Below are 265,027 nucleotides of genomic sequence, written 5' to 3' on the forward strand. Positions count from 1 at the left end.
ACCTCATAAATATAGATGTAAAAATCTTCAGTGAAATATTAGCTAACCAAATTCAGCAATATAAAAAAATAATAGTATACCACCACCAAGTGGAGTTCATCCTAGAAATGCAAGGCTGGTTTCAATAATCAAAAATCAATCAATGTAATCCACTCTATCAACAGTCTAAAGGCAGCACCAATTGATGCAGAAAAGGAATGTGACAAAATTTTACATCTATTCATGATTAAAACTTTCAGCAGACTAGAAAGAGAAAGGAACTTCTTTTAAAGCAGTGATCCCCAAGCTTTTTGGCACCAGGGACCAGTTTCGTGGAAGACAATTTTTCCACGGGCGGGGTGGGAGAGGGGCAGTGGTTCAGGAGGTAATGTGAGCGATGGGGAGTGATGGGGAGCGGCAGATGAAGCTTTGCTCGCTCACCCGCTGCTCACCTCCTGCTGTGCGGCCTGGTTCTTAACAGGCCACCAACCAGTAGTGGTCTGTGGCCCAGGGACTGGGGACCCCTGTATTAAAGGACATCTACAGGACTTCCCTGGTAGCTCAGTTGTTGAGAATCCACCTGCCAATGCAGGGCACACGGGTTCGAGCCCTGGTCCGGGAAGATCCCACATGCCTCAGAGCAACAAAGCCCATGCGCCACAACTACTGAGCCTGCGCTCTAGAGCCCATGAGCCACAACAACTGAGCCCGCGTGCCACAACTACTAAAGCCCACACGCCTAGAGCCAGTGCTCCACAACAAGAGAAGCCACTGCAATGAGAAGCCCACGCACTGCAATGAAGACTAGCCCCTGCTCACTGCAACTAGAGAAAGCCCATGCACGGCAATGAAGACCTAACGCAGCCAAAAATAAAATTAAAATTAAAAAATAAAAATAGAGGTGATCTACAAAAAACCTCTGCCTAACATCATACCTAGTGGTGAAAGGCTGAATACTCTCCCCTTAGATCAGGAACAAGGGAAGGATGTCTGCTCTTACCACTCCTATTCAGTATCATACTTGACATCCTAGCTACTGCAATGAGGCTATAAAAAGTAATTAAAGGCTTACAAGTTAGAAAGGAAAAAACTGTCCCCATTCACAGACAGTATGATTGTCCTCAAGGAAGAATCTGAGAAAGTTACAAAAAGCTCCTAGAACTAATAAGTGAGTTTGATAAGGTCACAAGATACAAGACCAACACACAAAAATAATTCAACTTCTATATATTAGCAATGAACAATTAGAAACTCAATTTTTTAAAAAAATACTACTTACAAAATGAAATCTTTATCAAGTACAAATATAATATTCAGCCTTAGATTGTTTTTCAAACTCCTACTATACGAAAGCCTTTAAAAGTTCTAAAGTTCAAAAATAGACAAAACTAAGCCATGGTGTTAGAAGACAATAGGTCTTTGATGAGGAGAAAGGATGTAGCATTTGGGGCAGGGCACAGGGGGATTTCTGGTTTCTCTGGTAGTATTCCATTTCTTGACTTGGGTGATGATATGTTTACTTTGTGACAATTCATTAAAGTAAACAACTATGAATTGTGTACTTTTCTGAATATGCATTCAACATCAACTTTTTAATAGTAATGATAAACATAAAAAGAAAGTATAGAGGACTATCATTTGTTGAAACATTTGTAAAACTGCATTTTGAAGTTACAATTTGCATTTGGCATTAACCAGAATGATCTGAGAAGTATGTTGATTTAATTTAACCTTACCTAATTTACAAAGATCATTAGATCTCCATAAAATCCTTTTGTTTCATAAAATTTTCCTCACCCTCACCCATATTTCCCTCACCATCATTACCTATCAAAGACAGCAACTGTTGTTACAATGGTAACGTTAATCGTCCTCACAAAACTTGAGGATGCTTTCATTTGGGGGGGGGTGGGGTCTTAGGGTCAGAGAGTTGGGATAATCATCTTCCACCTACACAATGTCCATCTTTTGTCTTGTTTCCAGCATCCCCAATTCTACTTCCCACTCTGTCCTCCCCCTGCCCCCAAACATAAGGACCTAGAGAATGTTTCCTTGAGATTATCTTTGGATGTTAATATACTCTTTAAAATTACAAAGGGTACAAAGTTACAGTTATACAGGATGAAGAACTCCTGGAGATCTAATGTACAGCATGATGATTACAGATAATAAAACTGTATTGTATACTTGAACTTTGCTAAGAGAGTAGATCTTCAATGTTCTCACCACACAGACACAAAAACCGGTAACTATGTGAGGTGATGAATATGTTAATTAGCTTGATTGTGGTAATCATTTCACAATGTATACCTGCATCAAAACATTACATTGTACACCATAAATATATATATACATAATTTTCATTATATGTCAATTATACCTCAATAAAGCTGGAAAATTATGTTTTTATGTGTATAAATTTTTAATTTACATAAATGGTTTGTGCTATAAATATTATTCTTTTTTCTTTTTTCACCCAACACCACGGTTTTGAACAATCATCTCTCCAGCTATGTACGCTTATAGTTCATTATTTCTGACTGCTACAGAACTTACTCAATGTGTATCTACTACTTCTGTGATGACTAATAAAAAAGCACTGTAAACCTCCTACCCATGTCCTACGCAAAAAGATTCTCTGTAATAAATATCCGGGGTTGGGATAGCTGGGTCACAAATCATGTATATTCATCTTTGCTAGGTACTGCCAGAACACCACACTCTAGTAGAATATCTCATGATGCTTTCGGTTTGTATTTCCCTGTTAGCGAGGTTGAGTATTTCCTTCATAGACATATTAGTCATTTAGGTTACTGGTTTTGTGAATTGCCTATTCATATCTTTTGCCCATTTTTCTACTAGGCTTCTAAGTACTTTTTACTGATTTAAATAAGTCTTCCCCAAAGCACAAAGTAAACAGTTGATAATTCTGACATCAAAATTAAGCATTTCTCTTCCATGAATAACACTATGGGCAAAACTCAAAGTAAACAGACAGTTAACCAAATGGAGGAAGATACTGCAGCATCTAAAACATCAAGGGAGTCTCCATTCTAACTTATTCAATCCTCCCAATGAGCCCAGAAGTCAGTGCCCTTAAAACTCCCATTTTATAGGTGAGAAAACTGAGACCAGAGACACTATATAACTTACCCATGATCAGAGAGCTAATTAGATGATTCTTCGATTCAAAGGTCTGCTCTGGGACTCCTGGTTTCCGTTTCCACAAGCAAGGAGCTTGAGTAGCCACTTGGTCTTAAGAAGTAAAAAGCTGACAGGCTGAAAAGTCAACTCTCTTGGATCCATAAGAGAGGGGAGGACACAAGGCAAACTGCAGCCTCCAAGCCTGGAGAGACAGGCAAATACCGGGCGTTGTAGCTGCTGGAGCAGACTCACAAGCAGAAACAGCTGCGGGAGCCAGTGCCGGGGTAGGAAAACCTGAACTACAATCGACGGCTTGCTGGAGGCTCAGTGCGGACCACAGCTCTGAGAGTTAAAACTCCATAAGGACCTGGTCATGGGGGGCCCACAATACTGTGAGATTTACCTCCAGGAGTTTGACCAGTTTCCCACAGTAAATATCAGAGAAAAATCCCTCATCCGTCTGTCAGCGGGAGGGGAAAAGCGCCACGCACTGCAACGCGTCAGAGCACTCTGAAATGCGCCAGACCACTCTGTTCTCTTTAACAAGGCCTGAACTCGGCGGGGAAAGTAGTTATCAGAGCCTGACCTGCTGGGGTACTTTCAGAGTCTAAGTGACCAGGGGAAGGGAAATACCCAACTCCAGCCAGCTCTAAGCCATCCTGTACCACTTCAGGGGGGAGAAAAAATAACTGAGAAACAACCAAATACATCACGTCTGGCTATCAAGAAAAAATTACATGATGTACCAAAAGGTAAAAAAACACAACTTAGGGCTTCCCTGGTGGCGCAGTGGTTGAGAGTCCGCCTGCCGATGCAGGGGACACGGGTTTGTGCCCCGGTCCGGGAAAATCCCACATGGCCCGGAGCGGCTAGGCCCGTGAGCCATGGCCGCTGAGCCTGCGCGTCCGGAACCTGTGCTCCGCAGCGGAAGAGGCCACAACAGTGAGAGGCCCGCCTACCGCAAAAAAAAAAAAAAAAAAAAAAAAAAAAAAAAAACCTTAAAGAGACAGAGCAAGCATTTGAACCAGACACGGCAGGGATGTTGGAATTATCAGACCAGGAACTTAAAACAACCGTGATTAATATGCTTAAGGCCTCTAATGGATAAAGTAGACAGCATGTAAGAACAGATGGTCTTATCCTCATGGCCTCACGGAAGTCACCCCAGGTTTGCATCTCAAGCTCCAGACAACTTCCTGTGAGAAAGCTCCAAGTGTAGGTCATTGGGACCCCAGAACTATCCCAAACTCAATCCCACACTCTAACAAAAAGCTTCCCCCACCGTGCTCTCTGTTGTTGTGACTAGAATCATTACCCACTCGGTAATTTAATAACGTTAAAAAATAAGTAATTTAATTTTAATAAAAAAGAGTTTAGAAGGCTCAGTAACTCAATTCCCGTGTCCCTCCCCTCCAGTATCCAGTAGATTGGGCTTTTGAGCACCTTTTTGCAGTTCCTTAGTTTTCTCTCCATTTTCCTCAGATCCTGATTATTTCTCACACGGACCACTAAAATAATGATTCAACCCCTCCTTCACAGTGCCACAGCACTCTTCCCTTCAAATCTCAGAACGGAGCACATCGCTCCCCTACAACACCTGGGATAGCTCATCGCTTTTAACGTGAAACTCTTTTTGGCATTTAAAGGCCTCCATTCCGCAGATACAGTGTGTGCTCTACAGCTAACCTGCCTTTGCTTCTGCTGCACTTTACCAGCCCGGAAGGCCCCGATCGCTTTTACCTGTTTAATAAAATCCTATGCATCCTTCAAGGCCACTCTCAAAGCCATCTTCTTGGTTGAGCCTTCTTTGATCTCCCAGATGGAATGAACCCTTCTTGGCATTCCCATGGAACTTCATTCTAACAATTATTTAAGTCTGCCTAGAAATATGGTTCATGCACATTTTTAACATTGTGGCCACCTTAATCATTTTTGATATTGCAAAATACTGAAGACAATAAGTTTGAGTTAAACTAGGGTTTGCGTTCCAACTCCTTAACTGACTGTGTGATGTTGCACCAATTAGCCTCTCAGCCTAATTTCTTCACCAGTAAAATGGGGAAATAATGTCTGTCCAATAGGGTTGCTATAAGAATTAAACAGTATAATGTGGACAAAATGCCAAGCACAATGCCTTCTTACTCACAGTCATTAGCTCACTTCTCTGCTCTGTATACCTGACATCTAAGGCAAGGCTTTACGAACAGCAGGCTGTTAAAATGTTTCTTGAATAAAACTGATAATACTGATGGGAGAAAAGTGTATCAAAAGAGTCCGAGGGATTACAGCTAGAGCCACAAACTGGCCAAAAACTGAGATGAGATCAGGAAGAAAATATTTTCAAAGAGATAAAAAAAAAGGGGGGGGGAAGGATGAGCTTTAGGAAGTGAACTGATAAACAAGGATTCCTGTCGGGGTAGGAGGGCAGTGTGTGTGTGTGTGTGTGTGTGTGTGTGTGTGTCCTAGTGAACACCAATAGTAATAACACAATCAACCTCACCTTAGAGGCATTTGTTCAAATTGTGCTCATATTTTCAAATGTTCTCCCATCTTTCTATCTTGTCAAAAATGCTGACCACTGGGGACACTCCCATTCTTTATTCATCCATTTCAGATTATTTGCAACAGAGCAAGTGCTTTCACAAATGCTTTTCTCAATCACTAGTATAATTAGTTGACAGGCTTCGCTTTCCTCCCTCCAGCAACTCAGGGTCCTGATCTAGCACTCGCTCTACTGCGCCATCTAGTGGAGTTGGTATGAAGAATTACGGGATAGGGCTTCCCTGGTGGCGCAGTGGTTGAGAGTCCGCCTGCCGATGCGGGGTAACGGGTTCGTGCCCCGGTCCGGGAAGATCCCACATGCCGCGGAGCAACTAGGCCCGTGAGCCACAACTACTGAGCCTGTGCGTCTGGAGCCTGTGCTCCGCAACGGGAGAGGCCACAACAGTGAGAGGCCCACATATCGCAAAAAAAAAAAAAAAAAAAAAAAAAAAAGAATTACGGGATAGCTGAGATACGGGAAGTGTACTCCAATGTTAGGATAAAATACCTTTTTGTTGTGAAAATTTCCCCAACATACCAGACTAAATATCAGTGAGCTTACAAAACAGGGCCAGAAATGCCTAAAAACATGTGTGATAGGAGTCAGACCTGCTAGCTACCATGAAGTCTTGTTTATTTCCCTCTATAAAATAAAATCAGTATCCCAAGCACCAAATAGGAGAAAAGACATAGAAGAACCAAGAGTTTAATTTCCCTCACACATCTGAAAGAACCTTACTGCTTATATCATCTTATGGAGAAGTAAAATTATGTGATGAATTTTTTTAACAGCAGAGTTACTGTATGGTAATATCATAGATGAGAACCATATCATAGATGAGAACCATATCATAGATGAGAATGGTAAAATAAACTATTTTTATTTTACAGGTAATTAATAGTGGAAAATAAGGGAGAAATTAATTTGTTTGAAGCAGCTATTCCTTTAAATAAACAAGAACATTTAGGAGAAATTGCTTGCCTATAACATCCATTTTAAGGCAAGCAATCAGTATGTGTAGACCTGGGTCTACAAGATGATGGAATCATCTCTACATAGTCATTCACCAGGGGTATCCCCTTTGGAAAAACTAAAACCAAAGTGAAGGGCATTGATCTGAAGAAATGTAAAGGTCATTGTAAAAAATGACCCGAATGTCACATAAGAAAAAAGAAGCTTGGAGATAAAGTTATATAATTTTGATTCCTTTACAGTACCCATATGATACTCAGAAGCCTCAGATGACCGCTGCCCTGGCTGACACCTTGAATGCAGCCTCGTAAGAGACTCTGAGCCAGAGCCACCCAGCTAAGCTACTCCTGGATTTCTGATCCACGGAACTGTGACCTAACGAACACTGTTGTACTGCTTTAATCTTCGGGTAATTTGTTACACAGCAATAGATAACTAACAGTCGGAATCACTTAATCTGCCATTACTAGAATCCAGAAGTGTCTATATTCATTTAATCACGTGTTAGCTATTGTCTCCCCTGCACAGATGAGAAACCGAAGCGTGGCAGGCATTGAATTAGCTATCTAAAAGCCACTCAGTCTGTTTTTCCCCTTATATTTCTCTAGCACTGGGGCTCAAAAGCCAAAACACTTACCTTCCCAGATTTCTTTGCATTTAGTAGTGGCCATCTGACAGTACTGACTAATGATATGTAAAAGTGTGCTGGGAAAGGACTTCCCTTGCTAAACAAAGGACAAAACCTTAAGAAGAAGCTTTTGTCCTGTTTTCCTGCCTGGAAAACAAGGTTAGCAGCCATCTTGCTTTCATCCTCATAGTAGCCATGAGGTTGAATGATACACTCTAACAATGTAGGAAAGAAAAACAGGAAACCTAGATCCATAATGATTTCCTTGTGCAGATGCCCCTTTCTGGTCTGCCTACCTTCAAATTTCCTTTTACTTGAAACTAATAAACCCCTTCCTTCTTCAAGCCATTGCTTAGCCAGGTTTTTGTTGTTTGAAAAAGGGCATATTCCTAACTATACTGAGATAAAGAGGTAATTCAAACCCAGCTCTGTTGACTTTATGCCCTAGACTCAGATGGTAACATACCATCTGAATAAGAATAAAAGCCAATTGGAAGTAGATTTTGATGCATACATGACCAGGCGTCCTGCAGACACGGATAAGTCCTGGACACTCTAGGGAGAGTTAGAAAATTGTGTTCTACGCCTCTACTTCATTGTCAGTTTTCTACTTTCTCACCTCCAGAAGCTATACCTTGGCTTCTACCGCTACCATTTCATCAAAACTATGCTCATCACGGATATCACTTAGTCCAAAATACAATGAATTCTTTTGTAGCTTATATGTCACTTAACCTCTCCACAGCACTTAATGTTTACTGGTTTCTCTCTCTTAAAATACCCTTCCTTCTAGGATTTTTTTTTTTTCTTTTCTTCCTATCGGCCTCTCTTCTCCTTTTCAATCTGGTCCTAATCATCATGTAGAAGATAATCCATTCTTTACCTGTATACTAAAAACCACACCGTATTGATTTTTTATAAGCCTTTTTACCTCTCTGTAAGAAATATATATACATAAGTGTATGATGTACATTTTACTTCTTAACTCTTTTTTATGGTTTCTACTATGTATGACCAATGCAGCCATTGCCTTAAAATGTACCATGTGAATATAAACAGATATCAGAAAAAAACCCTGTTGATCTCAGGGGCCCTATAAAGTCATAGAACCTTTCTAATTGCTCCATTTAGATGTTATGGTTTCTAACCCTACTGGGCTCTCAGTATGACTTCTGTGGTACCTCTCTTTATTTCTAGCCTATTCTCTCCTACCATATGTCTAAACATTTAACTCAAGCTCCCACATATACTAGGCCTGTTCCACTATCAACTCTTACCTGCTTCTCTGCACTAATAAGAGGTAATCAGATATGAATCCTCTTTGCTCTAGACTTTTTTCCTTTCTCTTGTCCCTTTTTCTTCCCCTCAAGCTTTTATTTGTGCTCTTGACTCTACTTCTCTAGCCTGCTCTTGGGCTCGGCTGCATCAATTTTGGTATTGCTCCATTTTACATTGATTTAACTCACACAAAGGCAGCTCTACATAAGGTCCCATTATGTCTTTTCATTGTGTTGCATCAGTTGAAGTTAGCTTCACTCCAGTGCTAGTTGATTACTGTACACTAGGATGGTAGGTAATAGCTCTTCCATAGTTAATGTGCCTCATTACCAAGGGAGCTTGAAGTGCCATGAACAGAGAAGTGATCACGTTGCCATTCAGCTCATCCCTGATGAACTAAGCAATGCTTGATATCAACCAGCCAGATCATAACGTTAAAGGAAAGAACTACGTGCTGTGAATGGGACTGAGACAGTCACAAGTCTTCTGCTCTCCCACTAACCATCAAGTGTCAGGCATAACCACCAGTGAATGCACCTTGTCTTTGTGTTTTGATTCTAGTGGTTAAAACCATGTTGTTTTGTTTTGTTGTCGTTGTTGTTCAACATGACCTCAAATGCAAGCCAACAACAGGAACTTGAGAGTTAGCAGTTACAATCTTGGAGATGTTACAGAAACCCTTGGGCCACACCTCCTCTAATACTGCTGTTACCTCCAAGCCTTCGGTGCTTTCAGTCAGCATCTTTTCTAAGTCACAGAAATCAATATCAAATTACATAAAACAGAAAAAAAGGTTTGTGAACACAAATGGATTCCTAGTTGATAACTGGCTGGTGAGCTACAGGATGGAGGGGTAGGGGCAAGGATTGTCAATTCAAACAAGATACAGATCAATCAAAATAAACATTATCATAAAAGCCTTCAGATTTCTTAAGTTTAGCTGGGGATTCTCAGAAAGCAGAAAGGACCACAGCAGTGTTCTTCAGATCTGCACATCCATTTCCTTCTCTAAAAACCCATTTCCTCTCCCTTCACCCATTTCCTGATTCTAAAAGAACACTTAGCAAAGGCTTTGCATTAGTTATGAGACAAAGACAGAAGAATCAGGAACTAGCTCTGTAAATAAGTGGTTAAAGGAAAACCAAACCCTTTATATTAACTCCACCTTACAGCAACTATGATGTTACGCTTTGATCTTTTCATCTATGCTCACTTACACATATTATTGTCAACATCTTTGAAAAAAAAGAAAAACATGTAAGAATTAAACATTTTAAGGACCTTTCACAAACCAAATGACAGTAGGTTTTTATTAACATATCTTACAATGTTGATTATTCCTAGTTTCGTAATTTCTGCTTGCTTATAAAGATTGATTTAGCTTCTACAGTAATGTACTGTATTTAAATGATCATTCATACAAGGTATCACACCAGTACATTTTTTTGAATAATATACACACATCACTCTAACTTGGACCTGTTATTTTTAAAAGTGGGTTTATAAATGGGACTTATAAAAGTTATGGGGAAAAAATTAAAGTTCTAGTTTAGCAGCATGCATGTATGTAATTCAAGTACAATTTTCAACCAAGTGCTTTTTAAAATTTTACTGGTGACTAATTCACCAATATCAAAATAAACACTATCAAATACCCAAATTTTAATGTTAAGGCTAATATTTTCACTTCACATCCGTATGCACAACCATAAAACATTCCATTTTAAATATGTAGTAACCAAAGTCTGAGTACATTATACCATGTGTATATAGCATCAGAGTTTCAAACTGTATAATTATTCAAGTTCATGAATCCTGTAACAGTATTTACTAGAGATGTAAATTAGCATTTTGTTCTTCAACCACACCTGAAGAACAAAAGTATCTGGTCTGGTATCCATAATGACGGATGCAAAAAATAAGACAGGCTGAACTTATGATACAGTATTTTAAAAAGTAGCAATGTGTTGGAAAGAACAGCTGTTTAATTCAACAGAATCATTCTAGTCTTTCAGAAAGTTACCTTAATATTTTGGAAATGTATATAAAAATAGCAAGCTACTTCCATATTGTATTTTTATTGTAGAGCTATAGGTAATTTTTTGACTTTTTGAACATATTTGAATATTTACTCTTCTGTTTGAATGCAAGGCCATCATTTAATGTCCACTTTTATATCCTGTAATATCATGTCATCATTCAATAATTTTTAGAACACAGATCTGACTTTATTTTTATAGTTTATCATTAGATGTTTTTTAGTTTATTTTTACATGTAAAAATGTAATTTTATATAACAAGCCATGGAAGTCCAAAGTACCAGGAATTGCTTGATAGCACTATATATTAAATAATCATCAAATTATTGAATCATTTGGAAGAAAAATTTTGGTAGCAATATATCACATGCTTTTCTGTCATCTTCCCTCTGTAAGTACAGAGTGGGTTTTAGCTCAATCATTTTCATTCTTACTAACTTAAAAACCCTACAAACATAAATTGCTTTTCACAGCAGCTTCTAACAAGAATGCAGATGTACAGCTCATTCATGAGGATCATCACCACTGAGCCCTTTTCCTTCCCTTTTAGGAAACCGAGCAGAAATAGCAGTGATAACACTGCACAGATACAATACAGATGAACCTCTTGAGCTGATAAGGAAAGTTCCAGAACTATGCTTCATTTGTGGGGAAGTCAGAGCATTTTTCCAATCCAATCATTTAAACAAAAAAACTTGGTTGGTAATAAAAGGTGGGCATGCAGAGAATCAAAATCTGCCATGTATATGTTCTTAAAACTTCTGATTTTATAATAAAATCTGTTTGTTACTACCTCAAGTGATTCATCCAAATGAAATGGCAAATTTTGATTTTTAGGGACTCCCCCAACCACACATGTCCCCCAAAATGTACTGTATTATATTAACAGCAGCTATCTACTTATTTTACAACTATTTCAATTATTTACCTGGGGAGAATATTTATGAAATTCCTGAGAATGAATTAAGTTTCAGCAAAGCCTTAAACTTTTAACAGATTCCTCACAATAAGAAAAAAATGTAAAGTTCTACTATTAGACCAAATTTTACTATACAGTATTTCACATAAATCATGTTTTACATTTTTTTCTAATTACATACAGCAAAAATCTCAAATCAACACAAGAATGGCAGAGGGAAAGGATGCATTACGTTTAGCAGATGCAAATTAAAATACACAGATATAAAGAAGCAGTAAAACTTTAAATAAATCACACCCACTCTAAATATCAATGAATAGCAGATATGCATTGTTGGGAGAATCATTTTTAAATGATTTTGTCAACAAGTTGTGCTTCTTATTAATTGTGGACTTAAACAAAAAAAGGACCACTAAAGAATGGTTTAACTTCTTACTTGTTATGTTCTCCATATACTTAAAAAAAAATTATTATACCATTAATGTGATTACCAAGCACCTAATTTTGGAAAGGCTTTATAATGTATGTTTTCTTTCTTTCCCTCAGCAAAAGCGTTAATCCCCCAAATTAAGTTAAAGCTTATTGTTGATAAATTCTTAATGAAAATGATATAATGCAATGCTAAGGTGGTGAGTCACAGCCCATTGTAATGTGGACCCCATCTTTTATTGATGTGATCAAAAGTATGAGAAATCCACTGTTGTTCAAGAACTTTGTATCTTTCTTTACAAATGTAGAGAGGCTTGCCTCGCCTAGAATAAAAAGGGAAAAAAAGTATTAAAAGTAATATAATACAATGAAGATTTCACACACATTTTTAAAAATAAATTCTTTATGGCAAAAATCTCACATAGTAATTTGGTTTATTTCATATTTCTTTAACATGATGATGGGGAAAATATCCCCCAAAATAGAAATAGTTCTAAATTAATGACTGCCAGAAATAAAAAAAATAATTATTATTATAATTACAAAGTCAGGAATGGTAAATTATTCTTACTGGCCAAACTTCAATAAAACATGTGGATATATCCATGCACATCTAACCTAAGATCTCGGTCTTCCTCTCCATGAGCATCCAAATACACAGAACCCCAGAGACAGAAGCGGTGCCCTCGAATGATGATAATCACTGATGCATTGATCAAAAGGAAAATCCCTGTTCCAGCACCACAGTTCTGAGAATGCTAAAAAATTAAAAATATATGACTGAACTTCATAATCAAATGGACTTTATAAGAAAATCAAGAATGCCTTGTCTTCTAAATAACACAGAAATATTTAAATGTTTTAAAATCAGATTTCACCTAAGTTAAATTTATTAACTCATTCTTAATACTTTATTAACAATACATGAGGAGGAATTTGGATAAGGATTACCTAGGAAATCAATTAAGAGCTAACCTAAACCTAATTCAGAGGCTAGTGTCTACAACAGCATATATGACTGCTGTTTCACAGCACAACATCTGAACATATATACCATTAAAGGGCAGCGGGATTAGGGAGAGGAACTGAAGCTGCACTTAGGAAAAGTTTTACCCACTTAAATAAAACCCCAGGTGTTTTTTTGTTGTTGTCATTGTTTTTGTTTTTACCCTTCTACTGGATAGACCTAGAGCCTGTCATACAGAGTGAAGTAAGTCAGAAAGAAAAAGACAAATACCGTATGCTAACACATATATATGGAATTTAAGAAAAAAAAATGTCATGAAGAACCTAGGGGTAAGACAGGAATAAAGACACAGACCTACTGGAGAACGGACTTGAGGATATGGGGAGGGGGAAGGGTGAGCTGTGACAGGGCAAGAGAGAGTCATGGACATGTACACACTAACAAATGTAAGGTAGATAGCTAGTGGGAAGCAGACGCATGGCACAGGGATATCGGCTCGGTGCTTTGTGACTGCCTGGAGGGGTGGGATAGGGAGGGTGGGAGGGAGGGAGACGCAAGAGGGAAGAGATATGGGAACATATGTATATGTATAACTGATTCACTTTGTTATCAAGCAGAAACTAACACACCATTGTAAAGCAATTATACCCCAATAAAGATGTTAAAAATAAATAAATAAAACAACAACAACAACGAAAACAAGATCCTTATATGTATTGTGTATTTAATTCAAAGACTAGTTAAATTTGAAGAGCTGGCTTGACCATATATACCACATTTCCATGTGATTTACTCTTGCTTACCAATACACATTCACAGTAACTTTGTTGCTTGCAGCAAAGTCCTTTCAGGCATACAAAAGTACCACAAACAAGGCAAACGGCAGGATCTTTAGGAACCTTGGTGCAGACACTACAGGTTTTTCTGTGGTAGTACTGGAAGATGGTGTTATAATTTTCAGGCAACTGTAGTAGGTGTGGCAATTTCCATCTTGACTCTTGGATAAGCAAGGCCTAAAACATTATTCAAAAATATTCATTAGTCCTATGTATTTAAGTCACTAACACAAAATATTTATTTTTTAAAAGGCCTTTTTTTTTAAAGAAAAGAAAATCTGTCTCCAAGAATGTGGCTTATTTTCTTTATTAACACTCTTCCCATTTCCATTTTACAAATGACTAAAATAGTACTTCAACAATTATGATTCTCTATTTTAATGTAATTTTCAATTAAAACATGATGTGAGTTTTTAGACTAAGCACCTAAAACATTGAAATTTGTTATTACTTTAAAAGAAAAATATTAAATATAACTAAGCATGCATGGAAAATATACGTAGATGTACTTGTTTTTAAATATTCTTAATACATAATTTTAAACAGTTATACACATTTTTCAAAACCAAGTTTTTGACCTTTCTTAGATAAACAATTCATTGGCTTTTTCTTTAGGGAAGATCATGGCTATAATTCATATTTCTATTTCAATACTTTATAATCTTTCATTCCTAGAAGATGAAAAATCTTACACCTCAAGCTGTTAAGATCTTTTGTATCCATAAGTGCTGGGGCTACAACTCTTTTCATAAATTTTCTCAGTAAGTGTGAAAAAAAAAAAACAAATTAGTTAAATTTCCCTACAGGGTATTTTGTTCATTTTTTGCAGTTATATAAAAATACTGGAAATAGCATTAATTTTTTTTCTAGATGCTACTTCATTAACACTTAAACCAGATAAAATGTAGTATGAATCTATTATCTTAAGAAACAGTATGGAGGCTGGCAATTCACGTGGTGATCATCTCACATTACTTATAGCCATAATCCATCTAAATCAGTCTAATAACTAAGTATCCAGCTTGGTGTTTATCAATATGTTCATGGATAAAGCAGCCATGGAAGCAAGGATAAGGACAATATATGGGCTTACAATATGCTGTTTGCCAATACTCAGTGCCCAACTTCGGACTCCAAAGACTGCATATTCTGTAACGGGTTCATTATATATGGAACCCTTCCATCAGTGGAAGGAACAGCAATTTGTCCTCATTGAACTTGATACTTATCCAGATTAGGTTGTAAATTACCCAGTAGCACACACCACATGGTCTCTAATCAAAGAATTTTCTTCATAAAGAAAGATGTAACACAATAGGTGGATGTCTATGGAATTAACTGATCTTAACATATAGTCAATCATCTGAAAAAAATCACTGGTCTTTTAAATGATGAACTACTTTGCTGATGAATTTTTAGATGGTACCAACTAGAGGGAAACACCTATTGAATGAGGTATATGCTCCTACAGAATGAGGTATACGACCTAAAAAAGCAACTAGTACATAAGGGTGATTGACTGTTCTCTTACAGATGGAGTGCACAGGTTTGGGAACCAGAGGGTGGCATCTCTCATAATTAGACCTAAAAATTCGGTCTTTAATTTCTGTTTCCCTGCTATTCTGGACTCTTCTGTGGTTTCAGTACTATTGTAAGGAGGCTGTGTGCTATCTGCCAACAAGGGACATAATAATAGTTCCACTGAATTAAAAACTAAATGTCATCTGACCACTCTAGCTTCCCTAATACCACTCGGAAAAGAAAGGGAATGGCTTACAGTATTGTCTGGAGGGAGTGACCTCATCAAATAAAATAGAAATACCTCCTGTATCAGTATGTTTGAAACTCAGAGATACACCCCACCCCCACCCCTAGCGCGTTCATGCTTGAAAGGTAAACATTTCACACAAAACTAGTACAGTCTTATATAAGCATGACAGGACAAATCACTGAGCTCAGACCTCTCAGAATAAAGTTTGGATCACATCTTTGTTCAAATAAATCCAACCAGTTGAGGTGCTGGTCAAAGAAGGTGAAAGAAGAAAGTCATATATTTGACTGTATATTAGCTACAGTTTTATGACTAATTTAAAATTTTCTTGCTTGTTGTGGCATATATTTTTGCAATATTTTTCATTCTCTTTTCCTTTCTTCTACTACTGAATTCAGGGTGAGTAGGTGCTAATTAAAAATTTCCAGGCCGTTGGGGTGTAAGAACAATAAATCACAGAAGGAATGGACATCTCCTCTGGATTCAGGGAAGCTTGATGATATAACTATAGGATGTGACTTCAGGTTAGGTATTTGGGAAATGGTGGCTGCATCTGTGGTTGTAAAGGGAACAGTTACATCATTTTAAACAGGGGAAGAAATGAAACTCTGTGAATGAGAAGAAGGATGCCTATGTGCTGGGGAGGTAAGATGTGAAGGTAGCGGGCCACCAGTGTTCGTTTTTTCCAATTTGTCTGGCAACCTCATCTGCCTTCCTACATTGACAGCATTATGACTTATTTTGGAAAATAACCTCTTTTCCTGCTCCATACAGATCTGATGGGGTTGCCCCATCACAAGATCCTGCACCATCACAGGGGTATACATATGATGTAAATTAGGCCAGTCAGATTCTCTCTCCCAGGAATCTGAATTTGGAGCATATATATAGGGAAGGAAAGTAGCTGAGATGGAGTCATCTAGCAGTAGCGCTTCAGAGAAAACAGACCAGAGGTTTGCAACCAAACTGTTTGCAATCAAAGAATCTTAGCTGTTACAAGAAAGGAGAAGCAGTAATTCAGACTATCTTTCAAGGGAAGCTGTTGCACTATTCAGCTCCAATCACTGTTTATATTTATCTAAGTCTCTCTGTTCAAATTTAAAGTTGCTGGTTAAAAAGAAATCTGGTTGACAAATGGACAGAGTTGAGGTTAGAGATAGAACAGAGTGAAGGGACAAGTGTAGGGATGCAGGTCAGATAGGGGTGCATTCAAATAACATAAAAATTCTGCATAAGCATAAATATCTACTGTTCTGACTCTAAAATAGTTATCACTCAATTTTACAAAAAGATGAAATATGTTTAAATGGTAAATTCTTATTTTCTATCAATATTCACAACAATAATCATTCATCTAAAAAGGTAGGCTTATTCTTATACTATCAAGTGATTTCGTTTTTATCTATTGCTTATCCCATGGCACATATGAAGAAAAAATAATTTTAAGTATGCTCATCACTTTTTCTCCTGTCCTGGTTCTACAATAATACCCAACTCTTACTCCAAGACATTCCTCATAGGTTTTCAGACATCAAAATATAACTTCAGATTATAGCTATAATTGTGAATAAAGCAATTACTAGATAGGAAAATATTTTTATACATAGTACACAAGGTTCATTAACTTCTTCAATTTTCCTTTCCTTTTAAAAAAAGTATAAAATGAGATAATATCTCTTTAAGGATTTCAATTGAAAATGAACAAAAGCAGAGACATTTATTATTTATGCTTATCTTGCCTTTGTTATTCACTTCAATGTTTTAAGAATTAAGTCTAGTGACAACCTCCATCTGAAATACTAATTTTTCTATTGTTCCTTTGACATTAAATTAAAATTCTCGTTTTTCCTGAAATCGGTTCCCCTTTCATCAGTTCTATTTCTCCCAATGACATTAATCCACCATTTAATTGTTTCACAAATATTTATTAGGTGACTAGTCTATATCAGGCACTTTCCAGGAACTAGGGATTCAAGAATAAACAAGAAACAATTTTTGCCTTGTGGAGTCCCCATTCAGACACATTAAACAAACAAAAGTGATAAACATGGCAACTATTAGAAACAGTGGCAAAAGTACTATCATACATAATAGAGGGAGATGGACTCTCAGATAAAGCTTTATAGAAGAGGTAACATTTATCTTAGCAAAGCCTTCATGGGTGATTAACAGGAAAACAGTAGGAAGATTGCTTTAAATAAAAGTAACAGCAATAAGCAATAGCACAGATGTTTTAAAAATGCATAGCATACTTAAGAAATATTCTTTCGTGGTTTAAGCAAGGTGGTGGCTGGGAAGTGGTATGAAATGAAGTTAGAAAGGCAAGCAAGATGGTGAATGCCATGTAAAGATTCCTGTCTTTCTCCATAGCCAATGGGACATCCATCGTCAGTGGTTTTTAAGCAGGAGCAGGTTCCTATCGGAACTATGTATACTAGTTACTACTTTTCTGATGACTTGAGTTCAGGATTTTAAAGTCATGTACACTTGGTCACCAAGGACTATATATTTTTCTCAAATGTGTCTTGCATTGGTTACATTCTGTCTAATTTCTGCTGGCTATCAAAACAATAATCCAGATTTTCTTCACCACTAAATAATCTTTGGTTTCCCTTTCTCCATAACATCAATTTTACTTACTAAAAAAGCCACAAAAATTACCTCCCTAAAACACTACTTTCATCATATTATTCCATTTCTCAAAAACTGTAATTCTATATAGAAGAAAGTCTGAGCACCAAACCATGGCACTAAGAGCCACCCACCACTGCCTGCACTCCACCTTTCCAATTCCCTCATCCCCAACACAATACCTTTACCCATCGAGCTGGCAGCATAGAGTCAGCAAATTTTATAGTTAAAGACATGATGTTTTAGATGTGCAAGTCCAAATCTTTAATTTTTATGTGACAGTCCTCTTTCCAATAAGCTTACAAGTTCCTTGTCTATCTTAAAATTCCTTTGTACCTTCCAAATCTAGTGCTATGACTATTTAAGGTATTCAATAAAAACCTGATGACCTAAAACACACTAAAAGTAACATACTATACCTTAGTTTTGTTAACTGAAACATTTCTGCTTTTACACTCATAAATAAATATAAGCAAACCATTTTTTCAAAATAATTAGTTTAATAAATACTGCCAAGACTAGATTACCTGAAATTTTAAATTCTTCATTATTCTCTTACCTATTAGCATGTCACCACTATAGCAAGTGAGTATTGCTCTTTTTACATACCTTTCCTTGTTCGGCATGTCTTTCAGTAAATGAATTTATCTCAAAACACCACTGAGATATAATATCAAATGCTGGAACTGGCCAATCCAGACAGGAGGCACTGATGAATGGATGTTCTGTTTGGTAAAATGTTGGCAGAAGTCCCAGGCAGCTGGAAAGAACTGAAAACTCTTCTTCTTCCTTTTAGATATGAAATAGAAAATTCTCAAGACATTTCATCATGAACATTTCCCATTATAGATATTTAAAGTGTCATTCTCATCAATTACTTCTGGATAGTAAGAAAACTTTCTTAACTGAGTCAACTAAATAAAGTGAGGGGAGTAAGAGGAGCAAAGAAGAGAGAAAAGGTTCCAAGCTGTTATATCCTATATTCCCAGAATGTTTCTCTTTGAAATTTAACTTCCAAGTGCCATAGCATCTGCTTCATTTATACGTTTATTTTAAAAATAGTGTTTTCACATATCTGATGAATATAGCCTATAGCACCTAGCTACTCTATGAAAGCAAATGTTAATTTGGTGCAAAGGGAAAGTGACTTTTAGTTAAAAAGACATAGACTGTCAGTGTGGATAAAGAAGAACAATAGCGAAAACATGGAATTCACGACAGACAGTGCTAAATCATTTGCCTAGACCCTGAATGGGTGTGAAACAAAGTCAGTTTTAAAAAGAGGGTGAAGTTTGTAAAAACTTGAGAGCTCTAACTGCCAGGTAATCTGAAGCTCTACTCAGTAATAACAGAACCAGTGGAATCAATGATCCAAGGACTCACATCTTGAAAGTTGATTTTTAAAGGAGTTTGTTAGTCTTGTAAACACCAAAGTATACCCCCCACCCCTCTTTATTTAACTGAAAATCCATTTAGGAGGCAGGTTAGTCTACTTTCCCCTGTCCACTGGATCAATTAATTCCTAACATCCTTCAAATTCCAGCTCCTCAGGGAAGCCTTTCCTGACCCCACTTAATGACACCTTAGACTACCTAGTTCCACCGAGATAAAATTAGTACGTCTATACTGTGTAAACACTTCAGTTCTTACATTTATACTTTCTACTTTAAAAATAAATTAGCCTGTCCTCTAAGACTGTGGGAGTAGTCCCCGGGAGTAGGGGCTCTGTCCTCCCGGTGCTTGGCACATAGCAGACATTCGACAAACATCTGTTTGCAAAACAACTAATTGTGTGGATTAAGTACAAAATTCTGAAATATGCTATAAAGAAGAAATAAAGGGGAACTCCCTGACGGTCCAGAGGTTAGGTCTCTGGCGCTTTCACTGCTGAGACCCAGGTTCAATCCCTGGTTGGGGTACTAAGATCCCACAAGCTGTGCAGCACAGCCAAAATAAAAAAAGAAATAAAGATGAAAAAGCAAAATGATATGCAGGCTGAAAAAGATGCTGATTTTTTAAATCACTAGAAATGAGGCCACAAATCCCCCATTTGTATAGATACATTAATAAGGCATGTTAAAAACTAACTTTACTGAGGTATAACTTACATACCATAAAATTCACCCACTTTAAGTCTGATGAATTTTGGAAAATGTATACTCATGCAACCACTGCTACAATAAAGTTTTAGAACAATTCCATCCCCTGAAAAAGTTCCTTGGTGCTCTTCTGCAATCAATTCCAGCCCCTGCTCCTGGCCCCAAACAACCACTTATCTGCTTTCTGCCAACTATAATCTGCCATTACAGTTTGGGGATTTTTAAAAATTCCATATAAATGGAATCATACAGTATGTAGTCTTTTGTACCTGGCCTCTTTCACTTAGCGCAGTATTTTTAGATTCATTCATGTTATTGCGTGTATCAGCAGTCCATTCCTTTTTAATGCTGAGTAGTATTCCACTGAATGAATACACCACATTTTGTTCATGCATTTGCTTGTTGATGGAATTCTGGGTTGTTGCCAGTTTTTAACTACTACAAATTAGTCTGCTATGAACATTCATATAAAAGTCTTTATGTGGACATAAGTTTTCATTTATTTTGGTAGACACCTATTTATTTGGGGGTTGTACTGTAAGTATGCTTAACTTTTTAAAGAAGCTGTCAAACTTCTTCCAAATTTGACTATACCATTTTGCATTCCCACCAGCAAATGACTGAAGAGTGTCAGGTACTCCAGATCCTCACCAACACTTGTAACATTAATTTCTACTCTAAACAATAATGATGTTGAACAGCTTTTCATGTACTGTTGGTCATTCATATACATTCTGATGAGAAGTGTGCCCTATTCAAATTTTTTGCTCACTTTGTATCTTTTGCTTTTTTATTATTGAGTTCCTGATATATTCTGGATACAATAATTTCTCAATATATTTTTTGAGATATAATTTGTATACCATAAAATTCATCCTTTTAAAATGAACAATTTAGTGAGTTTTAGTATATTCACAAAATTGTGCAACCATCACCCACTATCTAATTCCAGAATATTTCCATCACCCTATTTTCTTAATTTCATTTTCAGACTGCTCATTGCTAATGCACAGAAACACAACTGACTTTTTTGTACATTTATCATGTATCCTACAACCTTGCTAAACTCGTTTATTAGCTCTAATAGCTTTTGAGAGATTCCTTACAATTTTCCACAAACAAGATCATCTAATTTGCAAACAGAGATTGTTTTCCCTCTTCCTTTCCAATCTGGATGCCTTTTCTTTTTCTTGCCTAACTGCTCTTTCTAGAACCTTCAATATAGTGCTTAAAAGACAGGAAGAGGGCAGACATCCTTGCCTTATTTCTTATCTTTGTGGGCAAACTTTCTATCTTTCACTTTTAAATATGATATTAGCTATGGGTTTCTCATAGGTGCCCTTTATCAGACTTTCCCTTCTATTCCTTTTTTTGGTGTTTTTTTTTTTTTTTTTTTTTTTACCATGAAAGGGTGTTAGATTTTGTCAAATGGCTACTGAGATGATCATATGCTTTTAAAAAATGTATTCTATTAATATGGTGAATTAAGTTTATTGATCTTTTATTGTTGTTGAGCCAATGTGCATTCCTAGGATAAACCCATTTGGTCATGGTGTATTATCCTTTTTACTGGTAATATTTTATTAAGGCTTTTGCTTCTATGTTCATGAGAGAGATGGGTTTGTAGTTTTCTTTTCTCATGATGCCTGGACTGGGTATTAGTAAAACTGGCCTCATAAAATGAGTATGCAGTGTCTCTTCTTCCTCTGTTTGCCAAGAGTTTATATAATATTGATAAAATTTCTTCCTTAAATTTTTCATAGAATTCATCATGATGTTATCTTTGTTGTTATAAAGTTGTTGATCTCATTTTTTGGCAGGATAATAATTGTAGAAGTTTAATAACTAAATCAATTTCCTTACTCAATATAGATCTATTCAAAATTTTCTATTTCTTCTTGAGTCAGTTTTAGTAATTTGTATCTTTCAAAGAATTTGTTCATTTGATAGATGTTATCAAATTTGTTTGCAAATGTTATTCATAATATTCTCTTATGGTTCTGTAGGAACGTTTCCTCCTTCATTCCTGATATTGGTAATTTGTATCTTCTCTCTCTCTCTTTTTTTTTTTTTTCCATAGCAATCTAGTGAGGAGTCTAGTTCCTGGTTAAAAACGTATGTGTGCTTCCCTGGTGGTGCAGTGGTTGAGAGTCCGCCTGCTGATGCAGGGGACACGGGTTCGTGCCCCGGTCCGGGAAGATCCCACACGCCGCGGTGCGGCTGGGCCTGTGAGCCATGGCCGCTGAGCCTGAGCGTCCGGAGCTTGTGCTCTGCAACGGGAGAGGCCACAACAGTGAGAGACCCACGTACCACACAAAAAAAAAGACAACAAAAAACCTATATGTGTTTTTTCAGGTCTAACCACAGATAATCAAAAAGGTTTTACTTTGCAGGTCTCATGGTGAAAACTGTCCTCCCTCCACCAGACTTGGCACACAGTCAGTGCACTGCAGTCTCTGAAGGGATCTGCAATCATGGTCTCAGGCCCCCTGGCCAGTCATGCTCTTTCACACATTTACATTCCCAGGCCTGGCGCCTTTATTCCTAGGCCCCTCTATCTGAGGCCTTGGGCAGGGGTCACTTTGACACTTCTGCCAAGGCCAGCTTATTAAGGGAAAAAGCTGAAACCTTTAAGAAACTTTTCCCCACTCTGACTCAGTACCCAGGACTTTTCCACTCCTATCCCTACCCCTTCACCCTCCTCTCCACCTCAGAGTTCATAACACTGCAAAAAACTTCTGTTTGCGGCTCCCTTAACAGATTCCCACATCTGTGCTGATCCACCTGATCCTTAACCAGTACATCATTTCATTCTATGAAGGTGATGGAACGGGGAATCAGCATTTTCTCTGATTTTAGCCTCTTGATTATACTATCACAGTAAGTGGTTAAAGGTTTAACTCTTTCATTTGTGGCTTCCTGCTTTAATCAGCCACTCCAGTACCTAGCAGCTCAGTTCTCTCTCTCCCAGCTCAGCTGAGCTCCTGACATTTAGGTGTATCCATTTTATTGATCTTTGCAAAGAACCAGATTTTGAACTAATTGATTTTCTCTACTGTTTCTCCATTACTATCCATTGACTTCTGCTCTGATTTTTGTAATTTCCTTTCTTTTACTTGTTTTGGGTTTAATTTACTCTTATTCTAGTTTCATAAAGTAACAATTTAGATAAATGATTTTAGACCTGGGCTTCCCTGGTGGCGCAGTGGTTGAGAGTCCGCCTGCCGATGCAGGGGACACGGGTTCGTGCCCGGGTCCGGGAAGATCCCGCGTGCTGTGAAGCGGCTGGGCCCGTGAGCCATGGCCGCTGAGCCTGCGCGTCCGGAGCCTATGCTCCGCAACGGGAGAGGCCACAACAGTGAGAGGCCCACGTACCGCAAAAAAAAAAAAAAAAGATTTTAGACCTTTCCTCTGTTTAAATATAAGCATTTGAAGCTGTATGTACCTCTCCAAGAACTATTTTAGGGGCATTTCACAATTTTGCTATGCTGTGTTTTCATTTTCACTCAGTTTACGTGTTTTCTGATTTCTACGTGATTTCTGCTTTGATACGTAAGTTATTTAGAAGTGTGCTGCTTAATTCTCACACATTTGGGGATTTATATATTTCTTTCTTTTACTGACTTCTAATTTAATTCTGTGTGGTAAGAAAACATGTTTTGTGATTTCAATTCTTTTAAATTTATTGCTACTTGCTTTATGGTTTGGCATATGGTACACTCTGGTGAATGGGCCATGTGCACTTGTAAAAAATATGCATTCTGATATTGTTTGGTGGAGTATTCTATCAATTATATCAAGCTGACTGATAGTATGGTTCAGGTCTCATTTATCCCTGTTGATTTTCTATCTACTTGTTATTGATTACTAAGAAAAAACACTGAAGTTTCCAGGTATAATTGTGGATTGTCTATTTCTTCTTTCAATTCTGTCAATTTCTGCTTTATGTAATTTGGGGTTTTGTTGTTTTGTGCATATATATTTACAGCTGTTATATCTTCCTGCTCTATTGAGAGAGGGCATTTATGTTCTAAGGTAAGGCACAAAAACAACTTGAGACAATGGAAACTACTAATGGTAAGAAAATAGCAATACTTTTTCATCTTCTTTATGACAGGATATCCAACAATGGATAAAAATGAACAAAGATCTACATAAATGTATCTTTCCCCCTGGGATTCACAGACTACTTCAGGATTACTTGGCCTCTCATGAAGCAGATGTTGAATCCAAAAGTGGGTCACTAAAATGAAAGAAACCTGAGGAAAAATTTATAAAAGAAGAAAAAAATGAAAGAAAAGTTTCTCATTCCTCCCTATCATTTGACTTGGACAAAACAGATGACAGTGGCAGATTATTCTACACAAAGAAAAAATAATGAGATACTTTTTTAAAGCTCAGATACTAAATGATTTTCCCAGTCATTTTCATTTCCTAATTATTTTCAAAAGCAGCATGTAACAAGTAGGTCATAGTAAAGAAAACTAAATGGCTCTGCATAAGGAAAATGCTCAACCTTAGGAAAAATATAAATTGAAACAACCTTAAAAAAAAAAACTACATTGAGCTATTTTACCTAGACCAAAGATCTAGAGGCAAAGATTCAATAGTATGATAACACACTAAGTAGACACAAGTACAGGGAAACTTTCACTGGTGTTAACATAATTGGTACAACTTCAATGAAAGGCACTCTGGCAATAACCATCAAAACTACAAAAGTATGCAAATGCTGAAACAGCAAATCACTTCTAAGGATTTTTGTGTGTGTGTGCATAAACTTTTTTTGGAGTATAATTGCTTTACAAAGTTGTGGTAGTTTCTGCTGTACAATGACGTGAGTCAGCGCTATATGTATACATACATCCCCTCCCTCTGGGACTTCCCTCCCATCGCCACCCCATCCCACCCATCTAGGTCATCACAGAGCACTGAGCTGAGCTCCCTGTGCTATACAGCAGCTTCCCAATGTGGTACATATATACAATGGAATATTACTCAGCTACTTCTAAGAATTTATCCTACAAATACAATCAAAACCATGCAAAATAACTTGTGCATACTATCATTCATTGCGGTATCATTTGTAAATAGCAAAGGACTAGAAATAACCCAAATGTTTATTAATAGGGGACTAATTAAATACATCCTGGTACATCATACATGAAATATTCTGAAACTGTAAGACAAAAGAGGAAGGTCTTCATGCATTGAATATGAAATGATCTCCAAGATACACTCTTAAGGGAAAAAAAATGCAAGCTGAAGAACAATGTATAAAAAGAGGACTAAAAGAAAAAAAAAATACACCCTCCCCACACACACATATTTCTTGTATATGCATAAAATGTCTCTGGAATAATACAGAGGAAACTGATAGCAACTGGGCAGCAATCAAGTGGCTAGTGAAAGGGGTAAACAGAGATTTTTTTCCATAGAATACCTTCTTGCACCTTTTGAATTTAAAAAAATATGAATACATTACCTGTTCAAAAAATAAATACTTTTTTTCTATAAATTATTGCAGTGGTATATTTATACTATTTAAAATCTAGAAGTATAAAAAGATACTGTTTTTAAAAAAGTCTCTCCACCATTCTTTTTTCCCTTCTATCCTAATCTCAAACTCACTAACCCAACTCCTCGGTAAGAACTGACCATAATTCTTAACGCATTTTTCCAGAGTATCATACATACACACACACAAGCAAATATGAGTACCATTATTTTTCCTCTATTTTCATTTAATATAAGCACACCTTGCCTTGGGATACTTAATATATTTTTGAGATTTTTCCACATTAGCACATAGAAAACTTTCTATTCTTTTTTCTTCTGCAGAGTATGCCATTGTATGAATAAACCACAATTTATTTAACCAGTTTCTCACTGATGGACACTTGAGATGTTTTCAATTTTGTCTGCTATTCTTGTATGTCTATTCGACTATCAACAAATCAATCACTATATTATTATACTTTAAGAAATGTCTATAGAGTATTCATATTGAGATCAAAGAGAGTATAATATGCAATAAGATAGTGGCTTTTACAGACTTAAAACTAGAAGAAAATAACATGTTCGCCTCAAAAACTGATTTGTGTACTAAGCAGCAGTATAGCTCAGATGTTAATAGTACAGATTTGGCATCTGGACTAAATGTGCTTGAATTCTGGCAGCTTTACTTACTAGCTGTGAATCTTGAGCAAGTCATTCATCTTTCTGTGCCTGTTTTCTTGTCTGTAAAGTGAAGATTGTAACAGCTACCTCATAGTTTTGTGAAGCTTAAATGAATTTAAATGCAAAGCACTTAAAACAATGCTTAGCATGTAGTCAGTGTACAATAAATGCTAGCTATCATTATTACTCGAAGAGAAACTACTTTTGACAGATAGAAGAAAGACAAAAGAATTAAAGGAGATATATTAGAGCAGTGGTTTTTCAACTTTGGAGGGTGGGTGGATAATCCACCTATAATAAACTGATAACTATTTTCTTCCAAGAAAAATACACATACACAAACAGTTTACAAACAATGCTATGGAATTCAAAAACGACCTCCAGTCCCTCTGTTAATAATTCCAGAATTAGAGTATAAATAAGAGAAGATGCAATTAAGTTGGAGCAAAGATAAAGAGAACCACATGAGTTACTAAGATCAGCCCCAATATGGTACTAGAAATAGTGTCAGACTAAGATATTTAACTAAATAAGGAAAGTCTAATAGATTTGTGTGGAGAGCAGGCTTCTGTGTCAGAACATGTACCAGGTACCATTCTTGATGATGTCCCATGGATAACAAAATGTTTGTTTAAAAAGTGTATTATTGGGGGCTTCCCTGGTGGCGCAGTGGTTGGGAGTCTGCCTGCCGATGCAGGGGACGTGGGTTCGTGCCCCGGTCCGGGAGGATCCCACATGCCGCGGAGCGGAGCGGCTGGGCCCGTGAGCCACGGCCGCTGAGCCTGCGCGTCCGGAGCCTGTGCTCCGCAATGGGAGAGGCCACAGCGGTGAGAGGCCCGCGTACAGCAAAAAAAAAAAAAAAGTGTATTATTGGGCTTCCCTGGTGGCGCAGCGGTTGAGAATCTGCCTGCTAATGCAGGGTACACGGGTTTGAGCCCTGGTCTGGGAGGATCCCACATGCCGCGGAGCAACTAGGCCCATGAGCCACAACTACTGAGCCTGTGCATCTGGAGCCTGTGCTCCGCAACAAGAGAGGCCGCGATAGTGAGAAGCCTGCGCACCGCGATGAGGAGTGGCCCCCACTTGCCACAACTAGAGAAAGCCCTCACACAGAAACGAAGACCCAACACAGCAAAAATAAATAAATAAATAAACTCCTACCCCCAACATCAAAAAAAAAAAAAAGTGTATTATTAAACTCAAGAGCGTCCTGGCTATTAGAAATAATCACTGAATTCATTAGCAAGGTGGCTAAATATAGAAGATTAACGTTCAAAAATTCCAACTGGATTTCTCCATTTTAGCAACATATTGGAAAATGTAATTTTAAATGATTCCATTTACAATAAAACAGACATACACAGGAAACTTTAAAAGCATTCTCTTTGGGGTAGGGCACAAAAAAGGATACTGCCTATTACTTTCACTGTTCAAAATAGTACTGGACATGCATTAAGACAACAATAGAGAAATAAAGATTTGAAAGGAAGGGATGATACTGTCATTATTTTCAGATGATATGATACACAGAATACCTAAAAGAATCAACAGGCAAACTACTAGAATTAATAGAGAGTTCAGCAAGTGCCCAGTCACAAGAACATACAAAAATCAATAGTATTATTTTATACCAGCAAGGAGTAATCAGAGAATGTTACAGAAAACAAGATATCATTTAAATAGAAACTAAAACCATAAAGCCTCTAGATTAGCTTTATAAAAAATACCAGACTTTAAGATGACAATTTTAAAATTCTATGAAAATATTAAAAGAAGACCTAAATAAATGGACATAAAAACTATGTTCAATGCCTTAAAATGATAATTCAAAGCGGTTCTCATCTAACAGCTTGTAGGAGTTTGGAAAGATAGTTACAAATTGATATAACATTTATATATAAGAATAAAAGTGCATATATAGCTAACCAGCAAAAAATTTTAGAAAAAAGCATTTGGCAAAAAGATATTAGAAGGAAAAAAAAAAGTGAAACTCACCCTGCCAGATATAATGTCTATAATAAAACCATTGTTAAGAGTGTGCTACTAGTATAGGAACAAATAGGTCAGCAGTATACAACAAAGAACCCAGAAATATAGAAACATGTTAGCATAGGAAATTAGTATGAAAAAGCCAGGTTATTTTATAAATAGATTATTTTGTAAATAGTCTTAGGAAAACTGCCTCATCCAATGGAGAAAAAATTAGATCTTTACTTCATACCTTACTACAAAATAAACTTCAGATTAAATGAAAAATATAAATGTAAAGACAAAACTATAAAAATAAGAGAAGAAAATATAAAATAACTTTATAATCTCAGACTGGAGAAGGATTTTAAAAATAAGATTCCAAAAGCACAAGTCATAAATAAAAAAGTGATAGCTCTGACGACATTAAAATTAAATATTTCTGTTCCACAAAGGGCAATACAAAGTCTGTTAAAAGATATCATCTGCAGGGCTTCCCTGGTGGCACAGTGGTTGAGAGTCCGCCTGCCAATGCAGGGGACACGGGTTCATGCCCTGGTCTGGGAAGATCCTACATGCCGCGGAGCGGCTGGGCCCATGAGCCATGGCCACTGAGCCTGCGCGTCTGGAGCCTGTGCTCCGCAACGGGAGAGGCCACAGCAGTGAGAGGCCTGCATACCGCAAAAAAAAAAAAAGAAAGATATCTGCAAAACTGACAAAGCAATAGCAAGATAGTGACAGAAACCCCAATTTTTTTAAATGCTCAAAGAATAGGAATAGGAAATGTACAGAGGAAAATTTAAATGTCTAAAAAGTACATGGACTGATGATCAATTGCATTTATATTAGAGAAATGCAAAGTAAATTAACCATAAGCATATACTTTATCCCCATGTGACTGGCAAATATTAGAACACTGGATAATAAAAGTGCTAGCAAGTATAGGGTAGAAAACAAGAACCCTCACACAAGGCAAATGGGAGTGTGAACCTTGAGCAGCCATGTTAGAAGGCAAGGAGGCAGAATGTATCCCATACATACATAGGCAATCCCATAGCTAGCTAGGTATAGAATCCAGAGAAAGTTTAAAAGTATACAAAACATTAGGTTCATTGCAGCAGTTTATTTTTTTTCATGGTAGCAAAGATTTGAAGGCAGCCTAGATGTTCACCAATGAGGAGTAAGTAAAATGTGGAATACACATATATTGGAATACCACTATGAAGAAATAAGAAAGAATTATCTCGAGCTACATGATTAGGTTTAAATGATATAATATTTAGCACGAAGAAAGTAAGAAAGATACAAGATTTATAGCACAACCAGTTATACAAGTTAAACAAACACAAAATAACACTATATGCAGTTTATATTGACATATACATTACTTCTGAGAAGTAAGGGATAAGATATCATGTGGGGAACAAAGGGAGAATAATATTAGAGGCACTATACTTAGTACGCCAAAGCTGAGGAGTGTGATCAACTCAATTCCGTGCATATGCACCTCCATCTTTCCTCTCAAAATTGAAAAGATAATTTCAGTTAAAGAAGTCAACAAGGGGAACAATATAAATACTATCAGATGAATGTGGTAAATGCTACCTCTAACTGACTTACTAGCTTAGATGTGTCTTCATCCTTCAGTTTCCTCACTGTAAAGTGAAAACCTAGTTTATAAGCTAGTTAAGAAACAGCCAGCCATTATAAACTGCTTTGTAAATATCTTTGAACAAATAAATGTTTAGTCCTTTCTCCCCCAAATGAAACAAAGGGCTATGAATGAATGATTCCTGAGTTAACTTCAAGAAATAAAGAAGAAAACATTAAGGGAAAATTGCTGAGTGAGTAGATTTGCAATTAGAATCAAAGGGAGCAAAAGAATAAATTTTAATAAAAATTTTTTGGATAAAAGTATGAGATATGAATGGGTGAAACAAAATACACCAAATGAAAGAAAGTGACATAAAGAAAAACATGTCAAATCCACAAAAGTTAAAAGTAGGCATAATATTATACCCATCTATAGCATACTATCATGATTAATAGAAACAAAAAAGTCAAAGTGAATAAAGTAGAAGAGCAAGCAAATATCTAACTGTATATTTATTTCTATATTATATATTCATGTATTTCTATAATTATATACATTTTTATGTATTACATATATACTTAAAAGCAAAAAAAGATTACACAGATGACAGAACTCTAAACAGATATATTCACTTCAGGTGAATATATCTACTTAACTCAAATAATCCAACCAACCCCTCAAATTGAATATATGCAAAATACTTTCATCTCGGCCCACACAAAACTGCTCCATATTCCTCCTCCATCAACTGTACCATAACGGTTCAAATCTCCCAGGCTCAAAAACCAAGTACAGTATGCTTCCTTCTTCTCCCTTGACTCCTACATGTTCAACTAGCTATCAAATCCTTACTATTTCATCTCCGAAATCTTTAATTGCTTCCTATCCTCTTCTATTTCTAATATTTCCTTTCCCAACTGGCTTTCCTGTTCCTAGTCCCTCCAATCCTCACAGCTCACAAAATGTCTTATATTGGAATGAGGTTTCATGCTGAAATAAAATTTGAATCATGTCACATTTTTGTCCAAAAACCTTTCAGTGGTCCAAATTCCTTTCATGTGAAATTCAAGATCCACCACAATTTCCCCTTAACCTGTCTTTCTGACACTATGTCACACCATTCCTTTTCATGCCTCCTAATAGATAAATTTCTTTCTTGGTCTAAGTATATTCCCAGTGTTCTACTATAGGCATCGCTGTACACCCAAGCCTTGGACTAATTTTCAGTGCTCAATACTAGAGCTTCTGCTTCCAGGTACTTCTCAGTTTATGGGAGAAAAATACCCTCCAATAAAAACAAATGACAAAATAAACCAAGAATACAAGAACACAAAGGTAACAAGAACACAAAGAACCACAGCCTTTGGTTTTTAAATGTGAAGAAAGCAAAGCTGATGAAGGAAGTAGTAAATTTTGTTTGATTAACCTTCTCTATGCTTCACATGCCAGAAGGAAACATGCTTTTAAGTTCAAATTTAAAAATAAATAACTATGAAAGAAACTATCTAATGGAAGAATATTTTTAATTTGTTCAATATCTTAGAATTCTAAATAGAATGTTTTGGGGACAAATGTGCAGAGTTTATCTTGAATCACTTGATAAAAACCAAGCAATCCAAACTATTTAATGCAATGGTCAATTATTTAAGAGAGAAGGAACCATCAACAGCTTAATTCTGATATACCGCATGCAGGCTTCAAAGACCATAAATATAAGTGACTTAACTCTCACATCAAATTCCCTGGAAATGAATGGCAGATAATGTCAGGGACATAATCCTATAAACACAGTTTGGTTTACTTACCTTCTGGTTTCCAACTCTGTCACTTTCTTGCCTACTCACACTGACCCACAGTTTTACAAAATAGATTAAACCAGTGATAATTCATTCATCCAAGTTTTAATTGGCTACAAATTGAATATTTTGCAATTCTAAATGCAACAACCAGTTTGCTGGCCAACATAACATGACACCCTTTAAAAAGGATATTAAATGCCAATGACGGTTAGTCATAAATATATTAATATGAATACTATCTTCTGTTCAAGTACTGGGTGTTTATTACCACAGATCTAATCCGAAACTCCTCTAATGTCAAATATTAGTAATATTACCATAAAAATGGGTAGATGTCAACAAACACAAAAGTAACAATAATAGTAAATATTCTAAATATTAATTCCTTTGAGTTAGACTAACATATACTTGTATGACAGTTCTGGATATATAATAGATATAAGTATTATATGTCAGTATATTTTTAAAAATTAGATAATTGTTTAAAAAAAAAAAAAAGGCTCCCTACTCTCTACCACAAATTATACCTGGCAGCTAGGTAAATCTTCCCCAAAAAGGTGGTGCTGAAGAAGGCTGGTGATTCTGAGGAAATGTAAGCAGAAGTCCTGTAAGTATTTTTCCGTGGATTCAGGAGACCAAGCAATAGGGCTAATCTAAAGTTAAAAAAGAAAATCAGAACAATTCGTTCTATAATAGACATAACAAACAGTAATATTCATAATGGCAAGAAAATCTAAATTTTTAAATAACCACTACATCTGGTCACAGAGAACATACCGTTGCACACTCCTGCGTTCCTTCTTCATGGTATAACTTTCCTTTAGATAGTTCCCTTATCACAAAGCTCAATAAGACTTCATAAGACTTCTCTGCATCACATGTATTCTGGAAAAAATTAAAAATTAATTCCATTAGTCACTGAAAATTACAAAACCATTTACATCGGAAAGAATACCTTTTAATGAGTAAAGTATAATCATGATTTCATTACTTTTCAAGCATGTAACTTCACTTTCTCAAAATCTGTGTACAACAGTACACCTCTGGATTCACAATGAATTTGGATAGGTGATGAAAGCTATTCCAATACTTCTTTAAAAGGCAGCATATAAGTTACATAATATATGTGTAAATGAACATATCTATATCATATCTTTTGTCCCAGTAATTCTCACTCCTGGAAATTCTTCCTAAGGAAATAATCTAAAGAGAAAAGAAGAACTTTATGCCCATGACATTCACTGAAGCATTATAATAGTGAAAAATTAGAAATGACCAACAGAAGTGAAGCAATTATTGCACTTGTCTGGTTAAGAATCCACCTGCCAATGCAGTGGACATGGGCTTAAGCCCTGGTCTGGGAAGATCCCACATGCTGTGGAGCAACTAAGCCCATGCACCACAACTACTGAGTCTGTGCTCTAGAGCCCACAAGCCACAACTACTGAAGCCCACGAGCCTAGAGGCCGTGCTCCGCAAAAAGAGGAGCCACTGCGATGAGAAGCCCGCTCACCGCAACAAAGAGTAGGCCCCGCTCACCGCAACTAGAGAGAGCCCACGCACAGCAACAAAGACCCAACGCAGCCAAAAATAAATACATAAATAGATTTATTTTTTTAAAAAAGGTGAAGCAGTTACCTAAATTATGCAATACCAGAATATTTTATAGGCAGTAAATATGACAAATTTGAGCTACAGAAAAAAGTGTTTATAGGGTGGTGTGCAAAAAACTAATAGAAGTATATATATGCTCGTTACAGTGATAAAATCATACATGCATGAACATAACATGGACCCCAAATTTTTTTCTTTTATAGTTTTACTCAAATTCCTTGAATAGAATTTGTTAAAACACCTTAATGTAAAAATAAATAGGACCAGGCTTCCCTGGTGGTGCAGTGGTTGAGAGTCTGCCTGCCAATGCAGGGGACACGGGTTCGTGCCCTGGTCCGGGAAGATCCCACATGCCGCGGAGTGGCTAGGCCCGTGAGCCATGGCCACTGAGCCTGCGCGTCTGGAGCCTGTGCTCCGCAACGGGAGAGGTCACAACAGTGAGAGGCCCGCATACCGCAAAAAATAAAAATAAATAAATAAATAGGACCATATGTTTATTACAGAAAACATTAAATAACAATCTACAAATTAAGCTTAATGACTATACTTTTTATAAGAAAGGAAAAAAATGGCTATTTATAAATTTAAATTTATTTCAATAAGGTTTTTGCACATAAAGAAATACACTTTTTATATTCACTGAGATATTAAAAGTTGTTGCAAATTACAGGAAAGTATAATCTTAAAGTAATAAGTTTGTTGTGATGTTTATTCATTATTTTTAATTTTTAAATTTTTTATATTATCTTTTATTATTTATTTATTCATTCGTTTGTTTATTTATTTATTTATGGCTGCGCTGGGTCTTCGTTGCTGCGTGCGGGCTTTCTCTAGTTGCAGCAAGTGGGGGCTACTCTTCGTTGCGGTGTGCGGGCTTCTCATCACGGTGGCTTCTCTTGTTGCGGAGCATGGGCTCTAGGTGCGCGGGCTTCAGTAGTTGTGGCTCGCGGGCTCAGTAGTTGTGGCTCGCGGGCTCTAGGGCACAAGCTCAGTAGTTGTGGCGCACGGGCTTAGTTGCTCCGCGGCATGTGGGATCTCCCCAGACCAGGGCTCAAACCCGTTTCCCCTGCACTGGCAGGAGGATTCTTAACCACTGCACCACCAGGGAAGTCCCTAACTATATTTTTTAAATAGTAAAATATAAGAACTGAGTAAACACTATGGGATATAAGTTTATCCTGAATTTTTAAGGCCCTAATAGTCAGGACCACAGAATTTGTTGTTTGATGATAGTGTCTTTCTTTCTCACATGTTATTGTGCTCTCTTCAACTAGACTGTAAATTCCAAAATGTCAGGAACTATGCTTTGTATCTTCTATGTCTCCCTTTGCATAACAAAACTCTGAGCAATAATACCTGGTGGTTAACTGATGGAATTTATTTTGGTAATGGAGTTTTTGACCTTGGAACTTGCCTGGATGTCTCTCTTTTAATAATCAATTCTTTGCATTATTTTTAAATTACTCCTCTGCTTTCTGCCATATCATGCAGCCATGTAGTGTTATCATGTCCTGAATAAACTATAAAAAGTCCCTGACTCAGCAACTGCTATCCTTGTATCATGTGACCCACCCCACCTCTGCCTAATTAATCAACAGGATGATCACTTGCCAAATATGATGACCTGCAGGTTACATATAATTTACAAGAATCAATATCCCACTGAATATCAAAACAGCAACATGTTATGTTTTTAGAATTGATTTAATCAGAGTAGTTCTTGAATAGGCAATTCAAAAGAAAATATTACCACAATTTTGCTGCTTATTAATCAATGTGACATATTTAAAGTTGTGAAAATATACAGGACAGCCTAAAAGCCTAATTCAATATACTCTTTTGAGTAAAAGATTTATAGAGCATAACAACAGAAAAGTATTTCAAGTATAATACTTTCCAAATTATGGGGAAAATATCCTCCAATAAGAAACAAATGATACTCAGATCACCCAAGCAAGTTATTGAGCAATAATTATTTTTTAAATTATTATTATCAGATACATTTTAAGTATTTTTTTTTACTTAAAGGAGGTACTATATCAGATCAGAAAGTCAAATATAATGTAGTAGTCACTGTTTTGTATTGAGAACTCTTCCCATTAGAAGAGTATTAGATAAGAAAATAATTTTATTTCATACATAAGAAGTCTTAGAAAACTATATTTTATATAAGCAATATTTAAATACAGCAAAGAGTAGGCTCCTTGGTAAAGCTAAGAAGATAAGCTTTAAGAAGTAAAGTTTTTCTTTTTTTTTAAATAAATAAAGCTTAAGAAGAGGATTTCTGGGTGAAATTTCATGGATGAAAGACCCAGGATCATGATCAGAAGAATCCTGTGGGAGAAGTGGCAGGAGTATGTGAGTTAAATAAAGAAAAGAATTAAGAGTTGAGAGATGCAACAGATGCTGTTTTGGGTAGATGCTTTGTCTAAACTATAGTGCTTCTAGGGACTTCTCTGGTAGCACAGTGGTTAAGAATCCACCTGCTGATGCAGGGGACATGGGTTCGAACCCTGGTCCGGGAAGATCCCACATGCCGCAGAGCAGCTAAGCCCATGTGCCACAACTACTGAGCCTACGCTCTAGAGCCCACAAGCCACAGCTACTGAGCCCGTGTGCCACAACTACTGAAGCCCGCGCACCTAGAGCCTGTGCTCCGCAGCAAGAGAAGCCACCACAGTGAGAAGCCCGTGCACTGCAATGAAGAGTAGTTCCCACTCACCGCAACTAGAGAAAGCCTGCGTGCAGCAATGAAGACCCAACAGAGCCAAAAATAAATAAATAAATTTATTTAAAAAAAGAAAAAATTATAGTGCTTCTTAAACTTTTTGGGGTGACAGGCCCTTTGAGTATATGCTGGATCCTATGGTCCTACTCCCCAAAACAAAACAAAGGGAAAGGACCCCAGATTAAGAAATCCTGGTATAAAAACTCTTAACAGAAATTCCACTCACCGAAAGATCACAATTTATACTAACTATAATGATGATTTTTCCAAACAACTAAACCTCATTATCAAATTAACTCTAAAATCCCTTTGAAAATAACACAGTACCTATGTATTTTATTTTACTAGATTAGATCTGTTTTCATTGGAATTATCATACCTGAGGATAAGGAATTATAAGGATGAAATGAATGAGACTCAATGAAGAAAGAAAACAAGGAAGGGAGTGAGAGGAGGGAAGAACTAAAGGAAGGAAGAACTAAAGGAAGAAGGAAAGTTTTTAAAGGAGGAATGAATGATACAGAATAATTACAGAAATTACAGTGATATTTCATTATTCATAAATATTATTATTTATTACTTATTTATTTATTTGCGGTCCACGGGCCTCTCACTTTTGTGGCCTCTCCCGTTGCGGAGCACAGGCTCCGGACACGCAGGCTCAGCGGCCATGGCTCACGGGTCCAGCCGCTCCGCGGCATGTGGGATCTTCCCGGACCGGGGCACGAACCCGTGTCCCCTGCATCGGCAGGCGGACTCTCAACCACTGCACCACCAGGGAAGCCCCCATAAATATTATTATTTACAATCCTATATACCTAGATGTTTAGATTTATGGTAGAAAAAGCTAATAATGTGGCAAACCAACCTGCAGAATATCATAATTTTTTGTTTTCATTCACTGAAGCAATTTATATGGCTATAAATTTCTAATTTATGTTCTGATAAGAATCTGCCTTATATTAAATGTTTTATTATTTTTAAAAATAGCTAACAATGATTAAATTGAGAAAGAAAACTGACAGAAGTTACCTAAATTACTTCATGTTCCTTCCATCATAGATTTACAATTGTCTAATTTTCTGTCAGTAGGTGTCATTTTAGTGAACAGTCAGATGAATAGATTTAGACCCAAACTATATCAGAAAATGTTTTACATGTGTACTTTTTCATGGTTAGACAACTTACTAAAGAAACATTTAAACAATGACACAGCATAGAAAACTGTTACACCTGATTTGAATACAAACAATCCCAATATCAGATTAGAGTGCACTCAGAGAGACTAAAAGAATATTTAGAAAAAAGAAAGATAATTGCAGAAGGCAAAATTATCCACAAAACAACTAGAAACAAGGAGGAAAAAATCACTGAAGGAAAAGACAGAAATTCATTTTGTTATTTCAAATAACAGAATTTTAGAAATAGAGGGGCCTTATAAATCATATGTTCTTAATTTCTCATTTACCTATGACAAGGCTGAGGTTCAGAGAGTTTTTATGTCTTGAACAAAAAAGTAATATCTTTATTTAGTGGCAGGAACTTGGCCTAGTACTCAGGTTCAATGGCCAACAACCAGTATCCCTAAATTAAGATATAACAAACTTCATAATGATACTACATTAAATTTCTGTACACATAATCATGATTTGGGACTAGACTAGTGAAAAAAGTGAAGGTTATATTGAATACATTTCATGTATCAATATCTATAATTGGTCTTCTCTCCTTTAATACAAGTAGATATGATTTTAACAGAAACTTTTCAATGAGGTTTAAAACTTCTTTAAGAGTCTATAAACCAAAGAAAAGGTTCAATTTACACTATACTTATTATTTTTTCCTACCAACTTCCCCAAATAAACAGGGAAGTAATCTTCTTATTTCACCTATCTCTACGCCAAACTATTCACTCAGCTGGTTCCACAGTGTACAGTTGGCTCCAAAGTATACTTTGGTATACATAGGATACTTTGGTTCCATAGTGTCCCATTTGTTTTCAAGCCACTGAAAATACTTACATTTAACTAAACTTGCAGAATTTTTCTAAATTGTTCATGTAATTTTAACTGAAAGAGAATGCCTTTAAATTTACTAAGAACTTATATATCTATATATTTTTAAACATGGGAAAAAAGTAGTTTTTAAAGAGGTATAACTAAGAAAAGGCCAGGATTTTTAAATCTAGAAGTGGTGAGTCAAAAGCAATCTTGGATTGTGATTGGGGATGAGGCAAGGAAAAGATGACAGATAAGTAAAACAGGTAAGCCTACATACATTTTATTACTTGCTAATTGTGTTGATACAATTTTTATAACTTCTTTAAGTTTAAGGCTTGCAGCAAAAACAAAACTGTCCAGATACAAAGGGGAAAAGGTCAACATTTAGAGATAGATACAGAAGACCTCATTGTGCAAGGAAAACATTTTTAACTTTTATAGCCTGAAGGTGCTCCATTTCCAATTAAAATACTGTTAATAACTCATTTTGTGGACTTCCCTGGTGGTGCAGTGGCTACGAATCCGTCTGCCAATGCAGGGGACACAGGTTCGAGCCCTGGTCCGGGAAGATCCCACATGCCGCAGAGCAACTAAGCCCGTGCACCACAACTACTGAGCCCATGCTCTAGAGCCCGAGAGCCACAACTACTGAGCCCACGAGCCACAACTACTGAAGCCTGTGCACCTAGAGCCTGTGCTCCACAACGAGAAGCCACTACATTGAGAAGCCCACACACCACAATGAAGAGTAGCCCCCGCTCGCCACAACGAAGACCCAACGCAACCAAAAATAAATAAATCTATTTTTAAAATTATTAAAAATAACTCATTTTGCCTTTCAAACGTCTAATCTCATTCATTCATATCACCAACTTAAATAAATTCACCTAACTACTAAATAACAAATTCAGACAAGACACTAACCTTTTTGAGAGCTCCCGTGTGTTTCCAGGCTGACCTATCGTCCTCATTGCATTTAACTGAAAGTGCCACAAGACCTTGCGTGTACAATAGGGTAAAAAGCACCTTCACAATGCAGGTGAAATGGTCTACAAGAGAAAGAGAAGATCATTATTTCTTTGGAATCTAGAAATTTTGTACTCAAGATAATTTCACAAATACATGACTTTCCTTGCATGTGTAACTGGTTTTTGTTCAACACTTAAGTAATAAAATAACAATGTGATATTATATTTTCTGCCCAACAGATCTGAAATTATGAAATCAAATTCCCTTTATTCATCTACACAATATGCCAATAAGAGGCTTTTAGCAGAATGAGAAGTGTGCTCTGTTTCAACCTCAGAATAACTGTGTACCCTTGGCAAATCCCCTTACTGGGCATCATGTGCTTAATAACAATGTCTGGGAGTCTGAGTGTTTAAAACCAACACTTTATCTGCTTCTAATTTGATATATATCTTATAAAAAATAATACAATACAATATAGAACTTCTAAAGTAAAAAAAAAAATCCCAATATTTTAAGTACTCTAACTGAATTTTAAAACTCAATGAAAACTATAACAGTGCAAAACAGTAGTAACAATACGTAAAATGCCTTGCACATATTAGGTACTTAATAAATGGTAGCTTAGTCATCATAATTAACGTTTATATACAGCTAATAACTTAGAAAATTTCTTCAAATGTCTCCTTTCAATCCTCGTTAACAGTCTCAGTTGGACAATTGAGTTTCAAAAGATGTGCCTGTGACAACAAAGCTAATAAGCACCCACGTCTGAACTTGAATCCACACAGTTCAGTTATCCCTTCTATTATATCATGCTACTCCCCTAGTAAATAGTTGCCACCACTTAATCAGTTGCTAAATTCAGAAACTTATGACATCCTTGATACTTTCCTGTCTCTTTCTCCCTACATTAAAACAATCACCAAATCCTATCAATGTTTTTAAAATATCATTCAAGTCAGTTCCAACACCCCGGACCATGCTTCCATCGTTTCTTGCCTACACCTATAAATTCCAGCCTAAACAGTTGTGTTGGGGGGTTCCCAAGACCACTTCCGGATTTGATGATTCACTAGGAAGACTCACAAGACTCAGCATATAGTCCTATGATTTATTACAGCAAAAAAAACAAAAAAACAAAGTAGAAGAGCAAAAGGAACAGGCATATTGGGTTAAGTCCAGAGGAAACTTTCAAGAGTCCTCTCCCTGCAGAGTCACACAGGATGTGCTTAATTCCCCCAGCAATGTGTTGTGACAGTACATGGTAAATATATACCAGGGAAGCTCGTTAAGAAACTCTGCCCAACGGAGACTGCGGGTGGCGGAGCGGGGGAGCTTCAGAGCAGCGGAGGAGAGCATAGCAACAGGGGTGCAGAGGGCAAAGCGGGGAGATTCCCGCACAGAGAATCGGTGCCGACCAGCACTCACCAGCCCGAGAGGCTTGGCTGCTCACCCGCCGGGGCGGGCGGGGCTGGGAGCTGAGGCTCTGGCTTCCGTCGGAGCGCAGGGAGAGGACTGGCGGCGTGAACACAGCCAGAAGAGGTTAGTGCACCACGGCTAGCCGGGAGGGAGTCCGGGAAAAAGTCTGGACCTGCCAAAAAGGCAAGAGACTTTTTCTTCCCTCTTAGTTTCCTGGTGCGCGAGGAGAGGGGATTAAGAGTGCTGCTTAAAGGAGCTCCAGAGACGGGCGCGAGGCTAACACCGCGGACCCCAGAGATGGGCATGAGGCTAAGGCTGCTGCTGCCACCACCAAGAAGCCTGTGTGTGAGCACAGGTCACTCTCCACAACTCCCTTACGGGGAGCCTGTGCAGCCCGACACTGCCAGGGTCCCAGGATCCAGGGACAACTTCCCCGGGAGAACGCATGGCGCGCCTCAGGGTCATGCCGGCCTCTGCCGCCGCAGGCTCGCCCTGCATCCGTACCCTACCTCCCCCCGGCCGAAGTGAGCCAGAGCCCCCAAATCAGGGGATCCTTTAACCCCGTTCTGTCTGAGCGAAGAACAGACGCCCTCCGGTGACCTACATGCAGAGGCGGGGCCAAATCCAAAGCTGAGCCCCTGGGGGCTGTGAGAACAAAGAAGAGAAAGGGAAATCTCTCCCAGCAGCCTCAGGAGCAGTGGATTAAATCTCCACAATCAACTTGATGTACCCTGCCTCTGTGGAATACCTGAATAGACAACGAATCATCCCAAATTGAAGAGGTGGACTTTGAGAGCAAGATTTATTATTTTTTCCCCTTTTCCTCTTGTTGTGAGTGTGTATGTGTATGCTTCTGTGTGAGATTTTGTCTGTATAGCTTTGTTTTCACCATTTGTCCTAGGGTTCTATCCGTCCGTTTTTTGTTTTTTAAATTTTTTTCTTAATAATTATTTTTTTATTTTAATAACTTTATTTTATTTTACCATACTTTATTTTCTCCTTCCTTCCTTCCTTCCTTCCTTTCTACTTTTTCTCCCTTTTATTCTGAGCCGTGTGGATGAAAGGCTCTTGGTGCTGCAGCCAGGAGTCAGTGCTGTGCCTCTGAGGTGGGAGAGCCATGTTCAGGACACTGGTCCACAAGAGACCTCCCAGTTCCACGTAATATCAAATGGCAAAAATCTCCCAGAGATCTCCATCTCAACACCAACACCCAGCTTCACTCAACGACCAGCAAGCTACAGTGCTGGACACCCTATGCCAAACAACTAGCAAGACAGGAACACAACCCCACCTATTAGCAGAGAGGCTGCCTAAAATCATAATAAGTCTACAGACACCCCAAAACACACCACCAGACGTGGACCTGCCCACCAGAAAGACAAGATCCAGTCTCATCCACCAGAACACACGTACTAGTCCCCTCCACCAGGAAGCCTACACAACCCACTAAACCAACTTTAGCCACTGGGGACAGACACCAAAAACAACGGGAACTACGAACCTGCAGGCTGCAAAAAGGAGACCCCAAACACAGTAAGATAAGCAAAATGAGAAGACAGAAAAACACATAGCAGATGAAGGAGCAAGATAAAAACCCACCAGACCTAACAAATGAAGAGGAAATAGGCAGTCTACATGAAAAAGAATTCAGAATAATGATAGTAAAGATATCCAAAATCTTGGAAATAGAATAGAGAAAATGCAAGAAACATTTAACAAGGACCTAGAAGAACTAAAGATGAAACAAGCAACAATGAACAACACAATAAATGAAATTAAAAATACTCTAGAAGGGATCAATAGCAGAATAACTGAGGCAGAAGAACGGATAAGTGACCTGGAAGATAAAATAGTGAAAATAACTACTGCAGAGCAGAATAAAGAAAAAAGAATAAAAAGAATTGAAGACAGTCTCAGAGACCTATGGGACAACATTAAACGCACCAACATTCGAATTATAGGGCTTCCAGAAGAAGAAGAGAAAAAGAAAGGGATGGAGAAAATATTTGAAGAGATTATAGTTGAAAACTTCCCTAATATGGGAAAGGAAATACTTAATCAAGTCCAGGAAGCACAGAGAGTCCCATACAGGATAAATCCAAGGAGAAACACGCCAAGACACATACTAATCAAACTGTCAAAAATTAAATACAAAGAAAACATATTAAAAGCAGCAAGGGAAAAACAAATAACACACAAGGGAATCCCCATAAGGTTAATAGCTGATCTTTCAGCAGAAACTCTGCAAACCAGAAGGGACTGGCAGGACATATTTAAAGTGGTGAAAGGGAAAAACCTACAACCAAGATTACTCTGCCCAGCAAGGATCTCTTTCAGATTTGATGGAGAAATTAAAACCTTTACAGACAAGCAAAAGCTGAGAGAGTTCAGCACCACCAAACCAGCTTTACAACAAATGCTAAAGGATCTTCTCTAGGCAAGAAACACAAGAGAAGGAAAAGACCTATAATAACAAACCCAAAACAATTAAGAAAATGGGAATAGGAACATACATATCGATAATTACCTTAAATGTAAATGGATTAAATGCTCCCACCAAAAGACACAGACTGGCTGAATGGATACAAAAACAAGACCCATATATATGCTGTCTACAAGAGACCCACTTCAGACCTAGAGACACATACAGACTGAAAGTGAGGGGATGGGAAAAGATATTCCATGCAAATGGAAATCAAAAGAAAGTTGGAGTAGCAATTCTCATATCAGACAAAATTGACTTTAAAATAAAAACTATTAGAAGAGACAAAGAAGGACACTACATAATGATCAGGGGATCAATCCAAGAAGAAGATATAACAACTGTATATATTTATGCACCCAACATAGGAGCACCTCAATACATAAGGCAAATACTAACAGCCATAAAAGGGGAAATCGACACTAACACATTCATAGTAGGGGACTTTAACACCCGACATTCACCAATGGACAGATCATCCAAAATGAAAATAAATAAGGAAACACAAGCTTTAAATGATACATTACACAAGATGCACTTAATTGATATTTATAGGACATTCCATTCAAAAACAACAGAATACATATTTTTCTAAAGTGCTCATGGAACATTCTCCAGGATAGATCACATCTTGGGTCACAAATCAAGCCTTGGTAAATTTAAGAAAACTGAAATTGTATCAAGTAACTTTTCCGACCACAACACTATGAGACTAGATATCAATTACAGGAAAAGATCTGTAAAAAATACAAACACATGGAGGCTAAACAATACACTACTTAATAACGAAGTGGGGCTTCCCTGGTGGCGGAGTGGTTGAGAGTCCGCCTGCCAAGGCAAGGGACACGGGTTCGAGCCATGGTCCGGGAAGATCCCACATGCCACGGAGTGGCTGAGTCCGTGAGCCACGGTGGTTGAGCCTGCGCGTCTGGAGCCTATGCTCTGCAACATGAGAGGCCACAACAATGAGAGGCCCACGTACCATAAAAAATAAAAAATAAAAAAATAATAACGAAGTGATCACTGAAGAAATCAAAGAGGAAATCAAAAAATACCTAGAAACAAATGACAATGGAGACATGATGACCCAAAACCTATGGGATGCAGCAAAAGCAGTTCTAAGAGGGAGTTTATAGCAATACAATCCTACCTTAAGAAACAGGAAACATCTCAAATAAACAACCTAACCTTACACCTAAAGCAATTAGAGAAAGAAGAACAAAAAAAATCCGAAGTTAGCAGAAGGAAAGAAATCATAAAGATCAGATCAGAAATAAATGAAAAAGAAATGAAGGAAATGATAGCAAAGATCAATAAAACTAAAAGCTGGTTCTTTGAGAAGATAAACAAAATTGATAAACCGTTAGCCAGACTCATCAAGTAAAAAAGGGAGAAGACTCAAATCAATAGAATTAGAAATGAAAAAGGAGAAGTAACAACTGACACTACAGAAATACAAAAGATCATGAGAGATTACTACAAGCAACTCTATGCCAATAAAATGGACAACCTGGAAGAAATGGATGAATTCTTAGAAATGCACAACCTGCTAAGACTGAATCAGGAAGAAATAGAAAATATGAACAGAGCAATCACAAGCACTGAAATTGAAACTGTGATTAAAAATCTTCCAAAAAACAAAAGCCCAGGACCAAATGGCTTCACAGGCGAATTCTATCAAACATTTAGAGAAGAGCTAACATCTATCCTTCTCAATCTCTTCCAAAATATAGCAGAGGGAGGAATACTCCCAAACTCATTCTACGAGGCCACCATCACCCTGATACCAAAACCAGACAAAGATGTCACAAAGAAAGAAAACTACAGGCCAATATCACTGATGAACATAGATGCAAAAATCCTCAACAAAATACTAGCAAACAGAATCCAACAGCACATTAAAAGGATCATACACCATGATCAAGTGGGGTTTATCCCAGGAATGCAAGGATTCTTCAATATACACAAATCAATCAATGTGATACACCATATTAACAAATTGAAGGATGAAAACCATATGATAATCGCAATAGATGCAGGAAAATCTTTCAACAAAATTCCACACCCATTTATGATAAAAAGTCTCCAGAAAGTAGGCACAGAGGGAACCTACCTCAACACAACAAAGGCCATATATGACAAACTCACAGCCAATATCGTCCTCAATGGTGAAAAACTGAAAGCATTTCCACTAAGATCAGGAACAAGACAAGGTTGCCCACTCTCACCACTCTTATTCAACATAGTTTTGGAAGTTTTAGCCACAGCAATCAGAGAAGAAAAGGAAATAAAAGGAATCCAAATCGGAAAAGAAGAAGTAAAGCTGTCACTGTTTGCAGATGACATGATACTATACATAGAGAATCCTAAAGAATCTACCAGTAAACTACTAGAGCTAATCAATGAATTTGGTAAAGTAGCAGGATACAAAATTAATGCACAGAAATCTCTGGCATTCCTATACACTAATGATGAAAAATCTGAAAGTGAAATCAAGAAAACACTCCCATTTACCACTGCAACAAAAAGAATAAAATATCTAGGAATAAACCTACCTAAGGAGACAATAGACCTGTATGCAGAAAATTATAAGACACTGATGAAAGAAATTAAAGATGATACAAACAGATGGAGAGATATACCATGTTCTTGGATTGGAAGAATCAACACTGTGAAAATGACTCTACTACCCAAAGCAATCTACAGATTCAATGCAATCCCTATCAAACTACCACTGGCATTTTTCACAGAACTAGAACAAAAAATTTCACAATTTGTATGGAAACACAAAAGACCCCAAATAGCCAAAGCAATCTTGAGAATGAAAAACGGAGCTGGAGGAATCAGGCTCCGTGACTTCAGACTATACTACAAAGCTACAGTAATCAAGACAGTATGGTACTGGCACAAAAACAGAAATATAGATCAATGGAACAGGATAGAAAGCCCAGAGATAAACCAATGCACATATGGTCACCTTATCTTTGATAAAGGAGGCAGGAATGTACAGTGGAGAAAGGACAGCCTCTTCAATAAGTGGTGCTGGGAAAACTAAACAGGTACATGTAAAAGTATGAGATTAGATCACTCCCTAACACCATACACAAAAATAAGCTCAAAATGGATTAAAGACCTAAATGTAAGGCCAGAAACTATCAAACTCTTAGAGGAAAACATAGGCAGAATACTCTACGACATAAATCACAGCATGATCCTTTTTGACCCACCTCCTAAAGAAATGGAAATAAAAACAAAAATAAACAAATGGGACCTAATGAAACTTCAAAGCTTTTGCACAGCAAAGGAAACCATAAACAAGACCAAAAGACAACCCTCAGAATGGGAGAAAATATTTGCAAATGAAGCAACTGACAAAGGATTCATCTCCAATATTTACAAGCAGCTCATGCAGCTCAATACCAAAAAAACAAACAACCCAATCCAAAAATGGGCAGAAGACCTAAACAGACATTTCTCCAGAGAAGATATACAGACTGCCAACAAACACATGAAAGAATGCTCAACATCATTAATCATTAGAGAAATGCAAATCAAAACTACAATGAGATATCATCTCACACCAGTCAGAATGGCCATCATCAAAAAATCTCGAAACAGAGAAACTGGTAAAAAAACAAAAAACAAAAAACAAAAAAAACCTCGAAACAATAAATGCTGGAGAGGGTGTGGAGAAAAGGGAACCCTCTTGCACTGTTGGTGGGAATGTGAATTGGTACAGCCACTATGGAGAACAGTATGCAGGTTCCTTAAAAAACTACAAATAGAAATACCATATGACCCAGCAATCCCACTACTGGGCATATACCCTGAGAAAACCATAATTCAAAAAGGGTCATGTACCAAAATGTTCACTGCAGCTCTATTTACAATAGCCAGGACATGGAAACAACCGAAGTGTCCATCATTAGATGAATGGATAAAGAAGATGTGGCACATATATACAATGGAATATTACTCAGCCATAAAAAGAAATAAAATTGAGCTATTTGTCATGAGGTGGATGGACCTACAGTCTGTCATACAGAGTGAAGTGAGTCAGAAAGAGAAAGACAAATACCATATGCTAACACATATATATGGAATTTAGGAAAAAAAAATGTCATGAAGAACCTAGGGGAAAGACAGGAATAAAGACACAGACCTACTAGAGAATGGACTTGAGGATATGGGGAGGGGGAAGGGTAAGCTGGGACAAAGTGAGAGAGTGGCATGGACATATATACACTACCAAACGTAAAATAGCTAGCTAGTGGGAAGCAGCCGCATGGCACAGGGAGATCAGCTAGGTGCTTTGGTATCACCTAGAGGGGTGGGATAGGGAGGGTGGGAGGGAGGGAGACGCAAAAGGGAAGAGATATGGGGATATATGTATATGTATAACTGATTCACTTTGTTATAAAGCAGAAACTAACACACCATTGTAAAGCAGTTATACTCCAATAAAGATGTTAAAAAAAAAAAAAGAAGGAAAGAAAGAAGAAATTCTGCCCAAGATTTTTATTGGGAGCAGGTCACATAGGCACCCACTGCCTAGCACATACCAAAGTTCTAGATTCCCAGAAAGAAAGCAGGTATGTTCAGCATAAACCACATTGTTTGTACAGTTTAGGCACAGAGAGCCATTCTTATCAGTGGGATGGTGGAAACTCTCCCAAAATCAAAGTTCCCAGATACCAGTCAAGGGCCAACCTTGGAAGCAGGCCTTTCAAAGGATAGCACTCAGGCCTTCTTTATTAACTCTTTCCTGAAAAGTGGTTTATCAGCATTACCTGTCCCCTGCAATCTTTTCTGTCTGTTTATTACAGCAAGACTCACCTTTTTAAAAGAAGTATTTGGCATCCTTCTACTGGGTCTCTGTTCAAGTGGAATTACTCCCTCCTTGTAACCTGGCTAACTCTTAAATTAGTCAGATGACACCTTAAAAATCATGCCCTAAGGAAAATCTTGCCTAATTTTAAATTTGTGTGTTTCTGTGTGTGTGTGAGTGTGTAGTGTGCCTGTGCACACATGCATACACACACACATGCTTTCTCTTACCAATGTTTATGGGTTGGGGTGGGAACTTGATATAAGCTGAGCCAGTCAGAATACCTATCCGGGATTTCTCTAACTGGAGGCAAAGGGAAGGTGTAAAGATGTGAGTCTGGAAATATCAGAGGTCATGCTCCTAGTCTATGGCAGAGACTGTCTAAGGCAAGGCTGAATGAAGCAGATCCACAGAGAGAGGGATAGACCCAAGATGGCAAGAGCCCTGCCAGCATCTGAAGCCATGGTTCTGGTCATCCCTAAGACTACCAATTCCTACAGTTTGGTTATGTGAGTCCATCAGTGCTCTTTCTTTGTGCTTATAAGCTAGTTCTAAATGGATTTCTAAATATCTTAACACCTAACGCATGCCAGGTTATAGACAATAAGGACTTGGAGTCTGGATAGTAAGAGAGACAGATGGCTGTATGTATGTACAGGGTGTGATGGGAGCAACCAGGAGGAGGAACTAATATAGACTAAGGGCAGGGAATAGAAAAAAATTCAAGCCTCCTGCCCCAACGAGGAGAGTTAGTCTTGAATGATGAAGAGAAATAAGCCATAATAAGGAAGGCAAAGATGGAATGAGGCAAGGAAAGGGGGATTCCAGACAGAGGAAGCTGTTTGTACAAGGGTCACAAAAAGAGCCCAAGACTTAGAAGAATTGTAAATTGTCCAATGTATCTAGACTTATAAGTAGCAATCTACGAGAGATGAAGCTAGAAAAGTAATCTTTATGCCGAAGACCAAAGGTTGCAAACTGAGGGTTACCTGTCTGAATGCAGCCTGGAGAGATGTTTGGTTTGTCTTTATCCTGTTTTGTCTTTAGTTACTGACATTTAAAACTCGGATATTTCCTGTAAAAGTCCAGATTTCCACTTACTCTTAAAAAACAGGAAAATCTGACAATACTGGGTCCACATTCTTACATGACGACAGGTATCTGGAGCTGAACAGTAAGTGTGTCCTCTTCGGCCAAGCATGCATTCTCTAACTTGTCACAGTCCCCAACTCCCATTTATATCAAACCAAAGACATTATTGTTAAGAATGAGTTTAGGCTATGAAGCCAAATTGTCTAGATTTAAATTGACTCTTCTGATCTTAGGCAAGTTAGTTAAACACTCTGTTTCTATTTTTTCATCTGTTAAATGAGGATAATATCACCTGCTTTAAAGGGATTAAGTTAAATGCTTAAAATAGTGATTGGCAATGGCAATCAGTAAATATCTGTTGTTATTAATATTACTATTTACGTTACTTATTTGATATCTATAAGCATTTGATTTATAGAATCTAGACTGGGCAATGAGAAGTAATTTTAAGCAGGATAGGGATAATATTAGATTTGAATTTTAAAATATTCACTGCTGCTTCTTAGGAGAAAGGGACTAAAACAAGACTAGAGGCAAGAACACCTATTAGCAGATAGCAAAAGTACTCTAGCATATGTCAAATTAGATGGCCTGATGGAAAGAATGGGTCGAATTAGAGAAGTATTTAGATGACAGAAATTACAGCATTTGGTAGAGCTTTTTGGAGTTAGAAAATAATGGTAGACTCTCATTCTACAAAGAGTAACTAGTAGTAGTATTGACTAAAATGGAAAACAGGAAGAGAGCAAGTTTGGATGGGAAGAAAATGAATTAATGTTATATACGTTGAGTTTGAGGCATGTGTAGAAATCTGCAGCTCACCACGGAGCTGTAGACTGGAGCTAGAATATGTGGGAATCATCAAAGGATAGGTACAGATGATGCTATAGGAAAGAAGGTAAAATTGAGAAGGGGTCAGGAACCAAGCAACAACTCAAAGAATGGGAAGAGGAAGAGGTGAATGAAAAGGAGCCTTGAAAATGAGCAGAAAAAGAGATACAAGGAAAACCAAGAAAGGACGGTATCAAAATTAAAAAAAGAGTATTTCATGACGATTAAATGTTTTAATAGAATGCTAAAAATTAGAGAATTTGTCTACTAAGCACAAAACAAAATGATTTTAACCAGTAAGTCATTTACATGGCCTAGAAATACCACTCACATTTAGTTTCTTCTCATTATAAACTACATAAATTAATTTTTAATTAAAAAGAAATGATGCATTAAAAAATGACGACTTTTTAAGCATAATTTTAGCTTTTTGTTGTAGCAAACTACTAACTTTTTTTTGTTACTTTGCCTTGATTATCATCATTTTAAAAATATTTAAACTGGAAGTTTAAAGTCACAGATTAAGCTTAAGTTCTCACATTCACTCATTCATTTAAGTAATATTTATTTACTGAATACTTGCCATGTGTGAAATCAATGCATTTTAGGGACTTAGGGAAAAAACAAGGAATCACTCATTTGAGGTGTATACTAAGTCAACAGGTTGCTGTCTTCCAAGGTTACAACAGAGAGCAAATCCCTTCACATGTAATTACCAAAATTTAAAAAGGAGAAAAAGGAATTGGATATCTACTCTCAATCTGTTTTTTAAAAAAACCAAAAATCACAATCAACCTACCTGAGGGTAAACAAAGGAAGATCAATATTTATTTTAAATGCCTTAAAGGCACACAGACTTTAAACAATGGTACAGATTTTAAGTTTTATAGTGCTACTGCATGATAGGAAAAAGGAAGGGTGTAGGGAGACAAGGCACTTTCAAGGGCCCTATAATAAAAGCTTGCCCCTACTGATCACATACGATAAAGAGTCTGGTAAGGTAGAAATGTTGGCCTGAGGCTCTTTAAAATGTGAATTTCTCCTCAGAATCACAAATGAAAATTATTTCTTTACTTCATATTCTAAATTGCTGTGAGGACTGAACTAGGTAGATGCCACATCTATCTCATCACACTATTTCAGAAGATGAAGTCATCATTTTGTTGTTAGCATGAATTCAACATTGTTAAAAATTTGCAACATTATAACTCATGAAATTAAACAACTTTTTAAATAGATATCACATGTAAATCTTTATCCATATTTCTGATTTTTCATCAAAATAAATATCCTAAAACAGTAATATAGTTCAAAGGATACTGATGCCAAGCTGAGACAACAGCTTGACTCTGGAATGATATAAACAAAATCTAAGTAAACCAGATTTTCTTCAGTGGGTAAGGCATGAAAACACAAGAAATTTTCAAAAATCAGACAATTAAATATTTAGTGAGTATGCACTCTATGCAACAGTATTTGTGCTGTGTTTTGCAAAACTAATCCAGGGAATCTATAATCTCCTGCAGAGATACAGTTATTCAACATACATTTATTTACTGGCTTGCTTACAAGTACCAGGCTTAGTGCAGGTGATAAACAAGAAGACAAAGAGGATTGAGATGTCTGCAAAAGTTTCTTTTCCAGTTTTCTGGAAGTTTTCTTTTGTCACCTTAACTCTATGTCACCTTAGAGTTAAGGTGACATAAAATGCTCCAAGTTTCTTTTAGGACAAGATAGAGTACATATAAAATAATAAAACCCAAATGTGAAAAATCATACAAGTAAATAGGACATAATCTGAAGGCAGTATCAGACACTTTATTCTTTTCCTAAAATTACCATGAAAAATTAACAAAACAAAAAAGGTAGCCTACTGAATGGAAGAAGATATTTGCAAACAATGTATCCAATAAGAGGTTAATAACCAAAATATACGAAGAACTCACAGAACTCATACAACTGTGGAACAATAGTTAAAGTGTTTCTAATATAATATTAATTCTGTTAATATCATACTGGTATGATACTAACACTAATTAAAAATAATGGGTCATCACATTTTGAATAACTCTATGATACTACTATATCAAAATATGTATGTATGCATGGAGATAAGGTAGAGGCATTAGGGCTGACAGTTTGCTCTATTTTTCACATTTTGTATCATTTTGATTTTTTAAAAACAAAGAGTGATTTCCCCATGTCTTTACCTTATTGACTATAAATCTAAAAATAGACCTACAAGGGAAAAAAACTATTTCACTGTCATCTTCTTTAGATATATATGATTACAATGCTATTTACCTCAGAACATTTCCATCAGACTGAATGCTATATTTATGCCTATAATTTTTAGAATATTCATTATATATACAATATAATCTAAGAATCTAAATTATAAAGACATACCTTTGCGTAAGGGTTGTGGCATCATTAAGATCTGGATAAGCAAAAGGGATGTAACATCATGATAAAGAATTGGAACCTCAGGCTGTTGCTCCTCATTTCCCAGCCTAAAAGAAAAGTGCATAATCACTTTAGACAGTATTGTACCTTCCTTCTAATTCATTTTATATTTCACATATATGTCTATGGAACAGAAATCAACTTTCATAAGCAACTGAGAAATCTCAGAAGAAAAAGTTAGAGCCATATTTTAGGCCTAAAAATAAAACCTTTTAGGTTCACATATTTCCTTGACTCCACCTAATATGAAAAAACTACATAGAAAATTTATTAAGTCTTAGGATATATTAACTTGATTATGATTAACTTTCTGATCTCTTAGATTACAGAAATCAAACAGAATTAAACGGAGCTTAAGAGAATTAGTTTCACTACAAATGGGGTGGCACTTAGGACACTTGCTATGACAAACTTCATACTAAAGAATATTCATGTTATAAAAAAAACAATTCACAAATAAGTTACATTGAAAAGCCATGGTCAATATCTCTTGTTAAAAGTTGTTTCAACTTTATGACTAAAATTCAAATAAAATCTTTGTTTCAAAGTTTCAAAGAAAAATAATAACCAAAGCAGAACTTAAAATACACTATAAAAGATAAAATAGTAAATCTAAGGAATGTATAGTACTATAAAACACATAGAATATATTATAAAGCAGCTCTTTTCACTCTAAAAGAATTTTTAAAACTCCTTTAGAAGCTTCAATTTTTGGTCATAGGTTTAATTTTTAATGTCAGAAAAAAGTTAATCTTAAGCTTCCAGAATTGGTTAAATTCTGAAGCTACACTTCAGACTAGACTTGGGATAAACAAGAATTGCTCAAATCTTTTATTAGGCTTCATCACTCAACAAATATATAGTGATTACTTAACTGTATGCCAGGCACTGGACACATATGTGAGTAAACCAATCTCTGCTGCTGTGAAGCTTAAATAACTGGCAGAAGATGACAGCTCTTTGAATGGCTCTATTCTCTACAAATATCTCTTTAATACACTTGTCTTTCTCTCCAAAGGTAACCTTCCATTAATGCCATGAATCCTAGTATTTCTTGTCTCTTAAGTCTCTCTGGCATCTCTTCTTTACATGACCAAAGTTCTTAAAAAGAAAAAAAATCGAGGGGACACCATTTCCTCACCTATTATTCAAATTCCCACAGAAATGGTTTTCCACTGATTACACAAGTGGTAGCTTTTGTACGTCTGTAAATTAAATTGGGAGTAAATAAATAAATTAGGTGTATCGTTTAAAGAATTTTTAATGATGTGGGAATTTGGTTGGTGTTATTTTTAAAAAGCAGATTCTAAAACTGATACAATATGATTCAAACAGCTTTTTTTTCCATTTTTATTTATGTATGTATTTATGTATTTATTTACTACTGGAGTGTAACTGCTTTACAATGCTGTGTTAGTTTCTGCTGTACAGTGAAGTGAATCAGCTCCATGTACACCCATATCCCCTCCCTCTTGGACCTCCCTCCCACCTCTCCCCCACATCCCACCCATCTAGGTTGTCACAGAGCACCGAGCCGAGCTTCCTGTGCTTTACAGCATGTTCCACTAGCTATCTATTTTACACATGGCATTTCTGCGTGTGTGTGTATATATATATACACACACACACAGAGAAAAAGACTGCAAAGAAATGTCTCTCATTTTTATGAGACATTATGTTTCATTTTTATGGTTCATGAGTTCATTGAATTGTAACAAACTATATATAGCAGGTAGGTTATGAGATTTTAGATTGTTTCATTTTCTTTCTCAACATTTTTGTACATTTTAAACATTGTACAATAACTACAATTTCATAATCAGGAAAAATTTATAAAAACAATAACCTGGAGCTTGTTGGCTACTAAGATAATAACAATCATCTCAGGACACAGGAATGGATCTTTCCTGGCACACAGTAAGCACATATTCTGAATGAATGAATGAATGAATGGATACACCCCACTGTAGAGAAGTCAACCACAGTTTTGGTGTTTTTTTAAAAATAAACTTATTTATTTATTTATTTTTGGCTGTGTGTTGGATCTTCATTGCTGCACATGGGCTTTCTCTAGTTGCGGCAAGCAGGGGCTACTTTGAAGTGTGCAGGCTTCTCACTGCGTTGGCTTCTCTTGTTGCAGAGCATGGGCTCTAGGCACGTGGGCTTCAGTAGTTGTGGCTCACGGGCTCTAGAGCGCAGGCTCAGTAGTTGTGGCGCATGGGCTTAGTTGCTCCACGGCATGTGGGATTGTCCTGGACCAGGGCTCAAACCCGTGTCGCCTGCATTCTTAACCACTGTGTCACCAGGGAAGTCCCAACCACAGTTTTTTAATGTGGGGTTTAATATCATCATTGTGACAAGTATCTGTTAAATGCTTAATATTTTAAAATACATAATTATCTCTATCTCAAAGTTTTTAGGTAATCTTTAAAATCCAGATTATAAAAAGTGTACACTACTATTAATTCCATGGATAATAAGGGGAAATGGGTGGGTTAGACTTAATAGGCCTAATTTTCCCATTTTTTTTAAACCAAAGTGACTATCAACACAGTGAAATTTAAAGAAAATGAAATAATTTTCATGAGGATTGTAGACAAAAGTGTATATGAGAAACCTATATCATTAGACATATAATTTTATGTTGTAAAAGGATTAAAAGTGAGAATACAGAAAAAGATACTTCCATTTTAAAACTCTTATACAGAAATGAAACACAGATGACATAATCAACTGTAATATTACAAGTTAGTGAACTAATGAACCATAAAAATGAGAGCAAATAAGAAGGGGAAAAAAATCAACCAGATTTTCCAGAAATTCCTCAAATCTCTCCAAATCTTTCTGATTCCGAAGCCTAAGTTTTTCGCTATTACTCTATGCTTCCTTAGGTTCTGGAATCAGAAAGATTTGGATTCAGATCAGCTCTACTCCTTCACAGCTGTGTGCCCCTAAAGAATATGTTAATTAACTTTTCTAAGCCTCATGTTCCTCATATGTAAAAGTTGAGACAACAATGGTACCTAGTTTATACAGTTATGGTGATGATTAAATGAGATTATATATGCAAAGCACAAAAATGTGTAGCATGATGTAAACACTGGATAACTGTTCGCAGCATTTAGTACTATCCTACTAATCTTAGGGCTATAAAAGAACACAACCCAGCAATCAGTAATATGGAAAGCAGAGTACCTCTGTCTGGTCTTTAAAACTTTTAATTCACCAATACTACACTTAAGAAACCTCTTGTTTGCTGAGTATCCTTAGACTCAGAGAGTTAGGCATTCTAATACTTCATCTGCACACCATCCCTGTCCTTGAGTATGCAAGTCTAGTCAGGAAAGAAAATTACTAGCTACTATCAAGAAAAGTGATTTATTTTCCTTAGCCAGAACATACAAAATACTCACAGCTTACTAATTTTGTCTACAAACACACACACATACAATTTTTTTTTTCTGAGAAGTAGCGGTATTTATTCATAGCCTCAAAGTATACCCCCACCAGATAATTAGTAATTACAAAGGATGAAATAATAACTTTACGGTGGAAAAACTTGGCATATACCACATTAGCCAAATGATCAGAGTTATTAACATTAATAAGAAGACAAATCAACAGCATGTGCCTCCTGATGTGACACACGAAAAAGAGCACAATATTACTTATGCGATATTTCTGCCAAAAGTTTATCACCTGAATCTAACCACAAGGAAATATTGGACAAAAATAAACTGAGGGGTTCTACAAAATAATTGGCCTGAGCTCTTTAAAAAAAAGTCAATGTCATGGAATACAAAGTCAGGAAAGATTTCACACTGAAGGAAATTAAAGAGACATGACACTAAACACAAACACGATCTTGAATTTTCTTTGCACTGCATTTGCATTTCCCAGGATATTACTGAAATAACTGGCAAAATCCGAATAGGTTCTGCATGAGGTAGGAGTCAATATTAATTATTTCTCATATAAATATCCAACTAACCCAGCTCCATTCACTATAAAGACTGTGCTTCCCCAACTGCTCCACAGTTCCATCTATGCTATAAATCCAATATCCACATATGTATGGATCTGGTTTGTTTTGTTTTATTTTAACAAGCAAATACAAATTTATTCCTCATCTCCCCTTGATTATACAAGTGGTAGCATAAAGTACAGATTTAGTGCTCCTGAATTTATTTTTCTTTTAATATTGTATCTGAATGGAGATTTTTCCATATCAGTAAGCAAAGCACTTTCTCAACTTTTCTTCCATCTCTCTCTCTCTCTCTCTCTCTCCTCTCTCTTCGCATACATGTCTTAATTTACTTATGTAGGGAAGGCAAAGCAGTAGGATATTTGATCACTATATGGCAAAAAATAAGATTGAATCTCTTCCTTATACCATACATTTTGAAACATTCCAAATAGATTAGAGATCTAACTGTAAAAACTGAAGCCACAGAAATAGAAGAATCATATATCTGATAAAAGGTTAATATCCACACTACATAAAGAACTCATACAACTCAATAGCAAAAAACAATCCAACTAAAAAATGGGCAGAGAATCTGAGTAGATACTTTACTAAAGACATACAGATGATGACCAAGTGCATGAAAAGGTGCTCGACATCACTAATCACCAGGGAAATGCAAATCAAAACAACAATGAGATACCACCTCACACCTGTCAGAATGGCTATCATCAAAATGAAAACAAACAACAAGTGCTGGTAAGGATGGGGAGAAAAGGAAAGAAACCCTGGTGCACTGTTGGTGGGATTGTAAATTGGTGAAGGCACTATGAAAAACAATATGGAGGTTCCTCAAAAAATTAAAAAAACAGAACTACTGTATGATCTATCAATTCCACTTCTGGGTGTTTATCTGAAGGAAAGGAAAACACTAACTCAGAAAGATATATGCACCCCCCATGTTCACTGCAGCATTATTTACAATAGCCAAGACATGGAAACAACTTAAATGTCCATTAATGAGTGAATGGATAAAGAAACTGTGGCATATATATACCATGGAATATTATTCAGCCATAAAAAAGGAAATCCTGCCATTGGTGACAACATGGATGAACCCTGAGGGCATTATGTTAAGTGAAGTAAGTCAGACAGAGAAAAACAAATACCATAAGATCTCACTTACATGTGGAATCTTAGAAACAAACAAAGAAACTCCTCATAGATACAAAAAACAGACTGGTGATTGCATAGACAGGGGTGGGGGATGGAGGATGGGGATGGGTAAAGATGTTCAAAAGGTACAAACTTCCAGTTATGTAATGTACATATAGGGATGTGATGAGCAGCATGGTGACTATAGTTAGTAACACTGTATTGTATATCTGAAAGTTGCTAAGAGAGTAAATCTTAAAAGTTCTCATCACAAGAAAAAATGAATGAATCAATCCTTTTATAACCAGGAAAAGACCTGAGTCAAAATGCATCAAGTTCCAGAATTAATTTAAAAAAAAAGATTAATAAATATGACATTAAAAATAAAATTTTTCATGGCAAAAAAAATCATACACACACAAAAAAGACATTAGACAATCTGGTGAAATATATTTGCAACTTATCACACAAAGGACTAATATCCACAATCCATAAACATATTTTTTAAATGAAGAAGAAAAAGACCAACAACTAGATTTAGGGAGTTCACAAAAAGAAATGCAAATGGACAGAAATGAAAGACATATATCTCTGAATTTACTTTATTATATAATTTTTACTTTGGAAAAAATATGTTTTACATAATTAAAATTTAAAAATCAAGGTAAAAAAGGCAATCTTTTCAGAGTTAATAACATTCCATAGTTTGTTTTATTATTATTAAACAAAAATAGAATTATAACAATGATTTTAAAATTTTTGCTTTTTTAATATATCTTTTTTTTTGCCTTTTAAAAAAATTTTAATTTTATATTGGAGTATATAGTTCAATGTTGTACAATGCTGTACAGGTGTACAGGAAAGCGATTCAGTTATACATATATCTATTCTTTTTCAGATTCTTTTCCCATATAGGTTATTACAGAATACTGAGTAGAGTTCCCTGTGCTATACAGTAGGTCCTTGTTATCTATTTTATATACAGTAATGTATATATGTTAATCCCAAACTTCTAATTTATCCCCCCCCCTTTTTAAATGTATCTTATTGATCTTTCCAGCATATACAAACCTACGTTCTATCCTACAGCTGGGCACTATTGCTTTAAATATTGAGGGGGAAAAAAGAAAACAATAAATCTATAAAATATATAGATAAATAAAATAAAAAAAAATATAAATAAAAACTATAAATCAAGCTGATAGCATAACCACACAAGAAAAAGTTACTTCAAATGACTTAGAAATTAGTATTTTGTCTGTACATCCCTAGTGGTATATATTCTAAGGACAAAAAGAAATTATAATTAGTACTAATATTGGTATTTAAAAAAAAGAATTGTAGTTATACTGTAGGTTATGCAAATAGTAATGCTGTTATTAATATCACTAGGAACCAAGATTTCCAGAATAAGAGAAAAAAGATGTAAATAACAAAAAAGTTAAGAAACAAAACATAACCTTACAATCTTATGTGTAAATTGCAAACACCAGTAAGAACTCAAGATCTTTCTCCTTAAAAAAATATTTCCTAATCCTGTCCACTGGAATGGCCTATAAGCAATAATAGCACAGTAGCTATGGATACTCCTTAGCACCCAGATTGTGATGTCTAAATACCACTTCCCGTTAAATGGAACTACATGGAGAAATGGCTGATTCCAGGTACAGAGTGGAAAATGTACAAAATAAACCCAGGTCAACTTACTGTGTCAGAAAGCAAAAGCATTATCAAAGACCACTTTGATCATGCTGAAGTACAATAGCCAACCTAAAGGGATTCTCACTAACCTAAAAGGAAGCAACTCGCATTGAAAAGAATGTCTGAAATGGGGCTTCCCTGGTGGCGCAGTGGTTAAGAATCCGCCTGCCAATGCAGGGTACACGGGTTCGAGCCCTGGTCTGGGAAGATCCCACACTTAGTTGCTCCACACTTAGTTGCGGTGGAGCAACTAAGCCTGTGTGCCACAACTACTGAGCCTGCACTCTAGAGCCCATGAGCCACAACTACCAAGCCCACACGCCACAGCTACTGAAGCCCGCGTGCCCTAGAGCCCATGCTTCACAACAAGAGGAGCCACTGCGATGAGAAGCCTGCGCACTGCAACGAAGAGTAGCCCCTGCTCACCACAACTAGAGAAAGCCTGCGCACAGCAACGAAGACCCAACACAGCCAAAAATAAAGAAAAAGAAAAAGAAAAAAATTTTAAAAAAAAGAATGCCTGAAATAGAGTGAAATGCATCAAGTATATAAAAATCCATGAGATCATAATAACCACAACTTATTGGTTACCACTGGAAGTTGCTAGGGTATCAACTCATTTCTTTGAAGATTTATAAATAGGGAAGAATTAAGCATTCATCTTGCCAAACTATGTTTCAGGGTAACTAAACAGCTGATACTGGGAAAGTTTTTCTTTATAAAAACAACCTAGCTAATAAATCATAAGGAAAATTTTTGTGGTTTTTTAAAATCACTATTTCTCAGTACCTAATGAAATACTGGATTTAGGCAAGAATAATCACAGGTTTCAAAAATCATTAAGTGAAAGGCTATGGGGAACTTTACAATGACAGGATCAGTCTACGGTTACCTGAACCCACTGATCAATTCTGACATAAAAAGAAAGACTACCAGCTATTTTGTGCCTCTATCTGAATGTTTTGTCTGCATAAAAACCAATGAAATTCTTTAAAAGACTTTCTCACTTAGTAGGAATTTTTAGGCAATTTTTACAGAAAGTATAATGGTAAACTGTTTTCAATTTTTATTTCTGAGTTTCATAAGGAAAATTCACATATTTATAAAGAACTTCAATCCTATTTTTATACTTAACTATTTTTCAAAAACAGTTTTAATTGATTTTAATCTTTCAATAATACTTACTGTGAATTCATCTCTTCTAGTAACTGTGTGAGCTTTCTCCAAGGATTATACTCAGAATCAATGCTGTAAAGCCGCATGTGCAAGGCTAATACATGGAACAGTTGATCTAAAAAAATTGAAGAAAAGGTAATTAGAAGGTTCACAAAATTTGTCCAGAACAATATTCAGGCAAAATTTCTAGCTAATTTATAAGGAAATGTTTCTTATCCTTATAATTATAATTCACCAAGTTTAAGTACCAAACTACTTCATGCTCTCTTTTAAGGTAAACTCTGAAATATATATCCAAATAAATTGTACTAGAATTTGGACTGTCCTTATGCTCAATCTTAATACAGGAATGGTTTGTTTTCTTCTCCTGTCAGAGACCTATTTTTCCTTGGCTTTATGCTTCAGGCTTGGTAACTTGTACTTCTCACTATTGTGATCTCCTAACCAAAATTCACTATTATCTTCAATACCCTACTCTGAGTAATATGGACAATAACTTCCATATAAACCACTGTTAAGTGAATATCTTTCTTTACCTAATATTTTCTCCTAAATATTCATTAGATTTAATTGTGACTTCATCATCTTTTGATTCAACATGAAGAAAAAATAATGGAAATAAGATTATTTAAGAGGATTATTCTGGCTATTTTCATTTCTTCTACCTAAACCATGACAATAATCTACCAGTCTTAGCTTTCAACAAAATTCTGCTATGACATTTAGAAAGAAAATTTTGTTTAAAATTTTTAAATTATTTGGGGAAAAAAATCCTAAATTTTGCTTTCATATCACATGTGCATTTTCTGGTATAAATGACAAGGATCGGACTAAATTATTCTGCCACTAATACTCAAAATATTTGAATTAAAATGAATCAAAATTCACTTTCTAGAATGTTAGATAATACTTTTTTGACATGTGATTAAAACTAATTCTTAAAACCAGAAAGAAAAAAGCCAAATGACACATATTGTTGTCACTCTCTAAATTAAAATATTCAAAACTAAACAATGTTTTGTTTCTCTGAGCAACTGACTTAGAAATTAACTATACTTTAGAATAACTTGAGATCCATCACTATGAGGAGGAAGAGTAATATTAGTGGTGGGAGTAGTTTGGGGAAGTTATTTGTAAGACATGAGAGCTATAAGATGAACAAAATATATGTTCCACTCTGTGGGGCAGGGTAGAGGAAATGAGACTAACACTCTGTACCTACAACTGTTTCAATCTGGTGTCTCTATAACAAACAGAAGAATCTAAATACCTTATCCTGCTTCACCTTCTGTCTATAAGTCAATGTATAGTCTAAATCCTCTTAAAAGTTCTTCATCCTATTAATGGTTAACACTAGCTGAGTATTTATTAGTGCCAAGCACTGCTTAATAATCACTTTATATGGATTATCTCAATTTATTTTCACAAAAATTCTACCAGGTAGGTAATACTGTTATCCCCAGTTTTGAGACAAGTTTCCCAAATTTTCAGTTTTTCTAGTAATCTGGTTCCATTGATAACACTAAGAACAAGAGACATTTTTAGCAGAGAAATAACATGATGAAAAATATATTGGTCATTTTTATTTTATTTCAATTCAATTACACATAAGAGACTTTTTTATGAAGTATATAATTTATAACTTTTAAAAAAGTGTCTAAAACCTAAAAGTATTTAAAAAAAATAAATTCCTCTAGCAGAAAATATTAAGATTAACTCAAGTTGCAAGTTGAGAAGTTTTGCATTCTTCTTATAGAGGTTTTAAGTGAATCAAAGGGCTCTCTTTAATATCTCCTTTCAAGATGAAAGTCAATTAACTTGAAGTTTTGATTTAATCAAAAGCATAGACATTGCAATTTTACTAACCTGTTTTGCACTGAAACCATGGCCAGCATAAAAGTAATGTTATAATCTGCCTACTTTCGAAGTCTTTACCATAATTAAAGAAATACAAATGCTGAAGAAAAGTTTTTTATCTTCTTATATTCCCTCATTCTACACATGAGGAAATAGGCCCAGAGAAAGGAAGTACCTTGCCAGGTCACCCTAATATTTACTGGAAAAGCTAAGAACAGAATTCAAGATTTCCTACTTGTTAGTTATTTCTACCACTCCAGTTCTCCTTAGGGTTTTTATGATGAAAAGAAAAGTATAAAATTCCTTTTGTAACACACACACCCCTTTCCATTCCTATGAAAAGCTGAGATTGTAACCCTGCAGCATCTTCTAAAGCTATAAATATAATAAATAACAAGAGTCTTTGGTATTGGTTTTAACTAGAACTGAAGGATGATAACATATCTAATGAGGTACATCTACCTTTCAAAAACAATGCTGGAAACTGCAGATAACTTCAACAGGAAAAAGAATAGGCCAAATAACAATCAATACTTTTCACTATGTTTATATAATTCACTGTGTTTTTAAAATTTAGTCTGAGACCTATCAGTAAGAATGAACTCTAATATTTATTTAGCAACAAAAATATCTTTGAGGGAATTCCCTGGCGGTCCAGTAGTTAGGACACTGCGCTCTCAACTGCCAAGGGCCCGGGTTTGATCCCTGGTTGGGGAACCAAGATCCTGCATGATGCGTGGGATGGCCAAAAAAATAAAAAATGATAATAATAAAATAAATACCATTCTCTAATAAAGGAATCAGGGCTTTAAAAAAAATCTTGTATACTAAACACATACTGACAGTAGCAGATATAGGATGAAGAGAACCTTTGATCATATCAAAAAGTTAAAGACTAAAAAATAATAGAAAAATGTATTAAACACCAACTATGTTCATGACATTTTAAAAGTTGAAAAGCAATTACACCAAGAAAGCATATTATTAAACTTTTGAATAATAACAGCAAAAGAAATAGATAACTTTTTTTTGAATGACACATTTTAAAGTTCTAAAGTTTAGACCTACGTTTATAAAAGGGTTTAGAAATGAGAAACATCATTAACTTATAGGTGTGCTGTGATTTCAATAAACAGGCACCACTGCCTAGTAGGACCCAGGAAGTCCTGGATTTGAATCCAAGCTCTGTACTAGCCATGGGTCCTTAGGCAAATTACCTTAGTTTTATTATCTGCAATAAAAAGTTGGATAATACCAACTTTCTGGGCTGGTTTTTTTGTTGTTGTTGTTGTTTTTTCTGGGCTGTTTTAAGTGATAGTAGTTATGGTAATAGCATACATCTGTAGTACGTAGACAGTGTGTTTATATACATGTACATACATATATGGTTTCTAAGGATAAATTCCAAATAATAAATTTAATATTTATAAATGAGATAATACAGCTAAATTAGAGATTATGACTACATTAGACACATTAGGTCTCCACATAAAACTACCACTCTATACAAAATATTAACATATATTTTTAACCTCTTCTCTCTCCTCTCCTGAACTTTTGGTACCACTCTTCCTTGGTTCTCCCCCAGCTTCTTCTCAATTACTTGTAAGTGTTCTTCTTCCTCTACTGAACTCTAAAAGGTGGCATTCTCCATAAGAAAGGAAAAGGGATCCCTCTGAGCCCTCCTTCCCTCTCATTCTGCACACGCTACTTCACATAAGCTCAACTTCCACTTCTACCTGTAAGTTTACAATTCACAAATTTTTCTAGCACTTCAGATGTTTGACAGGCACCACAAAGATCAATATATCCAAAACTAAATTGATTATATAGCCCAGCCTAGCTCCAATATTCATTTCCTCTTATAATTCCATCTGAGTGAATGACATCACTGCCCATGCAAACATCCAAGGAAAAACTTGGGAGTCATCTCCCACATTCTTGCCCTCCATAGCCAGTTGATTACCAATCCTATTGGTTCTGCCTCCTATGACCCCTCTTCTACTCTACTCCACCCCTACATCATTTCTCAATTAGATTACTCAACAATGTCCTCATTCAGTTTTATGTCTTTTGTTTCACCCCCTTCCAATTCCTGTAAACAATAAATCTATTCATATTATCTCATAAATGGTTGGTGAACCACTGAAAGAACAGGCATAGAAAGTGCTTCATGAGATAACCCCTATCTTCTTTTTCTGGTTTATTACTTAACCTTCTTTCCTCCCTTTACTTTATTTAGCAACTATTCACTAATGTGTCATATTGTCTCACTCTGCCTTTGCAAGATGTTCTCTCAGCCTAGAATAGCATCTTGTTGTTCTCCAGGCAAACCTGATTCATCTTTCAAGAGCCAGTTCAAGTGCTCCTCTGTAAATTTTTCTCTAATACCGCACCTGAGACAGATGTGATCATCCCTTGCTTTACGCATTCTCTACACTTGAGTTACTTTTATTTTAGCACTTCTAATACAGCCCTGTAATTATTTTTCACTTTTCCTCTCCTATGAGACGGTGAAATCTCTCTGAAAAAGACAACTCTTTCTTTTCCTCTTTGTAATTCCCAGGCTAGCACAGTGCTTGACATTTAACAGGATTTTTTTAAGCATGCTTAATACTGTATGAATATGTCAACAATCCTAGTTTTTTAAATCATATAATATAAGCCTAAAATTCATGATGGATTTATACTCTTCCTTTTCTGCTGTAATGACATATTGGCTTAGTAACCAAGGAAGAGGCCAATTAACTAGCCCTAATTTCACTGCCCCAAAGACAGTGACCTCTCAACTCTAACTAATAAAGTAGTGCTTGACTTACTTGCTCCCACTATCTTCTTCCCCATGTTGGTTGCCGTGACAACTCATCTGGGACAATGAACTCTATTTTCTGCAATACCTAATCAAATTCTTTACAGCTGGGACAAGTCTAAGGTATTATAATGTACTTAGTCACAAGAGAAACATATCATTACTAAAACAGAAAACACCATTGAAAGACTAATTTGTCGTTGAAAAAAACCAAAGATTTAAATATAAGAACTCTCAACTGGAACAAAAAGGTAAGATTTAGCAATCTCTTCTATCTGTATCAATATTAAAGTAAGACTATCATACCAAAAAAATCTATAAAGTAAAAACATAACTCCAACTTCATTGTAAAATTAAGAGTTTTACACGTATGGCTATGAATACCATACACACACGAAACACCGTTATGCCAATTTTTATGACTTGGGGAGTATCCACTTAAGGAAATTGAACACAAAGTTGTTACATATGTTTTTGTTATATATGTTTTTCATATATATTTTTTCAAAAATGCTTTCGAAACAGATGTTTACTGAGTTCAGTACCAGGTTGAAAATTCTGCGTCTCTGTCAGTCATTTCTAAACATGAAAGAGTTCTAAACAGGCAGATTATTTCTTAGTATAACACTCATACTGGTTATTAAGACAGAAATACATATTAAAGGAAAGACTTATCCTAAAGACTTTTATAAACTGGTTCTGTCTAAAATTGTACCACTGTTAAAATTTACCTAAGGTAAACTTAACTGGGTCTGCATTTCCAGATCATTCAAAATTTTAGTTCTATCAGTGCAGTTATCACTGATTAAATACTTGTCAATGAAAAAAATTTCAACTAGCCAAATGACTCTCTAAATTACCATGAAAAAAAATTTTCAATTTCTCTATAACTTATTAATAATCAAAGTAAGGAAATGGTTCTGACCCATTTATCCTAGGGTGAATATAATTGGTGTGGATATACACCTCTCACAGCAGAGTCAGCTTCCCCGGTTCCTCTACACAGTCCTGAGAAATTACCTGTGGAAAGATGGAGGGAACTCCCATGTGAGAACCTGAAAACTTTTTTCAGCTCCTGTTGAAAAAAGGAGCTGCCCTGCCCTAAGCCAAGCAAGATCTCAGGACCCCTACGCCCTGACAGTGGAAATTATTATCTGTGGGACTTAGTTCCTGGAATAACCACACCATTAACACAGGAAGGCCTAGCTACCTGGGCCACAAAGCACAGGACCTGCAGAAAAACTTTAAAGAATAGCTGAAGCCACTCTTCTTAGCTCAAAATCTTAAACCACACCTCTAACCCAGGCCACCCCAAGTTAACAATGTATTTTGTTCCCAATAAATAAGCTATATCAGTCTTTGGGAATAAATCCCATTCTGTCCTTCTAACCCCATCTTTTAACAGGTCAAACTTAAGGTTTGTTAAGTGCTTTTTTAAAAAAAAGACTAGGCTGAAAAATTAACTTTTATCTTGCTTCTGGTCTCCTCACCCACCCCCAATTTGATGATGGTAGTATTGAAGTAGTAGAAACAGTAATGTTGAGATTTACAGTCTATGAAGACTTGAACATACATTGTAAAACTGAGTTCTTACAACAATCCTCTGGTTGGATACTATGAAAAACAGAATCCATGAGATTAAATAAGCTTGCCATTAAACTATCTGCCCACTCATGAAGAGTTGAGTCTGAAAGCAATTTCTACATTTTTATATTAATTTATGTCCTTTGACCACTATAATAATTAGTGGCCAAATTTTCTTCTTGTTATGGGGTAACAAAAAGAATAGAACAAAAGTTGTGATCCAACCTATTTGTAGAATTCATAGTTTTTTAAATCTGAAAAGGACCTTACTAAGCCATGGATATCAGAATTTTACCACTGTTAAAGAATAAGATTAGACTACTTAATAGCAATTTTGTGATATTAAACAATATCTTTATGAAGCCTTACTGCAGGGTGAAATTAACATCAAAATAATTTTCTCTAACTCTGAATTCTCCAAAAATTCATTCTTTGAGCAACTAAAACTACTTTGAGCTGCATGCTGCACGCACACATCTAAGCTGGATTGCTTTCTATGAATAACAAACACAGGGGGCAGTTTTCCACTGTGTGCATCATTTCTTGAAAAGATCATATGTTATGTCAAAATTAAGTTAAAGCACCTCAAATGAAAATGTCAAAGCAAGGGTTTGCCTCAACCTTTCTTGACTAAAGTTTAATTTTTATCTCTATAAAATCATGAAATCCATTTGTGATATGAACTTTGGCTCCTTAGTTAAACTACAGTAATAAGCAGAAAGCTCAGACTCAAAGATATAGAAAGATGTTGATCTAACTAAAGATAAGTTTTAAAAAATTATCCTCCAATATTAATAATTTATCAATGACACCTCTTCCTCCCACCCCCACCCCAGTCACTGGTTTCAACAATTTCTGCTTGAGAAATACACTAAGAATATCATGGCAAAAAGTGCTGAAAGCCTGTAAACTTCACTGGAATCTATGGCATTCCATGTCTATTTTCAAATCACTTGAATGAAGAAATTGAGTAACTTTAATAAAACATTCTTAATAAAAAGTTATGCCTTCAATTTTTGCATCTGCTTTGTCCTACATCTGTTGCTAACCAAGTTGGTGGTACTTATCAGTATATATACCAATTTGTAACAAAAACTCCAAATTCACTCATCTTTCAAAACCTTGTTCAAATGCCATGTCCGCCAAAAGCTTCACTGATTTTACAAGCTAGATATGATCCCAAACCTCCAAATTTTCTAGAACTTTATCCATACCCCACTTTAGAACTTAACACTTTCTATCTTACAATAAATTATCTAGAATCAGTCTTATCTGCTGAATACAAGGTCCTTAATGCCTGATCTTCCAGTGAATAAAGAGGAGGTCCACAGCTCGGACCTAGGAATCAGGAGCAGAGCTGCATGTGGAAGCTGATGAGATGGCTCACGCCAGGGGCAAGGGGGAACCAGCCAGCAAACTGGTGAAAAATAAAGGAGAACCAACTGGTATCCAAGGAAGAAGGAATGAGGACTTGAGAAAATGTCTGAAGGAGTCGCCCAAAACAAAAATAGAATTCACAGTGAAAGGCTGGCAAAAGAAAATAGGCAAGATAACAGGAAGGATAGCATGGGAGATCCTGGAAATGTTCCAAGGCAATAGCGTGCAGTAGGATATCCGTGACTAAGCCCAGGGGTGAAAGTTTTTAAAGGTTCTGCATCTTTTGGGACACTTAAGGGCAAGAGATATGTCTTACATAACTGAATTTAATGTCAGAGAACTGGGTTCAATTGCAAGCTTTGACATTTTCCAACTGTATGACTTGGCAATGCAATCACTCTGAACTCCAGCTTCCTTTTCTAAGAAAAAGAGATAACACCTATTTAACATGGTCATTCTAAAGACTAAATAATTTACGTGAAAGTACTTTATAAACTTTAAAACTACAAACGTAAGGTATTATTAAAATACCATAGTATGCTGCTATGTGAATTAATTTTGCTCATTTTTACTGTGGAAAATTTCCCAGACATATATTTAGGAATGAACTTTTACTCTGATTGGATACTGGTCGGTTTATCTCAATACTTCAAAAATTTGTTTGAATATGGAAATGCTGAATGGCATTATTCAACGACAATTTGATTTCTCAGTATAAATTTGGCCAGTAATATTTTCTGCTTTTATTGTTGTAAATAGGTCAATCTTGTGCCCTGCCCCACCCCCACTGTGTGTGTGTGTGTGTGTGTGTGTGTGTATGTGTGTGTGTGTATGTGTGTGTCCATCCATAATTATCTATCAGGCATTACGCAAGCCATTCAAGACAAAATTTATTAAATTTTTTCTCAACTAAACTTCAGTTTCATCAGGAATTTGTGATGGAACATTACTCCAGAAGTGTAATTTCCATTATCATTTGCTTAATTAGTGGAGCATTTTCTCATTCTCTTTCACCAAAATATTATGAAAAAGAGAAAAGACATTTTAAAAATGATATATTTAAGAGGCCATAGAAAGTAATGAATGGGAAAAGGAAAATACTGACTTATGAATAGGCTCTAGAGAAAAAGAGAAATTTTTGTTTACTAATACCATTAGAGTTCTACTGGAAAATGAAAAAAATGAGATATTTGATCTAAGATCCTATGAAACACCTTCAATATGCTCTTGCATTAAACTTAAATTAGGTTTGAGTTAGGCTTGAGTAAATAACAAGTACATTAAGTTTATACACTTGCAAAATAGTGGGATTTCATAGAATATATAACATTCTGCATACATGATTTATAGAGCTCTTTTATAAATAATTAGGATAAATAATGTATAAGTAACTGAACAATACATCATATGAAAACTAAAATCAAAAAAATCATGTACAACCTAAATACATAAAATTTTTTATTTGTCAATCATACCTCAATAAAGCTGGGGGGAAAAAGAACTAACATAACTGATAAGGAAAAAAAGAAAACTAAAAACAGTATTAACTTATATTTAGGATAAGCTTCATCACAACCTCTTCTATACTGGCACATTGAAATCTCTTATTCACTAAAGGGGAAAATAAAAAGAAACAAAAGTCTGGAAGTAACTATCAATTTAATAATTTAAATTAAAATTGAGGGTGATAATTGAAGTGGCTGCTGCTAGACTTTTACTACTATTTTTAGCATTCTGGTTAAGTTCATCATTTACAAGCCTCTGTATAAATTTAAATATAGCTTAGAGGGAGGAAAAAGTAGCTTTCTAGCATAAAACTAAAATTCCTTTACTAAACACTTTCTAACAGAACACTTTCTGGAATATTATCAGCCAATGCCAAACAACAAATTAACAAGAAAGAATAATTTATCTAAGTGAAATTATAGTTTCTGCCAATTCAAACAGACTACAAGCTAAAACTCCTATTTATCAACAACTTCTATAAAACATACTATATCACTGGGTACAAGTAGGGTTTAAGTACATACATCAAGGGGTCAGTAAATACTGAATACTCAGTAAAAAATAAATTCCAAAACCTTAAATTTCCAAGAACAAAGTGATAACACAAAATAAAATATCAAAATCTAGTAAACTAGTAAGAATTTTAAAAGTAACTTGGTTAAATTTCACATAAGTTCATATCTTTATGTTAGAAATTTCAAGGTGTTTTTGGTCAGTCCTTTGCTCTGAAATCATTCCAAAATTACATATATATCTTCTTAAAATAACACATATTTTTGAAAAACTTATATTGATAATTTTAAATAATTACTAATATTTTTAGCATTTAAGAAAATATATTCATTTTTCAAAAAATACATTATGTTTTAAACAATTTTTATTTCCCATATCAATCACATTAGGAAATATTTTAACTCCATTGATTTGGGACCAATAATTAACTGTACATGACATTAAATAATATTACCCTTAGTATTCACATTAATTCTCTAAACAATGACTACACAGTGATAGCATCAAAACCATGCTCATGAAAACTCTACTTTAAGTTCCAAATGATACTTCTCAGAAATATACCCTTACAAAAAGTACTGAAGAATCATGCTCAGTTTACAATATAAAGCATATTCGTAAATAAAAGTATACATCTACAATTTTAATACATTTGTGCACATCAAAATACAGTACAAATGCCTTCACTGATTAACAGCAGCTATTTATATAGCAATCTGTAGGTGACACGAATTGTCTTTATAAAAATTTTCTTAAGTCCAGACAACATAAAAATTCTTTAAAAGAATTTAAGTTTGAGGAAAATTTTTTATCATTGAGAATAATATACTGTTTTAATTTTGAACCAACGTAATTCTGTTAATTACTATGACATTTATTTACTGACTAATCATACTATAGAAAGAGCTAAATGTTCATGATTCTTCTAAGATTAACCATTTAAAGCATATAATCACTATTAAAATTGATTATACAAAACATAAAAAGAATTTGAAAATACAACAAAAGACCACTTTGCCTATATATGCTTTCAAAATGAAATAATCAGAAATTTTTTAAAATTTAGCACTGCTTAAGACTTACTTAAACAAGACCTTTTACCAGCTGTGCTTGCACCACCTGAACATAAATTCCCTCCTCGATGAATTAATTCAAGTTCCAAATTGGTTCTGTAAGCAAAGCATTAAAAAATATCTCAGTCATTAGATTGAAGTAATACTTTTTGTTTTATTGATATGTCTGAATAAACCTAAAGTTCTTCAACTTTATTATTTGAAAAATTATAGTTTATGCAATATCAGTAATAATCATATTTTATCTGATACTTAGAAAGTTAAAAGGGGAACAGTTTATCTACCCTTACTTATATGTTCATATTTATACCTGCAAAACTGCACACGTCACAGTGTAATTGTTGCAAAATCCTAGATGTTGGTAAATACTAAAAACTAGGCCTTAAGGAAAAAAACTGCAACACATTTCAAAAACCCGCATATGAATCTGATGAAAGAATCTGTACTCTGGCAGCCACTGATTAGATGGTTACTGGCATATAACACACAAGGGCATACCAATTTTTCTATCAGAGAAATGGTTATCACTCACTGGAGCTTAGATGGCATCTAGAAACCAATATTAAGAAACAAAATCACTAACATCAAAGTGGCTATAAACAACACATATAATTAAACAGCAGTCTCCTTTATAGACTTCTAGAATTACAGTTTTATTAAAATACATTGTATAACTATTAACACTGCTAAACAACAATATTGTTCAAATAGATTTGAAATTATATTTAGCGATTATTAGTTTACAGAATAGCAATAATTAGTAAATTGACATTTCAAAAATCAAATTGATGCAGAATCTAAAGATTTACTCAAAAGCAGTAACAGTAAAATAGCCAATCAATTTTGACAAAATAATAAATGAAAATTCTGAGTGACTGTGTGTATTTTTATTTCAACAGTATTAATAAACTTAAACACACCTTTATTTGCCACAACTAAAACTGAATAAACTAGTTTATACCCAAGATATGTATATATGACACTAATAGTGAGATATCCCCCATCTTAAAAATAAATAAATAAAAGGCAACATTTCAAGCTTACTCTTTACAAGTGAATTCAGGAAAGAATAGAACCCTATTTTATTTAAAACGAAACATTTTGAGCTGGTTTTGTTTGTATTTTGAATACAGAATGTTTTGAAATGTTATTTTCATATATTTACTTATAAATGCAAACTGTTAAAAATATTAATATTTCTAAATCTGTATATTTGCCACCCATTTCTAAAGGAATGCTTTAATCCTCTCTACTCAGGAGGGAGAAAAAGCAATTTAACATTGATAATGTTCCTGCTCAGAGCTCCATCTGGTTGCTGCTGATAAGGGCATCTGTGTGACAAGGGAATTTTCCACCCTTCAGGTGATTTGCATTGCTCACTGAACTTCTAAAAACCTACCAGCAAGGAAGCAGGGACAAGGATTTCATATTAGTGGACAGAAAGCGAGCGGAGACCAGCATGTGTTCCTTCATCAAGGGAATATAAATGAGATCAATACATTTTGTTTTCACAAATCTTCTGTTGCCTAATCTGTAGAAAAAAATTAATGGCTATATTCTCTTATAAAAACTAAGATTTCCTAGATAGTACTTTTAAAAGAGCTAACCAGAAACGCGATTAATTCTTATAAATGAACGTCAGAACCAGAATGTCAACTTTTATTTCAGCATAATTTGCAAAAATATTCATTAAAATATAAATACAATAACAAGTCTATTTATTTAATCATCAAATAAGATACTTTAAAGGATGATAAACATGTTACCAGAAATTTGATTTTAAAAAATACTTGAAAGAAAACTACCAAATGTAATTAATTACTTCAGATTATGGTTGGAATATCTCCTGTACAACATTCCTTCTGAGTTAAAAAAACAAAACTACCTATCCAAAAGGTTTGTATAATATCTAGGATTTAAAAAATCAATATGTCTCAGCTTCTCCTTATTTAATTTATAACAAAATTGGCCCTTTAAGTCTTGCTAGAGAAATGAACACACAAATGTGTCACATGCCCCATGTCTGCTTTTCCCTCACTGTTGAAATCATAACGCAATATTCTGTTTCTGCCCTCCTGAATGGATGATATAAAAATTAAGATGTATTGGGAGCAGAAGTTTTCCAAGCCTTTTTGTTCTTGGAGAAAAGTAGACTCAACTTTCTATATTTTCTAACACAAACACATTCAAATTAGTTTGGACGGGGAATAAAGAAGAAGAGAAAATCTCTACATTTGAAAGAAAGATTGCTTAAAGCCTATCATGGTGGCCACTTAGATATACCCATATAAAAACTCCTCCAACTATGCTCCAGTTTCTTTTTGCTTGACCAAGTATGCCTTCTACCCCTCATTTGGCACTAACTTATATTTTTAGAGCTATAATTTGAAAAACAAACGTGTATAAACACACACACACAGAGACTCAAACACATACTCGTATAGCGTGGGTTCAAGGCCTGAGCCTACCCCTACTAGATGACCAATTAATTCAATTTCTCAGAGAAGAAAAGATCTTCATCCATACCATGGCCTGGCCTATATTATCGAATACTCAGCTCAAGCTCTAACTCCTCCAAGAGTTAGGGAGAACTAACTCCCTTTTCTTGGAAAAGGAAAGAAGTGCTTCTACACACTTTATATTTCAATTTGCTCATCTTCCCTTTTGAAGTTCTATAGCACTTTCTCAATATGATATATCTATTTAAAATATATGTATTTTTTAAATATTTATATTTTTAAATATTTTATATATTTTAAAAAATTATATTGTTTTATACAGATTGATGTACATTAGTTTTGTCTCTCCAACTAAACTGTAAATTCCTGAAGACCAGGGACCATTTCAGATGCAGCTTCTATATCCCTGATGGTACCTAGGAAAGTGTTCAAACAATTCCCAGGACCTGAACACCTCTTTGTTTTGATATGTAGCCAGTGATAAGATTCTCTAATCCCTGCAGTTTATTATCATTATCTTGTTGACCCTTCCTTTAGTTTTAAAAAGGATTCATTATTTGGTGTTTTAGCAAGCATTCTTCTTATTTCAAATATAATTAGTTTATAAAGTTTAAACTTATAATGCAACTAATGTATAAAGCAAGCTGCATTCACTCTACTGAACAGTTTACCCACTTATGACTTAAAGATGTCTCTTCATCTACATCTCAGTTACTCACATTTCAACTTCTTTCCATTTCCATGTTTCTCACATATACAGGCTAAGTGCTACTTACTAATAACTCTAGGCTATATATAACTTGGGTCCAAAATCTTTGGAGAAATCAATTACTCAAATTAGTGTGATTCATTGTTTCAATAATGAAATAATGAATTGGCATTGAAGTGAAAAAAGCTTTCTTCTCCAAAATTAATTTTCCATAATCCATTTGAATGACTGATATTTACAATAGAATGTTTTTTGGAAATACATTAAAACTTGAATATAGTAATTTTGATTAATTTTAATGCGACAAAAAGATCATTCCAACAATTTCTTCTCTGCTGCCCTCAGAAAATCCTCCAAGGCTTCACCTTGCAAATAAAATTAAATACAAAGAGATACATATTGTCCTACCAAAAACTAAAAAATAGCTCAAAAACAATTATTAAAGGACACAGCTAGTTACCCACTAGAAATATTTTGTTTCTAAACATCAAAAAATTTAAGCTCCCCAAAGAGCAAAAAAAATTACTTATTCAGCTGGGAGAAATTCAGTCCTGGGAAACTAGGGTTGTAGCCCATTCAAATTACTAATGTCAAATACAAATACATTTGCATGTTCTAAGGGACTATACATTTAAGAATCACAGCATTTAATTCAAAAGTTAAATAACTGAAATTAATTTTATTTCTAAATATTTTACTTAACCATTTTAAATACTGCTAAATACTTCAATGACTACCTTTTAGGCATAAAAATGATCATAATCTGTAATCGTAAGTATTTAATGAAACAAGGTTATATGCCAGGCAGAAGATAACTGTAAAGACCTGGTTTCCTACCTTGAAAAAGTTACATCTTATTCAAATAGAATACACATGCTTTTTCCTTTAACTCATATTTTTGTTAATTCTTGAGTCAATTTGTTTTTTGTGTTTCTTTTTAATGATTAAGTAAAACTTAGAGAAGGCATGCAATCTCACTGTGAGAACATTGCAATGGCCTGGGTAATTTTAACCAAGGATAAGGTTTTTAAAGGTTATATACTTTCACTTTTGGAATCATTATATTGTTGCTTTAGAGTTTACCACTAAGGATCAGAGAAGGATGGGAGGATGGGAGAGCCTATTTTCTCCACTTCTCTATATACACCCTTAGTAAATAACATTTGACATCTGTCCCTGCTTCTATATAAAAGAGAAAAACAAAAATATGTTGATTCAAAAAGTCTCCCATTATCACAGCAAGCTTTCTATAAATATTTCTATTAAAAATTATATATATATTCTATAAATTATTTATATATTTAAACAAAGAAATAGGAATCCAAAACTTCTACCAAACTAAATTTAAATCAAATTATTTGATTTATCATACTACAGCAAAATTCCATGTACAGATCATTCCCATTCAACCAGGATTTTCTTATAAGGTCAATCCTAATAAAATCAAAGGCATAAATGCACAAGTGACATAAATATGAGTGTGTATATACATGCATTAAGTTGGTCTACATCCATGTCACTTTTCTACATTATTACCATAATATTGTACAGAACTTTATGAAACCTTGAAACCTGGCAAAATTAAATTATATTCAATTTAGTTTTCACATAAAGTATATTTTATTGCAAGTATGTAATTGGTAACTCTTCAGAGACAAAATGTTAAATTAACTGTTATATCTTCCCCCAAAGCATTCTAGATAAATAACAATAGCCTAGGAATACACAGATTAGATAGTTACTTCCCAACCCATTAGATCCTTTTACATCAATCCACGTCCAGCACTTGCATTCTTAGACCAAAAACTAATGTTTCCTTATCCTGAGGTCTAACTTGCTTGCTGCAATTTTCTTAAGTCTGGTTCCATTTTTCCTGGGTTCAAAAGAGTACATAGTTCATTCACTCTTTTGTTACCCTCTGTTCCAGGAATGGGGCAGAGAGAATGGTCATGATGAACTTCATGTATATATGACTTATAAAAGCTGAACTAAGGAGAGGAAAAAGGATAACAGTAATTGAAAGAACACTATACCTCAGCTCAAGAAATCTGAGTTCTAGTCCTACTCTACCACTAATTTGTTGCATGACTTCAAGTCACGTTATTTCTCTAAATCTTACCTATTACAATATTACTTGAACAAAATATGAAGTATGCTTCTAGAAATATCCAGGGGTCTACAATATCAGATCTGGCAGAATGTGTTTACAATTGTGCCTGCTTCTCTGCTATTTTTTTTTTCTTACAGTTCTCCATTTTCCTTCAATTAAGTTTTCTAAAATTCCTATTTGGAATTATTTCTTAGGTATTGAACACCTACTCAGTAGATTAGACTATTCCTACCTAATCTGAAAGATGAGAAGCATTTACCTCTGTTTTCTTGAGACCGATAGCTACTCACAGAAGTTTAGAACATGCCTGATCCCGTTTCCTCTCCTTTATCTGATTTTCTAAACCACTTATAGTCTTCTAGGACATTACTAGATCTTGCATGAGCTTAAAACAAAGTAAGTTCTTCTTACTGTTCTTATTTTTTTTATAAATTAGAAGTATTTAACATATTACAATGTTTTAGTTCTTAGTACTATCACTTTTTTGACAGGGCTTAAACAGTGATTTCTTAACAACACCCTTCATATATAATACTCACATGCTTTGAGGTAGACATCTGTCCCAAATGTTACTAATATACTTTTCCTCATATATCCTATAATGCTTAATAATACCTAAACCAATATTCCATTAAAATAAAAACTCCTCAGAAAAATGAAGGAAAACTCTACTTTTATAGACCTTTTAGGAGGTTCTAAAACTAGCCATAATTTCAACCAACATTAAAAATATGCAACCTTTTTTCAAATAAATATGAATGAGAAATAAAATAAACTATTAACATTAAGTAAATATAAAAGTATATACTATGTATACCTACCTAGCAACAGAATACATAAAGAGAAAATCATTATCTGGTGAGCCTGGAGTCTTGCTATAGTCTCTGTATTTCTTCTGAGTGGTATTTTTGATATCTTTCATTACAGATTCCATTTCTTTACTTAAGTTGGTTTCTGACTGTAAAAAACACAAACATACATATAAAGTTTATGTATATTCATTTTCTCTAATAACAGTCTAACACTACATTGTTTATCATATGAGCACACTAGGAAGTTAAGGTTTAAAAGTCAAAACAGATGTACATTAGCTACGCACTATAAATATATCGAGTGCACAAAGATAAAACAGATCAAGAGGTATTTTCTCTTATTTTAGGGACCTTTTATTCTAATTTTATATTGTGATCCAACCATGAATTAACCACACAAACTATATTCTAAACAAATGAGTATATGTCATTAAAATATCTTAGAACAGTTTCCATGCTTATAAAAAATCTTTCATTTAAGCTCATTTTTTCAAGATTAATATTGATGTCCCTTACTTTAAGCCTATTTTAATCACATAAAAATCTGGATTTCGAAAAGAAAAAAAATAACACATAGACTCAAAAATTAGTCTTCAATTCAGAAAAGAAGATGAATCTTTCTGATTAGCTTTAAACTATGAATTTCTGTTGAAAAAGTCAGATATTCATAGTTTTCATAAATTTACTGCATATACTGGGCATTGCTGTCACTCCTCTCAGGGACCATAACATAAATCTATAATGAAGGTGAAATATTTAAGAATTTAAATCAAATAAATCCTACTGGATGGGATAAAAGATGGGTTCACTTAGACCAAATCTCACAGTAAAATAGACTGACTTATGGTTCGATCATATATACAATATTTTATCTCTCTAATACACACACACATACACACAAATGTATGTCTAAGTCTATAATTACACACACAGAAAGTTTGCATGTGTGTGTGTAAATACATCATCTTAATTTTAATATACCTAATGGCATATTTTTAAATGATTAGATTGTGCTTTACATTGCAAGATACATCTATATAATGCTGGACTTTGTTTTTAAATATTTCAACATAACCATATCTAAGCTTATAGGATATTTCATGATCTGGAAGATGTATATTAAAACTATAACAATTTAGACTAAGGAAAAGCATAGACTTTAGTAATAATTTGTTCTGTTACTCTCATTTTTGTTTTTAATAACCACCAACAGAAGAGTAAAACCTCTAAAAGCAATTTCTACTAAATATATAAGGTCCAGAGTAATTTAGAAGTAGAACAAAAATTAAAGCTGAAAAGCAGAGCTGAGTTAACCAGGATATTTCTGCCTTACACTGATGCTTACTGGGAAAGCTCCCGGACGTCCCTGCAGCTCCTCCACTTCCTTTATGAGATCTTGTATGCTTTTGTTACTAGGACGTTGCCAAAGGTTGTTTTCGACATTGCTTCCAGGATAACAAGGAAGAACACTGTTAGCAAACTGCCTGCAGAGAGGACATGTGAATTCTCCTTTGTCCACTGAGAAGCCCTGAAGAACCTGGTCATTCTATAAGATGAAACAAACATACAGCTATATGATGCACATGTTTACAGAAAACAAAATTAACACCACTACATTTTATAGTAAATAAATGAACCATACAAAAAAGGACCTCTAATGCATGTCATAAAAGCATAAAATCATTTAACTGTTGAAGATTATCAAATCACTTCTTACATCATGGCAATCATGTAACACTTGCCATCACCAATGAACGGCTTAAGTATCCTACTCTTCTCTCAGTATGAAACATTCAAATAATGATGCAATCTGAAACATTCAAATAATGATGCAATTAATCTGAAATGTGGATTTAAGATACAGAATAACTCAAAAAGCAGGCCACATTAAAGTGAATCACCTTCCCCATGCCCCTGTTTTCTTCACCTATAAGTGACTACTGGAAAGATTCTCCCAGTGCTCATGTTATTTGATGTAGGATAGACAGCTTTTGAGAGTATTTAAGCCTAAAAGAATGTAATGTGTCTTCCAAGGTGTCTAATGGCCGAACACAACTGATTGGACTTGATGCAGTGGGTTTGTTTAGGTTTAACGGATAGGGGCAAGATTTAGTTAGAATACTCAGAACATAAGGGTGATAAGGAGGGGAATTAATTTAACATCCTCTCCTTCAGATGTTCCTGATAGGAGAAGGAAGAAATATGAGAATTCTTGAAACAGAGACACATAAAGCACATACGCCTAGGAGGAAACTCTTGCTCATGAGAGACTGCAATTCATGCTAACTAACCAGGATTTAAGGCAGGAATCCAGGCTGCTATATTTGTTCCTTTCTTTTGTCTGACACCACCCACATCTATTTTGCTCTTTCAGGCTACTGCTATTGTGTAGTCCTAACCAGTATCTTACTCTTTTTTCCAGCAGTCTCTCTTATTCTGCCACTACCCTAATGCTTTATCTCAAAATATGTTTTTAATGTAATAATATATGTATGAATGCTACAATATGACCATTATTACTAATAAGACAAAAATAATGAGAAAAAAGGATACAAAGAAGAAAAAATGAATTTATTTGCCCATGGTTACAAAGGTAGTTAATGACAATGTCAGAATGAACTTAGGTTTCCCAACTCTTTAATTTAGTGTTCATTTCACTGTATCTTGGATTTCAAGTACTTTGGCCAAAAGAACTGAATTCTATTTTTTTTTTTTTTTTTTACTCTGTGACACTTATTTTTTCAATTCCTTAAAAATCTAACACCATGTCTTCTTAAATCCAATTCTATAAACAAATGCTAAGGTCCTATCATGTGTCAAATGCTGCACCATGTGACAGCAAAAAGAGTTAAGAGACATCTTCCTTTAAGGTACTGACAATTTAAAAGCAAAGAGAAACAAATTATAACAATAGTGTGATAGATGCAACAGAGAAGGCTTCCCAAAGAAGACTTGTGAAGTAAGTTTTAAAGATATACAAGAGGAGTGTACTAAAAGGTTGGGGCAAGGGTCCTGGTGGTTGAAGGACATTCTATGATAAGCTTCCCTGTAGCCATAATTTTAAAGAATGCTAGGTCCTCATTCTAGCCTTGACTGAAACTAGGTTCTTTCCTGAAGCATCACCAGAAGCCCTCTCAACTAGGCACTGCTCATTTTCCCACATCTCTCAAACCTCAGTATCCTTCTCATCTCCAGTGCTGGCTCAAGATCATTACTCTTGCATTCTCAGTGTGGCTCATGCCATTTAGTGAGATCACCCCTTTTCCTTCCTTTTTACTGTCATCCATTGCCCTTAATATCTGAAGACTTTGGTACCTAGATCAGTTTTCCTCATCACTCCAAGTCCTGCCATCCTCATACACAATTTCAATGTATGTACAACAAATCTTATACCTTAGTCCCTTAGCTCCTTAACCTCAACAACTCCAATGGCTTTGACCTCCACTCTACCCTAGCACCTGTTACCATGACCACACTCTTACCTTGTAATGACCTTGTAATGACCAAAAATTGTAATGACCTTACCTTGTAATGACCAAAAATTGTCCATATCTGAAAATATTAAATTCAAACATCTTATATTCTGTCAACTCCTATCTCTTTTAGTCCCTCCCTTTTTCCTCAGTTTATACGGTCTTTCCTATCCTACCATACACCATGATATATCATTTTAAAAACTCTCAAGTCAACACTTCTCATTCTCCCTCCATATGTCCTTCTATGATACACACCTAAACAAAATCTTCATACAAAATTAATCCAGTGTATGACTTCCAATTCTGCTACAAACTGCTTCCCACCTCAACTTAGCCCTGAATACTTCCTGGCAATCTTTCTCCAACATCCTATGAAGCATTCTTTCACCCAATTCCAAAGTGGTTTTTCTAAACCGTCTCCTCACTTGTCAAGTCCCTTTACCTACCCCAGCTTTGCCCCCTCTACTCTAGGAACATAAAGCTACACCTCCTACTTCAGAAAGAAGAGGGTCATGGCAGTGAGACAGGAGGAAAGGGGGCAGGGCACAACCTTTAAAAGAATGACACAGCTGTTCAGGATACGACAAACTGGTTAGAACCAACTAGGTCCAAAATGGTGTAAGATTCGACTTCCAGTAGACCTTGAGCCTCATTATATGCTCACTGTAATACATTAGCATATGCTAAATGACACACCCACCAGTGCACCAGACAATTCCAAGGCTAACCATAAAAGGCCAAAAAGTGGGCGATGGCCCAATTCCTGGAAATCCCCACCCCTTCCCCAAAGTAGCTGGAATAATCCTCCCACTTGCTAGCCTATGAAATTCCCAGTCCATGAAAACTAACCACCCCTATACCCCAGGGTGCTCTCACCCTCTGAGAAGGACTGTATTCTGCCTATGGAATGTGTACTTCCCTGAATAAATCCCTTTCACTTTATTATGGCTGACTCTTGAATTCTTTCCTGAACAAAGCCAAGGACCCTCACTTGGCAGTCTGCCCCAGGGACATGCCCAAGACCTGGGACAGTGACCGTCCTCTCATGCCTGCCCCATTCGCCTGCAACAGCAACTCCTTCAGCTTCATGCCTTCTCCCACCCCAAATATCTGATTAATAAATCCCATCAGTCCTTCCACCCACTTTCTTCCTTCTACTCTCTTTGCTAATATCTCCTAATAGTCTCCCAACCATATCATTGCCAGTATGATCTACCTAATGAGGATACTTATTCCCAATCAAAATCTTTCAGTGATCACCAACACCTCTTACCTTAATTCTTTCCTTCCTCTTATGCTCCACATGCAATCTCTCACCAAGTCAAGAAAATCCTTCTCTAAATATATTTCAAGCAACCTAAGTGTCCACTGACAGATGAATGAAGAAGATGTGGCACATATATACAATGGAATATTACTCAGCCATAAAAAGAAACAAAACTGAGTTATTTGTAGTGAGGTGGATGGACCTAGAGACTGTCATACAGAGTGAAGTCAGAAAGAGAAAAACAAATACCGTATGCTAACACATATATATGGAATCTAAAAAAAAAAAAAAGTTATGAAGAACCTAGGGGCAAGACGGGAATAAAGACGCAGACCTACTAGAGAATGGACTTGAGGACACGGGGAGGGGGAAGGGTAAGCTGTGACAAAGTGAGAGAGTGGCATGGACATATATACACTACCAAATGTAAAATAGATAGCTAATGGGAAGCAGCCGCATAGCACAGGGAGATCAGCTCGGTGCTTTGTGACCACCTAGAGGGGTGGGATAGGGAGGGTGGGAAGGAGGGAAATGCAAGAGGGAGGAGATATGGGGACATATGTATATGTATAACCGATTCACTTTGTTATACAGCAGAAACTAACACACCATTGTAAAGCAATTATACTCCAATAAAGATGTTAAAAAAAAATTTCAAATCTCTAACCTCTTCTCCATCTTCACTGCCATGACTAAGCCCAAGCCACCATCATCTCTTACCTCCTAAATAATATATGCTATCACCATATTCTTTCTTATTCTCCTGCAATCTCACACCCTAAAATCTACAGAACTACCACAATAACCTTTCTGAATGTCATCTCTCTGCTTAAGAGTCTTAAATGGCTTTAATGGCTCTCTGTAAGGAATCTGTCTAAAGTACAAATTCCTTATATGGACCACAAGACCCTTTACAATATAACCCCTAATTACTTCTCCAGTCTTCTCTCTTATCACTCAAGCACCTTACTTCATCAAATTCTGGAACTTGCAGATGTCCCAATAAGACCCTGTGCATACCTCATAACTCTTAGCACCTATACCGCAACTATTTGTTTATTTCTGTCTCACGCAATGCATAGTAAATTCCTTGAGGGAAGAAACTGTCTTATTCATTGGGATGTATCCCCAATGTCTATCACAGTGCCTGGAACACTGTAGGCATTGAATAAATATTTGTTGAATGAATGACTGAATACAGAAGTATGAAAAATGCATAATGTGCTTAAGGAACTATTAATTAGTTTATTAATGCTGAATTGATGGAAGACAAAGCTAAAGTAACATGCAAGCCCAGATCATGGAATGCCTTGAATGCCATTCAAGGAAGACTGAACTTTATCCCAACAGGAAGAAATCAGTAAAGAATTTTTAAGCCAACAACATGTCACCTGATTTACGTTTTAGAAAGATCAATATAATGAGTAAATTAGACTTGGAGTAAGGAAACTGATAAGCAATTGCAATAGTCAAGATGAAAGATGAAGGCATATGCAAAAAAGCAGAAGTGGGAATAATGTAGTCAAGTGAGATTTAGGAAATGGAATCAATAGAATTTGTTATGTGACTTAATGTGAGAGGTAAGGAGTAGGAAGGGAAAAAGAGAACTCTTCTGCTTCTGAGTCAGGAATCTGGGAATAGGGCAGGCCATGCTTTTAAGAAGCTGAGCTGAGAGAAAAAGAAAGACTGCAGCTACATGGGAATGCAAGATCAAGGGAAGGAATTTTGAATGCCAGAGACTTGAGCATCTTTATGAACTGAAATGAAGAGACAGAATGGGCAGAAAAACTGAAGACACAGAAGAAAAAGAGGTTACTTACTGATAGACCAAGGCCCCTGAGGTGATGGGGAGAAAGGAAAACTAGAGCATAAACGGAAAATTATTCTTGAACAGAAAGAGGAATACTACCCTCAAAAGTAAAAAAGAGGGGACTTCCCTGGTGGCGCAGTTGTTAAGAATCCACCTGCCAATGCAGGGGACACAGGTTCAAGCCCTGGTCCAGGAAGATCCCACATGCCGCAGAGCAACTAAGCCCATGCACCACGACTACTGAGCCTGCGCTCTAGAGCCCACGTGCCACAACTACTGAAGCCTGTGCACCCTAGAGACCGTGCTCTGCAACAAGAGAAGCCACCGCAACGAGAAGCCGCGCACTGCAATTAAGAGTAGCCCCTGCTTGCCACAACTAGAGAAAGCCTGCACACAGCAACAAAGACCCAATGCAGCCAAAAAATAAATTAATTAATTAACTTTTTTTGAAAAGTGAAAAAGAAAGGATTGGCTGGGATGCAGTCACTTATCGGGGAACAGAAAAGCAAGGTAGGAAGCTAAGGTAGTATGTGACAGACAGCCACTGTTGTCTTGGTGCCACAGGAAGAGACAGATCTGATGAGAGGAAAGGCATCTTGGGATTTAGGCAAAGAGTCTGGGATAGAGGAGGCAAAGGTCTGGAATAGCTGCTAAGGAGACTAGGAGAGGAAACTGATCAAAGACAGGTAAATGAATTGGTAAGTAATATCTACAGTCCACGACCCCAATCTCAGCCACTAGTCTAAGAAACCACAGATTTGTGGAGGTACCAGTTCACCTAGTTTTATGATTTTCTAACAGTGCTAGCTGACTGGGTATAAAATCAAAGGAGGTGGATTAAATGACTGGTATTAAGAGCAGAATGGGCACAGTACAAGAAAGTGAGGCAAGGAAAGAGCTAGCGTACTAGGAAAATGCAAGGGGCTAAAGGACTAGAGATCTTGAGGTCAGAAGTAAAACACACTAATAAGAGTAAAAATAAGACACTTTGAAGAATAATCACATAATGATATGGCAGGATATTAAAGCTTACTATTGTTGAGCTGGAGTAGCAAAGTCTAAAATTACAGCCGTGGAAGTTAGTTGCTAATGTGAAGTAAAAACATGAAATCCCGGGCTTCCCTGGTGGCACAGTGGTTGAGAATCTGCCTGCCAATGCAGGGGACACGGGTTCGAGACCTGGTCTGGGAAGATCCCACGTGCCGCGGAGCAACTAGGCCCGTGAACCACAACTACTGAGCCTGCGCATCTGGAGCCTGTGCTCTGCAACAAGAGAGGCCACGAGAGTGAGAGGCCCGCGCACCGCAATGAAGAGTGGCCCCCGCTTGCCACAGCTAGAGAAAGCCCTCGCACAGAAACGAAGACCCAACACAGCCAAAAATAAATAAATAAACAAATGTGGGGTTTAAAAAAAAAAAAAATGAAATCCCTAAAGTTGAAGAGGTCAACAACTGTGAGGCTGAACAGTCCGAATGGCAATCATAATCACCCAAGATGAATTAGGATGTATATACTGTAAAAATACTTAATACCTGGAAAGACACAGACACCTTTAAAATGCTTCAATTGACTTACCCGTAATGATTCCATATAAGATTTATGACAATCTATATGTAACGTGTGGCCACAGGTTTGTACATAAACACCTCCTTCCCAGCCAATGGATACTGCCAAGAGACAAGAACTCTTAAAAAAGAAAGAAAAGGACAAAATACAATTAATTTTAAAGAAGTAGAAACATATCTAAACAAATCCACATAAACCTCTCAAAGATTTCATATTGTTATACTAATGTGAGCTTTGTATTTTTGTGATGTAAAGAAACACCTGACTTGACAGCCCTGAGGCAATATCTTTAAACTTGGAACAGAGTTTTAGCTTCCAAATAACTATACTCATAATGAAAGAGAATAATTATTAATTAGCCTTTCTCTACCCCATAAGATATAATAAACTATACTGCTACTGAGTATTTTACCTGTTCGACATGGTACTTGATCTCTCTGTGATATCTAACCTTAACAACTGCCTTCTTAAAGCACCTACTTCCCTCTAGCTTCCACAATGCTACTCTCTTTTGGTTTTTCTCCAATCTCTTTAACCATTTGGTTTAGGCCTCCTTTTAAGACTTTTCTTTCTTCGTCTGCCCCTTCAAATATTTAAATTCCTCAAGGTTCTATTCTTAGTGCTATTTTCTTATTAAAACTATTCTCCCTGAGTGACTTAATAAGTAAATTCAACTACCCTCCATGCCTGAGTCTCTTGCCTGAGTGCCAGATAAAAATGTTCAGCTGCCAACCAGAAATCTCCAATTTGAGGTCCCTGAGATAACATAAAACCGATGTGTCAAAAACTTTCATTTTCTCTATGAATCTTTCTCTTCCTCTTGGTTTAAAAACTCCGCATCTGTTTAGTCACCAAATCAGAAAGCTAAAAGTTATTGTACATCACCCCCTTTCCTTCACACCACAGAATTGGTTCCCAAACCATATGAAATCCATCTCCTAAGTAACTCATGATTTTGGTCTGTCCTCGCAAGCCTGTGTCATCTGCTGTGGGGACAGGGTTCTTAAATAAAGTTTCTTGTCTCCATGGTGCATCCTGCACACATCTTTCTAAAGTACAAATGTGGTTATGAGAATAACCCCAAAAAGTGACTAAACATTTACAAGGATTTAATATAATAAATAAAAAAGGGACCCAGATTATATAAGCAAACTACATACCCTTTTAAAATTTGTTTTAAAAGTTAATTGCTTTCATCTATTTCAAATTCTTCTCTGCTAATTCCTTCCCTTCGACCTATACACAGGCTTATTAGATTTTTCCTCCTAAAGTAATTTTCTTTGAATTTCATTTGGCCTCTGTCAAACAGCATTTCAGCCTGAACTTGAATTCACCCTCTAGAGTCTGCAGCAAATAGATGGCCAAGCCAGGGCAATATTACACACGAGGTCTAACATGACAGCATATGATGAAAGATTTGAGAGCCATCAAAACTGAGTAAACAATTAAATTTTATTTCTATGTTGGAAAAAAATTTATACACTATAATGTAAGATGACCAAATCATCTTTAAACAATAGTAAACAGAGTTCTAATATTAAATCAAGACTCTTCATGAGCATCTGAAAGTTAAAAATATTACACAGTGTAAAATGCCTTCCCAGACAATTCAAAGATGTGCAACAGCACAAATCAAATACTCACAGCAGGTGAGCTAGCTTCTACTGTTACACGTCAGAAAAACAACAAGAGCCCTGCTCATCTCTGTTTTATGTTTTGGAGCCATTTGAAGTAGAAGCAGATTTGGGTGTTACATCTAAAATGAATGGTTGGTAGGCAGCTAATAAACAAGCTGCTCTCTTTGGCAATGTATCATAAAAATGTAATTAATCTTTTTTTTTAATGAAAGCAGTTAGCTTTTAAAACTGAAAATAGTAGGTCATTTGTCTATGTAACTGTTAGATGTCTTATTTTAATCTGCTAGAGTCAAAAAAAGCAGGAAATCATTTACTAATATGAGACCTATATTTTAGGAAGACCTATATTCAACAATGTGCTCACCACTGTGCTGTGTTTAACACTGAATCTTCACAACCTCAATATTTATTAAAATTTCATACAGTAAGTGGTCTTATCCCTTTTTATAAAAAGGGAGTGAAAAGCTGACCAAGATCACTCAGTTAAAAGTGGTAGAGACCAAGTTCAACCCTAAGTCTATCTGACTCCAAAGCTCAGGTTCCGTCCCTACTGTGTCATATCTCTCATATATAACACTTCCAATTTCACTAGTAAACAGACCATGTTACATGACTGAAATTCTACACATCAACTCTATAAAATGCATGCATTTGCTATGAAGAGAGCAGAATTTATGCAGTTTAATTCTATTATCAGTATCAGTGTCCACTGATAACTCTTCTGCTCTATATGGTCTGGCTGGCTACAAAACTGAAATACAGTAAGCATCCACAATACACAAGTATGTGCTAGTCCCTGAGGGGACTACAACCAATAGAAGAAATGGCCCTAGACCTCCAGAGGTATACAGTCCAGGGAGCACACCATTTATACACAAAATAACCATTATGAAAGCACACAAAAGCATTAATGTAGAAATAAAATCTCACAATCACTCACAAAAGCAAAACAGAGATTCAGTGCAGTTCAGATATCAGTTCAGAGCTTTTTTACAAAAAAGACTTTTTTTTTAGAAATGAATCGCTATTCTGACTGTAAGAAAGAGATATCCTACTTTTTCTCTCCTTTATTAGATCTCCCCTTCAAAATTATTATGCTCTTAGGTCTGAGTTATATTTTGACTGAATAAGTTGAAGAAAAGATATAAAACTCTGGAGAGAAATAACCATCAATTTTGCAGACAAAAATACCAGTTAATAAAAAAGGGTACTTACATCCTTAAAATAACGCTGTAATAATGAGAGCCTCACGTCATGAACTGCTGCACATGTATCCCAAGGGTAAATCTGCTCCTCTTCAGTGATAGGCAACTTTTTTGGCTCAATGTTGTCACGGCACTGCCCCAAAACTACATTAACAACAGAGATAAGAGTTCATTAAAAAACCAACATGTAGACTTTATAAAACCAAGAAAAGCGGAGTTATTTACCATAAGCTTCACTCAGTTTTTCACCATTACAGTATTTTTAAAGACCTAAAAAAAAAGTGATATTCTAGTTTTCTTCTACAGAATAAATAAAGCTTTACAAATGGCAATACTTATTTTCTAAAATAATACCAAAATATGAGTATGAACCCTGGATGGTTTCCAAAATCTATCCAGAGAAAAAGCCTACAAGTTATGACTCACCAGTACAAATAAACTTCATTTCTAAATATACTATTTTTCACCAAAAGGAAATAGATATCGCCGGAGGAAAAGCTAAGTCCAGGGTTGGGGAGAAGTGCAAGGTAAGCCTGGAGTTGTGTGTAATAAAGAGTAAGGAGGTATTCAAACACTGAGGGGGCAGGTCATGAGGACCTAAAGGAGTTTTGACTAGCGAAAATTTGAGAAAACTTGAGAATCAAAAAGAATGATGACAGTAACAGATAACACATTCATTGATTAGGGCAGGGAACATCAAGTAAAAGGGTATGATGTTAGACTCTCAATGTGTCATCCTATAGAATACCAACCAAGTGATTAAACTTGGTTAGCATCACCAATAATGGAACAAACCGCCACTGTGAGCCTCCTAATGTGATGCAACGGAAAGGAACATCATCATGATAGTGCCCTTGCCAAAAATGTTTAACTCGAATCTAATAATAGGGAAACAATCATAAATCTAGAAAATGACACAGTCTGCAGAACTGACCCGAACTCTGCAAAATTTTTAAAAAGGTCCGGAGAAACTGTTCTGGAGAAGAGACTAACAAGAAATGACAACTAAATGCAACACATGATCTTTGCTTGGCTCTTGGATCAAGAAAAAAATATAACTGCTATAAAAAATATTATTGGGACAATTGGGAGAATTTGAACATAGAATATTTTATTTTATTAAATTTCTTGGGTATGATAATGATACTAAGGTTATATAAAAGAATATCTTTCTTCTTAGGTGATACAACCTGAAGTATTTAGGGATAAAATGTCATGATGTCCGCCATTTTCTTCTGAAAAGTGTGTGTGTGTGTGTATAGATAAGTATGGGAACGAAAACATAAATATGACAACATGTTAACAATCAGTGAGTACAGGTGAAGGGTATTCAACTTTCCTGTAGATATAAAACTTTTCAAAATGAAAAGCTGAGAAAAGAGGTATTTTTATAATTGTAAAACATCATAACGCAAAAAAAGGAAGTGGGGATATAAGCATACAGTGCCACACATTACTCTAAGATTCAATAAGCATGGGAAGAACCATTCTTAGAGAAGGGAATATCAGGCACAGCAACGTGGGCCCCAAGTTTTGTGGAGATTTATGGCAGCAGCAACAGGAAGAATAGACAAAAGCAGGTAGATGCTAGCAACTAAAATATAATTAGCCATGATGTATAATCCTCTTAATACACTGCTGAATTTGATTTGCTGGGAATTTGTTAAGGACTTTTACATCTATATTCATAAGGGATACCAGTCTATCATTTTCTTTTCTTGTGATGTCCTTATCTAGCTTTGGTATCAAGGTAATGCTGGTCTCAGAAATGAGTTAAGAAGTGTTCCCTGCCTCTCTCTTTTTTTTTAAATATAGAGTAGTTAGTTGGGGTTTTTTTAATTTATTTATTTTATTCATTTATTTTTGGCTGTGTTGGGTCTTTGTTGCTGCGCGTGGACTTTCTCTAGTTGCAGCCAGCGGGGGCTATGCTTCGTTGTGGTGCGCGGGCTTCTCATTGTGGTGGCTTCTCTTGTTGCAGAGCATGGGCTCTAGGTGCATGAGCTTCAGTAGTTGTGGCACGCGGGCTCAGTAGTTGTGGCACACGGGCTTAGATGCTCCGTGGCATGTGGGATCTTCCCGGACCAGGGATTGAACCCATGTCCCCTGCATTGGCAGGCAGTTTCTTAACCACTGCGCCACGAGGGAAGTCTGTCCTCTGCCTCTTTTTAATTTTTTTTTTTTTTTTGGACAAATTTAAGGAGGAATGGCATTAATTCTTTAAATGTTTGGAAGACTCACCACTGAAGCTACCAGGTCCTGGGCTCTTATTTGTTGAGAAGTTTCTGATTACTGATTCAATCTCTTTACTGGTTTAATGTCTGTTCAAATTTCCTATTCTTCTTGAGTCAGTTTTGGTGGTTTGTGTATTTCTAGGAACTTATCCATTTCATCTAGGACATCAAATTTGTTGACATAAAATTATTCATATGTCTTTTTTTTTTTTTTTTTTTGGCGGTGTGCGGGCCTCTCACTGTTGTGGCCTCTCCCGTTGCGGAGCACAGGCTCCGGATGCGCAGGCTCAGCGGCCATGGCTCACGGGCCCAGATGTTCCGCGGTATGTGGGATCTTCCCGGACCGGGGCACGAACCCGTGTCCCTGCATCGGCAGGCGGACTCTCAACCTCTGCGCCACCAGGGAAGCCCCATATGTCTTTCTTATGTCTGTAAAGTCTATAGTAATGTCTCAACTTTCATTTCTGATTTTAGTTATTTGTGTGTTCTCTCTTTTTTCTTGGTCAGTCTAGCTGAAAAAATTATCAATTTTGATGAAATTTTCAAGATTTTGGCTTTGCCGATTCTTTCTATTGCTTTTCTATTCTCTGTTTTATTCATCTAGGTGTGGTATTGGCACAAAAACAGATATATGCATCAATGGAACAGAATAGAGAGCCCAGAAATAAGCCCACACACCTAAGGTCAATTAATCTTCAACAAAGGAGGTAAAAATACACAATGTGAAAAGGACAGTCTCTTCAGCAAGTGGCGTTGGGAAAGTTGGACAGCCGCATGTAAATCAATGAAGTTAGAACACACCCTCTCACCATACACAAAAATAAACTCAAAATGGCTTAAAGACTTAAAACATAAGACATGACACCATAAAACTCCTAGAAGAGATCATAGGCAAAACATTCTCTGACATAAATTGTACCAACGTTTTCTTAGGCCAGTCTTCCAAGGCAATAGAAATAAAACAAAAATAAACAAATGGGACTTAAAGACTTAAACATAAGAAATGACACCATAAAACTCCTAGAAGAGATCATAGGCAAAACATTCTCTGACATAAATTGGACCAATGTTTTCTTAGGTCAGTCTTCCAAGGCAACAGAAATAGAACAAAAATAAACAAATGGGACCTAATCAAACTTACAAGCTTTTCCACAGCAAAGGAAACCATAAACAACATCAAAAGACAACCTACAGAATGGGAGAAAATATTTGCAAACGATACAGCCAACAAAGGCTTAATTTCCAAAATATACAAACACTCATACAACTCAACAACAAAAAAACAAACAACTCAATCAAAAAATGGGCAGAAGACCTAAAGAGACATTTCTCCAAAGAAGACATACAGATGGCCAATAGGCACATGAAAAGATGCTCAACATTGCTAATTATTAGAGAAATGCAAATCAAAACTACAAAAAGTACCACCTCAAACCAGTCAGAATGGCCATCATTAAAAAGCCTACAAATAACAAATGCTGGAGAGGGTGTGGAGAAAAGGGAACCCTCCTATACTGTTGGTGGGAATGTAAATTGGTGCAACCTCTAAGGAAAACAGTATGGAGGTCCTCAAAAAAACTAAAAATAGGGCTTCCCTGGTGGCGCAGTGGTTGAGAGCCCGCCTGCCAATGCAGGGGACACGGGTTCATGCCCCGGTCCGAGAAGATCCCACATGCCACAGAGTGGCTAGGCCCGTGAGCCATGGCCGCTGAGCCTGTGCATCCGGAGCCTGTGTTCCGCAACAGGAGAGGCCACAACAGTGAGAGGCCCACGCACCGCAAAAAAACAAACAAACAAAAAAACCTAAAAATAGAATTACCGTATAATCCGGCAATTCCACTCCTAGGCATACATCCAGACAAAACTATAATTCAAAAAGATACATGCAACCCTATGTTCATAGCGGCACTCTACACAATAGCCAAGACATGGATATAAACTAAATGTCCATCGACAGATGAATGGATAAAGAAGATGTGCTACATATATACAATGGAATACTACTCAGCCATAAAAAGAACAAAATAATGTCATTTGCAGCAACATGGATGCAACTAGAGATTATCAAACTAAGTGAAGTCAGTCAGAAAGAGAAAGGCAAATACCATATGACATCACTTATCTGTGGAATCTAAAATATGACACAAACGAATCTATCTATGAAAGAGAAACAGAATCACAGACATAGAGAACAGACTGGTGGTTGCCAAGGGGGAGGGGGTTGAGAGAGGGATGGAGTGGGAGGTTGGGGTTAGCAGATGTAAGCTTTTATATACAACGGATAAATGACAAGGTCCTACTGTATAGCACACAGAACTATGTTCAATATCCTATGATAAACTATAATGGAGAATATTTTTTTAAAAAAGAATGTATATATATGTATAAATGAATCATTTTGCTGTACGGCAGAAATTATAAATCAACTATACTGCAATTTAAAAATATTGATTAAAAAAATGTTCAATGAACCAATTTCTTCAAATGGTAAAATGCATTTGGGGGCAGGGAGACAGGCACAGGAAAGATGAAAAGGGAATTTATTAATTAAAAGACTACAAGAGGCCCCTACAACTATAAATTAATTAATTAAACAAAATAAATAAGAAACAATTGGGGAATTTTGAACACTGACTAGATATTTGATGATACTGAGGAACTAAGTTACTTAGGAGTGACTATGGTTATGTTTTTTTTTAAAAAAAATCCTTTCTATTTAACAGAAACAGTGAAATATTTATAGATGAAATAAAGTGATATCTGGAATCTGCTTCAAAATAATTCTAGGGGGAGGGAATAAATAAATTAAAATTAGCCACAAGCTGATTACTGTTAGAGACTGATGGGGACATGGAGGTTCATTTTACTAGTCTCTTTACATCAGTACATGGTTAAAAGTTTCCATATTCACATGTAAAAAGATAAAAGAAAAAGGGAAGAGACAAATCAAAATAAATAAAGAATTCAGAAGTAAGGAAAAAGTAAAGAGAGGTAAAAGGTGACAGGATGTCAGTGGGTGGGTGAGACTCAGAAGGAAAGGAGACAGTCAGAGATTTCCCTGGCTATAATTCGCAGTTAAAATCACCCTTGAGGTTTAATGCTTTTAATGGTAGTTTCTTATTCTTTTTCTCCTACCTTAAAATGATAAAAGAACTGTGGTATAGTGGAATTATCTAATATCAATAAATTGAGATAGTGTACAAAATTGTTAAAAGGGGATTAAATGAAGTAACACGTCAAAGCAACTTTTTTTTTTTTTCCAGTATGTGGTCCTCTCACTGTTGTGGCCTCTCCCGCTGCGGAGCACAGGCTCCGGAAGCGCAGGCTCAGCGGCCATGGCTCACGGGCCCAGCCGCTCTGCGGCATGTGGGATTTTCCCAGACCGGGGCACGAACCCGTGTCTCCTGCATCGGCAGGCGGACTCTCAACCACTGTGCCACCAGGGAAGCCCTCAAAGCAACTTTAAAAATATAAAATAATGAACAAGTAACAGTCTAAAACAATAACATAAGCTTCATTAGGGCAGGGATATTGTTTTGTTTTGTTTATTATAACAGTGGTGCTCAATAAATATATGCGAAATGAATGAATGAATGAATAAAACATTAAGTTGATGATTATACAGTATTCGGTGAAGAAGTTATAGAAAGTCAAGTGGCAATAATCTAATAAACTGATTTCCTTACAATAGTAGAAAAGATAAGTAGCTGCAAAATTAGCCAGTACTCCCACACATTTCCTTTTTAGTAGGCATTTCTGGTCTTGACAGCTCTACTGCAATGTCCTGTTCAGTGAGGGTTTCCCAGATCAATTTCATGTTTAAACAAGGAGAGTAGTAAGACGAGAAACTAATCTGCCAGGCACCATATTAGATCCTTTTGCCTATATTACATTACTTAACCAACACAACAATCCTCTGAAGTCAGTATTATCTCTATATTTAAAAGAAAGGAACAAACGTGGCCAGATTATGTCAAGCAATACCTGTATTAGAATTCAGAGGAATGTCTTATATCTAACTCTTTCCACTTTATTAATTCAAAGAGTAAACACCCTAGAAAATAATGCTCTGGGGAAATATGTAAGTCTTTTATTTCTCTTTGCTCCACACATACTCCTGTGGAAAAAGGATTACATCCATTAGGACTGGAGTGTCACAGTTATCACTACCTCAAAATACTTCGATATGGCAGAGGATAGAGAGCATTCAGACAAATCCTTCAATTTTTTTTTTAATTGTTCTAACCATAGATTGGCAAACATATCAATCTGCAGGCTGTTTCAAGAACGAACGCTTCGGGCTTCCCTGGTGGTGCAGTAGTTGAGAGTCCGCCTGCCGATGCAGGGGACACGGGTTCGTGCCCCGGTCCGGGAAGATCCCACATGACGCGGAACGGCTGGGCCAGTGAGCCATGGCCGCTGAGCCTGCACGTCCGGAGCCTGTGCTCCGCAACGGGAGAGGCCGCAACAGTGAGAGGCCCGTGTACCACACACACAAAAAGGAACGAATGCTTCTAAGCTCAAGAAATAAGGGCAAAGCTACCTGAATATGCCTTATATAATTAAAATATTTAAATTGACAACATTTATGAGCTTAAAATGCTTCTAGATTTTAGATCAATTAAATTGCCAAGAAAGCTGAACTCAGTTTTTGGCCACCTGGCATTGGTTATATTGCATCACACTTTAAAGAAAAAGATTGTGTAACATATTCTCTTAAAGGCTTCTTCCAACACTCATGTCCAGGAAAAGTGAGATAAAACCAGATTAAGAATGTCTGCTAAACAGATCTAAATAGATCCTTGCTATAGATCTATAATTATTATGTAAACAAAAATATAGCTTTTAGTTAACAGAGATACTTATTAATTTACTGTAAATACTTCATCTCTAAAATGGTCCCACTAAAAAATTACTTTGATTTTACCTGAGGATGCTTGTAACAGTACAACCAATCCTGTAGGTCTGTCTTCAGAGGAGGGGCCGCTCTGTCCACAAATAACACAATCATACACTGCCTCAGAAACTTGTGGTTCTGCTGTGGTGATCTCCATAGGAATATCACTCTCTGGAGAATCTGAGGGGAAAAAGTTGCAGCTCTTAATTCGTGAAAAGAAAAATCTCTCTTCGATGAAATTATGGAAAAAAAAATCAAGCTAAAATAATTTTGAACTTCAATATCAACAAATGTATACAGTAATAAAACTATGGGGAAATTATCTTGCTAAAATACTCAGGAAAAGACAAAAAATGCAAAGAATTGATATAATGAAAGACTTTAAATAATATATGGTTAAATACACTTCTGATGTTGTATCATTCACACATAAAATTAAACCTTAAAACACAGACGCAAAGATATTTGTATCCAAAAAATTCTTTTTTCATACTATAATTTAAGGAAATAAGGGGGAGATCATTTGCTTTAATTTTCTTTGAGGCACCTCAGAGGGGAAATTTATAATAACATGGCAGCTCTTGGAAAGAAATGGCAATATTTATTAGGAGATAAAAGAGGAACGAACTATTTCTCCTTTCTTTTAATTGTAGTTATTATGATTATATCTTAGTGATAATAATTATCAATATATATTTATTTATGTAGGGAAAACATTTATATATGACCATATATATTAATAAAGGAGAACTATTATAGAAAATAACAGTAATCTTTTGATGATATGTCATTAACAGCAAGAAATAAAATATTGAGTCAATAATCATTTCCAGATAAAAATTCTTAAATTCATGAAGATCAGTGACATCCATAGTGGCAAAGAAAGGAGTCGGAGTAGAGGGGACTAGGAAGATCAGGGAAGCAGAAATGATTTATGACATGTTTAAAAGATGGAAGCATATCTAAATAAATATGTTAAAAAATGACAGAAATCGAAAAAGAAAGATATCAAGTTAGGATATGTTTTAATAAGAATTCATGCAGATAAACATATATCTGATATTTATTAAGACTGAGAGGAAAAGGGGAAGAAACCTAAAACAAAACTTTGGATAATGCTCCAAATTAATGGAAATTAAAAAAGAAGCCAATGAAAAAACCAGAGAAAAAACATTCAACAATATTTGAACAGAATCAAAACCAGAAAGCTCAACGTCTATGAAAACAAGATTAATGGGTCAAAATGAAAAGAAGATTTCAAACGAAGTACCAGGGGCCATTAAGATTTGACATGTGATTACTTTGTTTTTTAGGGGAAAATTTTTAGTACAGAAAAGAGGGGATGTGTCTGACTGATCTCAAGTTTCAAAGAGGGGATGTATCTGATTGCTCTCAAGTTCAAATACAGAAATACCTGATTAAAGTGACATGAAATAATTCCGTCTCACGTTAAGTGCCAAAGAACTAGAATTTCATTAACTCTATCTGACACACAAAGATATTTTTCCTTCTTTTATATCTTGGTACAATTAACTTGAAAACTTCAAGGAAATCCTAATACCAAAATGCGTTATCAAAGAGACTGCTAACTTACCTTTTCTAGAGTTTTTAAAAGTAAGGCTTTACAATCTTCTACACACACAGTATTTTTAATTCTAACTTTAATAATTACAGACACTAATGTCCCTTTTTTCCTTCAAGAAACTAAAAAGATTATAGTTTACTTCTTAAAAGAGGAAAATTACTGCTTTATAGAACTCATTAATCCTACAATGAATTAAAATATATTATTGGTAATTTATGATTGATTCTATCATTCCAGTACCCAATTTCAAAATTTTAGTTAAGATTTTAAAAGGACCTATGACCGGGGCTTCCCTGTTGGCACAGTGGTTGAGAATCTGCCTGCCAATGCAGGGGACACAGGTTCGAGCCCTAGTCTGGGAAGATCCCACATGCCGCAGAGCAACTAGGCCCGTGAGCCACAACTACTGAGCCTGCGCGTCTGGAGCCTGTGCTCCGCAAAAAGAGAGGCTGCGATAGTGAGAGGCCTGTGCACCACGATGAAGAGTGGCCCCCGCTTGCCGCAACTAGAGAAAGCCCTCGCACAGAAACGAAGACCCAACACAGCCATAAATAAATAAATAAATAAATAAATAAATAAATAAATAAATAAATAAATAAAGGACCTATGACCAAATGTAATTACTGTTTCTCACCTATAAAGACATGAAAAAATATCAAGAGCACCCTATTCTGAAGAAGTCAGGCTCAAAAGAATGCATATTAGATATAAATGGCTACATAAAGAACAAAAACAGGCAAAACTAATGTATAGGATTAGGAGTAAGGATACTGGCTACTCTTGGAAGAGACAGTGACAGAGAACAAGAAGAGGGATTGTGGGATGCTGGTAATATTCTGTTTCTCAATCTGGAGGCTGGTTACACAGTGATATTCAGTTTTTAAAAGCTCAAAGAGCTCTATACTCATGACACATGCACACTTATATGTGTAATAGCTCTATACTCATGATAAATGAGCATTTCTATGTATATGCTATATTTCAATAAAAAGGTTTTAAGCCCAACTAAATGAACAGCATAACTGGGTATATTCTGTAATAAGTATTAAAATAAAGATACTTAATTCTGCCAACTACATGTACACATCAACATCTGCACATATTTTCCACACAAAATAAAATCTAAAAGGATGTGTCCTACAAATTGACACAATGAAGAGATTACAATGATTTTCTCTAGGTAAACTAAATGGAGGCAGATGCAAAACAGAGAGAGTAACAGTCAAAGGTGATAAATGTAAGTGCTACCAGAGGCCATTCTAATCATGAAAGCATTCTTGCTACTAATAACCCTTTCAATTCTTAAAATTCTACTTTGACTTCCAATACAATTAAAATTTTAAATGTGTTTCGGTGCAAAATTGACACTTTCCCTTTTGAAACAAAAGTGCCTGTTTTAAATTACCGTGATTAATATTATTACAATAAAGGCAAAAAAATTAATGAAGTGATAGTTACCTCATCTGTTTGGTTTAACATGAACAGACAAGAATCTATCTGAATTAAGTAGGTGATTCTTCTGAATGTTATTTCAATTCGCCAAGTTCTACTTACAATCACTCTGTTAGAATGACTGCAAAATGGCCCCAATTCTCCACTCCTCCCTGTATCTAAGATCTTTGCAAGGTAACTCTGCAACTTCTCCCAAGAGGTAGAATTTATTCCCCAATCTTTGTATATGGGCTGCCTTGATTTGCTTTAGACAAAGAGAATTGTGACAGAAATAACATGCCTTTCCAAGACTAGGCCTAAAGTGGTCTCGTATATTCTCTTTCAATAGCTCTCCCTCAAAATCTCTCCCCCAACATCTCTCTCCCTCTCCCTCTCGACCATACCACTTACGTGAGAGTAAGTCTGGGGTAGCCTGCTGGAGAAGGAGAGAGCCCACCTGGAACACAGCCAAGTTGTCCCACCAGCTCAGGCCAGTCCCAACTAACCAACTATCAGATCGTTCTTGGCACATGTTTTGTTTTTGTGTTTATGGAGTTCTGTGGATGAATAGAGAAAAGAATGGGAAAATGATGTAGGGATATATTTAGTGCCCTCAGAATCATGGGAAATATATTTTTGTTTGAAAACATTATGCCTCCCTGAGGAACAGTCAACTGCCATACACAAGTACCACAGGGCAAAGTGTGGTCTGCAGCCCAGTGGTAGGCACAGAGAAGTTTCTTTATTGCATAAATTGATGCTTGGTTTTAAGAACACACAATACACTTTAATTTTTAACTACAACTGAGTATTTGCTAGTAACCTACCAGGTGAGTTACTATTTATAAACTAAGCACACTACTAGAGTTTACTGTTTTCTACTAGGAAGCCTGTGACAACTGCCACTATTGCAAAACTCCTGCTGTGCAATATCATTAATTCTGGTAAAGATGTACAGTGCTGTCCTGAACTGATCGTCATTTTTATTACTGACATTCTTGCTTTCCTCTTCTTTTTTTTACTTGGTACAGAGAGGAACTTCTCATTCCCTTTTTAAAAATAATACCATTTTAAAATAATTTTAGATTTGCAGAAAAGTTTTGAAGCTACTACAGAGTTCTCATATGCCTCACACCCAGTTTCCCCTTAAATCTTATACTAGCATGATATGACTATCACAGTGAACTAATATTGATATATTACTGAGCAATTTTTATTGATATAATATTGATAGATTAAAGTCCATATTTTCTTCAGATTTTGTTAGTTTCTACCTAGTATCATTCTTCTTTTCCAGGATCCCATCCGGGATACCGTATTACATTTAGCTGTCATGTCTTTTCCAGGATCCCATCCAGGATACCATATTACATTTAGTTGTCATGTCTCCTTAGGCTACTCTTAGCTATGACGGTTTCTCAGACTTCCCTTGTTTTTGATGACCTTGACAGTTTTGAGGAATACTGGTCAGGTATTTTGTATAACATTCCTCAATTGTAATTTGCCTGATGTTTTTCTCAAGGTTAGTCTGAGGTTATGGTTTTGAGGGAGGAGGACCACTGAGGTAAGGTACCATTCTCATTAACATCCTATCAAGGGTGCATAATATCAGCATGATTTATTACTGTTGATATTGACCTTGATCATCTGCTTTAGGCAGTATTTGCCAACTTTCTCTCCTGTAAAGTTACTTTTTCCCCTTTTCCACACTGTACTTTTGAGAAGGAAGTCGCTAAGCACAGCCCACACTTAAATAGTACAGACTTAGGGACTTTACTGGTGTTCCAGTGGGTAAGACTCCATGCTCCCAATGCAGGGGGCCTGGGTTCGATCCCTGGTCAGGGAACTAGATCCCGCATGCATACGGCAACTAAGAGTCCAATGCCACAACTAAGAAGTCTGCATGCCGCAAGTAAGAGCTGGCATGCTGCAGTGAAGGTCTCGCGTGCCACAACTAAGACCCAGAGCAGCCTAAATAAATAAATAAATATATATATATTTTTAAAAAAGAGTAGGGAGTTATGTTCCACCTCCTTGAGGGTGAAAATCTACATAAATTATTTGGAATTCTTCAGCATGGGAAATTTGTCTATTCTCCCTCATTCGTTTATTTATTCAATCCTTTACTTATGGTAGTATGAACTCATAGGTATTCGTTTTATACTTAGGGTTATAATCCAATACTACTTTATTTTCTTGTTCAAATTAGTCCAACTTGGCCTTTGGAAGTACTTTCAGCCGGCTTCTGAGTCCCTCTGACATACTGCCCCACCTCCCACCCACGTGTGTGTGTGTGTGTGTGTGTGTGTGTGTGTGTGTGTGTGTGTGTGTGTGTGTGTGTGTGTGTGTGTGTGTGTGTGTGTGTGTGTGTGTGTGTGTGTGTGTGTGTAGTACTTCCTAACTTCCTAGAGCTATGAGATGCTCCAGGCTCATCTTGCATACTCCCTGCCCCAGTTCTAGAAGTAACCATTTCTCCAAGGAGATCGGCTTCCTTTTTCTTTTAATTTTTCATATATTTTTGTAGAACTGTATTAGAAACCAAGATCTGGGGCACTGGGTGTGCTTGTTTCTACTGGAGTATCTTTACTTCTAGGCCCTCTCCACTGACACAGGAAGGAAAACTATGTCTGCATACTAACTTGTGTATATGCACGTACCCATAAATATTTATACATATGTAATTTCACCTGTATCTATATTAACCTAAATGTGAGTTCATACTGATGTCTCCAACTCTAATCCATTAAAACATGGACATTCCAGCGTCTTCCCTTGCTTAGCTGTAACCTCCCACTCCAACAGTGAGAAATCAAGTTCCAATCATCTGCCATCTATATACAGGCATACCTCAGAGATATTGTGGGCTCGGGTCCAGACCATGACAATATAGCAAGTATGGCAATAAAGTGAGTCACATGAATTTTTTTGGTTTCCTGGTACATATAAAAGTTATGTTTATACTATATTGTAGTCTATGAAGTGTGCAATAGCATTATGTCTAAAAAAACAACGTACACACCTTAATTAAAAAATACTTTATTGGTAAAAAATGCTAACCATCATATGAGCCTTCAGCAAGTCTAATCTTTTTGCTGGCGGAGGGCCTTGTCTCAAGACTGACAGCTGATGACTGAGCAGGGTGGTGGCTGCTACAGGCTGGGGTGGCTGTGGCAGTTTCTTAAAATAAGACACCAGTGAAGTCTGTCATATTGACTGACTCATCCTTTCATGAATGATTTCTCTGTAGCACGCAATACTGTTTGATAGTATTTTACCCAGAGTAGAACTTCTTTCATAATTGGAGTCAATCCTCTCAAACACTACCACTGCTTTATCAACTAAGTGTATGTAATATTCTAAATCCTTTCTTGCCATTTCAACAATCTTCACAGCATCTTCACCAGGAGTAGATTCCACATAAAGAAAGCACCTTCTTTGCTCATTCGTAAGAAGCAACTCCTCATCTGTTAAAGTTTTATCGTGAGATTGCAGCAATTCAGTCACATCCTCAGACTCCACTTCTAATTCTAGTTCTCTTGCTATTTCCACCACATTGTAGTTACTTCCTCCACTGTAGTCTTGAACCCCTCAAAGTCATCCATGAGGGTTGGAATGAACCTATTCCAAACTCCTATGTATGTTGATATTTGACCTCTTCCCATGAATCATGAATGTTCTAAATGGCATCTGAATCCTTCACAGAAGTTTTCAATTTACTTTGCCCAGCTCCATCAGAGGAATCACTATCTATGGCACCTATAGCCTTGTGAAATGTATTTCTTGGGACTTCCCTGGTTGCACAGCAGTTAAGACTCCGTGCTCCCAATGCAGGGGGCCTGGGTTCGATCCCTGATCAGGGAACATGCGTGCCACAATTAAGGAGCACACATGCCACAACTAAAAAAGCTGGCGAGCCGCAACTAAGGAGCCTGCCTGCTGCAACTAAGACCCGGCACAACCAAATAAATAAATAAAATATATATTTTTTTAAAAAGACACTGCTTTAAAAAGAAAAAAAGAAACGTATTTCTTAAATAATAAGACTTGAAAGTCGAAATTACTCCTTGATCCATGGGCTGCAGAATGGATACTGCAGGCTTGAAAAACAATATAATCTCATTCATCTTCATCAGAGCTCTTGGGTGACCAGGTGCATTGCCAGTGAGCAGTGATATTTTGAAAGGAATCTTTTTTTTCTGAGCAGTAGGTCTCAACAATGGACTTAAAATAGTCAGTAAGCCATGTTGTCAACAGATGTGCTGTCATTCAGACTTTGTTGTTCCACCTATAGATTACATTTAGAATGACTCTTAAGGGCCCTAGGATTTTTGGAATGGTAAATGAGCATCGGCTTCAACTTAAAGTCACCAGCTGCATCAGCCTCTAACAGAAGAGTCAGCTTGCCCTTTGAAGCTATGAAGCTAGGCATTGAGTTCTCTCTAGCTACGAAAATCCTGGATGGCATCTTCTTCCAATATGAGGCTATTTCACCTACATTGAGACTCTGTCATTTAGTGTAGCCACCTTCATTAATCATTTTAGCTAGATCCTCTGATTAATTTGTTGCAGCTTCTACATCAGCACTTGCTGCTTCGCCCTGCACTTTTGTGTTACAGAGATGGCTTCTTTTCTTAAACCTCATGAACAACCTCTGCTAGCTTCAAACTTTTCTTCTGCAGCTTCCTCACCTCTCTCAGCTTTCACAGAATTAAAAAGACTTAAGGCCTTGCTCTGGCTCAGGCTTTGGCTGGTTTAATCTTATATCCAGACCACTGAAACTTTCTCCATATCAGCAATAAGGCAGTTTTGCTTTCTTATCATTCGTGTGTTCACTGCAGTAGCACTTTTTTTTTTTTTTTTTTTTTTTTTTTTGCGGTACGCGGGCCTCTCACTGTTGTGGCCTCTCCTGTTGCGGAGCACAGGCTCCGGACGTGCAGGCCCAGCGGCCATGGCTCACGGGCCCAGCCGCTCCGCGGCATGTGGGATCTTCCCGGACCGGGGCACGAACCTGTGTCCCCTGCATCGGCAGGCGGACTCTCAACCACTGCGCCACCAGGGAAGCCCTGCAGTAGCGCTTTTAATTTCCTTCAAGAACTTTTCCTCTGCATTCACAACCTGGCTAACTGTTTGGCACAAGAGGCTTATCTAGGCTTTCGACATGCCTTCCTCACTAAGCTTAATCATTTCTAGCTTTTGATTATAAATGAGAGACATGCAGTTCATCCTTTCACTTGAACACTTAGAGTCCACTGTAGGATTATTAATCGGCCTAATTTCAACATTGTTGCGCCTCAGGGAATAGGGAGGCTCAAGGAAAGGAAGAGAGACAGGGGGATAGCTAGTCAGTGGAGCAGTCAGAACACACAAAACATTTACTGATTCAGATCACCATCTTATATGGGTGAATTCGTGGCACCCCAAAACAATTACAATAGTAACATCAAAGATCACTGATCACAGATCACCATAACAAATATCATAATAGTGAAAAAGTCTGAAATATTGTGAGGATTACCAAAATGTGACATAGAGACACGGAGTAAGCAAATGCTGTTGGAAAAATGGCACCAATAGACTTGCTCAACGCAGGGTTGCCACAAACTTTCGATCTGTAAAAAACACAGTATCTACAAAGTGCAATAAAGCAAAGCACAATAAAATGAGGTATGCCTGTATGTAAGTGCTCAATTTCAGTATACATGTACAGTGGTTTCAGAACAGTTAACCCATTCGCCATGGCAGAAACTTTATCAACTACAGTACAACGCTTATGTGCAGTTCCTTTTGCCTTCAGTCTTAAGCAATTCCACTCATTTCCAAGTTAAGCACCTTTTTCCCATCCCCTTCAATGAAGTTGTTTCATACATTTGTAATATACAGTTAGATTCTCTTGATACATTCTGTATTCCATCCTGAGACCTCCAACCTCCTAAATGACTTTTTAATTTGCATACTTAAGATTCACTCTGTTACAAAGTCCTATGGGTCTTGACAAAAGCATAGTGTTATGTACCTAACTTTATAGTATCATACAGGATAATTTCACTGCTCTACAAAATCCCCTATGCTTCACCTACTTAGCCCATTACCACTCCCAAACCCTGGCAACCACTGATTTGTTTACTGGCTCTATAGTCTTGCCTTTTCCAAAACGTCATGTAACTGGAAACATACAGTATGTAGCCTTTTCAGACAGGCTTCTTTCAGTAAGCATACACATTTACGATTCACCTACATCTTTGCACAGCTTGATACAGCATTCCCTTTTATTGTTGAACAGTATTCTATAGTATGGATGTACCAGTTTATCCCTTCATCTATTGAAGGACTTCTTCACTATTTCCAGTTTTGAGCAATTATGAATAAAGATGCTATAAACATTCATACGCAGATTTCTGTGTAGACATAAGTTTTTATACCAGTTGGGTAAATACCTCAGAACATGATGGCTGTATCACATGGTAAAACTAAGTTTAGCTTTATAGGAAAATGTTTCATTCCTAAACGAAAAAATTTCAGGAGAAAGAACTTTTTGTATCTTTAATTGACAATACATGGAAAAAAACCTGAGTTAATGTCAGATTTACATCACTGTAACTGGTTCTTTAAAATTATTAGTTAATAGTATTAAAACTATATAAACACTTATCTCCATCTAGTGGCTACCAAAGAGTAGATATATAAAGTGAAATACCAATTTCAGAAACTTATGTTGACTGTTTACCACAGCACTGTTAGTTATAGCAAAATCAAAAACAAACTGAAAACAAAGTGAATATCCAATAATAGAGAGGTAGCTGAGTAAAGTACTTCATTATGGGCTATTATGAGCTTTCCCTCCCTCCCCTCAAATAAAGAAACGGAAGGAAAAGAAACAAATTAGAGCAGTGGTTCTCAACTCTGGCTGCACATTAAGAATCAGCTGGGAAATTTCAAAAGGTTCCTATGCCTGAGCCCCACTCCCAGAGACTCTTCTTTAACTAGTCTATAGTGGATCCCAGGCACAGATATTATTTTAAGGGGGATACAATGATTCTAATGTGCAAAGTTGAGTACTACTGAATCAGAACTACTAGAGAACACCTGGAGGTATTACTGAGGTAGAGAGCAGCAAAAAGTGATCCCATTTGGTAAAGCAAACAATGATCAAAGTCAAGGAAGAAAGAAAGGGGGAGAGGGGAGAAGGAGGGGAAACCTGATATGAACATATAATTGTAGTATGTTTGTATATGATTATATAAATACAGAGAAAAGCACAAGAATACACCAAGCAAGCTGTAAGCATGGGTCATGGAAGGAGAAAAAAGTAATATGGATTAAAAATATTTATATTAATCCCGTGTATATAACATTGCATACATATGCAAGCACATGTGTGCATAATGATATCTGGGATAAAAAGAGATCTACAGATACTAATTTGCAGGGATATTCATGATACATTGTTAAGTGTTTTAGAAAGGAAGCTGTACCCCAATGTTCCTAGCAGCATTTATAACAGCCAAGATACAGAAGCAACCTAAGTGTCCACTGACAGATGAAATGGATAAAGAAGTATACATACACACACACACACATACACACACACACACACACAGAATAATATTCAGCCATAAAAAAATGAAATCTTGACATATGCAACAACATGGATGGATCTAGAAGGTACTGTGTTAAAGTGAAGTAAGTCAGAGAAAGACAAATAACTGTATGACCTCATAAGTGGAATGTAAAAAACAAAACAAAATGAAACAGAATCATAGATACAAAGAACAAATGGGTAGTTGCCAGAGGGAAGGGGAGTGGGGAGTGGGAGGTAAAATAGCTGAAGGGGATTAAGAGGCACAAACCTTCAGTTATAAAATAAATAAGGCAGTGGGATGTTATATATAGCATAAGGAATCTGGTCAATAATACTGCAGTAACTTTGTATGGGGGTAGATGGTTACTAGACTTAAAATGATCATTTCATAATTTATGCAAATATCAAATTACTATGTAGTACACCTGAAACTAACATAATATTGTACACTAATTATATTTCAATTTTTTTAAAAAAGGAAGCATGGGACTTCCCTGGCAGTCCAGTGGTTAAGGCTCCGTGCTTCCAATGCAGGGGGCACGGGTTCAATCTCTGGTCGGAGAACTAAGATCCCACATGCCGCACTGGGCAGGCCAAAAGAAAAAAAAAAAAAAGGAAGCAAACTGTACAGTATTATATACAGTAAAATTTTATTTCAGGAAAAACAAATAGAAACAAAATGTATTCATGTGAAACAAGAAAGCCTGTTTATAATGGTTTATCCTGGAGGGGTGAGATTTAAACGGGAAGGTAGGAAGAGATGATAAGCTTTGCTTTCATACAGTTTTGTATGATATGTTAAGCATATTTTTTTTAATGTCTTGGATTGGTATCAGTGGGTCTTATTTATGGAACAAATAACCAAAACATAACATACATTTATGGGCTGTATTTTTTTTTTGAAATATACCACATCACAGATGACTGACTTGAATGACAGATGCAGCACCATCCCTCAAAAATGAACAAATTTACAATCAGAGCAACCAACATAAAAAGTATTCTATCCATGAGATCTGCTTTCTAATTTAAGTGAAAAGAAATTCAATTAGTTTCTATTTAGTTGAGAGAATAAGAATTTCACAAGTTAACACAGCAAAATTTACATAATTTATAAAATAATAACAGATGCAACAGCCATAAATACATAGGACTAATGCACTATATGCATTCCAATGTCACAAGTAGATAGGTCCTACCTAAAACAGAGCAAGTCTACAGCTGTGCCTGATTCCAAGCAAATGTAAGAATATAAAAGAGGCTAATTTATGATAGAATCAAACCCTAAAGCAGCAAAAAGATGTGTCAGGGAATAAGAAGCAGTTAAAGATATAAACAGCATCCTTTTCCATAATAAGAGAAATGCTCACTAAAATTAGACCAGATACCACTTCTTTTCACCTACCAGATTAGCAAAAATACAAAAGTTTGACAACATATTCTAATGACAAATACATAGGGAAATTGATACTATGACACATTGTTGATGGGAATGCAAAATGGTACAACCCCGTAAGGGTAATTTGGCAATATCTAGCAAAATTACACGTGTTTACCCTTTGACCCAGCAATCCCACATCTAGAAATCTATCTTACAGATACATTATCAAAATACAAAAAGATACATGCACAAAGATATTCATTGCAATACAACTTGTATAACAAAAGACTGGAAATTACCCAAATGTCCAATAATAGAAGACCATTTGAATAAACTATGGGGGGGTGGTATTGTGAGGAATCTACTATACAGGTAGAAAAAAGAATAAAGAACATCTCTATACACTGCATGATGGGTTCTCCAGGATATAATGTTAAGTGAAAAAAGCAAGGTAGAAGAATTATACATAGTATGTTATCATTTACCTAAGAAGGGGACACTGGGATGTAACTATTTTTATGTCTATATATATATATATATATATATATATATATATATATATATATATATATATATATATATATATCCCCAACCCCCTTTCTTATGTAAATTATTAAAAAAATAAAAGGATAAACCTCAAATTAAACTATACTATTAAATAGCAAAATAAACAGCTCCCTCCACAACTAACAACAATAAGAGGTCAACCAAATCCTGATCTATGCCAGCTCCTGCTTGGACTACCCCACTTTCCAAATGAAATCTTAAAGGATGGGTACTGTGGACAGCTACTATTTCTATCTACCTAGTATCTACTGCCCCATCTGCTAACAGCAGGACTCAATTTTTGCTTAGAGAATCATACCATCACCCCCACTTTTGATTCATATGACTGGAGTGGGGCTGACCTTATAACTAGGCTAGACTAATAGAGACACACCAAGGATTTTTGTTTCAGCTACTGGAAAAGAAGTATTCTTTTCATTCTGGTTTAAAAACAAATAAATAAAACTTTCCAAACACATTGAATATCCCTTCTATCTTGTACCTTGTACCTCAATCAATCAATCATCAGTCTATTAATTCTTATTTTGCAACTATCCTCATAACTGTCCCTTTCTATCTCCAGGCTACCAACTTGGGGGAGTAGGGGAGGGGAGGGACTTAACTCTGCTCAATTTGCTTCAAATATGAAGAAATAGTAAAGAGCTTGTTGATTAACAGCCCATACTCCACCATTTACTACTGTATAATCTCAGACAAATTTCTTAACCTAAATTTAGGCATCTTTATCTGGAATACTACCATCTATCTCATGGGTCTATCAGGACAAATAAGTCAATATACAGAATGTGTTTAGCATAGTTTTGGTTACACAGTTAACATACAAAAATATATATCATCATCATCCCCCAAAATTCATACTTTTAGACCCAGACCCAAAATACAGACAAGGTTTTGTATATACAATGTTCATAATAATTTAAAAAACTGTAAAACTAAAGTCCAATTATGATGGGATGATTAAGTAAATTATAGAATAAAAGTAATAATAGTAATAGCCAATGCTTATAAACACTTATTATGTGCCAAGCACTCTGTTTTAAGTGTTTTAAATGTACTAATACATTCAATCTTCACAACAACCCTATGAGGTAGGCAGTATAATAATCCCTTTTTAACTATGTGGAAACCAATGTAGAGAGAAGTTCAGTAAACTACTCCAGGCAATGGAGTGGCTGCAATATGAACTTGGCAGTAAGGCTCCAGAGTCCATGATGATAACCACTACCTGCTACCTCTCCAACGAAGTAAAGCCTTTAAAAATCATAGTTACCAGGAGTTTTAATAATAATATAGGGATATGTTTATGCTAAAATGTTGAGCAAGAAGACATGAAACCAAATTGTACTACGCAGTATCATCTGTAATGTATGTGTCTTTTGGATGGTGGGATTAGGGATAAAATTCATCCTTCTTTATGTTTTTCTGTACCATATAACTTCTACGATTAAATGTAGTATATTTAAGATAAGAAAATAATTTCCAAAATAAATTTGCTCTATATTAAGCATCTAAACTCTCACTTGAAACAATTATGCTGGATTTCAGTCATATCTATCTGATAAGCCTTAATGAATCAAGGTCTAACATCCTGACTTCTATACCTAGATGGCTAGTAAAAACAAATAATGGGGTATAGTAATCAGGAGACAAAGACAGAAGGAATTGCAGAGGGAGTCTTTTCATATAGAAAATCTGATAACTACAAAAAGGCATTATCAACATATAAGTAAGAGTACTAATCACAGAGTAGAAATCTGTTGCATTCAGAGAGAAAAGCGTTTGTCCTTAAATTTTTACCTAATGATGTAAAATATCTGATTAGAGGACTTGTAAAGTACTGTATGTTATAAATTCAAAATACTCTACATGTTATGTTACTAGACTAGAAATCTTGGGAGAACATCCCTCAAACACAAAGATAAAGGCAAAATAAGAAAGAAGCAACTACAGAATGCTTACATTTACAACACAGATGGGAAATAATGCAGAAGACAAAAGGTATCTGACAAATAAAGCAGAGGACTGGACTGAGATTAAATTGTGTCTGTATTATTGCTAAATAGTACCTCAGGTGTGGGCCCTGCTTTATGTGTTAATAATATTATAATACATAATATCAGATGTAAATGAGCAGAGTAATCAGAGGCAGTGAGACATATGACTCTGTAATTTTTATCTTTAGCGATGTATGAAAATGGGATCTCAAACAGGTTCTAGGGGTCAAACAGATCTCTTTGGGAAGGGAGTGAGTTATAAATAAAAGGAATATGCAAATCTGAATGGTCCAGAATCCCACTGGCATGGCCATAACCAACATAAATAAACCAAACGCTCATGAATCTATTATTACCTCACCTGTCACCACTGCAGCATGCAAGAACCGGGACTAGGAGAGAGCGGAGCCCATTATCCTGATGACTTCTGGGAACTGCCTCTGTTTGCTAGCAATCATGTCTGCCTGATCCCTCAATTGTTGTTCCTGTGCCCTGGCTACTACCAAAAAAGATCAAACCTTCCAAAAAGTAGTAAGATTTAGGACAGTGAGTCAATAACTTTGCACACTACTGCCATTCAAATATATGATTGTGAACATAACTGGTTCCTAAGCATTGCTTATCAAATTTTATACTTAGCCTGGGTGAGCAACATCTCCCACTCTCATTAGCAACTATTCCAAACCTCAAGTGGCATTCTTTTCACTCAGCAGAACTCACGTTTTACTTAGCCCTGAAAACTGAAGCAACTGAGTGATCACCTGAACTTCCCACTTCCCCTGCCCCTAATGGAACTCACCTCTATCTCCATCCACTCTTTCCCTCTTCCCTCCAGTCTCCTCAGGGAATGCGGTGGCAATTCTCCTATTCAAGACAATACTACCTAACCTCATCTGGATACTTTGCTTAATCAATTCTTTAGAAAACTGTTTTTGTTCTATCTCACTTGGGAGTGGGCGGCAACAGATAAAAACGATTTCTAAAAGCAGTATTAACTAAGCTTTTTTTCTTAGTTCCTAAGGTTGCCAACAAACAAACAAACCGAACTGTACATCAAACTGGTTACACTACCTCCCCCAAAAAGACTGCTCTGAAGTGACTTCAGAACACAGAGCTTTTGACTATATACCCTTAGTAGAATTACCGAAGGACAAAACGATCTGTAAACAATTTAAAATTTTTTAAACTTAATTCAATGATTTCATTGTTTAACATAATATCCAGGTTGGTATTTGAAGCTATTTACTTTGAAAGAAAAAGTAATTTTCTTACATATGATGTATATTGTGCTTAAGTAGGAGAATATTCTCAATCCTAGGACACGTATGTTGAAGTATTTAGGAGTAAAGTGTCATGATGTCTATAACTTACTTCATTTAGTAGAGACAGACAGAAAGAGAGGGAAAGAACAAATAAAGAAAAATGTTAACTAGGGGAGGATTATAGTGGTACATGGGAATTTATACTACTATTCCTTTAGCTTTTCTGTATGTTTGAAATTTTTCATAAGAATAAACAGCATGTGTGAAATTAACTCATTTTGGTTAAAAAAAAAAAGCATTTATATACATATATACTCAGAAAAAGATTTGTAAGGATACAGCCTAGGTTAGGAAATCTGATAGTATAATCTGATAGTAAAAATATAATATTATTTTCTTATTTTTGATTATATGTGTTTTCTAAGTTTCTATAATAAAAATTTAATGCTTTTGTAATAACAGAAATTTTAACTTTATATATTATAATAACAAATATAAGTAAGTATCTAATCAAGATTGCAGACTGAGCACAGGCTTTTGTCTCCATTCCTTCTAAAAAACCACTGAAATAAAAGTAGAGAAATACATAAAGAAATATTTCCCCAAGAATATAGAAAAAGGATGGAGTTGTGGAAGAGAGTTTTACCAACCAACAAATAAGAAATGTCAATAAAATTTCCAAAAGATTGGAGGAGATGGAGACATGCTGACAATGAAAGAAATTCATAAAAGCTGCAACCACTTATGTATTACGAGAAAGTTACAGAAAGGAAGAATTGATCTCTCCGTTAGAAGAATGTCAACTCTGGGCTCAGAATCAGTCAGTGAGGCAGAGGATAGGAGTCATAAGTATTAAGTGACTCTGAAAACAGAGTAATTAATCAAAAGTCTATATACAGAACTTCACTACTCAGCACCCCAATTCCCTCCCCAACTTTGACTGACAGAGCACTCAGATAATTTGACATTTACCTCACAGAGGAAAAAAGACTATCTTTCTCCAGAGGAACTGAACAAGTCACTTGGAGAGCACTGGGGTTTCTAACTGAGTGTTAACATCTGGGGGCCCAAACAGAGTAGTCTGCAGTCCTCCCACCAAAATCTAAGTCTGACAGTCGACACGCCTCATCCCTACTCACGCTAAAGAGAATTACTAGAATCAAACCTTAGACCTCAGCAGGGTAAACCCAAATTAACTACCCAGACCACCTTTCCAGGAGAGTCAAGGATTATCAGGCAAATGAGGAAAACTAACAACATGAAAGACCAACTTAAATTTCTAAGTAATTCAGAAGGATAAAGGATAATTGAGAAAGAGAGACATTCAGAAAGATTTGAGAAAAAATTCTACAAAGTAAGACCAAGATATTGAAGAGAAGAAACCTCTAAGCATGTAAAGCAAAAAGAATACATGATATAAAAAGACATAACTGATGAACCTAGTGGTAGGGCAGGAATAAAGATGCAGATGTTGAGAATGGACTTGAGAACACGGGGAGGGGGGAAGGGGAGGTTGGCACGTAGTGAGAAAGTAGCATTGACATATATATACTACCAAATGTAAAATAGATAGCTAGTGGGAGGCAGCCACATAGCACAGGGAGATCAGCTCAGGGCTTTGTGTCCACTTAGAAGGGTGGGATAGGGAGGGTGGGAGGGAGATGCAAGAGGGAGGGAATATGGGGATATATGTACGCATATAGCTGATTCACTTTGCTGTACAGCAGAAACTAACACAACATTGCAAAGCAATTATACTCCAATAAAGATGTATTAAAAAAAAGACATAAAAGCTTAAAAGATCAATCCAAGAGATCCAATATCCAAGTAGTGAGAGTCCCACCAAAAGAGAATAAAGAAAATATAAGGAGAAAAGTATTATAATAGTTTTCTATTGCTGTTTCACAAATTACCACAAAATTCAGTGGCTTAAAACAACATTTATTATCTCACACAGTTTCTGAGGGTCAGGAACCTGGGAGCAGCTTAGCTGATGGTTCTGGCTCAGCATCTCTCATGAGATCGCTATCAAACTAACAGCTGGGCAGTATTCATCTGAAAACTTGAATGGGGCTGGCAGTTTCACATCCAAGTTCACTCACATGACTGTTGGCCAGAGGCCTCAGTCCCTAACCACACAGGCCTTTCCATAGGGCTGCTCACCACATGGCAGTTGGCTTTCCCCAGAAGGAGCAATCCAAGAGAAAGAAAAGCCGTCAAGAGAGAAGCCATAGTATCTTTCATAACCTAATCTCAGAAATGACATACCATTACTTCTGCCATATCCCAGTGATCATGTCTACCAATTCTGGCACAATGTCAGAGAAGACTACACAGGGCATAAATACTAAGAGGTATGGATCATTGAGGGTCATCTTGGAAGATGGCTATACCAGTTATCAAGAAAATCATAAGAAAAATTTTTCTCAGAGCTTCTGATACATGAATCTTCAGACCGAAAAGGTCCATTAAGTACTAAGGAGAATGAAAAAAGATCCACCTAGATACATATCATAAAACTTCAGATCTCTAAAGATCAAACAATTATAAAAGTGTCACAGGAAAGGGAAAAAAATGCTCACCCACAAATGAATAAGAATCAAACTACCACCATACTTCTTATCAAATAAATGGCAAAAGACAAGGGAGTATTGCTTTAACAGTTGTAACAGAAAATGTGTATCAATGAGGAATTTTATGTTCATCCAAATTAACAATCAAGCATGAGAGCAAACCAGAGTTCCATCTGGAAATATAAAGAATCAGAAAGTTTAGCTTCCAGCACAAGCATTATTGGGAATACACTTGAGGCTGCACTCCAATAAACAAGACTCCCAGAAAGACATAAGATGCAGGAAATCCCAGATCAACATGATAAGAGGAAAATCCTAAGGTAATGGCTGCAGAGCATGCCTACAGAGAAAATGGACCAGACTGGAATAGAATTCCATGCAAAGGACAGTATGATTGAGTGGGCAGAATAATAGGGATATCATAAAGGCATATTAGTTTGAAAAAAAGGCAGTTGGAAACTTCAGGAGAAACAAAAGACAATGTAACAAAGTAATGGCCCAAACAGAAATGAATAAAGGATGGTATGGTTTTAGCAATTGCAAGACTGTGAGAAAAGAGGCTATATACTAAATACAATCTCCTTAAAGTGCGCTAGGAGTCAGGCCAGTGGACTCAAAAAAGAAAAAAAGTAAATGAATACTAGGTTATTTTTTAGCCCTGTATTCAACAACATTCAAACAGTTATCTTAACTGTTTTTCAACGTATAGAATAAACCTTTGGATGGAAGACTTGACTGCAACTGCAAAACAAAATGTTGGCAACCTTAATTTAAAAGAAAAGAAGTAACTAATAAAATGCAGAAGGTAGAGATAAGGAAAAGAAAAATGAAAACTAAGGGTGGTTATTAGTTCATTTTATATGAAGAGATATGAAAAAACTGGCTATAGATAGAACACTTAATAGAACACTTAATTGTAACACTTATTACAATTATCTTTAATCTGTAAAAACCAAAAAGTATATATAATTATTAATTTTTGGAAAGAAGGAAAAGAAAACACAATGGAAAAAGTGAAAACAGTGTCAATGAACTAAATCCTCATATTTCTTATCAGAAAGTCAACTGAACCAAATGTAAAATAGATAGCTAGTGGGAAGCAGCCGCATAACACAGGGAGATCAGCTCGGTGCTTTGTGACCACCTAGAGGGGTGGGATAGGGAGGGTGGGAGGGAGGGAGACGCAAGAGGGAAGAGATATGGGAACATATGTATATGTATAACTGATTCACTTTGTTATAAAGCAGATACTAACACACCATTGTAAAGCAATTATACTCCAATAAAGATGTTAAAAAAAAAAAAGTCAACTGATAGCAAGTTAATCCAATAAGCAGAATTTAGTATACTTTACATCAAAGTTATGTCCTGAACATAAACTCTACTGTTGATGGTTTAGAACACATTATGCTAAATCTGGACTGACCCTCCTCTTCACACCTCTTGTGAACATTAGCTATATATTGAACATTAGTTAATATATATATATAACTCTAGTTACATGTGCTTATGTGCATGAGACTGTATTTGCATGTCTGAATGCACATATGTGTATATATTTTAACTAAAGGTACAACTTCAGTGTATTTTCTTTCAGCATTTTTGTCTAAAAGTTAAAAGAGAGAGAGAGAGAAATCAATGAAATGCAAGTAATAGTCAGGGAAGGGAGTATCCTGGTTAACTGAAGCCTGAGATTAATTGAGATTTAATCTATTTCTCCTACGTTTGTAAAAGATTACTCATAGCAATCTACCATCACACAGGAAAATGGCATCCTCTCTCATTGTACAAATGCTAATGCTAATCCTAATGGAAGTGAGAAGTGCATCTGATTTTAAGAAATAGTGAAGGGGTGGGCAGCAGGAAGAGACACTGAAAGTATCTGAAAACTATTTTAAGGATCTTAGAATAATTTCACAGGAAAAAATCAGAATAAGTAAATTCACATTGATGAACCTCACAAATCTAAAGGACAGTTTAACAGAAGAAAGCAGCAGGAGAATACTGTATTACTACCATCAGGAAGAACTTTCTAACAACTGTAGCTACTCAACAACAGAATGGACTGTCTATAATAAAGGTCTGATTTTCCATCACTCTATTGTTTAAATACAGACCAGAAATCATGTCTGTAATGTTAAAAACTGGTGGGTGATTGGACTAGATAATCCCTAAGGTAATTGTAACTGTAAGTATGAGAGTTCTAAACTAATAAATTTTGACTTACCAACATCCATTGCCGTTTCCATGAAGCTTTTCTGTCGTGAAGCAAATTCTGCAAGCAACTTCTGCTGCCTCTCTCTGGCCTTTTGTCGTCTAGATTAAACAGAAATAAAGTGATAAGTACCAGACGTGCTTAAGACATACCTACTATCTTTCAGGAGTATATAATGTACGAAAGGCCCCCTGTACACAGTTAAGAACAACCAATTTTCTGTACTATGTATTAAATTTCAGGTAAAATTTTATTGTCCTTAAAAGGATTCTGCTGCTTTAAAATAGTTTGAAAATCACCGGGCTTAAATAGGTAAAAATAAAAGCCACGATTTACTTTAAAATGTGAAATAATAATTAAAGTAGATAGAAAATTTGGATGTCCAACAACACAATTTCCTAAATATATGTCAGTTCATAGCAAGAGCAACAAGAGTTTTAGCTAGGAATCCACAATTTAACCCCAGGTACAAATAACAGCAAACTCATTGCTAGAAGAAACTACTATGTTAAGCTATGAACAGAATCTAAAAGATAAGAATAGTCAGGTTTAGGGGACTTCCCTGGTGGTCCAGTGGTTAAGAATCTGCCTTCCAGTGCCGGGGACGCGGGTTCGATCCCTGGTTGGGCAACTAAGATCCCACATGCTGTGGGGCAACTGAGCCCGCGCGTTCTGGAACCCACATGCCACAACTAGAGAAGCCCGCACACCGCAACAAAAGATCCCATGTGCCGAAACTAAGACCCGATGCAGCAAAAATTAATTTATTAATTAATTATTTTTAAAAAGAATAGTCAGATTTACTGTTACCTTAAGAACAGGTCTCTTCCTAAAAGAGAAATAGCAAAAAGCCAGGAAGTTTTCCAGTTTCTACCAGGAAATATTCCAAGTTTGGTTTATTTTGTTTGAAGTAAAAGAATATGAAAGAGTCTCAAATACAAGATAAAGATAAAACTATATTCCAAATCTAAGCATAAATATTCCTTTGGATTAGTTCACTTTATTCTATTTATTAATTATGCCTTATCTACTTCCAAAGAGCATTTTAATTTGAGGCTAGTTGAAAAAGAAAAAAAATGACTATAACGTAAGTATAAGAAAATAAAAGTAAACTAATAAAGACAGGAGATAGGCTTCCCTACATTTAAAGATGCTAGAAATACTAATAAGCATAAAATTCTACCCCCAGCAAGGTAAGGTTCATATAGTAATTCAAAACAAGAGAGGAGGGAGAGGAAGAAGAAAAAGGTTAAAAGGTAAGTTATACATTAACTCATTGGGAGAGACAAACTTTTTACTTGAACTAAATTCAAAAAGGGATTTATCATAGCCCATGATACAAAGAACATTAAAAACATAATGGATGGAAAAAAAAACCCATAATGGATGGAGTATACTATAGCAGTTTCTTTTAGTGACCATTTATTATATCTATATACTACAAAAGAATTTTATTAAACTGAGACTCTATGTAGTAATTTCTATGGGAAACATAAAAGAATTCTGCTATTAATCTGAAATGATTAAAGGATATAGAATATAGAATTTAGAAGAATGGAATGTTGATGGTAATTTTTAGATTATTCACACATCCACTCCGACCCATTTAGTGGAGATAATCACAAACATCTATAAAATCAAGTACTGTGGTCCAGCTTACCATGAAAAGTTACATATTTTTGCCAATAAAGTTCAAGAGATTTTTAACACTCCTTTTCTAACATTTACTTTAAATGTAATTTAGGGCCCACTTAAGAAAACTCACTGTATTACCTATTTTATAAATGTAACTCTTATTTTTTATATTATACTTTATATTTTAAGCCAATATATTATTATCCAGGTTGATCACTCACCTTACTCATCAAAGTGGACTCCCAATGACATTAGCCATTTCAAAAAATTAAAAACCACTCCTGGGCTTCCCTGGTGGCGCAGTGGTTGAGAGTCTGCCTGCCGATGCAGGGGACGCGGGTTCGTGACCCGGTCCGGGAAGATCCCACATGCTGCAAAGCAGCTGGGCCCGTGAGCCGTGGCCGCTGGGCCTGCGCGTCCGGAGCCTGTGCTCCGTAACGGGAGAGGCCACAACAGTGAGAGGCCCGCGTACAGCAAAAAAAAAAAAACAAAAAAAACACCACTCCTGCACTCTCTTTCCTTCCTGAACGTGGAAGGTGGCACAGTGGCCTAGGACAGGGTGTCAAGACCCAACGGCCCGGCACAGGAAGGCATTCGTGTGGGGGAAAGTTACAAGAAATTGGTTACATACAAGGGAATTAATCAAAAATTAATACATATTAAGGATTATAGGGGCCAGGTTTCTCACTATGGGAGGAGAGAGTTACAATTATGAAAAGAAGGAAAAGAAGAATAAATCCTATGGTGTTGGATTAGAACTGGGATTATCAGGTTGAACTCACAGTCATAGTTTTTAATAACTCTCTCTCCCCTCCCTTTATCCGCCCCCCATACACACACATTTTTGCCCACTAAGAGGGTCTGTGAATGAGCTCATTAGAATGAGCACATGGACTGTAGTTTCTAAATAAGATTCTTTACTAAAAGGAACCAGGACTCTTTGGAGAAATGGCTAATACCAAACACAAGATGAACCTGGGCTATCTTCTTGGCCCAGAAAATAATTGAAAATGCTCAAAGAATGGTGGGGAGAAATCCAAAGAACACAGAAACCAGCTTGAAGGGACTCCCACTGGTCAAATCTAGAACAATTTGAGCATCAAAATGATTAATGAGCATGAAATTATAACCCATAAAATAAAATAGGAATCCATAACTCCAAACTGATATAAGTAAATAAATGAATAAACTGAAAGTTGATGGAGAACAGGATACTGCAGCATCTCAAAGTATCTCCCCACAAATTACATATTAATTACAAAGGAGGGAAAAAAGAGAGGAAGGTTACTAAGGGTAACTTGACAGTGAAGAAGTCTAACAGACACCCTCATAATCAAGTGATCAAAGTTAATCACCAGTAATGAAACAAATTAAAATCATGTGACACCTGATGGGATGCAGTCAAAAGAAAACAGCAACACTTCCTTTTTTTTTTTTGGCCAGGCCAACGCAACTTGCAGGATCTTAGTTCCCCAACCAGGGATTGAACCCGGGCCATGGCAGTGAAAGCCCGTAATACTAACCACTAGGCCACCAGGCAACTCCCCAGCAACACTTCCTTGATATTCCTCTCAAAGGTGCTTCATCGGAATCCAAACATAATAGGAAAGGAGACAAGCCCAAGTTGAGGGACATTCTACAGTGTCTATTGCTCTATAATCTTCAAAAGTGCCAAGGTCAAGAAAATAAAGGAAAAACTGAGGAAACTATTCCATGCTGAAGGAGACCAAAGAGACATGACAACAAAATGCAATGAGTGATTCTGGACTGGATCTTTTTGCTCTGAGACACGTTACTGGGACAACTGTCAAAACTTGGGATCTAGGGATTTTATCGTACTAAATAAAATGTTGATTCCCTTATTTTGAAAGGTGTATTCTGATTAGGTAAGAAAACGACCTTATTCCTAAAAAACACGCGCTAAAGTATTCCAGGGTAAAGCAACTTACTCTGAAATGATCCAGGAAGTTCTTTGTATTATCCTTGAAACATTTCTGTAAGTTTGAGATTTCTTCAAAATAAAAAGGTTTTAAAAATTAAACCCATCCTCAAAGGACAAAAATTTGTCATCAAGGAAGAAATGGAAACAAACAAAAATGTGCCGTAGATGCTCAAAGACGTATGAGACCTCCAAAAATGTTTAAATAATAATAGCACTGATAGAATATGTGTTTGGTCTCCTATACTACTCCTTTGTAAACTTATAATAAACTTATAAGTTTCAGTATGTTTCTTTAATTAAAACAATGAGCTACGCACTCTACAGCTCACCTTTAAATACATACATGTACATTTACATTTAGAATACATATGGCTGTCACCATATGTATTCTAAATGTAAATGATAACTAACTCAAGCATGCTAAATGCACAAGCACTGACTATCTTTGATTCCATTTACCTTACAAACTAATCAGCTATGATTACAGCTGATAAACATCCAGGTGATTAGCCTCAGATGGCCAAAGTGGGGATGGGGGGTGGTAATATAAAATCTTCAACTGTACCATACATTAGTTTAAAGCATTAAAAATAAAAATTACCTTTCTTCTTTGTCCAGTGTTTTCTTCTCTGCAGCAGTGATCTTTTTGGGTGGTACAGGAGGGGTCACTTTTCTACATATCTCTTCAATGATGCGTTTGTTCATTCTACTTTGCAATGCAGCTTTTAGTAAAATTCTTTCTACTGCAGTTATACCATCTCCATGACTATATTTAGGTATATCTGGTTGGATTAAAATTTCTATGTCATCAAGCCAGGGAGGATAGTAGGAGTTTTGTTTTCCTGAGAGTTTGTGGTGAAGTTTAATTAACAAAGACAATATGCTTTCTTTAATTTCCAAAATGGCTGTAGTTAACTGTGGAGCTGAACCAGGTGCAGACCATTTATTTGAAGTTTTAGGACGAACCACCTGATTTGCTTCACTGCTATTGCGATTGATGATCTCCTGAAACTTCTTTCTACGCTCTGCTACTAAGCTGAAAACTTGAGCTGTACCAGAATTCTACCATTCAAAAGAGAAAGAAAAAGAAAAATCAAGAGAAGTTACTCAAGTGTCAAGTTTAAACCATATTAGTACTACATTTTCAAAAGGGAATGTTCAAAGTTTCATCCAAAGATTTATTTATTTGCTCTTTAAGTAAATCTGTCTCTTCACTTCTCTCAAATATACTTAGTCCCACTCAACCTGGAAACATCGAGGAGAAAGGCGATTAGCCACAGTAACACCTGTTTTACAACCTCCTGGGCCTACCTACCAGGGAAAATAGACAAAGCTTGAGTAGTTTCTACAGCCATATTAAAGAGGAATCATAAACAAAGTCCTTCATCAGATTAAAGGAATAAAAGCTATTCTATCCAACATTCATCAAGAATACTATACTCTTGGGCTTCCCTGGTGGCGCAGTGGTTGAGAGTCCGCCTGCCAATGCAGGGGACATGGGTTCGTGCCCCGGTCCGGGAAGATCCCACATGCCGCGGAGCGGCTGGGCCCGTGAGCCATGGCCGCTGAGCCTGTGTGTCCGGAGCCTGTGCTCCGCAATGGGAGAGGCCACAGCAGTAAGAGGCCCACATACCACAAAAAAAAAAAAAAAAAAAAAAAAGAATACTATACTCTTTACCAACTTCTAGAAGACCACGATATCTTCCACTTAAGAAAATTATAAATTAATTTTTACCAAATTAATGAATCTGAACTGCTAATTAATTTCATTTTTAAGGAACTTCAAAAGTTTGAAAATTAATTCTAACACAAATGCTTTAAGTTACTAAAGTGAAATATAAAGATGAAAAATCAAACTAATCTCTTTCATATTTAAATATCACTATAATTTGTTATTTGAACAGATTTTTTAAAACCATTTCTCTCAATAATTTATCTTCAAACTAGTCTTTTCTGCTAAAGCAGTCAAACTGCATTAGGGCTCTTAGAAATCATCTTTTAATTAAGATACAAGCTAGTTTAATGGATTTCATTAATTTTTTTTAAGCAAGCATAGAAAGGATACTTCAATCAGTTGAGCTTTTTATGAGCTAAATTATAACATACATTATTTTTTTTTTAACATCCAAGCTGTTTTTCAACGTACTCTCTATCAGCATTAGAGGCAAAGGCTGCTGCTTATAGATTCCAATATTTTAATCAAAATTCTTTATGGTGTTCACAGCAAAAACATATTGTCAAAGACAAAGAAAGTTCCTACAAATGGACTCTTCAACAAGAAATGTCTGATTCAATGTTCTTTACTTGCAAAAATCTATATTGTAGGAATTAGAGGTATTTAAATTTAGTTACTTGCCCTGTCATATCAAGATTTTTCATTTCTGCTTTCTATAAATTAATTAAGCTACATGCAATGAGAGAGCTGATTTTCAAAATGCGTCCAAATACACAATATATGGAGTTTAAGATTTTTGTGGGCTTATGTTATCAAAGTTAATTAACTGCCATAGGAGCAAAAAAAAAAAGTTGTGAATGGGCATGCCACCAGCAACTAAAGATTAAATTTATTTTGATTTAGGGAACATTCATTTTTAAGATGTTAGTAACAATGCTAAATGTAAACAGACTGAAATGTGCCGCTTATAATTGGCCCAAAATACTAACACTACTAAGAAAAACCCACCATTAAATATGCAGTATTATTTTTTAAGTTCAATAATATGAATTTTCTTTAAAATTAAGCCGAAATTACTGCGTTTAAAAAACACACACACACATTAAACATTTTTTAATCTATATTAAACACACACATATACACACAAATACTTCAGCATTTGTCCCCATTTCCAGTTAAAGCCATATTGCTAGTTAATGCAAATATTATATACTTCTACCTCTCTTTGAAGAACTTTAGGCCGACGTGAACTCTGGCAGATTAAAGGAAAAAGATGGGTGAGGCAAAAGTTGCTTAGATATATCAGAGGAAATAAAAGACAATTTAAAATTATCTACAACCACATTTATTTTTCTTTTGGATATGATAGGATGATCTAAATGACACAACCCAACGTAACAAAGTCTTTCCTTTTTTTTGTTCTCTCTTTTACACTTACTTGTAAAGAACCCAAGCTATCAGAGCTGGTACTTGCAGGTGAGTCTCTCTTCACTTCCGGAGCAGTCTCTGGAACTCTCACTCTAACATAATTTATAAAGTGTCGCATGTTTGATACTAAGTTACTACCAGGAAACCAACTGTCATGACAACGTTCTGGTCCACCTACTGATGCCTAAAACATAAACATAATGAATATCAAACCTTGCCAATCTGGTCTAAGGTACAGTGGAAATGTAACAAGCCCAAATAATAGTCTACTGCCTGTCATATTCCTGAATCCCTTATAGTCTCGTTCACAAATCACAAAGTGCTAATAAAACCAAATACAAACACAAAATTTTAGAACAAATTTCTCAGTACTAATATAGGTAAGTCCAATGGAAGTCAGCTAAACTTCTCCAGAAAAAAATACACTTTTCAATTTGGAAATACTTAGTACAGAATATTATTCATCAACCATTAGGAATAACTCATAATACAGTCAAATAATGCTAATTTGGACTAACTGTAGAAGAAAGTCTGAAAAATCAACCAAAAGTCTGACTTAGTCTTAGAGGAATCGTAATGACCTTTTAATATCTATGAAAGAATATATGTTGACTCAACTTAGAATATAAAGTACAGCCTAGTCTTTTTACTTGTCTGGTTTTTTCTTGTTTGTTTTTTTGCTGTTATTATGTTTATTATGTATTCTGTCTTTTTGGAGGGAGGGGATGAGGAAAATATCAATTAATTATAAAATCAATTTGTAGTGACAATTACTTTTATGGAAGTGATACTTATAAAATCCTGAAACTGATTAACAACTTGTATTCTTAAGTAAATATTCTCCCTTATAACAATACTTACTCCATTAACTTAAAACCTTTACAGAAACAATTTGCTATTCAAAATTAATCCCTAATCAAATTATTAAAATTTCTAGACTGAATTCCTAACATAACAATTATTTACCAGTAATCAATGCTATTAGCATAACACCAAAAGTGCACTAACCACGTTTCTTAGATCTACATATTATGAATTACGAATTTCAAATTCAGTAATTCTACAAATGGAGTTTAATGTATTAGTGAAACCTCTCAAAGAACATATGTATGTGAAGATTAAAAAGGGCCTTTTCCAATAGTTCTTAGGAAGATTTTCATCTGAGTATGATGAATCCATAAATACCTTTCAAGATGACATACAACCTTTTATTAAGGCATGTCATAACTTTAACATTTAAAAATACAAGAAACTACTTACCTCTTCATCTGATTCCTCTTCAGCTGAATTTTCAAGTCCTAATTCAATCAGATATAAAACCATGCAGAGTACATGTTCTGACAGATTTTGATGATCCATCAAAATCTTTAAAAAGGGAAAAGATGCCCTGTAATTACTTTTTTCCACAAAACATATTTCACTTAAATATCAAAAAATATTTTAATGCTATAGATGAAAGTAACATAAAATACATATACACATATATATGTGCATGTATGCATATGTACATATATATACATATATATACAAAATTCATAATCAGATACGTAAATAAAGCCATACCTTGGTGAAAAGACAAAAATAAAACCAGTAAAACAGGTTCCCTCTCAAGATCACACAGTATTTTAGGCAATATCCAGAGATATTAGTTCACTGATTTCCTAAAGGTTAAGACATTAAATAATCCACTAAAACCATTATTATAAAAATACTAGTATCTAATAAAGTAATTTAACAAGGCTATTTTACATTCTAAGTTGCTGACACTCTTCTCCTGATGACAAAGATATCAGATAAATAAGTTTGTTAAATAGGATAATTCATGCAAATGTGTTTGGCATAGCACCTGGCATATAACTGGGAGCAAAATAATTGTTTATGGAACATTAATATTCTTAAAATCTGTCTCTAAAATTAAAGTTCTGAACCTGAGTGTTTTGTGCTGTTGTGTAAATGTGTATGCAATGTGTGGTTTTTATGAGTGAGAAAGGAAAAAGAAATGCAAGTGGTTAGGAGAGAGGCTTCTCTGAGGAAATACTGATAAATCTGACCTTATACACGGAATACACAATGCAAGCCTTACACAATTTATGCAGGACTTTGGGGCTAACCTACACCAATCACTCATTCAATATGCTGCAACAAACTATTAACCAGAAGACACATAGAATACCATAAGAAAAAAACAGCCTGGCAACTATCATGTTGTCTTCATTATTTAAAAAAAAAAAAAAGCCATCTGGTCAAACTATAGAAGGGGTAAGAGGAAGAGCTTCTGCGGGGAGTGGCATTGTCAGCTGCAGATGAGACTACAGAGAACAAAAAAAGAGGCCAGTCTAGGTTGAGCCTAGCAGAAACTGCCCAAACGGCAGAGGGAGCTCGGAAAGGACTTAGTCACTTAGGAGCTAATCTATTGTGACTAAAAAATAAAGACTTTCAGTTCACTGACTTTCTAATGCTTATTCTGACTACTGAGAAGGCTTTTCCATTCATATTTTGTGTGGCACAGTGGTGAGGAGAATAGACTTTCAAAACCTTTTAAAAACCTGTTTTTTTATACAAATTCTGTATATACTTAGCTATTTGACCTTGAGCAACAACTGGCCTTAAGTTTTCTCATCTTTAAAACTGGAAGAGCAGTCCAGAATTATTGCAAGGATTACATGATCACTATCCGTAACTTGCTTCATACAGTATCTAGCAATTGGTGTTCAATAAATAGTAGATAGGTGGTATGAATAGTGGGAGGAGCAAGAACAGTAAGAGGGGACTGAAGGCTGGGAGGCAACAAAGGTCATGTTTTCTAATCCAGTACTTTACAGGGAGGAAACCAAGGCTCAGCCACACACTCAGCTAGCACAAGCAATACTAGAACAGTTTCAAACTCCCAAGGATTGCCTATCATTACTACTCTGCCTCCTCTTAATAAATAGAGCATTACTAGCTAAAATCAAATAAATTTTGGCTTGAAACCCTATGGCATTACATCTTACAGCTTCAAATGAGTAACTTAAGGGCTAAGAAAAGAAAAAACTTTATTAGGTACTACAAAAAAAAAAATAAAAATCGTTTCTGGGGATTTTTATCAACATGTTCTATATTAAAGTTTTTTAATATTAAACATGGCAGGAGATGAAATGGTTTACTGACACTGATTTTTAGAAAGTTGACCTGCCAATGCAATGTCAATTAAAGGTTCTTCTATTATCATAAAAGTCATGAAAACTACTACAAAGTTGAGATTTTAAAAAATTTGTTCATAATAATCTTATAACAATATTGCCTTTCTATTTTTGATGAAATATTATTTTTACAGTAAGCAAATAAAAAGGTTGAAAAAATTTAACTTGAAAGGACACAAATCATTTGCAGTAGGCTTCTTTAATTTTTAAATCAAGAATTACTGACATTTATTATCTGTAAGATGTTACGGAAAAACCCAAAGAAACTTTTTGCCCAACCCAATATATGTACTTAGCTTCACTATCTGAACTAGTTATTTAATCTCTAAAACTTAAAAATCATATCTGAAAAATGAGAATAACAACAGAACTTTCACTCATAAGGAAGTTTCCTAGAATTAAACAAAGTAATGTATGTAAGTGTATATAAAGTATTTGAAACAAAATCTGGCACTAAGTAGACATTCAAAAAAAAATCTATTTGTAAAAAATCAAAACCACAGATATCTTTTTAGTAAGAAAAAATATTCTACTTTTTTTAATGAAAAAAAGAACATTTTAAATCATTTTACTGAATAATTCTCTTAGAAATTAATGAAAATAAACCATTCAAGATGTTTTTTTGAAGCGCATGTCTAAAATTTTAACAGGAGTAATTTTTACAAGTAAAACAAAAAACTGGTCATGGGGTAGAGTTAAAAAGAATAGGGGGTGCAGAAATCTAAAAGTTATATTTGTTTACACAGCAAACAAGAAAAAAACTAAAGTGTCTACTTAACTAAATTTAATTTAAGTAATTTAAATAATGCATATGTAGTAATTGTAAATTTGCCTAATAGGCTTACTTTTTAATTTAATTTTTCAAATTCTAATTAGAAAGAAGAAATAATAGTTTTTTTTTGTATCTAACTGTATAATGTTTATCGTGTCTAGTTACTTTATAAATGTCTATAGTTATTTTACCTATATAACATGAGTATAGTTTGTCTTTCATTTCTTATCCAGGTTAGAACATAAATATGCCTGTTATATATATATACACATACTCCATGATATTATGTATACAATTTTTGAGTACACAACTAATGTTAGCCAAATAAGTAAGTCCGTTCTGTGTGAGAAGACCCAAGGATAAAACAAATTCTAGGTAACAAAAAAGTAAAAGCATCACCTTTTGAGTTTCTAAGGTATTTAACGAAAGAAAATCCTTAATGGTGTCACTTAGGAGCCCATTCAAATCCCTCCATGTCACATTCCTGATCAGAGGAAGAAAGCCAAGAGAACACGCCTAAACACAGGGTCACTGGCTCCTATGGCTGCCATGTTAGTTTTGTCATTTTAGTGGATTCTGGTGGTTGTTTGGTCCCTACTGTTCATTTCATTCTTCCTGTACTCACAGAATATTTCACTTCTTGTGGCACAGAAACCATAAAAAAAATTCCTATCTGAAACTGATAATATGAATAGTTTCCCCCCAAAAATGGTATAGCTGTTATTTTCAACTTAGATTTGAAATTACATAAAGAATACAATTCATATATATGTGATTATGACATATCCTCACACATCTTAAACATATAAATACACTTTACTTTATAAATAGTATTTTTATGTAAATATTATCCTTTAGCACTTTTATTTACAAATTATGGTAATAAATTCTAATCTGAGTCTTTCTATTTGAATTACTACTGTACCTTGTAAAGCAGAGTGAATAGCACAATGTGTAAAGTTTTACAGTGCAAAAGTCTCATGAGACCTTTATAGCTGGGATGGAGTGGCGTCCTTTTCTTATAGGGAGGCCAGGGATTTCCAGGGAATTTTCCACTCTGTTTTAAACTGTAAAAATAAAACAATACTAAAATTAGATGATAGACTCAAGATTAAAATGTAATTTAAATAGTGATTCCATAGCTTCATCACACACTATATATGTTACTTTAGCACTTTTTGGAATAGCCTTAGGTACAGATCATAACTTCCTCTACCTTTTTCTGGATGTATCATATTATTGATTCATTACCATTGAACTCACAGCCAACAGCACTATAACAGCCTGAAAAAAGCTTATCTGACAACAAATTTTCTCTGTAAGGCACATCAAAGCCTTCTTGCCCTCCGGAACACTAAACAGCACTGTGGCACTACACTTGGGGACCATTTTAAACAACGAAATCACCAAAGGACAAAAATGCAAAAACATAGCACTAAATTGACCATGAAAAGGACACGTTTACAGTATGAGCTGAAACAAGAGGGTAGAGTTTTGCTTTGTTCCACTTCAACCTAGGTGCCCTCTGCATATCCACTGAGATCTGTGACTAACCAAGAAATTGCTCCGAGTATTGATTTCGGGCATAAACATAAATTTTACCAAGTAGCCAAATTTGCAAAATAGAATTTGCAAATAATGAGGATCAATTGTATATGACAGAATTAGCATTACAAATCAGTGAGAAAAGGATGGATTGTTCAATAAATAGTCCTGGAGCTGGTTTTCTGTAGGGGAAAAAAAATAAATAAATCACTACTTCACTCTACATATAAAAATCAACTCCAGGTGGATTAAAAATCCAAATACAAAAGTAAAACTTTAGAACTGATAAACTTTAGACAATCTAACAGAAAAATCATCGAAGAATAATCCATACACCAATCTCATACCAAGAATCATGAAGGAAAATTAATACGTTTTTTTTAAAGGCTCAACCTCACCCAGTAATCCAGAGAATGCAAGTGAGTTATACATTCAGCACTTGAAGTTAAAATGACAGAATGAACATAAATATTTAATTTTACTTTCACTCAAAACTCCAATAAAAATATAGTAATGGTATTTCTTAAAGGATGAAAAGCACCAGGATGAAGGAATTCCAAAAAAAAAAAAAAATGCAAACTTTTGTCATTCGGAAAGCAAATGGATACATGTTGACTCTAGTAAACCTAAGAAAGCCACATCACAGGAAGGCAATGCGGACAGCTGAGAATCAACCCCAATTACACTGCAGAATCCTCAAAAGGCTCAGAAACTGGAAACATCTGGTTCTTCAATAACTGGAGTTGGGGAGACAGGAGGCTAAAATGAGGATTGCATGAAAACTGCTTCTCCCCCACCCCAACAGAATTCTGGCTAGAGAATTCATCTCTGGAGAAGGTAAAACGCAAGCACAGTCAAGGGTAGGAGGATGGGCGATTAAAATCATCGTATGCCTAGAAAGTCCATGTGTCCTTTGAGAGCCACTGAGATTTCACCCTCTTTATGCAAATTCCTTCTTAGAAATCTTTGTCTCTGAAGTTTTCTTAAGCTATGGTATTGACCTAAAACAATAGGAGGAGGTATGGCCAAGACCAAACTGCTTGAGTCCCATTATTCTTGCATTTGGAACACTCTCTATGGCAGAATGTATTGTTGTTCCCAACTGTTGGATCACTTCCTTAAAAGAGGAATATGCCATATGACATGAGGTGCCTCACTGCTGGTACATTACATATTTCCACCCCATCACCAGGCTTAATGTGAGCCAGCAGAATGTGAGAAAAATGACAGAGGAAAAAAAAGAAAGTCATCATATGCATTTTGACTCAGAGCACTTAGGCTCTGACTCCATTCAGTTCACAAAATAATGGCAGCCAGACCATTACCTTCTAGGCAATATTTGAAAATACTTCTCTGAGGAATCTGACAAAACCAAAAAGGAAGTTCTAAAGAGACTAACATAAGGGCTTCTCAACAAACCTGCCTGCCCAAATCACACCATGTTAAAGCTCAGAATCTACAAAGATCCACCAAGGCATGGAGAGCTCTTCACCACAAGCAGCCAGAATTATCAGACATCCAAAGAATGCAGCTAACATAAAAGCTAGAGACTGAACAGTAGAAAACTCAACTTAGAGGAAACAAATATCATGTAGGGAGGGGGAAAAAATCTTAAAAATAATAAATTACAAGGAGAGGCAACATGGTTTCCTGTTACATGGGTTTGGAAGGGGAAAGTCAGTACAGCCCACATACCCCGTGTTAGCAGAATTTCCTGACATCTATATGAGGTGAGAACACCTAGAAACAGGAAAGAATGAATTCATAGTTTGGTCTCCCTATAGGAGATGATTTTTCCTGAATATCTTCTGAGACAAGGACAGGAAAAGTTGACCTTTTCAGCATTTCAAGATCCTTCTGCCTGTGGGTATGTTAGGAGCAAAGGCATATTCTCAAGATGCTGATGTGATTCCTCAACGTAATATCGATGAGAAAATGACCCAGACAAGACGAAGAAAAGGAGGAAATGGCAGCTTCTCAGGGATTGTTGACATTCCAGAATGTAGTCATAGAATCTTCTCAGGATAAGTGGGAATTTCTGGGCAGCACTCCATGGGAATTGTACAGGGATGAGATGTTAGAGAACTATAAAAACCTGGTCTCCTTGGGTCCTGTCTCTAAGCCAGACCTGGTCACCTTTATGGAGCAAAAGAAGGGTCCCTGGGATGTGAAGGGAATGAAGACAATAGCCATACACCCAGGAACTGGGGACCCCACCCAGGTGGAGGATGGTGACTTCAGGCTGAGCATAAGATTCCTGGGGCACCACCCTGTTTCCTCACCACCAACCAACCAGAAGGAAGTCACACACCCTGCAGCCCTCACCCCATATTTTGCCTATAAAAACTTCTCCCTGAAAACCATGGGGGAATTTGGGGTTTTTTACAGCACAAGCCACCTGTTCCCTTTGCTTAGCCCTGCAATAAACCTTTCTCTGCTCAAAAAAAAAAAATTACCATCAACATACCAAAGAAATGAATTGCATCTATGATTCAAGAAGAGGATGCCATTAAGTTTGCTTTAAAAAAAAAAAAAAACTGGTTTCTATATAAAACTATAGTGGCTACATATAAGCATAATTTTCAAAACAATCTCAATAGCCTATGATTAAATGTTTCAATTATTCTATTTCATTTAGCATAGAAAAGCAATTTTTAGTTTTTATTTTATTTCTTTGTTTGCTTTAAGCACTAGGCCCCTAAATACGCAGCACCTAGATTAATAAAGTGCTCTGAAATAAAGGTTATATATTTGTTCAAGGCAGCAGGTAATACACCATTCTGACTGCTCTTTTCAAAATCATTAATGAAATGATGCAAATGAAAAGCTACATGACAACAAAAAAAATTTTAAGTGACTCAAACCAACACTTAATTACTGACTAGCTTGAGACATAAATGACATATATAAACTCATACATCATACTTTAAACATGGGCCAGCAGCCATTAACCTTCAAGATGGGAGATGGGAAGCAACAGAAATATCAGAAATTACAGTTCAAAAAGATTTGCTTTCCAGCTGAATTTAAAGTAACCACTATATAAAAATCACATTTGTCTTTTGGAAATGGTCTAGACAATAGTTCCAACACTGCCATTAACAAACGTATTTCACTGAACTTCTCTGGAAGTTGTAAAATATAACAATGAATTGAATGGATGGTTTTCCAACTGTTGGTTTGTTTCTGTTCTTGTTGTTTTTTGTTTTTGTTCTTTTCATTTTAAAAGCTGAATTGCCCATTAAGGGGTATTTGGAAGGGAGTGAGGAAAACGGGATGAGCCACCTCCACTCTCTTAGGCCTTCTGTTGCTGTTGCCCAACCCCCTCTTCCAGTGATGGCTCCAAAGACATTTCTACAGAAGCTGGAGAGAAGATCTTGAAGGGCTTTTCCAGCAATAAGATCCTAAAATTCTAAAGGTCTAAACATCACACAATGAAAATGGCTTATTTTCACTTAAACTCTCAGCACAAAAAAATTTTAAGAAACTTACTTTTCATTCATTTAGCAATTACTGATTATCTACAAAGTGCCCTGCATCAAGGCAGATTTAAAAGACATAACAGCAGGACTTCCCTGGTGGTGAAGTGGTTAAGAATCTGCCTGCCAAAGCAGGGGATAAGGGTTTGAGCCCTAGTCCGGGAAGATCCCACATGCTGTGGAGAAACTAAGCCCATGTGCTACAACTACTGAGCCTATGCTCTAGAGCCCACGAGCCACAACTACTGAGGCCGTGTGCCACAACTATTGAAGCCCACGCACCTAGAGTGCATGCTCCGCAAAAAGAGAAGCCACCGCAATGAGAAGCCTGTACACTGCAATGAAGAGTAGCCCACTCGCCACAAGAAGAAAAAACCTGCACGCAGCAACAAAGACCCAGCACAGCCAAAATAAATAAATAAATAGAGAGGGACCTTCGAGATGGCAGAAGAGTAAGACGTGGAGATCACCTTTCTCCCCACAAACACATCAGAAATACATCTACATGTGGAACAGCTCCTACAGAACACCTACTGAATGCTGGCAAAAGACCTCAGACTTCCCCAAAGGCAAGAAACTCCCCACGTACCTGGGCAGGGCAAAAGAGAAAAGGAAAAAAACAGAGACAAAAGAATAGGGACGGGGGCTTCCCTGGTGGCGCAGTGGTTGAGAGTCCGCCTGCCGATGCAGGGGACACGGGTTCGTGCCCCGGTCCGGGAAGATTCCACATGCCGCGGAGCGGCTAGGCCCATGAGCCATGGCCGCTGAGCCTGCACGTCCAGAGCCTGTGCTCCACAACGGGAGAGGCCACAACAGTAAGAGGCCCGTGTACCACAAAAAAACAAAACAACAACAACAAAAAGAATAGGGATGGGACCTGCATCTAGGGGAGGGAGCTGTGAAGGAGGAAAAGTTTCCACACACTAGGAAGCCCCTTCACTGGCAGAGATGGGGAGCAGGCAGGGGGGGAAGCGTCAGAGTCACAGAGGAGTGCAATAACAGAGGTGTAGAGGGCAAAGCAGAGAGATTCCCACACAGAGGATCGGTGCCAACCAGCACTCACCAGCCTGAGAGGCTAGTCTGCTCACCAGCGGGGACAGGTTGGGGGCTGGGAGTTGAGGCTCCTGCTTCAGAGGTCAGATCCCAGGGAGAGGACTGGGGTTGGCTGCGTGAACACAGCATGAAGGGGGCTAGTGCACCACAGCTAGCCAGGAGGGAGTCCAGGAAAAAGTCTGGACCTGCCTAAGAGGCAAGAGACCACTGTTTCGGGGTGCATGAGGAGAGGGGATTCAGAGCACCACCTAAATGAGCTCCAGAGACGGATGCAAGCCACGGCTATTGGTGTGGACACCACAGACGGGTATGAAACGCTAAGGCTGCTGCTGTAGCCACCAAGAAGCCTGAGGGCAATCACAGGTCACTAACCACACCTCCCCTCCCGGGAGCCTGTGCAGCCCGCCACTGCCAGGGTCCCCAAGATCCAGGGACAACTTCTCCAGGAGAACACACTGTGTGCCTCAGGCTGTCGTAACATCACGCCTGCCTCTGCCGCCGCAGGCTCACCCTGCATTCCGTACCCCTCCCTCCCCGTGGCCTGAGCAAGCCAGAGCCCCCTAATCAGCTGCTATTTCAACCCCATCCTGTCAGGGCGGGGAATAGACACCCTCAGGCAACCTACATGCAGAGACAAGGCCAAATCCAAAGCTGAACCCCAGGAGCTGTGCAAACAAAGAAGAGAAAGGAAAATTTCTCCCAGCAGCCTCGGGAGCAGCAGATTAAATCTCCACAATCACCTTCAAGTACCCTGCATCTGTGGAATACCTGGATAGACAACGAATCATCCCAAACTTGAGGCGGTGGAATTTGGGAGCAACTGTAGACTTGGGTTTGCTTTCTGCAGCTAATTTGTTTCTGATTTTATGTTTATCTTAATTTAGTATTTAGGGCTTATTATCACTGGTAGATTTGTTTATTGATTTGGTTGCTCTTTTTTATATATATATATATAGATAGATAGATATACATTGTTTCCCTTTTCTCTTTTTGTGAGTGTGTATATGTATGCTTCTTTCTGTGACTTTGTCTGTATAGCTTTGCTTTTACCATCTGTCCTAGGGTTCTGTCTACCTGTTATTTTTTTTGTTTGTGTTTTTATTTTTATTTTTTAGTATAGTTTTTAGTGCTTGTTATCATTGGTGGATTTGTTTTTTGGTTTGGTTGCTCTCTTTTTTCTTTCTTTTTTTTTAAAATTACTCTGGTATTTTTTTATTTTTAATCATATTTTTTTTAATAATTTTATTTTTTTTTCTCTTCTTTCTTTTTTTTCCTCCCTTTTCTTCTGAGCCATGTGGCTGACAGGGTCTTGGTGCTCTGGCCAGGTGTCAGGCCTGAGCCTCTAAGGTGAGATAGCCCACTTCAGGACACTGGACCACCAGAGACCTCCCGGCTCCACGTAAATTCAAATGGAGACAGCTCTCCAAGATATCTCCATCTCAACGCTAAGACCAGCTCCACTTAATGATGAGCAACCTACAGTGCTGGACACCCTATGCCAAACAGCTAGCAAGACAGAAACACAACCCCACCCATCAGCAGAGAGGTTGCCTAAAATCATAATAAGGTCACAGACACCCCAAAACACAACACCAGACACGGTCCTGCCCACCAGAAAGACAAGATCCAGCCTCACACACCAGAACACACACACTAGTCCCCTCCACCAGGAAGCCTACACAACCCACTGAACCAACCTTAGCTACTGGGGGCAGCCACTAAAAACAATGGGAACTACGAACCTCCAGGCTGCAAAAAGGAGACCACCAAACACAGTAAGTTAAGCAAAATGAAAAGACAGAAAAATACACAGCAGATGAAGGAGCAAGGTAAAAACCTATCAGACAAAACGAATGAAGAGGATATAGGCAGTCTACCTGAAAAAGAATTCAGAGTAATGATAGTAAAGATGATCCAAAATCTTGGAAATAGAATGGAGAAAATACAAGAAACGTTTAACAAGGACATAGAAGAACGAAAGAGCAAACAATGATGAACAACACAATAAATGAAATTTAAAATTCTCTAGAAGGAATCAACAGCAGAATAACTGAGGCAGAAGAACAGATAAGTGACCTGGAGATAAAATAGTGGAAATAACTACTGCAGAGCAGAATAAAGAATGAAAAGTATTGAGAACAGTCTCAGAGACCTCTGGGACAACAATAAACGCACCAACATTCGAATTATAGGGGTCCCAGAAGTAGAAGAGAAAAATAAAGGGACCGAGAAAATATTTGAAAGATTATAGTTGAAAACTTCCCTAATATGGGAAAGGAAATAGTCAATCAAGTACAGGAAGCACAGAGAGTCCCATACAGGATAAATCCAAGGAGAAACACGCCAAGACACACATTAATCAAACTGTCAAAAATTAAATATAAAGAAAAAATACTAAAAGCAGCAAGGGGAAAACAACAAATAACATACAAGGGAATCCCCATAAGGTTAACAGCTGATCTTTCCGCAGAAATTCTGCAAGCCAGAAGGGAGTGGAAGGACATATTTAAAGTGGTGAAAAGGAAAAACCTACAACCAAGATCACTCTACCCAGCAAGGATCTCATTCAGATTTGATGGAGAAATTAAAACCTTTTCAGACAAGCAAAAGCTAAGAGAATTCAGCACCACCAACCCAGTTTTACAACAAATGCTAAATGAACTTCTCTAGGCAGGAAACACAAGAGAAGAGAAAGACCTACAATAACAAACCCAAAACAATTAAGAAAATGGTAATACGAACATACATATCGATAACTACCTTAAATGTAAATGGATTAAATGCTTCAACTAAAAGACACAGACTGGCTGAAGGGATACAAAAACAAGACCTGTATATATGCTGTCTACAAGAGACCCACTTCAGACCTAGGGACACATACACACTGAAAGTGAGTGCATGGAAGAAGATATTCCATGCAAATGGAAATCAAAAGAAAGCTGGAGTAGCAATTCTCGTATCAAACAAAATAGACTTTAAAATAAAGACTATTCCAAGAGACAAAGAAGGACTCTACATAATGATCAAGGGATCGATCCAAGAAGAAGATATAACAATTGTAAATATCTATGCACCCAACAGAGGAGCACCTCAATACATAAGGCAAATGCTAACAGCCATAAAAGGGGAAATCGACAGTAACACAATCATAGGGGACATTAACACCCCACTTTTACCAATGAACAGATCATCCAAAATGAAAATAAATAAGGAAACATAAGCTTTAAATGATATTTTAAACAAGATGGACTTAATTGATATTTATAGGACATTCCATCCAAAAACAACAGAATACACTTTCTTCTCAAGTGTTCATGGAACATTCTCCAGGATAGACCATATCTTGGGTCACAAATCAAGCCTTGGTAAATTTAAGAAAATTGAAATCATATCAAGTATCTTTTCTTGACCACAACGCTATGAGACTAGATAACAATCACTGGAAAAAATCTGTAAAAAATACAAACACGTGGATGCTACACAATACACTACAAAATAACCAAGAGATCACTGAAAAAATCAAAGAGGAAATCAAAAAATATCTAGAAACAAATGACAGTGAAAACGCAATGACCCAAAACTGATGGGATGGAGCAAAAGCAGTTCTAAGAGGGAAGTTTATAGCAATACAATCCTACCTCAAGAAACAAGAAACATCTCAAACAAACAACCTAACCTTACACCTAAAGCAATTAGAGAAAAAACAACAAAAAAACCCCAAAGTTAGCAGAAAGAAAGAAATCTTAAAGATCAGATCAGAAATCAATGAAAAAGAAATAAAGGAAACAACAGCAAAGATCAATAAAATTGAAAGCTGGTTCCTTGAGAAGATAAACAAAATTGATAAACCATTAGCCAGACTCATCAAGAAGAAAAGGGAGAAGATTCAAATCAACAGAATTAGAAATGAAAAAGGAGAAGTAACAACTGACACTACAGAAATACAAAGGATCATGAGAGATTACTACAAGCAACTATATGCCAATAAAATGGACAACCTGGAAGAAATGGACAAATTCTTAGAAAAGCACAACCTTCCGAGACTGAACCAGGAAGATATAGAAAATCTAAACAGACAAATCACAAGCACTGAAATTGAAACTGTGATTAAAAATCTTCCAACAAACAAAAGCCAAAAAACAAAAGAATTCACAGGTGAATTCTATCACACATTTAGGGAAGAACTAACACCTATCCTTCTCAAACTCTTCCAAAATACAGCAAAGGGAGGAACACTCCCAAACTCATTCTACGAGGCCACCATCACCCTGATACCAAAACCAGACAAAGATGTAAAAAAAAAAAGAAAACTACAGGCCAATATCACTGACGAACATAGATGCAAAAATCCTCAACAAAATACTAGCAAACAGAATCCAACAGCACGTTAAAAGGATCATACAACATGATCAAGTGGGGTTTATCCCAGGAATGCAAGGGTTCTTCAGTAAACGCAAATCAATCAATGTGATACACCAAATTAACAAACTGGAGGAGAAAAACCGTATGATCATCTCAATAGATGCAGAGAAAGCTTTTGACAAAATTCAACACCCATTTATGATAAAGGCCCTCCAGAAAGTAGGCAGAGAGGTAACTTACCTCAAAGTAATAAAAGGCCATATATGACAAACCCACAGCCAACATCATTCTCAATGGTGAAAAACTGAAACCATTTCCACTTAGACCAGGAACAAGACAAGGTTGCCCACTCTCACCACTATTATTTAACATAGTTTTGGAAGTTTTAGCCACAGCAATCAGAGAAGAAAAAGAAATAAAAGGAATCCAAATGGGAAAAGAAGAAGTAAAGCTGTCACTGTTTGCAGATGACATGATACTATACATAGAAAATCCTAAAGAGGCTACCAGAAAACTACTAGAGCTAATCAATGAATTTGGTAAAGTATCAGGATACAAAATTAATGCACAGAAATCTCTTGCATTCCTATACACTAATGATGAAAAATCTCAAAGAGATATGAAGGAAACACTCCCATTTACCACAGCAACAAAAAGAATAAAATACCTAGGAATAAACCTACGTAAGGAGAAAAATGAACTGAATGCAGAAAACTATAAGACACTGAGGAAATAAATTAAAAGATGATACAAATAGATGGAGAGATATACCATATTCTTGGATTGGAAGAATCAACATTGTGAAAATGACTCTACTGCCCAAAGCAATCTACAGATTCAGTGCAATCCCTATCAAACTGCCAATGGTATTTTTCACAGAACTAGAACAAAAAAATTCACAATTTGTATGGAAACACAAAAGACCCCTAATAGCCAAAGCAATCTTGAGAAAGAAAAACGGAGCTGGAGGAATCAGGCTGCCAGACTTCAGACTATACTACAAAGCTGCAGTAATAAGGACAGTATGGTACCAGCACAAAAACAGAAATATAGATCAATGGAAAAGGACAGAAAGCCCAGAGATAAACCACACACATATGGTCACCTTATTTTTGATAAAGGAGGCAAGAATGTACAATGGAGAAAAGACAGCCTCTTCAATAAGTGGTGCTGGGAAAACTGGACAGCTACACGTAAAGAATGAAATTAGAACACTCCCTAACACCATACACAAAAATAAACTCAAAATGGATTAAAGACCTAAATGTAAGGCCAGAGACCATAAAACTCTTAGAGGAAAACATAGAACACTCTATGACAAATCACAGCAAGAGCCTTCTTGACCCTCCTCCTAGAGAAATGGAAATAAAAACAAAAATAAACAAATGGGACCTAATGAAACTTAAAATCTTTTGCACAGCAAAGGAAACCATAAACAAGATGAAAAGAAAACCCTCAGAATGGGAGAAAATATTTGCAAATCAAGCAACTGACAAAGGATTAATCTCTAAAATTTACAAGCAGCTCATGCAGCTCAATACTGAAAACACAAACAACCCAATCCAAAAATGGGCAGAAGACCTAAATAGACATTTCTCCAAAGAAGATTGCCAACAAACACATGAAAGGATGCTCAACCTCACTAATAATTAGAGAAATGCAAATCAAAACTACAATGAGGTATCACCTCACACCAGTCAGAATGGCCATCATCAATAAGTCTACAAACAATAAATGCTGGAGAGGGTGTGAAGAAAAGGGAACCCTCTTGCACTGTTGGTGGGAATGTAAATTGATACAGCCACTGTGGAGAACAGTATGGAGGGTCCTTAAAATACTAAAAATAGGGCTTCCCTTGTGGCGCAGTGGTTGAGATTCTGCCTGCCGATGCAGGGGACATGGGTTTGTGCCCCGGTCCGGGAAGATCCCACATGCTGTGGAGCGGCTGGGCCCGTGAGTCATGGCTGCTCAGCCTGCACATCTGGAGCCTGTGCTCCACAACGGGAGAGGCCACAACAGTGAGAGGCCCACGTACAGGAAAAAAAAAAAAAAAAAAACTAAAAATGGAACTACCATACGACCCAGCAATCCCACTACTGGGTATATACCCTGAGAAAACCATAATTCAAAGAGTCATGTACCACAATGTTCACTGCAGCTCTATTTACAATAGCCAGGACACGGAAGCAACCTAAGTGTCCATCGACAGATGAATGGTTAAAAAAGATGTGGCACATATATACAATGGAATATTACTCAGCCATGAAAAGAAACGAAATTGAGTTATTTGTACTGAGGTGGACCTAGAATCTGTCATACAGAGTGAAGTAAGTCAGAAAGAGAAAAACAAATACCGTTTGCTAACACATATATGGAAACTAAAAAACAAAACAAGAAAACAAAATGGTTTTGAAGAACCTAGGGGGAGGATAGGAATAAAGACGCAGATGTAGAGAATGGACCTGAGAACATGGGGAGGGGGAAGGGTAAGCTGGGACAAAGTGAGAGAGTGGCATGAACATATATACACTACCAAATGTAAAACAGATAGTTAGTAGGAAGCAGCCACATAGCACAGGGAGATCAGCTCGGTGCTTTGTGTCCACCTAGAGGGGTGGGATAGGGAGGGTGGGAGGGAGACGCAAGAGGGAGTGGATATGGGGATATATGTATATGTATAGCTGATTCACTTTGTTATAAAGCAGAAACACACCATTGTAGAGCAGTTATACTGCGATAAAGATGTTAAAAAATAAATAAGATTTTTTTAATGCTAAAAATAAAGACACAATAGCTTTAATTTACCTAATTATTTTTCTCTATAATTTTTCAAAACGCCTTTCTATTACCTTCTTGAAATAAAAAAGGATCACACTAAGTAAATCAGTTTTGCCACTTTTGTTCCTTAAAACTGAAAGAAAATGCAAATGACCAATAGCCAATAAGCCCTACACTTTAGGCTTATTTCCCAGTTGTGTTATATTAAGAACTGAAACGGGCAATTATACAGTCATATAAGTGATATCACATAAAGGAAAAAGATGTTATATTTCATATACAAAATAAATTTCAAAAAAATTTAAGTTTTACATAGAAACAAACACATTCTTCACAGATATATTTATCTTAAATATACAAAATATTGTTGTATTAATATAATATTGCATATAAAATTTCAGAGATTAATTTATAAGAAAATGATTTTAATCTGAAGTTAAAGTGTATTTGTTATTTGTTATTATTCTTTTATTTAAATACACATTTCTTTAAACAAAGATTTTTAAACTGCCAAAAAACATCACAGCAATTCAGACGTATTTCTAAGAAACTATACAGACATTGTACAGGAACTCAAAAGCCAAATGAGGAGAATGAGATTATGAGAAAAAATAGCAAAATAGGAAAGAGGAAAATTTAATAAAAATAGCTCTACAGATATGGTTTTCATTTTTCAGCATGAACTACTCAAATTTATTTACTCAACAAATATATGCTGAATGCCTTTTTATATGCCAGCACTGAGATAGATTCTGAAGATATAAAAGAGACACAGAGACAAAAATATCTTCCCTCAAGGAACTAAGAGTCTAGTAAAAACCTACAAAGCAAACAAATAGTTACAAAGCTACACGAAAAGCATAAAAAGAGGTTGCTAAGAAAGCAGAGAGAGGAGAATCTCAGACTATGTTCCCACGGGTTTTAGAGAAAGGTAGAGAGAGATGCTGAAGTAAGTTTTGTTTTTCGTTTTTGTCTTTCTTGGGGTGGGTGAGGGGAAGGGAGAATATGCTAAACTTCTACACTATAAACTTTCTTCAGAGGTATCTATGATGGTTCTTAAATTCAGCATATATCCATTACTGCAAAGTCTTGGCAAAAAGAAGTTTCAATTACACCCAATATCTGTATTTACACTTTGATGGTTATATGAACAAATATTTTCTCAAGATCAAAGACATTTGTATCATTTTAAACTTGTTTTCAAAATGTTTAACTAAGCACAAATAAACTGAGCACAAGTAAAAGGCGATATCCTATAATGTTCAGCAATAGATTAACTATTTAATGTTTAAAAATAGGAGGAAATAATACATTAAAAAACAGTCTACGACAATAATATATAAAACTGAATTCTCCATTAAAAAGATATCCTTCAAAAATTTTCGGCAATTATCAACATTTTAACTACTTTGTTAAATATTTACAAATAAAATTCATTTTACTTTGGCTGTTTTCCCAGTTGTCAAGAACACAGCAATATTACCACATTTTTTGTACCTACCCATCATCTCTGACATCAGACAATTTTAGTCTCTTAACTTGTGCCTCCTCTACTGCTTTAAAAGTAGGACAACACAAAACCAAGCTTTGAATTCTCCTGGTCAAAGAGCAACTAAATAAGTTTGTTATTTTTTTACATTTATTTGTGATGTTTTATAAAATTTATTTTTATCAGATTAATGTCAGGTTTTTGGATCAAGATCTTGAGAACATAAATCTCAGCCAGATTATTTTTCTAATCTTAAAAAATATTTTCTCCTCTAAAGACTGAGTATATTTTAATGAGAGCTTATCACATTTGTGTTATAACTGAAATTTTTCTCTATAAACACAAGATATCCATTATTTTACTGACTAACATAACGTACTTACAATGCTGTGTATCTGTCCATTGCAGACTGCACGTCTCTACGGTAAACTGTTCGAAGAATGACCATGACGGGGTCAAACTCATGATCCCAGACTTCAGCTATTATTCAAAAGAGAGTAGAAACAAAACACTGACTTCTTAGGAATGAAGTCAATCTCTAATGACTAATTACATTTAAGTATATCTTATATTTAAAAGATGGGAAAGTTTAATTTGATTATATATTTGCCTTAATAAGCTTGATGCAATGACCACTTTTTAAATCAAAAATTATTTCATCACTATAATGTTCTCTTAAGTTCAGCAAGAACTAGTGAGCAAGAAGTTTTATAATGTGATAACGCCTCACCATCAAAGTTTAGCTCACTTTTTTTTGTAAAGTGCCAATGAGAAAGTAAGAAACACAATGCATTAACATTTTTGAAAGTATTCGAAGATAAAAATGTGAAAGCTGGATTAAAAAATTAATGAGTCATTGATTTTCAAGAGCTTAGTTTATAAACACTTTTTGGTTTATAAAACATTTGTTCTTTTGCTATAACTGATCTCCTTACCTTCTCCACAATTAGGAACCATTATCCCATGTGTAGTGTATGTACAATTGGTGGTACACAAGATGATTTTAAGTATTAAGTGCACAAAGCTTATGTTAATAGCTATATAATTACATTAACGTGTACTAGAAAATTGCACATTGCAAATAAAACCTGTGATCTCACTAATAATCATGCCTAAGATGAGAATTCTTAACATTTCTTAACATTTGAACCTTAAGCATCTCTCTACACATCTACTATAATTTCAACTTTCTGGCATTAAAAAAAAAATGTTAACAACTGTCCCTATTTCATGTAACAGACCATCTTAAATTATCATAAGTATGATTTAAGATCCTTAAGATAGGCCTTCAAAAAGCCACAGAACCTTTGTTATTAATTCTATTATCTGTTTTTGTCAGAATTATAAAACCATTGAAATGGAAGAAAACTTCAGTGATTAACTAACTGGTCCAGGAGGCTTCAGTGTTCCAAGAAGCTGGATTTCAACAGAGATTTACCAGGGGCCACTTTAGGAGCAAGGAGATGGTAAAACAGATGAGAAGCTATGTCCACTAACCACACTCACTTTAACAAGAGTAGGTTTGCTTTTATTGCTTTTGTATAACAGATTCACTTAAGGCTTAGTTTCCCCAAACTAAAGGCTTATCTTAAACATTTTTTTAAAAAGCTTAAAAAACACTGATCTATTCCAACTCACTCATTCTACAAATAAGAAGTTAAATCCAAAGATAAAACACTGACTTTCTCAATATCGCACAACTGGCTAATACAACTCAGTACTGCATCTGAATATGACACCCAATTTCTTGATTCTAATCTTCAAATGTCCAGTGCTCTGTCTCAGTGTCTCAAACTTAACTGTGTGTGACAATCATCCTTTAGAGCTTGGTAAAAAAGCAGATTTCCAGAATTAATCCCCAGAGATCTGGATAAGAGCAGATTGGGGTTGAGGCATAGGAACGTGTATTTTAATAGGGACCGCGAATGAGTGACACAGATTATGCTCACATCACACTTTATTAATAAGCACTGCATTATACAAGAACATCACTCTACTTCTAAGCTCATCTAAATTTTAGATACAAAGTGTTCTCTACAATAAAGAAATACTGTGCTTTTTCTTTAATGGAATACATTCCAACCAGAGACTCTGGATTGTTCTTGCTACCTTTGTGAACTCTCTGAAAAATCACACATGATAAGGTTTATTTTGGTGTGTTTTACCAAACATGGTACATGCTATTTACAACTACTAAGTGGGCATCAGTTTTTCACTTAGACAATGAGTGCTGAGGGGGGCAAGAAGCATGTAACTGCTACTTCCTTCAAAATTTTAACTTAGATTAATGAAAATGTGAAAGAGAAGAAGAAAAGACCATGAATCAGGATTCCACCTACTTCTGGCTTTTGTCAAGCATGTCATCTACAAATCCAGGGGGAAAACTTCAGAAAACCAACCACTTACAGAAAAGGTTTCTATGTATTTACACAGGTTCAAAATGTATGAGAATGTTATCAGTATTCCACATAGATTTTAACTGTTTCAAGTTAAAATTTGGGTAGTGAGAACTATTTCAAAATCAAATTTAAAGGGCAAATACATTCAGAATGTTTGTAAGTATATATTTTGCTTCATAATTTCTGGTTCATTTACAGTTCATTCACTTACAGAAATAAACTGGAGTACATATATAAAGTTCCTTTTATAATTTAGAGTCATATAATAAGTCTTATTGTAATATAAACCATAGGTTTGTAAATAAATGGAACCAGTATCACTGTACACCATAAAAGACAAACATACATCTATAAGAAAGTTGAGGGGAAAAACCAAAGCTGAACAAATAAAAGGCAAACATTTTGTTTCAATATACACAATGAAACTTCAGAAAACTGATATTTGAAAAAACACATTTATGTATATAAACATACCTTTAGGAGTATACATGCCTTGTTGCATAGAACCTCCAGGTTCAAAAACAGGAGCCTTAAAATCAGCTACAGCTGATAAAACTGATTCAAAGCTATAACTTCCTGGAATAATGCCACTTTTGGGATTTGGATTTTCTGGAATATGATGTATGTGTCAAGGAAAAAATTAATAACTAAAAGTCAGATACTCAATCTTACCAAGGTATTCTAGTTTCTAACTTCCTTTGCTAAAATATGCAGAGTAATAGGCTGTAATACATAAAGTCGGCCACAAGAGGGCTATATAATACAACAGTTCAATAATAACATTTTATTAACTGTGAATTAAGATAGCTTAATCTAGAAGCCTACTAATAAATTACATGCTGAAGTAGCTCTGAAGTATATTTCCCCCAAAACAAATTAATACAGTTTCAGGAAATGAAAAAAAAAAAACTTTTAAAATTAATCTCCATTTTCATCCTTTTGCAAATAAAGTTGTAATTTCCCTTAGAAAATCAAACACAGTATACTAAAAATCAGCCCAGATTTTTATGAGCAAAGATTATTTTTCCAAAAACACAAAATGTCATCCTCAAAATAAGAAGGAAAAAGATACTAAGCAAATTTTTTAAAAAGAAGAAAACCACAAAGATTCTTTCCTCTTCGTTTCACATTAAAGCTACATAATTCTTCTAAATTCAAAGTTACAGAGAATGTTGTTGCTCTTTTGCAGCACTAATACACAGTATATAATGGCTGAATGAAATCATCAAACAGTATCAAATTGTTGGCTGCTTAAGAAAATCTTCAAGGTTATCAAATAGGCATTTCTAATAGGAGCTATTTCACAAAATTTAGCCAATTATTTCAAACATAATCATAATGTACAAATTAAACTTAGTCAAAAATTCACAAATAAATTTTATCACAAAATAACATGATGATCTTTGTCTAAAATTTTATAAACAATGAATCAAAAAATAATAAAGTATCCATTGTATGCTCAGTCTTATACAGAGAACCATAAATTTTTAAAGTTTGTAGACAACAGTCTTTGCCTTTAAAAACCTCTTGGTTTAAAACTGAATTCTAAGAAAAAAATCCTCAGAATGTTTAAAGCTCTGGTAATAATAATGATAAGATATACCTCTAAATTTTAACCATGAATTCCAGCCTGGCTATAGAGATAAAGTAGACCTAGATGCCTTTCACCAAGTGTCCAGCTCCCTTTCACTATTGCTGTCCTTAAAGGTCAGATCCTGGGGTGCCCAGAGCCACCAGTCCTGATGCCTAACCAAGGTCTAATAAGAGTACCCTGAGGGCTTCCCTGGTGGCGCAGTGGTTGAGAGTCCGCCTGCCGATGCAGGGGACACAGGTTCGTGCCCCAGTCCGGAAAGATCCCACATGCCATGGAGTGGCTGGGCCCGTGAGCTATGGCCGTTGAGCCTGCGCATCCGGAGCCTGTGCTCCACAACGGGAGAGGCCACAACAGTGAGAGGCCCGCATACCGGGAAAAAAAAAAAAAAAGAGTACCCTGAGAGACGACAGAGGCAAAAAAATCTACCAGTGGTCTTGAACACAGAACTGAACAAACAGTTGGAATTTTTCTCCATATTATTTTTCAACTTCAAAAAAAAACATTTTAATCAAAAAGTGATATATCTCTAATCCATGAATATTACTTACAACTTAGATCCTGCAACTAACAGAAAATTAAACTTTTAAAAGGATATGAGGTCCAGCAATGAACTATGTGTTCTGTCATTCATACACAGCTGGGCTACCATCTCTGCTCTGAGAATCTCATCATCAGACATTCCTAAAATTAAAAATAGAATTAATAAATCTGAATATATATACATTATAAAGAAACAACTTACCACACAATTTATTAAGCATAAATACCAAAAATGAGATGCTTCCAAATTTAAAGAGCAAAGAATACAATGCCCCAATATAACAGCAGTTTAACTACCCTGATATTTGCAGTTCCCTTACGGGGTTTTTTAAAGGATATTCTAAAAGGAGTGTCAACGGTAATACATCCTTTCCTTTTTTTCCATAAGCCAGTTACTACCACAAGGAGAGGGGAGGAAACGGAGGTTAATAGTTAATACGCAAGTATTTGTATTAGTGCTTTTTACCTAAATGTAAACGAAGACTCAAAAGAATCACAAGAAATGTAAGAGCGCCTTCTAACATGGATCTCTCATGCTCTGCATCAAGTACTGTGTTTTGATGTTGTGAAGCCATTGTCAACAAATCCACTACCTTAAATCTATTAAAAAAATATTTGAGACAGATTTTTTAAAGTTAAAACAAAATTAGTTTAAATTCCAAATACTTCCTAATACCTGTCTTAATAAAATTATGCTTACCTTTCAAAGACAGATGAAATAAAATAATCTGGATCAAGTCTAGATGCACAAACCTTTAAAAGACAAAAAATAAAACCCACAATCTTTATTTCTCAATATTCAGTTTTACTTCTTTCTTTCTTTTTCCAGCCACGCCACGCGGCTTGCAGGATCTTAGTCCCCCAACCAGGGATTGAACCCGGGCCACAGCAGGGAAAGCACCAAGTCTTAACCACTGGACTGCCAGGGGTTTCCCCACTTTTACTTCTTGTGTTAATCATGTTTTTTATTTTCTGTATCTTCTGATGTTGTGGCATCTAGGGGGGCCCTACAGACCAGCAGAGAAACTACCCTTCTAAAGGCTAGCTAATTCCAAAAGATAGTAAACAGCTTACCTGGGAGCAAGTCTCTCATATGCAAGTCCCTCATGCCCTTTATTTAACTCACATACCAAGCCAATATTCCCCCTGGCCCCCTGCCCAAGGCAGGTACCAGATAGCCTTTATGCCCCAGAGCCCACCAAAATTATTCAAACTAGCCAATCCTAAACTACTTCCCCTGCCCTGCCTTGTCGTTCCTATGGAAACCCCAATAAAGCTTCTGGTCTAGGATTTCCCCTCACTCCTCCTTCTGCCTCCTGACCAAAATCTAACGCTTCCCCTCTGGTCCTGCGTAGTGTGGCATGCCCCCTTCCTTTGGAAATTATAAGTAATAAAATTCTTCTTTCAATAGCACTGACCTCTCCATGTCATCATTTAGTCACCTCTATAAATTAAAATCCCACAGGTACAAATGAGATACTTCTAAAGTACAACATCTGCATCATCAAGTTGGCTTACCTGTAATAGGTAAATGTCAGGATCAATCATGGAATTACAGAAATGAGACTGGACATAGGTCATGGCTTGTCCTTTGATTTGCAGACCATTTCTTACCCACATATTGCTATGGATTTCGGCAAGACTTGCCTAGTAAAACAAAAATTAAGTAAATTGGACAAAGAAGTCATCTAAAGTCAACCTTTATAAAATCATGTTACAATAAACAATCATTTCAAAATATTTTATAACTTAATCACAGCATAAGCCTGACATTCTGTCCAATGTTTAAGATATTCAATTCAAATATATAATTTTAAATTTTATGATGATCATTATATTTTATACAGTCCCTTCTTCTGGAGTTTATACATGAGTTAGTTTTCCATGATGACTCCTGGATACATTTATAACAATATTCACTGAAATCTTTAATGAGGAATCACTGACGATTAGAGTTAACTTTTTCCTCTTCAAAAAAAAAAAAAACCATACATAATGCTTAAAGAAACACAGGAATAAGCATCAAACAAGCTAACTGTTCACTGTTCAACATCAATGAATATAATCTATGACTTTAATTCACCCTAACTCAACCTTCAATCTAGTCATTTTCTAAAATTTGGCAAGAGCAGATCAGATTAGAATAAATTTTCTTACTATATTAATATTTAATTCTTCATGTATTTATGTCCTGTATCAACTAAAACTAAGCACAGTCATAACTTCATCTCTTATTTGTTCCTAACTCCCAGAGGTAAAGTTCAATAATGGTTAACAAATCTAAAATTTCCAGGAAAAATAAAACTGAAGTGCAAATCCCTCTAATGTATATAAAAGGTGGTCCACAAAATCACAGTGTTAGAAATGAAAGAAACCACAGTGCCTATGTAGGCTAATTCTTCTCTCTTTTCTCTCCTCTCACTTTATAGATGGGGAAACTAAGAATCAAGTAGGTAAATCACTCCAAACAACATAGATAATAAAATAGTGGTGGCACCAAGGCTAGAATTTGCTGGGTCTCCTGACTCCCAAAACAGTGCTGTAGTATGTTAAACCCCCCATAAGTAAATATAGTGAAAAGAATTCCTGGGGAAATTATAACTAAATGTAAATCTCATTTAAAAAAAAACAAACAAAGAAAAACAAAATATAATCTGGCAAAAATACAAAAACTAATTTTTTTTTAAATTTCAAACATTTTGGCTATAATAACAATGATAAAGGCATACAAATAAAATAAAGGAAGAATCACTTAACCAAGGAATTCAAAACCTTTTAAAAGCCTGAAAACATACCTGAATTTGGAGTGGATGAATCATTAGTTTCATTAACATTTCCTGATCTGGTAAAACAGAATCCAAATCTAGTTCTTGACATTTCACAGCCTAAAAATTATGATAAAAAATGTTACTAATTCAATACATAATTCCCAATATTCAAAAAACAAACAAAGTTGTTTAATGACACTCTTACCTTACTCAGAAACATAGCATAATAACGATGTAGTGGCAGATGAAAAGTGACTTGGTTAGGTGCTGGCTGGAAATAAACAAACAAAATCCACAAATCAAAGAATCCTTTACCGAATTCAAAGAAGGTTTTAAAATGCTAAAACCACACTTTCACCTTGATTTATTCCCCTATACTTTCTAATAAAAAAGTACAATTTTAAGGGCTTCCCTGGTGGCGCAGTGGTTGAGAGTCCACCTGCTGATGCAGGGGACACGGGTTCGTGCCCCGGTCTGGGAAGATCCCACATGCCGCGGAGCGGCTAGGTCTGTGACATATGGCCGCTGAGCCTGCGCGTCCGGAGCCTGTGCTCCGCAACGGGAGAGGCCACAACAGTAAGAGGTCCGCGTACCGCAAAAAAAAAAAAAATACAATTTTAGAAGTTACAGCCTTAAAAACCCACTGTAGATAAAATTATTCCATTTTAAATGTAAGTTACTTAAAGGCAGAAACGGTATACTCCTCAACGTTGAATCCTCTGAAGCATCTAGCCCAGAGCAAGGGACGGAATAGATTTCCCTTTACAGTAGGCCATTTGGGAATCTTCAAATGCATGCATACCAAACATGACGATAGTAACAAGAACAATAATTACAGTTAACATTCACCGAGCACTTACTATGTGCCGGTCACTGTGCTAATAAGCACTTTATTCAGATTTAATTTAATCCTAGGGGAACCCAACGGGGTAGAAACTGAATATTCCATTTTATAAATAGGGAAATTCAAGTTTATAAAACTTAAGTAACTTCCTAAAGTTAACAAGTAGTGAACTGAAAAGCTAGCCTGAACTCCGCTGTTATATTCAGAACGGTAAGAGGCTCTGACTACAGCCCTAAACTGAGGTGCAGTTAAAAGGCTTACCTAGTTGGGTGAGATGCTCCCCATATCAGTGGTGAACACACAGTTTCTGTAGGAAAGCTTAGTACAGTATATATCAAAGACCTTTGGTATCCTTGTGAATATTATAAAAACTGTATTTTAAATCTGTGACTCCCATGGGTCACGCTATCACTACAGGGAAAAAGTACAACACAGTTGTCCTTCTCAAACAGACAAGAAAAATTAAAAGGTATTATTTGTTTTTAATGCTTCTATAAGTTTTTAGTAAAGATTTCTCCTGTTAAAAAGTTTTACCCCAAACACTCAAATACCAGTATAGAGTTATAAAGATGTGCAATATGTCCCCATCCCTGAAACAGTTTTTTCCAAAACCGATATGAGAAAAAGATCTTCCTCAACATGTGAATAAATGTCTAAAGAAAGTTGTTCTAATAAATAAACGTTTGGCTTCCATAAAAAGGAAGGAATTTCTGACACATGCTGCAATATGGATGAACCTTCAAGACATTATGCTAAGTGAAATACGCCAGTCACAAAAATAGATATACTGTATGATTCCACTTATATGAGGTACTTACAGTACCTTATAGAGACACGAAGTATAATGATGTTGTCAGAGGCTGGGGGGAAGGGAAAATGGGGAGTTTATTGGGTATAGAGTTTCAGTTTTGCAAAACAAAAAGTTCTGGAGGTTGGGTGCACAACAATGTGAATATACTACTGAACTGTATACTTTTAAAAAGGTTAATAAGATGGTAAATTTTATTTTATGTGCATTTTACCACAATCAAAAATAAGTTTGCCCTCCATTACTATAATCATTTTAGTAACATAAACTATACTAACTAGCTAAATCAGAATCTCCTTCCATTTCTTTTGAAGGCAGGCATCAAGAACAGTGGTTAAGAGCAGACTCTTAAAAGCTGGATTTGTAGGAGTTCAAATCCTGATTCTGCCACCTACAGCTGTAAAACTGTGAGCAAGTTACTTAACTTCTCTGTGTCTAAGTTGCCTGACCTGTAAAGTGGAGATAATAAGCAGTTGGATGGCTGTGAGGATCCAGTAAGAGAACATAGTACCCAACACACATTTCTATTAATTACTAAGCCATAGACTCTATCTTGTCTTTTAAGGCTTGAGCATATGCTAAACACACATTCTTCTACAGTGTTATATTCCATAATCCCCTCTTGTCCAACGTCACAAATTAGTCACTTGAAAAACTCTTCTTCCACTCCTTCCATATATACTGAGGTGGTCCTCAGATTCCATTCTTAGCTTTCTACTCTTCTCATTCTAGGTGACTTTATCCAGTTCATAGCTTCAATTCCCCACCCAAGATGACTCCCAAATCTCAGCAGAAATCTCACTCCTGAACTCCAAACCCTACATTCAAGTGTTTAAGTCCCGTGGGGACCACAAATACACTGTGTCCAAACCAAACTCAGCATCTCTGCCCTAAAACTCAATCCTCCTCAATGTTTCTTCTCCAAATTCCCAGTAATACAAATCAGAAATGTAGACTCCTTCCTTCTCTCAAAACTCCTACCTTTCATAAAGCACCAAAGTGTGTCTGATTTTCTAAATACCTCTTAACTTTACTTCCTCCTCTCTTTCCACACTGCCCCTAACTAACCTTAGCTCAGGCCCTCAACATTTAGTGCCTAGATTTCAGTGCTAGCCTTTGCTTCTATTCTTACCCTCTGTAAGAAACTTTCTGTGGTATCTGCCTAGCTCACTACCTTCCCCATTTCTCAGAATGTCCCTTCCTACACCACCTTCCAAATGCACACACACAGGGACTGGAGCCTGACAGTCAAGGTACAGTAGCCACATCTGACTGGATCAGGGCAGGAGATACCTAACCCATCGTGGGCAATGAGGTTCTCTCTTCACTTGAAAAGTGAACTAGATTTAAAGACATCTGCAGAGTCTTGGAGTATGGCTGAAACTGCAATATTAGGCAACTGTAGGAAGGTAATATTTAACCACATAGGCAAAAAAGCACAGAAAACCAATCTACAGAAAGGGAAGAAAAAATGAGGCAGAAAGGCCAAAGCAAAAGCAAGAGACAGGAGTTCCTGTTCAGCTTTCCACTCAGTTCCTGAAGTCCAGGTGCCATAAGATCCCTGAAAGATCTCTCTGTACTCATAATAAATTATTCCTCCTTTAAATTAGGCTGCCTCAAAAATGTTTTTTTCCTTGTATTCAAAAGAACCTAAATTAGTACATCTATTTAAACCTTGATATATTGCCAGGAGGTGGTCTTACCAAAATATTAATTTAACCTTGTACTTCTCCATTCATCATCTTTTAACGGCTCCCTATAGTTTTAACTTCCTTTAACCTTCTGACTCTTGAGAGACAGGACTTACCTCTCCAGCCCATCTCCTGTCATATAAACTCATGTACCATAGGTAGTGCCTTTGTATATGCCTTTCCCTCTGCCTCACATACTATACATCCTTGCTCCCACTGGATTAACATACCTTTACGACTTTGCTGAAGTGACATTTCTGCTAGGAAGCTTTTCCTGAGTCCCTCAGGGTAAATCAGATGCTCCACTCTATTCTCCTCCATAGCACCCTGGTCACAACTTTACAGAAGCCCTCTGATCAAATTAGCCATTTATTTGTCTTCCATTTCCTTAAATTAGGCACCATTTCATCACTGTATCCCCAGTGTTTAGAACACAGTAAACATTCGATAAATATTTGCTGGATGAACACATGTTCTACTTCCATCTTATAAGAGATGACTCTAAACAAACCACTCTGCTATATACTCATATATGTTGCTATATACTCATAAATGTTGCTCTGCTACATACTCATAAATGATATTCAGTATTTGAGGATTCTTAAATGGCCTGTACTTTGGGAAAATTTATTCCATCCTGTGTTTCTAAGTGACTGATTGACTTGGCTTAATCCAGTTCAAAAAAATATTATTTGCTTATTCTGTGCTGGATTACTGCAATAACTTCTGACCTCCACTCTCAAGGCTGAAAGAAGAACAAATATTTATCACACATGAAATATGTGCCTCTTAGTCAATCCTCATTGGCTAATATTATTATCTTAAATAAACAGATGAGAAGATGGACTCGGCAATGCTTTAAAAAAAAACCAAAAACTGTCCAAGACCAAGATCACATGGTGTCCACTCAGGTATGCCTGACTCTAAAGCTCCTTCCACTGCCAAAGCCAGTACAGTTGAAATATGACCAGACAAGAAGTTGAGAGACATGGGATCTGGACCCAGAAATACCAGGAGTTTGCTATACAACTAGAGGCAAGTCATTTAATATCTCTGCATCTCCATTTTACATCTGAAAAAAAGGGAGTGACAATAACATCTTCCCTACTTCACAGGGTTGTTTTGAGAAACAAATATATCAAAGCACTTTAAGAAAGAAGAAACTTTTAAACATCGTGAAAGATATATTGGTTGATTCCTTAAATTCTATACTTATTTTCTTTTCTATTAAAAATCTATATAAATTTTTGCAACATTCGGGACTTCCCTGGCAGTCCAGTGGTTAAGACTCCACGCTCACAATGCAGGGGGCCCAGGTTTGATTCCTGGTCAGGGAACTAGATCCCACATGCCACAACTAAAGATCCCACATGTCACGACGAAGATCCCACATGATGCAACTAAGCCCCAGTGCAGCCAAATATATAAATAAATATTTTTTAAAATTTTGTTTACAACATTCAATATCTTCCTAAAATATTTCTGTGTAAAAAACAAATATACTGGGGCTTCCCTGGTGGCACAGTGGTTAAGAATCCGCCTGCCAGGCTCCCTGACTTCAGACTATACTACAAAGCTACAGTAATCAAGACAATATGGTACTGGCACAAAAACAGAAATATAGATCAACTGAACAGGATAGAAAGCCCAGAGCTAAACCCACGCACATATGGTCACCTTATCTTTGATAAAGGAGGTAGGAATGTACAGTGGAGAAAGGACAGCCTCTTCAATAAGTGGTGCTGGGAAAACTGGACAGGTACATGTAAAAGTGTGAGATTAGATCACTCCCTAACACCATACACAAAAATAAGCTCAAAATGGATTAAAGACCTAAATGTAAGGCCAGAAACTATCAAACGCTTAGAGGAAAACATAGGCAGAACACTCTACGACATAAATCACGGCACGATCCTTTTTGACCCACCTCCTAGAGAAATGGAAATAAAAACAAAAATAAACAAATGGGACCTAATGAAACTTAAAAGCTTTTGCACAGCAAAGGAAACCATAAACAAGACCAAAAGACAACCCTCAGAATGGGAGAAAATATTTGCAAATGAAGCAACTGACAAAGGATTCATCTCCAAAATTTACAACCAGCTCATGCAGCTCAATAATAAAAAAACAAACAACACAATCCAAAAATGGGCAGAAGACCTAAATAGACATTTCTCCAAAGAATATATACAGACTGCCAACAAACACATGAAAGAATGCTCAACATCATTAATCATTAGAGAAATGCAAATCAAAACTACAATGAGGGCTTCCCTGGTGGCGCAGTGGTTGAGAGTCCGCCTGCCGATGCAGGGGACGCGGGTTTGTGCCGTGAGCTGTGGCCACTGGGCCTGCGCGTCCGGAGCCTGTGCTCCGCAACAGGAGAGGCTGCCAGTGAGAGGCCCACGTACCGCAAAAAAGAAAAAAAAAAAAATTACAATGAGATATCATCTCACACCAGTCAGAATGGCCATCATCAAAAAATCTAGAAACAATAAATGCTGGAGAGGGTGTGGAAAAAAGAGAACACTCTTGCACTGCTGGTGGGAATGTGAATTGGCACAGCCACTATGGAGAAGAGTATGAAGGTTCCTTAAAAACCTACAAATAGAACTACCATATGACCCAGCAATCCCACTACTGGGCATATACCCTAAGAAAACCATAATTCAGAAAGAGTCATGTACCAAAATGTTCATTGCAGCTCTATTTACAATAGCCAGGAGATGGAAACAACCTAAGTGTCCATCATCGGATGAATGGATAAAGAAGATGTGACACATATATACAATGGAATATTACTCAGCCATAAAAAGAAATGAAATTGAGCTATTTGTAATGAGATGAATGGACCTAGAGTCTGTCATACAGAGTGAAGTAAGTCAGAAAGAGAAAGACAAATACCGTATGCTAATACATATATATGGAATTTAAGAAAAAGAAATGTCATGAAGAACCTAGGGGTAAGACAGGAATAAAGACACAGACCTACTGGAGAACGGACTTGAGGATATGGGGAGGGGGAAGGGTAAGCTGTGACAAAGCGAGAGAGTGGCATGGACATATATACACTACCAAACGTAAAATAGATAGCTAGTGGGAAGCAGCCGCATAGCACAGGGAGATCAGCTTGGTGCTTTGTGACTACCTAGAGGGGTGGGATAGGGAGGGTGGGAGGGAGGGAGACACAAGAGGAAAGAGATATGGGAACATGTGTATATGTATAACTGATTCACTTTGTTATAAAGCAGAAACTAACACACCATTGTGAAGCAATTATACTCCAATAAAGATGTAAAAAAAAAAAAAAAAAAGAATCCGCCTGCCAATGCAGAGGACACGGGTTCAAGCCCTGGTCCGGGAAGATCCCACATGCCGTGGAACAACTAAGCCCATGCGCCACAACTACTAAGCCTGCGTTCTAGCACCCACGAGCCACAACTACTGAGCCCACACACCAGAACTACAGAAGCCCATACACCTAGAGCCCGTGCTCCGCAATGAGAGAAGCCACCTCAATGAGAAGCCCGTGCAACACAATGAAGAGTAGCCCCCGCTCACCACAACCAGAGAAAGCCTGCGCGCAGCAACGAAGACCCAACACAGCCAAAAATAAATAAATTAATTAATTAAAAAATATATGTGTGTGTATATATATACACACACACATTATTTCCTTGAATTAAGCTGCTCTGTATACCATACTTGATTCTAACTATCCGTAAATCCACCCCAAGTTCAACCGTGGATTAATTTCATGTCAAATACTACCTAACCTTCTGTGTGTAATGATAATTTTCCCCTAGTTCAATCTTCCTGTTGTCTTAGTGATGCCACCATTTCAACAATAACTCCTGAAGTTTCAAATACTAATGAGAATTGGACTGAGAGAAGCTCCAGCTGAAGCCCCAGCTGACGGACTAATACTTGACAGGGTGAAGAAATAGTGAAGCAGGTTAAAAGCAGGATGGAGCTCTGTGGAGAATTGAGAATGTTTTCTTTAAAGACTGACTCATTACCATTTATATAAATAAAGCTTAAGCTTAAGTACCAACATTTAGACAAGATAAGAATCGGTGATTTGGTGGAGGCAGAATCAGAATCCAAATGGACACAATGGCCAGGTTGAAGGCTAAAGGCAGGCACAAATATTGGAGGAGGAGTCATCAGGGATGGAAGATAAATTAGTTTGAGGCAGGAAGGATGAGAGTTAAAGACAGTAGGAGGCTCTTCCCTTCATAAATAATTCAGTCCTAAAGCCACTGGGGGGGAGGTGTTAAGAGGCGAAATAAACCAAAATAGGCATCTATAGGTGAGGAGCCTGAAAAGGGATATCAGTGCCCAGGGTGAGGAGGACAACTGTGTGTGCTGGGGCGGGGTGGGGGGAGATGTCAGTGGTTTTCCAGGGTGAAGAGCATCTACAAAGAAGTGGGCTGTGGCCCGGCATACGGAGTCAGGGCATCCACACAGCAGGGCAGCCCAGTATACCATGTCAGAGCCAATCAGGGTGAGGAGAGTGGGGACTGACCAGGGATGAGAAGCCAGAACCTGATAGAGGTAAAGAGGGCAATGACACAAGGCGCCAGCCTGGAATAAGGAATCAAAATTCAAGCAAGGTGAGGAGATTACCCACGGGTGGAAAGGACCCAGTATGGGGCATCAGAGCCAAAGCAGGATGAGGAGGGCAGCCAGAATGAAGACATGCCTGGTGTGGGAATTCAAAGCACACATAGGGCGAGAAGGATTCTTCACAGAAGGGTAGTCCAAGGTGGGGAGTTGGAGCCCAAGTGGGATGAGGAGGGTGTCCATATGTAGGGCAGGGTGGGGGACAGAATGCAGGGAGAAGAGGGCATCCATGCAGGGGAAAGGGAGGTAATTGATATGAGAAATTGGTTCTATATAAGAGGATTGGTCAAAGAAATAAATATATTAAGGATAATGGACGCCAGGTTTCTCACTGTTAGAGAAAACTAGAATAAGTCCTGTGCTATACTGGAATATAAAGTATCAGTTTGAACTCACAGCTTTCAATATATATAATAGAGAAATAAATATAGATGCAGATATGTACATCTATATACATAAATGCATACATATATTCTGAACCTCTGTTCACTGAGAAGGCCTGGGAGCAGTTAATACCTCGATAGCAGTGAGCCCACCAAGCATCCAGATCCCGCTTTCTCAATACTGTTCTCTACTAAAAGTAACAAAAGATCCTTAAAAAAATGACTGATTCCAGGGGTAGAATAGGGAAAATATAAGGTGAGCCTGAAACATCTTGTTGAGTCACTAAGAAGAGAAGCGCTCAAAGAATAACGGGACAAGTCAAAAGGACACAGAAACCTGCTTGAAGGGGCTCTCACTGGCCACATCTGAAACAATTTGAGCATCAAATAATAGTAGTGTTGGATTATAACCCAGTGAATAAAAGAAACTATGAATCTCCACAGCAGAAAATTAGTGAATGAACTAAAAATTAGATGAGAAAACAGATGTATTTAAATAGCTTTAAAGCAAGTCCTCACAAAATACTTTATTAATTACGATGAGAAAAAGGGTAACTTTATGGTGAAGAAGTCTGGCTGGTACCACCCTAATCAAATGAACAAAGAGATCACCAGTAAGAGGACAAACAAAGATCATAAACCACTAAAGAGGGTGCAATGAAAAGACTGCAACATCACTTCTGTAATATTCCTGCAAAAGATGCATAATCTGAACCTACTCATAAGAAAACCCAAATTGAGGGGTGTTCTACAAAAATAACTGAGCTGTATTCTTCACAACGTTATTGCCCTGAAAGGCAAAGAATGAGAAATCATTCCAGGAGACTAGAGACATGATAACTAAATGCAACATGTGACTCTAAATAGGATCCTTTTGCTATAAAGGGCAATCAATGGACAATTTGTAAAACATGAATGAGTTCTAAGATTTGCATAGTAATAGTACAATAAAGTTAATTCCGTAATTTTTATGGTTGTCTCTGTTTATATGAGAGAGAGAATGTCCTGGCTTATAGGAAATGGATACTAAAGTATTTGGGAGTTATGGGCATCAAGTTAACATGTTAACTCTCAAATAGTTCAAGAGAAAGTTCTTTGTACTCCACTTCCAACTTTTCAATAAGTTTATGATTGTGTAAAAGAAAAATTTTTTAAGGAAAAGAAATAAATAAAAGCCCCTCCTCTCCACGCCCCGGCCTAAGACACCAGGAGTTGCATCTGCCCAGAGTTCAGAAATCAGATAAGGAGTGCTCCTCCTTCCACATCTGGCAAATTTTTACCCCACTTCGTAAGAGGAATAAAAGGGGCTTCTGATAGGAAACTTGGCTGACTAATTAACAGCAAGCCCTTATTTAATTCTTCTCAGTTCATTATCAACAACAATCATCCTTACTCAGCCATAAAAGGAAACGAAACTGAGTTACTGTGGATGGACCTAGAGTCTGTCATATAGACTGAAGTAAGTCAGAAAGAGGAAAACAAATACCATATGCTAACACATATAAATGGACTCTAAAAAAAAAAAAAAAGGTTCTGAAGAACCTAGGGGTAGGACAGGAATAAAGACGCAGACATAGAGAATGGACTTGAGGACACAGGGAGGGGGAAGGATAAGCTGGGACGAAGTGAGAGAGTGGCATGGACATATATACACTACCAAATGTAAAACAGATAGCTAGTGGGAAGCAGCCGCATAGCACAGGGAGATCAGCTCGGTGCTTTGTGACCACCTACAGGGGTGGGATAGGGAGGGTGGGAGGGAGACGCAAGAGGGAGGGGATATAGGGATATATGTATATGTATAGCCGATTTACTTTGTTATACAGCAGAAACTAACACACCATTGTAAAGCAATTATACTCCAATAAAGATGTTAAAAAAAAATCATCTTTATTCATGCCCAGAGGAGAACACTGACCAATTAATAAAGTTGTGATACCCTTTCCATCAATCTCCCCTATTCTGTTCACATTTGCACTTTCACTTTTATCTCTCTGGATGAAGTCCTGAGAAATATACATTTAATAACATTAAAAAAATTATGCCCTTCTCTAGGAAATAAGCAAATACAGTTAATGCACTGTAGAATCTCCTAAGTGTCAAACAACTGGTCTCTTACTTCTCCTTTTTTAAAGCCTAGTGATTTTATGTTTATTCCAACACCTTTCCCTTATCCCATGAAAAGATATTCAATATTTTCAATGTTAAATGAGATCTAACACTTTTCTTAAATGCTTTTACATATATCAAAAACATACATACCTCATCTACGAAGTTAATAGCATCAAACCAGTCTTGAAGAGCTTCAAGGCAGTATCTCACAACATTTCGGGTATATTCTTGAGTTTCCTAAAATAATAACTTATATAAATTTACAGTATATAAACACGTATATGTTCAACTTCAAAGTATATGCAATATATAAAAAGTTATGTGCATTGTATATATAATGGTAAAATATACATATTTTCAAAATAACCACATTTGTCATTTCAAGGAATCATCCTTTCACAAACTAACAGTAACAACTAGAGACAGTTATGAAAATGAACTAACCTGAAATGAGTCAAAGGTGAAATAAATTTATGTGATGTAAATTGGGTTCCACATGGCCACTGAGCCTGCGCATCCGGAGCCTGTGCTCCGCAATGGGAGAGGCCACAGCGGTGAGAGGCCTGGTACCGCAAAACAAAAAAAAAACTACAAGCCTCACATCCATATCTAAAAATAGCATCTCTAGGGACTTCCCTGGTGGTCCAGCAGTTAAGACTCTGTGCTTTCACTGCCAAGGGTGTGGATTTGATCCCTAGTGGGGAAACTAAGATCCTGCAAGCCAAGGGATGTGGCCCAAAATTAATTAGTTAATTAATATAGCATCTCTTATAAAGTAGATATTATCATCCCTTTCTTTCAGAGATTTACTTCTCCTTCACCCAGCTCAGTCTCCATACCCTGTTAATTCTTCCTCAATACTGTCATGTAGGTTCACTTCCATTTCCTCCTATTTCTGATATCATTCAGACAAAATATCACTTAACTAGTTTCCCTGCCAACAGTCTCACCCTGTTTTAATCTATCCTATATGAGATTTATCCTTCTCAAAATATTATTTTATACATTCTGTTCCCTATCTCTTACTTTAAAAAATGTAATGACACTTTAAGTTACCATAAATAATATGTCATAACCAAACTAAAGTTGCAGATAATTCATGTATAAAGAAACATTTAAAACCAAATGTTTTCCTATTTAATCAAAGGTTTGAGTAAAGGGACACCACTATATCCTCTTTACACAAGTGTAAACTGATAAACTCTTCTGGAGAACAATTTGAAAAGTAGGTGTATCAAGAGTCTTCAAAAAGGTGACCAATTAACTCCATTCCTAAATACAGCATACTTAATAATCATGTTCAGATCATCTCTGCCACCTCCCCATCGCTATCATAACCACCCCCAAAAATTCAGTATGCATGACTTCCTAGTTTTATGACCTTGAGGAAATTACTTGAATTTTATGAGTTTCAGTCTCTCCATACGTAAAAATGGGCATAATACTACCTACCTCCTAGTACTGTTATGAAGAAGCAAATGAAATAATGTACATAAAATGCTCCATGTCACAGTCTAGCACTATATCTGACAAGTACTACTTAAGTGCTCCAAAGATTCATGGCCAGACTTAACTTCTGTCAAGCCTGCAGTAACATATAGTTGCCACTAGATGGAGATTTTACAGCTTATTTGTTCTGTTCAGAAAGCAAAAATTAGTAAAATTCTAGAAATGTGCCATCCCTTTATCCAAGCTATCTGTTATTAATCTAGTATAACTTGTTTAACTATCCCTTAGCATTTTCAAGAACCAAACAGCATACGGGGCAATCAGACAAAGAAAGTAAGCTATCAGGTGAAGTTCCTTTTTTCTATTGCTAATCCTTTAGTTTTATATTTTATAATTAGAGAACATAAACATAAAGCAATAGCTTTGTTTTACTTAAAATAATAGTCTTTCTTCTAGTTTACATTTCTAAAACCTGACAACATTGCTGCTAAAAAGCTCTAGACAGTCTTGCTTAAGAGACAATTATAGCAAAGTGATAAAGAGCACTGGTTCTGAAATCAGATGGATTTGTTTTCAAACTCAAGCTTCCACTTGCAGCTGTGTAAATGTGGGCAAATTATTTAACCTCTGAAAGAAAGGGATGATACTATCTACTTTATAAGAGATGTTATGAAGATTAGATACGAACATAATGTAAGCAATATAATGTAAAGAACAATGTCTGGCATAGTGTAGGCTCTCATCAAGAGAACGTCTTATCTAGGAACTAGATGCTCCTTTAGCTAAGAAACTACTCTCAGATACTACCAGAACAACATGAGCTCGTTTTCTCTCTGTTGACTTCGCTTCTTAGATTAAGAAAACCGTAACACATTGCAATCCTGGCCTTCAAAACTGAAAAATAAACTACTGCCTGAAAACGATGATTTCTCATTATCACATAAACATAGCCCTGGCCTTATAATCCAAAATCATCCTAAACACAGTTGTCAGAATAATCCTCCTAAAATACTGACCTTTTCATATCAACATCGTATCAATCCTCCCTCCTAAATCACCACCTGTTCTGTTGGCTTATATGATGTTGCATTCTTCTGGTTTTTCTCCTCTCCCTCTCTGATGTCTAAATGTTTGTTTTTTCTTCAAGGTCCATTTCTCTTCTCCCCCTATTTGACGTGACCCCATCCCCTGGCAATAAATGCCATTTTTATTCCCAAGGGTCTAAAATTTATAACCCTAGTTCAGATTTCTCTTTTGAGCACAAAACTCATATATCCAACTGACTATTCACTATTTCCACTTGGATGTTTCAGAGGCATCTCAAACTTAACATATCTAAAACTAACTGATCTCTCTAAACCTTTTCTACTGATCTTTTTCACCTCTGTAAAATTATCTCCATACATAGTTACCCAAAAATCTATTTCACTCATCAATAACATACAATCCATCACCAAGGCTTTTGGTTCTACCTTCAAAACACATCTTCAATATCCAAAATGCACCTTGAATTTCAAACCTGAATTTCCTAGATTATTATCACAGCATCTTAATTGGTCTATTTGCTACTAGTCATGATGCTCCCCACGCTCCCCTCAATCCAGTCTTTCCAGCAAACAGAATGATCTTTTTTTTTTTTTTTTTTTTTTTTTTTTGCAGTACGTGGGCCTCTCACTGTTGTGGCCTCTCCCGTTGCAGAGCACGGGCTTCAGACGCGCAGGCTCAGCGGCCACAGCTCACGGGCCCAGCTGCTCTGCGGCATGTGGGATCTTCCCGGACCGGGGCATGAACCCGTGTCCCCTGCATCGGCAGGCAGACTCTCAACCACTGCGCCACCAGGGAAGCCCCCAGAATGATCTTTTAAATGTAAATCTGATCACATTAAACCCCTACTTTAAAATATTCACTGGCTTCTCCTTAAAATTAAATCTAAGGCTCATTAACATGTTCTATAAGAACCTGCATTAATAATACAATCCCTGCCTATCTCTCCAACTCCATCTTGTTCTGTGGCTCCAGCAACAAACTCCTTAAAATGACTAATCACTTTCCTACTGGAGGTAGGTTATTCCATACTATCTCCCCTATTCCCACCACTAACCCCACTTTTATACTTCATATATAGCTGGCTTTTTCATTCTTCAGAAAGGCCTTCCCTGATCCTTAAACGTAACCAGCCTCCACACTCATTACTCTCATAGCAATCTGATATTTTCCTGTAGAACACTTACAAAACTTACAAAATAAACCTCTGTGCTTACTTACTTAATGTCTATCTCTCCTATTAGACTGCTCCATGAGAGCAAAAACCACATCTATTTGGTTTGACACCAAAAACCCGAGCGTCTAGATAGCATCTGGCATAGAACAGCATTCAATAGATACTTTTTTGAATGAATGAACAAACCACTCTCATATTAGATGACAGTTTTTTTGATAAATGCTACAATGGAGATTAAACGAGGTACTATAAAAACAGAGACTGGAATCATAAATATGAAAGAATTTAAATGAGCAGATTACATATCAGCTGAGTCTTATGAGTACAATTTTTGAAGAGCTCAACTAATTGTTCTTCATTCCAGTTAGAATCGCTGCCAAAGTCCTACTGCACATCAAACAAACCAAAATCTCTGACAGTGAGACTCAGGCACATGTATTTTGCAAGTTTCCCAGATGATTCTCATATAAGAGAAGCACTGGACTAAGCAGAAAGAATGAGCTCATTTGTCAAAAAAGGGACTAACTTGAACAAAACCACTGGAATCAAGAAAGGAATCGCATGTTGAGGAATGGTAATCAATCCAATGAAGGCATGGAGGTAGAGGGCAGTATAGGAAGGTGAATTATGATAAACAAGTTGAGGGCAAATTGTGGAAGGTCTTAAATGCCTGTATAGGAAATATGGACATTATCCCGTAGACGTAAGAACTTGAATGATTTTTAAGCAAAGAAGAGATAAGCACAGAGCTTAGCAGTAACTTCGGAATTAGGAAAAATTACAGTAGGAAGAATCTAGAGGCAGGAAAACCAGTTAAGAAACAACCCAGATTTTAAAAATATAAAGAAATAAATTAAGACAGTGGAAAGAAGTGGTAGAGAGACAATTTCTGGTATGAGAGAAAATTCATGGTATCTGATTATAGCTTGAACACAGCTGGTACAGCAAGGGGAGGTTTCTATATTGGATAACTGCATCATTTGAAACACCATACATAAAATGACATAAAGAACACAGCACAGACAAATGTTTTTAAATAGCTTAGGAACCTGAGAAAATTCATGTACCTATAAGGAGATCTACATGAATAACCAGAGCTGTTGTGAATTTCAACCTGGCCACACTGTAACAGAGTTGTGAGGCATCTGCATTTAGAGAAAGCTGGAGTCATGAGAGAAAACAGAAATCCTCGGACACCAAGGGGGGAAAGTGGCAGGGGGTGGTGGTGGTGGGATGAACTGGGAGATTGGGATTGACATATATACACGGATATGTATAAAATAGATAACTAATAAGAACCTGCTGCATGAAAAAATAAATAAAATTCAAAAACAAAAAAAGAAAACAGAAACCCACTTAAAGTAACACATACATTTAAAGAATATATGTAAAAGAGTCTCATAATAACCCTGTGAGGAAGAGCAGGCTTTGCTGTCCCATTTCTATTTTGTTTCCTTTAGTTTTTTAAAAGAAAAGGAGAAAGACTGAGAAGTTCAAATAGTTTTAAATGAGTTGACCAAGTCACCTAAGTCAAAAGAGGCAGAGCCAAGACCACTATAAAATCTTGTGCAGCACGCTTATTGGTACAGGCTAGCAGGTTGGACTTCATGGGATCCATACAGCAAAATCTTAGTCAAGTCCTTAGTTTAGTAGGGTCAGGAGATAACAAACTGTCCAAGGATTCTGGAGACCCATCAAACGAATACTTTAAAATGCAAAGGTAAAATATATATTTGTACAGAAAGACATAAATGCATGCAATTATAAGCAAACATTTCTTAACCAATTATAAGCATTTATGTTGTTGCTATGTACCCTTAGGTTCTTTTTACAAACAACTGTAAGTTGTATGAAATGTATACTGATTTTGTGCTTGGAATCTTAAAAGTGTAAACTTTATTGAGGACTATCCTCATCCCTTGAGGGACAAGAAACATTAGGGAACTAACTGATAATGGGTAAAATGAAACAATAAAGATGAATGTGGAGACTTATAACGCTCCAAAGACTATTCACAATAAGGGAAGGCTGGAATGATATGATAACTCATTTATATAAATGAATTCTAACCTGCCTAAGAATAACAATTAACTGTCTCAGGTCAACTTTCACAAAGGTGAATTCAGAATTAAACACTGCATATTATTACACACAAGTAAACAAGTCAATGTTTTCACAAATAATTTTCTTAAATAATTATTTTAAAGGTAAACACAGAAATTAACAAAACATACCCTAACTTTACAATGTGATAAGAGTCCCCACATTGGCTGTGCACAGGCCTCAAGTTCAGCAGCAAAGGCAGCATAGTAGGTCTGAGATTCAAATTCCACATGCTCATTTAGTTCTCGCTTATTTAAGTTCATACCTTGCAAAAATTAAAACAGATATAAACCTTGCCAAATGGAAATAAACACCCATGTTAAAAATCAAGTAAAATACTTCCAAGTATCAAACACATTTTAATGCACACAAATGGCATAATGACACAATATGTATAGAAATTAATAAATTATTAAAAATAAAATAATCTGGTCCTTTTGGAATTCTTTATAAACTACATTTTCTTAGAAACATTTTGTGAACTGTCTCTTTCTTATATAATATAATTGAATATATTAAATAAAGTCAAAACTATTTTAATTGATGCCGGTTGAAATTTTTACGGAAGTATTATGAGTCTTTCTTGGAGAATAGATTAGAAATTTCTAGATTAATGCTTTCAAATGCTTTTAAAAATTACACTCCTTATTTCCTATGTAATAGTTTGACCTTCTTCATAACTCTGATATGTTTTCATGAACACTTTATCAAAATACTTACAAATATCAATTAATTAAAATGAGACATTTCACATGTAACTGAATGATGTGCTATTATCTTTTAATTAGTGTTTGACAGTTTAACATTAGGCATTTTGTAAACTAAAAAAAAAAAAAAATTAAGAAAAAATCTGAAATTGATACCTTGAAAGAAAGATACAAAGTTCATCCATGTCACTAACAAACCATGGTCCTCCAAAAATCTCTTAGCCACACTTTGATGAGAAAGGATATTAATAAAATCACTGACAAGAGGCCAATAAGTGTTATTCTTCAGTAATGCTTCTCCACAATTCACTACCACATGTAAACTATTTTCTTCATCTAAAATAGACACACACACAAAAAAAAAATTAGTTTAAGAAAATAGTTTTACCAATGATACAGATTATACATTTTAGAATCAGTCACCTAAATTCAAACCCCAGCCTGCCATTTAATAACTATATGGCTTTAGGTATATTACATAGCTCTGAATCAATTTCCTCATCTGTAAAACAGAAAAAGACACATATCTTAAGGGAATTAAATGAAATGTTAACATAACACTTAGCACATCATTATAATAATTATTACCACGTCTAACATATTACATGATATTAAGTTAGTTACATGTTTATAAAACCTTATTATTTTCTTGATTTTAATGATATAATGCAATATTTTCAGTTCTAATCAATAAAATGCTTTTATCCCTAGATTAATCTCACTCTATCTTTTCAATAAAATCTGTATGACTTAAACAATATATATTTAATTGCTTTCTTCTATTCAAAGGACATGTAAAAACAATTTTTAACACAGTATTTCAAAAATGAAACAAAAAACACACATAAATCTCTTAAGCTTTAAAAAAAAAATCCTCGAAGTTTAAATACATTGCTGGAAGGAGGAGATGGGGAGGATTAGGTTTGTACAAAAACTTTACTATTAGAAGGTATAGCATGTATGCATTAGCTCTGTTGACCTATTCCAGCTTAACTGATTCACTGGACAAACAAGCCCCCCATTCCCACTGTAAAACACACTAATACCCATAATACACAGAATGCTCAAAGCTTGCAGCCTATTCCCTAGTACACAAGCCCCAAGGTATAAGCTTATCCAGAGTCTGTTTTTGCTTCTGTTCATACTAATTGTTCTTTTTACTATAATTATAAAATTTAAGTTACAAATACATACTCTGATAAAATATGAATGCATAAATAGAGGTATAACAAAAACTGGATCATAAGCTTTTGAAAGACAGTAAAAGTGCCTAAGAAAATCTTGGAGGAGAAAAATCACAAAAGTCTAGAAGGATTTTACACTCAGATTGCTTCATGAAAATCTTTATGTTCTTACTCTACTTTAAAGAAACTGAAAATGAAAATCACAGATGCTGCTTTACAGATGTGGTATATACAAGAAGGACGAGGGAGAACTCCAGTAAAGAAAACCATACCTTACAACTGCTTTGCCCAAAATTAAAAGGTTGGAGAACAAACATACATTCCTGTGGTTTAAGTTAAAATCCACTGTTTAAGATACGTATGTATCACTTTTTAACAATGCCTCACTTTAACCAACTTTTCAAATAACCACCTCGTAGTCAAACTCATCAGTGAAGAGGGCTTCTACTGCACTTATTTCCATAAATTAAATTTAGTTTCAGCCCATGAAATTACTTTACCCAACTCAAATTTAACAAGACATAAGAACAGGACCCACAGTAGGAGGAGAGAGGGTATAACTGAATGAGGAAGTGGGGGTAAAGGAGCTTTTATAAATTACCCACACCTGAGATTCAGAAACGCCCTCTCTGACAACTACTGCCACTGTGAGTTGGTGAGCAGCTGATACTGATGGGACAGTGCCTAGGGATGCTGGGATTTTTTAATTTTTTAAAACACTGAAAATCACTGTTCTATTTAATTGAAATCAGAGGATGAATAAGCAGAATATAATTAATCAAAATCACTATTTTCCTGACACTGCTTTAACTACTACTGTTCTTGCGAAAAATACCTTGGAATCTTTTATGAAATAAAATGATTAGAGCTTCTATTTTTATCCAACTGATACTTTTCCAAATACAGATACAGAGAGAGCAATGATTCAGTGTTAAATGATATTCACTCATCCACAAATATTTACTGAGCTCCTACTCAGGGTCAGGTAATCTAGTAAGCTCTGAAAATAAAGCAGTAAAAAAATCAAGATTTATACATTCTCTCTCTCCACTGAGGTTAATATCTAAGAAGACAGAGTGTGGTAAGGTCTGTAATAGGAAAAGTACAAGAAGTCATAAGAACATATATAAGCTGGTCTACAATTAAGGAAAAGTGTTTCCTGAGGAAGTGATGTTTAACTGAGCTTTACAGAAGGAAGTAGAAATTGGGATTAACCACATAAACTAGGGATGGAGAGGAAATGGTGTTCTAAGTAGAGGAAGCAGTATAAAAAAGGATGGAATTACTGCGACAAAGAATGCAGAGAATAGGTGGCACAAATGAGTCTAGATGGCCTCATAAATCAGCTTCAGGAGTTTGCAGTTCATGTGACGAGAATGGCAAGCCATAGAGGGGGTTTTAAGAGAGAGGACATGACTAGATGTTTAGTGTTGAGACTGACTATATAGGAGGGTGCTGATGACTAGTAGTAGAAGGCCTAAAGATGGCAATGGCTTGAACTATGGTGTTGGCATGAAGATGCAGAGATGAAAAGAATTGGCTATTCTAAGATATTCAGAAGGATTTAAATGACAGACCTGGTGATGTTCACTATTTCTACAAAGAGTAAGAAGTCAAAAATGACTCCTAGGTTTTTAGGTTGGGCAACTCTGTAGATGGTTAGAGTGGTACCAACACACCGACTTGAGTGCTAATACACACATACATATATACACATACACACATATGCACAAATGCAATAGAAAAGAAGCAGGCTTGATAGAGACAGAATGGGTTTTTAGTGCTGACACTGAGTGTCTGAGGTGCTTGTAGACATCCAAAGGATATAGTTTAATAAACAATTTGATATGCAGGACAGAAGATCAATCTGGCATTATTAGCAACTACAGACATTCCTATAGTTATGCAACACATAGTTTGGTTTTTTTTTTTAAACTTTATTCCTTCTTTTTTTTTTAAAGTTAACCATTTTTTTTTAATTTATTTATTTTTGCTGTGTTGGGTCTTCGTCGCTGCGTGGGCTTTCTCTAGTTGCAGTGAGCGGGGGCTACTCTTCGTTGCGGTGCACAGGCTTCTCACTGCAGTGGCTTCTCTTGTTGCAGAGCATGGGCTCTAGGTGCGCAGGCTTCAGTAGTTGTGGCACAAGGGCTCGGCAGTTGTGGCTCACGGGCTCTAGAGTGCAGGCTCAGTAGTTGCGGCGCACGGGCTTAGTTGCTCTGTGGCATGTGGGATCTTCCCTGACCAGGGCTCGAACCCGTGTCCCCTGCACTGGCAGGCAGACTCTTAACCACTGCGCCACCAGGGAAGTCCCACAACACATGGTTTTAAGTTCCATTTTAAACAGACAGTTGTATAAGACAAACTGTAAAATTTCAGAGATATGGAAAGTTATGAGTTATATTTGGAATCACAAAGTAGTATGGTGCAGAAATGAATACAACAAAGTAAAAGTATAAGGAAGGGAGCACGTACTACTAGAGGTTTTTTCCTATTAATCTTCAGCTATTGCTGTGGTCATGTGAATTCTCATTGTATCAGCTCCTACATTTACTAACAGTGTAGAAAAAATTTTCAAATATTGTCTAATGACAATGTATACAAAGGTTAGATAGGGGCTATTACAAAGTAAGAAGTATAAAGAACTTGTGTAATATCTGTAGCTAGTTCAATATATTTAAAGCTCATTCCAATACTCTTCATGTAAAAACAGGGAAAACATATGGTGCTTTTAGAAAACCAGTAAGTATGTAACATGAAATGTTATGCTACTTTTGAAAGAGGAAAAAAAACAGAACAGGATAGTTCTAAAGATAAAGCTAAAGATAGTTTTAGACTTGGCTTAGAAATAATGTAATTTATTGCTAGAAAAAATACATTTATATTTAAAGATCTTAGCAATGCTACTTATAGCTATTTAGCTTTTGGAAAATTCAATTTGTGTAAGAATTTCCAGGACAGACTAACTGCATTAGAAGGAAGTATGTGTAGAAAGCAACTAAGACCATGTAATACGATTTCAGAAAATATGGGAAAAGTGAGAAACACAGAGACAGCAAGACCAAGTGCCAAGAAACACCAACACTGATAGAACAAGTAGAAAATAGTTTCATGCCACACAAAGAACAGAGAATCAACAGTGTAAAATGATAATGAAAATCAAGCAAGATAAGGTCCAAAGTGTTGCTGCTGGCTTCCTTATCATGTAGTCATAGAAAGGGTGACCATATAATTTATCATATAAACAGGGACACTTTTGAGAGTAAAAAGGACTGTATGAAAAATGATGTCAAAATAACAGGCAGGGCTTCCCTGGTGGCGCAGTGGTTGAGAGTCCGCCTGCCGATGCAGGGGACGCAGGTTCGTGCCGCGGTCTGGGAAGATGCCACATGCCGCGGAGCGGCTGGGCCCATGAGCCATGGCCGCTGAGCCTGCACGTCCGGAGCCTGTGCTCCGCAATGGGAGCGGCCACGACAGTGAGAGGCCCACGTACCACAAAAAAATAAAAATAAAAATAAATAACAGGCATAACTTGGAGCTGTTCTGGGGAAAGTAGGACATGTGGCTACCGGAGTCATGGACAATTTTGGAGACAGCAATAGAATGACGGAAGCAGACACTAGATTGAGGTGGGTTAATGAGAGACCGGAAGATAAGGAAATGAACATAAAAACTCTCTCAGGAAAGATGCCTATAGCAAAAAGTGGGAGGCAGACTCATATACATCTTCCTCCCAAACATTCTCCTCTGAAATGCAAACATATAAAAGAAGCATAGCTAAACCACTTAGTTAGGAAAATAGACTCAAGATTCTTTTCTAAAGAGTAAATACTTCTATTTTTTTTAAGTTTTCCAGTTTATAAATTAAAAATACTGTACTTGTGAAAAGTCCTTTTCTAGTTATATAATTCTACACATAAGAATATCACTGATATAGCTGAATGATGATAGACACTATTTCAAAAAAGAAAAGAGAAAGTAATATACGTAGCTAAATCTCTAAGAAAGAAAAGGTCATCCTACACAAAGACATAAACAGTACAATACAAAGCAGCTCTTAATTTTTCTTTTAAAAAGGTAAAGAGGTATACTGTTCAATGTAAATAATGTATTATTCTCCCACTACACCTACAATGGGAAGGCAGAGTTACACAGTGGGTCAGAGTATGGGTTAGACACCTAGCTTTACCACTTACAGCTATAAAACCATAGATCACTGACTTTTCAATTTCCTAAACCAGAAATGCCTCATCTATAAAATGGAAAAAACAACATTTACTCCCCAGAATTACTGATAAATTAGATAATACATATAAAGTACTGAAAAAAAAAGCATGGTATACAGTAAGTGCTCAAAAGATGGTAGCCATCATCATTATTAGCAAGCTATTATTATATATAAGGCATCATGCCCTGCACTGAGTCCTGTATAAATTTTCAGGCTATGGTATTGCATCTGAGAATAGGCAGACTATCAGTATAAAGAGAAAATAGGAGCTGATATGCAAAAGGAGACAACAGTAGAAGGCAAGTCTCAAGTATAATATCTCCCATCCACAGAGAATGGAAAGGTCCTAAGATTTAATTTGAGGCATTATTTGTTGTTATTTTTTAAGTTTAGCTCCAAGTGCCAACAAGTGAAGACACAGTCCTATTAATGTTGGCCTGGCTGTATTGTGGCTAAGAACAAAGATTCTGACATCAGGAGATATAAAGTCCTTCTTGGCTCTGTCATCTACTAACTATATAATCTAGAGCAAATGATTTAATTTCTCTAAACTTCAATTTACTCATCTTGAAAGTGGAAATAATAATAACGCCAATCTAGAGAGTTGTTCAGAAGCTTAATTGAGACAACATATAAATAGTATTAACACAGCGCCTAGTACAGAGCAAATACTCAAATAATATAAATTATTACAAGGAGGTGAAGTCAAGATGAAAGACCACAAAGAAATAAGAATGGGAGGAATTCCTAGAAATGTTATGGCAATTTGAGGAGGCATAAAGGAAGAAAATTAAAGATCACACTAAAGGAACATATAAAAGGCAAGATTTATTCCAACTTTTAAATTATAAAAGTATATGCATATAAAATGTCTAAAGCTGACAGTAACAAATTCATGATTAAAAAAACAGAAACATACCTAATTAATAAGAAAATGGTTAAATAATGGTAAAGTCATATGATATTACTACCTGCAATCATGAAAGAACATGTTCTTGATGTGTACACTTGATAGCATATTTTAAAGTACATATTCGCATCTATAAATATACTCACATCACACAAAAAGACAGAAAAGAAATATCCCAAAATATTTGTTAATATTATTTGTGAATAACAAAACTATAGGTGATTTTAAAGTTTTTCTTTAAATTTTGCTGAAATTTTAAAAAATGTTTCTTTAACAAACATGTATTATTTTATAATATTTTTAAAAGCTATTTTTAAGCATAAAGGAAGTTTTTAAGATTAGTTATACAAAGTATACTTATAAAACTAGTGAAAGTAATTCTGAATTTACCTTGTAGCTCACTTTTAATAAGGCAACTTTCCATCATGTATAACAGCACAGTGACCATAATATCCAGCAGCTGACATTCTTCTGTTACCTGTCTGGCTAGCTCCTCATTGCTGAACAACTGAACACTAATATGCACAATTCTGTTAGACATTGTGTCTGATTCATGACTCTTCTTCAGTGTTTTCATAATGAAAGCATAATGCTGAACAAAAGTTTTTGTAAAAGCAACCTGTAAAATGTTTTAAATAGGAAGAAAAAAAACACAGTTTAAGTTTTACAACACATTTTCCAACATATTATACTAGCATTTTTAAGTGATGATTAGCTTGTGATGATATCCAAGATAAATGGAAAAATAATTTCAGTGATGATGGTAGTCTTACATTTGTCCTTTTTTGGAAAATTAGCAAAATACTTTGGTGGTTAAAAAAATGTTCAATATGTATTTTAAATTATTAAAGTTTTAAAGCAATTACAAAGATAGTCTAAAAATACAAATCTTCACTTTGCTCACAAATGTATCAATTCACTAATGTCAAAGTATGTGTCTTTGTCCTGTGCTACCAACTTTAACAACAAAATCTAAAGCCTCACCTGAAAACCATCAGAGTTGTTTATATAACTAAACAATAAGTGAGTCAATGTGACTACTCCAAAAGAAATAATATCTTTTCCTATTTGATCTGAAAGCCAACCACTATTCTGACTAAATATTCTCTTCTGTATACCATATACACTTCCTCTATTGTTTTCTTAAGCAGGTATAAAGACACAAAACAACAGCATTATTAAAGTGTCACTCCTAAAGAGGCTTTACTACCTAAACCATAAGAACTATGGCATGATTTATTGTCTTTTCAGACTCTAGGTTGTGTAACTTTGCCATAACCATACGGTAGTAACAGGTGAGTCCACACCCTCTGAAACTAGAGACTTCACCTATGTACATGTGTACATGAGTCAATACCATTGTGTCTTTAACAGTTATGGCCAGCAGCTACAAACTCCTTGCTTTTCCCATGCCTAACCATACAATCTAAATTCAGTTGCCCCCATTAAACATTCTCATAGCACCTTGTACCTTTCTCCTTTAGAGAACTTACTACAATTTGTAACTACATATTTATTTGTGCAACTGTGTTTTTGTTTGTCCCCCAGCAATCCCTTTGGACCAAGTTTCATGCACAAAGGCAACCCTTAGGAATCCTGCTCTGTAATGGTGCTTTGACTCAGATCTACAATACTGTGCTTTTTGTGCAGGCCCTCTTTTGGCAACAGAGCTGAGAAATATATCAAAAAGATTTAATATTGAAAAGGCAAAGAAAGAGGAGCAAAGTTCAGAAAGGAAGGAAAAAATGTAGATACCTTATACTCTTGATCTGGAAGCATGTTGAGTAAGAAAGTCACCATCTTCTGGGGAAATTCATACTTTATGGTCCAAAACAATAGTTCTTCTAAGAAACTTTTATGCTTCAAAACATCCATTATGGATTGATCTACATAATAAAAATAAAATTTATCACCCTAATGGTTTAAGTTGCTCATCTCACTAAACCTTACCATGATTAATAACCCATCAACCTCAAACATCTGAACATACCTAAAAATTAAGGCTATCCTTTCAATAATTCAAATGATAATGCTAACAATATCAAGCTAAATTTCTACAATGTCCACAGTATATAAATAATAAAATACTTAATCCTTATAATTTAATATAAAGCAGTTACTAGAAAAATACGTAATTACTTGACCTTAAACATAAGCCATTTATCTAAAATTTCTACTAAGATTTAAAATAATTATCTTACAAGAACAATATTCATGGCACTTAATTTAAAATAGTAATAATAATTTTAACCTAAAAACATACTATTAAGGACATAAACTCCAAAGTTATCTAAATTTTTTATTTTTGAAAAAAATCTTTATGGATGAATAATTTATTTCTCTAAAATTATCCTTCATAAATGAAATATTAACTTCACTAGAGAAGATAATCACTAGTGCATTGCTTGCTCTAGTATACAGAAGCATTTACTTTTTTCTGGTAGGAACATACCGGGAAACACACAGAACATTATATATGCTTACTTGTACTGGACTCAAGATGCCCTCTTCATGCATGGAGGAAACAGGAAATGCATGCCCCTTTTGAATAAAGGTATTCAAAGGGGGGAATAAAATTATTTACTGGAAAGTTTATTTTCTAAAGCCAAGTACCACTCCTTGAGGGTTAGGCTGTCTCTTGCTTATCTCTGCCTCCTTGCCATGCTTAATCAACAGAAAGGTCTCAACTGGTATACGATGAATTGAAATGTTTTAAATTTTTATTTCACATTGGAGTATAGTTGATTAACAATGTTGTGTTAGTTTCAAGGTGTACAGCAAAGTGTGAACTGAATATTTTTAATACTTTGGCTATCTCTTTCTCTCACTTTCTCTAATTTTTTTCCCCTCAAAATGAACTAGAAAATTCTATTAATCTTTATTGGAGCAAATTATCTTGGGATACTGCTCTGGATCATCAGCTCTATATAAGGGCATCAAGTGTCAACTATGAATGGACTGTTTCAGTGACAGTGCTTAAGCAGAGACTAGAGTTAGATGAGATGTTTGAAAAACCAGTATCACATGAATCAAAATACTCAGGTACAGCCCTAACTATATCACAGTTGAAGTAGTCTTGCAGGGTAACCCTGCAGAGTTTTTTCAATTAACCTTACCCCAATCCTACCCCAGTGTCACAGTTCTTCTATTATTGAGTAATGTGTTCATACCACATCTCCTCAGGTAACGGGTCTAAATGAGTAACAACTCAGTATTTAATCACTCTCTTGATTCTTTTGTAAAACACTGAGTTTAATAAGACTTGAATCAGATATTAAAGTTAGATGTAACTTTAACCCCATGTTAGATTAATAATTAATAACCCATTATTTTCAGAATAATAATTTCATTAATCTAGAGACACTATGATTTAGATTACAGAGAGACCAAAGTATCTGCTAATCCCCTACCTAACTCCCTTTCAGTGGTGCCTTTAGTATGAACCGTACGTAGTAGGCGTAAAAGTATAAATACAATTACACTACACATCCCTTTATTGGAAACAATAATTGTTTATTTTCCAAATCTCAGAATTTTCTACTTGTAAAACAGAAATCTCTTCCTCTTGAAATAGATCATTCCCAGGATATGGCAATGATTTAAAAAGAGACATAAACCAGTCCTGCAAGACATGAGGTAAAATATATTCAAAGGCACAAGCTGACAGATTCAAAGCCAAAAAAGTAATAAAATTAGGGACCAAATGAATCAGGTGACAGGAATATAAGGATTACAATTAAAACTTAGAATATAATCCACAGCACACATTGCTGAAGCCAATTTAATTCTCAAAATTCACTTGGTACTAACATGACTGAAAATTTCACAGACTGCCAAAAAAATAAAACCCTCACAGAGAAGTGCTTCTGAAAATAATTACAAAGTTGAACAAAACTAGCAGTATTTATCCTAAAACTCAGTTATAACTCTCTGCAAGCTTGTATTAGCCAAAGAAAAGCCTGAAGCTACCATAATTATTATATGTCAAGCATTTAAAAAGATACATTGACTTTGTTTTAAATAAATAAAACAATCTGAATGCACCAGAAAAGCTATGGCTTCTACTAAAATGCTGCAGTTATGTACAATCCAATTTTTCTAACTTCAGACATTTAAAAAAAGGGAGAAAAACCCACAATGTCTTCACTGTTATTCTTAAAATAAATGATATCAGTTTCCCAAGATATTTAAAGCATGTGTTACATGTATTACATGTTATGTTATGGAAATGTGGTTAGAAATGCTTCCATTAGTTATGTATGATTATTGACCTTTAAAATCTTGATAAAATTGTCATGACCTTTACAACGCCTAAACAACTCAAGCCAAATTGTAAAAAGAGATTTTTGAAGAATCAGTATGTGGTACAAATGCATGACAGCATTTAATTTAGACAGTAGAGTCCAGCCTCTGCAACTCACAAGCTCAATAATCTTGGTCATGTTAGCTGAAGCCCTCTAGGCCTAGGCTTTTCACCCTTAAAATTGCAGTTTTGAGAATAGACAGTGATGTGTTTGTTAGCACAGTGCCTCTCCTCTTGCCTATCATTACATGTTTTATTTTCAGCTCACTTTCAAACTGTTGAATCAAATTCTTACAAAAACTAAACCACTCCCTGAACTTCAGACATTTTCAAAAGCAACAATTACTTTTTGAAAACAGAGGTTCTACTAATTCAAAAAGCCTCACTTTCAACTTTTTCAAAAAGTCACTTCTTCCACATACATACTTAAACCAAACATGATAACTGATCAAGTCTTAAATCTCTATACCACTTCTTACCAGTAGAGGAAGGAAGAGAAAACAATCAATCTCAAATGCAAAAAAATTCATATAATAGAAAATCAACTTCAACATAAAGGCTGCATAAAAAGTAACTTCAGCCAGAGTTTGACCAGGCTGAAGGAAAACAATGACTTCTTACGCCATAACAGGTATTTTCTGAACATCCCTGAAGCTTAAACTCAAGTATATGTCTAACAATCTCCTCCAACTCAGATGTGTCTCAAGGACTCAGGTAAACACATGGACAACTCTGGTAAGTCAAGGGGCCAGTTAGCCATAGGGACTTCTAATTTCTTTCAGGCATTACAGGTTCTCTGCTGGGCCATGAAGAAAGGGAAGATGTGCATGTTGGCCAGCAAATCAAATTTCATGCCCTTTGCTAACATTCTGTAAGTTAAAGGCAACAACGTGAGTAACTAAGTAAAGACTTGCAGACTTACAAAATGAGCCTCAACGGAAACTGCCTGCTTGCTCCACCTTCCAAGCAGTCCTAAACTTTCCACAAGACACACTTAGCACCAGAAGTAAGAATCTTTTCATCAAAATAATATTTTAACCTCTGGAGACTTTCTAACAGACCATACTAACCCAGAAAATAGACTATGTTAAGATTTGGAAATCCATGGCAAAAATCCAGAGCACAGGCTGCCAACTAATAACAAGTACTCTAGAAAAGCTTTTGGGGAGGGTCAAGAAAATATAGTGATAAAGCATTTAAACTCTGGGATTTGAATTAAGGACATACTTCTCATTAGCTGTTAAACCTAACATGTCTCCATTTCCTCATTCATAAAATAGTAATAATAATAAAACCCGCTTCATATAGTTACTTGGAGAATTAAATGACACAATGCATGTGATGTGATTAGCACTATGTCTAGCATATATAAAAAGTTCAATAAATATTACTCATTACTAATCTATTCCCTCACTACAGGCATATCTACTTCTTCCTTTGCAACAATATGTATTGAGTCCTTTCTGAGCCCTTAATATGTGGTAAGTGCCATTCATTCTCATTCTCACTCTCTTTCACTCTTGTTACTTTTTCTCACACACACACCCAAAATCTCCCTCTTGCTCATCCTTTAAATCAAATTAAAGCTTTACACCAAATATGCTGCATCCAAATCAAAGATTCAATGAAGAGACTAGTTTTCTGGCTCAAATATGATGTTGCTCATTTTATAAAGAAAACAAATGAACAAAATCCCAACAGTAAGGGTTTTACTTGCTTTCGAGGTCCCCCCACAATCACGCTCTAACAACACTTTCTCCATATTAGACAAATCTAATAACATTACTCTCCCTTCAAGTGCTCTTAATGATTAAGCATTTTTTTATACAAGGAAAAAACAAAATATAAATACCTTTGGTGTTACTGCTTAGTTTGACCCTCTTTCTCTTGCCCAGACCTTGACTCCCATCCTGATCCTCCTGGAGAAAAACAAAATTAGCATTATCTATAGTCCTATTCATGAATTTATACATTTTATGTAAATATAAATATGCTTATAAATTATGTTAAATATAAAATATAGGCATGCTTACATATTATTAACCAACAATTTTATGTATTTGCTGTCATAAAATATATTTTAATGCTGCTAACTTTAAATTGAAAATTAAATTTAAAATTAGCATTATAATTAAAATATATCATGAAAATCCTTAGGATTAAAATATGAGTTCTTAAACTTAATCTGTGCTTCTAATGAAAGACTCTTAAATACCCCAAAATGCCAAAATAAAAATTTTCCTAACCTTATAAATATAATATCAAAGAAGCTAAAGGCAAGGAGGGAGCAGATTAGCATAGGAAGGGGAGAAGGAGAAGAAGGTTAAAACAATGAATAGAGGAAAGCCTTTGAAGAGTCTAACACAAACAAAATGAGTTCAAGAGACCAAGTTCTGAAAAATAAGCATAGCATATTAGAAGCTGGAGTTGACAGTCAAAAAAATAATATAAAAACAAATTAAAATGTGCTTAGGAAAAAAATCCAAGAAGAAAATACATGCATTTCTGCCCACATGTAATATATCTATTCCTGAAAAAAACCTCATATTAAAAACAACAAGGCAGACTTCCCTGGTGGTGCAGTGGTTAAGAATCTGCCTGCCAATGCAGGGGACATGGGTTTGAGCCGTGTCCAGGAAGATCCCACATGCTGTGGAGCAACTAAGCCCACGAGCCACAACTACTGAGCCCACGTGCCACACCACTGAAGCCCGCGTGCCTGGAGCCCGTGCTCCGCAACAAGAGAAGCCACCGCAATGAGAAGCCTGTGCACCACAACAAAGAGTAGCCCCCACTCGCTGCAACTAGAGAAAGCCCACACACAACGAAGACCCAAAGCAACCAAAACTTAATTAATTAATTTAAAAGAGAGAACATGTAAATATAGAAAACACTTTAAAGATGTTAAAAAAAAAAAAAACTAAGCTGGGTCTTCCTTGGTGGCGCAGTGGTTAAGAATCCGCCTGCCAATGCAGGGGACACAGGTTCAAGCCCTGGTCCAGGAAGATCCCACATGCCATGGAGCAGCTAAGCCCATGCGCCACAACTACTAAGTCTGCCCTCTAGAGCCCACGAGCCACAACTACTGAGCCTGTGTGCCACAACTACTGAAGCCCATGCACCTAGAGCCCACGCTCTGCAACAAGAGAAGCCACCGCAATGAGAAGCCTGCACACCGCAATGAAGAGTAGCCCCCGCTCGCCTCAACTAGAGAAAGCCCGCGCACAGCAACGAAGACCCAACAACAGCCAAAAATAAATAAATAAAATTTTAAAATTTTTTAATTGAAAAAAAAAAAGGCTTATAGGAAATAAAAGGGTGAGGGGCAGACCACTCACAACCTATTTTGTAACCTAGAAAGTTTGTAACCAAAGAAGTAACAGAAGCAATAATCAGTACCTGGGGAGATCATTTGGATGCCCAGGCAAACATCTTGGAGTGATTTGAGGCTGTCTCAGGGGATGTTAACAACCTACCACAACAAAAAAGTGGGAAGCTAGCTGGCTGAGACAACACAGAGGGAAGAGGAGCAGAGGAAGCAGCGTGCTACTAGAGAAACCAACAGTGAGGCTAGCGATGTGCCTCTTAGGGAGGGAGCGATGGGTGCAGATGCTCATTTCTGATTTACTTTGAATGTTGCTAAAAAGGTTCCTGCTGCCTTCATAGTTTATGGTTTTTTCCCCTCCAGCTAAAGGATATGATTCTACCCCACTATCCCAGCTCTCCTGAGCTAGGAAAGATTGCATAGGAATCCAAAACTTCCATGTTATACTGACACCTTTTTCCTATATTTCCAAACATATATGAGCCAACTGGTATTATAAAGACATGTGGTAGCATTTTGGCACACAGTCTGTTGTGCTAATCAATTATGTTGGTGGCAGGTTAGAATCATGGTATAAATTCCCAGACACTTGCTCAATTAAATCGAATCCCCAAAGCAGAAAAGCCCTGGCTTTAAGCTGCTGCTCTGCCCACTGGTGTAGTCTCCTTGGCCTGCGCACCATAGACTTAACTCCAGGTTTCTGCCAAGTCCAGCATCAGTCCTCAGGACCAGTCTGGGGTTACCCAAAGACACTACTTAGCTCAGTCATTCAGCATTTACTAACCACTTCAATATGCTCTCCCTGTTAATTCCTACCAAAGCCAGGCCTCTATGGTCTACCTGGCAGTAATACTGACGGTCAAACTACACTCTCCTCTTCCTCTGCCACCCTCACCTTGCCCTTAGAGAAACTCAACCAGTATGAAATTTGGAGCCATAAAAGACAGACATAAGAATGCAAAACTATGCCACAGGACCCAGAAGGTTCTAAAATTTGAGATTTTAGCTAACAGCCATTTATGAAACTGCTCTCCCAGACCTGAGAGGAAAAAAAAAAAAACAAAAAACCTTTTAATGTTATATTCCAGGTTAGGATTACTTCATAATTTCAAATACAAACTTCCTACAAAAAGAGTGTCCTTGATCAAGCAACAGTCATGGCAATACAAAGTTTTATAAATTTCCCAACCTTACACTTTAAAGGACAAGTAAAATTAGCCAAGCAAAGGAAAGTCATTCCAAGAGGACACCATGAATAAAGGCACAATGACAAAAGTCTAGAAACAAAGATCAGCTTGACATCATCATAGATATCAAACTCAGCTAGGAAGGGAGTTTATCTCCATCTAAACTGGTGGGAAAATGTGCACTCTTGTACATTGCTTGAGAGAGTATATAATAAAACTATTGTCCTGAGTGGCAATTTGTCAATACACATGTCAAAAGTCGTTAAAGTATATCTATCACTGGAACAGAAATTCCAGTTCTAGGAATTTATCCTGAAGAAATAATCAGACAAGTGAATAGGGACTATATGCATAGATACTCATCACAATGTTATTTATAATAGAAAAAAAAAATCTTTGGTTTCCAACAGCAGAGCAGGGGATTAGGTAAATAAATTATAGCACACATATATCCTATGAAGAAAAACAATACTAGAGCTCTATATTCACTGTGACCAGATAGATGTTCAAAAACTATTACTATAAATGAGAAAAAAAAATGGCATGCTATGAAGAATAGCATATGGAGTATGAAACCATTTAAGTACTGATAATACACACAAATAAAATCTCTTAAAATATACCCCTTGCTACAGATGTTCAAAACTACCATTAGTAAGAACAGCAGGTTACCGAACAGCATATATATAGCATGGAGCCATTAAAATATACTATATATAAAATCTGTTAGAATATATTTGTTTACAGTAAGTCACCTCTAAGTGATAGAGTAATAGGTAATTTCATCATCTTTTTGCTAATATTAATTTTCTATTTATTCAACGATGACAATGAACTATAGCTTTAAGCTAATAAATGTTTTTAATACTAATTCTGATTGCCAATCCTAACTACAACAATCTGCTCAAGATAATGGATTACTGTGTTATCTATTACAAGTCCCATTTTTTTTATTTTGAGAAAGAACAAAACTTTTAACAAACAGGAATAACTTCCAGTGGTGGGATATTCAGGCATTAAGGAAGATGAAAACAATTCCGTTATCATGACAAGACCCCACCCACCCCAAATTCATGATAGGGAGTTATAGTTCTTTCCCATTTATCCATAAGAAAACAGTACAGAAGCCCTGGGAGAAAATGATGGTCCAGCGGACAAAAGAGGAAATAAATAACCTCAACTCAGACAGCATTTGTACAGCCCTCAGAAACACTTTCCAAACCTTAACTAGTTCCTGGGCACAGAAGTAGACAATATTGCTATGTGTGTTTCAGGCGTAAAATACACATACAAGTCCAAAATGAGAGAAGAAGACCCCCCCCCAAAAAAATCAGATTCAAATTCCTACCCTGCAAAATTTACAGATGGTTTTTCAACCCAAATTAACCTTTCTTTCTTTCTTTGATGAATTTACTGGACAGATGAAAAAAAAATGTGAGCTCCATAAAAAGAAGTCAAGTAAATTCACAGCTGGTTAAAACAATACTCAGAGAATGTTAAGACAGAATACACAAAGCTAAAAGGAACATTTAACATATAAGGTTATAAAAATAAAATCCAAAGGAGATCTTGAGAGACTAGAATGAAATGAAAGCAACATTTATGTAAGCCACTGTAATATGAGACTGTTTGCTTTAAACCAATTCTACAAATACAGAGCTGAGAGGGAGCTCTCAAACTTGTCTGAGAGCTGAAGGGGTGGGTGGGGTGGGGGATCTGGGCATTTCATTTGACCACTGGGGCTCCTGCGACAGTCTAGCATAGCTGCTAAAAGGCTAACAAAAAACCTTGGGCCTTAAGGAAGCCACAACATGCTTCATGACAAGATGTCCTTATGACTCTATACCAAATCAGATCATAGATTTTAAAAGGGAATAAACATATGAAAGAGCTATGAGCAGCAGAGAATACTAAATAACTAAAGCTAAAAATTTAAAGGGGTGTCTTATGGGAGTAAAAATTAAAATATTTCTACAGGGGAAAACAAGAAGAAATGTGTGAAAATTGTAATATTTAACACAGTATTGAGAAGAGATTCCTAATAATTAGAGCTATCAAACAAAGGAACAAGTTGCTTCATAAATTCGGTAAAGCTCCCAACCACTGGAAGTGTTTATGAAGAGGGTTACCAATTGTCAGGAATGTTGTAAAATCAATTCCTAAACTGGAAAAGAAATATATTAGATATTTCTAAGGCCTTCTCACCAAAAGTTTCTGTGATTCCCCACCCCACCCTTTACCTTTAATGTAATTTATGATAACTAACTAATTAAAACCAAATCTTATACCTCAAAATAAAACAGTATTTTTCTTTTACCTATTCATTTATGAAAAGCTACTCTGGCTTTCAATTTCAATAATCCTGCTTTTGCTGTAAGTTTTGACCAAATTAGTTTTAACTTTTCATTGCATTCTATCTTGAATAAAGGCAAGAATATCGGGAGCACATCTACATAGTAACTTATTTTATTTTGTTAAGTATTTATTTTCAGTTATGTAAGAGTATGCAAAACAGAAGACTAGAGGTAAACAAACAAAATTAATAAACAATGGTTATCTCTGGATAGCACAGCTGAAGGTAAATGTTTTCTTTTTTTATTCTGTTTTTCTATTTTTTCAATTTTTCCACAATGAACATTCATATTTTTATAGTTACACGGGGGGAAAGTGTTTTAAATGATTTCATACAGAGATTAATGATCTGGTCATTGCACACAGAAAAATGGACATTGCTACGGTAATGGCCACAGTGACTATAATCTTTCCTTGAAAAGTTATCTTGATCTAAGAGGTCCTATTTTCTCTAAGAAACTCTCTATTACACCCATGTACATATAATTCTAGAGATAATTTTCTTCTGAACTGAATTATGTGATGGTTATAAATAAATCTAAACAAAAAATGAATAAACACAAATTTACATTTTAAAATACTTAATGAAGTTATAATGTGCTCCTATTTTCTTTTCTTTTTGGTTCCATACAACACAAAGACATATTAGCTACACAAAAAAAGAGTAAGAAATAGTAGTATGAAGAATGTCATGTGTATAAATAGCCCTGCTGAGTACATAATGTTCTCTTACTCTAGGGACAGCAGGGACAAATACCTGACACAACTTGTGTGAATAAAATTAAGTAGAGAGTAATAGTATACACATTCAAGTAAAACTTTACAAATAGGAAAAACCTTGCTGCTGTTAAGAGTTTCAAATCTGTTTCTTCATTTTTAAAACAAAGTGGTAGGACTAGATTACCCCTAGGATCTCTTCCAATTCTAACTTACAACATTTTTAAAATTGTTACAATTCCCTCTCTATAGTAGTTTTTGAGATGTCACTGCCCTCTTCTCATCCTGTCTTCCTTTTTATACAATTTGTTAAATTATAAGAATGAAATCACAAAAAGGGTTTGTTCAATAATCCCATGGGCCTTTCTACACCCTGTAAGGGTGTAGAAATTCCAATTCTTAAGACATATTCAGCTCTTCATTAAATTTCAAAAATAAATACTAAAAGCAAACAATCATTTGTGCCTGCAGTTGCAAAATAAAATGCAATATGGCTTTAAAAGCTTTAACGAAATTTTAAAATGGCATAAAATAGGTATTTGTTCAAAAACATCTGTATCTGGGTACTCTTCTTCTATCTTTCCATCTACCTTATCCTTTCATCTACTTTCTCCTTTATCTATTCCATCCTTTATTAAATTTAATTTGCTTGCATTTTCATCATTTATATATGTAAAAAGTGCTTTGAAAAGAAGTACAATACAAATTTAAAATATTAATGTCATTAGTTTTTTTTTAATATCATTAGTTTTTAAGTGAGTGGGTGGAAATTCTTGTATTTTCCCTCTAAATATATCACACTAAAACTCAATTAACTTAATTCTTATTTATGATATCTAGGCACAAAAGGAAGCTTTTTCCATGTAGGTCACTGGTCCTATTAAAATAATGTTTCTCATTTAAAAAATAAAAGCAGAACAGAAGACCCCAAGAAGAGATTAGCAGAAGAGTTACACTAATTTTATAATTTCAGTATAAATTAAATGCAAATTTATAATTTCAGTATATATTAAATTCAATAATTTCAGTATTAATTAAATTCAAAACTATATTTTGTTCCTTAAACTGCAATGAATGCTGTAAAATTTTATTATATCTCCTTTTGTTTTATAAAGGTAAAGATCAACTTTTTAAAAACTCTTACAACTTCAAATATAAGCTTTCACTCTCTTGAGGTACAATAATAACTACTATACTTAAGGAAAACTTTGTGATCTTAGTTAAAACCCTACAGTAGCCATTTCTAGCTACAGTGGTATTTCATTACCATGTTATAGTTTTTCCCAACAGACAAGTACCACTGAAATAGACGGAAAAATACATACTCAATTATTGGTATGTCACGAGTCATTTCTAGGATATCAACAGAATCCAGGGAAAAGAATGGCAAATGGCACATACTGGTTGTGGAAGTTTTGAAACGTGTTTACAAATTCTTTGACACTCCTCCCTTCGAGAGACAGGATTTACCTCCTTTGCCATTAAATCTGAGCCCATCTTAGCAACTCACAAGGAACAGGATGCAGTGGAAGTGATACTATGTAACTTCCAAGGCTAGCTCAGAAAAGGCTCCACAGCTTCTGCTCTTGAGCTACTTACTCATCCCGGGAGGAGCCATAACTATATGAGAAGTCCCAACAACTTGAGACCACCATACTGGAAAAGCCACATGCAGGCTGAGCTCCCTGTGCACAGTCGGCATCAGCTGCCAGCCCTGTCCATCAGCCATCTTAAATCTCCATCTCAGCTGAGCCTTCAGATGACTGCAGTTGCAGCCAACAACTAACAGGAATCGCATGAGATAAGCAAGTGAGAACTGCCTGGCTGCCATTCCCAAATTCCTGAGTCAAAGAATTGTGAGCAAAACAAAAAATGGTAATTTTAAGCCACAAAGTTTAGGACAAATTTGCTGTATAGAAATAATAATAAGAACAGTGGCTTATATACTTTACATAAAAAACTCAAGACCAGCAGGGAGGAGACCTAGCAACCATTTGCAACTCCACTACTAACTAGATGAAATTCACTTGCCTGGGTCAATCAGTTAATTCTTTGGAATTCAGCTTCCTCATCTATAAGAGAGTTAGGCAAGATGAACTTTAAGGTCTCCTTTAGCTCTAGCATTCATTAAATTTTTAAACCTGCAAATTGCCTCCTCCTGATTCTCATTTTTGTTTTGTTATATTATACAACTTTTCGATTTCTAACTCAAGATTTGACTTTGTAGTACATAAGTCAATAAAACATAAATGAATTTTTTGTATAAAAATTATGATCACAATCTTAAAATAGAAAATTTCCTATCACTAAAACCCTTTTATGATCGGCCCTGGGTAATGGTCTTATCTTTGTACTTTTCCATACTTCTCATTTTAAATATGTGTGTGTGACTTTTATAATCAGAAAAATAAATCTAATAAAATTTAAGATATGCCTACCCTGTAATCTAGCAATTCCATATCTCAGAGAACTATTTGCACATCTGCACAAAAGAAATATAAGCATTGTATCTTTAATTAAAAATTGGAAATTATAAAAATGATCGGATAAACTGCAGTTTATTCATATTTCAGAATACTGGCAAAACAACTACAATGTATTTGTGTGATATTTGGGTAAATTTTTAAAGATAAACTTCATTACTCTTAAACCATGCTTTAATAAACTATTTCCTCTGGAAAGATGAGCAGAAATGTCTATCATATGACCTATGATAGCTCAAAACTTCAGTATTTGAATCCCTTCTACATATAAAGCACTAGGACAGAAAACATTTATCAGGAGCCTAATTTGTATCTGGTTCATAATAGGTAATCCATATGTTATCCCATTTAATCCTAACATTAGAATTATCACCATTTTTTCATGAGGAAACTGATGTTCAGAAGTTTAAAACCTGGCAGAAAGCACAGCAATATTATGAGGCAATATTCAAACTCAGATCTGCCTAACTCTGAAACTCAAATTTCTCTTAAACAAAAACCAAAATAGGGCTTCCCTGGCGGCGCAGTGGTTGGGAGTCCTCCTGTCCCACATGCCGCGGAGCGGCTGGGCCCGTGAGCCATGGCAGCTGAGCCTGCGCGTCCGGAGCCTGTGCTCCGCAATGGAAGAGGCCACAGCAGTGAGAGGCCCGCGTACCGCAAAAAAAAAAAAAAAAAAAAAAAAGAAAAACCAAAATAGATATCCCTTCAATCCACTTCCAGCTAAACAACTCTACTTCAAATTCTTAAGCTTTCAGATGTCCAAATGACCCCATTTTCAATCCAATTGGAAAATATGATAAATATATAAACTATAAAAAGTAATTTTAAATAGACTAAAAGTTTAATTATAAAATATGATTTAAAGATCAGAAAGTCTTACTGGTTTTTTTTTTTTTTTTTTTTTTTTTTGCGGTACGCGGGCCCCTCACTGTTGTGGCCTCTCCCGTTGCGGAGCACAGGCTCCGGACGCGCAGGCCCAGCGGCCATGGCCCACGGGCCCAGCCGCTCCGCAGCATGTGGGATCCTCCCGGACCGGGGCACGAACCCGTGTCCCCTGCATCGGCAGGCGGACTCTCAACCACTGCGCCACCAGGGAAGCCCAGTCTTACTGTTTTTAAATATATAAGTTAAATATAATTCACATACTCTAAAAGTGTTCTCAGCTACTATTATAAAAAGTGTTTTAGAGATCGATCTAAGATGGCGACTGTGGAACCGGAAACCACCCCTACTCCTAATCCCCCACCTACAGAAGAAGAGAAAACAGAATCTAATCAGGAGGTTGCTAACCCAGAGCACTATATTAAACATCCTTTACAGAACAGATGGGCACTCTGGTTTTTTAAAAATGATAAAAGCAAAACTTGGCAAGCAAACCTTCGGCTGATCTCTAAGTTTGATACTGTTGAAGACTTTTGGGCTCTGTACAACCATATCCAGTTGTCTAGTAATTTAATGCCTGGCTGTGACTACTCACTTTTTAAGGATGGTATTGAGCCTATGTGGGAAGATGAGAAAAACAAACGAGGAGGACGATGGCTCATTACATTGAACAAACAGCAGAGACGAAGTGACCTCGATCGCTTTTGGCTAGAGACAGTAAGCTGCTGTGCCTTATTGGAGAGTCTTTTGATGACTACAGTGATGATGTATGTGGAGCTGTGGTTAATGTTAGAGCTAAAGGTGATAAAATAGCAATATGGACTACTGAATGTGAAAACAGAGAAGCAGTTACACATATAGGGAGGGTATACAAGGAAAGGTTAGGACTTCCTCCAAAGATAGTGATTGGTTATCAGTCCCATGCAGACACAGCTACTAAGAGCGGCTCCACCACTAAAAATAGGTTTGTTGTTTAAGAAGACACCTTCTGAGTATTCTCATAGGAGACTGCGTCAAGCAATCGAGATTTGGGAGCTGAACCAAAGCCTCTTCAAAAGCAGAGTGGACTGCATTTAAATTTGATTTCCATCTAAATGTTGCTAAGATATAAGAGAAGTCTCATTCGCCTTTGTCTTGTACTTCTGTGTTCATATTTTTTTTTTTTCTTAATTTTGGCTAGAGTGTCCACTGTCCCAATCAAAGAATTACAGTACACATCGTCCCCAGAATCCATAAATGTGTTCCTGGCCCACTCTGTAATAGCTTAAAAGAATTATCGATTACAAACACATTTGACCCATCTACAATATTAAAGAAAAGAATTTGCATTTCTATACCTTACAAGAGAACGATTCTGTTTATGTTCCATTGTATGCAGGAGCATATTTTGCTGGTTTGAAAGAGTATGATGCATACAGTTTTCTAACAATTTTCTTTGTTTCTTTTTACAGCATTGTCTGTGCTGTACTCTTGCTGATGGCTGCTAGATTTTAATTTATTTGTTTCCCTACTTGATAACATTAGTGATTCTGATTTCAGTTTTTCATTTGTTTTGCTTTTGTTTTTTTCCTCATGTAACATTGGTGAAGGATCCAGGAATATGACACAAAGGTGGAAAAACATTAATTTTGTGCAAAAAAAAAAAAAAGTGTTTTATGAGAAAACATACTGAAATGAAGTATTTTTTAAATGAAGTATTTTGAAGTTGTCACCATCAAAAAGCATTTACTACAATATTTACACTGAGACATAATCATAATTAAGAAGCAAATGATTATATAATTTATATTACACACAGAAGTTGCTGAAACAAAGAATCTAAGAGAAGTGAACAGAAGGAACAGAAGAGAGGACCTAAAAAGAACAGAGTAAAAACAATGGTAATGACCAAAGAAAGGCCCTATTTCAAATCCTCTAATATCCCTCGAGAAATTATTTCTAGAAGAAATTCAAAAGCCATCCCCCAGCCCCTCCCCCCACTACACACAGGGATCTCCTTCTAGCACCCTACCGTAAAATACGGTATTGCTGCAATGCAGTTATGTACAATTAAAGTAGCCACTGGAGATTTAAAAGCTAATCTGGAGAGTTTAGGCCAAGAAATGACTGTAACATTTTTCCTATATAGAGGAAAAAGTATCTATATTGAAGATCAGCTTTCTGCATTCTCCAAAATCAAATTCAATTCATAAAAATAAAGTAGAATTATTAGCAGACCACTGGATGCATAAAATAGGTATACTAAAATAGTATGAAGGTTTTTTACCTACCATATAAACACAAACATAAAACTAGATTTTTATTGTTCAAGATCACATGAGGATGTTTAGATTATTTTAATAAAGTATTTTATAATAGCACTAAACCATTTCATCATGTAATAAATAATAGTCTTCTAAAGTTTCTACTGATGGGACTTCCCTGGTGGTCCAGCAGTTTAGACTCAATGCTTCCACTGCAAGGGGCACAGGTTTGATCCCTGGTCAGGGAACTAAGATCCAGCATGCCACACAGTGCAGCCAAAACTAAATAAATAAATAAAATAAAGTTACTACTGACAATAGATTCAATGTTTCCTTCCTGTTTCGCTGGCTTTAGCCAAGGAAGGGTCCCCCTGCACCCATTCATATTCAACTCCTAGTATTCCCAAATCTCGCCTTTGAGAGATTATTCCACCTCCCCACAAAATGCCCTTAAAAAGAAAGCAGAGGGCTTCCCTGGTGGCGCAGTGGTTGAGAGTCCGCCTACCGATGCAGGGGACACGGGTTCGTGCCCCAGTCCGGGAAGATCTCACATGCCGCGGAGCGGCTAAGCCCGTGAGCCATGGCCGCTGAGCCTGCCCGTCCGAAGCCTGTGCTCCGCAGCGGGAGGCCACGGCAGTGAGAGGCCCACGTACCGCAAAAAAAAAAAAAAGAAAGAAAAAGAAAGCAGAATAACCAATTTAAAATCATATGTCTATCTATTATCTAATCACTTCCCTCTTCGACATGTGAAAAATTAGCATTCTTACCCCCATTACTCACTTCCCCTAGCTTCAAAACAAAATTATTACTGTTTTAGTCAATAGTGTATATATTTTTGAAAGTCTATTTTAAATATCAGCAAGTTTTCTCCATTTGTCATTATGGCAGCAGTGTTCTTAGAAGTAACTCTTTAAAGCTAAAAAAAAAAAAAAAAGCAAAAAGTATAGCTAACCATTTATACAATTTTTTAAATGATTTTATTTTAATTTATTTATTTAACAAACATACATATAGTGTTACAATATGCCAGGCACTACTGCTCTGAGTGCTTCTATATATTAACTCATTCAATCATCATCATAACCCCAGGTATTAAGTACTATTATTACCTCCATTTTACAGGTGAGGAAATTGAGGCATGGTACCTATCCAAAGTCACACTACTAATTGGTACAGAAGCCAGATTCAAACCCAGACACTTCACTTCCAGAGTAAAACTCAGAAGCAGTATACTAAACTACCTAGGGACTTCCCTGGTGGCCCAGTGGTAAAGAATCCTCCTTCCAATGCAGGGCACGTGGGTTCGATCCCTGGTTGGGGAACTAAGATCTCACATGCCGCGGGGCAATTAAGCCTGCATGCCACAACTACTGAGCCCACACACCGCAACTACAGAGCCTGTGCTCTCTAGGGCCCACATGCCAAAACTAGAGACAAGCCCGGGCCACAATAAAAGATCCCACATGCCACAACAAAGATCCCTCGTGCCGGAACTAAGACCCAATGCAACCAAATAAATATTTCAAATAAATAAATAAATAAATAAATAAACTGCCTATCCAATTTGTTGAAAACTCTTTAAAATTGTTAGTCCAGGGACTTCCCTGGCGGTCCAGTGGTTAAGACTTCGCCTTCCGATGCAGGGGGTGTGGGTTCGATCCCTGGTTGGGGAACTAAGATCCTACACGCCTTGCGGCCAAAAACCAAAACATAAAACAGAAGCAATATGGTAACAAATTCAATAAGACTTTGAAAATAAATAAATAAGTAAAATTTAAGAAAAATAATAAATGAAATAAAATTATTAGACCAAAATGAGACTCCACAAAATGTTGCATTTTGTGGGAGCCTTCTTAGAGGGGAAATATACTACTACAAAGTTTAAATTATAAGGCATTAGATCAATTATAAGACTTCCATAAAAGAAATCATGTTTTCAAAAGAAGAATATTTGGCTTAGTCTATATGATATTATCAAATCAAAATGGGTTTTCAAAGGAAAAACATGTAAATGTTTAACAACAATTTAGTTTTTAAAATTTCAATCACTGAATATATAAATCAATAAAAACATGAAATTTAGGTTTTATAGAAACCAAGATTATAAACAGATATAAGTCAAAAACCAATATTTGCTTACAAATTGTATACTAACAAAATACAGGAATGTTATAAGGAATTTATTAGAAATATTTATTATTAATAAACACTATAAAAGTTGAAATTTCAAATTGACATTCTATTTCCCAGTACATTGCTTTTTTTTGATAACCTTTGACATATAAGATATAACCTTATTATGAGATTAGAAAAGAAGCTACATTTCACTTTCTTCTAGCAAATTATTCTAGACTTAGCTAAATTTTTTAACAACAAGTTCATTGTGCATATGACAACTTGGATAAATTTGGGGATATTTTCATAGGAGAAATAGCTCTATGTCTTTCTATCTCCCATTTCTAAACTGTGAAAAGAGAAATGAATTTACAAACAAGAAGTAAAAATCTAGTTGTAGTTCTCGTCCTGTCACTAAGTAACTGTGTGACCTTGACTAAGTTATTCCACTCTGGGGTTCAGCATCCATGTCTATAAAATGAGGAATTCCAACTAGATAATACCCACAAATCTGTATGGTAGTTCTTAAACTTTTAAAATTCTACTTTTAAAAAGTTTCAAATGTTAAATCTCACCTCATCTGAAGAATCTAGTTGTCCCAATGTTCCTGTTGCACCTGCAAAACCTTTGGAAAGGAGAAAAAAGATTGCCCTTCATAATTGTTATATATTGCTTTACTTTAAAATTATTTTGAGACATAACAACATCAAAAAACTAAGTTTTGTTAAGACAACTCATTCTAACAGTTATTTTGGCAGAAATCAACATTTATCTTCAATAAATTTGAGCCTAATAGGCTTATACTTCAATAGGAAATCTCCAGTGAAAACCCAGATTTAATAATTACACATGGTGTTTCAGAAGGATTGCTTTCTTTTACTTTTAAACCATGGTTTACTAAAATATTGAACTATTAAACTTTGGGGCTACTCTTAAATAGCAACTGCTATATTTTTCATGAGTTAGAACCAGAACCTCTGATAAACTAACCGAATTTCGCTTAAGAAAAATGAAATATCTTCTTTGATGACTCTATCCTTTCTTGCTTCCAAATTTTTACTACTTTCACTACTTTCTTACAAAGAATGACACAGCACTTAAATTTCTTCAATAATGAGTAATGTTTGAAGGGTTTTTTGTTTTAGTACAGAAAAGTTATCATTGTTCAAATTAAATATTTAAACAAACCTTGAACTGCCAGAGTGCTAGTGCCAGCAGATGGTTCTTGTAAACCATATACAAGTTTATCCTCAGGATATGTAAGTCCAGAGCTCTTCAAAGCTATAAGGTATTTTTCATGACTTTTCCTTGCATAAGCATTTTCTCCAAGACCTAATATTTAAAATAAATTCAAAATCAGAAAAAATATTCCATTCAAAACATAAGTACAGCCATCTCAATAACTAATGTATACACATATAAAATAGATGAATATTCTAATGGAGGGGAAACCCTAGAATGAATAATATAAGATAGCTTCAGACAACATTTTTGTGCTCATGTTTGGCATTAACAATCTCAGAATGCACAGCATGTTTACAACAAATAATGAAATCCACTAACTAACTGGGTGTCTAGAATATGCCAGAGATTACATACAAAATACAGGGGGTGCGAAGATTAATAAGACATGATTCCTGCCTTCAAGGAACTTAAAATTACTGTAAAGAAAGGCAGATAATATGGTAAATGACAATTACGTAGCAGACTTCACCATCTCGTTTAACAACCTGTGCTCTCATAATACCATGCAGCCAGACTTAACCCAAAGCAGTTTTTGGAAAGGCTTACTAGAGAAGATAATGCCTGAGTGGAATTTTCAAACAGTAACTGAGATTACTAATTTCTGTTTTACCAAGCATAAAATGTTTTTATAATCACATTTAAGGATAAAAGTATAATTTCTACAGAAGTAGCAGTTAAAACAAATTTATTCCAAAATTTTGAGAAGTTTAGGTCCTAGAATTAAACAATCCTAGGTCTTTCACTTTAGCATTTGAGCATATTAATGCCAATTTTGTCTTTTGTTTTTTAATATATTATGGAGAATAGAATAACAACAAAATAAAAATACTGACATTTGAAAGTTCTTTAAAAGGAAAAATTATTCTCTGTCTGAAAGCCAAGTTACCATGTCATTTGCCACCTCTTAAGCAGATTATATATCTTTAATTAAGGTTTCAATCTCTCTGATTATAAAAATACATAGTAAATGAGTTTCTTTAGTATTTGCTGAGCTTTTCTCAATTATCTCTCTTTGCTAGCCTCAATAATTGCAATAGATTAGTTTTGCTTTTTAAATCTCTGCCCAATGTCTGTCTGGGATAGTTTAAAAAAAAACAAAAAACAGGGCTTCCCTGGTGGCACAGTGGTTGAGAGTCCGCCTGCCGATGCAGGGGACACGGGTTCGTGCCCTGGTCTGAGAAGATACCACATGCCGCAGCGCGGCTAGGCCCGTGAGCCATGGCCGCTGAGCCTGCGCGTCCGGAGCCTGTGCTCCGCAACGGGAGAGGCCACAACAGTGAGAGGCCCGCATACCGCAAAAAAAAAAAAAAAAAAAAAAAAACCTTCAGCACAGATTAAACAGATAGGAATACATCTATCCTTCAATTCAAGTCCAAAACTAAAAACAACCAGTTAGTCTATATAGAATAAAGGACTTCTAGGGGTCCTATGTAAGAAATGACTAAATGTCTCCTGAATAATAAAAGCCATGTATTTATCTCAATAATAATAGATGAAATTTTTGTAATACTTTTAATTAACAAAATACACTTCATCAACCCCTCACAACAAGCCTGAGAAAAATGAACATATTATCACCATTTTTATAAGTGAGGAAACTGAGGCTTACAAAGATAACATAATAACCAGTGAGTAAGCAAGCAGTGATTAGAAATGAACCTAGACTACAAATTTAAACTTCTGAATCAAACCTAATGTAATTTCCATCACTACAAGTTAGCTAAAGATTTTTGTTTTGCTTTTTAATTTCAAGAAATAAGAACTTAAAAGAATTGTAGAACTAAAAGAAGACAATTACCATAAATCATTCTCAAGGAATACATTCTTACAATGATTAAGAACAACTTGCTGTTCTTTTTCCCAACAGTTGATAGTTTCTGATTACAGAACCATTTTCTAGGCTGAAGAAATAACAGACCTTCAGGTATAATTCTGATCTCTCTCTAGCATCATCACCAAAACTCAAACACAAGTTACCATCATTTTATCCTAGGCTGCTGCACTTGAGCTTCTGTTCTTGCCCCTTCCCATCTATTCTTGGCAAAATAACAAGCCATCTTTTTAAAGCACATATCTGATCATGTCACTCTTCAGATTAAAATATACCCATGACTTCCCACTACATTCAGGATAAAATATAAAACCTTAAATAGCTAACAAGGGCCTACCTAATCTGGATCTAGCCTAATGTGGTAGCCTTATTTGGGCCACTATCCCCCTACATTCATTTCATTTCAACCACAATAGCCTTTTTTAGTTCCTTTTAAAAAAGTAAGCTCACTCTCACCCTAAATATTTCCACATGCTGGTCCCTCTGCATGGAATCTAGGAGATGCCTAAGTGTTATGTTCTTTATAAATATTTATCATGTTTGGGGTTCATTAAGCATCTTGAATCTATAAATCAATGTTTTTCATCCAATTTGGGGAATTTCAGTCATGATTTTTTCAAATTTTTTTTCTGCCCCATTCCCACTCTCCTGTCCTCCTGGGAGTCCAATTACACGTACATTAGGTCATCTGATTCTATCTAACAGGTCCCTGAGGCTCTGTTGTGTTTTCTCTCTGTTCTCTAGATTGAATAATGTATTAATCTGTCTTCAAATTCACTAAGTCTTTCTTCTATCCTCTCCAAACTGCTGCTAAGTCCATCCAGTGAACTTGTCAATTGCATTCTACAGTAATTGTCAGTTCTAGAATTTTTTTGTTATTGTTTACATTTCTTCACTAAGATTCCTGATCTCTTCACTCATTAACACCATATTTTCCTTTACTTATTTGAACATATTTTCCTTTAATTTCTTCAACATATTTATAATAGTTGCTTTAATGTCTTTATCTGCTAAATCTAACATCTAGGCCATTTAAAGGTCAATTTCTATTACTGTCCTTTTTCTTGGACATTCTAACGACATGTTATCAAAGATTCTGGATTCTGTTACCTTCCTTTGAAGAGTACTAATTTTAATTCTACAAGACATTCAATAAACAGTCTGATCACCTAGAACTCATAAAGACTTAGTTTTATACTTTGTAAGGGGCAGATTTATAGAAAGCCTGAGATTCTTAAAAAAGCCCTGTAAATTGACAGGAATAATCTCCAAACTCTGTCAGGGTTCTAGGCTTCATTAAGGCTGATCTAGAGTAGAACTTACTCTCAGGTGTGGTCTTCTGGTGTGTCAACTTGATGCCTAGGATATTGGTAAGGTCTCTCTAGTCTGGTTGCGCTGATACTCCAATGTCTCCCAACACTGCCTAACCTTTTTTAACCCCATAGCAGTAACCCCACAGCACTCTCTAATAAGCCTTAGGTAGTCTCATCCTGTACATGTGTATCTCAGTTCTCAGCCAAGCACTTTTAGGGGTCCCTCATACATCTACCCCACAAACTCTTGCTATTCTGCCCCAAAGATTCCAGTTTCCAACTGCTTCAGCTGCCCTAAACTGTGACCTCTGCCTCCTTAACTCAGCTGGACCACCACGCTCTGCTTCAATGCCAGCCCTCTATACTACAGTCAGGAAGTTATCCCCAGACAGAGATTCAGAGAATTGTGAGGCTCATCTCATGCTTTTCCTTTCTCCCAAAGGTTTACAGTCTTGTGCTGCCTGCTGTCTAATGTCTGAAAACAACTGCCTCACATTTTTTCCAGTTTTATGTTATTGACATAAGGGCTAGTCCAGTAGTCAGAAGCAGAAAATGTTCTCTACCCGGAATCCAACTCCACCCCATTACCACCCAACTTGCCACATCCTCTAGCTAAATGACTTTCTCTCAATGTTTTACTTCAAATGTCACTTCCTCAGTGAAGCTCTCCCACCTCCTCCATCAGTGAAATCAGGTCTCCCTTTTATACACACTTGTCCTATCCCTTCCCAGTTATTTACTACAGTTTATACTTACACAATATTTTGGTTTGGAGACTTTGTTAATGTCATCTCACTCACTAGACCATAAGCTTTATAAGGGCAGAGATAGGAGTACCTGGCTTACTACGTACCTTCCCTACTCCAAGCTCTAATACCTAGCCCAAAGCCAAGCACACAGTGGGTGCTTAATGAGTACTCACTAAAGAAATAAATACATCAGATAAGACTATCTCTAAATAATACATGGTTAACAGTACACATAAAAACTTCACCACTCTAAAGAAAGAAGGTATACTTCAATTTTCAAAACATGCTGCTCATGAGCCAGCATAAAGAACACTATTTAAACTATAAGATTTTTAAATAATTGATATATTTACCATACTATAAATTTGAACTAAAGGTTTAAAAATGAAATTATTTTATATAACAGTACAAATATACTTAATAATTCCAAGTTTTATAACTTAAACTCTACATCACTATAAAATCCTAGGCCACAGGACACAAATGTTTAGAATAACAAAAATGAAGACACAAAAGTGGTTGCTGTTATTGTTTGGAAAAGGGGAAATGGAATATAATTACGAATATGTCACACCAAATTTAGGAAACCTGGGTTCTAGTCCCAACTCTAAAATCAGGTAGTTGTGAGGTCTTAAACCAGTCATTTAATTTTTCTGGGGTTCAATTTCTTCATCCATAAACTAAGAAGTATTCTTAATAACTTCCAGCTTTAGCAGTCTATTAAAAAAAATCTACATTTTACTTTTAAGTTCTAAAATACACAACTTTTAAATTATTTTAGTAATGTAAGCAAATTTTAACTTTCTTCTCTTCTAAATTTTACTCACCAGAAGTCAGATCTTTGTAGCTTTGTTGGTTTGTCAAAACCTGAGTAAGAACAGACCGCATTGCTCCTCCCATTTTAGTTAGATCTTCTAAAAAGGAAATTTGAGGTTCCAAAAGCTGAAGGACTTTGTTAAGGTCTTTTTCTGATGGTACATCAGCTGCTAAAAAAAATATAATCAACTTTCTTTAAAATACTTTGCTAAGAACAATATTTTATTCTTTAAAATTATGATGACTTAGATGACAGTATTTTATAATCAAAGAGTTAATATAAGAATTCTCTTTAGAAAGCAGGAGCCCACCAAGCACCCAGCCTAGGATAGACTTGTTTAGGAAGTCAGTCCTCTGAGAAAAGACTGATGGGGAAAAGAGATGACTTCATAAGGTATTAAGCACTTAATTTGTGTAAGAAGCATTCAATTTAGGGTCCTAAACTTCCAGATATATATATGTAATCATAAGACCATCTCAAAATTAGATAAACAGTGTTTAAGAAAAAAGTTAAGATCATTCTCTAAAATAAAAGGAGAAATGAAATATATTGAGATAGTATAAGAATATTAGGACAAAATTATGTCAGCTCTAAATTTAAACCTGTGCAGCAAATAACCCATCCACTATCATATTCCAAAAATACAGATTCATATTAGCTAGAGGTCAAAGCAACTAAAATGAAAAATACGGATGTTTTTACTAAAACAATTTTAAAATACCAGGCAAGATATGCTGGTAGAGGGGGAGAGAAGAAACCTGAACAGCAACTAAAAAAGAATATTTAAGAGGAAAAGAAAAAAAAAGATGTTTTAGAGAAACTGAGGTCTAAAAGGAAGAAGTGAATAGAGAGATTTAGAGCTTAGCCATAACTGGTTAAAAGAAGAATACATATAACGAAGCTAACAGGGGGCCTGTGTGCCCAGGAAAGGGGTCATCAAGTTCATTCAATATTTATTCAGTATCTACTACACGACAGGCACTGAGAAGCAGAACTAAATAAGACATAGTTCCTACCCCCAAGGAACTCACAACCTAGTTCAAAGATAACCTGTGAATGAAATTCTAGATAACTCTGAGTCATGGAACCCAAGCCAAAAAACCTTACTTTCTCAGTAGAAAACCAATACCGTGTATTATTCTTCTTTATATTCTCCCCAATGACTTATGTAGTAACATAGTAGATATTTAATTAGCATTTGTTCTTGATTTCCAAGGGCTCTAACACAAGTTCTGGCACTGGTCTAAGGATGGTAGGGTGAAATGGGAAATGGAATTCAAGGCAACTGTCAAACCACAAGATTATCTGAGCTTCCATATCTCAGATTAGATGATTTCAAGTCCTTTCTTTAATTTTAAACAGTGATCTCTGCAGAAAGTAATGCAGAGATTTTGCATACACAGAAGAAATTAATGCTGAGCACAAGTGGTAATATAGAGAGTGAAACTTCATGAACCTAAGTTCATGAAACTCATCTTAAGACAAAAAAAGTACTTCCATTCATTCCTTTATGTTTTCAGATAATGGTAACATAATTATCAAAGCTACGTATGCATGTCATCTACCACTTATAACTGCTAAATGTCACAAAGGAAAAAATAAATATAATACACTCGTATGAATTACTCTTTGATTAAACTAATGGTAAGCTTTATGGTTCTCATAATAAATGATTTCTACCTATTACTTTTCTAAAATAGGACACTTGTAGTACAAAATGTAAACATCCAAAAAATCTGTTAACTAGCATATGAGAAATAAAATGGAAGACAATTTCAATAACCCAGCTGGTCTCCACTTCCTTCACTCCAAAGAGAGAGCAGTTTGGGACTAAATCAAAATAATATTTCTTTCTATATTTTAAGACATACTCTGAGAGGAAGAGAAGTACTTGACAAAAGACTGTATATTTTGCTTAAAATGTAAAAGTGAAGAACTATAAGTATTCGCTCACAATGCAAATAACATGATAGTTCTAGAAATGATGAAGATACATATTTCTTCACACTTTTAGGATGGAAAATAGAAGATAAACATGTGTGCCATAGTTTCAAATTGGATTTAAGATTTATAGAATTAAATAATTTAAAAGCTCTAAAAGTAATGCAAATGCAGTCCCTTAAATGATAAAAATGCAAGTATCACTAAAAAGGTAAAAGACATCATAAAAAGTTAACAAATTTGTTTCATACCACTAACTGATATCTGTAATTCACAATGTCAGACTGAGAACTTTAATAAATGTTATCTAAATACAAATATTTAACTAATGCATATTAATCAAGATTGTGACTAAATCTTAAAAGGTAAGAAGAATATCTGTAATTTGCATGTTTCTTTTCTCTTTTTAATACTATTAGGATGTTTACGCCCATGCATTCTACCGGTAATATGGGAGTGAGCAATTTGACCCTCTCATAAGTTATCATATATGGAGGGGAATAAAAATGTATAGACCTCTACAAAAAAGAGGGGGAGAGAGGGGGAGGGAAAGATATTGGTGAAATTTTTATCTTCTAAAAATCTAAGTTAAAGTCAAACATTTCCAGGACTTCTTAATTATGCTCTATTATAACAGAATCACAAATAAAGTCACTTTAACCCCATAAAATAATTATTTCCTCATCTGCAAAAGGCCAAATAAGTTTGATCAGAAACATTTACGATCCCAGCAGCAGAGACTGCCAAACTGTGCCTACAAGTATCAATGAGGTTATATAATTGATATTTAGTATGTTTTTATTTAGTCTCTGTATTTCATAGTCATCACATAAAAAATGTTAAGCAAAAAAATGGTATCTGAAAAAATTCACCTCATTATTAGTGCTAAACTTTGCTTGAGTACTAATGAAAAGTGGATTAAACATACCTGGTTCATTATAGCCTTCTCTTAAGTACTGAATAAGACAAAAAATAAATCTTGGAAGAACAAATTCAGACATCATCAGTAAGTCTTTGGGGACACAGGGAATATTTGAACTTGATTTAATTTGATGCCTTTTGCAAAACCTGTAATATGAAAAAGAAAAGAATTAATGGCTAAGAAATCTATTACTTCTATTTACAATATCCATAAACAGAATGTGGGCCAATATCAAAGCCAATGTATTACTTTTATGATTTTTAAGGCACCAAGTTAAAAGAATATAGTTTTAATTGGTCTTTAAATAAAAACTGGCACTTAGGAAGATTTCTTCCTAATAAAAGACCATTCTAGTTAGATTCCAATTAGAATACAAAAACAAAATCTCATTACAGAGTTTATATTTTTTAACTACAATTTATTACTTGCAAGTATTACTTTATTACTTTTACCCTTCATAAACCATTAAGTACAAACTGATCATTCCCAAGAATTTGCATTTTCTATTCCTTAACTGTTTCGAACTTATTGCATTAATGAATAGATAAGTAATATCAATACTTAAAGTTTATTTGAAAAATTTATACACTTAAGTATGCACATTCCTTCTAATCTTATTTATACTTATTTTAAAGTATGGTTGGAATATTTGAGCAAAAATGAAATAAACTATTCTATGTTCACAATCCAAATAGTCACTAATAAGGTATTTTGTGACCAAACACAAAATAACCACACTAAACATACAACATACCTAGAAAGAAACTTATTACGATGGGTGGAGAAACTATTTTAGCTGAAAAACATAAGAGATCTGAATAGAGAAAAACTACATTCTCAAGTGGAAAAAACTTTTATTTTTCTAAAAAATGTCACTTCCACCAAACTTAATGACATTGGATTTAAATCCCAATGGGACTAATCACAAACTAATTCTAAAGTTCAAATGGAAGAATATATATGTTAAAAAAATATATAAAACTTTAAAAAAAAATTAATGACAGTGACCTAGACTTTAAAACATAGTATAAAGCTAACATAATTTAAGATCTGTAGTAATCTCTCTATAATGACCTATATGGGAAGATAATCTAAAAAAGAGTAGATATATGTATATGTATAACTGATTCACTTTGCTGTACAGCAGAAACTAACACAACATTGTAAATCAACTATACTCCAATAAAGATTTTTTAAAATTAAAGTAAAATCTGTGGTAATGTGATAACATCAATGGACCACAATGGAGTCTAGAAATAGACTATGTAATGACTATGTTAATCAATGTGGGGGGCGGGGGGGGGGTAGAAGACTTTCAATAAATTGCTATAGGACAATTGATTCCATGCAGGAGATAAATTTGATCCTTATCTTACACCATATACAAACTATTATATATTCCATACAGATCAAAAATCAAATGTGAAAAAAATTACTAGTAAGAAAATGAACTATTCCCCTATATTATCTCAAAGAACAGAAGTCTAATAAGTAAGATTTGAAACCAAAAGTCATAAAAGAAAGATAAAAATTGGCTACATAAATCAAAAGTTTCTATGCAGAAAACAATTATTGTGTTACCAAAAAATATTTACAATAGATAAAACAGATGAAAGATTAATATCTATGATTTTTGACTCTAGAAAAATGGATTAAAAAAGAAAATAATTCAATAGAAAAATCAGCCAAAGTCATAAACAATTCACCAAAAAAGTGAATGGCTAAGAAACATATGAAAAGATGCTCAAGTTCTCTAATAATCAAAGAAATGAAGTTTATTAAAATAAAAAATGAATAAATAGAGAATTACCATTTTGTGATACCTACTAAAATAACTGACCCATGCAATGGAGCCATTAAAGGAAGGCTTGGGAAATTTTCCACTTAGAGATCAGACTGTTACATCCTTATCAATCTCAGTATCATTAGAAGTGAGAAAAAATCAGATGCTATGATGCTTGTGAAGTACAGAGCACCATTTACAAAGAGTTTTTACCAAACAAGATGACCTTGAATGACACCAAGTCTCTAGAGCTAACTTCCATTTATAGGAAACATAAGAGATAAAGGAACAAGTTAAATGACACCGCAAAAATAAATAAATAGACAAATCATGAATGTAGACCATTATACAGGACAACTGACTCCGTTTCTGCAACCTGTCAGTGGCAGGGAGAAAAAGGAGGTAGAAGGATCACTTATTAAAGAGGCCTGAGAAACCCAATAACTATGTGTTTACTGATTCTAACAAACCAACTTGAAACAGGCATTTTTTAGACAACAGGGGAAGTCCAATTAAGAACTGGGTACTAGTTCGTTACACGGTTTTATTAGGTAAGATAATGGCACTGTGATTACGTAAGAAAATGTTTGCGGATATTTGATAATATTAAGGAATTATCTTGTGTAGGTATGACAACAACATTGTGGTTATCATTGAATAGGAAAGTCTTGTCTTTTACATGTATCTATATAAATATTTATGAATAAAATGCTACAATGTATGCGACTTGCTTCAGAATAATCTGGTTGGGTGAAGGGAAGTAACTGGGAGTATACCAAGCCCAGCTTGAGTTGTTAATTGTAGAAACTGGGAGACTGATAAGGGGTTTTCTTATATTACACTCATTAAGCAGAATGTGGGGCAATATCAAAGCCAGAAAAGTACCACTCCCTTCAGATTTTTAAGGCACCAAATCAAAAGAATGTAGCTTTAACTGGTCCTTAAAAAACATCACCAAACGGGACTTCCCTCGTGGCGCAGTGGTTAAGAACCCGCCTGCCAATGCAGGTGACACAGGTTCGAGCCCTGGTCCAGGAAGATCCTACATGCCACAGAGCAACTAAGCCCATGCGCCACAACTACTGAGCCTGCACTCTAGAGCCCGCGAGCTACAACTACTGAGCCCATGTGCCACAACTATTGAAGCCCACGAGCCTAGAGCCCGTGCTCTGCAACAAGAGAAACCACCACAATGAGAAGCCCACGCCCCGCAACAAAGAGTAGCCCCTGCTCACCACACTAGAAAAGACCCAACACAGCCAAGAAAATAAATAAATAAATAGCACCAAAGGAGTTTTTTCCTAATAAAATGTCATATCAGTTGGGTTATACTCATTGCTTTTATATGTCTGAAATTTTCTGTACTAAAAAATTAAAAATTTTTTAAAAGGAACGAAATATTCATATTTTTTAAAGATGAATACTGAAGCGTGTCACACAATGTTTGGGATTTGTTTGAAAATACTTTAGCAAAAGAGAAAAAAGGGCAAATGAGGCAAATGTGGCAAAAATCTTGATAAACATTGAGTCCAATGATGGGTATATGGAGGTTGAATGTTCTGCTGTCTCTACCTTTGTGCATGGTTGAAATTTTTGGTAACACAAACATGTTTTTTCATCTTGCAGGTTAGGGAAAATTCACTTTACTAATTCATTGTTGGAAAGCATGTTCAGAAATTTGTTATCATACACATGGAAGTGTAAATAGATACAGTTTTGGGTGTCATTTTGACAATATCTACTAAAACTTAATGTGTTCATAACCCTAGCTTAGCATTTCTATTTCTAGTAATTTATTATACAGAAATAATCCTAAATTTGCAAAATATATCTACAGATATATTCACTGTACCACAGTATGCAATGCAAAAAAGTTAGAAACAACTTACGTGTTCAGTAACAGAATAAAGATTAACCAAATTAGAGTAGATCAATAAAATACTTTGCATTTATTAAAAAGAATGAGGGAGATCAACAAGTACTGAAATAGAATTATATCCAAAATAAGGGAGAAAAGAATTACATAGCGCATATATACACACACACACACACACACACACACACACACACACACACACACACACACACATATATTTTGGAGAAAGAATAGAAAAAAATAATATATGTAAGGAGAAAAATATTTAGAGAAATGTACACCAAATTTTGTGGAAATTAACTGAAACTGGGTTATAGCATACTTTTACTTTCTACATTAATTCTACCTACAATGTTTGAATTTTGCATGGCAAATATATGTAAAACTGTGTAATCAAAACAAAAAAAATTTACTCCAAAAACAATAAGTTATGCCATTCATTTGGCTTTAGTTCCACAGTTTGAACATTAACCTTTTTTGACTCATGAACACCTTTGAGAATCTAATGAAAGTTATAACTCTTTCTTAAGAAAAATATACACAGGTGGTCCAGTGGGTAAGACTCTGCACTTCCAATGCAGGGGGCCCAGGTTCGATACTTGGTCAGGGAACTAGATCCTGCATGCATGCCGCAACTAAGAAGTCCGCATGCCCCAAGTAAGAAGTCCGCATGCCTCAACTAAGCGTCTGCATGCCACAACTAAGAAGGCTGCATGCTGCAATGAAGATCCCAAGTGCCACAACCAAGACCTGGTGCAGAACGAATGAATGAATGAATAAATAAATAAATAATTTTTTAAAAAAAGAAAAATATACACAACCAAAAAAAATAAAACCAAGTGTTCACATACTACTGAAGTCTATCTACTCTTACGAAAGAGTTTCCAAACATCAGGTCAATAGATTACAGTGTAGAGACATGGATTTCATCAGTCCTCAGGCTGACAGACCAGGAGGGTCTGGGCAGCCTCCTCAGTTGTCTGTGTGTCCCATCCAAATATCATTTTCATATTTATCATATAATGAAAAAAATTAGAAAGTATTACACCTTAAAGTCCAAATCTTTATTTAAAGGGAAATAGAAACTTAAGAACTTCTTTCAGATGGGGTACACAAAATCTAAGTAAAATCAAAGAAATTTTTAAAATCCTACTCTATTTTAAAAACCTTTAAAGATTAAAAAAAAAAGAATCGGCTCTGTGAAACCTGTGGTGATCTAAGATAATTTAACTGAAGTGCTTACAAGCATGAATGTGAAGGAAAGAAAAAGGAAAGCCAGAAGAGAAGAAAGGGAAGACATACTGGGGCACAAAGACTAAAGGATACAATGAAAAAGCAGGAAGAGAGAAAAGATTAGATAAAGGAGGGCACAGAAAGCTCTCTTAGACACTTTCTGTGTAGGAAAGAAATTAATTCAAAAAGAGCTACTGGACAGAGAGTGAAGAGCATTTGAACGGTGTGCAGTGGGTTCAAGGAGTGACAATTCAACCTGGAACTAAGCTGAAGGAGCAGCAAGAATGGCCTAAGCAACCTAGGGACTGAGTTTACAAGAGTAACTATAAGATACTATAAGATCAACAAACAAAACTGGTTTTTGTATTTCACGCTGAGAAAATAGTGTGGGGAACTAAAGCATCTTACATATTACATAGCAAGTGCTCAATAAAGGCTTGGTGAAACAAAGATTTAATCTAATAGTAGAACTCCAAAAATGATTTCAAGGGCGTCCAATTAAAGGAAAAACAGAAACCCATTTAATGATCCCAGATTTTCAAATATGATTTTAAGAACCACTATATGCCTGGCACTTAGGCCTTAGGAATAGAGGCCTTGCTCTCATGGAGGTAACTTTCTACTGGAGGAGGGGGGAGGGGGGAGGGAAAGAGGGCAGGGCAGAGGAGAGAGAAACAAAAATATAAATATGAAAAATACGCTCTACAAAAATAATATCACAGCATTATTTATAGAACGCAGCCATTAGGTGCCTTTAAATTCGGTTTGTCAGGGAAAGCCTTTCTGAAGAGGTGATATTTGGGCTACAGACCAAATGAAATGAAGGAGCTATGCTAGGCATGCAAAGCTCTGTGGGTAGAACATATTGTCAAGAGGTATGACAAATGCAACTGCATATAATCAGGTACTAAAGATCTCTCCCCAAGCGAACAGCAAAAGGGCTTTTTAGACAACTGGTATGGTTCCAAAGGAAAAATGGCAGGAAGTAATGTGTTTGCATTTGCAGTTCACAGGTCACAGATATTTTCCTCAAGGAATCCAATGGTTTTGAATGAGTAAGAAGGCTAAATATTTCTTAAAGAAACAGGATGCTATGGAAATAAATAGAGTGGTCAAATAGAAGTATAGAAACAGTTGATAAAATAATCTCTCCAAATTTAATTTTACCTCAACTTTTTAAAAATTTTTCATTGACATATAACTGACAGAAGATTGCTCAAAAGCTAAGTGTGCAGCTCAATGAAGTGTCACAAACTGAACACACCCATGCAGGCACCAATCAGACCAAGCCACATAATATTACCAGCACTCCAGAAACCCTCCTTGTGATTCCACTGATACCAAATTTAAATGACTAAAAGCAGAGTTCTTGTATGCTGAGAAAAAGAGAGCGGGCAGAATAGGACAGGAGGGAAAGGGATAGGATGAGAAGAACAGAGAAGGGAGGAAAGAAAAACGACCAGAGCATTCTGGTCATCCATTTCCAAATTACTGAGACTTGGTTGGGGGCAGAAAGGCAAGGAGAAGCCAACTCAAATAACTCAACCACACATTTCAAAAATTAGAGAAGCATCTGAAATAAGCTCCCCTAAAAATTAGACTGTGGCATGTACATTACATTCCCAACTTAGCACAAATTACATACAAATACATGATTTTGCATATAATTCAAGGTAATTCATAGAGATCTCTGGAGAGTTATGCGTCCCAAATTAAAAGCCCCTGAAATAGCGGCTTCCCTGGTGGCACAGTGGTTAAGAATCCACCTGCCAATGCAGGGGATGTGGGTTCGATCCCTGGCCTGGGAAGATCCCACATGCCACGGAGCGACTAAGACCATGCACCACAACTACTGAGCCTGCACTCTACAACTCATGCTCTGCAATGAGAAGCCCACGCACCGCAACGAAGAGTAGCTCCTGCTTGCCTCAACTAGAGAAAGCCCATGTGCAGCAACGAAGACCCAACACAGCCAAAAATAAAAACAAATAAATAAATAAATTTATATTTTTTAAAAAGCCCCTGAAATATTCTCTTCTCTTCATTTTACAGATAGGGAAGTATCAGAAACACTAAATGACACACCTAACCAATAAAATTGTTAAAAGACTCCTGAAGATCACAAAAGGCATATCGTAAAGATATATTGTGTCTAACTAATCTATGTATTTAATATGACCTCAGAAAAAATATCAGTAAGGAACAAACAAGATGATTCTGAAGTTCCAACAGAAAATTAAGAATAGCTAAGAAGGGCTTCCCTGGTGGCGCAGTGGCTAAGAATCCGCCTGCCAATGCAGGGGACGCGGGTTCGAGCCCTGGTCCGGGAAGATCCCACATGCCGCGGAGCAACTAAGCCCGTGCGCCACAGCTACTGAGCCTGCGCTCTAGAGCCCGCGAGCCACAACTCCTGAAGCCCGCGCGCCTAGAGCCAGTGCTCTGCAACTAAAGAAGCCACCGCGATGAGAAGCCCTTGCACCGCAACGAAGAGCAGCCCCCGCTCGCCACAACTAGAGAAAGCCCGCGCGCAGCAATGAAGACCCAACGCAGCCAAAAATAAATAAATAAAATTTTAAAAAAAAAAAAAAAAAAAAAAAGAATAGCTAAGAAAATTCTGTAAAATAAGTGTAATGAAAGTAGAATAGTTTTATCAGGTATTAACTTATTTTGAAGTTAAAATAATCAAAACAGTGTTGTTGGAACTTCCCTGGTGGTCCGGTGGGTAAGACTCCACGCTCCCAATGCAGGGGACCCAGGTTCGATCCCTGGTCAGGGAACTAGATCCCACATGCATGCTACAACTAAGAGTCCACATGCTGCAACTAAGAAGCCCACATGCCACAACTAAGAAGTCCGCATGCCACAACTAAGATCCCACATGCCACAACTAAGACCCAGCACAGAATGAATGAATGAATGAATAAATATTTTTTTTAAAAAAGAAAAAAGTGTTTAAAAAAAAGTCTTGTTATCTAGCTTTTAGGGAGCTTACATTCTAGAGAGTAGACGTTAATGATAAATGCAATTAAATAAACTATAAAGTAAACCAAGTGGAAGTTGGGACAGAAATTCACCTATATGTGTACTTATACCATTTCTCTAGATATACATTTCTACATCTTTAATATGTATGGCTTGATTAAGGTACAGATTCATCTCATGTCTAAAACTGTTAGATTACATGAATAGTTAAGAAACAAAAGGAAACATTTTAAATTCCATCTATGTAAGTTTAATATTATTTATTGGGGCCTAAAGTACTAGAAAAGTAAAAGTAAAATATTTATGAAAACTAAAAGTTCTAAATTCAATTAGAGAAGGCATATAAGATCAGAAGATTTGAAAGCAAAATTAAAGACTCAGTGTATTTAACTTTTAAGATAATAAATAAATTATAAATTAAATGCTTGAAGGCAGAAAGAAAACAATGTGGTAATGGTACATGAAAAGACGTTATCAATGGACAGATTAATTGCTGTGAGTCCACAAACAGAATCAAATATATGTGGAATTTAATTTATGACAAAGGCAGATTTCAAATCTACGAGGAAACATGGCTCATTCAGAGAAATGGTACTGAGATAAATGAATAACCAGCCAGTTTTGGGGTGGCAGGGGAGAATCTCCTCACACCTTACACCATGAAAATAAATAAATAAGACCCATATCAAACTTCTATAGATGAAAAATACAACATTAGAAACAAAAAATATATACCTGATGGGATAACAGTAGATTAGACACAAGAAAGAAAAGATCAGTAATTTACTGACAAAGCAATAAGAAACTATACAAAATAAAGCATGGAGACTGAGAAAAAGAACAGAGTCTTTGTGAGGTGTGGGATAATAACAAGCAATATTGTATTATATTGGAATCCCAAAAAGGGGAGAAGGTGAGACAGAACAAACATGTGAAGAATGGCCAAAATTTTTCCAAATTTGTTGAAAACCATAAAATCACACATGTAAGAACTTATCAAACCCCAAGCATAAGACACTTTTTTTTAAGCCATACCAAGTCACATCATAATCAAATTGCTGAAATCAGTGACAACAAGAAAATCTTCAAAGCAACCAGAAAACGATCCATTATGTACAGAGCAACCAAGATACAAAAGATAGCAGACTTTTCATCAGAAATCACACAATCCAGAACACAACGGAGAGACACATTTAAAGTGCTAAAAGAAAACAAATCTGCAAATCCAGAATTCTTAACACAAAATAACTTTCTAAACTGAGGAGAAATAAAAACTTTTCAGAAAAACTTTAGGAAAATTCATTGTCATCACATCTGCACAAAAAATGAAAGTAAATCTAATAAGCAGCCCTATGATAAGCCCACATTTTGAGAAACTGACCCTCCTATTAACAGCCATGTGGGTGACCCATCTAAGAAGTGGATCCTCCCATCCCAAGAAGCGTTCAGAAGACTGTAACCCCAGCCAAGATCTTGACTACAACCTCTTGAGAGACACTATGCCATAACCACACACCTAAGCCACTTCAGAATCCTTGGCATACAAAAAGTATAAAATAAGAAATGTTTGTCATTTTAAGCTGCTCAGTTTGGGAGTGATTCGTTACACAGAAATAGATAACTACTAAAAATACTATCAACCAATTAGACCTAACAGAACACTACACCCTACAACAGCTGGATGCTCATTCCACTGCTCATAAAATGTCTCATTTCATTTTAGATTTTTAAGAAGGAAGCAGATATTATCAACTCAGAATCATATAATTAACTTAAACATACAGATAGTATTTCCAAATAATCATTGTATACATTTATCAACATATACATTGACTACATTGCATAGGATTAGCACAAGACAAATATTTCCAACACATATACCCACTCTCCATGCCCCTCCTGTTATTAAGAACTCAATTGAGGCCTCCTAACATTCATACATTGAAGTCCTAATTCCCAGTGTGACTGTATTTGGAAACAGGACCTTTGAGAAGGTAATTAAATGAAATCACAGGGTGGGGCCCTAGTCCAATAGGACTGGTGTCCTTATAAGAAGAGAAAGAGACACCAGGTGTACAGAGAGAAGGTGGTCATCTGCAGGCCAAGGAGTGAGACCTCGGGAGAAACCAAACCCGCCAGCACCTTGATCCAGCCTCCAGAAATAAATTTCTGTTGTTTAAGCCCCCAAGGCTGTGGTAATATGTTATGGCAGTGAGTAGACTACTACACTCCCTCAATAAGACATGACTGCCTAAACACACAATGGATCCAGTCTTATCACTGGAACTGAAATTAGACCAGACCAGAGATTTACGGCAATACCGACAAGCAGAAAATATCAAAAAAAGGATATATGGATCTTATCAACTTTGTGGAATTGAAGCATTTTAAACTGACATTACATAAAGTATGCTCTCAGACCACACAATAAACTGGAAATCAGTAATCGACATACCTAAAAAAGTTCCCCAAATTTGGAAATTAAATAACACACCTGTGAATAACACATGGACCAAAAACGAAAAAAAACCACATTGGGACAACTTTTTTGAACCTATCATATTTGCAAAGACCAAAAGTTTGATGATATACTGTCCTGACCAGGTAATAAAGTGACAGATATTCTGATTGTACTGTTGGAGAGAGTGCAAATTAACATACCAAATATGAGGACTACCAAAAGTATGAATGCACATCCATTTGACCCAATAATCCATGGGAGATTAGAGTCAGGACTGCCTAATTTCTAATCTGGAACTCTTTTCCACCATATCTATGAAGACATTTTCTCAAACCACAGTCAAAGAAAGAATTCTCATATGGTGTCCAGATAAAAGAGATAAGCTGGAAGATGTAGGCTAGCCAAAATAATGAAATATTGTAATTCCCTTAGCTTTCAATGGTTTGAAGAAACAATCAAAGAGAATATCAAAATCAGGGCTAATTCAAAAAATCTGACCCAACGGGAAGTACAGACCGGCATCTGGCCAGGGAGCACAGCCTTGGGACCCACCCAACCAGCAGTGATTAAGGACCCAGCCTGCGACCCCACCCAATCACAGAGTCCAAACAGCTACACCACCCAGCCAGGGAACCCAGTGTGTGACCCTGCACAACCAGAGGTGATTATGGAGCCCAGACAGTGGCCCCACTTGACCATGGATCCAAGCCAGCAGCCCTACCCACCCAGGGAGCCTAACCAGTAGATTCATCCAACTATGGAACCGAGCCAGCAGGCCACTCCAACCTCAAAGCATGGGCAGTGGCCCCACCTCACTAGACATGCTGAAAGCAAATGCTGCCTGCTAGTGTACACTACCAGTTGGCCCACCCAGAATCCCAAACTGGGCTGACTGGAGGTCTCTCCCTGACAAAGTGAACCTAAGAAGACCACTTCCTCAAATGCACAGATGCCAACACAAGGACAGAAGGATCACAAAGAAATCAACTAAACCTGAAACCACCAAAAAAAATTAATAAAGCTCCAATAACTGACTCTGAAGAAATGGAGATCTATGAATTGAACAACAAGGAATTCAAAATAATACTCCTAAAGAAGTTTTGTGACCTATAAGAAAACACAGATAACTGAAAATAGGGTGAAAATACATGAATAAAACAAGTGTAAAAGATATGGAAACCACTTTAAAAAATAAACGGAAATCCTAGAGCTGACGAATATAATGACTGAACTAAAAAATTTAACACAGAACTTCAACAGGAGACTTCAACCAAGCAGAAGAATCAGTGAACTCAAAAACAAGTAAATTGAAATTATCCAGTCAGATGAGCAAAACGAAAAAGAAATGAGAACGAATGAGGAAAGCCAAAAGGACTTATGGAAAAACAAAGAATCAGTATGTGGGGACTTCCCTGGTGGTCGAGTGGGTAGGACTCTGCACTCACAGTGCAGGAGGCCCAGGTTCAATCCCTGGTTGGGGAACTAGATCCTGCATGCATGTAACAATTAAGATTTCACGTGCCACAACTAAGAAGTCCACATGCCACAACTAAGAACCCACATGCTGCAACTAAAAATCCCACATGCCACAATGAATATCCTGTACACCGCAACTAAGACCTGGCGCAGCCATAAATTAAAAAGTTTTTTAAAGAATCAATATATGGATTATGGGAATCACAAAAAGAGAAGAGAGAAGGGGATCAAAAGTTTCCTCAAAGATAAAATGTCTGAAAACTTCCCCAACTGGGGAAATAAATGGACATCAAGATTCCTGAGGCCCTGAAGTCCCTAAACAGGTTTAGTCCAAAAAGGGTTCATTGAGACACATTATAACTAAGTTATCAAAAGTCAAAGACAGAGAGAGAAATTTGAAAGCTGCAAGAGGAAAGTGAATCATCACACAAGGGAGCCCCCATAAGTCTACAAGTGGATTTCTCAACAGAAATCTCACAAGCCAGGAAAAAGTGAGGTGAAATATTCTCCCAGATCCTTTTTTCTTTCTCAGGATTGCTTTGATTACTTGGGGTCTTTTGTGTTTCCATACAAATTGCAAAAGTTTTTTGTTCTAATTCTGTGAAAAATGCCATTGGTAGTCTGATAGGGATTGCACTGAATCTGTAGATTGCTTTGGGTAGTACAGTCATTTTCACAATATTGATTCTTCCAATCCAAGAACATGGTATATTTCTCTATCTTTTTGTCATCTTTGATTTCTTTCATCAGTGTTTTATAGTTTTCTGAGTACAAGCCTTTCACCTCCTTAGGTAGGTTTATTCCTAGGTATTTTATTCTTTTTGTTGCAATGGTAAATGGGATTGTTTCCTTAATTTCTCGTTCTGATCTTTCGTTGTCAGTGTATAGAAATGCAAGAGATTTCTGTGCATTAATTTTGTATCCTGCAACATTCCAAATTCATTGATTAGCTCTAGTAGTTTTCTGGTAGAACCTTCAGGATTTTCTATGTACAGTATCATGTCTTCTGAAAACAATAACAGTTTTACTTCTTCTTTTCCAATTTTATTCCTTTTATTTCTTTTTCTTCTCTGATTGCCGTGGCTAGGACTTCCAAAACTATGTTGAATAAGAGTGGTGAGAGTGGACATCCTTGTCTTGTTCCTGATCTTGGTGGAAATGCTTTCAGTTCTTTAACACTGAGTATGATGTTTGCTGTGGGTTGGTCATATATAGCCTTTATTATGTTGAGGTAGGTTCCCTTTATGCTGATTTTCTGGAGAGTTTTTATCATAAATGGGTATTGAATTTTGTCAAAAGCTTTTCCTACATCTATTGAGATAATCATATAGTTTTTATTCCTTAATTTGTTAACATGGTGTATCACACTGATTGATTTGGGTATACTGAAGAATCCTTGCATCCCTGGGATAAATCCCACTTGATCATGGTGTATAACCTTTTTAATATGTTGTTGGATTCTGTTTGCTAGTATTTTGTTCAGGGTTTTTACATCTATGTTCATCAATGATATTGGTCTATAATTTTCTTTTTTTGTGATATCTTTTTCTGGTTTTGGTATCAGGGTGATGGTGGCTTCGTAGAATGAATTTGGGAGTATTCCTCCCTCTGCAATTTTTTGGAAGAGTTTGAGAAGGTCTGGTGTTAGCCCTTCTCTAAAGGTTTGATAGAATTCGTCTATGAAGCCATCTGGTCCTGGACTTTTGTTTCTTGGAAGATTTTTAATTACAGTTCCAGGTCCATTACTTGTGATAGCACTACGTAACACCATACACAAAAATAAACCCCAAATGGATTCAAGACTTAATGTAAGACCAGACACTATAAAACTCTTAAAGGAAAACATAGAAAAAACACTCTTTGACATAAACCACAGCAAGATCTTTTCTGAGCCACCTCCTAGAGTAATGAAAATAAAAACAAAAATAAACAAATGGGACCTAATGAAACTTAAAAGCTTTTGCACAGCAAAGGAAACCATAAACAAGATGAAAAGACAACCCTCAGAATGGAAAAAAATATTTGCAAATGAAACAACGGACAAAGGATTAATCTCCAAAATATACAAACAGCTCATACAGCTCAATACCAAAAAAACAAACAACCCAATTAGAAAATGGGCGGGGGTTCCCTGGTGGCGCAGTGGTTGAGAGTTCGCCTGCCGATGCAGGGGATACAGGTTCCTGCCCTGGTCCGTGAAGATTCCACGTGCCACGGAGCAGCTGGGCCTGTGAGACATGGCCGCTGAGCCTGCGCATCCAGAGCCTGTACTCCGCAACGGGAGAGGCCATAAGAGTGAGAGGCCCGCGTACCGCAAAAAAAAAAAAAACAGCAAGGGAAAAACAAATAACATATAAGGGAATTCCCATAAGGTTAACAGCTAATATTTCCACAGAAACTCTGAAAGCCAGAATTGAGTGGTGGACATATTCAAAGTGATGAAAGGGAAAAACCTACAACAAGATTACTCTACCCAGCAAGGGTCTCATTCAGATTTGACAACCTTTACAGATAAGCAAAAGCTAAAGGAATTCAGCACCACCAAACCAGCTTTAAAACAAATGCTAAAGGAACTTCTCTAGGCAGGAAACACAAGAGAAGGAAAAGAACTACAATAACAAACCCAAAACAATTAAGAAAATGGTAATACAAACATACATAACTACCTTAAATGTAAATGGATTAAATGCTCCAACCAAAAGACATAGACTGGCTGAATGGATACAAAAACAAGACCTGTATATATGCTGTCTACAAGAGACCCCCTTCAGACCTAGGGACACATACAGACTGAAAGTGAGGGGATAAAAGAAGATATTCCATGCAAATGGAAATCAAAAGAAAGCTGGAGTAGCAATTCTCATAACATACGAAATACACTTTAAAATAAAGACTATTACTAGAGACAAACAAGGACACTACATAATGATCAAGGGATCAATCCAAAAAGAAGATATAACAATTGTAAATATTTATGCACTCAACATACGAGCACCTCAATACATAAGGCAAATGCTAACAGCCATAAAAGGGGAAATCAACAGTAACACAATCATAGTAGGTGACTTAAACACCCTACTTCCACCAATGGACAGATCATACAAAATGAAAATAAATAAGGAAACATAAGCTTTAAATGATACATTAAACAAGACGAACTTAATTGATATTTATAGGACGTTCCATCCAGAAACAACAAAATACACTTTCTTCTCAAGTGCTCATGGAACATTTTCCAGGATAGATCATATCTTGTGGCGCAATTCAACCCTTGGTAAATTTAAGAAAATTGAAATCATATCAAGTATCTTTTCTTGACCACAACGCTATGAGACTAGATAACAATCACTGGAAAAAATCTGTAAAAAATACAAACACGTGGATGCTACACAATACACTACAAAATAACCAAGAGATCACTGAAAAAATCAAAGAGGAAATCAAAAAATATCTAGAAACAAATGACAGTGAAAACGCAATGACCCAAAACTGATGGGATGGAGCAAAAGCAGTTCTAAGAGGGAAGTTTATAGCAATACAATCCTACCTCAAGAAACAAGAAACATCTCAAACAAACAACCTAACCTTACACCTAAAGCAATTAGAGAAAAAACAACAAAAAAACCCCAAAGTTAGCAGAAAGAAAGAAATCTTAAAGATCAGATCAGAAATCAATGAAAAAGAAATAAAGGAAACAACAGCAAAGATCAATAAAATTGAAAGCTGGTTCCTTGAGAAGATAAACAAAATTGATAAACCATTAGCCAGACTCATCAAGAAGAAAAGGGAGAAGACTCAAATCAATAGAATTAGAAATGAAAAAGGAGAAGTAACAACTGACACTACAGAAATACAAAGGATCGTGAGACGTTACTACAAGCAACTCTATGCCAATAAAATAGACAACCTGGAAGAAATGGACAAATTCTTAGAAAAGCACAACCTTCCGAGACTGAACCAGGAAGATATAGAAAATCTAAACAGACCAATCACAAGCACTGAAATTGAGACTGTGATTAAAAATCTTCCAACAAACAAAAGCCCAGGACCAGATGGCTTCATAGGTGAATTCTATCAAACGTTTAGAGAAGAACTAACACCTATCCTTCTCAAACTCTTCCAAAATATAGCAGAGGGAGGAACACTCCCAAAAACATTCTACGAAGTCACCATCACCCTGACACCAAAACCAGACAAAGATGTCACAAAGAAAGGAAACAACAGGCCAATATCACTGATGAACATAGATGTAAAAATCCTCAACAAAATACTAGCAAACAGAATCCAACAGCACATTAGAAGGATCATGCACCATGATCAAGTGGGGTTTATCCTAGGAATGCAAGGATTCTTCAATATATGCAAATCAATCAATGTGATACACCATATTAACAAACTGAAGAATAAAAACCATATGATCATCTCAATAGATGCAGAAAAAGCTTTCAATTAAATTCAATACCCATTTATGATAAAAACCCTCCAGAAAGTAGGCATAGAGGGAACTTGCCTCAACGTAATAAAGCCCATACATGAAAAACCCACAGCCAACATCGTTCTCAATGGTGAAAAACTGAAACCATTTCCTCTAAGATCAGGAAGAAGACAAGGATGTCCACTCTCACCACTATTATTCAACATAGTTTTAGAAGTTTTAACCACAGCAATCAGAGAAGAAAAAGCAAAACAAGGAATCCAAATCGGAAAAGAAGAAGTAAAGCTGTCACTGTTTGCAGATGACACAATACTATACATAGAGAAGCCTAAAGAGGCTACCAGAAAACTACTAGAGCTAATCAATGAATTTGGTAAAGCAGCAGGATACAAAATTAATGCACAGAAATCTCTTGCATTCCTATACACTGATGATGAAAAATCTGAAAGAGAAATTAACGAAACGTTCCCATTTATCACAGCAACAAAAAGAATAAAATACCTAGGAATAAACCTACCTAAGGAGAAAAAAGACCTGTATGCAGAAAACTGTAAGGCACTGAAGAAAGAAATTAAAGATGATAGAAACAGATGGAGAGATATACCATGTTCTTGGATTAGAAGAATCAACACTGTGAAAAGACTATACTACCCAAAGCAATCTGCAGATTCAATCCAATACCCATCAAACTGCCAATGGCATTTTTCACAGAACTAGAACAAAAAATTTCAGAATCTGTATGGAAACACAAAAGACCCCGAATAGCCAAAGCAACCTTGAGAAGGAAAAACGGACCTGGACGAATCAGGCTTCCGGACTTCAGACGATACTACAAAGTTACAGTAACCAAGACAGTATGGTACTGGCATAAAAACAGAAATATAGATCAATGGAACAGGATAAAAAGTCCAGAGATAAACCCACGCACATATGGTCACCTTATTTTTGATAAAGGACGCAAGAGTATATAATGGAGAAAAGACAGCCTCTTCAATAAGTGGTGCTGGGAAAACTGGACATCTACAGGCATAAGAATGAAATTAGAACACTCCCTAACACCATACACAAAAATAAACTCAAAATGGATTAAAGACCTAAATGTAAGGCCAGACACTATAAAACTCTTAGAGGAAAACATAGGCAGAACACTCTATGACATAAATCACAGCAAGCTCCTTTTGCACCCACCTCCTAGAGAAATGGAAATAAAAACAAAAATAAACAAATGGAACCTAATGAAACTTAAAAGCTTTTGCACAGCAAAGGAAACCATAAACAAGATGAAAAGACAACCCTCAGAATGGGAGAAAATATTTGCAAATGAAGCAACTGACAAAGGATTAATCTCCAAAATTTACAAGTAGCTTGTGCAGCTCAATATCAAAACAAACAACCTAATCCAAAAGTGGGCAGAAGACCTAAATAGACATTTCTCCCAAGAAGATATACAGATTGCCAACAAACACATGAAAGGATGCTCAACACCACTAATCTTTAGAGAAATGTAAATCAAAACTACAATGAGGTATCACCTCACACCTGTCAGAATGGCCATCATCAAAAAACCTACAAACAATAAAGGCTGGAGAGGGTGTGGAGAAAACGGAACCCTCCTGCACTGTTGGTGGGAATGTAAATTGATATAGCCACTATGGAGAACAGTATAGAGGGTTCTTAAAAAACTAAAAATAGAACTACCATACGACCCAGCAATCCCACTACTGGGCATGTATCCTAAGAAAACCATAATTCAAAAAGAGTCATGTATCACAATGTTCATTGCAGCTCTATTTACAATAGCCAGGACATGGAAGCAACCTAAGTGTCCACTGACAACTGAATGGATAAAGAAGATGTGACACATACATACAATGGAATATTACTCAGCCATAAAAAGAAATGAAATTGGGGCTTCCCTAGTGGTGCAGTGGTTGAGAACCTGCCTGCTAATGCAGGGGACACGGGTTCGAGCCCTGATCTGGGAGGATCCCACATGCCGCGGAGCAACTAGGCCCGTGAGCCACAACTACTGAGCCTGTGCATCTGGAGCCTGTGCTCCGCAACAAGAGAGGCCATGATAGTGAGAGGCCCACGCACCGCGATGAAGAGTGGCCCCCGCTTGCCACAACTAGAGAAAGCCCTCGCACAGAAACGAAGACCCAACACAGCAAAAATAAATTAAAAAAAAAAAAAAGAAATGAAATTGAGCTATTTGTAGTGAGGTGGATTGACCTAGAGTCTGTCAAACAGAGTGAAGTAAGTCAGAAAGAGGAAAACAAATACCGTATGCTAACACATATACATGGAATCTAAAAAAAAAAAAAAAAAAAAAAAATGGTTCTGAAGAATCTACGGGCAGGATACACATAAAGATGCAGACGTAGAGAATGGACTTGAGGACACGGAGAAGGGGAAGCTGGGATGAAGTGAGAGAGTGGCATGGACATATATACACTACCAAATGTAAAACAGATAGCCAGTGGGAAGCAGCCGCATAGCGCAGGGAGATCAGCTCGGTGCTTTGTGACCACCTAGAGGGGTGGGATAGGGAGGGTGGGAGGGAGACGCAAGAGGGAGGAGATATGGGGATATATGTATATGTACAGCTGATTCACTTTGTTATACAGCAGAAACTAACACACCATTGTAAAGCAATTATACTCCAATAAAGATGTTAAAAAAAGAATAAAGAAAAAAATGACAATGAGGCATCACCTCACATCTGGTAGAATGGCTTTTATTCAAAAAGACATGAAAGAACTAGTATTGAAGAAGATGTGGAGAAGGGAGGACTCTTGTTCACTGTTAGTGGGAATGTAAATTGGTACAGCATTATGGAAAACAGTATGAGGTTCCTCAAAAAATTAAAAATAGAACTAGCATATGATCCAGCAATCCTCACTTTTCAATCTATTTGAAGGAAATTAAATCACTATCTCAAAAAGCATCTGCATCCCCATGTCCACTGTAGCACTGTCACAACAGCAAAGACATGGAAACAACTCAGTGTCAGCTAAAACATGATGGATAAAGAAAATGTGATACACATACAATGGAAAAAATCATTCTGCCATAAAAGAGGGAAATCCTGCGATTTGTGACAATATGGATGAACTTAAGGAGCATTATGCTAAGTGAAATAAGTCAGAGAAAGACAAATATTGTATGATCTCACTTGTAAGTGCAATCTAAAATAAGTTGAACTCAGAAACAGAGAGTAGAATGGTGGTTGTCAGGGGCTTGGGATGGGGGAAATGGATTGTTGGTCACAGTGTACAAACTTCCAGTTGTAAGATAAAAAATCTCTGGCGATCTAATGTACAGCATGGTGACTACAGTTAACAATACTGTATTATATACTTGAAATTTGCTAAGAAAGTAGATCTTAGTTCTTACCACGAAAAAAAGGTAACCATATGAGGTGATGAATGTGTTAACTAAACCTTACTGTGGTAATCATTTTGTAACATATACATCATGTTACATGTATATAACAATCATCATGTTATATACTTTAAATGTATATAACTTTGTCAATTATACCTCAATAAAGCTAGAGAGGAAAATCTAGGTTGCATGGCCCTTCTAATTAAATGACAATGAGAAATTCTCTTGCTTTAAGAATCTATTATATATAGTATTTTAATACCAGCATTAAGGCTAACCCTTTCTAACCTCTTCCTAATCTCAATGTTTAATCCCTTAATACTCTCCAGAGCTTTTTTTGGTCTTAAGGGAAAAAAAAAAAAAAAAAAACTTTCATCACCTTGAAGTTTCAGATTAACTTGAATTCATTTTCTATTAGAAATAAGGTAATATAAAATATCTATCAATAATCTATTTCTTAATGTAGATAGTGGTACATGAGTGTTCCTTCTACTAAAATTCTTTATACTGTATACATACATTTTATACATACTTTCCTGTGTATGTAAATTTGATAACATAAAAAACACTGACTTACTTATACAGATACTCAGAATCTGAGTTAAAACCCCTATTCAGTATTACTCCAAATAAACCTAAGGCAAGGCATCACTTCCCTCTCTCTCAATGAGAACGGTTAACCTTAATTGCCAGTGTTAAATTTCAGTGTTATAAAAACCTAAACTTCTTTTCTTTTAGAGTACCTAACTGCAAGATGGATAACTGAGCAGATGATAAGAAATATAATTACCAAAACTATGGTAAAACATTAAGTTAATAATCTCAGAGATAAAGAAGAACACCTACCTTAAAGGATTTTTTCTATTACTGTTTAAAAAATAAACTATATCTCAGGGGATCTTTTGACCAGAATTATTTAATAGGTTCCTCTTTTTCTTTCTTCCTTACTTCATCCTCTGCACATATATATACACACAAACAACACACATAAATTCATGCGGAGTTCAAAGAAACTAAGTTCCGTTATAGAGAAAAAAGAAAAAAGTGTACTTACATTTTAAGAACCAGCACATCTTTGTAACCTACCTGACAAAAATACTCTGCTCGTAGCTTACAATAAACCCTGATCAATGATAGTGAGTCATTTGCTAGACAAAATGGAACGTCATCAAAAATTGTCTGCCTCTTGCCCAGCTCCAGTCCTCTACGATCTCTGTTCACCAAAACTGTTCCCCTCTCCTGGGTTCCTTATCTCAGCTTCTGGCAGCAACATTTTCTCAGGCATCCGTAAGTAGTTCCTCCCTCTCACCTTTCAAACCAGAATTCAAGTGACTAAGTGATTTTTAGTTATGCTTACACTAGTGTATGATAAGAAAAAAGAAAATATTAAAGCCAAACACATATCTGTTGAAAATTTACATTCTTTCATAGTATTTTGGTATGGATGAGATCTCAAGTTATTTATTTAAGTTAATAGTTATTCACAGGCTTGCTTATAATTTTAATTAGTTGGTTTAAAGTAGGCATTTTTAGATCCACAAAAATCCACAACTCTATTATAGAAGCCAACATTTTTTTCTTAAAGGGCCAGATAGTAATATTTTAGGCTTTGAGAGTCATACAGTTTCTGTCAGTACTCAACTCTGCCTTTGTGAAGTGAAAGCAGCCATAAACAATATAACTAAATGAATGCGGTGTGTTCAAAAAAACTTTTTTACAAAAACAAGCAGCCAATTCCTGGGAAGTAGCTCGCCAACTCCATATACTAGAGGAATCCAAAGGATATATAGCCATGGAATAGAAAAATGCAAGTCTACCTATTAATTAATCAAATTAATCCATAATCCACTGATCTGATCTAATGAGGCCAGTGCTCTTAGATTATGAAAGTATTCAAAATACAGTGATCTCAATCACTGCTTAAAAAGTCTAAGATACATCTCAACTACAAAATGAAGGGCTGATAGTAAATTATCTCTAGGGTACATTCTAGCATTAAAATACTACATGTGCATTTAAAAACAGGCAGCCTGGGGACTTGCCTGGTGGTCCAGTGGGTGAGACTCTGCACTCCCAATGCAGGGGAACTGGGTTTGATCCCTGGTCGGGGAACTAGATCCCGCATGCATGCCGCAAATAAGAGTCTGCATGCCACAACTAAAAAATTCCCACATGCCACAACAAAGATCCCGAGTGCCGCAACTAAGACCCGGTGCAGCCAAAATAAACAAATAAATACATAAATAAATATTTTTAAAAATAATAATAATATAAAAAAATAGGCAGTCTAGCCTCTTCAATAAGTGGTGCTGGGAAAACTGGACAACTACATGTAAAAGAATGAAATTACAACACTCCCTAACACCATACACAAAAATAAACTCAAAATGGATTAAAGACCTAAATGTAAGGCCAGACACTATAAAACTCTTAGAGGAAAACACAGGCAGAACACTCCATGACATAAATCACAGCAAGATCCTTTTTGACCCACCTCCTAGAGAAATGGAAATAAAAACAAAAATAAACAAATGGGACCTAATGAAACTTAAAAGCTTTTGCACAGCAAAGGAAACCATAAACAAGACGAAAAGACAACCCTCAGAATGGGAGAAAATATTTGCAAACCAAGCAACTGACAAAGGATTAATCTCGAAAATATACAAGCAGCTCATGCAGCTAACTATCAAAAAAACAAACAACCTAATCCAAAAATGGGCAGAAGACCTAAATAGACATTTCTCCCAAGAAGATATACAGATTGCCAACAAACACATGAAAGAATGCTCAACATCACTAATCATTAGAGAAATGCAACTCAAAACTACAATGAGGTATCACCTCACACCAGTCAGAATGGCCATCAACAAAAAATCTACAAACAATAAATGCTGGAGAGGGTGTGGAGAAAAGGGAGCCCTCTTGCACTGTTGGTGGGAATGTAAATTGATAAACCACTATGGAGAACAGTATGGCGGTTCCTTTAAAAACTAAAAATAGAACTACCATACAACACAGCAATCCCACTACTGGGCATACACCCTGAGAAAACCATAATTCAAAAAGAGTCATGTATCACAATGTTCATTGTAGCTCTATTTACAATAGCCAGGACATGGAAGCAATCTAAGTGTCCATCGACAGATGAATGGATAAAGAAAATGTGGCACATATATACAATGTCATATTACTCAGCCATAAAAAGAAATGGAATTGAGCTATTTGTAGTGAGGTAGATGGACCCAGAGACTGTCATACAGAGTGAAGTCAGAAAGAGAAAAACAAATACCATATGCTAACACATATGTATAGAATCTAAAAAAAATGGTTCTGAAGAACCTAGGGGCAGGACACGAATAAAGACACAGACATAGAGAATGGACTTGAGGACACGGGGAGGGGGAAGGGTAAGCTGGGACGAAGTGAGAGAGTGGCATGGACATATATACACTACCAAATGTAAAAGAGATAGCTAGTGGGAAGCAGCCGTATAGCACAGGGAGATCAGCTCGCTGCTTTGTGTCCACCTCGAGGGGTGGGATAGGGAGGGTGGGAGGGAGACGCAAGAGGGAGGGGATATGGGGCTATATATATACGCATAGCTGATTCACTTTGTTATACAGCAGAAACTAACACACCATTGTAAAGCAATTATACTCCAATAGATATTAAAAAATAATAATAAAAATTTAAAAATTAAAAAAATAGGCAGTCTAAGGCCTAAAGAGATTAAAACACATTGCCCTCTAACTATAATTAATTACCAGGAAAAAAATAACTATGGAAGGCAAATTATAGGGAATATGAGCACCTCTGAAAAGGTGTTTTTTTATTTATTTATTTGTTTGTTTGTTTTTGGCTGCATTGGGTCTTCATTGCTGCACTCAGATTTCTCTAGTTGCAGTGAGTGGGGGCTACTCTTCATTGCGGTGCACGGGCCTCTCATTGCGGTGGCTTCTCTTGTTGTGGAGCACAGGCTCTAGGTGCCTGGGCTTCAGTAGTTGTGGCACGCGGTCTCTAGAGCACAGGCTCAGTAGTTGTGGCACACAGGCTTAGTTGCTCTGCGGCATGTGGGATCTTCCTGGACCAGGGCTCAAACCCACATTCCCCGCATTGGCAGGAGGATTCTTAACCGCTGCGCCACCAGGGAAGTCCCTGAAAAGATGTTTTAACGCAGATGGTTAATCAGTAAGCAAAAGAGTGGTTCACATTTCAAACCAAGATTTATTTAACAGACTCCAACTCAAAAGACCTGGATCCCAGCTATGCCAATTACTATTCATTGAGTAAGACTCACTCTTACCCCAATTAATTACTCCGCCGTGAAATGAGGACAATAATATCTACCTCTGAAATTATCATGAGGAGGAGAAGGGTAAAAAAAATCTAATAAAAATAGAGAACAACAAAGCTGGTGTATGTTAATAAAACCATATCAAGAATTAAAATAAATGTGAACAGTCTAAGCATGCCAATTAAAAGACAGAGATTATCATAGTGATTTGCAAAAAGCAAAATCCAAATATATCATCTATACAAGAAATGCACTTTCTTTGAGATATTATTGACATATAACATTATATTAGTTTCAGGAGTTCAGTATAACGATTAGGTATTTGTGTATATTGTGAAATGATCACCAATAAGCTACTTAACGAAATGCACTTTAAATATAAATATACAAAGATATATTTAAGTTAAAAGTAAAGGGATGGAAAGATATATACCATGCAAATTCTATCTAACTTATGAACGTCAGACCAACCTTATAAATGACAAGCTCAAAGTGCCTAACTTAAATATTAAGAAACCTGACATTACATGTCTTCAGGAAAATCCAGCAGTGAACACAGATGAGGGTAAACGTCTAACAGGTTGTGGGCCCTCTTCTCTAAAAGCAAAAGGTACTCTTCCAAAGTTAGAGCAAAATCCAACAGATTTTCTGAGAGCACATATACAGAAAAAAGTCCACTTAGGTGACTGGTAAATATAGCTATGAGAATACCGCATATAATACTGTACTACAAATATGTGCATAATTAGAGATAAGCATCCCATTTAAAAACATATTCTCTAAAAAAGATGGGTAATATCATTTTTTCCTCAGTTTTTTACAAGCAAAGTACTATTTAACTCAAAAGTAAAAAAACATTATAATGATACTATTCTTTACTCCAAAAGTATACTTTATTAATAAGAGTTAATTAAATAAAACCTGTTATCAGAATAAAGGCTTTTTAAAATTTTGCATGTCAGTGTTTTTGTACCTCAGCCCAAGATAGAGTAACAAATACTGGATTTATCCCCTCATCCAAAAACAACCAAAAAAGCAGATAAAATACATAAATAGTGGTTTTCCAGACACTGAACATCAGGCAGTGAAAGACAATGATCTCTAACAGATGGGAAGCAAATGAAATGAGCCCCTTCAAATGTCACATCTTACTGCCTTGAGGGTTTCAAGGCCACAACCCGAGGAAGGAGAACCAAATGGAGCCAGGCAAGCTTCCTGAGTTAAGGGAGGAGGTAGAACTGAGAGTCTAGGAAAATCAATGCCACTGAAGTCAACAGGACAGAGTTCCAGGCAGAAAAGAATTCCACAGAGAAATAATTCCAGAAATCTATACAGGGAATCCCTGAGTATTCACCAGAGTATAGATCACATAAATATGAGAAAACTACCCAAGGCCAGGGAAAAAAAAAAAAATTTTTTTTAATTGAAAAAATTAGAACACAGCACATGTTCACATATAGAACCTAGAACAGTCATTTCCATCAGCCAGCCTGCAAAAACTCATAATTCATGAGATATTAGGTACTTTCCTTGGTAATGGGGAAGGTGTTTCCTTGGTAATGGGAAATAATTAGCCCTAGACTGAGCAATTCTCCTGACCCACCTAACAAACCATAAAGCAAAACTTGAAAGAATCAAACTGTTTCCAAAAAATTAACTACATGCCAAAACAAAGTTCAAAAATATTCGTAAATAGAAAAAATATCAAGCACCTAAAAAGGTAAAATTCACAATGGCAGGCATCCAATGTCTGGAGTATAAAGAAGCAGAAAAAAACAATCTATGATGAGGAGAACAATCAATCAAAAATAATCCAAAATTAACACAGATGTTAGATTTGCAGAAATAAACATTAAAAGTTATTATAATGGCATTCCATATGTTCAAAAGTTAGGTAAAGATATGGAAGATATTAAAAAGTTGAACTTCTAGGGATTAAACTACAATGTCTGAGATAAAAAATACAATGGATTGGATTAACAGATTAGACAGGGAAGAAGAAAAGATTAGTGAACCTAAAGACATAGAAAGAGAAACTAGCAAAAACAAAAGACAAGAAAAAAGCAGACTGCCAAAAATGAAAGGAACAGTAGTGAGCTATGCTTCAAGCAGCTTAATATGCATGTAACTAGAGTCCCCAAAAGTAGAGGAAGGTAGAAAAACATATAAAGAAATAATGCTCAGGGACTTCCCTGGCAGTCCAGTGGTGAAGACTCCACATTTCCACTGCAGGGGGCACAGTTTCGATCCCTGGTTGGGGAACTAAGGTCCCGCATGCTGCGCAGTGTGGCCAAATAAATAAATAAATAAAAGAAATAATGTTCAAATTTTTTTCCAAATTTGATTAAAATAATAAACCCAAAGTCCAAGAAGCTCAACAAGCCCAAGCACAAAAAAACATGAACAAAAAAAAACAACCCTACACTGAGACATCATAATCAAACTACTCAAAAGCAGGGATAAAGAGAAAATGTGAAAAGCAGCCACAGAAGAAGACAGGTCAGAGAAGCCAAAAAAAAAAAAAAGGATGACAGCAGATTTCTCCTTGGAAACAATGCAAGTAAGAAGACACTAGTGGGCTTCCCTGGTGGCGCAGTGGTTAAGAATCCGCTTGCCAATGCAGGGGACACAGGTTGGAGCCCTGGTCCGGGAAGATCCCACATGCTGTGGAGCAACTAAGCCCGCGAGTCACAACTACTGAGCCCACGTGCCACAACTACTGAGGCTGTGCGCCGAGAGCCCATGCTCTGCAACAAGAGGAAGCCACCACCATGAGAAGCCCGCAACCGCAATCAAGAGTAGCCCCCGCTTGCCGCAACTAGAGAAAGCCTGCATGCAGCAACGAAGATCCAATGCAGCCAAAAATAAATAAAATTTTTTTAAAAAAGACACTAGTATATCATAAAGTACTAGAATCCTTAGAATCTTTCAAAAACAAAGGCAAAAAAAAGCAAAATAAAGACATTTCCAGACATACCAAAAAAAAAAAAAAAAAAGAATCCATCACTAGCAAACCTGCACTATAAGATATACTAAAGGAAGTTATTCACGCATAAGATGGAAACATGGACCTACACAAAGGAACAAAACACTGGAAATTGTAACTAGATGAGTATGATTTTTTTATTATCATTTAAATCACTATTAGAAATTGATTTTTTTAATTAATTAATTAATTTTTTTTTTTTGCAGTATGCGGGCCTCTCACTGCTGTGGCCTCTCCCGTTGCAGAGCACAGGCTCTGGACGCGCAGGCTCAGCGGCCATGGCTCACGGGCCTAGCCGCTCTGCGGCATGTGGGATCTTCCCAGACCAGGGCACGAACCCGTGTCCCCTGCATCGGCAGGCGGACTCTCAACCACTGTGCCACCAGGGAAGCCCAGAAATTGATTGTTTAAATAAAAACAACAATGTATTCATGAGTTTATGATATATGTGAAAATAAAATGTATGACAACAGTAAGATAAAAGCTGGGAGAGGAAAAACAGAAACAAACTATTAGAAGATTCTTATACTATACATAAAGTAGTATAACATAACTGAAGGTAGACTGTGATAAGTTAAAGATGCACTGTACACTATAAACCATAAGGCAATCAATAAAATAACAATGACAAGCTAATCAACAAACAAAGGAGATAAATGGAAACATAAAAAATAATTTAAAAGAAGGCAAAAAGGAGGAAAAAAGCAAACAAAGGGTAGATGGGATAAATAGGAAATAAACAGCAAGATGATACACTTAAATCTAACCATATCAATAAGCATATCAAATGTAGTCGAAATACCACTGTCAGAGATTATCAAATTGGATAAAAAAAGATAGGCCCAACAAGATCAACTGCCTACAAGAAAAGGACTTTAAATAAAAAGACACAAATAGTTTAAAAGAAAAACATTCTTTGTTTTTGGGGTTTTGGTTTTTGAGTTTTTTTGGCGACGCCACACAGTTTGCAGCATCTTAGTCTCCTGACCAGGATCGAACCCATGTCCCTGCAGTGGAAGCTCAGAGTCCTAACCACTGGAGCACCAGGGAATTCCCAAGAAAAAATATTTTTAAAAATAGATACCGTCCGTGGAGAAACTGTCTTCCACAAAACTATCCCTAGTGCCAAAAAGGTTGGGGACCGGCGATACAGAGGACATATCACTGAAATTGAGAACCACATGGGAAAAAAAAAAAGAAACAGAAAAATCAATAAAATCAAAAGCTGGTTGCTTAAAAAGAGCAACAAAAGTGACACAGGAATGAAAAAGATGATATCATTATATATTCTACAGACACTGATAGAACAATAAAATATTACAAGCAACCTTTTGCCCCTAAATTCAACAACTTAAATGAAATGGTCAAATTCCTTGAAAGATTGAAACTGCCAAAGCTCACACAAAAACATAACCTGAATAAGTAGTACATCATTAAAGGAATTGAATTTGTACTTAAAAACCTTCCAACAATAAATACTCCAAACTTAGATTGCTTCATTGCCAGTCTCTGCCCAACATTTAAGGGAGAAATATATTATATTCTACACAAAATCTTAAAAAAATTCAGAAGAGGTGGGAACCCTTCCAAACTCATTTTAGAAAAGTAGCTTTACCCTAATACCAAAATTAGACAAAGATATTAAAAAAGAAAACTATAGTTCAATATCCCTCTTGAACATAGATACAAAAATCCTCATATCAAAATACTAGCAACTCGAATCCAGCAATATATAAAAAGGGTAATACATCATGACCAAGTAGAGTTTACCCCAGGATGCAAGACTGGTTCAATACTCAAAAAATTACTTAATGTAATTCACCATATGTACAGATTAAAAAGAAAAATCACACAATTACCTCAGTAGATGCAGAAAAAACATTTGACAAAATCCAGCAACCCACTGCTGATAATTGGGGGAAAAAAAAACAAAACCTCTCAGCAAACTAGGAATAGAAATTACTCAATTGGATAAAGAGCATCTACAAAAAACCTACAGCTAATATCAGACTTAATGATAAAAGACTTATTTTCCCCTAGCATCAGGAACACGACAAGGATATACACATTCACCACTTTTGCTCAACACTGTACTGGAGGTTGTGCCCCATGCAATCAGGAAGGGAGGGAGGAAGTAGAGAGAGAGAGAGAGAGAAAGAGAGAAAAGAAAGAAAGAAAAAGAAAGAAAGGAAGGAAGAAAGGAAGGAAGGAAGGAAGGGGGAGAGAGAGAAAGAAAAAGAAAGAGAGAGAGAGAGGAGGGAGGGAGGAAGAAATAGAGAGAGAGACAGAGAGGGAGGGAGGGAGAAAGGAAAGGCACTAAGATTTGAAAGGAAGAAGTAAAACAATCTTTATTCACAGTCAACATGCTCATCTACATAGAAAATCTAATGGAATCCATCAAAAGCTACTAGACCAAATAAGTTTAGTGAGGTTGCAAGAGGTAAGATCAATACACAAACCTCAACTTGAATATGAATGTTCATAACAGCTAAATTTGTAATAGCCAAAAACTGGAAGCTACTCAAATGTTCATCACCAGATGAACAGATATACAAATTGTGTTATATCCTTACAGTGGAATATTACTTAGCAATAAAGGAATGAACTACTGACACAAAACAACATGAATGAATCTAAAATAGTTACACTGAGTGAAGGACACCAGATCAAATATATGTGTGTGTACATATATCCACACCAGACTGACTTAATTTGTCCTGCCTTTGAGGATGATTTGTAAGAAGTTGAATTATCAATAATAAAATGTTTTGGGTGCTCTGATAAACATGAAAACAAAGTAAGAAAAATGGAAATGGGAAAAGGTGTTTTCCTCCTAGAATTGAAGCAATAATGCATTAATTTTTGAATAATTCAGGGTTAAAAGGTAAAAACAAGATGCTGAAGTTCTTACTGAGAAAGGCTAGAATTCCTATGCACTGTTATTTTCCTGATGACTATCTAAAAATGGTGCCCTGATTTAGGTTTTGGGAAACATTTAAAAAAAAAAAAAAGCCACCATAAGAGAGTGTTATTTGGTGAACTATTTTTTTACATTTATAAATGTGGTGTTAGCATCACAAAATATAAATATATGCACATACACACACACACACACACATATTCCACTTACATAAAGCTCTAGAAATGCAAATTAATCTACAGCAACAGAATATAGATCAGTGGTTGCTGGGGGAAGAGGCACAGAAAAAAGGCAGAAGGTAGGGATTACCTTGCAGGTGGTTGCTATGTTTACTATCTTGATTGTGGTGATAGTTTTACAAGTGTGTGTGTGTGTGTGTGTGTGTGTGTGTGTGTGTATACATACATATATATGTGTGTGTATATATATATATATAGAAACATAATGTACTTTAAATGTGTGCAACTTATTATAAATCAATTATGCCTCAATCAAGCTATTCCAAAAAATGCCTTCAAAATCATATGCAATTGCCTTGGTCAAGCATTCCAATCCAATGCTTTGATAAAAGGTTTTGCTTTTTAACAGTTCTATCACCAGTATAATGGAATATTAATATAGCATGCCAATGTTTCATAGTCCTGGGCAATCAATTACATAAAATTGGAATAATACCATTCTATTTATGTTTCTAGTCTCATTTAGTTAAAAGAAAAATTGAAGTAGGCAGGTCAAATACTGTCCCCATTTTACATGTGAGAAAAACTACAGCCTAGGAAAATTAAGTGATTTACCCAAGGACTAAAAGATAACAAATGTTGGGAAGTGAGACCAAAACATGGCCTCATAGACAGTTATGTTCTCACAAATTCTAAACTGAAAATTAGCAAGACCAACTTCAAAGGTCCCTGGTCAAAAAATGAGTGTTCTCTAGAGATGACTGATAAGCTACCTGGAGTTCTGTGATAATGAAAATATCACTGTGAATAAATCAGAACTATAATATTCTTGCCAACCAGCATTCTAGGAAATTCTTTCCACTATTACAGGTTAGATTTCCTGAGATTCTTTAAAGAATATATTCCAGACTTCCCTGGTGGTGGTGGTTAAGAATCCACCTGCCAGTGCAGGGAACATGGGCTCGAGCCCTGGTCCAGGAAAACTCCTCATGCCACGGAGCAACTAAGCCCATGTGCCACAACTACTGAGCCTGCACTCTAGAGCCCAGGAGCCACAACTACTGAGCCCACATGCCACAACTACTGAAACCCGTGTGCCTAGAGCCTGTGCTCCACAACAAAAGAAGCCACTGCAACGAGAAGCCCATGCACCGCAATGAACAGTAGCCCCCGCTTACTGCAACTAGAGAAAGCCCATGTGCAGCAACGAAGACCCAATGCAGCCAAAAACAAATAAATAAATAAATGTATTTTTTTTAAGCTTAAAAAAAAGAATATATTCCATTGAATTGTCCCCATCCCTCCCAATAAAATCACCTACAAGCAGGATTATCTCTAACTGAGCAATGGGCAAGGCTTAAAATTCCCTTAAGAAATCAAAACCCCAAATCTAGGCTTCATGCAAGTTTGGGGTTCAAATTTACATTACTCATGTGGCACTGGAACTCCCCAAACTAAAAATTAATTTTTAAAACTGGCACTGGGCCAATGATGTCTGTGATGGTTTAGAAAACAGCTCCCAATCTCCTTCCAGGTAAAATTCAAATTTCTTGTAAAATTTTCCTTAAAGATTTTTTCTAGAAATGCAAATCAAAAACTTAATAGACAAACTGGACAGCAGATTAGACAGAACTGAAGAAGGAATTACCTAGAAGACAGATCTGAGGAAATCACCCCCAATTCAGGGGAAAAAAAAAAAAAGATAAATGGATAGAAAATGAGTGAGCTCTATTTAGAAAACAGAATGAGAAGATTCAACAAATATGTTATAGTAGCATAGTATCCAAAACAGAACATAAAGAATGGGAGAGAGCTGAAATTCAAAGAGACAATGGCTGAGAATTTTCAGAACTGATGAGAGACACAAATCCTCATCTAGAATCAGCTCAACAATGAAGCCACACCTAGACACATCAAACTGAAAGTACAGATCACCAAAAAGTAAACCTTAAAAGTAATTAACAAAGGCAGATTACTTACAAAAGAACAATTAGATGGAATATAACTTCTCAACAACAGAGACCGGAAGACAACAGAAAAGTACCTTCAAAGTGTAAGGGAAAACAAATTTCAACTAAAATTCTTAACCCAGTTAAAATATTATTTGAGAGTGAGGCTGAAAACTACTCTAGTACCTGATTACATCATGTTCTTTCAAGCCTGTGAAGCTTTATGTTTTCTGTTCCTTCTATCCATAATGTCCTCCTTTAACTCCCAATCTCCTTCCAGATCAAATTCAAGTTCTTTGTAAAGTTTTCTTCAGCTTTCACTAGTAGGCAGTATCAACAGAGGCCACAGAGGCTAAGAACACAAGATTTGGAATATGCACAGAAATCGGTGTGAATAACAGCTGTGTGACTTTGGTCATGTTGCCTCCCTGAGACTATATTTTACTTATGTAGATGATAATATCAACCCCTAAGGCTTGTTCAGAATGTTAAATTAGATATATGTAAATTCCAGACCTACAATAAAACTCATTAATAAGAAAATGTACAGATTAGCTATTAGAAGAGACTTCAAAATATTGCTTGATCAATATTAAAAAAAAGCATTTGAAAATTTTTATAATATAAAATATTGAGAAAAAGCAATAAACAAGGAATTAGAAAAAGTAATTTTTTTAATGATATTTATAGTAGAAACAAAAAGAAGGTATCGGGGAACAAATTTAACAAAAGATACACAATTTATGGAGGAAATTACTTTGTTGATAGAAAAAACAATTTACACTACTCTCACGGTTAGGAAGATTTAATACTACAAAGATGACAACATGTGTATTCTACTGAAAAGAATTCCACTGCATGATTAAACAACAGTTTAATTGTTTCTATATTTTCTATATTTTCTCATTATTTCTATATTTTTCCTATTTCTATATTTTTCCTATTTCTATATTTTCAAATAGTATTATAATGAATATCCTTGTAGAGACTCCTTCTGCAATGTCCTCAAATTTAGCATGATTCCAAAAAATAACTAACAGAATTTTCCACAGAACTTGACAAGCTGACCCTGAAATTCAAATGAAAAAGCTAGGGACCAAGTATAGCCAAGATTCTTTTGAAGAATTATAAGGGAAATCCTGCCATATTGAGATATATTCTAATGTTATAATAATTAAAGTAGTATGATATTGTTGCAAGAGACATATCAGTACAACAGAGAGCTTAGGACATATACAGGAAACTGATACGTGACAGAGGTGGCACAAAAATCAATGAAGAAAAAAATGGCTGTTTAATAAATGGTGCTAGATGTTTACAGTACCCAAGACATAGAAGCAACCTAAACATCCATTGACAGATGAATGGATAAAGAAGATGTGGTACATATATACAAATGGAATATTACTCAGCCATTAAAAATAATGAAATAATGAAATAATTCCATTAGCAGCAACATGGATGGACCTGGAGATTATCATACTAAGTTAAGTAAGTCAGACAGAGAAAGACAAATATCATGTGATATCACTTATATACAGAACCTAAAAAAAAAAAACATGGTACAGATGAACTTATTAACAAAACAGAAACAGACTCACAGACTTGGAGAATGAACTTATGGTTACCAAGGGGAAAGGCTGGGGGGAAGGGCCAGACTGAGAGTTTAGGATTAAAATGTACACACTGCTATATTTAAAATAGATAACCGAGAAGGACCTACTGTAAAAAAAATTTTTTTAATTAAAAAAAAATTTTTTAATAAATAAACAGTGCTAGAATAACTGGATCCTCATATTGAAAAAGATAAAATTAGATCTCGATCTCACATTATATGTAAAAATAAATTCCAAATGGGCTAAAGACCTAAAGATGAAATACAAAATGTTAAACCTTTCAGACGAAAATTTATAAGCATTTTTTTAAACCAAGGTAAAGAGGATTGCTTTAAAAAGACAAATAGGACTTCCCTGGTGGCGGAGTGGTTAAGAATCCGCCTGCCAATGCAGGGGATGCGAGTTCGTGCCCCGGTCCAGGAGGATCCCACATGCCACAAAGCGGCTGGGCCCGTGAGCCATGGCCGCTGAGCCTGCGCATCGGAGCCTGTGCTCCGCAACAGGAGCGGCCACAACAGTGAGAGGCCCGCGTTCCGCAAAAAATAAAAATAAAAAAAAGTAAAACATGCATGGATATGACACAGGAATTTCAGGAGAATGGTAACCCCTAGGGAGGAAAAGAGAAAGGAAGGGAGAAGAGGATGATCTTTATTTTTCTGATTGAAAAAAGCTCTAAGGAAAATATGACGAAAGGTTGACCTCTATTAATCTCAGTGGTGAGTACAAAGGTATTTGTTATATTATTTTTATACTTTTATGTATATTGAAAATGTTTCATAGTTGAAAATAGTTTTAAAGAATTTAATATGAAATAAAAATGATTAGAAAAAAATCACTATTTAACAACACTTCTAAATTGCTCTGTTGTAGTTAAACCTCATAACTATGAAGATGACTAGAAATTACACTTCCAGCTCAAGGAGAATCTTCTCCACTAAGTAGAATCTGTCTACCTTATTTCTAGTAAATTAGCAATGACAAAAAGTACAATGAACACAGAAAAGAGAACACAGATGTCTTTAACTCCTCTTCCTCCAAGCTCTCAGAACAGGAGTATTGTACTCCTTTGTCTGAATTTGTGACTTGAGTTAGATGGATACTGCTGTAGAGAAAATTCCAGATTCATAGGAAAGAAAATTTCACAAGTAATCCATGTAAACACATAGATAACATACTAAAACTCTGAATATGTGCAAAGAGAATATAAATAAAAGAGATAAATATGGCACAGGTCTTCATCATCAAATCTTTATTGAAAGTTTGTTACTTGTAGCGATATAAACTAGAAATGAAAAAAAACTGTTAATTCAGAAAATCAAATCCTGCAGTTTGGTTTCACACTGTACTTATGCTATAGAAGTGTTGTCCCTACACATGAGCTTCACAGTGAAGATAAAACTCACCACTGGACTTTGCAACATGAGACTTTGAGGACAGGAATATATACAGTGAGCTAAAAAAAAATAACGAGAGGATGCCACTGCAAAGGAGATGATAAGGTTGGCAACATAGGTAGAGGCCACGTTGTGGAAAACACTGACGCCAGGCTAAGGGCGCCAGACTTTAGCTTATAAAAAATGGGAAGCCTTTTTTTTTTGGCTGCGCCAGGTCTCAGTTGCAGCCCGCGGACTGTTAGTTGCAGCATGCAGGATCTTTTTAGTTGCAGCATGGGGGCTTCTTAGTTGTGGCATGCTTGCGGGATCCAGTTCCCTGACCAGGGATCTAACCCGGGCCCCCTGCATTGGGAGCACAGAGTCTTACCCACTGGACCACCAGGAAGCTATTTTAAGCAAAGTAGTCACATATGTAAAGCATAATTTTATATGAGTGAAGGTTAGACCGAACTGTGAGATTATTACAGGCAGGAAAACAGTAAATTATCCTGGAATAGGTTATGATGTGATGAAGGCTTGACCTAAGGTAACAGCAGAGAATGAAAAGAACAAATCTAAGAGAAAACAAAAGAACAGGTCTTGGTACCAAGCATGCAAGGAGAGGGAAGGGGAAGCATCAATAATGACACAAGGAGACACTATTAGATATCTACCCAAAATCCATTCCTCTGTTTTTCCCCAGACATGAGACAACAAAGACCAAATGTAAACAAACTAAGTGATGGAACAAAAGTTTATAAAAAGCCTGGGTCCCCAATAACACTAATAAGCTGCTGAACTAGTCCTGAGATGCAAAACAGTAAATCTCTTCAAGGTTTAAGCCACTAGTAGCTGGGATTTCTGACTGGGGGGAAAATGATACTAATTTAAAAAGAAACAAAGGGAATTCTCCAGCAGTCCAATGGTTAGGACTGTGCTTTCATGGCCAAAGGCCCAGGTTCAATCCCTTGTCAGGGAACTAAGATCCCACAAGCCTCACAGCACGGCAAAAAAAACTAAAATAAAATAATAAATAAATAAATAAATAGGAAAATAAAAAAGGAAAATCTACATGGAAGTATTTTGGAGAGCGATATAATTGATTCAATTTTAGACATGCTGACATTAAGGTAATGGGAGGGTATTCAAGTGGCCAAAAGTTCCCAAACTGGTGTGACTCAAAATAACAGCTTCCTAGATTTAACCAATGAAACTTAGATTATTCAAAGTTACAGATTTCTTTACTACAGGATTTCTTTAAGATGTTACACATTGCAGATAGTCAAGAAGATACGACGTGAAGTGTTTCCCAAATTTGCTTGGCCACAGTACACCCCTCTGTAGTAGAAAATCTCTGTAAAACATGTCTAGAGAAATAGATAAAGTATAGCTGATCCTTGAAACTTTAAGAATAGGGTATTCTAGGGACTTCCCTGGTGGTCCAGAGGTAAAGAATCTGCCTTCCAATGTGGGGGACATGGGTTCGATCCCTGGTCCGGGAACTAGGCCCGCACACCACAACTACTGAGCTCGCGCACTGCAACAGGAGTGCCCGCATGCCACAAACTACAGAGCCCATGGGCCCTGGAGCCCGTGCGCCACAACTAGAGAGAGAAAATCCACATGCCACAACTAGAGAGAAGCCCGCACGTCAACAAAGAGCCCGGGCCACAACGAAGGATCCCACGTGCTGCAGCTGAGACCAGACTCAGCCAAATTAATTAATTAATTAAAAAGAATAGAGTATTCTACAAAGAACTCACTAATACATGAAAAGATAATACAATTAGAATATCACCATTTTGCAGCCCCTAATAAAATAATAGATCTAGACAATGACAGTCGATAGCTGCAAAAATCTTTAACATGATAGGGAACTCCATGACAAAGGATTGGGCTGACAAACCTGAACCCACTGATCAACCTAACATTTACTAAAGAAAAGACAAGGAGACGTTCTGTGGCTCCAGCTATTATTCAACAGGAAGTATAAAACACCATGATAAAGTTTTCTTGCCCCCTCCCCAAAAAAAGGGAACCTAAAATTTGATCAAGACTCTAGATCCAACTACTAGTGTACAAGAAATAATGGGCAGAGGAACAAGTTACATATCACAGAGATGCAATCAGTAAAACCCAGAATGTCGGTTTCTTTAACTAATAAATTGCAAAGAAGGAAAAAAGAAGGGGGAGGGGGAGACTATAAATTAAGATTCTTAAGAGAAATAAAAACCAAATACAACATTAGGACATTGTTTGCATCCTACTCCTAAATTAACCCTAAGAAATCATTTATGAAACAAGTGGGAAAATCTGAATACTCACTTGCTATTTGAAGATATTAAAAAATCACTGTGAATATTTTAGGTACTATAATTGTGGTAACAGTACTGTAATTCTTTTGTGATAAAATACACATAACATAAAATTTATTATTTAACCATTTTTAAGTGGTATTAAGAACATTCACATTGTTGTGCAACCATCACCACCATCCAACTCAAGAACAGTTTTATCTTCCCAAACTGAAACTCTACCCATTAAACAATAACTCTCCATTCCCCCTTGCCCCCAGCCCCGGACAACCACCATTCTACGTTCTGTCTCTGTGAATGAGACTATTGCAGGTACTTCATATAAACAGAATCATACAACATTTGTCTTATTGTGTCAGGCTTATTTCACTTAGCATAAGGTTTTTAAGGTTCATCCATTTTGTAGCATGTGTCTGAATTTCATTTCTTGTAAAGGCTGAATAATATTCCATCTTATGAATATGCCACATTTTGTTTATCCATTCATCTGTCAGTGGACATTTGGGTTCAGTTTTATTTTTCAGGGTTCGTATCTTTTTACTGAGATACATACTTAAACATTTATAAACTGAATTATAAGATACCTGAGATTTGCTTCAAAATAGATAAAAAAGATATCACCTTTCACTTATCAGGTTAACAAAGATCAGAAAAACTGGTAACACCATATACATTGGCCAAGATGTGTGGAAACATGCTCATTCAAATACTGTTGGTAGGAGTGTAAATTAATCTCTTTGGAGGGCTCTATCAAAGTTTAAAATGCACATTTCCATTAACCAGATATAATATAACTTCTGATAATTTATCCTCACACATATACTCACACATACACAAAGAAGTGTATACAAGAATACTGACTACAATAAAGCTTATATTAAGCCCAAGACTGGAAACAATTTACATGTCTATCAGTAGGGAACTGACTGAAAAAAATTACAGTAAAATACAAAAATATGAAAATGCAATAGAATACAATTTAACTTTAAAAAAGAAAATAAAATGGTTCTATGTATACTAATAAGAGACAGAATCCAATAAGTACGTTCACAGGAAAAAAGCAAGATTCAGAAGAGTATAACACTGTTCAACCAGACATTCACTGCTTTGATTTCTGGCATTGCCACACACCAAATAACCTAAAAACTTCCTACAACACAACATCTAGAAATGCTGAGTAAATTATAACTAAAAGCTTTTAAATGTATAACTAAGCTCAAAAGTAAGGGAAATCTCTCACTGAGGTGTGGGATGGAGGAAAGAGGAACCTTTACTTTTTACTTTTCCACCTACTTTTATGTTATAACCAATAAGTATTACTTTTGAAATTAAAAAAGAAATCAGTCCTGAAGTACACTGAAAAAAGATGCTATAAATTTAATAATTCATGCCACTCCCTGAATAACTAAAGCAATGTAATCTCAGGGCAAATTTTCAGGTATAACAGCTACTATTTTATCCAATTTAATTCAACATTTACTACTAAGTACAAGAGCCTTTGAAAAATAATAGCAAGATGAGGTTCCTATTTTTTAAGGAGTTTAGAATCTGTGAGGAAGAATAAGGAGGCAAAAGAAATCAATAATACATGATAGAACATGAAAATGGTCATCCTCTGCATCAAAATTTGAAAACTAAATGTTTAAAATTCCAATTTCTGGTTCGTAACATCAGAACCCCAAACCAGTCTGACATTAGTTTAGATTTTCCATTACTTTTTTTCTTTTTTTTCTCCATTACGTTTTTTGAACTCATCCATCCATTAATCATTTGTGACAATGACTGTACTTACATTAGTGGCAACATACAATTATTAATACAGTTTCTATAGGCTTTGTGATCTCTTCCCACAAATGAATTCTCAGTTGTTTTCTTCCTTTGATTCGTATACCTGTTAATAGGCCACATTTATTATATCAGTACTACTAATCAAAAATAACTGAATTCCCTGGTGGCACAGTGGTTAAGAATCTGCCTTCCAATGCAGGGGACACGGGTTCAAGCCCTGGTCCGGGAAGATCCCACATGCCGCGGAGCAACTAAGCCCATGCGCCACAACTACTGAGTCTGTGCTCTAGAGCCCGCGAGCCACAACTACTGAGCCCGTGTGCCACAACTATTGAAGTCCGCGTGCCTAGAGCCCATGCTCCGCAACGAGAAGCCACTGCAATGAGAAGCCCGCACACTGCAACCAAGAGTAGCCCCCGCTCGCTGCAACTAGAGAAAGCCCGTGCGCAGCAACGAAGACCCAACACAGCCAAAAAATAAACTAATTAATGAAAAAAAAAAAAAAGGAATGGTACTTGTAGAGGCAATAGAGAGAAGTACTGAACTGTCAGGCTCTGGAGCCAGCATGCCTAGCCAGCTACCTGTGTAATCCTGAGCAAGTTTCTTAAAACTCTGTGCCCCACATTCCTCTTCTGTACAATGGGAATAATAACAGTAACAATCTCAGAGTTACTGATTAAGTGAGTAAATGTAAAGCAGATTTTAATATTTGACCACTATTTTCCAAATAGATGAATAAAACTCCAAAATTTTAATAGCACTCTGTTGTTGAGGCTGGTGTGAAAGAGAGTCACATGTTCTGCTTACTCCTAAGCCTTTTGGGGGGCAATCTGGAAATCCCACTTTGAGAATTTATCCTACTGATATTCTTGCACAGGTACGCAAAGAGAGGTATATCAGTTTTTTATTTCATACTGAAACCAAAATGTCCATCAAAAGTGATGACTAAATAAAGAATGGCAAATTTATGACATGAAACACTATGCAGCAGATTGTTTTTTTTAATAGAGTGAGTACACTGATTTACTGACATGGAAAGATCTCAAATAAGTGAAAAATTCAATATGTATACAACAGTGCACATGATAGGTTACCTTTTGCATAAAAAGAGGCTGAAATATCAAAATACATATTCATCCTTGTTTCTTTTTGCACTAAGAGGAACTAGTAACAGTGTGAAGAAACTGGGCAGATGGGAGACAGGATGGGAGGGAAACTTCAAACTGTGTATCTTTTTATTTTTTTGCTTTTTTAGCTACATAAATATCTTACCTATTCGATTGTCAATTTTTACAGTATTTTTAAGTGTCAGGTATACACTTTAAGCTGGCAAATGTCAGCTGCAATTATTACTATTGTTGTTACTAGCAATAGCAGTATTATAAGTATTATTATCACTAACAAGCTCAAAACAGCTCCTTTCTGAAGCTTTTTTCTTACACCCTCTGCACAGAGCCTTCTCTGACTCCCGGACTATTTAAGGAATTTATCATTTTCTACTCTAGTGTAAGCGGCTTAAGGAGCAGGTCAATGTCTTGTTCATTTTTAATATCCTAGGAGCCTTGCTTGTACCTAGTCGATACAAATATTCTGGAATAACAGTAACCTACAAGTACTCCAAAGAAAATAGTGACCATTTCTAACGGGATTAGACTCTATCATTAATTATAAGATCTGAAAACTGAAAAACTTGAATAACTGGATTTGCTAACATTTTTTCGGCTACTGACCAGCCAAAATCTCCTCTCTTTGACTAAGTTTTTCTTTCCCCGGGACTTCCCCAGACACTGACATCATGTCCCAAGCCAAGACACAACATGCATCAACTCTTTAACTCACTGCAATCTCTGAAATGTCTTTTGTCCTAAATCCCAACACCCTGGTACATCATCCCTATCGAAAAAGCATTTGAGTGTTTCCTTTTAGATAGAGGTTCACATGTTAGTCAGTGCATAAAGTGCCCTTTTAACTGGAGAAGACCTAACACATGATTCGTAATTCGCTCAGTGTTTTGTTTGTGCTGGTATGGAAGGTATTCTATAATTGACTGCTCGCTCGGTAGCTCAATTCTAGATGTCATTCCAGCACACCAAATACTCCACTGACAGCTCAACAGTCACTTTTCATACAGGCCCCTCCCCTTCCCTCCTCCCTCAACCCCCATCAGCTCAAGAGCTCCTTCCCTCATACTGACACACTGACAGTTCAGAAGTCCCTTTCCACAAGCTGTCCTCCCCTGCAGCTGCAAGACCACCTCCCCGAGTCGCATCATCCAGCGACCCAATTCGGTCCCCAATATCATCCCTCTCCCAGCCAATCCAAATCACATCATCAGTCTCTTCCCAAGAAACAGGCAGCTTTAAAGCCTTTCCCAGCAAGTACGCAATTGACAGCTCGACAACAGATTCCCCGAGTATCCTCTCTTCTCTCCGCTCCTACCCCACGCACTGGCTCTTTTCTCTCAATCACTCGTTCGCCCTGGCTTCCCCGAAACTTCACAGCCTTGTTCCCTAAATACGCTCTCCGCTCTCCCCCTCCTCCCCATCCCCTTCACCGCTGACAGCTCAGTCACTTCCATCCCCATGTGGCTGCAACCTCCTGCCCCACTCCTTTCCCTTGACAGCTCTGGGTCGGCTCCAAGCTCCCCTCCCCAAGGCCTCCCCAGACCTCGGCCTGGGCCTCCCGCGGTGCCCCCCGCCCCGGAGGACAGCTCCACTCACCCACTCTCCCGCATCACGTTGCTGTCCCCGCAGTCGCAGGCACCGCCGGCCTGGCTGCGGAACATGTTGAAGTCGTGTCCGGTGTGGTCACCCTGGTGGAAGCACTCGGCGCACAGCGACATGCAGGGAGAGATGCCGCACGTCCGGCAGCGGTAGGCCACGAAGTTGGCTGTCCAGACCAGGCCGCAGAGCGCCGCGGGGTCGTAGGCCCGCACCGCCGCGCAGAACTCGTCGTAGCCTCCGCCGCCCGCCAGAAGGCACTTACACCACTCCAGGGCCTCCTCCTCGGCCGCCCCCGGACCGCCCCCGCCGCCGGCCGCCGCCGCCTCCTCGCCGTCTGCAGCCGCAGCCAGCGGCCGCTCGGCGCTCAGCACCCGCTCCAGCAGCGCCTGCAGCTCTTCGGCACCTGCGCGGTTGTCCGGCCGGCTGAGGGCCGCCTTCAGGTGCGCGGCGGTGGCCGCCTTGTCGAGGGCCAGCCCGGGCGCGGGCATCTCGGCTTGCGGTGGCTGCGGACCCCCGACGGCCGCCGCCGCCGCCGCCGCCGCCATGATGAGAGCTCAGAATTTGGAGAGTCCAGGGCCGGCGGCTCCTCCTGGGAGGGTGGGGGAATTGGCTGCTGCGATTGCTCGGCCCTCCCAACTCTCGCGATACCCCGGGGCTGCCGCGCACCTCTGCCTGTGTCCCCGCCCCTGCACACGCCCCCTCGCGCTGGGGTGCCTGCTTCCCGACCCTCTCGCTTGGGACGGACCTCCTGTTTCTTCCTCCGACCTCTTGGCTCTCAACTACAATTGAGAGCCACTAAAATAAGGGACCTGACTTTAAAATTATTTAATATGGAAAATCTTTAATATGGACCATTTTTCCTCTATTTACCTGGGCTGCAGGAATACAGACAGCATCTTTCAGCTGTTTTTTAGGCATCTGCATTTCGTTCTGAGATGTAGATCCCCACTGTTATCAAACCCTTAATTACGATTGAATTACTATTATTATTGAAAACCCCTCCTAATTTTTCGCCCTGTATCAGTTCTTACCCTCACAGCTATTACCAGTTTAATCTTCTAAAGTACATTTTTTAGAGGATTAAAATATATTCTTACTATCACTCTCCTGTTCAAAATCTTTAGTGGAAACAAAAGTCAGAAACTCCTTGAATCTTCTCTTAATGCCCATCACCAACCTATCTTTCTATCATTATCTCCTTGCGCTACTCTCTTTGCCATTTGAAAGAGACCAATGGGACTCTTCAGTGTTTTCTGAAAGATGCTTTATGCCTGTAGTCGTTATTGTTCCTAGTTCCACCCCTACTCCACCCCATACAGTCGCCCCACACTCCTGTTCTAGCAATGTCTGCCCATTTCATTTCCCTTCTTCAAAAATGGCTCTGAGTTGGTCCGTGGGTCGGTGGCCTAGAGCTCGGTTCTCGGCTTTCATGTTCGGAGGTGGGAGGGACACGGGACAGGCCCGCACACCTGACCTGCCCGGAGAGGATCCCCGCACCCAGTAGGAGAAGGAGGAGACTAAGCAGGGAAAAAGACTCATAGCTTCTGATGCGAGTCACGTGCTGGAAGCTGCCCTGGAGCAGATGGACGGGATCATTGCAGGCACTAACACAGGGGTGGATATTAGCGATGGTACCTGTGAGCCTGCCCTGGCTTCCGCGGCTTCCTACATGAACCCCTTCCCGGTGCTCCATCTCGTCGAGGACTTGAGGCTGGCCCTGGAGATGCTGGAGCATTCTCAGGAGAGAGCAGCCCTCCTGAGCCAGATCCCAGGCCCAACAGCTGCCTACATAAAGGGGTAGTTCGAGAAGAGCTGGCTGCGGCTTTCCGGCTCACTTTACACCCGGCATGGGCGCCGATCCCTCCCTCCAGTCCTGCTAAGTACTACTGACTCAGGCTGCAGTGTTTACAGAAAACTTTATGAAGCTTCAAGAAAATGATAGGTCCATAATTCCTCAGTCTGAAATCCTTAATTCCTCAGTATGAAACCCTTGGGTCCACGTGCATTTTAGAACTCAGAGCTTATTAAACTTTAGAAAGGTGAGACAGTGCATGTGTACTGTACTGTATGTACCATCTCTAGCAGATACAGGGCAGGAAACACGTGAACATTTCTTCAGCAAAACTTGTGAATATCTGCATGAAGTGGGATAAACAAAGACTACAAATAGATAATTTACAGTGACCATGTATTTTTACCTTGTATAGATGTGCCTGAATTTATGAAGCCATTTCTCTAATATTGAATTGAAATTATTTTTAATCTTTCACTAATAATATGGCATTGCTGCGCACACACACACAAAAAAAATGGCTCTGAACTTATTTGATGATACAACATTTTGCTTTCGCTATAAAAACCTCATCCCCACCACACTACTAATTGGCAAAGTTCTTGAGGGCAAAAAATGAATCTTCTTCATCATTGCCCATAAGTGTTCAAATATTTGCCTGATTATTGTTGTTAAATGGAATATAATTACAATAGATCATTTTTGTTGCATATTTATTATGTGCCCCGTTCTTTATATATGCTATTTATTTTAACTCTCTCAATAATCGTATGAAGTAAGGAAACTAAAACTTACAGAGGTGATTTATGTGTCCCCAAAACACACAGCTGGCAATCAAATGAGATGTGACTAGAACCCAGGTCCATCTGAATCCAAAGTCCTGCTCTTTCTACCACATCAATGCTTCCCAAACCTGCCTGATCCTAAGACTCACCTTAAGTTCTTACAAAAACAAATTCCAGACCCCCACCCCAGACCCAAGGTATCAAAATCTCCAGAGGTTACACTGCTCTACCTAACAGAATCTGAACCTTGAAAAAGATTATCATTAATGATCTTTCCAGAACTAAAAATCTACAGCTTTTTAAGTTTCTATAGCTCACCTCCAGAGAGCTGGGTGTATTATTAAAAGTAACTTAGTAACACATGGCAGAGGACAACCAAGAATGAAAAAAACTGTAGGAGAAGCGATCCAAGGAAGTAGAATGAGTATTTCCGATCCATAACCAGTGATGTAAATGAACCTAACATAACAAAAACATACTATATCAATTGTCTAGATTCTCTACATTAGTAAAGCATTTCACAATCGTCATTTAACAGTGATAAATAATTCAAATATTGCTCAATAAGTCTCTTTATGAATCACCAAATTATAAACCAAATAAAATCCAGGTGCATTTCAAACTAAGGTAAAACTAGTGTGTATTCACTAATCAGTGTCTGTGGGTTCAGGCAGTTGGGGAAGTGTGCTGGTATCTCTCCAGGATTGCTTTCCTGTGGACAATAACAAGGGCGCCTGCTCTGCTTGACCACTATGATGCATGCTGCACATGCAGCCTTTTCAGCATTCCTTAGTGGTCTCTACACGCTCTGTGAAATTCCTACAAATTTCTACAAAATTCCACCACTTGTCACCAGTGCCTCTTTTCTTCTGTAACAAAAACAAACAAAAAAACTTCAAATGCCCCCCCCATTTCAGTTACATAGACATTACAGCGCACATACAGAAATCTGGACATTTGCCACATTTCCCACCAACTGTGTCCATGAGGATATCAAATATGTTCAAAATCAGAGATCCATTAAAAATAACTGGTAATAACAAGAATAGAAATAACCCAAGTGAAAAATGGGCCAAAAATGTGAATAGACACTTTACCAAAGAAGATATATAAGCGGCCAATAGACATAGAAAACATGCTCAGCATCATTAGTCATTAAGAAAATGCAAGTCAAGGAACTTCCCTGGTGGCGCAGTGGTTAAGAATCCGCCTGCCCATGCAGAGGACACGGGTTCCATCCCTGGTCCGGGATGATCCCACATGCTGCAGAGCAACTAAGCTTGTGTGCCACAACTACTGAGCCCACGTACCACAAGTGCTGAAGCCCGCATGCCTAGAGCCCATGCTCCGCAACGAGAAGCCACCGTAATGAGAAGCCCATGCACCGCAACGAAGAGTAGCCCCTGCTCACCGCAACTAGAGAAAGCCCGTGCGCAGCAACAAAGACCCTACGCTGCCAAAAATAAATACATAAATTAATTTTTTTTAAATGAAGAAAATGCAAGTCAAAACTATGACACACCACTATACACACTAAAATGGCAATAATCAGAAAGAGAGACAGTAACAAATGTTGGCAAGGATATGGAGAAACAGGACCCCTCATACAACATTGACGGGAAGGTAAAATGGTACAGCCTCTTGGGAAAACAGTTTGCCAGTTATGTACTTAAATGTTAAACATAAATTTACCATAGAACTAAACAATTCCACCCCTAGGAATCTACCCAAGAGAATTTAAAACATATACCTACACAAAGACTTGTAGATGAATATTCAGAGCAGTATTATTCATAGTCAAAAACAAAAACTAGAAGTGATCCAAGGGTCTATCAATTTGTAAATGGATAAACAAAATGTGGCATATTCATATAATGCTATACTATTTAACAATAAAAAGAAATGAAGTACTGATGCATGCTACAACATGGGTGAATTTCAAAAATGTTATGTCAGTGAAAGAAGTCAGACACACAAAAAAGTGTACATTGTATTATTCCATTTATCCGAACTGTCCAGAAAAGGTACATTTATAGAGACACAAAATAAATTAGCAGTTGTTTGAAGCTGGGGGTTGAGAACAGGGAGTGCCTGCAAATGAGCACAGAGATCCTTTTAGGCTGATAGGAATGTTCTAAAGATGGAATGGGGTGATGGTTGCACAACTATGTAAATTTACTAAAAATCATTTATTTCTACTCTAAAAACAGGTGAATTTTATGGTATGAAATTATACTGTAATAAAACAGTTAATAATAATAATTAATATACTTGCTATTTGAGATGAGTGAAATCATCAAATATCTGTCTAGGTAGAAACTATATTACTGCTTTAGCTTTCAAAATCAACATGACAGGCTCTCAAATCTTAGCCTCTCCTAGGATGTCTGGGGCTTGTATCATTTGAATCCAGAAAGTCTGACATTTTTCTCTTTCAACTCATTAGTGTAATATAAAAACTCTTCTTCTAAATTACCTCTCAAGTCACCGTGCTGTGTCATGGGGAATTCCTTCAACGATTATATTTCCATGAGGGAAAGCCAGATTGAAATTCAACTGCACCCATTTAAATACATTTAAAGGCTATAGCTGACAAAATTACATTGAATCATTCTGTTACTCTATGGAAGACATTGAATAAATAATAATACAACATACTGCTGTTAAAGAAAGCCACAAAATACCATCTAAAGCTTATGTGCATTTATGTACTGCATCTTAATTTATGTGAATAGGAATCTTGTGATATTTCTAAATTGGCTTTTCAAATTGAAATAAAGCACACACAGAAAAGGTAAAAGCTATAAATGATAAATAACACAATTGCTTCCAAAATTAGAGACCCTTATCAGAGAACTTATAAATGAATGTAAACTCTCCAAAGTTGGTGTTTTTTGTTTTTGCTTTTTGGTTTTGGCTGCATGGCATGTGGGATCTTAGTTCCCCACCAGGGATCAAACCCATGCTTCCTGCAGTGGAAGCACAGAGCCCTAACCACTGGGATGCCAGGGAATTCCCTCCAAAGTTGTTTCTGTATTTATCTGGACTCCCTTGGTTTCAAGAGACAAAAAGCTGACTTAGCTTAAGCCAAAAAGAGGATCATATTAGATCATATAAACAGCTAGGGGAAGAGAGAGGTGAACCTGGATGCATCTCCACCTTTGCTTTCAGTGAGCATTGGCTCCATTGTCCCCAGCTCCAGGTCACATCTCCACAACCTCACAACAGAGAAAAAGGGTCTGTTCTCTGCCAGATCCACTTAAAATCCTGGGGAAGAATTCTGACTGGCCCAGCTCAAGGCCCATGCCACCTCTATCACCAGAAGGAAGAGGAGGAAATACCTGCTGGGAACATAAACATACAAGATACCTACAACTGTATTAACTGTTGAATTTCTGCCTGGCCTCCAAATACACACCAAACCTATGTACACAGCAAGCTCACCAGTTCTAATGGCAACTGTTGAAATTCACACCATAAGAAACATTGTTCCTACTATGTACAAGGAATTCTGCCAGATGATCACATTTAAGATTCATGACAACCCTGAGAGGTAATTATTATTATCACAAGTTTACAAGTAGCAATGATACCCTTCAGTTCATGGTCTTCAAAACATAAGAAAGAACACTGGAAGAGAATTCATTCATTGTTCCTATGCGTGCCTGTCTCTCTTTCTCCTCTCTTCCTCCCACTCTTTCTCCCTTTCCCTCCTCTCTCCCTCCCTCCCTCTCCTCCCTTCCTTCCTTCAAAACTGAGTCATTTAAGACCTTGCAACTATACTTACTGTGATTCTCTCATTTGTTTAATATTAAAACAAGGACATTTTTAGTAAGTTTCTCAACTCATGCTTTACAAATGTTTTGGGGAAAAAAGCATGACAGTACCTAAAGGACTTGACCTATATTAGCTCCTCTACAGACTGGTCTGCGCAACTTTTCCAAGGTTATAAATGCTTAACAACGCTCTGGGAACTTTTTTATTATCATTTAGTATTGTTACAAGTTGTCCTAACCTAATTTTCTCCCCCCTCCCTTTTTTTTAAACAGAGGAAAATTTCCTTCTGTTCATCTCTACTAAAGACTAGAAGATTTTCACCCACTACCTTATTCATGCAACAAATTAATTAAACTCATATTTATTGAACCCCTACTAAGTTGCTCTCTGCAAGAGCTGAGGATAGCACTGTGAACAAAACAGACATGGTCCATGGCATGGTCTGGCATGGCACAACTCCAGGGGGCACCATTCACACAGAATACAATGCTCCTGACATGGAATTTACAGACTGATGGAAGCATATTATGAATTGTAACCTAATCTATAAATACATTATTACTGTTGCTACAATTATTACTTCTGATCTTGGAGTGAGAAAACATTTTTTTAATGGACACAAAAAGTACTAACCACAAAAGAAAAGGCTTACTAACAAAATGGGTCACAATATTGTAAATTTCTGTTCATTAAACGACACCATTAAGAGTTACAAAAAAAAAAAACAGGAAAAAAAAAGAGTTAGAGTTTCTGTTTGGGATGATGAAAAAGTTTGGAAACAGATAGTAGTGATAGTTGAATATTATGAACATAATTATTGCCACTGAATTTTACCCAAAGAATAGTAAAAATGGCAAATTTTGTTATATATATTTTACCATAATTTTAAAAAATTAATAAGATACCAAAAACTATTGAATTGTACATTTTAAATTGGTGAATCGTATGGCATGTAAATTATGTCTCAAGAAAGCTGTTAATAAAAAGAGACCACTAAGAGTAAAAAGGCAAGCTAAAGAGTAGGAGAGAATATTTGCAACGTCTGACCCAAAAAGGATGTTCCTCTAGAATATATATTGAATTCCTACCAATCAAAAAGGAAATGAATCATCCCAATAGAAAATTGGACAAGCAATTTCAATGGACATTTCATAAAAGAAGATATCCAGATGGCAAATAAACATGTGAAATTAGTAATCAGAAAATTGCTAACTAAAACCATATTGAGTGTACTATACATTCAACAGGATGGCTTAAATTTAAAAGACTAATAATACCAAATATTGGTGAAAATGTGGAGTACCTAAAACTATCAATTAGTGTCAGAAGGAGTGCAAAATGGTTCAGCCACTTTGGAAAAAAGTTCAGCAGTTTCTTATAAAGTTAAACACCTACTCTATGATCCTAAAATTACACTTAAGGGAAACAAAAAGATATATATCCAGAAAAAAAATTATATAAGAATATTCATAGTAATGTTATTTATATTAGCCAAAAACTAGAAACAATCCAAATATCCATCAACAGATGAAGGTATAAACAAATTGTGGTATATTCATACAGTGGATACTGCTCAGCGATGAAGGGGAATGAACGACGTACATTAAGGGTGAAGCTCAAAAACCTTACACTAAGTGAAATAAAGCAAACACAAAAGAGTATGTTTGCATGATTCCATTTATATGAAGTTTTGTAATAGGCAAAAGTAAGCTATGATGATCAAAATCAGATCAGTGGTTGCCTGTGGGATGGCAGTAATTGGTAGGAACAGAAGGGAAATTACTGTGATGAATGGAACTGTATCTTAATTGGGGTGTTGTTTACATGGTACATTTGTTATTCACATTTCATCAAACTGTACATAAGATTTGTGCATTTTATGTAAACTATATCTTAATTTTAAAAACTGAAACTAAATATCCATAAACAGTAGAATAAATATAGTATATTCATATAATGAACCACTATACAATGAAAATGAGCAAACATGAATGAATCTTACAGACACAATGCTGAGCAAAAGAAATCTGACAGGGCTTCCCTCGTGGCGCAGTGGTTGGGAGTCCACCTGCCGATGCAGGGGACATGGGTTTGTGCCCCGGTCCGGGAAGATCCCACATGCCGCGGAGCGGCTGGGCCCGTGAGCCATGGCCGCTGAGCCTGCGCGTCTGGAGCCTGTGCTCCGCAACGGGAGAGGCCACAGCAGTCAGAGGCCCGCGTACCAAAAAAAAAAGAAAAGAAAAGAAATCTGACATAGTGAGTATGATTTCACTTGTATAAAATTTTAAAAAAGGCAAAATTAATCTATGATGTTAAAAGTCAGGAGAGTGATTACTTTCGGAGAGTGGGGCGGGGGAGTGATTGGAGGGGAACCTGAGGGGGATGTTTCTAGGTGTTGATAGTATTCAATCTCTTCTCTTCTATGTCTTCTTTTTTTAAAATAAATTTAGTTATTTATTTTTGGCTGGATTACATCTTTGTTGCTGCGTGCGGGCTTTCTCTAGTTGTGGCTAGCGGGGGCTTCTCTTCATTGCGGTGCACGGGCTCCTCATTGTGGGGGCTTCTCTTGCTGCAGAGCACAGGCTCTACGCTTGCGGGCTTCAGTAGTTGTGGCACGTGGGCTCAGTAGTTGTGGCTCACGGGCTTTAGAGTGCAGGCTCAGTAGTTGTGGCGCACGGGCTTAGTTGCTCTGTGGCATGTGGGATCTTCCCGGACTAGGGCTCGAATCCGTGTCCCCTGCATTGGCAGCCGGATTCTTAACCACTGCACCATGAGGGAAGCCCCTCTTCTATCTCTTGATGGTAGTTATACAGATTTGTTCACTGTATTCACTTGTTCAGTGAGCTATTCATTTATAATTTGTGTTTATATATGTTATATGTCAACAAAGTTTTTTAAATTAGTACTACTGGTGAGGATGATACATATTTTGCACTTAATAACTTATGAATAAGTAAATGAGTCTTCAGCACTGAATAAGAAATATTCCAGGGACTTCCCTGGCTGTCTAGTGGTTAAGACTCCGTGCTTCCACTGCAGGGGACACAGGTTCGATCTGTAGTCAGGGAACTAAAATCCTGCATGCTGCATGGTGCAGCCAAAAAAAAAAAAAAAAGAGAGAGAGAGAGAGAAAGAAACATCCCAAATTTGAAAGTTAAATGTGATTATGAATTTACTTAAATTGAAATATTAGGAAACATACTTTCTAATATTAGAAATATTAGAATAGTTCATATTTAAATTTCAGGGAGCCTCTTTGCCTCTCTTTCACACATATAAAGGAGAGACTATAAAGGTCATTTCCTGACAACAACACAATATGATCAAGAGTCAGAGTGAGAATTCAAAAAGAGTTCCTATCTCCAATGTGCCCCTGCAGAACACATGCATAAATATACTTAGAACACATATTTTTGCCTGCTACAGAAAGCGGGTAGAATTCCCTAAAAAGAAAAAAAGGAAAGAATATTAAATTATTGAAGTAGTGTAGAAAGAGAAAGGGAAGCAACTAGGATATGTAGAACAAAGCCTGAGATAAATATTCATAGAAGGATGTTTGGGTAATGATCAGGAGTCTTTCTACTATAAGAGTCCCTGAGGTTATGCCCCTGGCCCCTGGCACAATTGAACTGTGTTTGGACAATTCACACTACTTGTCCAATCACACTGACTTGGGCAGTTCATCAAATATGATTTGATAATGTAACTTGAGTTTCTTGAGAACCAGGAAGCATGTCTTTTTTCTTTTAGGCTGTGCCATGTCTTAGCTGCAGCACTCGGGATCTTCCGCTGTGGCATGCATGCAGGATCTAGTTCCCCAACCAGGGATTGAACCCCAACCCCCTGCATTGGGAGCACGGAGTCTTACCCACTGGACCACCAGGGAAGTCCCAGGAAGCATGTCTTAATTAAATATTTTCCAGAACTTAACACAGTATCTTACAAATTCCAAACATTCAATATTTGAATATTTACTAATCAATTCTCAAAGTATGGAGTGCAGACTCTTGAGGGGACCGAGACCCTTGCAGGAAGTCAAGATTATTTTCAGAATAGTAATAATACATTATTTGCTTTTTAAACTCTCATTATTTCAGGAGCGTACAGTGGAATTTTCCAGATGCTACAGGATATATGATGATGTCATCATTCTGGCCATGAACTGTGTTCTTTGTATTCTTATGTTTTTTAGAATTCTCTGAGGTAGTAGGATTAGAATTTAAATGTGTATTTTCAGATAGTAAGTTTTTTCTCAGTACTTCTATCATATTCTTGCTGGCTTTATTCAGTTATTTCTGCCATAGTCTCTGCAATCTCATTATCATGGACTAAATTGTTATTTTGAAATTATTAAGTTATCGCACTATGCAAACAAAAAAAAAGTCAGTACTATTTGTTCTCATTTTTCACAATTTTTTAAATTTGAAAACATTTCTAAATTTTTAGTTTTATCTAAAACTGTTGCTTTTAAGAAGTTAGAATTAATATTGTTTTCTAAAATAGAAGACTTAACATTTAAGAATGACTCTTTGGCTTAAAAGGGGGAGATTAAATCTACAAACATGGCTAGACCTGCTACTTTCCTCGTATTTGAGCAGATTCAGTGCCATATAATCATCAAACAGGATCTTCAATGTGAATGTTAGACAGAAAACACATTCTATGTTGAAACACTCTGAGTATTGAATAACTTTCTTGAACCTCATGGTGTATCCTGGAACAACTGCATTGACATTTGCACTGATGTTGCAAAAGCCAACGATGGACAAAACTGTAACTTAATATGAATCAAGGCAATGGCACTAAACTATCTAGTTGACATTACATTTGTCTCTGTTAAATACTTGCAGAAAAACAAGCCAGCTTCCCTTTAAAATGGCCTCAATAAGGCAGCAAAAAACATTAATTTGATTACATTTTGATCCATGAGGATGCATCTTAAAATTCTCAATGACTTAGTGATTTCACATAAAGCACTTTTATTGCATACTGAAATATCCTCGTAGTCTCCAGGAAACAGCACATGTGCAATGCTGTAAGCTGAACCAGCAGCTTAAAAAAAAAAAAATGTGGCAAAATATACATAACATGCAAATGAACTTATCTGCAAAACAGAAAGAGACTCACAGACACAGAAAACAAACTAATGGTTACTGAAGGGAAAGGGGGGTAGGGGAGGGATAAATTAGGAGGCTGGGATTAACATATACACACTACTATGTGTAAAATAGATAACCAACAAGGACTTACTGTATAGCACAGAGAACTATACTCAATATTATGTAATAACCTATAAGGGAAAAGGATCTGAAAAAGAATAACTAAATAAATTATATATATATGAATCTCTGTGCTGTACACCTAAAACTTACACAATATTATAAATCAACTATATTTCAATTTTAAATTTCTTTTAAAAATTGTGGCAAAATACACATAACACTATTTTAATCACTTTAAGTGCATAATTAGGTGGTATTAAGTACATTTACAATTTTGGGCAACTATCACCACCCACCTCCAGAACTTTTTCATCAGCCCAAAAAAAACTTTGTACCTGTTAAACAACAACTCCCCATTTCCCTCTTTCCCTAGCCCCCCAGTACCTCTATTCTACTTTCTGTCTCTATGAATTTGCCTATTCTAGATATTTCACAGAAGCAAAATCACACAATAGCTGACATTTTGTGTCTGGCTTTTTTTCATTTGGCATGTTTTCAAGGTTCATTCAAGTTGTAGCAAGTATCCAAATTTCATTCTTTCTTATGGCTAAATAATATTCCATTATATGTACACCACATTTTGTTTATCCATTCATCTATTATTCACACTTGTGTTGTTTCCACCTTCTGGCTATTGAGCATAATGCTAAAATGAACATTGGTGTATAAGTATCTGTTTGGGTTCCTGCTTTCAATACTTTGGGGTATATATCTAGAAGTGTGATTGCTGGATCTTATAATGACACTATGTTTAACTTTATGAGAAGTTAATTGGTGTCCACAGCAGCTGTACTGTTTTACAGTCCCACCAGCATTGCATAAGAAATCCAATTTCTCCATATCCTTGCCAACACTTGTTATTTTCTATTATTGATAATAGCCATCCTAATGTGTGTGTGAGCTTATTGTGGTTTTGATATATATTTCCCTAATGACAAATGATGTTGAACATCCTTTCATGTGCCTATTGGCCTATTATATACTTTCTTTGGAGAAATGTCTACTCACATCCTTTGCCCATTTTTGAATTGGCTTATTTGTCTTTTTGTTATTGCGTTGTAGGAGTTCTTTACATGTTCTGGATAGTAATCACACAATTTTACTTGCAAATATGATTGACAGACTAACTATGGTTATTCAGACTTGGTATTTGGCAGCCATTTTCTGAAATGGATGAAGTAAGCCTTTACTTTCATAGAAAACACCTGGAAGTATTTTTTGCCAATGAAAAAAATTTCAAGCAAAATTTAATATTTTGGAAAATTTGTATACACCACCACGAGCTTGACAGTGTTTCTAACACTTAAAAAATTTTTCTGGGGAGATCAGTGGTGATATTAATAAATGTGATTTTTTGATATTGTATAAAAAAACATGTCAGAAGACTTGGAAAATTCAGTGAACCAATATTTTCCAAATGATTGATACATAATGTTACCAAATTGGGTGTGAGTAAAAAATTCTATTCAAAGTCCAAGAAAGACTAACGGATTGAAACTTACTAGTATAAGTTCCTCAATATGGCTAAGGTTTCCACAAATAAACTTCAAGAAGTTACCTCTTTCAAATTGTGTCACAACAAAGAGGAATATCTACAATCATCTGAATAGGCAATGAAAATACTCCTGGCTTCTCCAACTAAATATCTTTGTCAGGCTGAATTTTCTTCAAATACTTCAACCAAAAAAACATATCACAGCAAATAGAATGCAAAATCAGATATGAGAATCCAACTGCATTCTATTAAGCCAGACATTACAGAGATTATAAAACAAGGTTTCTCTTCTCACTAATATTTTTTGTTTTGAAAAACAGAGTTATTGGGGATTCCCTGGTGGTCCAGTGGTTAGGACTTCGCACGTTCACTGCCGAGGGCCGGAGTCCAATCCCTGGTCAGAGAACTAAGAGCCCACATGCTGTGCAGTGCAGCCAAAAAAATTTTTTTTTAAATTTCTCAGTATTAATTTCCAGTAATATAATATATCAGTAAATAGATATATCAGCATATACAACCCATATAAACAAAATATTTTTTGAGATCCTTAAAAATTTGAAAGAGTATAAAACTGTCCTGACACCCAAAAGTTTGAAAACTCTAAGAATAATGTATAAATAACTGGTTAGATATTGTCATAAACTTTTTTGTAAAATTAAGTTTATTAGTGTATAATTTACATGTAGTAAAATTGACCCTTTTTAGTTACATTCTATGAATTTTGGCAAATGAATACCCATATAATCACCAAAGTCCATCATCACCAAAAGTTTCTTCATATACCTTTTATAGTCAAGCCCTCCCAAAGCCAGTCCCTGGCATCCACTGATCTGCATTCACTTCTGATAGTTTTGCCTTTTCAGAGTGTCACATACATGAAATTATACAATATGTAGCTTTTTGAGTTTGGCTTCTTTTACTTTTTTTTTTTATTTTATATTGGAGCATAGTTGATTAACAATGTTGTTTTAGTTTCAGGTGTACAGCTACGTGATTCATTTATACATACACATGTTATCTATTCTTTTTCAAATTCTTTTCCCATTTAGGTTATTACAGAGTATTGAGCAGAGTTCCCTGTGCTATACAGTAGGTACTTGTTGGTTGTCTGTTTTAAATATATAGCAGTGTGTACATGTCAATCCTAAACTCCCAATCTATCCCTCCCTACCTCTCTCCCCTCAGCGCCCCCCCCCCCGCCCTGTAACCATAAATTCATTCTCTAAGTCTGTGAGTCTGTTTCTGTTTTGTAAATATGTTCATTTGTATCATTTTGGCTTCTTTCACTGAATGTAATGCTTTTGAAATTCACCCACATTGTTGCATTTATCAGTAATTAATTTTCTTAACTGATGAGTAGTATTCTATGGTATGTATGGATGTACCACAAATTGTCCATTCAGGGATTTCCCTGGTGGTCCAGTGGCTAAGACTCTGCACTCCCAATGGAAGGGGCCCAGGTTCAATCCCTGATCAGGGAACTAGATCCCACGTGCTGCAACTAAGACCCAACGCAACCAAATAAATAAATATTTTTGAAAATTTATCCATTCACCAGTCGGTGAACATTTGGATTCATTTTTTTTCCTTTTTTTTTTTTTTTTTTTTTTGCGGTACGCGGGCCTCTCACCATTGTGGCCTCTCCTGTTGCGGAGCACAGGCTCCGGATGCACAGGCTCCGGATGCACAGGCTCAGCGGCCATGGCTCACGGGCCCAGCCGCTCCGCAGCATGTGGGATCTTCCCGGACTGGGGCATGAACCCGTGTCCCCTGCATTGGCAGGCGGACTCTCAACCACTGTGCCACCAGGGAAGCCCCCTTTTTTCCAATTTTGAATTAAGCTGTTATAAACATCTATATACAGGTGTCTACGTGAACATGTGTCTTCATTTCTCTGAGGTAAATACCCACAAGTGAAATTCTGAGTCATGATAAGTGTATGTTTAACTTTATAAGAAACTGCCAAACTATTTTCCAAGGAAGTCATTTTGCATTCCTATAAGCAATGTGTGAGAATTCCAGGTGTTCTGTATTTTCTCCAGCACTTGGTATTGTGAGTTTTCTCTTTTTCCTCCTATTTTATTTTAGCCACTCTAATAGATGGTAATAATTGCTGCTAAACTTTTCAAAGATTTATCTTTGGTTTCCTCAAGTAAATTATTAACTGTCTAGCGGAAGGAGGTACACATCTATGTAGCTCCCAGTTACCATTAGAATAGTGTCTATTACATAGAACCAATGGCAAATTTTACTATTCCATCAAATAAATTTTAAGCGAACGGGTCTCCTGTTGATGTGGGGAAAGTATTTGCTTGTTAAGTCTTGTGGTATCCATTTAAATTACTCTTTAATCCTCTTTATCAATGTCCTGTACAAATCAATCTTGCTCCTATACTTTTTTAAAGAGTCAGCAATAGAAAAGCAGCTTTCTTCTACATCTCAAGTTCTTGTCATCACTATGGAGAGTTCAACGTCTGTGCAGATAATATACCGGACATTGATCTTCTCCGTCTACTCCCCTGCAGCCACCCATTCTCATGGACTCACCCTCAGCTTTGTCATTTCTTAGAAGTGATTCACATACTAATGTATTTTGTACCCACATTTTAGTGACTAACTTTTTTTAAACATTCAAATTATTTTAAGTAAATTTAAAGAGGTGTGCAAACATCACCAAAATCCAGTTTTAGAACATTTTCATCATCTTAAAAAAGATCCCTTGGGCTTCCCTCATGGCTCAGTGGTTAAGAATCCACCTGCCAATGCAGGAGACACGGGTCAGAGTCCTGGTCCAGGAAGATCCCACATGCAGTGGAGCAACGAAGCCCGTGTGCCACAACTACTGAGCCTGCGCTCTAGAGCCCACAAGCCACAACTACTGAGCCCACGTGCCTAGAGCCTGTGCTCTGCAACAAGAAAAGCCACCGCAACGAGAAGCACACGCACCGCAACGAAGAGTAGCCCCTGCTCACCGCAACTAAAGAAAGCCTGTGTGCAGCAGCAAAGACCCAACGCAGCCAAAAATAAAATAAAATAAAAATAAAAAAGATCCCTCATTCTCTTTCCAGTCAATCACTGTTCCTGTCTCCAGCCCCATGTGCTATATACAAATATTAAACCTCAATATTCCCTTATTTGAACTCAACCTCTATTATTCTAGATCTCTTACTCCTTTTCTTCCATTAAAACTATTATTGGGCTTCTCTGGTGGCGCAGTGGTTGAGAGTCCGCCTGCCGATGCAGGGGACACGGGTTGCAGCTTAGTTGCAGCTAAAAAAACAAACAAACAAACAAAAACTATTATTAACTTGATTAAGTCCTTACCCCTATATTACTGTCTCCCTCAATTTCATCCCCTTCCTTGTCCCTTTTTTCTCCATCTAGCTACGTACTCCCTGGTCCATCACCACAAACATTGTCCTGCCAGTTCCACCCACACTCTCAACCCTCATGCTTCTGTTGTCAAAACTACTATCCTGAATCTGTTCAACTTTAAGGCCTCCCTTGCCCCTGCCTCAATATTTCAGGAGAAAAAATATATAACTTTGCAGAATGGTGCATTAGAGCTATTGCCTTTGAAGAAATTTCTTCAACCTGATAAAAGAGCATCTGTGAAAAACCCACAGCTAACACCATGCTTAATAGTGAAGTGCTTAAGACTGAAAGTTTTCCCTCTAAGATCAAGAAAGCCTACTTCCACCACTGTTATTAATATTGTATTAGAGGTTCCACCCAGAGTAATTAGACAAGGGGGGGGGAAATCAAGATTGAAAATAAAGAAGTAAAACTATTTCTATTTGCAGATGACAGGGCATTATATATAGAAATTATATACTAAGCATTATATACTAAGAAATACACATACACACAATTAGAGCTAATGAGTTCAGAAAAGTTGCAGGACCAATAACAAAAATCAATTGTATTTCTATACACTAGCAATGAATGATCTGAAAATAAAATTAAGAAAACAATTCAATTTACAATAGCATCAAAAAGGATAAAGTACTTAGTAATGAATTTAACAAAAAGTGCAAGACATACACTTAAAACTATAAAATATTGTCAAAAGAAATTAAAGAAAGTCTTAAAGATTGAAAGGCATTCCATGTTTATAGATTGGAAGATTTAATATTATTAAGATGGTAATACTCCCAAATTGATCTACAGATTCATTGCAACTCCTATCAGAGTCCCAACTGTTTTGTTTTGGGGGTGTTTTTGGCAGAAATTTACCAATTTGTCTTAATATTCATATGGAAATGCAAGCAACCCAGAGAGCTGAGACAATCTTGAAAAGGAAGAACAAAGTTGAAGGACCAATACTTCCCATTTCAAAACTCACTACAAAGCTAAAGTAATAAAGACAATGTGGTATTGACATAAGGAGACACATATAGATCATGAAGTAGAAGTGGGAGTCTAGAAATAAACTCATACATCTATGTTCAATTGATTTCTACAAGGATGCCAAGACCACTCAAAGACAACAGAGTCTTTTCAATAAGCTGTGTTTAGTTAACTGGATATCCACATACAAAAGAATAAATGTGTATCTCTACATCATACTATATTAAAAAGTCTACTCAAGATCAAAGACCTAAATGAAAGAGCTAGAACTATAAAACTCTTAGAACACATAGGTGTAAATTTTCATACCTTGAATTGGGCAACAGTTTCTTAGAAATAACACTTAAAAATAGATTCGATATCATCAAAATTTTAAACTTTTGCATGTTAAGGGAAAGGGAAAACACAACCCACAGAGTGTGAGACAATATTTGCAAACCATCTATCAGGTAAGGATCTAGTATCCAGAATATGCAAAGAACTCTTACAACTCAACAATAAAAACACTAATAATACAATTTTTAAATGGGCAAAGGATTTGGATAGTCATTTATTTGAAAAAGATACACAAATTGCCAAGAAGGATATGAAAAAAAGCTCAATATCACCAGTCATCAGGAAAATGCAAATACCACTTCACACCTGCTAAGATGGCTATAATTTAACAAATAGAAAACACGTGTTGTTGACAATACAGAAAAAATTGGAATCCTCATACATTGCTTGTAGAAAGGTAATGCAGTGCAGCCACTGTGGAAAAGTTCGGTGTTCCTCAAAAAGTTAAACATAAAATTAACATATGACCCAGCAATTCCACTCCCAGATATATAGTCTAGAGAACTGAAGACATATTCATGTCAAAACTTGTGCATTAATGTTCATAGCAGTGTTATTCATAATAGCCAAAAAGTCAAAACAACCTAAATGTCTATCAACTGATGAATGGATACACAAAAGTGGTATATCCATACAATGAAATATTATGCAGACATAAAAAGGAGCAAAATTCTGATACATGCTACAACATGGATGGACCTTGAAGACGTGCTAAATGATGAAGCCAGAAACAAAAGGATGCATATGACTTCATTTGCATGAAATGTTTGGAACAGGCAAATTCATAGAAACAGAAAGCAGATTAGTGATTGCCAGGTGCTAGGGGAAGAGGAGGAATAGGGAGTATTACTAATGGGTGTGGTGCTTCTTTCTGGAATGATGAAAATGTTCTAGAATTAGTGCTGTTGGTAATACAACCTTGTAAATCTACTTAAAAATCACTGAATTTTATACTTTCAAGTGACAAATTTTACCTCAATTAAAAATACACATATATGGCCTATAATATTTCTGCTTCCAGGAAGAGAGAGTAGATGTACTTTTCTTTATTCACCCCTGAGTACAACTGAAAACCCTGGACATTATATATAAAACAAACATGAAAAAACTCTGAAAGGGGAGAGAAAAAAGCAGACTGGCTAGAGCCCTAAGATCAAAGGAAGAACACAGTGGGTAAGTTCCCTGAGTTTTCTTTTGGTCTCATATAGTCCAGATTTGGAGCTGAAGAATCCAGCAATTCATAAACACCAATAGATGCAGACAAAAAGGGAAAGGGGCAGTCTATCAAGAAGGAAAACTTTCAGACAATAATCACTCTATTCCAGCCAAACACCACAGAAAACACTGTGGTCCCAGCCACATCCACACTAGTAAAGGCCAAGTGGGGAGCCTAGACTTCCACCTTACTCAGGTTGTGCCAAGGTCCCCATCCCCTGCTCCTCCCAACCCCATTTTTAGTGGAGACCACATAGGGAGACTACACTTCCATCCCCATTTGACAATAATAAGGAATATAACATGGGATATAGCTCTTGAAGGATAATAGCTCTTGAAGGATAATAAGGAAATATTAATAAACAACTTTACAAACATAGATTTCACAATTTAGATGAAATGAACCAATTCCTTGAAAAATAGAAATTACTACAACCTAATACGAGATAGATAATTTGAATAACGCTATAGCTAATAAGGAAATTAAATCCATAAGTTAACACTCCCTCATTTCCAGGCCCAGATAGTTTCACTTGAGAATTTTACCAAACAGTTAAAGAAGAATTAACACTAATTCTATGCAATCTCTTCCAGAAAAAGTAATAGAAGGGAACATACTCCATTCACTTTATGAAGCTAGTAATACCCTGCTACTGAAACCAAACAAAGCCAGTACAAAAAATGAAAATTACAAATAGTAATCATAAATATAGATGCAAATATCTTTAATAAAATATTAGCAAATAGAATTCAACAATGTCTAAAAAGAATTTTACATCCTGACCAAGTAGGATTTCATCCAGGAATGCAAGTCTGGTTCAATACTTGAAAATCAATCAATGTAATCCACCATATTAAAGGCTAAAGATGAAAAAAAAATCACATGATCATATCAATTGATGTAGAAAAAGCCTTTCATAAAATTTAATACCCATTCATGATCAAAACTCTCAGAAAACAAGGAATAGAGGAGAACTTCCTCAGCTTGATGACAAACATCTACAAAAAACCTACAGCTAACGCTATACTTAGTGGTGAAAGAATGAATGCTCTCCCCCCCGAACTGGAAGTAAGGCAAAAGATGTCCACTCTCACCACTCATATTCAACATAACACTAGAAGTGCTAGTCAGTGCAGTAAGGCAAGCAAAGGAAATGTAAGGCATGTAGATGAGAAAGGAAGAAATGAATTTGTCCCTAGTTAGAGATGACATGATTTTCTACATAGAAAATTACAAGGAACCTACCAAAAGCAAAACAAAACAAAACAAAAAGTTCCCAGAACAAGTGAGTATAGTAAGATTGCAGGATACAAGATAAACACAAAAATCTATTATATTGGGTCGGCCAAAAATTTCCTTTGGTTTTTTTTTTTTTTTTTTTTTTTGTGGTACGCGGGCCTCTCACTGTTGTGGCCTCTCCTGTTGCAGAGCACAGGCTCCGGACACGCAGGCTCAGCGGCCATGGCTCATGGGCCCAGCCTCTCCGCGGCATGTGGGATCTTCCCAAACCGGGGAACCACTGCGCCACCAGGGAAGCCCTCCTTCGGTTTTTAAGTAAAAATAAAACCCACATTTTTCATTGTCACCAAGAACTTATTGAACAACGTATTCACCGTTTTGTTCCACTACCTTCTGCCATTTTTCAGGCAACTTCATAACTCCATCTTCCCAAAACATTTTATCTCTTTGAGCAAAGAACTGTTCCAGGTGTCTTTTACAATATCCCAGGGAACTGAAATTTTTTCTGTTAAGAGAACTTTGTAAAGACCGAAATAAATGGAAATCCGAAGGTGCAATGTCTGGTGAAAATGGCAGATGGTGTTGTATGAAATGACAGAAGGTTAGCACTCCCCTTGACAAGGATGGAAGAGGCCTTCGGGCCTAACAACACGCATACAGTTAAGGCATTGCCATTTACTTCGTGGCATCTAACCACTGTTTTTACCCATTTATGATAAAAACTCTCCAGAAAGTGGGCATAGAGGGAAACTACCTCAACATAATAAAGGCCATATATGACAAACCCACAGCAAACATCATTCTCAATGGTGAAAAACTGACAGCACTTCCTCTAAGATCAGGAATAAGACAAGGATGTCCACTCTCACCACTATTATTCAACATAGTTTTGGAAGTCCTAGCCACAGCAATCAGAGAAGAAAAAGAAATAAAAGGGGGCTTCCCTGGTGGCGCAGTGGTTGAGAGTCCGCCTGCCGGTGCAGGGGACACGGGTTCGTGCCCCAGTTGGGAGGATCCCACATGCCGCAGAGCAGCTAGGCTCATGAGCCATGGCCGCTGAGCCTGCACGTCCAGAGCCTGTGCTCCGCAATGGGAGAGGCCCCAACAGTGAGAGGCCCACGTACAGAAAAAAAAAAAAAGGAATACAAATAGGAAAAGAAGAAGTACTGTCACTGTTTGCAGATGACATGATACTATACATAGAGAATCCTAAAAATGCCACCAGAAAACTACTAGAGCTAATCAATGAATTTGGTAAAGTTGTAGGATACAAAATTAATGCACAGAAATCTCTTGCATTCCTATATACTAATGATGAAAAATCTGAAAGAGAAATTATGGAAACACTCCCATTTACCATTGAAACAAAAAGAATAAAATACCTAGGAATAAACCTACCTAAGGAGACAAAAGACCTGTATGCAGAAAACTATAAGACACTGATGAAAGAAATTAAAGATGATACCAACAGATGGAGAGATATACCATGTTCTTGGATTGGAAGAATCAATATTGTGAAAATGACTATACTACCCAAAGCAATCTACAGATTCAATGCAATCCCTATCAAATTACCAATGGCATTTTTTATGGAACTAGAACAAATCACCTTAAAATTTGTATGGAGACACAAAAGACCCCGAATAGCCAAAGCAGTCTTGAGGAGAAAAAACAGAGCTGGGGGAATCAGACTCCCTGACTTCAGACTGTACTACAAAGCTACAGTCATTAAAACAATATGGTACTGGCACAAAAACAGAAACATAGGTCAATGGAACAAGATAGAAAGCCCAGCGATAAACCCACGCACCTATGGTCAACTAATCTATGACAAAGGACGCAAAGATATACAATGGAGAAAAGACAGTCTCTTCAATAAGTGGTGCTGGGAAAACTGGACAGCTACATGTAAAAGAATGAAATTAGAACACTCCCTAACACCATACACAAAAATAAACTCAAAATGGATTCGAGGCCTAAATGTAAGACCGGACACTATAAAACTCTTAGAGGAAAACATAGGAAGAACACTCTTTGACATAAATCACAGCAAGACCTTTTTTTTTTTGCGATACGTGGGACTCTCACTGCTGTGGCCTCTCCCGTTGCAGAGCACAGGCTCCAGATGCGCAGGCTCAGCAGCCATGGCTCACGGGCCCAGCCGCTCGGCGGCATGTGGGATCCTCCCGGCCCGGGGCACGAACCCATGTCCCCTGCATCAGCAGGCGGACTCTCAACCACTGTGCCACCAGGGAAGCCCACAGCAAGATCTTTTTTGATCCACCTCTTAGAGAAATGGAAATAAAAACAAAAATAACCAAATGGGGGCTTCCCTGGTGGCGCAGTGGTTGAGAGTCCGCCTGAGGATGCAGGGGACACGGTTTCGTGCCCTGGTCCGGGAAGATCCCACATGCCGCGGAGCGGCTGGGCCCGTGAGCCATGGCCGTTGAGCCTGCGCGTCCGGAGCCTGTGATCCGCAACGGGAGAGGCCACAGCAGTGAAAGGCCCGCGTATGGCAAAAAAAAAAAAAATAACCAAATGGGACCTAATGAAACTTCAAAGCTTTTCCACAGCAAAGGAAACCATAAATAAGAGGAAAAGACAACCCTCAGAATGGGAGAAAATATTTGCAAATGAATCAACGGATAAAGGATTAATCTCCAAAATATATAAACAGCTCATGCAGCTCAATATTAAAGAAACAAACAACCCAATCCAAAAATGGGCAGAAGATCTAAATAGACATTTCTCCAAAGAAGACATACAGATGGCCAAGAAGCACACGAAAAGCTGCTCAACATCACTAGTTATTAGAGAAATGCAAATCAAAACTACAATGAGGTATCACCTCACACCAGTTAGAATGGGCATCATCAGAAATTCTACAAACAACAAATGCTGGAGAGGGTGTGGAGAAAAAGGAACCCTCTTGCACTGTTGGTGGGAATGTAAATTGATACAGCCACTATGGAGAACAGCATGGAGGTTCCTTAAAAAACTAAAAATAGAATTACCATATGAT

General features: G+C 36.4%; 1 protein-coding gene and 1 pseudogene across 2 annotated transcripts; one reads left to right on the forward strand and one right to left on the reverse strand.

Moving 5' to 3' along the window:
• Positions 1–9,826: 9,826 nt before the first annotated feature.
• UBR3 (ubiquitin protein ligase E3 component n-recognin 3) lies at positions 9,827–242,338 on the reverse strand (the record flags this gene model as incomplete). Its single annotated transcript, XM_082657756.1, is given in 40 exon segments — positions 9,827–12,253; positions 12,549–12,688; positions 13,701–13,910; positions 18,745–18,924; positions 32,303–32,428; positions 32,553–32,660; positions 39,042–39,166; positions 52,151–52,254; positions 60,213–60,318; positions 70,933–71,018; positions 77,022–77,158; positions 78,346–78,558; positions 85,141–85,251; positions 87,984–88,117; positions 95,132–95,281; positions 115,701–115,789; positions 119,867–120,327; positions 122,160–122,192; positions 122,379–122,552; positions 123,629–123,733; positions 127,248–127,389; positions 141,412–141,508; positions 143,902–144,034; positions 145,611–145,702; positions 146,028–146,161; positions 146,262–146,314; positions 147,080–147,208; positions 148,357–148,446; positions 148,535–148,600; positions 158,944–159,030; positions 164,698–164,831; positions 165,430–165,609; positions 171,983–172,211; positions 173,348–173,478; positions 177,748–177,814; positions 191,775–191,824; positions 192,388–192,531; positions 197,165–197,323; positions 200,024–200,163; positions 241,791–242,338. Coding segments are annotated over 40 exon segments (5,715 nt in total). The 3' UTR covers positions 9,827–12,135.
• Positions 187,153–188,343, forward strand: LOC309825144 (eukaryotic translation initiation factor 4E-like; annotated as a pseudogene). The gene has a single exon. The product of its transcript is annotated as a eukaryotic translation initiation factor 4E-like (transcript).
• Positions 242,339–265,027: the final 22,689 nt, after the last annotated feature.

This window comes from Grampus griseus (assembly GCF_964374135.1).
Source record: "Grampus griseus genome assembly, chromosome: 7".
NCBI classification, from domain to species: domain Eukaryota; kingdom Metazoa; phylum Chordata; class Mammalia; order Artiodactyla; family Delphinidae; genus Grampus; species Grampus griseus.